The sequence below is a fragment of the Microplitis mediator genome, chromosome 5 (assembly GCF_029852145.1).
Source record: "Microplitis mediator isolate UGA2020A chromosome 5, iyMicMedi2.1, whole genome shotgun sequence".
In the NCBI taxonomy this organism is placed as follows: domain Eukaryota; kingdom Metazoa; phylum Arthropoda; class Insecta; order Hymenoptera; family Braconidae; genus Microplitis; species Microplitis mediator.
The window spans coordinates 17,449,686-17,736,443 of NC_079973.1; the positions used below are offsets into that span (position 1 = coordinate 17,449,686).

The window sequence follows — 286,758 nt, forward strand, 5'->3', positions numbered from 1 at the left end:
GCAATTTTGTAGAGAATCAAATGCACTACAAAATTACTATTTAACTTTTTTTTCTACAACCAACAGTTTAGTTTCCAGATGTAAAAATAACGAATTTTCGTGAAATTCGCATATTCTAACGTCATTAATAGACGAAATATTAAGTGCACAGATTTGATTCTTTGGACTTATTTGTAGACAATTTATTGCTTAAGAAGGTTCACTGATCAATAATGTCAAAAAAAAAAAATCTTCACAGTTTGCAGCCATAAATAATGTAAAAAAATAGTTTTCCCATGTTATTTAAATGGGAAAACTTTGAGATCGATGATGGACCTCTTAAAATTGAAATTAAGAACTGAAATTTTAACTGAATTTTTTTTTAGGGCTGACAAACAAATTTTTCGTGGGAGAGTGAAAAAAAAAAATGATCGATTTTTTTTTGGCACACCCTAATATACATGCATACATATATAAATTTTTCAACGAATGGTAGTTTCGAACTCTACTCAACTAATTATGATAGGTTGTGACAAAATTCCTTGAAAAATCGACCATGAGGACAAATACAATACCTAGATTTTTAAAAAAATCTACCTAATAATTAATAATTTATTAAAAATTATTACGAATTTTTTCAAAAAATTAGTATTTTTTAAATTTATTTTATTAAATATCTCGAAATAAAAAATTTGAGTATTGATAACACCGGCACACAAAAAAAAATTAAGTAGAATGTGCATTTGACCGGACTTACCTACGGGTACGTATTTTGGTCCGCTGAATCCGAATTTGAGGTCAGTTTGACCCCTACACCCTCGAAATTTCGAAAAAACTTCAAAAAACCGTAAAAATGATGAAAATTGGCAGTTTCAATGATAAAAAAATTTTTTTGAACTAAACTAAGCGTGATTTTTATGTGTTTCGATCCGCTGAATATGAATTGAAACTTTATTGAGACCACGAGCCATTTTTAATGTGAAAAAATCACACAAAACTCTCGAAAATTCCGAAAAAATATAGTTTTCATGATAAAAAAACTTCTTCTGGTCCAATAAAGATAAAATTTTATATCTTTTGATGTCATCAATTTGCATCTTAATTTTTTTAGTCTATTCACCCTCTAAAGCTGGAAAAATTCGAAAAAATTGCAAAAATTACCATTCATAACAGAAAAAAAATTGATTGAACATGATTTAATGCCTACAATAAATACTCTATAACGTAGATATATCAAATAACTTGAAATCTGTGAAAAACACAATACATAAAAAGATAGAAAGAAATGATTTTTACGAATCCTAAACTTTCCTTCGTTTGTATCGCACTCTTGTATCCTCAAATGATCTTCGTAGTGGATTCCTCGTATGTGGAACCCATGCTGAATCCAAATTAGTAATTTGGAGACCAATAGATGCTTCATAAATTTGTTTGATCTGATCAGATAACGATCTTCGATTCCTTTCCAAATTGAATTCTCCACAAATGTAACAAAATGAATCAGGACTTTTATTACACAGATGAGAATTACTTCTTGTAATAGTATACTCTCCAGTAGCCAAGTTTCCTACTTCTGAAGAGCTGCAGTTGCTTGATGACGACGCCTGCGAGCCTGCTTTCTCACCCTGACCAGACGCCGATACTGGGGCTCCGACTCCCTGCATAGTAAAGTGCTTATCACTTATACCTGCCATGACGGCACACACACCGTTAACCCAGGGACTCTGCCAGAGGGTTCTGTTGCCCACCGTCACCACGTGGAGGTGCCCTAGTTACAGGCACAAGCAATTAAGTCTTCAAAAGTCAAAAACATGAGTAAAAAAACCAAAAAAATTACTTTTTTCGGAATTTTGGAGGGTTGGTGTGATTTTTTTTACATTTAAAACGGCTCGTGGTCTCAATAAAGTTTCGATTCATATTCAGCGGATCGAAATACATGAAAATCACGCTTAGTTTAGTTTCAAACAATTTTTTTATCATTAAAACTGCCGATTTTCATCATTTTTACGGTTTTTTGAAGTTTTCTCGAAATTTCGAGGGTGTAGGGGTCAAGTTGACCTCGAGCAGTAATTAAGGCTAACAAGGCTACAGCAATCTCCGATAGCTTTTTCAATTTTAGTTCATCAAGGTCTTCAATTTTCTCTATGTAAGTTAATACATGTTCTGTGTTCCAGGTTTCCGAGTACCTCGGCTTAGCTGGTCTTTTTTTGAAGGTTCCCTTAACAAACCTTGATAACAACGCATCCTCCGACAAATTGCTTTTTGAGATCAAGGATATCGCTGCTCTTGATGAATTGATAGTTCCGTACTTTGCTCCTTCGTTAAACCTATTTGTCAGGAACTTAATAACGTCCGTATTTTGAGAATTAAAAACATCGATCTTCTCCTGGTCTGCAAATATCATCCATTTTTTCAGGCACCCCTCGTACTGTTTTACTGTTGACTCCGATATAGAGTCTAACATTATTTCAGCTGCTTCTACCGAGATTCCTCTATTGAGGTACGCTTGCCTGATAATCTTTTGACCACAAGAGAAAGTTTTTGAGCTAGTGAATGACTCTGCTGCCTGCAAGAAGATTGTAATAAGTTTATTTAAGGTTCAAGAATCAACGGTGGTTGACATACGAGAGAGGTAAACACCGGGTACCACGGTTGAGCCGACCAGAGAGGTACGACTAGTACACCTGTCGCTTTATCATTAATAATTTTTCTCAATATTGGTAAAATTAGTGCAAAAGGTGGGAATGCGAAAAAACTTTCATGCTTTCACGAAACCGTAAACGCATCTACAACTTTAGCCTCTGGATCCGGATAACGTGAGCAAAATCTTATACATTTTTTATTGATGCGCGAGGCAAAAAGGTCAATTGAAAAAACGCCATAAACTCTTTCAATTCTGTTAAATGCCTTTTGTGACAACTCCCATTCCGTGTCTAAGTTTACTTCTCTCGAAGCTCGATCTGCTTCCACATTTAGTTTTGATGGAATATAAGAAGCGACTACCCAAATATTTCTACTCTTACACCATTGCCATATATCCTTCGCGAGCTCACTTAGGCCTGGAAATCTAATGCCTCCAGCTTTATTAATATATGCTATCGCTGTTGTATTGTCGATTCTGAGTAATATTTCACTATTTTTTACTTCCGAAGCAAAACATTTCAATGCAAAGAAAGCTGCTAAGAGTTCTAGGTGGTTTATGTGAGATTTTTGATCCTTTAAGCTTCAAAACCCGTGCGTGACTTTTCCATCTGACTCAGCTCTCCAGCCCGTTCTCGAGGCGTCAGAACATAACTAATTTATACTTCTGTGACTTAATTCTGTAACTAGCTTCCAGTATATTCTTTCTCCACCAAAGAATATCCTCAAAAGTATGATTATTTAGTTTCATTTTTCCTTCAAAATCATTATCATTAACCAACAATGCTAGCCATTTTGCTCTCTCAAGTCTTTTACAAAAAACTTTACCGTACTCTACCCCTGGACAGCACGCAACTAAGGTCCCTATTACATGAGCAATATTGCTAATTTTATAATTCTTGTTAGGTTCTATGTTTTCTAAGAGTGCCATAACTTGAGATTTCTTTTTGTGTGTTGGCTCCACCAGGTATGCCTGTGAGTCGAGAATAAAACCAAGATACTTGCACCTCCTGCTGGGAATTATATGACTTATCGAATAATTTATTATAAAGCCCAAGGATTCAAGAATACTGATTGTATACTCTACATTAGCTTTACAAGCCTCAAAAAAATCACCTATACACAAAAAATCTTCCAGGTATACCACCGATAATAAGCCCCGCGATCTGAGCTTGTTAACGACAGGCTTTACAATTTTCGTAAAAATATATGGACTAATTGACAAACCGAAGGGTAAGCAGGTGAACTGGTACATCTGGCCCTTGAATCTAAACCTAAGGAACTTTCGACAAGTGTTTGCTACTGGTACTAACAGATAAGCGTCCTCAACGTCAATACTTGCCATAAAACCATCCCTATTAAGTAAGCTTTTTGCCGATTTCAGATCCTCCATTTTAAAATGTGAGGTTTGAATAAATTTATTAAGATTTTTAAGATTGATTATAAACCTATCTGATCCATCTGGCTTCGGAACTAAGAAATACAACGAGAGAAACTGATTGTAACATTCAGTGCAAGTTTCAATGGCTTGCTTTGAGATCAGCTTCTGTACTGCCACCTCTATTCGAATATATTCCTCAGGTGACCATACCGGCTCCGCAGGTTCGCACCTCTGAACTGGCGGCTCAACAAAGGAAATATTGCAGCCTTTTAGGCAGTATAAGATAAATTTATCTTCTGTTACCTCTTTCCAGTGATCGATAAAAAAACTGACTCTGCCTGCTATCTCTAGTACCTTCTGAGTTTCCTGACTGCATTCTGCCTCTACTTCCTTCTCGGAGCTTTTGACCTCTCGCTGCTCGTTCCTTGAGTGGTCATCGATGCTCTTAACGGGACTATGGGCCTGTAATTAACCCTTCGTTACCCACGTTCTTTTGCCAGCTGAATTTACCCACGTGGTTAGCGTCGCGCCGCCGTGTTAAATTGAACGCGCTGTTGCCAAACGTTCAACCACGACTATTATACAGTATTTAATAATTACCAAAGAAAAATTGTAATATAAATTCGCAGTTTTTTCATGGAACCAGATTATTTATTATCAAAAATCGAAAAATTAACATTTTCAATTATATTTATTATTTATATTTATATATATATATAATATATATATATATATATATATATATATATATATATATATATATATATATATATATATATATATATATATATATATATATATATATATATATATAAATATATATATAAATATTGTATTATTCTATGAATAATAATTTTTTCAGAACTTATTTGTACTAAAGTTTATATCATTATATTTCTATTTTATATAATAATATTTTCTTATTATTATTATCACACGTGAAATACGTTTTTAACATAAGAAACTAGTGTCAATCATAAATATAAAATTATTAATTAAATTAAATAACAATTAACTTAAATAACAATTAATTTGTAAGTAATATAATTAAAATAAAAACTAACCTGAAAAATCACTTCTCTTTACCAGTTGTGTTGAACGTGTGGTAAAACATTCTAAAATACTGGTGGCAAAGAAAGTTGGCAACATCGCAGTTTGAAAAAGATCGGGAGACTTACCCACGATGGGCGGCAGAGCGCCGTTTTCTCAAACTCGGTCTCGAATTTTAGGATGTAAAAATATTTTCCAAGGGTTTTTATGCATGTAAATAGCATTACAAATTTTTTAATAGATCAAAGAAAAAATTAAATTTTTTTCAAAAGTACGAATTTAAGTAGTTACGAGAAGAAAAATAAAATTTAAAAAAGGCGGCGCCACGCTCATAGCGTGGGTAAGGAAGAGTTAACATTCCTGACCCTTCTTGGTAAGTACGAGCCCCCCTGTCTGGGTCTCACAGGCAGGCTTTTCGCGTTACCCGACACAAAGCTTCTATTCGAGGGTTTTTTTGTGACAGGTTTGTCTGCTGTCTTCAGCGTAGCAGCGGCTTTAACTATGGCCTTTGCTTCTTTAACATGTCCTGATAATTTCTCGCCGTACAACCACTCATCGGATATACTAGCCTCTAGAGTTGTCTTAAGATCTTTATCCAGTGCTGGTGTTATGAATGATTTTCTTGCACTGGATTGCTGGTGAAATACATCTGTTAAGATCTTTCCCATATCCCAGAGGTATTTTAATAATAGAGTCTAGTCTACTGACTCTGATGACGGTTCTGTCAACAAGGAGATTGCTCCGCCAAGTGATGCAATAGCTGTTCCAACACATCTCTGCGTTTTTGTGAAATGTTTATACCGTTTTTTTGAAATTTCAGTAAAATGACGCTGCACTTCATTCCATTATTTTCAAATAAACCGTTTATTACCAATTCTTTCACCACGATATCCCGCGATCGAATTAACCGATTGAGACGATTGAGGTGGCAATCGAAAGCTTTTATTGAGTTCTAGAGCTGATATAATTTTGGGAATGATTGGTGTAGTCGTTTCGACGATATTTGCAAAAAACCGTTTTCTACTGTTTCTTTCGTCGACGATATCTTTTGAACGGATTATCTGATTAAGACGTTCTTGGTGGCAATCGAAACCTTTCATCAAGTTCTAGAGCTGATTAGATTTTGGAATTGATCGATCCAACAGTTTTCACAATATCCAAAAAAACAAAGCGAAAAAAAAAATTTTTTTTTTTTTCGTATTTCTTAAATATCTCCGAGTTTATTTGACTAAATGGTCTAAATTTTTTTTTGAAAATGTAAGTTCAGAAGATATCTTTCAAATGCCGCAACAACCATCTAAATCGGTTCATTCATCAAAAAGATATGAGAGGTTTACATCCACACACACACACACACACACACACACACACACACACACACACACACACACACACACAAACATACATGCATACAGACATCGCTCTGAAAATGTCAGAATAGCATCCTAGCACCTTCAAATGTCGACATATGATGAAAACCCGGTTTTTGAAAATCGAGGTGAAACCAATAACTTCCCAAATTTTTTTAAAATCGTCGATTTTCTCAGCGGGAAGTTAAAAATTGTTTATTTATTATCAGATATTAAAATACTTTCAAACTGACTTGCCTTTATTGATCCTTATCTAGAATATTATATTCTTTAACTAATCTGTAAAAAACGTAACGTTGTACAGTTAAGGAAAAATAAATATTAACTAATATTCTTGAACTATTATAACAATTATTTCTATTCATTTCGATAAGAAGGATGTCCCGCATGGAAAAGCTATATTTTGTGAAAAGTATATAACAAAATATATGGTGAATATGTGATAAATATATAGCGGCAAAAATATCTATATTGAAAAATATATGTTTTTTACATATATTGGATTATATATTGAGACAATGTGAATTGTCATCTTCGCCTTCAGCCTTGCGGTTCCCAATTTTCCCCGTCTCGTTGCCGTCTAAAACTACACAAGTTATAGTGACATGGTCACATGACTGATTGTCACGTCGACGCATGTCTGTAAGGGTGAAGTGGGGACGGTCCCGAGGCTAGCCCTACGCCCTAAATCATCGGTCAATCACTTCGATCCTGGACCAATTAGCAATAAGACGTATAATTTAGTTTTACTGTCATATACTAGCAATTTATTTGCGACTTTGTTAATACGGATAACTACTTTGTAAATTGGGAAATTAACTTGCGTTACAATTGTATTACTAGTAATTCTCTTGCGATATACTTTACTGTCCAAGTTTACTGATTATTATAAACGAAGTTAGTTCAATTAAATATTACTGCACGTTACCGGCGATATACTCGCAATATAAAATTATACTGTGCCACGCATCTGTACATTATATCCAGCGCTTGTATTTTCTTGTAAGTAATTTTGATTATTATAATTGGCAATAAACTTGCAAAGTATTCTGATTAATTTCTTTTATTCCATCTATCACTGTTCATCTTATTTATTTCCTATTTTACTGGTAAGATTATTGAATAGTCTGATAAAATAAATATTAATTAAGTTACAAATAGTAATTCGACTATTGATAAGAATAATCTATAAAATAATAAGCCGTGAGGTAAGTTGATAGGCTTTTTATACGTTGCCGAATTTGAATAAGTGCGGGTCTTTGCTTTGCAAGAACCCCAGCCCACTGCACTGTCCAGCATAAATAAAAGTTCGTAAAGGCCAGCCTAAGCTAGGGTTCAACCCGCGAATTCTGGTGGCTGCTGGTAAAAATCGCGAAGACGAAAAGCGATTTGTCTCAATATTTATTATAATATATTTACTTGTATATAATGTTTTGTATTTTTCTATATATATATTATCTCATATAATGCTCAATATATTCTCATCATATATGGATAGTATATATATAATTTATAAGTATAATATAATAAACTTGACATATTTATTCATATATTTTGACTCATATAATTAGTGGTATATGGTCTTAATATAATTGATTATATATGAAAGAATTTATATGATTAAATATATTGTTCGCGGTATATTGGAATTATATTTTTCCAGTATATCAAAACTTATATTTTTCGCAATATATTGAAAATTTTATTTTTTAATATACTTTTTCAATTTCTACACAATTCCACAAAAAAAATTCAAATTTATTATTTTTTCTCCTTTTTTTCATTGACCTTATATTTACTGGCAATAACCTAAGAAAAGTAAAAAAAGTGCCATATATTTTACAATATATTGGAAACCATATATAAAAAATATAAAAAATACTATATATTAATTAATATACTACTTTCAATATAATATATCAATATTAAAAAGATATATTAAAATATATATGCAAAACATACATAAAAAGTCATATATTGATAAATGTATTGATAATATATTCTAGCAATTATATTTATTTTCAATATATTATCATATATTAATACGGCAAAAATATAAATATTATTTTATATATTGTACAATATATCACATTATAATATTCATATATTCTATCATATATGTTTTCACATATAAAGTTTTTTCATGCGAGGTTATTTCATTGAGCAGTTGTGATTTTTTTTCGCATCTTAAGTTACCTCAAACAAATGTTTATTTTTCTTCTGATCATCAAATACTTCTATGGTAATTTGAAATCAAAAATTTTGGCTTGAAATCTTATATTCTCTATTTATTTCACAGAATAATTGCAAAGTATTTTGTGTACATATTAAACAGAATAGGAAATACCAACGCGATATGGAAATTTTTTTTTGTAATTAAAGAAGGAAATACTTAATTTCAAGTGGACGATTAATATTAGTATGTTATTAGAAGTAATAGTACGTGGAATAAACTTCTAATAATTTGAGAAAGGTTATTACTTTTTCAATGCAAAGAAATGTCTACTTTTTCAGGAAAACTTAATAGTTAGCCAAAAAAATCTTCTAATTTTTCTGAAAACTTAATAATTAGCCGAAAATAAATTCTAATTTTTTTAGAAAAAGTAGTAATTAGATGAAAATAAATTCTAGTTTTTTTAAAAGAATTAGTAATTAGATGAAAATAAATTCTAATTTTTTTAGAAAAATTAGTAATAAGATGAAAATAAATTCTAATTTTTTAAGAAAAATTAGTAATTAGCTGAAAATTTTTCTAACTAAAAAAAAAATTAATAATGCTTTGCATGTATTGTTAATTGTTTGGGTATTCAATAATTAGCCAGTACATTTTTCTAATTTTTGTTAGAAATTCAAAACTTTTTTTTTCTAATTTCTAAGCTTTGAATGAGTTTGTAGAATCATAATTTGAAAGATAGATTTTTTTTTGTAATTAGTTATCGATCTTCAATAAGTTATAAATTTTTTTTTCAAATAATAATATATCTATGCATAAATTCCAATTAACCCTTAACGGCCACACGGGGTGATTAGTAACCCCAGGCTTAAAAAAAGTGGGATTAGAGGTCTTAAACCTTTCAAATAAATACAATAAACGCCATCTGCCGGTAACAGACATGTGTGAGATGTGACTTCATTACATAGAAAGCCAAAGAAATGCACGGTGGCGTTGTGAGCGTTCGTTTTATCGGCCTGGGGTAACTAGTTACCCCAGTGTGGCCGTAACCGCAGTTCAGTCACAATATTTATTTTATTTCTATCAACTCATTTCAGAGTCAATCGATAAAATAAAGGTAAGTTGTTCATTTTTTGTGGACATCATTTAAATATAGTGGAAACCTAAACATGCAAACATGCAAATAACCTTTTCAATAAGACAATTTATAAATAAATTGAGAAAAATATAGATAGCCCGAACTGGGAATCGAACCCAGACCAATTCGGTATCGCGCCGAGTGCTCTACCAGTTGAGCTATCCGGCACTATACTATATTCCATTCAATTTGATCTATAACTTATTGAGCCTGTATTTTGCCTCCATAGTAATTTTGCAAAATAACTATACTTTTTGAAGAATTGGTGGATACTGTTATTTTTTTGTAGTAGTGGTATATATTGTGCAGACAACCCTAAAGTTCTAGTCGTTAATATTGCAAAATGGCGAAGTAGTGAATTTTTTTGCAAAAAAAGCCATTTTTTCAGAATTTTGACCTATATGACCAGTTTTTAGAACGCCATCTATAAATAAACCAAGTTCAACCATTAGAAATATTGAAGAACTCATCAACGAACATGACCCAATTAGTTAAAAGTCTCAAAAACATTTACACATCTTGTCTGGCCGGGTTTTTTAGCGTGGGGTAATGAGTTACCCCATGTGGCCGTTATGAGGCCTGAGGGAGGTGTGGCCGTTAAGGGTTAAATTCATTTATTTTTTTTGTGTGGAATTATTATCAATTTATTAAAAAATTAGTAATAATTATATAACTAATTATTAATTTTTTAAATTAAATAATTAATAATGAAATTTTTGTTTTTGCCGAACACTGCTGGTCTCAGCTACTATTCTTCCACTTATCGATTACTGTATTGTTGTACAAACTGATTCTACTGCTGAAAATAACTTGAAACTTCAGCGTCCTATGAATAATGCTATTAAATTCATTTTTACTTTAAAACGAGACCAGCACATAACTCCGTATCGGCGTACACTTGGATGGCTATCTGTTAATTCGAGAAGAGTTATGACTATATAACCTGTTGTTTCTTCAAACTGCTGGAAGTAGGAAAACCTCAATATCTGCGGGATCTGTTTGTCGAGGAGGTAGATGTCAGACGATCGGAGAGATTGGTAGTAAAAAATAATAATATATTGTTTAAAATTCCGAACTTTGCTGCAGTGTTTTACAAGCATTCATTTGTTGTCTCAATAATTCGTCTCTGGAAAAATCTGCCTCCTGAGATATTAAAATCGAATAGTCTTGAGGTTTTTAAAAATAAAATGGATGATTACCTATTAAGTTTAGACTTTAAGTGAAAGTAAACAACAATTCTTATAATATAGCAAATTAGAAATCAGCTTAGAAATTGTATTATACAGTAAGAGTTAAATCATCTATTAATATTCCTTCACAAATTGTAACTTTAAGTAATAATATTACTCTTGTAAAAAACTATATTAATGTGTAAAATTGTCATTTGGCCTGTGCCTTAGAATAAAGATTAATAAATAAATAAACCCACATCAAATTTAAGTCGTCAAAAAAACATTTGACCATTGATTAATTTCACGTGTTGTAACTAATGTTAATTAAAAGTTTCAAATTCGTAGATTTTTTGTATAAAAATCAAACAAAGTAAAATTTTTGACACCGTTACAAACCAATGTTAGAGTGTATCTCCTTAAAAAAAAAAAATTACGCTATTGATTGTTTCATATCGTAAACAATATTCATTTGGAATTTCAATTCTGTGGATCTCTTGGCTAAAGAACTTGAATATTTTCAGTTTTTACACCTCCGCAAACTCTATAAGAGTCGATTTCCTCAACAAAGCTAACGACTTTCATTTCCTCGTATTGTAAAGATAATATTCATTCATAATTTTCGGTCTGTAGGTCGTTTGGTTGGAAAATATAAAAATTTGCATTTATTAAGCTCTTGCAAATCCCCATAAGAGTCGATTTTCTTGTACTTTAAGTATTGTTCTTTTAAAATTTCAAGTCAGTAAGTCTCCTAGTTAAGAAGCGTAATAATTTTTATGCGGAAAGAAAAATATATGGAGTTGGGAGTGTAGCTGTCCTCGTTCGGGAAATGAACAAAGGGTCAGTGCAGAAAACACGGATCAGCCCGGAATAACGCGACAAGATTCGTTCCAGAATAAACCAGAGGGGTCAAGCCAGTCAATTCCATGGAGAAACAACAGTCCAAGTCAATCATTCCGCCAAAATCCGAATTATTGACAAACCCCACCACCCCAACAAACACCCCTATCAGACGAACAGACACGACAGACCCTGAGGTGGAATGCAACCCCATACACAAGCTTGAAACAGAACTAAAGCCATACGACTCACGTCTTTACATCGTGGTAAGCATTGGAAACAAGACAATATGGTGCCTGGCCGACGCAGGCACAACAACGTCCTTGATAAGTCAAAACTTGTGTAACTATGTCCGGTCCAAATAATTATACTCTAGTTATAAATCTCTTAATCAAGTAGCTAAGGTTACGGACGGTCGAGAAGTACGGTGTGTGGGAATCGCGCAAGTAAAACTTCGTATAAAAGAAACTAATCGGGAACTACCATTTCATATCATGCCCAGTTTTCATGGGGACATTTTACTCAGAATTGACTATTTGACAGCTATAGGCTTTAGTATTCTATTAAATATAAATTCTATTAAATATCGTTGATAACCGACCGTATCACGCGATAAACATGTTGTCCATCAGCAATCATTTAATCGAAGCGAAAAAAGAAATCAAGACTGGATTAGAATCAAACGCAAACGTTAGAGGACCGACCTCAGTTGGACAACACATAATAAAAGTAAAATCAGGGGTAGAACCTAAAAACTTTCGCTACACACCGCGAAATCCAGCCATGCAGCAAATAATTAATGAGGAAGTCGATAAAATGTTTGAGAAAGGCGTGATAGAACCCTCGAGTGGTCCGTGAAGCTCTCTGATCGTGTTAGTTAAAAAGAAAAATAAGAAATATCGTTTTTGCATAGACTTTCGCAAGGTAAACGACATATCTGAAAATGATGCGTACTCCCTCCCCCAGGTAAATGCAACTTTGGATAAATTACGTACCGCGAAATATGTATAAGCGATAGATTTGGAAAATAGCTACTGGCAGGTACCTCTCAGTGAAGACAGTAAGCCAGTTACGGCATTTACAGTCCCTGGTCGGGGTCTCTTTCAATTTAAAGTCATGTTGTTTGGCTTACATTCAGCATCAGCAACTTTACAGCAATTACTAAATAGTATCATCGGTCCAGATTTAGAACCGTACTTTTTTGTATATTTAGACGACATCATCGTGCTCGGACGTACCCTTGAAGAGCGTATGGAGATATGACGCGAGGTATTTAAACGTCTTCGGGACGCAAACTTAAAACTAAACTGCGAAAAAAGTAAATTCCTGGAAACTCAATTAATTTACCTGGGACACGTGATCGATGGCAAAGGTATACGCACGGACCCCAAAAGAGTCAAAACCATAGACTTAAAAAACCCAACAAATACCAAAGAAGTACGACAGTTTATAAGGTATCGTGGTATAGTAGGCTTATTCCTAACTGTCCAGAATTAACAAAAAATTTGACCTTATTACAGAAAAAGAAAAAATGGCGTTGGGGCAATAAAAAGCAATCAGCATTCGAGACGCTAAAAAAAGGAAATCAGGGTTGGAAGATCTAGTAGCGAAGCGCGAATATCATTTATCGTCCGTACTTGATAACATCGCGAGCAAATAAGCTAATAAATGTTCCGGTGGTTACACCATTACTAAGTTAATTCGTTTGAAAGACGTGGAAACCAGCTGAGGTGGGAAAATTCAGGTAGCTCACGTGAATGATCTAAAACCATACATTGATAGAGAGATACCAGAAATAGTTATTGACTCTTTCTTGTAAAATACAATTCAAAGGCATAGATACCTCTAATTTTTTTTTTTTTTTTTTTTTGAAAAATATATAATATTATTGTCTCTGTTGTTGTTGCGATCAGGTTTTTTTGTTTTCTTTATTTGATATTATTTAGAGTCGGAAAAATGGAGATAGGGGAGTCACTAGAAAGAGTGAGCCAGGAGTTGAAGGACGTTTTGGGAGAAGAAGAGCAGCAAATAGTGAAAGGTCATTTCGGTGTATTTGAGATACGGTTAGAGGTTGTGGACGACGAGCTACAGAAGATAAAAGCACAGAAAGTTGAGGGGACATATAAAAAGAAGGTGAAGAAGTCAACAGAGATCGGTGAATAAATAACATCCGATGAAACTGAATAAACATTCGATTCCGACAAGCAAAAAGTAGATAGTGAAACTAAGGAGACAAGCATCCTAACTGAAAAAAAAACCAAACAAAATGGTTATCGTCCCTACTGAGCCAATAGAGGGTGTTTTTGAAAAACCAGCCACTCCTCGTTTGCAGGATAAGGGTCGTGGGCATTGGACCAAGGAGGACGTCCCAGCTTAAAAACGTCCAGCCGTTTTAGCTCCTTTGGCTGCGGCAGCCTCCAGTCTCAAAGCAATAATGTTTAATGAACCAAAACAGGTTAACATGCGGTTAAAAAGGGTCCGATCTCAAGACCTGGCTAAACCTCAGGGAAAATAGGTTCCACCAGTAAAGAAGCCCTGCAAAATACCGAGCCAGCTCGCTAATAAAGAGACTTACGAAGAGGGGTCTTCAGGAACCAGGAAAGGACCACAGATTTCACCAACGTGCCAGCTTTCTTAACCCATACCACCTGTCCGCAAACTCGAAAGGGTCAGTCAGGCTCCAATAGTCGACGACGATATCTCGGCCACACTGGAGGAAATTCGTAAGGCGTACATGCCAGGCAGTATGTAGAGATCAGTGTACGCGCTCAGTTGCTCAAGCCAGTCAGTCGAACCATATGTCCCAACTTCGATAACTACCCTACAGAAACTAAAGAAGACAGCAGAACCGTTAATGACTTCCTCAACAGCATCCAGCAGTAACGAAACTAACCCGCTACCTCCCTCACTCTGTTTTCAAAAGATTAAACGTAAGCCTCACCGGGGCAAGCAACAAAAGTTCCTTCGGGTAAACGAAGATGAGATGTTGGTACAGTTGACCGTTGCCAACGGAAGGGTCACGGAGAAAATAAAAGGCAAGGACCTCAAGACGCAGCCACCGACGGAGTCACCGCTGTGATTAAACTCGTGATTTAAGTTTAAGTTTATTTTAGTATTTTCTTTTAGTATGATCTTATGTTCTTCTTATTATTTAGTTATTTATTCTTAATAATAATAATACGGTACGAGTCCGTGGACGTGCTCGTTCATCACACCCCGTACTCACATGCAATTACCGTATTGCATTTATATTTTCATTGCGGAATCGCGGATTTAGATGAGGTCTCGCGCAAATTAGCGGACGGGACGCTCACAGCGGGTAATTATACGCAGACACTAGGTTGGGTATCTCATGGAGATGAGTATTCGCGTCTCCGGATACCCAGGTGAGAAGTGAAGTGACATTCTATTTAAGCTCCCGCACTCCTCAGGGTTTTTCTCGCAGAGCCTCTCTCTGCGATAGATGGCATGGGCGCTAGTTCCGTTAAATTAAACCGTAAAATTTGTCAAGTATCGCGGCTCGTCAACCCGTATTGTATTACTTTTATGCTTCCATTTGTAAAAACGTATCTATGCCGAGAGAATCGTATCTCTAATTTGCTATAATAAATATTGTTTGAGTTTCCTTAATAATAAATTTGATTTACTTGAGTTACGCCAATCCTACCCCGAATCCTTGACACGGCGAGCTAAAAGAGCATTGGGGAAGCAAAACTGCTGAGTCTTTCAACCTTCCGTAACGTTACACCTTAAACTCAACGTTTTGATTAGTTCTTCCAATAATTGTACATCCTTTAAAGTTTGGACAGAATCAAGAAAATTACTAATTGTGGTTTTAATCCCGGGTAACTTATGCATTTCACATTATAATCTTATTCCATCAGTTTTATTTTTTAGTGAACAAAATAATCTTACAATTTCATATTATAAAAGTATATTTTTTATTACTTATTATGTTTCAAAAGTACTTGTATCTCATATGAATATAATCAGTCTTGTCATCACGATAACGCCTTCAATTCTTAACGAATTTTAATGAAGTTTTTCACACTCATTCTGTGGGTGCTTACTATCTTGAGCAATTCAGAAGATAAGCTAAATCTTTCGATCACTTTAGTAGTTATGTAGTAATTTTCTTTTTAAAAAAATATTTATTGTCTCCTCTTAAAGTTAATATACCTTCAAAAATATAACTGATGGATAATTTAACCACGTTTATTCAAAGCTAGTTTGTCAATCCGAGGTTTTATTAATACGTGATTGAATTTGTATTGCTCGTACATTTATATATGAATATATAAGTATATTAACAATATTTAAATCGTGGATTAAGAATCTCACATTTTAAAACTGACCTTCAAAAATTGGCTTCCACCCTAATAAAAACTAACAAGGCCTTGGTTTTAAACTGGGCGCGAGCTAGAGAAAAATCAGGGCAGTGCTGAAATTTTTCAAAAAATCTATCTTCCATTCTGACTGCCAGATGGCATTTTTTTTTTAAAGTTTCATGTAAGGGATTGACGAAATTATTTTTTTACTATGTTCTAACGATTTTATTTATTACATTTAAAAGTACACGTCAAACTAGAAGTAAAACGAGAGACATAGTTTTATTGAAAAAATTGGCTAGAATCTAGTTCAATTAGTGACAATAAATACATTCATATAACGCACGTATGTTGTAAGTTCAGATTTTATAGTTTACACAATTATGTATGTGTTGTGAGTTTGATACTGTTGGCTACAAATGAATGTTCTCTACTCGTTTGTCTAGCAGACGAGAAAAATAACTATTTGCTGTATGTTTCTATATTTATATTCTCCACGGATGTTCTAGTTTTTATATTTATTTTTTTATATTTTCTCTGTTCACTTGTCCGTTTGCCAGTGACGGATAGACAAATTTTTCTTAACACTAATTTAACTAGATTTTTTATCCTATTTTGTAAAACGCATATTGTGACGAGACGATTTGTCTTATGTCGTAAAATTGTAAATATAAACCGTAAAATGTCGGACCATCTATTCATTATTATAAGTTTCGATGTGTATTGAAAAATTTGATTGTGCATTTGAAAATAATTCTGGTTAAGAAATTCTATTATAATTTTTTCATGTTTGTTCTTTAATTTTTGATCGACTATCATATTTAAGCATTGATCCCATCCTAACGGATTTTTTTATACGATGGTAACGATACTTTCAATTTTTTTATCGGTACTTTTGCGTTAAAATACAAAACTTTCATTATTTGTTTGAAATCGAAATTTTTAATAAAAGAAATTAGAAGAAAGCCCAAATTTTCATTTCTGGAATTATTCTTTTTTTTTATCATAATTGCAGGAATTATTGAGAAATCATTCTGACATTGACATAGACAAGATTTTTTGGTTTACAGAATTCTTTTTTTTTTTTTTTTATCTTTAATTTTTTTTGTGTGAAAATTTTTTTTTGGGGGGGGGGAGATTCTGTTGTCTCAAAGATGTTTTTTAAAACAAAAAATAACCCGTTTGGCATTCATGTCAGTGTTCAATATATTTTTTTTTATTAATTTATTTTATTTCATAAATAAATTTACGAAACTCCTCTTTTACAAAAACACGCAAAAACGCAGCGTCAGTTCTACCATCACTTATGCGTATGAAAGTAGCGCGAAGATGTTTGCAGTAACCATGGACGAATAAATAAAAACTTGTCATTTTTCACCAATGACAATTCGACTACTCTCATCAAACATCAATCAAAGTTTTTAAATAGCCTGAGCGACATGGCTCAGGGCCTTGGTTGTTGATCAAATTTTCAGATCTCGAGTCCTGCGATCCATGTAAAACGGTGAAGTGGTTGTTGATCAGATCTTGAAATTTTGAGTCCTGCGGACCGTGTAAACGGCGTCAATAGCCCATAATCTTATTGCAAAAATCTGTCCTAGACAAAGCAATAAGTAACCGTCCTTAATAAAAGGTACTTGGCCGATATTTTCATATCGTCTAGCGGTATTATTTTGTTATTTACAATTCATCTGAAAATCATTCCGGCTTGATCGAATAGTGACACAAAAATCAAGTGAACTTATAGTCCGATCTCGGTTCGAGTCAATCTGTGCATAAAAGCCATAAGGTTACATACGGACGCATTTAAAAGTAATTAAAAATAATAATCATCAAATTAAATGGTTTTACATCTTTCATAAGTGCAATCCATTGTAACAATTATAGTGTATAAGAGCTGTAATTGAAAAGTTAAATAAAAAGACAAAAGATCATAATCTTAACTTAGTGAGTTCATTCGAAAATAGCATATAAGACTCTATCCTACTACCCCAGCAGTGCCCATTCAACCGAATCCATCAGGAAGAGGCCAGGTGAGCCACAAAGTTCTGGAGTGATAATGCCTGCTTTGCTAGAAGAACAGACTCATCTCAAGGTAAGTGAGAGACATTTCTAATATCTTTTCACCCTGTTTATCGATTAATAAATGCAACGTAACCAAGCTCAAAGGCGTTTGGGTTCACTCCTCGTATTCTTTACTGTTGTCCGCAACCTCCATTCGCTCAACAAAATTTTCTATCGCTACCCTAGGGAGAAATCCCGGATAATGAATTGAATTCTAAGCGGCGGAAATAACATCAGAAAGGCCAGATGAATGACATCTTTTTGACAACTTTTTACGGATATCGGTTTATCGAGATCTAAAAGATAACTTCTGTAGATGTCCTTATAAGGTCAATAAGATATCTTTTTTTTAACATTTGATCATAACTTAAATTTATCAGCTGATGTTTGGTATTCATATATTTTATTTAGTTTAGTCTAACCTACGAAATAGATATACATGCAAAAAGTGATTGATAAAAAATTTCCTTCAAAAAAACATGTAAAGAATTATCTACGAGCCAAAAAAAATGGACGTTTACGAAAGTTTTTAAATAATTCAATGAACAATTCTAATCTCTAGGAACCTCAGGTTATTAAGCCCCAATCATTACCCTGAATAAGAAAAGTGATTTAATCCATGCTAAGTGTACATCTATATATTAGTCGGATAAAATTGTATTAAATTATTTCAAACGGTTTTGAATCATTTCAAATGATTTTTCTTAATTAGGGTATCAAACTTTGAAGTTAATGGTGAATGTCAATTGGATTATACTGGTGACAAAAATGATCATGGTGATAAAGAAGTTGAAGTGAATTTGAAAATTATCATTATTATTTTTTTTTTAGTTAATTGCTCAGGGGGTTATCCCCAGTAGTCCGACTCTACCGAGGGCCTCACCTAAGCGCCAAATCGTTACTACTGCGATGCTTCATCAACAAGATGATCAGCATGCGCAGCAGGCCAAGTTTCGTTGCCTTAGGAGACGGAGGGACCCAGGAATAACAGCCTTTTGCATCCGCGATGCCAGAAACTCAACTTGCGCTGAACAAGTTGGTATTCTAGCCAGTGCAGACAAAAGTCTGCTTCATCCCTCCTAGGACGCCAACAATGAGTACGACATGTTTGAGACGGTAACCTGGGTGAAGATTGCCAATTTCAAACAGAAGATCCTGATATATCTCGTGTTTGAGCTCCTCTTTAACCGTGATGTTGTACTCAGCAGGTGCTGAGAACTCGATGACATAAATGTCACGAGTGGTTTAATCGAGGAGCACAATATCAGGTTTGTTGTGATCTATTTTTCGACGGTCATTCTCAACAACTTGCGGAATATCTCCTGGCAGATAAGGCAGCACTGGTGTTATATCGATACGTATGTCTTACATGGTAATAAAGTACTCGCAGAGCAGCATTATGACGCTGAATGTATGCTTTTCTTGCCAACACAGAACATGCGGACAAGAGACGCATTAGCGTCTCAGGATGTTGCTTACACACCCTACACAAAGTGTCGGGTAGCTGCAACTGGAGTACTTTCGCACGGTATTCAAGGGTGTTGATTACACTATCTAGGCAAGCAAAGATTTATCTTTCAGTCTCGGACATCAGGCCAGCTGACTTAAGGAAGGAAAACGTCAGCTGGGTGGACAAGCCATGATCACGCACGTGTTTAAAGAAAACGCTGTGCATGGACTTGTCCATGTGTGTACTGAGCAGTTTTTGCTGCTCAGCATTCCTGACGACACTCTTAAATTCCTCCTTAGGGAGTTCAATAAGAGGGTTTACTCTTCCGAGACCGAGGGATTTTGCCGCGTACTTTGCTGCCTTATATAAGAACGCTCCCTTCTGCAGATTCTCATGACTATGAACAATCTGCATAAGGAAGTCGTCCTCATCTGCAGTGAAATTGACAACTTCGTATGTGAAACCCAAAACCAAACGATCGTGTAGACACTCCAAGCTCTGTAGACCTCTCCCTCCGATGTGCCGGGAAAGGTATAATCTGGTGACTGAGGATTTAGGGTGCATGCTCCGATTGATATTCATGACTTTGCGTGTCTTGATATCGAGATCTCTAAGCTCTTTTCGGGTCCATTTAAGGACACCGAAAGAGTAGAGTAGTACTGGGACAGCAAGCATGTTAGTTGCAGAGACTTTGTTTTTCCCGGAAAGTTCTGATGACCAGATTTTCCGGAGTCTCCGCCCATACTCGCTGCAGAGAGTCGTTTTGATTTTCGAGACATCCTGCATAGGACTCCCGTCAATCCCTAGATATTTGTACGACTCTCCGGCGTCAAGATGGTCAATGACGCTCCCATCTACTAACTCGATATCTTCGCGCAAATCAAAGCACTTACCCTTCACCAGATTAACGACCGCGCACTTGTCCAACTCAAAAGCCATGCCGACATCCCGTGTATACTCCCCTACGATGTTTAAGGCTGTCTGAAGGTGTTCCTCATCAGGAGCATATACCTTCAGATCATCCATGTAGAGTAAGTGGGTGATCGAATATTTCCGATCAGTTGGTGGGCCCACTGAGTATCCACGGGTACGGCGTAGCGCAACAGATATCGGCAGCAGTGAGATGCAAAACAGCAGAGGGCTTAGGGAATCTCCCTGGAAGACACCTCGCTTGTACTGTACAACTTCGGTCACACGTTTGTCGATGCCACATGATATGTGGAACCGTGTTCGCCAAAGTTGCATCGTACGCTGTATGCATCCTACTGTATCACGATTGACCCCAAGGCATTTGAGCAAAAAAAGAATGAGCTCATGAGATGTTGAATCAAATACCTTACGGTAGTCAATCCAGGCCATTGACAGGTTGCGCTGATAGTAGACCGCGTCTTGAATGACGCAACGATCTACTAACAGATTCTCTTTACAACCTGACAGGCCTCTTTTACTGCCACGCTGTTCGTATATCTGCTGCCATACAGGATCTATCTCCTGTAAAATGCGATTGTTCAAGATTTTGGTGAAAATCTTATAAACCGCATTCAAACAGGTGATAGGCCTGTAGTTCTTTGGGTCGGACAAGTCAACCTTCTTAGGGATGAGCACGGTTCGCCCTTCTACAAGCCAGCACGGAATAGGTTCGTTGCCTCTGATAAACGCTGTAAATATCCGGGCCAGCTGGCTGTGGTTAGAAGTAAGTTTCTTCCACCAAAACAAGTTAATGCCATCCGGACCCGGAGCAGCCCAGTTCTTACCATTATTCAGAGCCAAACGAACTTCTTCTACGCTGACTTCAGGGCTCTCTTCATCAGCATTGTCGTTTCGGTGGCGGCGACAAAATGCCTCGAAGTCGTTGAGAGCTGGAGTGTCACGATTCACGTCTGGTTGATCACCATACAACTCGGACCAGAAAGCTTCTACTTGCTCGATAGATGGGGGATCGCCAGAAACAGATGTCTTAGGTGTCAGAAAGCGTGAAGGACTTAACCGAAACAAAGAGTTATCGGTAAGCCGCTTCAGCTTTTTCTCTAGTGACTTTTTAGCAGTCACCAGAGCCCGCAACCTGTTGAGAGAACCTTCTTTGATGTTAAGAAGATTCTCCTTATTCAGTGTGTGATGTTGATATCGTAGTCCAGCCGCAATACGGCGGACTTTAGGCGTAAACGCTTCACGAGCATTTACGTACTCAATAACACACTGAATGCGGGAGACATGTTTCCGGAGATCATCAATCTTCAGTGAAAGCTGCCCAATGCGACCTCTCATCTTAGCCTCCGGAGAAGAAGTATTATTTCTTGCCGGAGGTAAGAGTGAGGAAGCAGCATCATAGACAGCTTGATTGATGGTGAGTAGAGTAGAATCTTCCTGAATCCGAAGCGATAGCTCGTGGTTTACCGTGTCAAGTTGGTCTTTGGGGTAGTGTGTCTTTTTAGAGACACATACTTGTCGTCTTTCAAAATCATTGTCAGCGTCTTCGGAAGAACGGCGTCTCTCTTGATGTAGCTGTGCTGGAAAAGACAGACGGTGAGATAGCCGTCTGTTATTTAACAGTGATCTTCGTGTTCGCCGGAGATGAGAGGCATAATCACGCAGATGTTGTTGTGAAAAATGGCTATGATTAGGGTGCATATCGCTCCAAAGAGCATGCATCCTGGCCATATAGCCTCTCCGCTCCGGTTCACTGTTATTATAGCACATCAGGAGATCGGCTCGTAATTCCTCCGTCCACCTAAATGCGGTCCGTTGTTCGCCAAGGTCGTCATCGTTCGGAATCTCGGTGCTCCGCCCAGCTAGTGGGTAGCCCTCATCCGAGAAGGGCCGGTTGTGGGGAGCACTTCTGTGTTCAGGATTGTCTTGAACTCAGTTTACTTCACATTGGGGAGTTAACCCAATGCGAAGGTTGTTGTGCGCTTAGTAGGTCAGTAGATGGAGGGCTGACCTATCTAGCCCACGGTGCGCCACGGAGTAATCAAAATCTCCGCTGGCCGCACAACATGCACCGTGGGCATTATTATTATTATTATTATTATTATTATTATTATTATTATTATTATTATTATTATTATTATTATTATTATTATTATTATTATTATTATTATTATTATTATTATTATTATTATTATTATTATTATTATTATTATTATTATTATTATTATTATTATTATTATTATTATTATTATTATTATTATTATTATTATTATTATTATTATTATTATTATTATTATTATTATTATTATTATTATTATTATTATTATTATTATTATTATTATTATTATTATTATTATTATTATTATTATTATTATTATTATTATTATTATTATTATTATTTGCAAAAGCCAATAAAATGGTGGAGGTTGTTATGGCACACCTCCATCAGGCTTGCAAGGACGCAGTACCAAGGTTCTGCCAGCGTGGGCAATGACGCCCGGTGACTGGTGACTGGTGGACGGACGAAATCGCACTGATGAGACGAGAGTGTCTTCGGACTAGAAGACTCTCACAACGAGCTCGTCACCGCGATTCCGACGCAGCCCGGAGCACTGCTGAGTATAAAGCGGCAAGGAAAGTGCTTCGTCGGGCCATCCAACGAAGTAAGCACCGCTGCTGGAAGGAGCTTGGGGATGATCTCAACAACGATCCCTGGGGGCTAGGGTATAAGATAGTCCTTCGCAAATTGGGCGCATTCGGTAAGAATGCCCCAATGGCTGCAGGGACTATTGACAAGATTGTCGATACCCTTTTCCCCAGTCACCCCAAGCTGCCGCGCCGTCCTCGACCACCAGAGGACTTAGCGTTGCTCTCTTTGTTTACAAAAGGGGAGCTAGTACGCGCGGCGCGGTCCTTCAAGAACAAAAAGGCGCCAGGCCCTGACGGTCTGCCAGCAGAGGTGCTGAAAGCAGCAGTTGAAGGGCATCCAGACCTTTTCCTTGAGATGTACAACTCTTGCCTGCAGGCGGGGACCTTTCCTACCCGCTGGAAGCAGGCCAGGCTTGTACTTATCGACAAGGGAAAAGGGGGACCAGTAGACAGTCCATCATCATACAGACCCCTGTGTATGCTGGATACAGCTGGCAAACTTCTGGAGAAGCTTCTTCGGCCTCGCCTCCACGCAGCAATCCAAGCTGCTGGAGACCTTTCTGAAAGACAATATGGCTTTCGGAAAGGGAGGTCGACGATACACGCTATCCAGGAGGTAGTCGAGGCTGCCAGGGGCACGGAGTGTGGAAATCATTTTTCCCGCTCCGTCTGTCTACTGGTAACACTGGATGTGAAGAACGCCTTCAACTCGGTGCGGTGGTGTGACGCGATAATGGCGTTGGAGCGGGACTTTAACATTCCGGGATACCTCCTAAAGATCATGGAGGATTACCTGGATGCCCGCTTTTTGAATTACACCACCACGGATGGCCCGACCAGCCGTGATATAACGGCTGGGGCAGCCCAAGGCTGGGTCCTGACATTTGGAATATTTCCTATGACGGGATCCTCAGGATGGAAATGCCTGAGGGCACTTTCCCGGTCGGGTATGCGGATGACATCGCTGCCGTTATTATCGGCAGAAATGTCGAGGTGGCACAGATGCTACTCAACCAGGTAATGCGTCGGGTGCGCTCCTGGATGGATGGCCACGGCTTGGAGTTAGCGCTGGCTAAAACCGAGATCGTGCTTTTGACGAAGAAGCATATTCCGTTGATAACGGATATGCAGGTAGGACTGGCAACGGTCCAGACTAAGGCATCGGTGAAGTACCTAGGGGTGAGCCTAGACTCGAGGCTCACTTTCTGGGACGAGATTCGGTGTAGAGCAGACAAGGCAGCTGGCGTAGTGACATCGCTGAGCAGGGTAATGGCCAATGTTGGCGGTCCCCGACCCTCTAAGCGACGATTGTTGCTGCGCACTGCCGAGTCAATAATGCTCTACGGTGCCGAAGTCTGGGCTGATGCGCTGCGGTACGAAAAGTACCGAAAACGTATGGCCGCAGTGCAGCGAAGAGGGGCCCTTCGCATTGCCAACTCCTACCGCACGGTCTCGGAGCCAGCGGCTTTAGTAATAGCCGGGGTCATCCCAATTGACCTTTTAGCCCAGGAGCGCAAGTTCGTCCACCAAAGCCTGGAGGAGGACAAGGAGAAACGTCGAGAGCTTGCCAGGACTCGAAGTTTAGATTCCTGGCAAGACTCTTGGACGAGGGACCCGCGCGGAAGATGGACAGCCAGATTAATACCTCGGCTGGACATCTGGGTAAACCGTCAGCATGGAGAGGTAAACTATTATCTCACCCAACTGCTGACGGGGCACGGGTATTTCCGGGCTTACCTTTATAAAATGGGTAAAGCTTTAGACCCGTGCTGCCCATCCAGCGGGTCACAAAATGACAGTGCCCTCCACACCTTTTTCGAATGCGAAGTTTAGTCGAGGTGGAGGGCACCTATTGAAAGCCAGCTTGGAAGCATAACCCCGGAGACAATAATAGGAGTTATGCTTTCAAGCAGAGAGGCATGGGCGGAGATCGTCTCTTGCATAGAGACGGTTCTCCGCCGAAAAAAGGAGGCAATAGATGCCGTGGGGCCGTAAAGGCCCCTAAGTTAAAATAGGAGTCAACCGGGAGTAATGCGAAAAGCAGTTCCCGGTTGACTTCCTAGGAGGATGAGAGAGGGGTTTTAGTCGGTAGTCTCTGGGGAGAACTTGTCTCCCTAAGGGATAGCCCGACACACGGGGAGCCATTTTTTTCGGCTCCCTAAGTGCAAGAATGCATTTCCCCACTCTCTTAAAAAAAAAAAAAAAAAAAAAAGAAAATATTATTATTATTATTATTATTATCAAAACTAAATGATTATTATTAATTATATTTAGATTATTATATAATTTTGAATGAATTACTATCTTATAAATAATAAACAAAAAAAAACAAAAAATTTTGAAATTTTAATTATTATTAAGTAACCTCAAAATCATACCTAATTAAAATAACTTTATTATATCATCGATCCATTATCTTTTAGACATCAGAATAATGTTATCTTTCTGATATCTGTTCGAAGAGATCTAAAAAATGTCTGTAGGTAGCGCATTAGATATCTTTAAGATGTCTTAAGGAGGTTCGAGACCGATTTTCGATATAATACCAAAATTTTGAAATTTTTTTGACCGAAAGAGTTATGAAAAAAAAGATCACCGTTAAAATTTTAAATCGATTCACTACACCCTTTTCGAGTAATAAATTTTCAAAATTCGTCCTTACACTCGGGCGTAAATGGAAATAATTTTTTAAAGTGCTATAGTTTTTGCTACAACAATATTATCGCTATAAATTATTTAGTATCAAATAATTAAACATTTTTGAACACATTAATATTTTTTTTCAGTTTAATCATGGGTTTGTTATTAAGTTATTAATAAAATAAGAGGCGAATTTTAGTTAATGACGTCACATGTGTCGTGAACCTAAGAAACGACGGCAACAGCGTAAAATGACAACCGCGGGAAATTTGAATAACCAATAATCATTGGTGTCGGACCTGAGCACCAGCTAGTAATAAACCGTGTGACCAACAATAATACACAAAAAAATTACTAACAACTAGCGCGTTGTTGCCGTACTTCCGCGATTATTTTTTAATTACTTATTTTATTAAAAAAAAATTATTTAATGAAAAAAAAATTTTTTAATGATTTAATGCAATAATAATTTATTTATTTATTTACGCCAATCGTCAGTATATATAATATTATTTACATATTTTTAAATTTATTCGAAGAAAAACAACAGTAACTTGAATCGATTAACACTTCAAAAGGTACAAAGTTATTGTACTATATGCTAATCAGTCAGAACAGAATAATTTTTTTGTAATCGCTGAAAAAGATGATGGAGATACACTAAAGAAATCGAGGTTCGAAGAGTGCTGATTTACTAGCCTAGCAATTCTGTTCCTGGGTTCATTGTATACATAGTTTTTATTAGTTTTATTGACTGATAGGAGCCTTTTTGTTCTTAAATGTGCACTGGAGCAGACCAAATGGAAATCAACCAAAATTTCTGGTGAGTCTATCAAACCGTTAATGACCTTGAAAAAGAACGACAAGTCAGCAACTTGTCTGCGGCTGATTAGACTACTGATCTTGTATTGGTGATAGATATCGTTGACACTGAGCATTCCTATAGATCGCTTGAAATAGCATAGACATTTGCAGAATTTCCTTCGTACTTTTTCAATGCGACCAATCTGTTGTTCAGTGAATGGAGACCAAACAACAGACCCATACTCCAGTACAGGCTTAACGAACGCCGAAAACAGGTGTATCAGTGTTCGGGCATCCTTAGATTCCTTACTAGCTCTGCAAATAAAACTTAAGCTTCGAAAGGCACGAAGAGTTATGTAATCAATTTCTGCTGGAAAGTTCAATTTGTCGTCCACGATTACACCAAGATCTTTTATTGTCTTTACGGTTTGCACAACTTGACCATCAAGCAGATAGATAGCAGGCAGCTGGTAGTGAGATCACGAGAAGGAGATTACTGCACATTTTTTTATGTTCAGAAATAATTTATTGATCCTGCACCAGTTCACAAGCTCATAAATATCATCCTGGAGGATATAGGGGTCTTGTTCGTTGTTAATTACCCTGTAGACCTTCATGTCATCTGCGTAGAGTCGATACTCTGACCTTATGTTATCACTAATGTCGTTGATAAAAATACTACACAGAATCAGACCCAAATGTGAACCCTGTGGGACATCGGAGGTGACGCCACATTCATTTGATGGGTGAACATTAACTCGCACTCGTAACTTCCTGTTGAAAAGGTATGAGAATAGCCATTCCAGCGCTTCATATTTAACACCATAGGTGCTCAGTTTTTTTAGCAAAATTTGATGGTTGACCATATCAAACGCTTTACTGAAGTCTGTGTATTTCGCATGTACCTCTTTGCCTCTGCCCATTGAGTTTAGTATATAGTTGACATATCCATACAAGTTGGTAGTTGTGGATCTACCACCAAAGACTCCATGCTGCCGAGACACAATGATGTTTTTGAAAGCAAAGTTCAATTGTGGTAGGATTATTTTCTCCAGAAGTTTAGCAAGTGAAGACTGTATCATATTGGTCTATAATTGATCACGTCAGATTTTTCTCCAGATTTATGAATGGGACTGATGTAGGACACTTTCCAAGCTGTAGAAAAGCAGCCGGTCAAGCGATTTATCAAATATATGTACGATAGGCTCACAGAGACCTATAGCACATTTCCTTAGGAACAAATTAGGTAACCCGTCAGGTCCAGCATCTTTGTTAACATTCAGCAGGCATAGTTGACGATAAACATCATCGAAACGAACTTCAAATTCAGTGAGGTGTGCATCTGGAGCATCAGCACGTTCTCTGTCCTCTTCCGGATCAGCTGTTGGATCAGGAGATAGACCAGGCGGGGTTTTGTAGATACTCTTGAAGAATGACGCAAACAGATTGCTGACCTCATTTCCGTTACTTGAGCACACGTTATCCCAGGTCATGGTAGTTGGGATATCAACAACTTTTCGACGTTTATCTTTAATAAAACTCCAAAATTTATTTGCGTCACTTCTCAGATTACCTTCCACTTTATTTAGGTAGTTTTGATAGCATGACGTACTTAGTCTTTTGCATTTTAATCTCAGGCTGCTAGAAACTACATAATTACTTCTGGATTTCATTTTTTTATAGTTCATATGTGCTTTTTTCTTTTGCTTAATTAAATATCTTAATTCATTAGAGAACCAGCATGGATAATTTCGATTTTTCTTTAATTTAGTGGGACAAACTCGGCTATTCCTTTATTTACCGTGTCATAGAACCAGTTCACTTTTTCATCTGTATTGTCTATCGTGTATAGATGAATCCAGTTTACTCTTAGGAAATAGTTGTTCAACGCCGCATAGTCAGCACTCTTAAAGGCGTATGTCGGAGCATCTTGTCGTTTTAGGTTAGTACAGAATTTTAATCGAGCTAAGATTGCTGAGTGATATTTGTCCTCGTCGTCAACCACGATGTCAAGATCACTGAAGCATAAATCCAATATTCGGTCATTAACATTGCAGACATTATTATGTTGAGAACATCCAGCAAGTATGAATTTTTCATATAACTTAGATTCACACTCGAGCTTCGGCACACTACTGTAGATGTTGTAATCCCCTATGACCAAAAGTCTATTGTTAGGATATTTATTTTTGATATTAGTAATAGTAGCTAAATGACTAGACAAAACATCCACATGTGACTGCGGAGGTATATAAACACATCCTAAGATGATATCCTCTCCAAAACCCTTGATCTCAATGTAAACCTGCTCCAAGCCTGCATTAATGATAGCAATTGGTTCGGCAGTAATGTTATGCTTAACGGCAATGAACACACCACCACCTCGCACAAAGTTACTAGTATCGGAATCTCTGTACTTCCTAAAAATGCGATAGGTATTATCAACAATTTCACCGTCCGATATTGATGAGTGAAGCCACGATTCCATGATACAGAGCACGTCGTAGTGACAACACGCGGACGAAACTGGAAAATTTTTCAATCTAGTTCGGAGTCCCCTGGTGTTTTGGTAATACACCAGAAGATCCCGTTTGACCCTTGTGCGTTTCCTTGGGGGGACGAAATGCAGGAACTTTGACTGTCCTGGGAACGCCATCAATATATTTGATGGTATTAGTAATAACACCATTCTTATTTAACTCATCTAGTTCAGCTCAAAGACTTTTCAGGTGATTTTGTTGCGCCCGAGCTAAATCCGGTTTAAAAAGAATATTTCCAGTGTCTACTCTGACAGATTTGGCCTTGAGTAACTTTTTCGCAGCAGAGACTGGAGGTGTATCAATGAGCAATGGACGAATTTTATTATCTACTGCACAACCAAGTCTGCGCAGTTTCATGTTAGGGATATCATCAGCCGATTCTGGTGGCAGAATTTTTGCTATCTGTTCACGGTCGTCTTGGAAACGTTCAGCACCTACCTGCTTCTTTGACTCAGGAGCATTATAGACAATCATATTTTTTTCTCGTCTTTTCCTCTCATTAGTTTCAGCTATAACATCTTCAGCAGATGAACCAACGACACGGGAGAGCTTAAAAACTTGCCCTCTTAGATTCAACCAGACTGACTCTTTTGTCCAACTGAGCACAGCGCTTTGACATATTCACATTTTGCTGAGCAATTGTCGCCAATTCAGACTTGATTCCACTGAGACTTTTTTCCACGTTAGCTTTGAACGGGGTAAAATATTTATTGAAAATAAGTTCAATTTTTGTCACAGTTATATCATCATCACAGCTATCTCGTACATCATCTGAGACAATAACACTAACCTCACTTTTACATGAGTCACATGTCCACGTTGACTCGTTTTTCGGAATGTCAGCAGCCACTTTTTTGAACTCTTTACTATCTATTCCTGGGCATTTTAAATGAATCCAAAAATTGCACTCTGAGCACAATATACGACACATTCTCTTTTATTATTTTAGAGCAAACTCCACACGAGTGTTCAGTAGCCGCCATCTTATTATCTAGAATCATAGAAAATAATAAAAATATATTGTGTTAATTCTTAAAACTAAGTCAGTTTATAATATATGATATCAATGAAATTTTGGTGTGTAGGAGTAATCTTGCAAAAATACAATAGAAAATCTTTGAGATCCCCTATAAAAATAATCGATCTCGAACCTCCTTAAATTTATTGGATCCAAAAAATGTTATCTTCATGAGATCTTTATGATAACTTTCTGCCGACCGGGAAGGAGTGTATACTATTTTTCTCCTCGACGGAGGCGGAAAGCGGAAACTTCGTTTTGCACAGCCCGGGAAAAAAAGATTTTATATGATCATATATAAACATATATGTTCATATACAATTTATATATGATCATATAAGAAATATATAAAAATTATATATGATTACATAAAAGCTTATATGATCTTATAAAGTTCTTATAAAAATTAATATACTCTCGTGAGGACTTTATAAAAATTGATATAACTTTATATAAAGTTATGTATAACTTTATGAAAGTACTAGATAAAGTTTTATATGCTTATATATAATTATATATGATCATATAAAAGTTAACATGATCTTATAAAAATCTTACAAGAATTTATATATTTTTATAAGGATTTTATAACAATTGATGTGATTTTATATAAAGTTATATATAACTTTATAACGATACCAGGTAAAGTTTCATATGCTTATATATAGTTATATATGATGAACATATAAAAGCTCATACGATCTTATAAAATTCTTATAAGAATTTACATAATTTTATAAGGATTTTATAATAGTTGATATGATTTTTTATAAAGTTATATATAAGTTTATAACATAACCAGATAAAATAATATAAATTATATGCAGTCATGTATGATTATATAAAAACTCATATGATCTTATAAAATCCTCACAATAATTCGTATAATCTTATAAAATTTTTATAAAATTCGATGTAACTTCATATAAGATTATATATAACATTATGAAATTACAAGAGCACGTTTTATATGGTTATACATAATCATGTATGATCATATATGATCATATGAAATCTTATATCACCTTATAAAATTCTTCTAAGAATTCAGATAATTAATAAAAATTTATGTGATTTTATATAAAGTTATAAATAAATTTGTATGATTACAAAAGAGTTTAATATGGTTATATAAAATCATATATGAATATATACAAGTTTATATAGTTTCATGATTCTTTTATATAGAAAAACTTATAATTTTATACAAGAACACTAATGTGATAAAATTTGATCATATTTGGTGCATCATTGATGTAGGATGTATGAATTTGATCACTTCATTTGAGTAATGCTATCGATTCTTAAATACTTATAAGGATAAAGCAGACTAGAGAAGCAGACGGCAATCAAGCGATTATCAAAGTTGAGCGGCATTGAGGCAGAACATTAGTTGGATGGGTGACTCCTTGGCAAAATAGCAGTTAACCGATAGATATTTTTCTTTTTTTTTTGTTATATTCGCCCGGAGGCGAGAAAATGTAGTTACTTTCGATACTCGTGTGCAAAGGTAGGGATTCCGACAGGCTAGGAGTGATGTCACGAGTCTGATATTGTGGCGCATTTTCAACAGACCGAGGACGTTGTTATACAGGTGAGCGCAGCGAGACCGTAGACTACGCCCTCGGTCTGTTAAGAATGTATCACAATTTTAAACGAGTTAGGAGACTCCTAGTTTTTCGGAATTCCTACTTTTAATAATAACGTATCGAAAAATTTTCATTATTAAAAATTCAATTTAATAAAATAAGGTTCTGGGTGTTTATATGAATTAACTGCTAACATCTATCGGATTTTCATGCTACCTAGCGAGCGATTGTAAAAGTATAAAAAATTATTATGAACTGTAGCAATTGTACATGGACGTGTGAGAATTTAGAGTTACATAGAAAGAGAGAGAGAGAGAGAGAGAGAGAGTTTAGATTAGATAGTAAATTTATTGTTCAGGGTTGTTGAACAAAATACAAAATATATAAAGTAAATAATAATAATAAGCAGATAATTAACATATAAAAAAGTATAAAGAGATTTCCGTATATAGAAAAAAAAATTTTATAGCATTCATACATCATACAGGATTGTATGATGTGAGTGTGGTCACGTAACGAAGAATTTCATCGCCCATGACTCATCAGTTTTCAGCAGCCAGGAGCCCAGATCACGCTTGAACGTAGAAGCACTACGTACTGACCTCAGTTCATCAGGTAGGTCATTCCATAAGTATGGGGCAGCAACAGCAAATGAGTATTTGTAAGCCTGTGTGTGATGGTTGGGAATAACCAGTCTATTGGAACTGGTTTGATTCCTGAATAGCCTAGTGGCAGAATACACTGCCAGAAGTTCAGTTAGGTAAGATGGGGCACGTTCAATAAGAGCTTTGCGCACAATTATTAAAACTGCACGTGCTCTGGCCATGCTGACAGTAGGCCAACCCAAATTTATTCTGGCCTGAGTGATAGGAGAGTCCCAGGGCAGACCCAGTGTGTATCTAATGCCTTCGTTTACCAATCGCTGCAGCTTAAGATTAAGTCCAGAGCCAATACCAAGATATACAGCAGCACAATAATTAACATGTGGAAGCAGAAGAGCATTTACCAGAGTTTTCCTCATGTTTACGTTAGTGTAGCTGCGTAGACCATATAGTTGATAGAGAGTTCAGTTGACTTTGGCCAAAATATGCTTCACATTGTCTTCAAAAGTTAGCTTGGAGTCCATATAGACACCAAGATTTCTAACGGTACGTACAATGGGTATCATTACACCATTGCAGCCTAGTTTGATGATTGACTGGTCAATCATATTTACATGTGAAGCAGAGCCAAATATGATAGCCTTGGTCTTGCTTAAATTTAATTTCAGTCGATTTGCTGCAGCCCAAGCATAAATAGGCTCAATATCATCATTCACTTGTTGGATAGATTCGCCCAGCTGATGGGGTAAGCACGCCAGGTAGATTTGTAGGTCATCAGCGTAGAGAAGACGTCTACAGAACCGAATGCACATACCAATGTCGTTGATGAAGAGTGAGAACAAGAGTGGACCTAGTATTGATCCTTGGGGGACACCGGCATTAGTATGGATCCAGTCAGTGAGGTTCCCATCAGAGTCTTTAACTGCGATGGATCTGCCAGTCAGATAAGAAGCAATCCAACTAGATGCTGACTCAGAAAAGCCGATTATCACTAGCTTCCGAATTAGAAGGTCAGGATCAACCGTGTCAAAAGCCTTGGAGAAGTCAAAGAGTACCAGGAGAGTAACCATGTGTTTATCCATGTTGAATCGGATATCTTTGACTAGCCTAATGAGAGCCGTCTGCGTGCTATGCCCAGTTCTGAATCCACATTGTAGTGGATCAAGAAGATCATGTTCGGTTAGGTACCTCGTAATCTGGTCAAATACCAGTCTCTCCAAGACTTTGCTCAGGACAGGAAGCAGTGCAATAGGTCTGTAGTACTGTACGCCGCAAGGATTGGGCACCTTGTTGACAGGTATTATAACCGATCTCTTCCATGGCTCCGGGAAGATCGATTCACATAATGATCGATCGAAGATGTCAGTGATGTAGGTCAGAAGACTTGACAGGGTAAAATTAATCATCTTCCTGGAGATTCCATCAGCACCCACCGCATCAGATTGCATTGAAAGTAGGGCAAACCGTACAGTCTCGACAGAGACTTCACTGAGAGAAAATTCAGGATGATTACCCAATTTCTTGGGCTTATTAGCAGGAAGAATTCGATGTTGTTCAACAATCGACACCGCAGCAAACGAATTGCATAGCTCAGTGGCATTAACAGCAAGTCTTCTAATTTAAGTGGCCCGAAGAAGTCCAAGTTTGCGTAGTTCACGCCACATGGCACTACTCCCATACGAAAAAAATATATATCCGGATATATCCGGGCCAATCTGCATATATGAGACATACATTTTTATATATGTCGTTTATATGCAGATTGGCCGGGACGTACCCGGGATATATCCGGATATATATTTTTTTCGTATGGGCTGTTGAGGTTCACTAGCCGAGACCGATAATAAGCAGCCCTAGCTTCTCTCACAGCAGCTCGGTGTTGTTCTCTGGTCCTGCGATACTCAGTTAGCAGGGTTGGAGACCTGTTTCGACGAAAACGCTTATAAAGCGTGCGCAGACGATCCTCTGATTCTTTTAGACTGTGAGTCAGCCAGGGTGCATGCTGTAGTGAGTTGACAGTGACACTTCTTGGTGGAGCAATACTATTGACATGTGTTAGAAAGCCATCCGTGAAACACATAACGACACGGTTGATGTCCATTTCCGCAGAGACGATCGAGGAGCAGTCCAAGTTATCCAGTAGAGACAGTGAATTGGGATCGGCAAGTCTATCAAGCTTCCTGGTCTGAATAGTAGATGCAGAGGGAGCTACATAGTTGAGTTTAAAGGTGGTAAGTATCAGAAGATGTCCACCACCATAGGAAGATCATTTTTACCCCAGGAGCTAATGCAGTCCATAGTATCAACAATAATGAGATCCAGCCATGTTTTAGAGTGCCCAGTGATATGTGTTGCACCATGATTTACCAACTTGAGGGAGTTTGCAGCCATAAAAGACCTCATATAGTCAGCATCTGGTCCTGAACTGAGCTGATCAGCATTAAAGTCCCTAAGAATTATTTTCTGACTATACCCATCAAAAACAGTACCGAGAGTAGTGGCAAGGTCACCAAAAGGTGCATGCGGCGGCCGGTAAACAACATCAACAAAAATAGGTAACGCTCTCCCCGGGTAAAGGCCACAAGTTATATATTCAGCTGCACCAGGTTGACCAGTCCAGATGATCACAGGCTTGAGGATGACTTTTAAGTGTAAAGATTCGTGGTAGTAGAGAGCAATGCCACCCCCATGTACGTTGCGATCGTTCCTAATTAGATTGTAACCCGGTATACTGATGACGGAGTCAGAAATGTGATTTCCAAGCCAAGTTTCCGTGACTGCGATGATGTGGTAGAGACTGTTGGAAGCCAGGAAGAGCCGTAGTTCATCCAGATGCGCTCTAGAGAATTGGCATTTAGATGACAGACTCAAAATGATGCACTGATATCTATTGAATTTGAGCTGCTGATGACATTGGGTGATGGACGACAGATTAGTTTAAATTGATTTTAGAGTGATCTTCAAGTATTTTAGCTATATCCCCAGTAGAAGTAACAATCTGTATCAGTGAGTGTTCATCTTTCTTGACCAGCACCGAGTCATTTCTGGACCAGATGTATTTGAAGTCAGCTGATTTTAACGTTTTTTTTGTTTCACCAAGCAGTTTAAAAGTTCTGCTGGTAACAGCTCATTAATATATATGCTAAAGTTGATTGAAGGTATTGTGGCAAGAGAAGAGACGACATCAGGTTGTGTTTTTAAGATGTGCCAGTTGAGTACACCACGCTTCTTCTTAGCCGAGATGATCTTGAATACAGTGGCCTGCTTAGAGCATTTAACGGCAATAGAGGTACGGTTCATGTTGTCAGTCGCATAACTGCCAGAAACTCCAGAAGATGACTCGGCAGGAGTGTTGTGCTTGAACAAATATCTCACACTGACAATTTCATTGGGTTCCAATTGAACATTTAGCACAGAAAGTATAGAGTTAACAAGGCGTAATAACTGTGCTTGGTCATGACTAAGACAGCAGGCAGGAAAACCAGAAATCACAAATTCCAGACAGTTTAAGTTGGTGTGGAGAGCCTTTTGAAGGTTAACCGTGTTGCTGTTAGTGATAGTAGTGAGAGAGGTAAGTTCATTGTCGCGTTTGGCAGTCGAGGTACCTCCACTGCAGCTTGCTGCTTCCAATTTTTGTAGCCTACTCATGACATCGGCAACGGATTCTTTGATAGTGACGTTGTCAGTTTGGAGCTCTTCAGTAGTATATTTTAGGTCAGTGATGTCAGCTAAGAATTTTTTAAGATTGGCTTTTATGTCAGGTACATCTTTAAGCAGTGAGCCGTGCTCCTTGAGAGTAGAATTTATAGCATTTATGCCTGACATGACAGCAGCCAGTGTGATCTTACTAGCAGCAGGTTTTTTAGGTGGCGGATCCATGCTTTTTTCATCTATCGCTCGAGTTCTCTTGCGAGAATCAGTGGATCTGGATGACGAGTCAGAACCAGATGATGAAACAGGTGGTAAACTAGGATCCAATTCTTCAGTGTTATCCATGACACGTAGCGTGGTGTCACTAGCGTGCAATTCCGAGTCAGTGTAGGTAAGTACACAGATAGCAACGCTCAATCCCAAGCCAAACTAATAGGTACTCACAGCGCATGCGTCAAATGTCCGAGAGAGAAACGTCAGGTGAAAGTGAGAAAGCAAGTAACCTCAAATGATTCCTCAATAACTTAATTAATTGAATAATTTATTATCACAAGCCTTATCACTGAAACAAATTGCTTTATAATAAGGCCTGCAATGTTAGCTAGCAGTGATCTGCAAAATAAAAAACGCCCGAAGGCACACAACACAGTAAATAGTTCTTAAACACAGAGCAAAATTTACGTGACACTACAATACTCACAGAGGGAGAAAGAGAAAGGGAGAGAGAGAGAGAGAGAAGTTACTTATCCACACGTGTGCGAGGAATAGTGACTAAACTATAGTTCGTTGGAAATCACATACTTTACCCAGACAAAGAATAGCTTGAAAATCTAACTTTTGCGGTTGGTATTACAAAATACATATTTAAGCATAGGAATAAATGAAAAGAGAAAGGAAAAAAGAGGAAAAAAATACGCGAAAAAAAACGTAAAATTCGTGGAAGCGAAGTTCGGGGAAGGAGAGGATAATAAGAAGAGAGAGAAAATGTGTGCAAAAAAGCAGCAGTAGAACCAAGCACCGCCGCTAGGCGGGAAAAGGCGCTGATCGTTTTTTGCTTGACGACGGGTCACTCGAACGAGTTAACCCTGATCCAAATACAGGGGAAAGATAAGATCAGCTCAGACTACAAGAAAATATTTTGTAGGAGAGTAACAAGTACCTTCGGAGAAAAGTACTCGGGAACTGACTTTTGAAAGCATTGAAACTGGGAGAAATTCCAGTTCACAGCAGCAGTACACAGTATGCGGGGTATATTGGCAGTGATAGCATAGCAGAGCAGCAGCAGTACACGGTATATGTGGTATTGGCAGGGTGCGCGACGAAAACGTCATCTGTCGACCGCATTAAATCATCCTCAAAAAGCACAGAGAGAACACGGAAAGTTTTTATAAACAAATAATTAAAATTTTTAAAGATTGCGAAATATTTGTGTGATACCACATTTGAAAGATGGAGATATAGAAAGATATAGAATAGATTGTACTGAAAAAAATAAGTATAAAAAATTTTAATAAATACAAAATAAATATTATTTTGAACGACATAAGGTTAGCATGTAATAATAATAATCACAACAATAATAGTCATAATAACAAATGAGTTAAAATAATTATAATTATAATTTTTTCAAAGTTAAAATTATTAATTTGCATTAAGTAAAGAAATTAAAGTGATTTCAATTATTCGTAATTTTAAATTTTAAAACTCAATAATCAAAAATACTTTGTGTTAAAAATTTGTAATTTAAAAAATTCCCCGTAATAGTTTTTAGCCAAAGATGAACATCATGAATGGAAATGTATAAAACTTGCAATTACTATTTCTGTCAGTATTTTTGCAATTAACAACACAACAAATACTTGTTCTTATTTTTTAACACTGCTTTCATTGAACTATTCACAAGACAAGTTTAAGTTTAAATTTAAGTTTAAATTTAACGCGTATTTCGTCCACTGCAGGCGCTACAATCGATTCGATTGTCCCCACCCTATACTCCGCACCCTGCCAATACTGGCAGCAGATCAGGAAGCAGCAGAATACAGGCTACGGCAATGTACAGGGTATATTGGCCACAGCAGGAGTCGCAATATATTCACTACAGCAGGAACAAGAGTACATACGGAGGTCTATGCTGCAGTCAAGAAGCGAGTGCATACCAGATCCAGCAGTCCGGAGACAGTTCACTGTGGAGGTGAGTACTGGGTACAGTCAGCATCTGAGAAACCGAAGAGCGGTGGAGTAGTAGCGATCCTGCATACACATTATATTCCCGGAAATAGTCAGAAAATTATTTTACAGTGGAGGAAGCTGCGAAATACAGACGTATACCAACGGTCCTACGGAGGCAGCTGTGCAGCCGCTAGTACCACGCAACGCCGTACAACAACACTTTTACAGTGGAGGAGGCTACATTGTCCAGGTAGACAGTGGTATCTTCACAGCGCCGGGGACACAGGCGATCGTACACAGTATTACTCGGCAGCGACCAGGAGAAGGTATACTACAGAAACGAGTCAAACCACGGATTACAGCTCAGAGACTAGGAGTAAGGAGCATCGCGAGTCAACGCCAGATAAGCAGGAGAGACAGTACCCCGAGTGTTGAACCAGCAGAAAAGCGAGCAGATATGCAGTGGAAGCATACCTACGGTAAAGTTGTACTAAAGCATTTCCTTAGCGGCGGGGTATACCAGATCCAGCAGCAGCCAAGCACCAACCCTACACCAGTCTATTGTTGAGTAGCAGTCCGAAGATAAAGAGGAAGCAAGCCAGCCCAAAAACTACTCAATTATACATTGCATTCTTTTGTACATAGTTATTAAGTCATTCTCAATAAATATAAATATATACATAATTTAATGAGGTCTTCTGGTGAAGTTAATTAATAGAAATAGTAACGTACAAACCCTATCCTATGAATCCTGGTAGCTGGTGAGCCAATCAACAATAGGGTTAAAGTTTAAAAATTTAAGCATTTAGATTTAAGTAAGTAAGATAGTAGAAACATTACAGCCCCTATTTTTTTAAATCTTTTATTTTGTTTTACAAAATATTTTTTTGAAAATTGTGTTAAAATTTTTTTTTTTTTTAAGTCCGTAGGATTTTTTTTTCTCCTTTTTCTCGACGTTGAAAATTTTTTTTCGTCGTTTAAGTCTGTCCTGTATATTTTCGGTTATGCAAAAGTTACATTTAAGTGAAATGACAGTAATTGAGTTATAAAAGAATACAAAAACTAATTCAAAGTATTAGTTACATATTATCAGTTAATATTCAAAATTCTTGAGCGCCGTTCAAATATTTTAATTTTGGGCTGAAATTTTTAGCATAGTCATAATTTTACAGATATAAAATATTGCTGCCACGAGGAAGAAAAATTTCAAAAACAATAAATCCGAATTCCAATCATTTTTGATATAATCAGAATTCGTGCGCGACCTCTTGAAAATTTTTTATCAAGCTGATTTTTGAAGAGACTTCTTAAAACATCTTAAACTAACAAATTTTTATTAGAGACTCTTAACAAAAAAATAATCGGTTTTTTTGGGCCTCCCTAATAATTATATTAGGAGCGTTCTACGCTAGATCGACCACTTTGAAACCCGACTCCTTCAGATTTGAATGAAGATTTTTTCTCTTTTTTTACCCCATCAAAAACATTTCTCATAATTTTTTCAAATTTTTACACCCAATCAAGAAAAAGTTATGAATTTTTGAAAAAAAAGGCTTTTTTTAAAATAGTTATAACTTTTTCAAAACTCGACTGATTGGGACGTTTTTTCTTTCAAAATTTTGGTTTTTAAATGTGTTTTTCGAAAAAAATACAAGAAAATTATTGCAACCTATCTTCATTGTTTTTTTTCAATTTTTCGAAAAAAATCAAAAATTTTGCGATGTTTACGATTTTTGATTTTTTTTATTATATAAAACTGACATTTTCTGCAAATCCTCCATTTTTTTCTGAGTTATGTTTTTTCGATTTACATTTTTTTTCCAATTGAAAAAAATAATTTTTTTTAACTAGCCTTATTTCTCATAACATTATGCTAAAAATTTTTGAGTGCTCAGAGAACTTTTAAATTTAAAAAAAAAAAATAAAAACAAAAAATTTAAATGGTAATCATTGAAAAAGTTTGAATTTTTTCGACAAATCAAGTTAAAAAATCTGGGCGTCGGTTGGCCCTGCGGGCCAGCCCCAAAACTTCCCGCTGCTTTCGAGCTCAAGGAGCTTGGAAACATCACTGTGAATATATTTTCAAGCTCTCCGAGCTCGAAAACGCTATTACATGCAATGATTTTTTTATGAGCTTTCCAAGATCTAACAAGTAACGTTTCATGCTAGAGTTTAAAAGTTAAGAATCAAAAATCATTAATAAAGAAGCAGCTTTTAAATTTTTATTTTCGATTATGTTCTCTGAAGTACATGTATTGAGGCAGAAATCAATGTCAGTGATCAAAATCAAGATTTGAATGAGCTTTGACTTAGGTCAGAGCAATAATATATGGAATATCCGAGAAAAACATTAAAGACTGGGTTTTTTCAATTTTTTGCTGACAGTATGTTTAAAACTCAGGAACAAGTTACATGACATTATCTGATGATCGAAAGAGACTATATTGAGAAAGAGTTGGTATGACTTCAGACACATTTTAGCACATTATATTTTGATTTATCCGGAAAAAATAACATAAAATGTTTTTTTTTAACTTTTCAGCGCCGATATCTTTTGAATTAATCAACCGATTTTGACGTTTGAGGTAGCAATCGGCGCGTTTTATTGAGTTTTAGAGCTAATTAGATTTTGAAATTGATCGGATGAGTCACTTCAAAGATAATCGAAAAAAACCGTTTTTTATCATTTCTTTCGCCAACGATATCTCTCGAACAAATTAACCGATTGAGATGGTTGAGGTGGCATTCGACGCGGCTTATAAAGCTCTAGAGCCCAATCCATTTTGGAATCAATCCATCGAACACATTAAAAGTTATCCAAAAAAAACATTTTTGAAATAAGGTTATTTTTGGAATATTTCTGAACGAGCCCTACCGATTAAGCTCAATTTTCTTTCAGCTTCAAGATATTGACAAGCCGCGTCGAATGACACTTTAAAGTTAAAAATCGGTTTATCCGTTCGAAAGATACAGGTATTTACATACGTACGTACGTACGTACATACATACATACATACACTCGGACATCATCTTGAAATTAATCAGAATAGCTTCCTAGGACCTCAAAACGTCGACATCTGATGAAAACTCGATTTTCGTAAATCGGACCGAAACCAATAACTTCCCGAATTTTTTAAAAATTTACAATTTTCTTAGCGGGAAGTTAAAAATAGTCTTCTGATGGATTTTAAGAGCTTGACATTAACATAAAAATAACTAGAAAACAACGCGGAATTCGAAAAAACTTTATTTGAAATAACTTCTAGGGAATAAAAATGTCTACAAAGAAAGTCTAACAACATTTTGTAATAGGTCTGATAGTTTCGCCGGAAAAGTAAGAAAATCTCAAAATTTATTATGAATTCGACTTCAACCTCAAATAACTTTTGAACAAATAGATTCCTCAAAAAATGAAAAGAATCTTTTTTTGTAGAACATTCAATTTCCTACAAAAATATGCCTGCCAATTATTCTAATGACGCATCGTTATCTACTTATAAAAATCAGAAGACATAAAAAAAATTTTTTCCATGTTATTCTTATGGGAAATAGAAAAGTGCAATGCGGACAATGTTAATATAATTATTAAGAGCTCTAATTTTCACATGCGTCTTATTTTATCTAAACGAAACTTTTGAACCTGTTTGGAAAAAAAAAAAAATTTGTTTGTTTTTTGAACCACCCTAATAATCATATATGATTTTATATAACCGTATTAAACTTTTTTGTAATCTTACAAATTTATTCATAACTTTATATAAAATCACATAAATTTTTATTGATTATCTGAATTCTTAGAAGAATTTCATAAGGTCATAGAAGATTTCATATGATCATATATGATTGTGAGATCGAAAAAAAAATGTCTCTCAGAATTAGTTTCAGTGTGCAGTATTTTATTTTACTTTACTTTATTTTTAAGTGCCATAAATTCAAGGATTAGGATAAGGAATATTGTCAAAATGTGCCGGACAGATTGTCGCCAGATTCGAGCGACGTAGTCGTAGGTTGTAAAGTTATAGTTCACTGTAGTTACTTAGGATGAGAGGAAAAAACATTGTAAGTACGTACGAGCGGGGTAATAAACCCAGGTATGAGGCTTTTAGATGTAAGTTGTAAGAGCGTTTTAGTTAGTAGTCTTCGACGAGAGCTGACCGACGTTGGTAGTCTCTGGATTGTATTTTTACTTTGCTTTTCAATAAATGCAACACACATTATAATTTACTCCCTGTCCTGTGATACCTTTTACTAACCAGTATCTAATACTTATATCACCATCAATAATACGATACTACAATTGGGGGCTCGTCCGGGATCACAGCGATCAGGAACATTATTTGTGTGCGTGAAAGTTAGTCAGTGAAGTTTGTTTCGATTTAGTGGAGTGCATAAACTTAGTGACACAATGGAAGAAGTGATTGACCAGGTCGCAAGAGATGTAGGTGCGATACAGTTGGATGAGAATCAACTGGAGCGAATGACGGTCGTTCAGCTCAAAGAGGAGCTCAGGCGGCGGCGTCTCCGGACGACAGGTCGAAAGGCTGAATTGATAGCTAAGTTAAGAGCAGCGTTGCTGGTCGAAAGAGAGCAAATGGCTGACGACGCCGAAGAGGAAGAGGAAGCCGACGAAGAAGACGAAGGTCATGAAGAAGACGACGCTGAAGAGGCCAACGCTATTAGACGCATAGACGAGCATATAGGAGGCAGACACCACCGAAACCCTGCTGTTGGTGGCCGCAGAATTAATCACAACGTTGACGACGACGATGCTGATGATGAGCGCATTCGTAACGCGACACCTGTGATTCGTAGACGAGAAAATGTATCACAACGTGTGCTGTTAACTTTTAAAGACGTGGAGGGTTCGCTGAAAAAATTCAATGGAGATAAACAGGAAAACGTTCGACGATGGTTGGAAGACTTCGAGGAGATGGCTTCCTTGTGCCAATGGAACGAGATCCAAAAAATTGCATATGCCAAACGGCTATTGGGGGGCTCAGCTAGGTTGTTTGTAGAGTATGAGCGTTGTGCGAAGACCTGGACTAAGCTGAAGGAGGCATTGACGGACGAGTTCGAGAAAACGGTGGATACTCTAAAAGTCCACCGAGAACTAACTAGAAGAAAGAAAAAGCCCGACGAAACATATCAGGAATACGCCTATAAAATGATGCAGATAGCCGATCAAGCGAGTTTCGACGCGCGAACCACCATTCGGTATATTATAGAAGGTATTCCTGATGACGCATCGAACAAACAAATGTTGTACGGTGCGAAAAATATGCGGCAATTGAAAGAAAAGCTAGAGGAGCACGAGGAAATGAAGGATGCGATGCCGAAGTCGAAGATGCGTCCAATAGACAAGAGAGACGACAAATCAGCGCACGACAGGAAGAAGGTCGGAGGACCAGCGGCCAAAACTACAAAGCGTTGCTATAACTGCGGCGCTGAGGATCATGTGAGTGCGGTGTGTCCTGCTAAAGAAAAAGGCAAAAAGTGTTTTAAGTGCAGTGAGTTCGGGCACATTGCATCAGAGTGCCAGGCCAAACCTAAAGATGTATACACAGTGTCACGACCGAAGGAAGAAAAATATAAGAAACAGGTGGAGATTAAGGACCGTAAGATATTAGTTTTAGTTGACACTGGTAGCGATTTAACTTTAATGCGTGAGAGTGTGTATGAAAGTTTGGGAGCGCCTCGGTTGCAGAAAAAACAGGTATGTTTTGAGGGCCTTGGGTCCGAAATGAATGAAACAATAGGCGTGTTTACCGCTAATATGCGGGTAGAAAAGGATAGGTTTACCGTAGATTTTCATGTTGTACCTGATACCATACTTAAATACTCTGTCCTGCTCGGCACCGATTTTCTTGACGAAATTGAATTGCGTGTGCGACGAGGAGAGGTAACATTTGTTAAACTAGACGACAATGACGACACTAACGCTGACGGATCAAAGCGGCCCCACATTTTTAAGATTAATGTAATTAACGAGGGACCTGAAATTGACTTATCTCACATTGATAGCAAAGAATGCCAACTAGAAATTAATAAAATGGTCGAGACTTACAAACCGGTAGCAACTCGTGATGTTGGCATGCGAGCAAAAATTATTTCAAAGTCAGACCAAGTGGTAGCATCACGACCTCGTAGACTAGCTCCGTCAGAACGCAAAGAAGTGAGTGACTTGATGCAGGTATGGACGAACGAAGGTATTATCCGACCGTCAAACTCTGAATACGCGAGTCCTATCGTTCTAGTAAAGAAAAAAGACGGTACAATTCGAGTATGTGTCGATTATAGAAAATTAAACCAGCTGATTCTGAGACCTTTGTCTCCGTTGCCACTCATTGAAGACCAAATAGACGCGCTTGCCGAAGGCGTATACTTCACGGTACTAGATTTGAAAAACGGATTTTTTCATGTACCTGTCGAAGAGGAGAGTCGGAAGTATACGGCGTTCGTAACACCAGACGGTCAATACGAATTTTTGAAATTGCCGTTCGGGTTGTGTATTTCTCCTGCCATTTTTCAACAGTATGTGAACGCGGTCTTCAAAGAGTTGTTACGATCAGGAATTATGGTAATTTACATGGATGACATTATAATTATCGCAGCTACACCAAAAGAAGCCCTCGACAGGCTGAAGCGCGTGTTAGAAGTCGCGGCTCAGTATGGATTAATAATCAAGTGGGAAAAATGTCAGTTCTTAAAAACAACAGTAGAATATCTCGGGCATGTAATATCAAAGGGTACGGTGAAGCCATCGGAATATAAAACGTTGGCTGTAAGAAATTTTCCGCAGCCGAATACAATTAAGACAGTCCAGAGTTTTCTCGGCTTAACAGGGTACTTTCGGAAGTTCATACCTGGATACTCACTGATTGCTCGACCCTTGACTGACCTGCTTAAAAAGGACGTTAGATTCTACTTTGGAGAGAGAGAGACGAACGCATTTGAAACTTTAAAGGCTGCATTAACATGCGGGCCTGTTCTGAAGATATATCGGGTGGGAGCAGAGACAGAGCTGCATACGGATGCGTCATGTTTGGGATATGGCGCTATCCTGATGCAGAAGGACAATGAAGACGGTAAATTTCACCCAGTGTATTTTGCAAGTGGTAAGACCACTGAGGCCGAATCTAAATACTGCAGTTATGAGTTAGAGGTACTGGCAATCGTGAAAGCGTTGGAAAAATTCAGAGTGTATTTGTTAGGTATTAAATTTAAAATTGTAACCGATTGTCAGGCATTCGCAGCTACGATGCGAAAAGAAAAATTATGTTTGCGAGTAGCAAGATGGGTGTTGCTGTTGGAGGATTTCGATTATGAAGTAGTGCATAGACCGGGAAAAAATATGCCGCATGTAGACGCACTGAGTCGAAACCCTCTACCAGTAACACTATTCATTGGTGAGAATGATAACGGCTTGATTGCGCGGTTGAGAAGTGCCCAAGAAAAAGATGAAGATTTGAAACCAGTTATAGAGGCCGCAACGCGCAATGAAGCCGATGATTTTATGATAAAAAATAAATTATTATATAAGAGTGTCGGAGGAGATGTATTAGTTGTAGTACCTAAGAGTATGGAAGTGCAAATTATTCGCCGAGCCCACGACCGGGGACATTTCGGAATCAACAAGACCGATGCTATTGTCAAAAAGGATTTTTGGTTCAAAGGAATGCGGGGAAAAGTCGAGCAGGTAGTTTCGAGCTGTTTGGACTGTATCTTGGCAGAGCGGAAGCAAGGTAAACAAGAGGGACTGCTGCACTCCATAGACAAGGGTGATACTCCGCTCGATACCTACCATATTGACCACGTGGGTCCCATGGCTAATACAAAAAAAAGGTATAACCACATCTTCGTTGTTATCGATGCTTTCAGTAAGTTTGTGTGGTTGTATCCAACGAGGTCTACCGATGCTAGTGAAGTGATTGCTCGATTAAGTAGTCAAGCAAATATTTTTGGAAACCCAAGAAGGATCATCTCTGATCGTGGAGCAGCTTTTACATCTAATATGTTCCGGGAATACTGCGTGAGTCAAAATATAGAGCATGCACTAATTACCACCGGGCTCCCCCGAGGAAATGGCCAAGTGGAACGGGTTAATCGGACACTCATACCGTTGCTAACAAAGATGACGGCTCCTACACCTGAATACTGGTACAGGCATGTCGACGCGGTACAGAGATATTTGAACGCTACTCCAAATCGAAGCACCGGGAAAGCGCCGTATCAATTGTTGTTGGGCGTAGCAATGAGGCTGAAAGAGGATCTGGACTTGAAAGAGTTGCTGGAACGCGAGTGGACTGCACAGTTCGAGGAAGAACGCGAGGAGTTAAGGCGAGCAGCACGGGAACAAATCAAGAAGACACAAGAACAAAACCGTAAAGGGTACAATAAGAATCGCAAGCCAGCAAGTGACTATAAAGAAGGTGACTTAGTGGCTATCCAGCGTACCCAGTTTGGGCCTGGATTAAAATTAAAAGGGAAGTTCTTGGGTCCGTATCGCGTTTCTCCGGTGCTGCGTAATGATAGATACCTGGTCGAAAAGGTTGGAGAGCACGAGGGGCCAGCGCGGACATCTACATCAGCTGACCACATGAAAAGCTGGGGAATAGGTTCCCGAAACAGTGACAGTGAGGAATAGAACCCGTGCAACATTTGAGGACAAATGTATTGTTGGATGGCCGAGTGTGAGATCGAAAAAAAAATGTCTCTCAGAATTAGTTTCAGTGTGCAGTATTTTATTTTACTTTACTTTATTTTTAAGTGCCATAAATTCAAGGATTAGGATAAGGAATATTGTCAAAATGTGCCGGACAGATTGTCGCCAGATTCGAGCGACGTAGTCGTAGGTTGTAAAGTTATAGTTCACTGTAGTTACTTAGGATGAGAGGAAAAAACATTGTAAGTACGTACGAGCGGGGTAATAAACCCAGGTATGAGGCTTTTAGATGTAAGTTGTAAGAGCGTTTTAGTTAGTAGTCTTCGACGAGAGCTGACCGACGTTGGTAGTCTCTGGATTGTATTTTTACTTTGCTTTTCAATAAATGCAACACACATTATAATTTACTCCCTGTCCTGTGATACCTTTTACTAACCAGTATCTAATACTTATATCACCATCAATAATACGATACTACATGATCATACATGATTATGTATAACCATATGAAACGTGCTCTTATAATTTCAAAAATCCTTATAAAACTATATAAACTCTTATAAGATTTTTATCAGATCATATGAACTTTTTTATGATCATATATAATTATATATAAGCATGTTAAACTTTATCTAGTAATTTGACAAAGTTATATATAACTTTGGATAAAATCATATCAATTTTTATAAAGTCCTCACAAGAGTATATTAATTTTTATAAGACCTTTATAAAATCATTTAAGCTTTTATGTAATCATATATCATTTTTATATATTTCTTATTTGATCATATATAAATTGTATATGAACATATATGTTTATATATCATATAGAATCTTTTTTTCCCGGGTAATAATATGATTATATCATGAGCTAGAGATTCTTTCTTCTACTACAAAAAACGAACAAATGATATATTTTTTTTTTTCGCGACTCATGATGCGATACATCAGAGTATGCCTTACGATCGAAAAATTTTTTTCTATTTGATTGTTTATTTTGACGTCAACTCAAAGAATAAACTTAATTTTTCTTATTAGTTAGATATAAAGCGATAATATGAGCTGTAATTTCAATGCTAACGCGGGTAAAAATATAATTATCAAAAGAATGACATAAACGATTTGCATAAACATACATTGTTATGTTAGATGGCCCTGTGAATATATCTATCTATCTATATATATATATATACCCTGGTGGAAATTTTTCGGAATTTTCTCTGCAAAACTCAGTTCAAAAGTTCTAAAGACTTTCAAAGTTCTGAAGACTTTTTCAGAGTTTTTCAGAGAAAAGTCCGAAAAATTTCCACCAGTCTATATATATATAGACAATAAGTCATAATTACGAGAATGTAGTCGTCGCTATTTTGATCTCATCGACAATCCCTTCATCATGAATTATGTATTACCGGATATTAGCTGCATTATCAAAATGATTATATTACGGATTTCCGTCTGAGCCTAAAACTCATCAATGCATCTATATATATATATATATACCACACATCAATTAAATCACCTCATTTAAACTACCTCCATTAGAGATATAATCTTCAACCATACTTCGTTAAATTTACCTAACAAAACTTTTTACTGATTTATATATAACAAATTCGTCAAAGAATACATATATTTATAAAAATAATATATGTATATTATATATATTAGGGTGATTCAAAAAAAACGCAAAAATTTTTTTTTTTTCTTCTAAACTGGTTCAAAAGTTTCGTTTAGATAATAAAAGACGCATGTGAAAATGAGAGCTCTTAATATTAATATTAACATTGTCCGCATTGCACTTTTCTATTTCCCATAAGAATAACATGGAAAAATTTTTTTTACGTCTTCTGATTTTTATAAGTAGCCAACGATGCGTCATAGGAATAATTAGCAGGCACAGTTTGTAGGGAATTGAATGCTCTACAAATAAATATTCTTATCATTTTTTGAGGAATCTATTTGTTCAAAAGTTATTTGAGGTTGAAGTCGAATTCAGACTAAATTTTAAGATTTTCTTACTTTTCCGGCGAAACTATCAGACCTATTACAAAATATCGTTGGACCTTTTTTGTAGACAATTTCATTCCCTCGAAGTTTTTTGTATAAAGTTTTTTCGAATTCCGCATTCTTTTCTAGTTATTTTTGTTTTAATGTCAAGCTTATAAAAAAAATAGTCTTCTGATCGATTTTAAGAGCTCTTTAAGCAAGCCCTTAAAATCGATCAGAACACTATTTTTTTAGGAGCTTGGAATTAAAGTGGAAATAATTAGAAAACAATGCAGAATTTGAAAAAAATTTATCAATGATAATTAGTAGAAAATAAAATTGTCTACAAAAATGAATTAATGATATTTTATAATACGTATGATAATTTTGCCGGAAAAGTAAAAAGATCTCAAAATTTACTCTTACTTGACTTCGAGCTCCAATAACTTTTGAACAGATGGATTTGTCGAAAAATGATGAGACTTTCTTTGTAGAGCGTTAAATTCCCTACAAAAATATATGCTGGGCTTATTCGTACAATGAGCCATTGCTGAGGTGAAAAATTCCAAACTAGAAACGGTTTTTTTTCCATGTTATTTAAACGTAAAATAGAAATTTACGATGAGCGACCTTTCAAAATTGATATCAAGAGCTCCCGTTCCCACAGGCTTATTTTTTTATGACTAGGAAGATATTTCACTGCGGGTTTTGAAAAAAAAAAAAAATAGTCGATTTTATTGAACCGGTCTAATATATATACATATATATATATATATATATATATATATATATATATATATATATATATATACTAATGGAAAAAATTAAAGGATCAAAAAAGAAATTCCAAATTTTTGGGTGATTTTCAACAGGCCCTAACTTTGAGAGAAATGGTCGTACAAGAAATAAAAAAAAACAGAAATTGTAGCTTGAAGTGTCTACTTTTTGGATTAGAACTTCAAAATTTTTTAGCGTCAGCGGTTTTAGAGTAATCTTAGAAAAACCAGCGATAAAAAAATTTTCATTTTTTTAATTATTGTTTTTTGGTCTTCGGGCGTGGAAAAATTTTTTTTTGCTTAACCACTATGAGGATCGGATACCTCTATTATTCAGCTTTAATTTCTTTTTTTATGGACCTTGATACGTCCACTTCTCGCCGAGATATCAGTCTTCAAATGGAAAAAGATCCTTCTGTCTTTGATTATCGATATCTCAGAAGCCAATAATCGCACAGAAAGTTAATGGTGGGTTTTAAAAACTTGAATAAATTCCCTTCAACGATTAGCCATTGCTTTTTCGAAAAAAGAATTTTTTCCTATCGTCACATGAATTTAAAAATGCAACAAAAAAAGGGCTTTTTGTGGTTTTTTGGAAAATCAAGCGCTGAAACGAAAATACTGTGGAAATCGATAATGTTAACTGTGCATTTTACAGTTCAATATGTCCACAAAAAACCCTACAAAGAGCCAGATCAATCCAACCAGCCGTTTATTTGTTTCACTTGATCAAATTTTTGAAAAAATTAAAGGATCATGTTTTTTGCTCTGAAAAGCTCATAATCTTTAACAAGATGAACACAAACATTTTTTCTGAGCTTTGTCTGCAAGTTTATTGCAGACAGTGCTTAAATTTCCAAACAAGAAAAAAAATTTTTTTTGGAAACAAAAATTTCAAAAAAAAAAAATGTTTTTTGAATTTAATGATTGAAAGATCAGTAAAATCACGGAATGCAGCGACGTATACGTGTTAAAAATGATTGGGTATTGGTTTTGTAAATTTCCCAAAGTTATTCCAAAAAAAAGTTTTGTTTCAAAACAAAATTAAAAAAAAAAAAAATTTTTCAAAAAAATTTTTTTTTGGAATAACTTTAGGAAATTTACAAAACCAACACCCAATCATTTTTAACACGTTTACGTCGCTGCATTCCGTGATTTTACTGATCTCTCAATCATTAAATTCAAAAAAAATTTTTTTTTTTTTAAATTTTTGTTTCCAAAAAAAATTTTTTTTCTTGTTTGGAAATTTAAGCACTGTCTGCAATAAACTTGCAGACAAAGCTCAGAAAAAATGTTTGTGTTCATCTTGTTAAAGATTATGAGCTTTTCAGAGCAAATAACATGATCCTTTAATTTTTTCAAAAATTTGATCAAGTGAAACAAATAAACGGCTGGTTGGATTGATCTGGCTCTTTGTAGGGTTTTTTGTGGACATATTGAACTGTAAAATGCACAGTTAACATTATCGATTTCCACAGTATTTTCGTTTCAGCGCTTGATTTTCCAAAAAACCACAAAAAGCCCTTTTTTTGTTGCATTTTTAAATTCATGTGACGATAGGAAAAAATTTTTTTTTCGAAAAAGCAATGGCTAATCGTTGAAGGGAATTTATTCAAGTTTTTAAAACCCACCATTAACTTTCTGTGCGATTATTGGCTTCTGAGATATCGATAATCAAAGACAGAATGATCTTTTTCCATTTGAAGACTGATATCTCGGCGAGAAGTGGACGTATCAAGGTCCATAAAAAAAGAAATTAAAGCTGAATAATAGAGGTATCCGATCCTCATAGTGGTTAAGCAAAAAAAAATTTTTCCACGCCCGAAGACCAAAAAACAATAATTAAAAAAATGAAAATTTTTTTATCGCTGGTTTTTCTAAGATTACTCTAAAACCGCTGACGCTAAAAAATTTTGAAGTTCTAATCCAAAAAGTAGACACTTCAAGCTACAATTTCTGTTTTTTTTTATTTCTTGTACGACCATTTCTCTCAAAGTTAGGGCCTGTTGAAAATCACCCAAAAATTTGGAATTTCTTTTTTGATCCTTTAATTTTTTCCATTAGTGTATATTAAAAGAAAAAAATACAGCAGATTTCTCAAGATTTGATTTATTCAAGAAAATAATTCTACCTGTGCCACAAAATATATGTGTACATGTGTATACATGTAGCACCTCATCACTTATAATGGTACCTCATGTAACGGAAATAATTAACTTTTAATTAAATGCTAATTAAAATTAATTATATACTTATGTTCATAAATATCCTAATAAAAACCAAGATAATAAAATTTATTAAAAATACTGCCAGAGATAATTAAATACACATAAAATAACAGTTTTTGAAATAGTGGAAGTATTGTTTACAATACCCGGGTGAAAATATTTTAAACTGAGAAAAAAAGGAATTTTTTTTCTCGGCCGAAAATTGGCCGAAAAAAAGCCCAGGTAGTGAACACGAGGCCGAAACTCGCTAGGCCAAAAAAAAAGCCGGAATTCAATCGAAACTCGTAAGCCTAAAAAAGGCCGACAATGAAGCTTAAAAATGGCTGACGTCACACTTAAAATAATCCGGAGTGAATCCGGATTTAATTAAAATCTGCATTCACTCCGCCACTCGGAGTTCCGGAGTTTAAACAAAAAATCACTCATGCGGATAGCCCACAGAAAATAGTCAATTTTACAAAATCAAATAGAAACATCTTTGATTTAGCTCCAATCGTTTTTTTTTCGATACCTAATAGGATATTAAGAAATTCTAGAATGAATCAGAAGACGCTCGCCATTTGTTTATAATTAATAAGCATTTGAAAAAAATGTAAATTGAATAATTTTTTTCTCAGAACCTATTGGTTTTAGGTTTTTGAGGTCCACAGATAAATTGTTGAGCTTAAAAAAAAGAATACGTTACTTTTTTTTAAATCCCCGTCCGATCAGTAGCACCAAAGTTATAAATGATAGGAATTTCGGCTTATTTTTATAAACAAATGGTGTATCTTTTGAACAAATGATCAGATCGCTCTGAAATTTTAACCAATTAATTGTTACATTGAAATATACATTTTTTTAAGTTGGTCGGAATTTTAAAAAAAAAATTTGATTTTTTAGAGCCAAAAATGTACTTCAACTTCACGCGACAATATCTTTTGCTCTATTAACTTCCCGGACTTCGGATGAATTAGTAAAAATCAAGAATATTGTTGTTTATAAATTAGCTATTTTCAAAAAAATTATTTCTATAGTCACACCGAGTTATAGCGAGCTGAACGCAATTACAATTTTGGCCCGGCGCGCTCTCAGGAGTAGAGTAAGACTAGTAGTGGGGGTCACGGACAGTTGTGCTCAACTGAACTGTTCTCCGCGGGAGCTCAGTTGCTGTCTTTCTATCCGCTCTACTTGTTGAATTTTTTTTTTTTTTTTTTTTTATTACTTATAATTAAATTTTTCATGAATAAAAAAAATAAAAAAAAAATTTTATGTTTTGAAATTTTCAAATTAAAGCAATAATACATTTTTCATTTCATTGGTTATGAATTATTACTTTTAAATACTATAATGTAAAATATTTTTTATTTATAATTAATATAATTATTATTTAAGAAATGATAATTAAGGAGCTACAAAAATTTTTTTTTATTTTATGAATAAATCATTACCTCTCTGAAATTGAAATGTGACAATTGAAATTAATTATTATTTATAATTAACAACGTAATTTTTTAGATAAAATTTTAATAAATAACAAGCAAACTTTTGCTTCATTTAATTTTTTTTATTTAATTGGTCAAAACTGGTATTTATTTATATATTATTATTTATTGTCAATCAAAGTGTAGCAATTAAAATTACAATTCATTTAATGATTTTCTGAATAGTTGAAAACAATTTTTAATTTTAAATTCTGCGACATTTTTTTCTGTGTAAAACTAAATCCAGGAAAAATACTTAATAATTTAACAAAGATTATACTTTTTCGGTTTTTTTTTAATTAATAAGAAAGATGAGTTCAGTACATTTCTGTTGTAATCAAATATGCTTACATAAATAATCAAAGTATCAAAATATAAATATCAAAGTATTTATTCACATAAAGACCAAAATATATTGTGATGTATAAAAAAAGTTATAGTCTTAATTTTCGTCTTGGTCTTCATCACTCCACTCTTCTGTTTCTTCTGCTCTGTGCTGCTAGTAAAATATAATACTTATATTAAACAAATTCCTAAAATTATGCATGTATTTTAAGTTGCTAGTGCAGTGAATATTTATAGATTTTTGAAATTTCAAATGATGAATAAATTAATTTATATTTTAAATTTAGCAGTTAGATAAATTTTCAACAAAAATTTATTGATAAGAAGAAATTTTTGTAGCTATTTAATTATCATTTCTTAAATAATAATTACATTAATTATAAATAAAAAATATTTTACATTACAGTATTTAAAAGTAATAATTCATAACCAATGAAATGAAAAATGTATTATTGCTTTAATTTGAAAATTTCAAAACATAAAATTTTTTTTTTATTTTTTTTATTCATGAAAAATTTAATTATAAGTAATAAAAAAAAAAAAAAAAAAAATTCAACAAGTAGAGCGGATAGAAAGACAGCAACTGAGCTCCCGCGGAGAACAGTTCAGTTGAGCACAACTGTCCGTGACCCCCACTACTAGTCTTACTCTACTCCCGAGAGCGCGCCGGGCCAAAATTGTAATTGCGTTCAGCTCGCTATAACTCGGTGTGACTATAGAAATAATTTTTTTGAAAATAGCTAATTTATAAACAACAATATTCTTGATTTTTACTAATTCATCCGAAGTCCGGGAAGTTAATAGAGCAAAAGATATTGTCGCGTGAAGTTGAAGTACATTTTTGGCTTTAAAAAATCAAATTTTTTTTTTTAAATTCCGACCAACTTAAAAAAATGTATATTTCCATGTAACAATTAATTGGTTAAAATTTCAGAGCGATCTGATCATTTGTTCAAAAGATACACCGTTTATAAAAATAAGCCGAAATTTCAATTATTTATAACTTTGGTGCTACTGATCGGACGGGGATTTAAAAAAAAGTAACATATTCTTCTTTTTAAGCTCTACAATTTATCTGTGGACCTCAAAAACCTAAAACCAATAGGTTCTGAGAAAAAAATTATTCAATTTACATTTTTTTCAAATGCTTATTATTTATAAACAAATGGCGAGCGTCTTCTGATTCTTTCTAGAATTTCTTAATATCCTATTGGGTATCGAAAAAAAACGATTGGAGCAAAATCAAAGGTGTTTCTATTTGATTTTGTAAATCCATGTAAAACTGACTACTTTCTGTGGGCTAGGAGTGAATTGGGAGTTTGTTTTAGCGGAGTGATCTTGGAGTAACGCGGATTTTATTTCGCTTCCGATTCACTTCGGTCCGGAGTTTTTACATTTAAATTAATTTATATAAAACTGTTATACAGTGTGTGGGTGGGTGTGTGTGCGTGAGTGTGAGTCTATATGCGTGCGCGAGTACGCGTGCGAGTGTGTGTGTGTGTGTGAGAGCATGTTTGTGCAAATGTGTGCCTGTATATTTGTGTGTGTTTGCAAATGTGTGCGTGTGTGTGTTCATGTGTTCAGGTGTGTGCGTGTGTTCGAGTGTGCGGATGAGAGCGAATGTGTGCGTATGTGTGTACCGCCGTGTGCGTGTGTGTGCACGAGTATTCGAATATGTGCTTGTGTGTGTCCGAATATGTGTGTGCGTATCAGTTGATCAGTAATGTAATACGCGAGTTTTTACTTCGATTTCATTTAGTGGAGTTATTGTTTATTAATAATACACTTATCCCAAAAATTAAAGGGACAAGAGAATTTTATCAGTTTTTTAGTGATTTTTTGAAGGCTGTATTTTCGTGAAAAATGATCGTATCAAAAAAATAAAAAAAGCTTATTGAAGCTTGAAATCTCTAGCTTAAAAATCTTTCGGCGAAATAATTTGTTGAGCCACGGTTTTTGCGGAATCATAAGATAAAGGTCGAGACAAAATTTTGAGTTTTGTTTTTTAGGTCTACGGAGCCAGGAACATTTTTTACGAAAAAACCAATTCATGGATCGTTTAGGAAATTTAATCAGCTGCAATTTGCTTTTTTTAGTTTCTCTGTACGACAGTTGGCTGCTGAGATATCAGCCTTCAAATGAGAAAGGATCCTTTTGTCTTTGATTATCGATATCTCCGCAAATAATGATCACACAGTAATTTGAAGGACAGTTTGAAAAATTTGAATAAACCTCCTACAAGCTCCATTTTTAATTTAAAGAAAAAAAAATTTTTTCTATCGTTAACATCAATTTGAAAAGCCCACAAAAAATGGCCACTTTCTGGTTTTTTAGTCAACTCATCACTACTTTGCAAATATTGATGGAAAGGTCAATGTTGCCAGGTAATTTTGCAGCTTAATGCACTCCCAAAGATCCTGGAAATTTTCAGATTGATCCATTAAACCGTTTGTCGAGCCCGATTGCCGAAAGTTTTGCAGAACAATTAAAGGAACAAGTTTTGTTCCTTAAATTGTGTAATTGTTATCAAAATGAAAAATTTTTTTTCGGATTTTCTTTTATTTCTGCGTTAGTTATTCAATAAATATAAGGTAAGGAGAAAAAAAATGGTTTTTCCGAAAAAAATTTTCCCGGCCCCGTAAACCTAAAAAACAAAACTAAAAAATTTTGAAAAATTTTGTCTCGACCTTTTTCTTATGATTCCGCCAAAACCGTGGCTCAAAAAATTATTTCGCTGGAAGATCTTCAAACCAGAGACTTCAAGCTTCAATATGCTTTTTTTGTTTTTTCGACACGATCATTTTTTACGAAAATACAGCCTTCCAAAAATCACTAAAAAATTTATAAAATTTTCTTGTTCCTTTAATTTTTTGGATAAGCGTATTTTCAAAACACCTCTCCGGAGTGAATTCTACTTCGGAAGGATTAAATTAATGAAAAATTATATACTCCGCGAAAACTCCCCTAGGGAGTGAATTTCACTCCGAGAGGAGTGAATAATTAAAAATTCATTCACTCTGCATTCACTCCGGATTCAATCTGCATTCGATCCGAGAATTTTTCACAGTATATTATTATTATTATTATTCTATTTGATTGAATAGAATAGAAATAATTGTATTTATCAAATAGTTACTTAATTGTCCGGTAAAAGTGAATTATATACGGCCATATATTAAAATTTCCTATATATACTGTAACGGGTTTTTCACCACCGAGGATCTACTGGAGTGAAGTTCGAGTACACGTACAATTTCGCAACCTTGTTCGAAATTTCAAAATTGGGCGCCAGGTGATTCAATTATCACCAAATACAATTATTAAAAATCAGCTCAGGGTGGCGGATCGGGGAAAGGTCGGGCACTTAAGACAACGATAAATAATTTATCGGAACTAAACAAAAAAATCAGTCGGACATTGAACAAACAAAATAATTAATCGGTATCACAAATCAAATAATCGGTTTTCAAAACAAAATATAAATTGCCGTTGTCGGCTTGACTCGATATCAACAAAAAAAATTGCTCGTAGAAATCGTATTTGATCGAACACAAAGTCAGTTCATTGCTCGAAGAAAACAGTCAGAGTATTGTACACGGTGTAACGGGTTCACTTATTTTATCAGCTAAATGTGGTCGTAATAAAATAAGGGCCCACACATGTGTAAAACTTAAGGTGTTTCACGTACTTGTCCAGCTATGCTCAGTAATCTCAGGACGAGGATAACCCTGTACTGGACCACGCAGTATTAAAATTAGAGAGAGATCTTATACCTAACTTATCAGGAAGGTTGTTATTAATTAATTAACTGAACGTATTTAATTGTAATATAACATACTATGGCATTTATTTAAACGAAGTCGCTTTACAAATAATAATTAATAAAAGATGAACAATCACCAAATGACTGATAAAACTGACTCGACACATAAATTTATGACAAATGACTTGACTACTTTTATTGACAACGATTTTACTCTACTGACTTTAAATTAGTAAACGACTCCTTCAATCATAAAATATTATTTGACAAATAAAATAGTTAACCCGACAATAATCAAAAATGACTCGACTTACTCCAACAATCTCCAATCATAACCAGTCCTTCATTCCACCGATCCTTTTCCTCCAAGACCAAAACCATTATCCCGTTCCTTCCAAGTCCACCAATCCATTCCAAGCCTTTCCAAATCAACCAGGTTCATTCCACGAAGGCGGTTATTGTCGGTTAAAATTATTGTTCGCGAGTAATGGTTCATTGATCAAACTCGGATTGGTCGTACAAGTCGTAAATCGCGTCGGTAAAAACGGAATCGGAATCGTTCTTTCGGTCGGAGTCGAATTGTTCAAATACAAAAACGCGGCCGTTCAGTACGGAATCTATCCCGGATCTCTCGTTTCAATCCATGCGTTGGATCGATTGCTTGGCCGAAGTCGAAATTTTTTATTCTAGATGTCACTAGAATTTTCTCACTGGGTAACTATTTATTATTTCTAATAATTCAAAACCCGGGTCGATGTCGAATTTTTCCTCATGTTACAATACATAGCCATGTATAGAAATTTCAACTAAATTTAAAAAAAAAAGACTCACTCAGTTTCTGTAGTTCTCTTTTTTTTTCTTTTGTTCAATCATTTTGATGATGCGGGGATCAATCAGATTTGTGATCAATTTAGTTTCTGACCAAGTAGAAATTTTCAATTTAGGGAAAAACGCTAGAATTATCAACCGACCGCACACGATTTAGTGGGATTCGAACCCGGGACCTTACGAACGAAAAACTGACGCTTTAACGACTAGGCTACGCTACCGACAGTGACTACTAAATTTACTTGTGCTATACCCTTATAGGAAAAAACAATAGGCCCAAGCTCGGCCGAGACTTGACGCAAGGCTTATTAACTCTGGGGAAAGCTTGAAATCCAAGCTTGGCCCGAATTTGTCTAAGTATCGAAATGATAACACCGAGCCAAGCTTGAGTGACAGTGTTGTGCCAAGACTGCATCTAAGTATTAGCCCGATATCGAGAGCCAGTATTTTGCCAAGACTGTTGCTAAATAACTACCTATACTTATTAAAAATAAATTAAAAAAAAACTATTAGTAGACATGTACGTGATGGTAACATATGGAAATATATTTGTACACAGAGAAATCAGGTGGATCGATGAAACTAATTTTTTTTTGCATTCGCTGGATCTCGAACCTGGTCCTTCATGGCTGGTAGACAAGTTTCTTATCCACTAGGCTGTTATGCTATTAATAGAAGCCAGAGGTTTTTAGGTACCATTTGTTATTTAGACTGGCAAACCAAGGTTTGTCACTTGAGTATTGGCTAAATCTTAGCCCAAGTCTGGCAAACGAGGGCTTCTCCCTTCAGTATTGGCAGAACCTTGCCCCAAGACTGACAAACCAAGGCTTGTTATTGGAGTAGTGGCTGAATCTTGGCCCAAGACTGGCGAACCGAGGCTCGTCACTTGAACGTTGGTTGGATTTTCGACCAACCTTTGGAGGCCGAGCCTGAGTAGCCCAGTATTATGCCAAGACCAGCCTCGTTGTCAATATTTTTTTCCTACAAAGGTATAAAATTTAATGAGAGAGAATAAATCACTTTTAAAACAGCAAAATATGATTGAAAAACTATTATTAGTAATAACAAAAAAATTTCTTTTTTTTTCGTGCACTATAAAATTCTGTATGTAAGTAATTGTGATATGTGTAATTTTGGTTATATAGTTATGTATAAAATCGTTAAAAAAGTATTAAGGCTCTATATATGGCCATGTATGGTCATATGTAACTCGTTTTTCCTAAATGATTAATTACTATGCCTACATTGTAAAAAATTTGCGGAGTTAACGCGGAATGAATTCGGAGCGAACGTTGAGTGAATAATTTTCTATTTCTTTAATCCCCCCGGAGTGAATATCATTCACTCCGGGGGATTAAAAGTTTTAGAACATATTAATTTTAAAAAAAATTACTCATACATTACGAGATCCCTTTACAAATATTCATAAGAAATATTCGAAGTCAAAGAAATCGATTTTTCACTTTCGTTCATTAATATATTTTCATTCAGCCAGGAACTGTCATATAACTTACTTCAATTATACAACGAAAGAAAATTTTATATTGTAGCAAAATATACTTTATAAACATGAATTAGTGATTTTTCACTAATTCTGAGTGAATATTCACTAAATGTTCACTTTTTGTCTATGCTATAATCGTATTACGCAGAATTAGTGACTATTCACTAAATGAATATGTGAAAATTAAAATTCACTGATTTGATGTGAATATTTGAATTCACTGATTTGATCGGTGAATATCAAAATTTCCTGATTTTATAAGTGAATGTCAAGTCTCAAAGTAGAGAAATCAAACCACTAATTCAGTAAGTTAAATTCACTGAACATAAAGTATGACTATTGCACTGATTTAAGTAGTGTAAAGTACTATTTGGATTATTGAAACTTTAACTAATTGAATTAGTACAATAGCATAAAAATGTTAGTGAAAAAAAAATAATAAAAAAATTTGGAAAATCCAAAAGTGCACAACTCATAATGCTTATTTATTATGAAATATTAAATATTAATAAAAATGGCGAGAAGCACGAATAAATTTAAAATATATGGGGCATTTCATGCCAAATCGTCCTACCAAGGGATATTGCATCTTCGATTTCGTTGAAATTGGGGCACTTTTTTTTACCCCAAGAAAAAGGTTATTATGAATTTTTCAAATTTTTCCATCCAGGTAATCGGGAGATATGAGTTTTTGAAGATTTCGGGGAATTTTTTCTCTAAACAAACATAACTTAGTGGAAAATTGTCTGATTTGGGTCATTTTTTTTTAAATTCGTGTTTTTCGATGAATTTTCTAGAACATTGATACAAAGAATTATTTATTATGAATTTGATTGTTTTTTATTTATTTTAGACTTAAAACAGCGATTTTAACATTGTTTGTATACTTCGATTTTTAATAAAAAATTTTCACAAATATTACTCCCCAAAACACAAATTTTGAGCCTAGTCTCGTAATGGGATAATGATGGGTTATAATTTTTTTCAACTTCCCGCTAAGATAATTGCAAATTTTCAAAAATTCGGGAAGTTATTGGTTTCGGTCCGATTTTCGAAAACCGAATTTCTATCAGATCTTGACGTTTTGAGGTTCTAGAAAGCTATTCTGACTAATTTCACGATGATGTCCGAGTGTAGGTGTGTATTTACGTCCGTATGTAAATATCTGTAACTTTTGAACGGATGAACCGATTTTGATCGTTAAGGTGTCATTCGACGCGGCTTATAAAGTTTTAGAGCTGATTAGAATTTGGAATCAATCCATTGAGCAAATTAGAAGTTATCCAAAAAAAACATTTTTGAAAAAATTCTATTTTTGAGATATCTACGAATGCGAGAATAGGCAGTAGAGGGCATACCTGGGAGGATGAGGAAGGATTAAGAGAGGCAAGGAAGTCGACGGACAGAAAAATTAATAAAGAAGGAAGAAAAATGTTAGAGATGGTGGAAGAAAGAGGCTGGGTAGTGGTGAATGACACGGGATGAGAGGATGAAGAGGGTGAATGCATGTATATAGACGTGTGAGGTACGTCGGTAATAGATTACTCTATTACCAACGAGGAAGACTGGGAATTACTGGTAAACTTTAGGGTGGGGGAGAGAACGGAATCAGACCACCAACTGCTGGTGATCAGGATGAGAGGGAGAGTAGGAGTGAGGAAGCAGAAAGAAGGAGTAAAGAAAAGAGAGGTTGCAAATTGGTCTAAGAAAGGGGTAGAAAGATATCAGGAGAATGAAAAAGAGACGGTGATTGTAGGAGAGGAAATAGAAGAACTATGGGAGAGTATAAAGGAGGTGGTGAATAGAAGTGTAGAGATAAAGGTAATTGGAATAAAGGAAAAGAAACTAGGAAGGAGAGAATGGTGGGATAGAGAGTGCAGAAAAACCGGCAGGAGTGCATAGGAGAGAAAAGGAGAAAAGAAGGCGATGAAGAAGAGAAACTAAGTGAGAAGGAGATAGAGATACAAATAGAGAATATTAAAAGAGACAAGGCAGCAGGGGTAGACGGGATAAAGGGTGAGGCATGGAAGTACAGTCAGGGGGAGATTAGAAGGAAGTTGAAAGAGCTGGTGAAGAAGGTGCGGAATGGGGAAGGGTTTCCGGAGGAATGGAGAGATGGTATTATTGCACTAATCCTAAAGAAGGGACATGCAGGAGAGGTCGCTAATTATAGAGGGGTCACCCTTTTAAGCACAGCGTATAAGGTATATGCAGCAGTATTAGCGGAGAGGTTGAGGCGAAATGTCGAAGGGAAGGGAATTTTACCGGAATCGCAAGCAGGTTTCAGGACAGGAAGAGGAACAAGAGATAACGTGTACATACTTCAGCATGAAATTGAAAGAGTATTAAAAAAGGGAGGGAAAACACTGGGTTTTTTCATGGATTTCAAGGTGGCGTTCAATAGAGTGAATAGGAGGAAACTGTGGAAGGCAATGGAGAAGGGAGGAGTGAGGTCAAGACTGACAGAAAGGGTGACGGAGGTCTATGAAAGAACAAGGTGCGTGGTCTAGGTGAATGGGAGGAGATCGGAATGGTTCTGGACAAAGGTAGGGGTCAGGCAAGGATGTCCGATCAGCCCGATGCTTTTTGCGCTGCTGATAGCGGACATGGAGGAGAAGAAAAATGGTATGGTGGGAGGAATGAGAATAGGGAAGGAAAAGATATGGACGTTGGCGTACGTGGACGACATTGTGATGCTGGCAGAAAGTGGGGAAGCGATGAAGGGGATGCTGAAAAGGGCGAGAAGGTACGTGAAGGGGAAGAAACTGACGCTAAATGCAGAGAATTCAAAGATGATGACGTTTAAGAAGGGAAGAAGGGGAAAGGAAAAAAGAAGCTGGTACTGGGGTGAAGAAGGATAGAGAAGGTAGAAGAGTTTAAGTATTTAGGGTTTGTGGTGAAAACGAATGGAGGTTTAGAGGCGCATGTAAAGAAGGTATGTGGCAAAGCGAATAGGGTGATGAGGCAAGTGTGGAGAATAGAAGAGAGGAGATTCAGGGATGACTTTAGAAGGAGAATGATGCTTTTTGATCACTTGGTGAAAGGGGTAATGATGTATGGAGTAGAGATATGGGAAAGGAGAGAGTGGAAGGAAGTGAAGAGAGTACAGGTGAAGTACATCAAGTGGTCGTTGGGGCTGGATGTTTGTACGCCAGATTATACAGTGTATGAGGAAACGGAGAGGACGTGGATATAGATAGGGGTAGAAAAAAAAGTGGCAAGATTTGAAGATAAGATTAGGGAGAGAGACAAAAGGCTACTGGTAGCATGTTTAAAAGAGAAGGAAAGAGGAGGGTCAAGATTAGAGTGACGAGAGAGAGGACTTCTACAGGAGGAATGGGTACAGCGGGGAAGAGGTTAAACGAATAAGACGGGAAAACGGAAAAATTGAAACGCTAGCAGAGAAGGGGGAAGGAAAGACAAGGACAGTGGATGTACAATCGAATAATGGAGTCAAGGTATAACGAAAAGTATAAGGAGATCATGAAGAATGGTAGGCCAGAATACTTGAGGAGGAGGGGAAAAAAGGAAACCAGAAGTTGGTGGCAAGGCTGAGGTGTGGTAATATGGAGGAGAAAAACAGGTACTGGGAAACGGAGGAGAGAAGATGTCAGATTTGAGGAGGAGAAGGGAAAATAGAACACTTAATGAAACACGTAGGATGGGAGAGAGAAGGGGAAATATGGGAACTGTTGAATGAAGAAGGTCGGAAAGGGGTGGTAGAATAGGTAAATAGAGTGGAGGAGCTAAGAAAAGGAAAAAGCAGAATGAAGGAAGGGTAGAATAATATGGGGAAAAAGAGGTGGAGGGAAAGAGTGTGTGTGGGGAAATTAATTTAGTTGTAAGCACCAAGTCCACAAACTTGGCCACTAGGCCGTTGTGTATTATTAAATAAAATATTTCGAACAATAACAAAAAAAAATATATGTGAATAAAAAAAAAATAAAAAAAATTGAATTGAAAAAATTCAGGCTTACCAATTAGCAAAGAAAAACAGTTGTACTAGGACGGTAATGCGCAAACGCCCCTGGTGGCATAAATATACGTATAGTATATAGATATATCACCATCCATGTTAATTTTACATAGATATATATAGATATAGTTATACAATTTTTTTATTCTTTTATTAATTATAATCAAACGACACTGAGTTACCTAGCCATTTGCAATAGGAAACCTACAAATCGTTCAATGAATTTAAAAAAAAAAAATTTGATTTAATTACTTGATTTTTTCGCAAGCTATCGTGTATACGGGTTCCATACTTGACGGACAGAAAATTTTGTTAAACTATTTTGATGTATTTTCCGTTTTTATTGAACTAAATAAATTTTTGAAAAGTATGGCACTAATCTCTATTGAATTATCTTCAAAATAGTATGCAAAATATCTTAATTCCGTGAACTAACAAGGGTATAATAATTGAAATAGTTGCCAAAGTGAGGCGAAAAAAATTTTACGATCGTAAAGCACACTCTGATGCTTCGCATCATGAGTCGTGCAAAAAACCATATAATCCGAAAAACCAAATAGTATTGAATCTGACAAATAATAAATTACTATTTGTCATAAAGTAATATAGGATATACTATATTACTAACAAAAACGGCACTTATTACTCTGTCAAATGACAGAGAAGTACTTGTGTCTGAATTGCTTCCAATTTAAAATATAACAGTTCAAAAAAAAGTTTATTACCAGGGACACTACAAGTGGTAGGCACGATCTCGTGGCAAGCACCGAACTACTTCCGCTGCTGCTGCCTAGCACCGGTGACTTTCCTCTCCTCTATATGATTCTTTTCTCTCAGAAAGTTTTTCTTTTAGTTTAAGCAACTTTTTTTCTTAGTTTACACATACGAAATTTTATACTATTAACGCCCCCATGAAAAAAATTATGGTCCGATATATATGTTGTGATAGAGAAAATACATGAATATATATGGGGCATTCCATGCCAAATCACCGAGGTTTTGACCCAACCCCCTTCGATTTTGCTAAAACTTTTTTATCATTTTTCATTCTACCAAAGACATTTTTCTGAATTTTTTCAGATTTTTTTACCCAACCCAAAAAAAGTTACGGATTTTTGAAAAAAACCGCTCTTTTTTTGTTTAAAATTGCTATAACTTTCTCATAAATTAACCTTTCGGCACTTTTTTTTTTCAAAATTTGTGTTTTTCAATGTAGTTTTTAGAATAAATTACAAAAAACTTTTCGGAAGTCACGATATATGAAATATTTCAGTTTTTTCAAAAAAATCGTCATTTTTTCGAAGTCCGAAACCTTCGATTCTCAATTTTTTTGTCTCAAAAAAAACTTCAACTAAGACAGTATTTAATCCCGCTATTCCCATTTTGTGCCGACTTTCCTTTATATTTTTTTTTTTTTTCGATTGAAAATAAAAAAAATTCTAAATTTGGCTTATTTTTTATGACTTTGAGCTGAAGTTTTTTTGGATTGTTTTTAAAAGCTCAGAAGTTGAATAAAATTGTACAAAAACAACCGTAAAGTGTATTAGGGGCAAGGATGGATTTTTTCGGAAGAAAATTCCCAATTTTTGAATATAGTGAAACCTAAACTTACAATTAACCTTCTCAATAAGACAATTTATAGATAAACTGAGAAAAATGTCGATAGCCCGAACTAAGAATCGAACATAGACCATGTCGGTATCGCGCCGAGTGCTCTACCAGTTGAGATATCCGGTACTATACTATCTTCCGGTCAATTTGATCTGAAATTGTCTATAAGGCTATCTATATTTTTCTCAGTTTATCTATAAATTGTCTTATTAAGGAGGTTAATTGTAGATTTAGGTTTTACAATATTTAACAGGGGTTATCAGATATTTTCGGCTGAGTTTTTTTCGGAAACAAAATCTCTAATTACAAAATACAGACCGCACATTGATGCACTACTGTCTAATCTAGCGAAGTGCGCTTACATTATTTGAAAATATTCATTTGTTTAAGAGAAAAACTCGGCTAAAGTTTCCATTTACTGCACAAGTGCATCAAAGATAGTACCATTCGTGGACTTGAGTGTAATAGAAAGAGAAGTACGAACCCCTGTTAAAAATTGGGAATTTTCTTCCGAAAAAATCAATCCTTGCCCCTAATACACTTTACAGTTGTTTTTGTACAATTTTATTCAACTTCTGAGCTTTTAAAAACAATCCAAAAAAACTTCAGCTCAAAGTCATAAAAAATAAGCCAAATTTAGAATTTTTTTTATTTTCAATCGAAAAAAAAAAAAAATATAAAGGAAAGTCGGCACAAAATGGGAATAGCGGGATTAAATACTGTCTTAGTTGAAGTTTTTTTTGAGACAAAAAAATTGAGAATCGAAGGTTTCGGACTTCGAAAAAATGACGATTTTTTTGAAAAAACTGAAATATTTCATATATCGTGACTTCCGAAAAGTTTTTTGTAATTTATTCTAAAAACTACATTGAAAAACACAAATTTTGAAAAAAAAAAGTGCCGAAAGGTTAATTTATGAGAAAGTTATAGCAATTTCAAACAAAAAAAGAGCGGTTTTTTTCAAAAATCCGTAACTTTTTTTGGGTTGGGTAAAAAAATCTGAAAAAATTCAGAAAAATGTCTTTGGTAGGAAAAAAAATGATAACAAAGTTTCAGCGAAATCGAAGGGGGTTGGGTCAAAACCACGGTGATTTGGCATGGAATGCCCCATATACAATGTATATAAATTAGGGTGGTCGTTAAAAATTAAATTTTCTCTGGCGCCCCATAAAAAGCTCCTTTTTGGTAAAAAAATACGTGGGGAATTTGGTTTTTTCTTTTTAAGTAAAAATAACACGTGCCTTAGGACGATCAAAGTTCATTTTTCGATGCAATCGCGTTTTTTTTTAAATATCTTATGAAATATGCAGATTAGAGGAAAAAATCATAAGAACAATTTTGTAGGAAATTAAATTCTTGACAAAAAAGGTCATGTTCATTTTTTTTATAAAATGTGTATTTATGAAGATATTTTAAAAAAATTTTTTTAGATCTGATGAATTGAGCGTTTTAAGGATAACGAATATAAATATATCAATATTATTAATAGTTATACTTATGGCTAACTGTTCATAAATTTTCGTTTTTGACTTTAAACATTAATGAATTGAAATCTGTCGAATATTTTGATGGTAAATTCGGTACACAGTTTCTATGATTCTTCCTCTACGAAATAAAAGTTATTAGATGACCTGATCCTGTAAGCAGTTTTTATTTTAGAGCCATTTATTTCCGCGGTCGCATCGTGAAACGCATTTTTTTGTTAATAAAAAGTAGTCGCGTAGGGTTTTTTGTCTGGTAACAATTTTTTTTTCCCGTTGAATTTGTAGTTTCAAATGACCTCACAAAATTTCAGAACGTTTTTGACCTCATGAAAATAAAATGTTCGCACAGTAAAATTTTTTTCTTTATTAACAATAAATTAATAATTTTTAAAAAAATCATCACGACAACATTTTCAAAATGAAGTTTTTGTTTTTTTTTTTTTATTACGGTAAGTCAATAATAAAAAAAAAAATCGTCTTGACAAGTTATACATGAATCGAATGAAAATTCCGATTCATTTATACATTGTCGGGTCGATTTTTTTATAAAAGTTTTTTTTTTTATTGATAATAATATTAATAATAGAATAAGTAGTTTAATAAATGAATGATAGAAAAAAAAATTAATTTTAGTTGCATAATCGTTCTTGACACGATAAGTTATTTATCCACTTAACGAAATTCGCAACTTATTGATAAACACATTGTCGGATCGATTTCTTAAAAAATTTTTAAATTATTGCTCATACAAAAATAGAAAAAAAAATTTTGTGAATATGATGAGAATATGAGAAAGAAGTTGAAATTTATGATGACGACAAGTTTAGAGCTCTAGCATATGGCGTTTCACTATGGTAAAGCAGATACCTCTCTCCGTATAGAGAGCTTAGGAAAGAACAAAGGTGGGGGGAGTTTTTGGTCAAGCGTCTTGTACCGACTCGCTCCTCTCAGGAGTAACTTCATGAGTTCTTGCTCTCACCCGACTCGCGAGTCGAGTATTTCTAAGGAGTCGACGAAAAACTCCTGAGTGTAGCGAAATACCAAAAATGTCATTCGCTCTTACTTGGAGCTCAACTAGATGGAGAAGTAGTGGGGATCGCTCGCGAGTGAGTTTAGGCTATTCAGTCACAGGAGTACTCGCTAGAGGAGTTTTTTGTAAAAAGAGCAAAACTCCTACTCCCTATCCCTGATTTATATGATCTACTTATTAATCCATAGGTATAGCCAAATTTAGGTAATTCTACCTTGGCCCAAGTCTGGGTCGCCATTGGACGGCCAAGGCAGGGGAATCATTGTGACAGCCAAGGCTGGATTACCAAGACTTGGCCCAAGCCTGGGTAATCATTGTAGCGGCCAGGACTGAGTACCCAACCTTGAGCCAAGCATGGGCCAACATAAATGTGCCAAAGCTAGGTTCCCAAGTGCTGGGCCAAGTAGGGCCCTGTCGTTCAACTCTGGCGGCTCCTGCATGGGATATCTTAGATAATTTTTTTTTTGAACCGATTTGAATTGTTTCTTATAATCAGGGGTAACATGTGATGGTGGGATGGTGTGCAGCGAGCCGACTAGCATTGAGGGCACCTGTGATTTTTTTTTATATGTGATATATTGTGCTTATCCTAATTTTTTTTTATTACTATGACTACTTATATATTTTACTGTGTATTTTCTATATATTGTTACATGAGGAAAATTTGACATCGACCCGAGGTTTTAAATTATTTGAAGATAATAAATAATTACCCGGTGAGCAACGTTTGGTGACATCTATGATCACCATTCTGACTTCGACCGAGCAATGATCGAACGCATGGATTGAACCGAGAGATCCGGGATAGACGCCGAACGAAACGGCCAGGTTTTTTTTATTTGAACAATTCGACTCGGACCAATTTCGATCCCGACTATTGAACAACGCGATTTACGACTAAAACGGCCAATCTGCGTTCTGATCAACGACCCGTTAAATTAATCGATATCGAATAAATTCCGAGTGAACAATAAACCGCCTTTTGTGAACAAGCCGAAGTCTCGGCCCGAAAACTGAACGGAGTGTACAAGTGAATTTGTTAACAAACAAATGAGATGCGTTCACGTAACAATTATAAATTAATTACCTGGAAAGTGAGCGAATGCGTAAAGAGGATCTGGTTTAGGTGTGATAGAATTTTAACAATTAAAAATTGCACAGATTTTATCAGTAAATAATTTGGTTATTTATTAACACTTCATACAGTTAAATATGGTGAGAATTAACATTAGATAGCGAATGCGACACGATAGATAAGCGATAGCGAATGCGATAAGTAAAGCAGTTTTCAAAACGCGTGGTAGTTAGTAAGACTGCACGATGTAGATTGAAGTTGAGACGGCGTCTTTCTCCTTCGTTGCCGCTCGCTGGTGACGTGGCAGCATGGCTGCAGTAACAAATTTTCCCATTGGCTTAAAAGTGCGCCAACAGGAAATAGCCAGCCGCCAATTTTTCTGATTGGCCGGCTGGTAGCGGGTTCTCATGCCGTCTTGACACGGTCATGAGCAAGAAATTAAATGTGACATTCAAATCGGTAGTGAGTTCGGCTACTCCCGATCGTAGCGGAAATGCTTGAAGCTTTTCAAATTGCCTAAGCTCGTGACTGAACATTAATTATTTACGCATAATAATTATATGATCGTGTGATTTAACGCGTTACCGAAATAAAATATTATTTTATATTTTATTTCATTTCGTTCGAGCAATTCTGAGAATTACGAATTATCCGTGTCTCATTCGTAACAGCAGTCTTGTCGCCTCGCCCTGTAAGAATATTTTGACGTCACTCGTCGAGTATTTCGTTAATACTTACTGTACGCTGTATGTGTGTCTCTGGACAATAAAATTATTTTATTTTTATTTCGTCAACCGACTGTGTTTTCTTTGAGCAATGAACTAATTTTGTTTTTCAATCAAGTACAATTTCTACGAGCAATTTTCTTTGTTTATAATAAGTCACGCCGATACCGGCAAATTATATTTTGTTTTGTAACTGATAATTTTTATTTGTGATACCTATCAATTTATTATTCTGTGTTCAATATAGGACTAATTATTTTGTTTAGTTATGATCAATTATTTTATCGTAATCTTAACGGCCTGACCTTTCCCCGATCCGCCACCCTGAGTCGACATTTTCAAAAATTGTTTATTTGGTGATTATAAAATCACCTGGCGTCCAACTTAAAAAATTTTGAACAAGGTTGCCAACAATCGTAAGTGTATTCGGACTTGACTCCGGTAGATCCCCGATGGTGAAAAACCCGTTACAATATAATATATATATTAGGGTGCTTCGTTTGAGATGACTATTTTTTTTTTCCAAGTCCCATGTCAAAATATCACTGTACACATTGAAAAAAAAAATTCTCACCAAAGATGAGCTCTTAATTTTAATTTTAAATACTCGCTAAATGAATTTGGAATTTTCCCATTTGATTAACACGTAAATTTTAATTTTATTTATTCAATTATCTATAGCTTTGCGGCATTTCAAGATATTTGATAAACCATAGGTGAAAATCACAGAGGAATCGTTCCTCTTTGAAAGTGCTTGTAGCTAATTTATGTTTTGTAACCGAACTCACCGGTAAAAAATCTTAAAGTCAATTTTTTCTCAAATTTCATGGTTTCTTTTATTTTACTCACAAATCATCAACTTTACGACAAAATTGTACACGACTTTTTTTGTAGGGAATTTAATTTCCTTCAAAAAAAGTTATGTAAGTCATTACCGTAGAGCTAGTAGTTTTCGAGATAAATCCAATTAAACATCTCAAAATTTGAAAAATCGCTGTTTTATCCAAGATTTTAGTACTTTTTGGTAAAATCATTGCTGAAAACACAAATAATGTATGAAAACAAAATATAATAATACATATTACACATTCATATGTAAATATAACGAGTATGAAACAATTATCTTTGTACTGAGAGAGAAAGTAATTAAAAAAGTTTCCGATGGTCAAACAGAGGTGATTGGATTAAATGAAGAAAAGACGGAGGAAATGTAGTAGGAGACAGTTTTGTTTTACATGACATATTTTTGATGATATATTAACCATGATATGTCATATATTTCTTCGGCCACAATTTTATCAAACAGTACTAAAATCTTGGATAAAACAGCGATTTTTCAAATTTTAAGATGTTTAATTGGATTTATCTCGAAAACTACTAGCTCTACAGTAATGGCTTACATAACTTCTTTTGTAGAGAATCAAATTCCCTACAAAAGAAGTCATGTACAATTTTGTTGTGAAGCTTATGGTTTGTGAGTAAAATAAAAGAAACCATGAAATTTGAGAAAAAATTAGCTTTAAGATTTTTTACCGGCGAGTTCGGTTACAAAACATAAATTAGCTGCAAGCACTTTCAAAGAGGAACGATTCCTCTGTGATTTCCACCTATGGTCAATCAAATATCTTGAAATGCCGTAAAGCTATATATAATTGAATAAATAAAATTAAAATTTACGTGTTAATCAAATGGGAAAATTCCAAATTCATTTAGCGAGTACTTAAAATTAAAATTAAGAGCTCATCTTTGGTGAGAATTTTTTTTTCAATGTGTACAATGATATTTTGACATGGGACTTGGAAAAAAAAAATAGTCATCTCAAACGAAGCACCCTAATATATATATATATATATATATATATATATATATTTAGTGGTTGAGGTGATAATATAAATTATTAAAACCAACTAATTAATTTAAACAAATGTTTTATTTAAATAAACGAAAGTAACACAGTGATTGTAAGTACACAGTAAAAGAAAAATGCTTGGATGCGTATATGCAGTCCAGCGCTCTATTACTTATTGTCTCCCCGAATGTGGTAGAAATGTATAAATGAAAAGATCGATGTTCGACGGAAACTGTCGAATTTTATCGATCACGTCACTTAGTAGCAACGCTACATATATATTTTAGGGTGCTTCATTTCGGAGCCAGATTTTTTTTTTTCGTGCATGTGAAAAAAACCATAGTTCAACACAAAAACAAAATTTTCGCGCAAGAAAAAAAATTCTATGTCGATTACAGACCTAGCTCATTAAAAAATTCGATTTTCTCATTTAAATAACATGGGAAAATTTTTTTTTTTTAAGCTTTAAGTATTTTTAACCTGGTTAACAAATCAATAGATCGAATAGACTAATACACATTTTTGTAGGAAATTGAACGCTCTACAAAAAAGGTTTCGTATCATTTTTCGATTAATCCATCTATTCAAAAGTTATTAGAGCTCGAAGTAATGTTGGAGACCTTTTCACTTTTCCGGTGAAACTATCAGACTTATCACAAAATTTTATAAAGTTTTTTTTGTTGGCAATTTTATTCTCTACAAATTATTTTCAGTAAAGTTTTTTTAAATTCCGCATTGTTTTCTAGTTATTTTCATTTCAATGTCGAGCTCTGAAAATCGATCAGAACCACTTTTTTAAGAGCTTGAAGTTAAAATGAAAATAGTTATAAATAATGCGGAATTTGAAAAAACTTTACTGATGCTAATTTGTAGAGAATAAAATTCGCAACAAAAAAGATTTAATAAAATTTTGTGATAAGTCGGATAGTTTCACCGGAAAAGTAAAACGATCTTCAACTTTACTTCGAGCTCTAATAACTTTGAAACAGATGGATTTATCGAAAAATGATAAGAGACCTTCTTTGTAGAGCGTTCAATTTCCTACAAAAACATGTATCAGTCTTTTTGATCTATTGATTTATTAACGAGGTTAAAAATACTTAAAGCTAAAAAAAAAATTTTTCCCATGTTACTTAAATGGGAAAATCGAATTTTTCAATGAGCTAGGTCTGTAATCGACATAGAATTTTATTTCATGCGCGAAAATTTTTTTTTTGTGTTGAACTATGGTTTCTTCCACATGAAAAAAAAAAAATCTGGCTCCGAAACGAAGCATATATATATATATATAAACGAAGCATATATATATATATATATAAACAATGCAATTTTAACATTCAAGCGAGGTCACAGCTGCGATATAAATGAAACCTCACAAATAAAACTAACAAAAAAAGAGTAACATATTACCTACACAAATGTATACAAGTTAAGCAGATACAAATATAAATATGAATAAAAATAAACGTTTAAAATATAATTATAAACCAAGGTATATCATATAGATTTCTTTACGTCGTTTAAGTTCTCACCTTAGTAGAGATAATAGTAGAGGTCAACAGCTGGACGTCAGCTGGAACGCTGTAGAATCTTGGCTGTTGAGAAAAATCTATATTGTATATATTTACAATTCTCTTTAGTATATAAACGATCGAGTAAAAGGTATATTAAACGCACTCTTAAGAAGGGAACGAAACCCGAAACGTTTATGTATATTATACATATGTATAGCATTAAATAAATATTATGAATATATACAGTGTTGTATGTAGTGAATAAGAGTCACTAGTCACGTGCAATGCACCTTGCATCACCCACACCTTAAATCACCCAAGAGTCCACAGATTTTAGCAGTAATAGAATTTGATACTTGAGAATATTTAAAAATATAATTTGAGCTCGTCTTTTATAACTGGGATATGATTTCATTGAAGTGAAAAATAAAAAATAAAATCTGTCTATCGGTTGACCCTGCGGGCCAGCCCCAAAAATTTCCGTTGTTTTCGAGCGATTGTTGCGAGCTCGGAAATACTATTGTATCCCATTCTTTTCGAAAAAAACCGTTTTTAGTATTTCTTTCTCCCACGATATCTCACGAACGAATGGACCGATTTCGATGGTTGAGGCGGCAATCGACGTGTTTTATTGGGTTCTAGAGCTGATCAAATTTGGAAATTGTTTGGTTAAGTCGTTTCAAAGATATTCGCAAAAAACCGTTTTTCGGCATTTCTTTTGCCCACGATATCTTACGAACGAATGAACCGATTTTGATGGTTGAGGCGGCAATCGACGCGTTTCATTGAGTTCTAGAGCTGAATAGATTTTGAAGTCGATCGTTCAAGTCGTTTCTGAGAAATCAATAAAAAACTAAAAAAAAAAAAATTTTTTCCGTAATTCGCTAATATTTTCGAATCTACTTGATCAGATGATCTGAAATTTTCAGAAAAGTTGATGGCCAACAAGCTTTTTCGATTGCCGCCTTAACCATACAAATCGGTTTATTAGTTAAAAAGTTATAAGCCGGTCACACACATACATACACACACACACATACATACATACAGACACTCGGACATCATTCTAAAAATAGTCAGAATAGCTTCCTAGGACCTCAGAACGTCGACATCTGATGAAATTTTGATTTTCGCAAATCGGGGTAAAAACAATAACTTCCCAATTTTTCGAAAATCATCGATTTTCTTAGCGGGAAGTTAAAAAAAACGATATTTAGATATACACAGTGAGAAATTACAGCAACGGTTTCTAGTACGTTTATATATATATATATATTACTCATAGGAATAATTCCCGTAAGCAAATAGGAATAAAAGATATAAACACAATATAACGGTTCCTAACTGCATATGGAAATAAACCCTATTATGGTGATGATAAAGGCTGGCAATAGCCTATCGAACAAGGTACTTGCTTACCAAAGCGTTGGACTAGGTTCGATTCCGGCATGCAACAATGAATTTTATTTTCACAATACTATTTATGTATATTACATTGGCAGCTCCCTGGTGATGGAATACTGACAAGTTTTCGAGCGAATTGAAATGGCGCCGACTTAATTACAAAATGATAACGGAACACAACACTCGATCGAATCTGCAGGGCTCTGCTGCCTCTATGACTAGGCTAGCGGGTAGGGCTTTTTGTTAAAGAAGAACACCTGTATCGGCCGAGCATTGGTTTCGGCAGAGACCCATAAACATTCGCAGAACCTCTAGCTTTGGTGTAAGCCAACGTGTCAAAGCAATAATAGAGAAAGTCCTCCATTACCAACGTTGTTCTTGGATAACAGGCATCCTCCATTGTATACGTGCCTTATTTTTCACAGTGGGCTCTGTAGGATGGACCATAAAACACCCACATTAACTTCTTACACGGAAAATATATTGTAGTAGTGGCAACAACAACTGGAGTTCCATTTACCACAGGCTGTAGTATGACATGAGACAACTCCAAATTGTGATAAGATTTACTGCAATATTGTAGTTAAGCGTCAACTATCGAAAAAAGTAAGATATGCCACAGCATGCGGTATTTGTAATTCCAACTGTGGTGCAATTTACTCGATATGCGGTTACGTATAAATAAACGGTATTTAGCCTAAAATTTCTTTAAATTATTTTTTAAAATCACTTACTGAGTTATTTATATATACAAAACATGGTAATTATTTACAAGTGGGGTCCACCCATGCTGGGCCAAATTAAATTTTTTTTGATCAAATTAATCAATTTTTTTTTAATTGTTTTTTTTTAACTTCCCGACAAGAAAATTGTAAACTTTCAAAAATTCGGGAAGTTATTGTTTTCACCCGATTTTCGAAAATCGAGTTTTCATCAGATGTCGACGTTTTGAGGTCTTAGAAAGCTATTCTATTTTCAGAATGATGTCCGAGTGTATGTATGTGTGTGTGTGTGTGTGTGTGTGTGTGTGTGTGTGTGTGTGTGTGTGTGTGTGTGTGTGTGTGTGTGTGTGTGTGTGTGTGTGTAAACTCTTTGTAACTTTTTAACTAATGAACCGAACGTTTAAGGTGGCAATCGAGAACGCTTGTTGGCCGTCAACTTTCCTAAAAATTGCAGATCATTTGATTAAATATACTCGAAAATATTGTCGAATTAAGAAAAAAAAAAATTTTTTTTTAGTTTTTTATTGATTTCTCAGAAACGAGTTGAACGATCGACTTCAAAATCTACTCAGCTCAAGAACTTTATAAGCCGCGTCGAATGCGACCTCAACCATCTCAATCGGTTAATTTGTTCGAGAGATATCGTTAGAGAAAGAAATGGTAAAAAACGGTTTTTTTCGATTATCTTTGAAGTGACTCATCCGATCAATTTCAAAATTTAATCAGCTCTAGAACTTAATAAAACGCGTTGATTGCTACCTTAATCATTTCAATCGGTTACTGCGTTCGAGAGATATCGTTGGAGAAAGAAATGGTGAAAAACGGGTTTTTTAAAATATCTTCGAAACGGTTGAACCAATCGTTTTCAAATTTCAATCAGCTCTAGAATCCAAGATAACGCGCCGACTGCCACCTTAAACGTCAAAATCGGTTGATTAGTTCAAAAGATATCGGCGCTGTAAAGTTAAAAAATAACATTTAATGTTATTTTTTCCGGATAAATTAAAAAATAATGTGCTAAAATGTGTCTGAAATTATACCAACTCTTTCTCTTTACAGTCTCTTTCGATCATCAGATAGAGTCATATAACTTGTTCTTTAGTTTTAAACATATTGTCAGCAAAAAATTTAAAAAACCCAGTCTTTAATATTTTTCTCGGATATTCCATATATTATTGCTCTGACCTAAGTCAAAACTCATTTAAATCTTGATTTTGATAACTGACATTGATTTCTGCCTCAATACATTTATTTCAGAGAACATAATCGAGAATAAAAATTTAAAAGCCGCTTCTTCATGAATGATTTTCGATTCTTAACTTTTCAAACTCTAGCATAAAACGTAACTTGTTAGAGCTTAAAAAGCTCATAAAAAAACGATTGCATGTAATAGCTTGAAGAGCTTGAAAATATATTCACAGTGATGTTTTCAAGCTCCTTGAGCTCGGAAATAGCGGGAAGTTTTGGGGCTGGCCCGCAAGGCCAACCGACGCCCAGATTTTTTTATGTACTTTTCAAAAAAAACTATATATCAAAAACATCAAAAAATATAGAATAGAAATTTTATCCAAAAACATAAAAGCCAATTTTTGTTCCAACTTTTAATGGCAAAAAAGCTATCGAAATCTTTATTTTTTTTTCTCACGACATTTTTTATCATAAATGCGCCGTAAGAATAAGCAGAATATAAAAAAAATTAAAAACTGTTAATTTTTCACCAAGATATGGCCAAAAATAGGGTGGACCCCACTTGTAAATAATTACCCTAAATATATTGGGGTTTTAAAAAAGTATAAATTAGAAAAACAATGTCAATTATTTAATTTTCAATAAATTGTCAGATGATTATTTATAAAACGCTCTAATGAACGAGTATACACAACAGATTAACTCAAAAATGGCGAAATAGCGGGAACTGCTCTTTCTGTAGTACTCTCAACTCCCGCCTGGAGTATTTGTCACTGCAGTGTGCAGTAGAATTAACTACAAGATAGGAGTAAATTCATCTCATTAACTTAGCAAAATTTGACGCATATTTAGTAACTGTTATCAGTTATATGATATTTTTAACTACAAAAACATTTACTGCAATCTTGTAGTAAATGATATTACATATTATTTTCCGTGTAGTAGACATAATTTCGGGTGACAAGAACACGACGTAAGATGGCCACGGTAACTGAAGGCTAAGACTCATAGCGACGGGAGAACGACGGTGGGCTTAGCTAACGCTAGGTCCCGGTTATACCAGGGCTATGCTGTTACTCTGGTTATCCTTTATTAAGGGCGCCACTGGAAGTAATAACGGCTTCTCAGAGCCGGATCTTAGATCGTCAGGGTCGTTGTAAAAATTGATTTGTAAGAGAAAGAAGAGGAAGGATAATTCACAATTAATAAATTTATTTCACTTTTAACAATTTTAACCTTTATTTATTTAACCTTGACAATATTTAATTAAACTTAATAACCTTGTGACCTTTATTACCTTATTAAACCTTATAAACCTAACGTCAACTACTTTTGATGAATATATACAACTTAATATAAGCCAACTACCTTTGGCTTTTACACACACACACACTCACACTGAGTCCCCTGGACTATTATACACACACGACTTCTCTTAGCCTGAATTTCCACGCGGTCACCAAGACCCTCTACGTGGCTAAAACCTAAAACTATTTCACGCGGTCCCCTGGACCCTCTACTCGATTTTAACTCTACTAATTTACGAACTTTATTTACAACTTATTTAATTATCAACAATTTTCATAATTACGCTTTTCACTCACACACACTTTACAATATAAAATTTCATTATACCTATCTTCTGTATTAAAATAAATCCCGTTTAATTATCTACTACACTTTGAAATCACCAATCAATTTAACAAAACTAATTTCTTATAACGTTAACTTTCTTTCATCAACAATAAAACTAATTAATTAAAATTTCGTTTAAAGATATTTTTATTAGTTAATTAATTTTTAATTAACTGCCTCACTATTACTTTTATTAATTCTAATTTTAATAATTATCTGTAACAATAGAATTTACGTCAGTAAATTTCAATACCAAAACTGGCACCGTACTCAATTCTTCCAACGACGCGAAACTTAATTATCAATCTTCACGTTTTACTTCACGACACATTTAACGTTCATAATTATTAATTGATTTTATTTAGTTAATTAATTTTATTGACTTATAATGAATTTATCCTACCATTAATGACTAGATAATTATGACTAGATTGCAATTGTTTTTCCGGTGAATGCTTCACACAACCTGCCTGGAAATAACAAAGCTAATTATGTCAAGTCCGGTTTTTTGATTAATTATTTACACGTTAATAGACACGACAATACTTCGCGGACACGACGGTTAATTATGTGTTTTAATTAATAAATATTACGGCTTCCCTGTCTGGATTATTTTACAGAATACCTTATACGATTTACGTTGAATCCTTTTCCGTCGCTCGTCCTGTATTAGTTGCCCTGACCCGGTATTTGTCCTGGTCCGTGTAGTTGTCCTGGTCCGTGTCTCCCGGTTCTAACTCTGGGCGTCTAGGTGGTTGCCCGATCCTAATGTATACGGTTACCCAATTTACCACGTTAAACGGTTCTTCCTGAACTAGTGGGGACTGCTGACAGCGGCTGTGTCCCGCGACATGTTTCTTTGGACTCGGGGTAGGGAATCACCGAAATAAAAACTATGTCTCCTCAACCTATAAGCTCACAAACAATAGTATCTACAATAGTCAAATTATAAATAGTTGTCGAAAGGACAGTGGGCTTGCTAAGTTCGTTGTTAGGTGGACTGGCAAAAAATGCAAGGCCTAATAACAATGATCACCAAGACCGCGATCCTCTCCGATAACTACAAAATTGTCCTCAATGGGCCCGGGTACAATAGCTAACACAAGCTGAGTGCCCGGTTAAAGCCAACTAAAATTCAATTCAATTCAATGGTAATTATAACCATATATATATTATGAGCATAATTACCATATTGTTACAGGAACAACTACCATACTGACATACACGGAAAGAACATGGAGAAAAATATTGGCTCAAAACCTAACAATTTTTATTATGCTGTCGACCAAACTTGAAACAGGAAGAGAAGCATCCAAAAAAGTATTATGCTCTTATGACAAATTATTATGCCGCATCACAATTATTATAATGTATGGAAGTTATTGTTATTAAATCTTATCGATAAGTGTCTCGCGCGTAGTAAGTATTATGATACAGCATAATAATTTTTCATATACAAAAATATAAAAAAATTATTATCAAGCCCAAACAAATTTTTTTATTCATAATAAAATGTATTAGATACACTAAATATTTTAACTGACACGATAATAAATGTTAGTCTAATGCGTTTCACAATGAAAACTTAAAACCTTATAAAAGTAGATTTTTCCAATGTAATTTTATGTAAGTAGTGTACATTTTAGAATTTCGGTAAGACAAATTGCTACTCCGGGAGATAAAATTACTATTTGAGATTGTAATTTTTAGTTCAGGGTATATGATGCCATTGATGTTGTATCCTACCCATATACTAGCTATAAATTCAGAATTTCTAATCGTCATTGTGGCTGAGCTATCAACGTACTTGGTCAGGGTGTGAAGAAACAGTGAGGACCGGGTTCGATCCCAACGTCGGGCAAATAATTTTATTTTCAAGCTTTGATTATGAATTCTTCCACGTTTGTATACTATGTGTGTGTATCGTGTGCATGTGCGTCTCGTAAAAGTGATTCCCCATTCAACCTATGTATGTCTGTGTATGTATGTGTGTGTGTGTGTGTGTGTGTGTGTGTGTGTGTGTGTGTGTGTGTGTGTGTATGTGTGTGTGTGTGTGTGTGTGTGTGTGTGTGTGTGTGTGTGTGTGTGTGTGTGTGTGTGTGTGTGTGTGTGTGTGTGTGTGTAAGCCCTGTTCGTCAGAAGGTAGTAGTACCCGAATACGCATCTCCCGACGCGCATGATTATTACTTTCGGATTAGGGACGAAATTACTATCTGGATTGTAAAAATGACTATCTGGATTGTAAAATTACTCGCCAGAACACATCTTTCACAAAGCGTGTTAAATAATATTTACTAAGTACAATAGTAAAAATGATTGGTACATTATAGTTTTCATTTCGTCGTTAGTAAATTTTAATTTGAGTGCAGTAATTTTTATAATCAACAGATATTAATATTCTAAATAATATGTTGTAATTTTTACTTTGAGTTATGTAAAAGTTTTGATTTTTTTTAACATTTTGAAATTACTTTCTCAGATTGTAATTTTTTTTTTTTAACTTTAGTAAAAATTCTTTAATTTTTTTCTCCGTGTAGGAATTATTCTGATATCATATAGGAATTATATCTATAGGTATATATATTTATAGAAATGATTACCATAATATGTATGGGTGCTGTTCCTATAATCGACATATTAAAAACAAAGGTTACCATGCGTTACGGGATCCCTCGCGGTCTTGAAACCACAATAAATCCACCGTGGATCCGCCGTGGATCCACCGTGGTTTCACCGTGGATCCATCGTGGATCCACCGTGGTTTCGTGACATTTATCCACCGTGGTTCCACGGTGAAACCACAGTGGATCCACGGTGAAACCACGGTGGATCCACGGTGGTTTCACCGTGGATTCATAGTGGTTTTATGGTTTTTTTGTCGTGTTTGCAGTACGTTTTCAACGTACTTTTATGGTATAGTTATACCGTTTAATACATAAGCGCTAACTAAAAATAGATTTTACCAACTATCAAATAAAAAAAATGAAAAATTCGAGAGTGAAACTACAATTGAATTACGATATGAAGCTATAAGTCTTAAAAAATTAAATTTACTATAAACTAGATTCATCTTTGCTGGGTTGATAGTAAGTGACCGAAGACCGATTTTCACATGCCTTAGCGCGAAAGCGCGTATGTATATTTTGGTCTCACCTCAAAATTTATTTTTTGTACTTTGACAAAAATAGTTCAAGAAAACATTAATGTCATAGTGTAATACAAGATACCCCTGTATTACCATCAAAAATGGATTATTATCTCTCTGCTAACATTCAGCGAGTAACGCATTCCATGATTGCTTCAAGATCAGAACTTATAACTTCTGAAATAAGTATCTTACCAGGGACACTACAAAAGGTGGGCGCGATCTAGTGGTGAGCACTGAACTATTTCCGCTGCTGCTGCCTAGCATCATAACTTTTTAAATCAATAATCATTAGGATTAAATATATATTCATTAATCTCGAACAAATATATATATAGATATATATATATTTATTTATTCTAAATGGATATATTTTTTTGTGTCTAAGTAATATTTATTAGAGTTGATATAATAATATATTGCTTTAATATTTGGGGTTGTTGGCACTGCAAAATAATTTATTTGTCTATTAAATAAATATTTTCTTAACTTAACCAAATGATTTTATTATCTCAGAGAGAGAATTATTAATTCTTTAATTAATTATTTAGAATTATCGAGGTTTTATTGTTTACTTTCATTTTTACAAATTTTGTTAATTAACAAATACACAATTAAAAAGAAAATTGGGATAAAAATTTTTTGAATTTCGAAAGACTTTGTCCACAGAATTCTTTGAGCAAATCAGCTAATTATTACATGCTTTGCAACATTTGATATCGTGTTTGAATAAAATTACTAGTTAGTTTTCAGGAATTGATCAATAAAATTACGTAAAAGTTATCACTCCAAAACAATGTTATAGATAATTTTATTCGTGAAGTTGTTGAAAATCAACGAGGTAACGTTAATTATTATTTACAGAAAGTTGGACAAAAAAAAAGTCTTATGATTGCTGCATCATATTTTAGGTTAATTAAGTCGATAAAAAAATTATGTAAAGTATCACTATTATTTATACATACTAGAGTGGTCCAAAGAAAAAACTGCTTTTAGGCAAAAAAAAATTCCCTTCAAAGCACAGCTTTATATCTCAGTTCTTAATGAGATTCAATGAATTTCTATTTTTCCATTTGAATTACACGCGTACAAAAATTCATTTTACGTTTTCATCCGGTAAAACTACGGAAAAAATTTTTTTACTTGAGTTAGATTTTTAGAAACGTCTTCATTTATCATTATTTCAACTGAAAAATTCATGTCAAGATCTCGCGTCAAACCACGGTAAAACCACGGAAAAACCACTGTGGATCCACAATGGGTCTACTGTGGATCCATCGTGGATCCACCGTGGTTTTGTCGTGGATTCACCGTGGATCCACCGTGGTTTTGTCGTGGATTCACTGTGGATTCACCGTGGATACACTGTGGATCCACTGTGGATTAACTGTGGTGAAATGTCACGAAACCACGGTGGATCCACAGTGGTTCCACGGTGGGTCCACGATGTGGTGGTTTCATCGTGGATCCACGGTGGTTCCACGGTGGTTGCAGGAACGCGAGGGCGAACTATTCCCATAATAGATTTTGATTGTTATCATAAATTTCTCTCAGTGTAGGTTCAAAGTTGTTATGAATATTAGTCATTGAAAATTGATTTTAATAAACATGTAAAAATCTAAAAATAATATTCGATGAATTTAATCGATAAAACTTGAAGTTATTAATAAACGATTTGACAATATTGTCATCATTGTACAGTATATTAATAAACAATTTAAGCTGTGCATAATGCCAATTCAGTCTTTAATTTAAAGAAATATAAAACATTGATTGAGTTAAAAAACAAATATTATGCATGCGTATTGATAAATAATTTAATCAAAAATATAAAACGCTGTTTTATTTATCCGGTATAATTTACAACTTATAATAATAAATATAATGCCTTTTAATAATAAATAGTGTACAAAATATTGGCCAAACAAATGCAACGTAACGATGATCAAATAGAGGTGTTGGTAATATTTGTGTCCCAAAGGCGACAATTTAAATTAACGTCTTCGAAGTTGTTTATTATACTATATAGCTACTACGAGAATATTGTACAACCGTTGCTTTTCCGGATAACAGCGGTTTGGCACGAGTGGTCATCAAGAATCAACAAGTGTCTCATGATTCTGTCAGCGGAAACACAACGGTGGCCAGTGGGAACGCGGTCCACCGCTAAATGCTTCCAATCTCGTGGCTTTGTTGCTGTTCACGAAACGCGTTTTAATCGTCAATGCTATCAAACGACTCGTGAAATTCACTTTTCAAAATTTTCAATACGTATATACGATGTTCATTCAAATGTTTTGCGCTTATGTATATGTATATATTAGGGTGCTTCATTTCAGAGCCAGATTTTTTTTTTCAAGTGCATGTGGAAAAAACTATAGTTCAACACAAAAAAAAAGTTTTCGCGCATGAAAAAAAATTATATGTCGATTACAGACCTAGCTCATTGAAAAATTCGATTTTCCCATTTAAATAACATGGGAAATTTTTTTTTTTTAGCTTTAACTATTTTTAACTTCGTTAAAAAATCAATAAATCAAGTAGACTAATACATATTTCTGTAGGAAATTGAACGCTCTACAAAAAGGTCTCTTATCATTTTTCGATAAATCCATCTGTTTCAAAGTTATTAGAGCTCGAAGTAAAGTTGGAGATCGTTTTTCTTTTCCGTTGAAACTATCAGACTTATTACAAAATTTTATGAAGTATTTTTTGTTGACAATCTTATTCTCTTCAAATTATTATCAGTAAAGTTTTTTTAAATTCCGCATTGTATTCTAGTTCTTTTTATTTTAATTTCAAGCTCTGAAAATAGTGGTTCTGATCGATTTCAAGAGCTTGACATTGATATGAATATAACTAGAAAACAATGCGGAATTTGAAAAAACTTTACTGAAAATAATTTGTAGAGAATAAGATTGTCAACAAAAAATACCTCATTTTTTGGTTACATGTGCGATAGCAAACGACCAAAAAATATCGAAGTAACTTAACGAGCCATCTTGTGACAAAATTTATCATCATTTTAATTCGTCCACTTACCGACTTCTCTCTAATTTTCAACAAATACCCCTCGCGGATTCGGGGTTACTGTGAAATCACAGTGAAATCACAGTGAAATCACAGTGAAATCAATTTTACCGTAAGTTTACTGTGTATTGATGGTAATTTCATAGTGAATTCACAGTCGTTTTGTGCCATTTCGTCACTCTGGTTATATAGTAATTTTACAGTAATTTTATGGTAGTTCCATAGTGATTTCATTTGTGATTCTTTTGTAGGTTTAGAATAAAATTACCATACTTTCATGATAATTTTACTGTCGATCAGCTATCGATTTATGGTAACCCAACAATGGTAACACTGAGGCTTTATCATGGGTTCACAGTCAGTTTATCGTGATTTCACTACGAATTCACTGTGATTCCATAGTAATCTGATAGTGTTAACTCTGTGACTTTACAATAGTTTCACAGTCAGTTCATAGTAGTTTAACCATGAATTTACCGTGATCCCATGACAACCTAGTAGTATTAGCACTGTGACTCTATGATATTTTCACAGCAAATTATTCGCGTTTTCTCCATGATTTCACTCTACTTTGATAGTGATCTGATACGGTACATCTATCATTAATCCAATTTCAAAATCAAAATTTGAATTTTTAATGTCATTAATCGATAGAAATGGAATTGAAAAAAAAAATAATATCAATTATTTCATAAATGCTCCTATAATTGTTTGTAAGTTTAGCAAATATTTTGGCACATATGTATTTTATTTATTATAAATTTGGCTATTTTAGGAATTTCCGAGCGAAACTTTATCTGTAATTATCTAATTTAGTTAATTTTATAAAAGCTTAAGACGGTAAAATTCTTCAGAATTATAAAAAAAAATAAATAAATAAAAAAATTGAATAACTTTTTTTTTAAAACTGTATAAATTGAATTTAAACTACTGCAAAAAATAAAGAGAACATCATTTAGATTAATATTTCAATAGTAAATATTTATTATTTATCATAATTTAGAATAAAATATTCTTCAGTTCAGAAAACTTGATGATTTACAAATGAAGGCAAACATTTTTTTTTTTATGAATATCGTATTCTTTTAATTTTATAGTATTTAATAAAATAATTTTTCTTATAACTTAGTCTTGAGTATATATAGTATTGAATAGCATCAAGTAACAGATTAAATATTTAGTTCCGAATGCGTGTGGTGGCCGAGTGGGCTAAAGTACATGACTTAAGCTGCTCTTCAATCGAAGGGTCGGCAGTTCGAGTCCCATCGTACGTTAAAAAAAAATAAAATTCCTTCTTTACCGAGGGTAAAAAATAGCATTTAATTCTCCAGAGGAATTACATGAAGTCATACAAAGGGATAATAAATAATTTTTTTAAACAAGAAAAATTATTTATTGAAAAACCAAGATTAGGATTATTGTTGCTATTATACTATTATTATTAATTTTATTATTATTATCTTTGAATCAATAAATATAGGATCTCAATATTGCCCCTAAATCTCGATGAAAACTAAGCAGATCCAGGATTAAATGATTAAGAAATCACAGTAATATTACTGTCAATTCACAGCGATATTATTGTGATTTCACGAAGAATCTATAGTAAGACTGCTGTGAAATCACTGTATGATCACGGTATTATTACTGAGAAAGCATGACTGAAGCACTGCAGATCCAGCATAAACTGATAGTGAAATCACTGTAAATACACAGTGAGACTACTGTCAACTTACAGCTATACTACTGTAAATTGACTGTTATGCTATTGTGATTCTACTATGAATCGATGGTGAAATCATCATAAAATTACCATCGGATGATAATTATCACACAGTAAGCAAATGGCACAAAGTTACAGTGATTTCACTGTCATTTCACTATGGGTTCACTATCTTTCCACTATGATTTCACCGAAATTTCACCATGATTTCGGAGTAATCCCGAGTCCGCGAGGGACTTAAAACAATCTTACCAAATAAATAAACGCGGATTTATAACCTGCCATTTATAGGCACTAAATGTAGTAAATTTCAAATATCTGTCACAAAAACTAATGTATTTATCTAGTACAATCGAGTCTAAGACGCTCGCACTCGATAGATAAACTACTATTATAAAATTCTATAAAATTTTGCTGTGAAATCTCATGAAATCTTACAAAATTGTATAAAATTTTATAAAAACATTGTTTCCCGGGTATCTAATGAAAATAAATGTGAAACGATTGCGCAACAAGTGTTATGATTTCACGATGACCACAAAATTATTGAATATAGCGGAAGGTAGCGATAATATCCCGGGAAAAAATGATTTTGCCTAATTATATATAATTATATATAAGACCTTATATATAATTAGATCTAAAAATTGGCCAGGTCTAATTATATATAATTTATATATAATTATATATAGGTTATATATGATTATATATAATACGTTATATATAATTAGATCTGAAAATTGGCCAGGTCTAATTATATATAATCATATATAAGTTATATATACTCATATATAATTAGATATGATTATGTATAATACATATATATCATATTTTATATATAATTAGATCCGAAAATTAGGCGGGTTTCATCATATATATGATTATGTGTAATTTATATACAATTACGTATGTTCATGTACGATTAATATTGAAGTATTCAGAGGGAAGTTTTTTTTTTAATTATACGTTTAATTATACATAAGTTTATTACTTTTTTAACAGACTGAAAAATATAATGTAACGCTTCGTAAATATTTTAAAATTATAATTTATAGTAAAATTGTAATCATTATTTCTGTAAATATACACCTAAAACTATAATGCATTTAACGAGTACTGATTATGAAATATCAATAAAGACCATAGAGCATCTAATATATTAAATAAGAAAAACTAAATATTAAATATATTCTATAAATAAAATATTAACTTATATATATATATATATATATATATATATATATATATATATATATATATATATATAAATAATTAATTTATATTTGATTATATATAGATTTAAAGATCTAAAATATAATAAAAATTACTATATATGGGTCTATATAGGTCAGGTCTAATCAGATCTAATCATATATAGACCCATGTACAACTATATATGGGTATATACTATTATATATATTCCATATACAATCATATATAATTAGGCAAAATCATTTTGTCCCGGGATATAATTAGATCTAATTATATATAAGGCTATATATACTTATATATAGGTCTATATATAACCATATATATTCTATATATAATCATATATAATTAGGCAAAATCATTTTTTTCCCGGTATAATTAGGTCTAATTATATATAAGGCTATATATACTTATATATAGGTCTATATATAACCATATATATTCTATATATAATCATATATAATTAGGCAAAATCATTTTTTTCCCGGTATAATTAGGTCTAATTATATATAAGGCTATATATACTTATATATAGGTCTATATATAACCATATATATTCTATATATAATCATATATAATTAGGCAAAATCATTTTTTTCCCGGTATAATTAGGTCTAATTATATATAAGACTATATATACTTATATATAGGTCTATATATAACCATATATATTCTATATATAATCAGGCAAAATCATTTTTTTCCCGGTATAATTAGGTCTAATTATATATAAGGCTATATATACTTATATATAGGCCTATATATAACCATATATAAGTATATATAATACCATATATAATTATATATATTCCATATATAATCATATATAATTATATATAATTAGGCAAAATCATTTTTTCCCGGGATTAACAATTAAAAGTTTGGAGTAGAGAACAGGAGAAATATAATAGTCAATTCACAGATATATTGAATATATAGCTATATGGAAACCACAGTTCCCTCATGTACTATGAATATATATGTAGATTTATAGAGAAATATAATTGGTGTTTGGTGATGAATTAATAACTAGTTTGATATAGCCGAAACTCAGTTACAGTAACGTACAATCCGGTAATTGCAAACATAAATCACAAAGATCTCATGCAATTAATATATACAAACCGTCATTGATGATCTATGTTTGAATGATTTAGCAAGAACCTTTTTATTACAATAGTCTCCCATACATTAATATAATAATTTTCAATACATATTAAATTTACTTTTTTAATACAAATAAATTCCCACGCACATTAAAATTGATATAGTAATCTCATAAATAGTAAATGTCAATCGCAAATTCTTTATCGAACAAAATATATGCCAAAAAGGAAAAAAAATCCAAAAAAATTATATAATATTCTATAATCTATAAATAAACTACTGATTCAAATGGTCTTTGGTATTGACACATCCTAGCGCAATAAATAATACGAAAATAATGAACACAATATAAAATGCAACATAAAATCAATGAAGCGTACAGTTATACTGCAATTTACAGAACGCAAAACCAGTCTTACCATATAGTCTGAATGTCACTACGATAACTTAAACGAATCACGATCCATCTGGCTTTTCTTGCTAAGGTGTATTAAATCGACGAATCAGCGACCCGTATAATCAACATATAAATCATGATAAATCTGTCTTTTGCAATCGCAACATTTAAAATCTTTTCTTACTCGGCATTATGCTATGATCGAACCATTAGTATCATATAGAGTTGAATTAAGCATTCGTGAACTTGTTGAACCACTTGAAAAAAAATTCTTTCGTTTACAATATGTCATGTAAGAATGTAAATGAATGTAGAAAAAAAATTACGTAAATCGAACAAATTAACCGATTAAGATGGTTCAGGCGGCGATCGACGCGTTTTATAAAGTTCTAAAGCTGATTAGATTTTGAAGTCGATCGTTCAACTCGTTTCTAAGAAACCTATAAAAAACTAAAAAAAAAAAAAATTTTTTTTTCGTAATTCGCAAATATTTCCAAGTCTACTTGATCAAATGATCTAAAATTTTCAGGAAAGTTGACAGCTAACAAGCTCTTTCGATTGCTGCCTTAAACATGCAAATCGGTTCATTAGTTAAAAAGTTATAAAGAGTTTACACTCACACACATACATACATACACTCGGACATCATTCTGAAAATAGTCAGAATAGCTTCCTAGGACCTCAAAACGTCGATATCTGATGAAAACTCGATTTTCGAAAATTGGGGTGAAAACAATAACTTTCTAAATTTTAGAAAATTTACAATTTTCTTAGCGGGAAGTTAAAAAACTGACGAAATTCGATTATAATGGGAAATGCTCAAGTTATGTGGAATGAAAACCATACTTTCAACATTTTTTGATTCTATTAAAATTTTCAAGGCTATCAAATTATTGGAAGAAATGATCAAAACATAAAGTGTAAGATCATAAATTAAAGCTTATTAGACAAGCTTTCAGATACTTTTTACGAAAATTGTATATGAGTATTAGTTTTAAAATTATATGAACTTGAAAGTGGATAAAAACTGATTTTTTCGAAAAATCGTGGAAATTTCAAACAGCTATTACTCCTAAACTAATCGAACGATTTAGCCCATTGAACTTAACCGTGATAATCGCCCATAGAATAAGTGTGAGTAATTTCATTAGGATCCGATAAGAATTCTAGGCGCAATCGTGTCCTCAAAACTTGGTTCTATTACATATATATTAGAGTGTTTCAGAAAAAACAAATTTTTTTTTGGTATTCAAAAATTGAAAGTATACCTGAAAATAAAAATTTTTGTGCCAATCCGAGCTCTTGATAATAATATTAAGGTTTGCCTCAATCCATTTTTCTATTTTCCATTTGAATAACATAGGAAAAAATTTTTTTTTTTTAGAATTTTTTAGCTTACAGACCACTCAACGGATTTTTATGCGCAATAAAATTTAGTGTAGGAAATCGAACGCTCTACAAAAAAAGTCTCTTATCATTTTTTGATAAATCCCACTGTTCGAAAGTTATTCAAGTTTTAAGTCAAATTTATAGTAAATTTTAAGATCTTTTCACTTTTCCGGCGAAACTATCAGCCTTATTACAAAATGTTATAGAGAATTTTTTAGGTAATTTTATTCCTCACAAATTATTACGAATAAAATTTTTCGAAATTCCGGATTGTTTTCAATTTATTTTCATTTCAATGTCAAGCTCTTAAAATTAATCAGAAATCTATTTTTTTAAGAGCTTGACATTGAAATGGACATAACATGAAAACAACGCAGAATTTTGAAAAATTTGATTCATACAAATTTGTAAGGAATAAAATTATCTACAAAAAAGTTCCAATAATATTTTTTGATAAGACTGATAGTTCCGCCGGAAAAGTAAAAAAATCTCAAAATTTACTATAAATTTGACTTGAAGCTTAAATAACTTTTGAACAGTGGGATTATCAAAAAATGATAAGAGACTTTTTTTGTAGAACGTTCAATTTCCTACACAAAGTTTCATTGTGCATAAAAATTCGTTGAGTGGTCTGTAATCTAGAAAATTCTAAAAAAAACAAAAAAAATTTTCTCCTATGTTATTTAAATGGAAAATAGAAAAATGGATTGAGGCAAACCTTAATATTATTATTAAGAGCTCGGATTGGCACCAAAATTTTTATTTTCAGGTATACTTTCAATTTTTTAATACCACAAAAAATTGTTTTTTCTGAAACACCCTAATATATATATATTAGGGTGGTCCTTATTTTGGACTTTTTCGAATTTTTATGCTCCCAGAGGCTTATAAGGTTCGAAATAAATAAAAAAAAAATATCCTCAAAGTTTCAGGTCTCTATTTCAATTTAAATCCGTGCCGCACAGCGATGTAAGATTCCCATTTAAATAACACGGGGTTATTGGCATTGAACAATTAATTTTCTATTCTGGCTAAAGTAATTGTTCAAAAAATTTGAAACTCTGGAGACTTTATGCTTATATTAGCAGCTACTTCTCAGAAATTTTACAGATTTTCAGCTACTATAATTTTGGGGGTACAGCATGAGGAAAAAAAAGAAAAAAATTATTTTTATTTTTATCTAAAATTTTTTTCAAATTACATATCAAACCACTCTGCATCCTCATCAGGAGTTCTTACTTTTTTTCATTCTCGCATCCAAGTGGGTCAACGGCATATCTTTGTTGCACTAATATAGTAATCAGGAGCTTTGGACGAATTTTTTTTTTTTTGAACAAACGAATATTTTCAAAAAATCAAAGCGCAGTTCGCTAAATAAGACAATAGTGCGTTAATGTGCAGTAGAGTGAAAAAAAGTAAGAACTCCTGATGAGGATTCAGAGTGCTTTGATATGTAATTTGAAAAAAATTTTAGATAAAAATAAAAATAATCTTTTCTTTTTTTTCATCATACTGTACCCCCAAAATTATAGTAACTGAAAATCTGTAAAAATTTTGAAGATTAGCTGCTAATATAAGGATGAAGTCTACAGAGTTTCAAATTTTTCGAACAATCACTTTAGCCGGAATAAAAAATTAATTGTTCAATGCCGAAAACCCTGTGTTATTTAAATGGGAAACTTACATCACTGTGCGGCATGGGTTGAAATTGCGATAGAGACCTGAAACTTTGAGGATATTTTTTTTTATTTATTTCGAACTGCATAAGCCTCTGGGAGCATAGAAATTCGAAAATGTCCAAAATAAGGATCACCCTTATATATATATATATATATATATATATATATATATATATATATATGTATAAATTTTTTAACGAATGGTATTTTCGAACTCCACTCAACCAATTATGATAGGTTATGACAAAATTCCTTGAAAAATCGACCATAAGGACAAATATAATAGTTAGATTTTTAAAAAATCTACCTAATAACTGAAGTCAAATTCCCTAAAATTTTGACACATTTCCTCTTCAGTGAAGTCAACTATGTTTGAACCAACAAATAGTATATGACACACCTAGGACAGTAAAGTAAGAAATGTCTCAGATCACATGCAATTGCTGGCTGAGGCGAACATTTCTTACTTTATTGCCCTAGGTGTGTCATATACTATTAACGTGATTTGTTAAGTCAAAAAAGAAACAAGTATTACGCGATTTTCACTTACCTAGCAAGTCGAATGAAGTCAACTCGATGAGTTAAGAAGTGTAGCCAAAATCATGTTTAAGTAAGTTAATATAATACATGAATATCTTGTGATACATGTTAGTGTGTAGTCATGGTATAAAATTAGGCTCGTTTTCTAAGAGTGAGAGTAAAAAAGGACAACGACTTACTTTCTTGGAGAACTTCAGATAGTTAATTTGACAAAACATTGTACAGATAATATACCAGTCTAACCTTTACGCAAATACAGTACACGGAGAGAAAAATATCGCCAGAATGACTATCCAATGTATCCTCAAATGACGTATCGTCAGAATAACGAATCGTATACCTAACTTAGGAATACTCTCATATTAGTTTAATAATCTATAGTATCGTTAAAATAACGATACATATTTGGGTTAGGCTAAGTATTCGTTTGATCCGTATAGCTAAATTGCCTGTACGATCGATCGTTCTCGGTCGTCAAAATTACGGAGCTTGCGCAATCGCGCTGTTCATCGGATTATACCTTCAGTCAATCAATCGTCGTTCGATATAAATTATAACAAACGCGTTTGTTAAGTTTTTGTGAAAGTTGTTATAGAAAATTATTTGTTATGGATGAGTGGGTGAAAAATAAACTATCTGAGTGGAATTTAGAAAGACTCGAAGTCATTTTTGAAGGTAGGTATTTTTTTCGCCATATATCCAAACAACTGCATACACAGCTAACCTATAATGATGCTAATAATAACATGCTTGCGACAATTTCATACATTTTAAATTCATAAAACAACTAATTATGATAAAAAAAAATTTGTATCATTTATTTTACTTTTATAAATATTGAATCTATTTGATGTTTAAACAATAAAATCATTGTAAGCCTGCTTATTTTTTATGATCCTGAAGTTAGCCGAGGTCTAATAATTTTTTGATTTTTTTTTTAGACAGTAAATTATAAGAAAAAAATATTTTAAAAAATTGCGCCTATATTTTTTTGGATTTTCTATGTGTCCATATCTTTAGTTTTATTATTTCCTGTATTTGAATGGTTGAGAAAAAAATCCGGAAATTTTTAATTGCTAGTTAACTTCAGGATCATTATTTTTCACTATCATTGGTCACTAATTTATGACAGTCGAAATAAATAAAAATGTAAAATCTAATTAAAGAAAATCAAGTCGATGAGGAATCCTTTAAATGTTTAAATGAAGAAAATATAAAGCAAAAGATTCATAAACTTGGTCCACAGTCAAAATTTCTTAACAAATGGAAATTGGAGTTTGAAAATAAAACCGAAATCTTAGACATACAAGTAAATTTTGCAAATTTTTATAGATGGATAAATATTAACAAATCTTAAGTTCAATCAATTTAATATTTTTACGATTATTTTAAATTATTACTTTATTATTATAGAAAAAAGAGTCTTAGTTATTGAAAAGCCATTTCTATAACAACTAATTAAAATTGATGAATTCATTGAAAATATGAACTTTCAACATAATTTTGATTTTGGATATAATTAGACTGGGCGATTACAAAATAGATTGATAATAACATAATAAGATTGAATTATAATAAAGATTGTATTTAAGAAAAATATGAGATTGTGCAGATTAGAAATTGAAGTCTAGCTAATGATAATAATCATATATGATCATGCATAATTGTCTAGATATGACCAGATCCAAAAATTGGCCAGGTCTGATCATACATAACTTGATCTATTTATATATGAACAGATATGATTATATATAACCATGCATGAACGAATATAGCCATTTTTAGAATCTCATTTAGAATATCTGTAAATGATTAATTAACTAATTTCATTAGGATTTGTTGTCTTCATCAATATAAATGTCGGTTAAAATTAAATAATAAAAAAAAAAAATCATTATCTGTTGACTACTATTTTACTACGAGGTCACCCGTCCAATTAATGTCCCATGCCGATGCTGCTTAACTTTGGTTATCGATGAATTGTAGTCTGATCCTCTAGTCTGTTCTACACTTATAATTAAGAAAAATTTATGGCATTACTTAACTCAAATAATCAAATTGATACTTTATACTTTTAAATTGCTGCCGAAACCTTTGAACATTTTTTAAGTATTGGGGATTTAAGTTTGATTGATAGTTGACAGAATAAAAATTTAATAACTTTGATATTAAAAAAAAAATTGTCATATTATTTAATATATATATATATATTGGAACTATATACATAATTAAATATTTATAGGTTTCATATCAATGAAGTCTGATCGGATTTAATCATACATAGACATATATAACTACATAAAAGTTTATATCACCCGGGAAAAACGGATTAGATCTGACCAGATATAATTATATCCGGTCAGATCTGATTATATCTGATCAGATCTAAACAGATATAACTATATCTGGGTTGAAAAATTCATCAGACATGAACAGATCTAGTCATATCTGATCAGATCTAAACAGATATAACTATATCTGGATTGCAAAATACATTAGAATACATTGAATTAAATGATTTAAGTAAATTTAATAATAAAGTTATTTATTTTAGTTTAAAATATTTTGAGATTGAGCTATAACTCAAAGATCTCACATTGGTCAAATTTAATGACGTGTAATAGTAGTTTATCTATCGAGTGCGATCGTGTTTAAGACGCGAGTGTGAAGATTGGTGCCCGAACCGAAGGCGAGGGTACCAACAAACGAGCGTCTTAGACTCAATTGTACTAGATAAATACATTAGTTTTTGTGACAGATATTTGAAATTTACTACATTTAGTGCCTATAAATGGCAGGTTATAAATCCGCGTTTATTTATTTGGTAAGATTGTTTTGAGTATTTGTTGAAAATTAGAGAGAAGTCGGTAAGTGGACGTATTAAAATGATGATAAATTTTGTCACAAGATGGCTCGTTAAGTTACTTCGATATTTTTTGGTCGTTTGCTATCGCACATGTAACCGAAAAATATTTTTTGATCCGATGATGACGTCACTATTAGAACGATTAGGTATCTTTTTTACCAGCTGTATCTTATCTAATATTTTTAGCTGCCGGCTATAGGCACTAAATGTCGTAGATTTCAAGTGTCTGTCACAAAAACAAGTTTAGCTCGTATTACTTTCATTAATACAATTTAAGTTTAGGAATTCTTAATATAAGTGTATGTTTAAAAATGTTATCTCAAGCGTAGAATGAGAATAAAAGACATATCTAATTAACAATAATTATCTTTCCTATTCCATAATAGTATCTGGACTTTATACATAAACATTTAAAATTTATCTAGGATAATAATAAAAAAAATAGCAACTGAAAGATCTAGGTAAATATCTGTTTGAATACATCTGTTCAGATCTAGTTATATCTGGCCATGTCTTGCCAGATAGAAACACTTTAAAAATCTAACCAGATCTGGTCAGATCTAATAAGATTGTTTTTTAGTTATATCTGGTCAGGTCTGATTATATCTGGCCAGATCTCGTCAGATAGAGACAATTTAAAGATCTGACCAGATATGACCAGATCTAACAAGAGTAATTTTTCGTTGTATCTGGTCAGATCTGAAAAGATCTGAAAAGATTATTTTTTAGTTATATCTGGCCAGATCTGATTATATCTAGCCAGATCTCGTCAGATAGAGACAATTTAAAGATCTGGCCAGATCTAATCCGCTTTTCCCGGGCAGTCATGCCTGATCAGATCCAATCATATATAAACTTATGCACGACTATACATGAGTTTATATTAGCCATGTCTGATCAGATCTAATCATGTATAGACTTATATATGATTATATATGGGGTTATAACAGCTAGGTATGATTATATCTAATTATAGATAGACTCATTTATGATCAGATCTGATCATATATACTTATTTATGGTTATAAATGGAGTTATAACAGCCAAGTATGATCATATCTAATTATACATAGACTCATATATGATCAAACCTGATCATACATAGACTTATATATGATTATATATGGAGTTAAAACAGCCAGGTATGATCATATCTAATTATATATAGACTGATATATAATCAGATCTGATCATATATAGACTTATATATGGGCTTATAATAACCAGGTATGATCAGATCCAATTATGTATGGGGTCGTATATAATTATATATGACCCCATATATAATCATATATGATCATATATATGAACATATATAATCATATATGATTAGACAAAATCTTTTTTCATCGGGATAATCAAAGAAAGTTAACTAACTACTAATTTTAAACTTTCAAAAATCATGAAATATTCCTTTAACTTTTTCCTAATCGATAGGTTGTGGAAAATCTTACCTTTCCTCATCCTGATGACAGTTCCTTGAATAATATTCATGTTCTCGATACCGATCCAGGTAGATAAAAATCGACTGAGTTCGATCTATAAAATGTTTTTAGTACGAATTTAGTAGAAATTGATCTCCAAACAACCGAAAACGAAGCAAACATGGAATGTGATACGTTTCCTTACGATAGTGAAATTGTAATTCATACGTGTGATCCGGATTCTGATCTCCTGGAAACGTTGAAATCATCAATTCAAGGACTAGCAGTACTGGATTATTATAAGAATCATGGGACTTTCAACGACTTCTATAGAAATCTTTTCTCTGACATAGTTGTTTTGACTGAAATGCGCTCTAATCAAAATTTAATGTATTTTTTTATTTCTACTACTATTTTATTTTCAAGTTAAAAAATTTGTTTGTACGTTTAGCATAAATAAATCAACTTTTCAGGATAAGTCCAGAACGTTTATATGAATTGGCATTACTAGTACCTCAATTATTTGCATTGAAGGTGACAGCGACTTATTACTTTCCATATTGTCGAGAAGGCAAAAAAAAATTCGATTCCGCGGTAAATAGAGTGCCTCAATAATATAAAAAAAAAACGATTAGTTATTATCAACAATATTAAATATGTAGCAGAATCTACAGTCCAGTGCATTGACCTAACCTTTAAAAGTTTTTCCAGCTAACAGTTAGTGTTCAGTCGCGCATTTATAATTTTATATTTTTTAATTTATATATTTTTACTATATTTTAAAATAATTATTTTTGTCTAGACATACTCTTATAGTCATAAAGTGTACATTTAGACATATTTTTATTGTAATCTCTTAACAATATTCCGAGTTTTTTTGTAGTAGTCTGCATATTATTATAAAATTCAGTAGACGTACTAATATTTTTGGTAAACATTGCCATTAGGGTCCAACCATGCCGATACTTTAATTATCCTCAGGTATGTCGTTGGACCCAATGACGTCAAACTTTGCACCTGGCCTCTCTCGCCGCCTACACCTTTCCAAAAACTGTCCCTTGTTAATTACTCCTCCCTCTGGTTACCTGACCTACTTGCCATTCGTTAACAAATTTTCCTACTTCCTATTTCCCGATTCCCACTGCTAAATATTGTAATAACCCACGCTCTGGATCAAGTTATCTCAAAATATTGTAAACTATTGTAAGGGCAGTTACTTTGGAAATACCACAGCGCACAGTCGCATAACATAAATATACTAGATCACTTAAATCTTGAGTATATTTTTTGGTGCAAAACTTATTAGAAGTCTTGCACGTAACAACAATCACTTACGGTAAACCAACCGCGAGCTTAAACAGTTAGAATTTTCTCGTGAAGCGGCTTTCCCATGGTTATTTTTAAAAAACTATATTTATAAAATAGATTGCGATGGTGATTCAGTGATCCCCCGACTTTAAACATTAATTAATGATTTGCAACGTACAGAAATTTAATGATTTTTAAGTTTAACTACTTTAATTATAGTAATGTCTCAAAATAATAATTCCGGTATCCTAGGTGATTTTAATAATAAGTTGGTTAATGCTACGTTGAAACTCTATGGTTCATCTAACATTCTATTGAATCAAATTGATTATATATTTAAAATCATACGGGATCTTTTTAATGAAGAACATAACAATATTAAAAATAAATTACAATGTGATAAGAATAATGGATGTAGTGTAAAACTTACATCTGATGTCGTAAATATTTTAAATTTTACTGATAAAAACTTGAAGCAATTCAAGAGTGAGTATAATCGTGTCCAAATTTTGGAACAGAGTGGGTTCTATGTGCCACTAATTGAGTTTACGGTTGGTACAAGATGCGGGACTCTGAAGAGAGATTTTGAAGGTAATCCTAAATCTAAACCTAAAAACGCTACTGGCATTTTGTTTCCATTGAGCGCTATGTTTAAGAAAGTTTTTAAACTTCCAGGTTTATGTGACACAGTAAAATCATATAAACAACAACTAGAACAAAATAATAATATAATATCAAATTTTATTCAAAGTCCTCTTTGGAAAAAAACATTTAAAACCGTCCATTAAAAAATGATATGTTTCCACTGTTTTTATTTAGTGATGATTATGAAACAGGGAATTGTCTTGGAAGTCATGCTGGTTCCAATAAACTATGCGGTACATATGTCTCGATTCCTTGTTTCCCACCGTATCTACTATCCTTAAATTCAATATTTCAAGCACTTATTTACTATTTGAAAGATCGACAAGAATATGGTAAATTTGCTGTATTTAGAACATTGGTTCAAGAACTAGAAGCAGTAGAAAATACCGGCGTGGAAATTAATTTATCAGGTGGAGAAAAAAAGATACATTTTAAACTCGGCTTAATTTTAGGTGATAATCTTACTTTACATTCTATTCTTGGTCTTGTGGAAAATTTTAATTCATTTTACTCGTGCCGATTTTGTAAAATGGACGTTGTTCAACGTTCGCTGGCAACGTTAGAAGATAAAAAATTATTACGTGATAAAAATTCATATGAAACTGATGTACATTTAAAAGATCCAAGTTCGACAGGTATTAAGGAAAAATGTATTTTTGATGGTTGACCTGATTTTCATGTTCTAGATAATGTCGTAGTTGATATTATGCATGATTTTATTGAAGGTGTTATGCACCGAGATACGTTTAATATCTTAGATTACTACATTAACAAAGCGGAGCTCTTTTCTTTGATTGAATTGTCTACTCGGGTAAAGTTACACGATTTTGATGAATTTGATAATAGGAATAAGCCACCTAAAATCTTGCCCAATCATTTAAAAAATGGATCACTAAAAATGTCAGCTGGTGAAATGTTTACATTTGTTCGTCATTTTGGTATGATTATGGGAGATTTAATACCAAGTGATGATAATGTTTACAGAATTTATTTGAATCTACTACATATTCTTGATAAAATTTCAGCACGATCGGGGCTGTCTGAACCTGGAACCCGACTTTAACGTAATTGAACAGACTTTAGCCAATATTTACCTACAAACGGTAAAAATAATTGTAGTCGACTGTTTTTGTTTGTAGTAATAATTTTAACCCTAGAAAATAAAAGCACTACGAACAAAGTAATTAAATATTCATTCTATAACCATGAAACGAATATTAATCTTTCTAGAATCGTTGGTAGACTTTTGTAGTAGCATGCGATATTCACAAATTGGTATTAAACTTCGAATTTAACGGAAAAATCAGTCCAACATATTTTCTAAAAAAAAAAAATAATGGTTCCGAAACTACTAACGATGATAAGGATTGTAGCGTAATCAATGTGTTCATAACTTTGAAAGTTAAGATATCAAATTCAATTGTGAAAGGTACAACAAGAAATAACCTGACAATCAACATAAGATGTTGTGGAAATAACCAACATTTGTTTGTAGACTGTAGCAGCTAAAAATAAAATAAAAAGTAGTAATACTTGATGTCTCACAATGAAAGCTACATGATAAAGAAATCAGACAATCAGCTTAGAAAGAACTGCAAAGTGATAACTCTAATTATTGATTATGTAAAGTATTTGGTCCATAGTGTTTTTGAAAAACATCACTTGGTAGGATCAGAGTATTATATTTATTTTAATTATTAATAGAAAAAAAACAGCACGGAATAATTACGAATGTTGTGACATAAGCTAACGTCACTGCAAACAAATACGGTGGATGACTACTCTTATGGTCGTTTGTAGCTTTAAAATCAGCAGTATTTTCTAAGCAGAACTGGAAGATATGCTTAATTTAAAACAATTAGTAATAGATGATAGAAAGCGTTAATTTTTTTCTCCTACTACAATCAACTACAATTAATTTTAAATAGGTTACTTCTGTTTTTATAATAATGTTGCCACCTACTAGTATAAATTCTCGAAGCCCTAACATTATCACGGAAGCTAACGTCACTACAAACGAATACGGTGAATGACTACTCTTATGGTCGTTTGTAGCTTAAGTAGATAGGTCTTGACTTGAATTTATGCCTTTTCATAGTTTAAACTCTTTTTAATTGCTAAGTATTGAGATAAATCAATTTATCTATATCATTCGAATTACATTTAAATTACACGAGAAAAAAGACAACTGTATTTATTTTTTTGAAATAAATAAATTAATACTTTAATTATTCTGTCACTATATATGACTAAATGTCACCGAATAGCTAGATTATTGATGTCGCATTACTTATTCCAAAATGACAAATTTTGATACTTCCTTTTGGTTTTAGGAAGCTTCTCAGAGCCGAAAAAGTGTGCATAGAAAAAAAAAGGATTTATCGACACAGAAAATCTTTACTCGCCTAAAGAAAATTTTTACTTACCCGAAAAAATTGTTTACATTGTGAATTGGAAACAAAAATTTATTTAGAACTATAAAAAATTACTTGGTGCAAGGAATTAATTCTTGACTAAAAAAATCTTTTGTCGGTCCAAGTCAATTTTTATATTTAATTCGTAATTCATAAAATTACTTGGTGCAAATTAAAATTTTTTGCGGCAAGAAATCCTTTACCTCTGCGTATTTTATAAATTTAATAGTGATATTTGGACAGTCACGTAGTGACTGCAGGTTGCTCGTTATTATTATTTTTATTATGATTTCTTTTTTAGTTAAATGCTCAGGGGGTTATCCCCGGTAGTCCGACTCTGCCGAGGACCTCACCTGAGCGCCAAATCGTTACAGCTGCGATGGTCTATCAACAAGATAGTCAGCATGCGCAGCAGGCCAAGTTTCTTCGCCTTAGGAGACGGAGGGACCCAAGAATTACAGCCTTTTGCATCCGCAATGCCAGAAACTCAACTTGCGCTGAATAAGTTGGTATTCTAGCCAGTGCAGACAAAAGTCTGCTTCATCCCTCCTAGGACGCCAACAATGAGAACGACAAGCTTAACACGGTAGCCTGGGTACAGTTTGCCAATTTCAAACAGGAGATCCTGATATATCTGGTGTTTGTGCTCTTCTTTAACCGTGATGCTATACTTAGCGGGTGCTGAGAACTCAATGAAATGAATGTCGCGAGTGGTTTTATCGAAAAGCACAATATCAGGTTTATTATGGTCGATTGTCCGAGTTGTTGCGAATGGTACGTTCCAATAAATACGACAACGGTCATTCTCAACAACTCGCGAAATAACTCCTCGCAGGCAAGGCAGCACTGGTGTTTTATCGATACCGTGCGTGTGTCTAAGGTGGTAGTAGAGTACTCGCAGAGCAGCATTATGACGCTGGATGTATGCATTTCTTGCCAACACAGGACATGCTGACAAGAGATGCTTAAGCTTCTCTGGACGTTGCGTACACACCCTATACAAGGTGTCGGGCAGCTGCATCTGGAGCACTTTAGCACGGTATTCAAGGGTATTGATTACACCGTTTTGGCAGGCAAAAATATGTCCTTCGGTCTCGGACATCGGGCCAGCTGACTTAAGGAAGGAAAACGTCAGCTGGGTGGACAAGCCATGTTCACGCACGTGTTTGAAGAACACGCTGTGCATGGACTTGTCCATGTGCGTACTGAGCAGTTTTTGCTGCTCAGCATTCCTGACGACACTCTTAAATTCCTCCTTAGAGAGTTCAATAAGAGGGTTTACTCTTCCGAGACCGAGGGATTTTGTCGCGTACCTTGCTGCCTTATATAAGAACGCTCCCTTATGCCTATTCTCATGACTATGAACAATTTGCACAAGGAAGTCGTTCTCATCTGCTGTGAAATTGACAACTTCGTATGTTAGACCCAAAACCAAACGATCATGTAGACACTCCAAGCTCTGTAGACCTCTCCCTTCGATGTGCCAGGAAAGGTATAATCTGGTGACTGAGGATTTGGGGTGCATGCTCCGATTGATGTTCATGACTTTACGCGTCTTGATATCAAGATCTCTAAACTGTTTTCGGGTCCATTTCAAGACACCGAAAGAGTAGAGTAGTACTGGGACAGCAAGCATGTTTGTTGCAGAGACTTTGTTTTTTCCGGAAAGTTCTGATGACCAGATTTTCCGGAGTCTCCGCCCATACTCGCTGCAGAGAGTCGTTTTGATTTTCGAGACATCCTGCATAGGACTCCCGTCAATCCCTAGATATTTGTACGACTCTCCGGCGTCAAGATGGTCAATGACGCTCCCATCTACTAACTCAATATCTTCGCGCAAATCAGAGCACTTACTCTTCTCCAGATTAACGACCGCGCACTTGTCCAATCCAAAAGCCATGCCGACATCCCGTGTATACTCCCCTACGATGTTTAAGGCTGTCTAAAGGTGTTCCTCATCAGGAGCATATACCTTCAGATCATTCATGTAGAGTAAGTGGGTGATCAAATACTTTCGATCAGTTGGTGGGCCCACTGAGTATCTACGGGTTCGGCGTAGTGCAACAGATATCAGCAGCAGTGAGATGCAAAACAGCAGAGGGCTCAGGGAATCTCCTTGGAAGACACCTCGTTTGTACTGTACAAATTCGGTCACACGTTTGTCATTGCCACATGAAATGTGGAACCGTGTTTGCCAAAGTTGCATCGTACGCTGAATGCACCCCACTGTATCGCGATTGACCCCAAGGCATTTGAGCAAGAAGAAAATGAGCTCATGAGCTATTGAGTCAAATGCCTCGCGGTAGTCAATCCAGACCATTGACACGTTGCGCTGATAGTAGGTCACGTCTTGAATGACACAACGACCTACTAACAGATTCTCTTTGCAACCTGTCAGGCCTCTTTTACTGCCACGTTGTTCGTATATCTGCTGCCATACAGGATCTATCTCCTGCAGAATGCGATTGTTCAAGATTTTGGTGAAAATATTATAAACCGACTTCAAACAGGTGATAGGCCTGTAGTTCTTTGGGTCAGACAAGTCACCTTTCTCAGGGATGAGCACGGTTCGCCCTTCTATAAGCCAGCACGGAATAGGTTCGTTGCCTCTGATAAGCGCTGTAAGAATCCGGGCCAGATTGCTATGGGTAGAAGTTAGTTTCTTCCACCAAAATAAGTTAATGCCATCCGGACCCAGAGCAGCTCAGTTCTTACCATTATTCAGAGCTGAACGACCTTTTTCCACGCTGACTTCAGGGCTCTCTTCATCAGCATTGTCATTTCGATGGTGGCAACAAAATGCCTCGAAGTCGTTTTAGAGCTGGAGTGTCACGATTCACGTTCGATCGATCACCATACAATTCGGACCAGAAAGCTTCTACTCGCTCGATGGATGGGAGATCGCCAGAAACAGATGTCTTAGGTGTCAGAAAGCGTGGAGGACTTAACCGAATCAAAGAGTTATCGGTCAGCCGCTTCAGCTTTTTCTCTAGTGACTTTTTAGCAGTCATCAGAGCCTGCAACCTGTTAAGGAAACCTTCTTTGATATTAAGGAGATTCTCCTTATTCAGTGTGTGATGCTGGTATCGTAGTCCAGCCGCAATACGGCGGACTTTGGGCGTAAACGCTTTACGAGCATTTACGTACTCAATCACACACTGAATGCGGGAGACTTGTTTCCGGATATCATCAATCTTTAGTGAAAGCCCAATGTGACCTCTCATCTTTGCCTCAGGAGAAGAAGTATTATTTTTTGCCGGAGGTAAAAGTGAGGAAGCAGCATCATAGACAGCTTGATTGATGGTGAGTAGAGTAGAGTCTTCCTGAATCCGAGTAGATAGTTCATGGTTCTCCGTGTCAATTTGGTCTTTGGGGTAGTGTGTCTTACTAGAGACACATACTTGTCGTCTTTCAAAATCACCGTCAGCGTTTTCGGAAGAACGGCGTCTCTACTGATGAAGCTGTGCTGGAAATGACAGACGGTGAGATAGCCGTCTGTTAGTTAACAGTGATCTTCGTGTTCGCCGGAGATGAGAGGCATAATCCCGTAGATGTTGTTGTGAAAAATGGCTATGGTTAGGGTGCATATCGCTCCAAAGAACATGCATCCTAGCCATATAGCCTCTCCGCTTCGGTTCACTGTTATTATAGCACATCAGGAGATCGGCTCGTCATTCCTCCGCCCACGTAAATGTAGTCCGTTGTTCGCCAAGGTCGTCAATAATATATGGTCGAACATGAAAGTGAACATGAAAATTTTATACATCTCGAATTCTATATAAAACCATATGTAACTTTATTCAGACATATATAACAATACATGGGAGTATATAGTTTTCGATTGTTATTGAATATGAATATATATAACTATATATAGGTATATATTAGTTATTGGCGTAAATAGTAGGGTAAGTGATACATAATGTGTCAGTGCGATGCGATTAGCACGAGTCACAGGTGCGTAGGCACGAGCGAAGCGAGTGCATACTGAAATTCTATTTTTAATTAGTTCCACCATTTGAATATAGTGGAAACCTAAAAACATGCAAACCTTAATAAGACAATTTATAGATAAATTGAGAAAAATGTAGATAGCCCGAACTGGGAATCGAACCCAGACCAATTCGCTATCATGTCGATTGCTCTACCAGTCGAGCTATCCGGCACTATATTATATTCCGTTCAATTTGATCTATAACTTATTGAGCCACACCGTCCATCGTACGGTAATACACCATTTAACTATAGTGGAAACCTAAACTCATGCAAACCTTCTCAATAAGATAATTTATAGATAAATTGAGAAAAATATAGATAGCCCGAACTGGGAATTGAACCCAGACCAATTCGCTATCGCGCCGATTGCTCTACCAGTTGAGCTATCCGGCACTATATTATATTCCGTTCAATTTGATTTATCACTTATTGAGCTACACCATCAATCGTACGGTAATACGCAATCAAATTGATACATCCTTTATCAATAATGCACCAAATATGATCAAATTTGATCACATTAGTGTTTTATATAAAATTCTAAGTTTCTTTAAGATAATCTGCTCATAAGACCATAGAAATTTATATATAAGAATCATAAAACCATGTAAACTTTTATATAATCATATATGATTTTATATAACCATATTAAATTCTTTTGTAATCATACAAATTTATTTATCACTTCATATAAAATCACATAAATTTTTATAAATTATCTGAATTCTTAGAAGAATTTTGTAAGGTCATATAAGATTTCATATGATCATATATGATCATACACGATTATGTATAGCCATATAAAACGTGCTCTTGTAATTTCATAATGTTATATATAACTTTATATGAAGTTACATCGACTTTTATGAAATTTTTATAAGATTATACTAATTATTGTAAGAATTTTATAAGATCAGATGAGTTTTTATATAATTATTAGGGCCAGGAACTTGGTTTCGTTGAAAGACAGAGAAAAACGATGGGCGTAGCCAAGATTCTGATTGGCTATTATAAATTTGATATTTATTTGTTATTGCAATGAAGTGAAGAGAATAATAACATAATAAACAATTAAAAAAAAAAATGCGTAACCTATAGCAGGATGTAACAGGGAATTTTTTAATCAAATTAATTATTTTGTTTGAATTTTTATTCAACTGCGCTCTCGGCCCACGCATTACCATTGCCCTCACGCCGTCAAATAAATCAATACTGGGACTGTTATTGATTGGTTAAAATCTTTCGGCCGTGTGACAAACGGGTACCATGAGAGGCCCCGAGTCCCGCCTGTTATAGGTTGACAATAAATCTTATAAAGAAGTATACGGTACTAACATCGTCCGAGAATGGGGACTTCGCTGCTTCGAAGCTACTCAGAGTCGCAAGTTGTGACACTCACTGCCTGGTGCTGCTGGCGATCAGTCACCTTTAAGATCAGCCATACATTACACAAGTGTTTATAAGAGTGAGTCTTAAAACACGTTGCTGCTTGTGGTGAGTCGAAAGATGAATAAATCATCTTTAAAATATCGTCTTTGAAGCTGTGGCTGCAGTGGAAGCCAGTTTTTCAAATAATTAATACGCTGAGTCTAACAACCGCGTCTATGAATTCAACATTCTCCTGGTTGCTGAAATATCATTATATTCAGAAAAGCAAGATCTGCGTCACAAGCTAAGGAGTACGACGACGAGTCAAACACAACAGCAGAACGTTCAGTGGACATTTAATGGTGGAGGCGAGTCACCCACGTTTTAACAGGAAATTTTGGTAATACAAAACGGTTCAGTTTTATTGTTAAAAAGGAGAAATTTAAGTTTACAGTATAAATTTTATTAGAAAGTTTTGGTTATCGGAAAATTTGATAATTAAGTTATTCAGGGTAAAATATAAATGATAAAAGAAATAGTGAATTTTACGGCGAAGTTTCGAGAGCGTTCGGTCACCATTTTGTTTAAGTATCTGGGTTCGCCTTTGTTAGATAGCGTCGTATTTATTAATTAATCAGTTGAGTCTAACGACCACTGGTTAATTAATTAATAATTAATAATTTGGAATTTAGAAATATTTTGATTTAGCAGGTATCCTTTTAGAGATACTGAGTCCCACAGACCGTTCTCTAGAAGGTGCTGAAATTTAGTTGGTAGCGTCTTATTGAACATTGTGACCTTGGTGCTGAGTCTTACTGACCGCATCACTGGAAAGTTTATTTATATAAAATTTATTAGGTTAAATAATAATTAAAATAAAATTCAGGTTTGGAAAGTCAACCCAGAACTTTCGACATTGAAAAATTATAATTGCGGACAGAATGTGTGTGTGTGATTTAGAATAGATTTTACCTCGCCAGCAAATTATTTAGAATAAAGGAAGTGATAATTGTTATTATAATTTGAGAAATTTATATTAAACTGAAAACTAATTAAATTTTAAAACACGTTAACATTGTCGGGAAATTTAAAGATTTATTATTGTTAAAAATATTTAATATTAAATAAGAGAACATATTTGTTGACACATAAGTTTTATAAATAAATTTGGATACATTTTGCTAAATACTGTTTATTAAATTAATTAACTAAATCGACTAATGATGTTGAGTCTGACGACCACTCCTTAAGGGATTAAATTTATTTAATATTAGAACCTAACTCTGCAGCTGTGTGGTCCAGCCTCGATAAGGAGACTTCCGGACTCATCCTTGAGATTTCTTTTATTTTCTGCTCTGTTTGCTTTGCACACGATACTGAGAGATCGTGCAATTTTACTCTCAGTGGCGCATTAAGAAATTTTAAGTTCAAAAGGTGTCCAAATTGTGACCTCGTATGCCTCGTCGTCAAGACCACGGAAGTCGAGAGGTACCCGGTTATAAGGAAATTGATTTGACAAGAAAAATAATAATAATGCGTGCCGCAATTTCAGCTTGCCCATGAACATGTTTGGCCCGAAGCCAATTTTTTAAATATAGTGGAAGCTAAACTTACAATTAACTTTCTCAATGACCCAATTTATAGATAAATTGTGAAAAATATAGATAGCCCGAACTGGGAATCAAACCCAGTCATGTGTGGGATAATGTGTGGGTCACTGTGTAGGATAATATGTGGCTGAATGTGTGGCTGAGTGTGTGGGATAATGTGTTGCTGAATGTGTGGGATAATGTGTAGCTGAATCTGTGGGATAATGTGTAGGATAATGTGTGGGATAGTGTGTGGCTGAGTGTGTAGGATAATGTGTTGCTGAATGTGTGGGATAATGTGCGGCTGAATGTGTGAGATAGTGTGTGGCTGAATCTGTGGCTGAGTGTGTCGGATAATGTGTGGCCGAATGTGTGGCTGAATGTGTGGGTCAATTGTCTATCTGCTTAAATTATTATTTAATTGACAAATATTTTTGTTTCTCTAACGTCGAATAGTGAGTTACAAATAGTCAGTCAAAAATCTACACAGGCAAGTTCGAATTTCAATACGGACCGGAAAATCGTGACCCAGCCCGCAACTGGTCAAATATTTATACACGAGCATGGGAAAATCTACACGGCTAAGCTGGAATTCCAGCATAGGCCTTAACAAATATAACCGAGTACTCGATGGGCCGTCTACTGACATGTAGTCACCCAAACATGTACATGGGCAAGCTGAAATTGCGGCACGCATTATTATTTTTCTTGTCAAATCAATTTTCTACTACTTGGTTACGAATTTTTCTTTTTTAATTGTTTTGATGTTATTTCTCTCTTCACTTCATTGCAATAACAAAAAAAATATCAAATTTATAATAGTCAATCAGAAATATTGGCTACGCCTATCATTTTTCTCTGTCTTTTAACGAAATTAAATTCCTGGCCAATGATATATATATTGACATATAATCATTGATCATATATGACTATATATAAGTATACGAAACTTTACCTGGTATTGTTATAAAGTTATATATAACTTTATATAAAATCACATCAATTGTTGTCAAATTCTTATAAGATCATATGAATCCTTACAAGGATTTTATAAGATTATGTAAGCTTTCATATAATCACATATGTTTATATATGATTCTGTAAGAACTTTTTCTTGGGCTTATATAAAATCACATCAGTTTTTATAAAGTCCTCATAAGGGTATATTAATTCTTATAAGAACTTTACAAGATCATATAAGCTTTTATGTAATCGTATATAATTTCCATATATTTCTTACATGATCATATATAAATTGTACATGAACATATATGTTTATATATGATCATATAAAATCTTTCTTTCCCGGGCCTATTTACGATTTTACAGAAAAATTGATTGCGAAAAATATCTGGATTGAATGATTCATAATTTCAGTGAAATCAGAAGTTGTATAATCAATTTCGTATGTAAGAATACGTTTACTTGATTTCAAGTGTAGTTGCTTTAATTTTTTTCTATACTCTTCTAATATCATAAAAAGAAAAAGATTCAACGTATTTGAGTCCCTGAAAACTTAGTAACTCCTTAAGTACCCCGTTTTGCGCCCCAATATTTATACAAAGAGTACGTCGGTTATTGCATCACGGATTTTTTCTATCTTTATCAGTTATTTTTTGGTGTCATAATAAATATACTATTTACACCAACGCGATCACATACGTGGGACAGCGCAGTGGATAGCATCAAAGACTTTGAATCGGAAGGATGCAGGTTCGAGCCTAGCAGTCTCCGAGATTTTTCCATTAATTAAATCCATGTTAACTTCCTCTAAGTAATGTTCCTAATACATTAAAATCACATTTCGGCTCAAATTGAAATTTTCTTTCCCAATTTAATATTTTTTTAATAGGGATGCGCTAGTGGGATCTCTTGGAGATTTCTATATTGGGACATAGCTAGGACTGCCCAATAAGAACCCAATACACGGAGAGAAAAATATCGTCAGAATGACTATCCAATGTATCCTCAAATTACGTATCGTCAGAATAACGATTCGTATACCTAATTTAAGAATACTCACATGTTAATTTAACAATCTATAGTATCGTTAATTTAAAGATATGCATTTAGGTTAGGATGAGTATTCATTCATTTAATTTAAAAATACGACAAATAGCCTTTGTAACGATATGTAGTTTCGTTGATATAGGTATCTGTATCGCCAGCGTGAGAATCCGTATAGCTGAATTGGCTATACGTTTCATCGTTCTTGGTTGCTGGATGCCTAAATACAGAGTTTGCGCAATAGTCATGTGAGCGATTCATAAAATGCCTAAAATAAGGATACGGGTCGTCATTTTGACGATCCACTGTGAGGATACTCTGTATAGCTGAATTGGCTATACGGCGTATCGTTAAGTAAGTTGAGTATACAGCGAATGAACGGAAAAAAAATTTTTGTGACCACAAAAGATAACTTACGGTAAGAAAATTCTGCCTTAATATACGGATAACGAAGTATTCGTTGGGATTAAAATGTTTTTGTAATGCTAGCATCTTCTTCGCTGGGTCAAGCACTGGTTTGTAACTGTAACAAAACTGTTGTGTTTCAATAAAACAACTGATTTGTTGAAGTAACAGAATGAATTTGTAGCATTAACAAAAATTTTGTAATCATAAGCTAAGATTACTTACGGTAGCAAATGCCGGCTTTAAAATACGACGATGTTATTATAATAAACATCATGTGTTCTCATAACAAATCGACTTCTTAATTACGACACAAATTCATTTGATACTATAACAAATTCATTTGTTACTATAACAAATTCATTTGTTACCGTAAGCTAATCATGTTTGTCATTATAACAAAATCTTTCATAATCCCGTCTTTTGTCATCAGGACGAAATTTGTTTTTTCCGTGTAGCCAGAATGGCAATACGTATACTCACTCTGACGATATTTTTCTCTCCGTGTAGGTTTTTGCGTTACATCCCTATGTGCGGTCCCTATAGGGCAACCCCATAAGGACCCAATAGGTCTCACATAAAAATTTCTAGTCGGGATGAGCATTTGTTATTTCAATGTCAAATCTATTCATTAACTCAACAATATTTTGTGCTATTGCATCACGAAGATTGAATTAGTTATTAAACGTTGAAATTTCATCTCTCCATGAATTGTAAAGTTTTAAATTTAATTTGATTATGCATTATTTGTATTTTTATTATTAAAATATATATTCTATAATATGGCTACAAATAAAGTTTAAGAATAAAATCCAGTATACGTTAGAGCTTTATATCGTCACAGTGAATAAAATAAAATGAACAAAGTTATTGAAAAGACGAACTAGCAACAGTGAAACTCATTATTCAAAAAGTTAGCTTACAATTCATTCACGAATAACAAGATGGTTATGATTGACTCAATACAGTCGTATCTGGAAATGCAGTAAAAATCAAGTTTACGCCTCCTAAATCGAAAAGTTCGACTACTAAAATATCAAGAACTATCATATTTTACAATTATGCACAATGTGATCGTGCATATTTCAAAATTTGAAATACGCATCCCTAGCGGATCCGAATTACGGTAAATACAGTGATTTACCGTAATTTACCGTAATTTGCCGTAATTTACGGCATCTAGCAGAATTACCGTAAGTTACGGCAATTTACCGTAAATTACGGTAATCTACGGCAAATTACGGTAAATTGCCGTAATGTACGGCGAAATGCCGCAAATTTACAGCAAATTTGCGGTGAAGCTGCGGTAAATTTGCGGCAATGTTGCGGTGAAAGTACGGTAGTTTACGGTAAAAATGCCGCATTTTCGCCGTAAAGTTGTGGTAACAGTGCAGTACTTTACCGTAGAAGTTTTGTTAAATTGCGGTATTTCACCATATAATTGCGGTAAATTTGCTGTATTTTACTGTAATGTGAAGCTTTTCACTGGAATGTCTGTTGATAATCGGATATTTGACTGTAAACAACTGTCTTTACTTGACATTTCGGTACCGTGTCTTTAAGATTTGGTATTGTGTAGTGCTGGATATTATTCAAATCGTAAAGAAATCTGTTCTCATCAGTGTTGACCGAACTTCCAAATTGTAGATCTACATTGATATCATTACAAGTATTCAGATAACTTAGATTTTCTCACATTAAAGGTATAGATTAGAATCTACAATTTAATAATTTTTTTAATTTTTCGATCTACTTTGATTTTTTCTAATAAATGTAAAAAATTAATAATTTGATCTACATTCATCAATATAGAATGCCGTATTTTTATTCCAGTATATTTACGCTATTTTTCCCGTAGTATGATCTTATTTTGCGGTGTTAGTTAAAATACGAGAGTGGATTTCGAAGTGTCAGGACCCGTACTGGTTTGCCAGAAGTTTATTCGTTTTTTGCACGCCTCATATCACGAAGCGTTTGAGGTAGTGCTCTACTCTCAACACGTCAAGATCAAGCAATGTTTTAGATTTTATTTTCTTCGTTCAATTTATCAAAACCCTAGCAGATCCGAATTACGGTAAATTACAGCAATTTACCGTAAATTACCGCAACTTACCGTAATTTCGCCGAAAGTCTACGGTAATTTACCGTAAATGACCGTAAATTGCGGTAAATTACCGTAGATTTTCGGCGAAATTACGGTAAGTTGCGGTAATTTACGGTAAATTGCTGTAATTTACCGTAATTCGAATCTGCTAGGGATGTTATAGAGTTGTTTTTGGCGTCTGGAGTGAAAGCTGATGGATGGAAGTGTCATCAAATATATGACACAATGTTGTAATATTAACATTAACAAAAAAGATATTTTCGATAAATATAGTACATTTTTCATTTCGAGATAGCATTGTATATTAATTTTGTAACACCTGAACTATTATTTTTTTACAGTGTAGTAGAATTCACAAAAAATCTAATAAATTAATTTTTTTCTGTATTTTAATAGAAATTTTGAAAAACGTTGAAAACTTTTTTTTCAAATTCTAATTGATGGCTTTATTTCAAGATTGATTTTTTTTCAATTTGTTAAATGATTTTGAATTGCAAGTACGAAAAATGTTGTTACGAAATCATTTAACCGGAAATAAATTTTTAAAAAAGTTATTTTGAATCAAAATGGATGGAATTTTTTTCAACCGCGAAAAAAATTAATGATTTAATCATTATGTCGTCATCAATTTGAACATCAAAGATGTAATAATAAAAATTGGCCATGTAATGATGTCTTTTTATCGGTTCAACAATGTCACATACATGATGAAAAATGACAGTTACAAAGAGGACGAATGACATATACGAAACGTGTGTCTCATAAACCGCAAAAAGTATTGGGACTCTGGCTACACACAGCGAAATAATTGAGGTTCCATTAGGCAGTCATAAAACGAATGAAGAGGAAGATAAAAAAGCTGAAGAAAATAAAATAATAACAAAAGTGAGGTTTAAGAGAGGAAGGGAAAAAGCAAACACGAAATGAGGATAAAGAATTATCTTGGATGATTTGAAGGTTACAAAAATTGGCGGTACGTGTTTATCGATGGTATTAGTGTGGGTCAATACACTTCAAATGTTACAAGTCTTGAACATTAAGATATCATAGATGTCAGTTATAAATCAGTAAATGCAATAATCGGGAATAAAATGCAGACGAGTGTATTCCATATTGGGAGAAAGACTTGTAAATAAAACTTTGTATGTAACCACAAATAATGTGACATTTACTGTTATGGATTTTGCTGGACACTTTTGTTACCATTGACAATGAAGAAAAAATTAGATGTGATGAATATTTCTAGTAAATTATTTGGTAATAACTTACGTAGGAGACCTGAAAAAATATTGAACTGATCCTCCAAGATTGTAGAAAAATTGAATTTTTATAAGCATTTAATGAAAATAAAACAAAAAAATTAGTATAGTTCTCTTTTTTCTATACAATCTATGTTATTTAAATTTTATAATGAACAATATTTTTTCTCTTCGTTTAAAAATTGATGTATATATATCGCGTCACTAATTCCAAAAAGACTTACATTGTTATATACCTTTTTGGCTTGAGTCATTAAGTTTAAAGCCGAAAGGGCGTATAACTTTTTTTTTATTTTTAATCATATTGTAGACTTATTTTATAGTTAAAAATCGAAACAAAAATTCTGAAGACCAAACGGGCGTATACTATAAGCTATATATATTAGTAGTAAGCTATATATATATATAATGAAATCCCTATATCACGTGAACGAAGTACTTGAGCCACTTAAATAAGAAGACCCTTTTTTGTAGAGTATCAAATTTCTTATAAAATCGTTACACGGAAAGAAATCTTCTTTAAAAATTATCGTTAAATTTACTGTAATCGTGGAACATAATGTGACACTTATATTTATTACCATTTTTTAAATAAAAATTACGAAAAAATGTATTTATTTTGTGGTAGACTTCATAAAATTTACCGAAAACCGAATAAAATTTACAGTAGACTACGGTAAAATTTGTTGAAAAAAGTTAAAAATTATCTCACTTACCGACAAATGATTAGGTCATGCCAGTCGTCCAACGATTACAGTGAATTTAACGGTAATTTTTGAAGAAAATTTCTTTCCGTGTATCTGCATTTTTCCTTTAAATTTCGGTATTGAGTCAATATCAACTAAAAACCTAAATTATTATTTAAAAAATGATTTTCAGAACCAATACAGAAAAAACAATTAGAGTCTGAGTAAAATCATTAAGACGATTTTTGAAGAGAAATTAAATTACCTACAAAATGCCGCAAACAACCACCTGATGACTTAAAAAGCGGCTGAGCTATAGAAAATTGAAAAAAAAAACTTTCCTATGTATTCCTATAAGTAGGAAAACTTCAAAATAGAATGTAAAGTGTACTAAAAATTAAAATTAAAGGCTGAAACTTGACTGAATTTTTTTTTCAATGTCTATAACAATATTTTGAAGTGGGAGTGAAAAAAAATAGTCGTTCCAAATGGACTACCCTAATATTTATATGATAAATAAAAACTATTGCGTTATTTCACGTTAGCTCTAAAGCCATTAGTCATTATATGAATAAAAATAATATTTTATATATTTTAAACAATTTTTTTTCAACTAAATATTTATCTATGGAAATGAAAAAAAAAGCAAAAGTAATAGTGAAAAAATTGCATCATACCGTGAAGCTAGAAGAAAAAATATGAAAGTCAAATCTCAAATTAAATTTGATCGATATCTGATAAAATAAATAACGAAAGAAATAAGTTAAATAATAACAGTTGTTTATAAATCAACTATTGGAAAATATTAGGTAGTATAATAAACACATTTGCTTCCAGAAACATATTTATATTTCATACGTGATGATAACTTGCTCTGTCAAAGGTGAAAATTGCCTTTGAAGCTTCTCAATATTTTCAGGCACTCGATATCATATAATATATACAATAATAAATGCATACACGCCTTGAGATAAACAGGTAAATGTGTGTGAATATCTATATGTATGTATATATACTAAATCCAAATATATATTTCAAGTTAATAATAGTTACACACAAACTCTCTTTACATGATGAGTGGGTATGGGAAAATTATTATGGCCGTTGGGTATATTATACAGGGAAATCGTTACATTGAGTCTGCAAGGAGAAATCTCTTCTGGAAGTGTATATAAAATCTATGTCTACATATTAATGTAAACCATTATTCTAACTCAAACTATGTCCGTTTTACTTTGCATATTTCACATACTATAAAATCTATCATCACTAATATAGCTATGAATATAAATAAAATATATTTTTAAAAATAAATTCTACTGTATTCCCTCATAAACTTTTGAAATAAATTTAATAAGTAAAGAGATTAATAAATATCTATCAACGTGACATACTTTAATATAGGACGATCGATAGTAACTTGAAAAAACATACTTTTTTTTTAATATGAAAAATTCATACTTTGACATAAATAGAGAAAATTTAATTTATTTATTAAATTTTAATCTTTCGAAAAATTCTATCAGCTATCGAAAGCTCGATCCAATCTATTGAATTATTTTCTGCAACATAACAGTGACGTGTAAACATTTTATTCGGCAGTCTACTTGTGACGTTATGGAAGTTTTATAAAACTAAACTAACATTTAAAATAAGTCCCCTCATGTAGATTAGCTCGCCGGTTCCAGGGTTTAGGTGAGGGTCGCGTAACTCAGGCAATTTCCTATTTATTTCGACTTAAAATATAAGGTAATCGTGCGGACGAATCGACAGATAAATAACGAATATATTCGGATAAAGTATGATTTTTATTTATAATATTCGGTAAATAAACCATTTTCAATCTTTCTGTAATTTACAGTTAAACAGAAGCAAAACGTTGTTACCATCTCTTAAACTCGGTAACAATATAATAACTTGTCAAAAAAGCTGGGCATCGGTTGACCCTGTGGGCCAGCCCCAAAACTTCCCGCTGTTTTCGAGCTCAAGGAGCTTGAAAACATTACTGTGAATATATTTTCGAGCTTTTCGAGCTCAAAAATGCAATTACCTAGGATTATTTTTTATGAGCTTTTCAAGCTCTACCAAGTTCAGTATTTTGCTTAAGTTTTACAAGTTAAGAATCGAAAATTATTAATGAAAAAGCGGTTTTCAAATTTTTATTCTCGATTATGTTTAATGAAATAAATATATCGAGGCAGAAATCAATGTCAGTGATCGAAATCAAGATTTGAGTGAGTTTTGACTTAGGTCAGAGCAATAATATATGAAATATCCGAGAAACATATTAAAAACTAGGTTTTCTTAATTTTTTGCTGATAATATGATTTAAACTGAAAAACAAGTTAGATGACATTCTATGATGATCGAAAGAGACTATAAAGAGGAATAGTTGGTATGATTTCAGACACATTTAGTACATTATATTTTGATTTATCCGGAAAAAATCACGCTTTATGTTATTTTTTCAACTTTTCAGCGCCGACATCTTTTGAACTAATGAACCGATTTTAAAGTTTGAGGTAGCAATCGGCGCGTTTTCTCGAATTCTAGAGCTGATATAATTTTGGAATCGGTCCGTTTTGCCGTTTTGAAGATATTCGCAAAAACCCGTTTTTCAATATTTCTTTCTCCAACGATATCTCTTGAACAAATTAACCGATTGAGATGGTTAAGGCGGCGATCGATGCGTTTTATACAGTTCTAGAGCGGATAAGATTTTGGAATTGATCGTTTAACTCGTTTCTGAGAAATCAATAGAACACTAAAAAAAAAATTTATTTTTTTCGTAATTCGCCAATATTTTCGAGACTACATGATCAAATTTTCAGGAAAGTTGACGACCATCAAGCTCTTTCGATTGCCACCTTAACCATCTGAATCAGTTCATTAGTTAAAAAGTTACAAAGAGTTTACACACACACACACACACACACACACACACACACACACACACACACACACACACACACACACACACACACACACACACACACACACACACACACACACAAACACACACACACACACACACACACACACACACACACACACACAAATACACACACATACACTCGGACATCATTCTGATAATAGTCAGAATAGCTTCCTAGGACCTCAAAACGTCGACATCTGATGAAAACTCGATTTTCGAAAATCGGGGTGAAAACAATAACTTCCCGAATTTTTCGAAAATCATCGATTTTCTTAGCGGGAAGTTAATAAAAATACGTAAAATAATATTTAAAATAGTATATACGGTATGACGAGACGAGTTTTTAACTTTCCGCTGAGAAAATCGATGATTTTCACAAAATTCGGGAAGTTATTGGTTTCACCCCGATTTTCAAAAATCGGGTTTTCATCATGTGTCGATGTTTGAAGGTGCTAAGATGCTATTCTGAAATTTTTAGAGCGATGTCTGTATGTATGTATGTATGTGTGTGTGTGTGTGTGTGTGTGTGTGTGTGTGTGTGTGTGTGTGTGTGTGTGTGTGTGTGTGTGTGTGTGTGTGTGTGTGTGTGTGTGTGTGTGTGTGTGTGAGTGTGTGTCTCATATCTTTTTGATGAATGAACCGATTTAGATGGTTTTTGCGGCTTTCGACAGATAAATTCAGAACTTAGATTTTTAACAAAAGTTTAGACCATTTAGTCAAATAGACTCTGAGATATTTAAGAAATACGAAAAAAAAAAATTTTTTTTTTTTCGTTTTTTTGGATATTTTGAAAACTGTCGAATCGATCAATTCCAAAATCTAATCAGCCCTAGAACTCGATAAAAGCTTTTGATTGCGACCAAGAACGTCTCAATCAGATAATCCGTTCAAAAGATATCGTCGACGAAAGAAATAGTAGAAAACCGTTTGTTGCAAATATCGTCGAAACGACTAAACCAATCATTCACAAAATCTAATCAGCTCTAGAACTTGATAAAAGGCGTCGATTGCCGCCTCAACCATCAAAATCGGTTAATTCGTTCGCGAGATATCGTGGGAAAAAGAAATGCTAAAAAATGGTTTTTATAAAACAATGGCATACAAAAGTATTTTCAAGCTCGAAGAGCTCGAAAATGGATTTACAATAATACTAAAAATGTCCACAGGAATTCAGGACAAATAAAATTCAAACCATTATTTGATCTTTGTTGAACGTTTCGTCCTTTATTTGGACTTCATCAGCAACTAAATTTAAAACATAAATAATTATAACCTTTCTTTACAAAATAAAACACATAACAAATATAGCCATACCTTAATCCTTATGGTTTATAATCTATTATATGTTATTATATAAAACGTAAGAAGCATTGGTAAAATTGTTATAATGAATCTATTATCAATTAACATTCTTATTTTGAACATAAACAAACACGTTATTTAACAAATATTACTAAATGTATCAACATCTAATTTGCTGTAATACTGCTGTACTCTTAGATAGTGTATAATAACTAAGTTACAAACTAATACTACAGTGCCATCTATGGTCTTTATGTCAACTAAATTCTCGCAGAAACATTTAAAATATCATTATAAATACTGCTTAGATTATTTGTGTCTGTTCTTAGATTCACTGTATTATTTCTTTTAATATAAATCATTTCGCTAATATTTCTCTTGTACCAATTGTCTTCTATATCTAAAACCGTTGCCATGTCAAATTTAAAGTTATGCCCAGTCTCGAAATGATGATCAGCAAGTGCAGTGGAGTTTGTTTTGAGTATATTAATCGGCTTGCAATCATTCTTATGTTGATCCAGTCTTTTCTTGAGTTTTTGTTTAGTTTGTCCCACGTATGACTTGTTACATTCACATGGTATCTTATATATAATCTCGGACTGATCTCCTTTATCAACTTTATCTTTTAGTCTTGAGTAAATTGAATTAATTTTGACTAAGTTGTAAAACACCAGTTGGATGTTAGTCTTATCAAAACATTTGTTAATCTGGTTAGATATTGGGTTAATAAATGGGAATCTAATAAACTTTTTTACTTGTAATTTCTGATCCGGTATGTTTTTATCTTTATTGTAGTTATTGAAGATACTGTGAATTAGTCCTGACAGATAGTTATTTTTCTTTAACAAACTTTCAACTTTTAGTAAGTTATCTTTGTGAAATTGTTCACTGCTCAACTTTAATGATCTATATACAAAACCTTTAATTATACTAATCTTTTGACTCAGAGGGTAGTTAGAATAATAATTTAAGCATCTACCAGAGCTAGTTGGTTTAATGTACCAGTCAGTCAATAATGAACCATCATCTTTCCTTATTACCACCACATCCAAAAATGGTAACCTATTCTCTTTCTCAATTTCCATGGTAAACTGAATTTTTTTATTTACACTATTAAAGATGTCTAAAATTGAGTCCACTTTATCTTCTGGAATAGATAAGATAGTATCGTCGACATAAACCTTCAAAAAAGGGACTGGAAAAGGTAGAAGCTTCATTATCCTTTTAAGTATGTGATCCATTACTATGTTGGCTAATATTGGGCTAGCTGGGTTGCCCATGCTGGAACCGTCAAGCTGTTGGTAACAAGTTCCATTGAATTGTAGATAGCTCGAATCAAAACAAAATTGTATTACTTCCAACAACATGTCTTTTGGTATTTTTATTAATCCTGCTAGTTCGTGCCAGTCCTCATTTATTATGTCTTTCACAAGTTGTTTAGAGATGTTAGTGAAAAGCGCCACTACATCCAGTGACACTAAAACATAATCTTTTGGTAATTTAACCTCTTTTATAAACTTCACGAACTCAAAAGAATTTTTTATAGAGAATACAAATTTTGATGCTAAAGATGTTGATAATATTTGATGTAGAAATCTAGCTATTTTGTAACATGGAGATTTTATTGAGCTCACTACAGGTCTCATAACACACCCTGGTTTGTGAGTTTTTCTCAATCCATAAAGTTTCGGTGACACTGAATTGTAGCTTTTGAATTCTTTCTCAAGACCTTCTGAGATAATTAAATTTCTTTTTAATTTAGCCACTAAATCATTAGCCATTTTCTCATATTTACTAGTTGGATCCTTATTAAGATGTAAATATGTATCCTTGTCTTCTAATAATTTATACATTTCTTTTAGATACTCTTCCTCATACATAATTACAGTATTACCATCTTTATCCGATCTCGTTATAATTAAATCTGAGTGTTCTTTCAAGAAGTATTTCGTTGTCTTAAAATCTGTTGTAATTCTCGTACTCTGCTTCCTACGATTCCTCCTGTAATAGTTAGAAATCAAATACACTGCTTTAGATCTTATGTTATTTTGTTCTTCTTTCACTGTTTTTAAATCACTACCAGCTATATCTACAAATCTTAAACCATTTTCCAGATCTTTAATCAACACTCCTACTGGAACTTGTCTAGGGGTTAAAGGAATACCAAAACCTGGTTCTAAATTCAATATACTTTCCACTTCCTTCGGTAGTTGCACATCTGTGAAGTTTAAGACACATGTGTTCGACCTTCTTTCCTTACTACTCTGCTGAGACCCAACATTACATAACCTTTCAAATTTTTTAATATTACTATGTTTAATAATTTTAAATTTTGATACAAAATTTTTATTAAAATAAGTATTACACCTCTTAAAATCCACAACCGAGAGAACTTCTCTCAATGATTCTTTCGTTCGACTAATATTCGATTTTAATTTGTCAACTGACCAAGCTGTTATTTTGATCTCAACATTGAGAATTTTAGCCTTAAGAGATGTTATTATTTTCTCTGTTTCTTTCATATATGGATGATTCTCCGATTGTAGAGAGTACAGACATTTTAGATTGTTGATAATATGATCATTATAACAATTTTACCAATGCTTCTTACGTTTTATATAATAACATATAATAGATTATAAACCATAAGGATTAAGGTATGGCTATATTTGTTATGTGTTTTATTTTGTAAAGAAAGGTTATAATTATTTATGTTTTAAATTTAGTTGCTGATGAAGTCCAAATAAAGGACGAAACGTTCAACAAAGATCAAATAATGGTTTGAATTTTATTTGTCCTGAATTCCTGTGAACATTTTTAGTATTATATCATTTTACTGGACGTAATTAAATTACTTATATTTACAATAATGTTTTCGAGCTCAAGGAGCTCGAAAACAGCGGGAAGTTTTGAGGCTCGCCCGCAGGGTTAACCGATAGACCGATTTTTTTCCCATCTATACTCCCCTCGTAACAGATTTGCTCGCGGTACCGATTCTACGGATGCCACCGAATAACCTCCGCGCCACCCCAATTACCAACCGGGAGATGCCCGTGTTGTATAAAAGTCCGAGACTCGTCTTCTCTAAGAGTAATACCCCAAATTTCAGAGTCTCGCCCTAGATCGCACGGAGAAGGTAATACGCTTCTCCACGTGCAAATCAGCCTAAATTTGTGTCACTAAATCGCGATAGGGTCTCTACACCGACCTACAATCGTATTATAACGACGTGGTTCAAATATAAAAGAGCTAATACCTAGGCCTATGTGTTCTGCAGCTTGATCCGGAGATACTCAGACCGAGAGCTGGATTGGTTTAGCGGTGCTGAGTAATCGTTTATTAGCATTCTAGTACAACTAATCAACTCGGAGAAACTCAGACGTCGCGGCGCCGCCTGGCGGCGAACCTCGAACTGCTCACCCTTCTCTCATGCTTATCCCTACTCCTTGCATACTCTTTCTCTGTTACTCGGCCTACGCGCTCGTCACATTTATCGATTTTTTACGTGCTCGTCACATACTGTTCTTTATCTTTAGTTCTTGACATAACTCATACAGTATTGTACTTTATGCTGTTACTTTAAGTAAGATAACCAGTACAGGCAAGTAAAATAAAGTCAAGTATTGAACGAAAGATGAGTTTTCGTGAGACATTGTAACTTAGCTTGTATGACAACTGCACAACTGAAATTGAGTTATGACCTTCAATATTTTGACATATATATACATATATACCATTTCTTTTATACCAATAAGACAATATATTTTTTATTTAATATAAAATATGTACCTTGGCTACAAAGACCTTTTAATAATAAAAAAAAAAAATTGTAAAAAAAGTAAATTATGAAAAGAATAATATTTATATAAAACTTTTTTCATCTTGATATTTAATAAAGTAATAAAAATTTGATATTTATAAATTTTTTTTTATTACTACATTGAGATTTTAATTCCGTGACTTATAAGCAAAAAAGACAATATACATTTAGCAGTAAAATACGTTTATTACATGAAATAGTTGGGATGTTTTTTACGTTATGAAAGGCACGGATATTACATTTTATGGAAATGGAATGCTCCAAGGCACAAAAGAGAAAAAAAAGCTTTGAACAAAAGCAAATTAAATTTGTTCCCGGCTTTTGATTTTACGGGCGAGACAATTTAACTTTAAAACTCATCAATGTATGATTTAAAATTTATAAATAATTAAACAATGTGGAAAAAAAAAATGCACTTTATTACGTTAGTAAGCATTCTTAAAATGATTAATCATATCATAAATAATTAAATACTTAAATGCTGCCTTGAAAGATAGATAAATCATAAATTAATAGTTGCACTGAGTATATTAAATTTAAAATAAATAATTATTATGTAATTTTGGTTTGTAAGAGTTTCATTAAAAGTATCGATATTGGATTTTAATGGGCACTTAAAAGTACTACTCTAGTTGTTGCAAAGAGTCTTAGAAATTAACGGTTTACTCTTCATAGTCGTGCTTGGACAAGCACAGAGCTTGACTATCGATCTCTACCCATCTGTGTTTCTCTTTCAGTTGCTCCCAATTACTCATTATCGACAGTTAATTAACGTACACGGAAAGAAAAACATGAGAATTTTTCCAATTTTACTTAGGAGAAATTCCCTTGTTGACACGGCAAATTTTACTTTATCATCACGGGAAATTTTAGTATGGAATAATGAGAATATAACCATATTTTATATGAATTTTCCACATATATGATAGAAATATCTTCCATATTGCCATTGGAAAAATTCCTCTGTTAACATTGCTGAAATTCCTTTATTGACATGGGTACTTTTACTATGTTAGTATAGGAATTTTTCCCATGTTACCGAAGCAATTCCTTCTATATTGACATGGAAATTTTTCTGATGTTGACAAAGAAAAAATTCCTCTGTTAACATGGTAAATATTCCTATGTTGACATAGTAAAAATATTCATGTTGGCATGGGAAAAATTTCCATGTCATCATAGGAAAAATTGTTATGTTGCCTGGGAAAAGTCCACAAGAAGGTAAAACCACTAGAATATCAAATATTTTGGTTATTCTTATCATTTAGGCCTCAAAGCGATAAAATAGGGATGTGTGAAGGTTTCAAGATTTACGGAAATAGAATTTCAAAGTTCCCGAAAAAATTTTGTGTTATTTAATTAAAATTTTTTTGTAGCACTTACCAATGAACAAATGTTTTTATAAATTCGATCAATATAAACAAATACGTAAAAATCAATGACATGGTGTTTCCGACAGTAGGGGGTGGAGAGGGGGGGGCAAAATGGGCCCCCCAAATTTTTAACATGAAAAAAGATTGAGGCGTGGGGAGGGGCGAAATGGGACACTGAGGCAAAATGGTCCCTCAAAAATTTTTTACATGACAAGTGTTGGGGAGGGGGTAAAATGAGCTGCCTAGCCTTTAAGAACCTACGACTATCTTTAAGCCAAACGGGTTCCTAAAATTTTTTTAACAGAAATGATTAAAGAATTCTGATAAGGGGTTTGTTGAAGGGGGTTGTATTTAAAACATTATGTGTTTTTGCGCGAAAATTCAATTTTTTCGAATTAATCGAATAGTAATTCAACAGAAAACATTGAATTAAGTTATTTTAAGGTCCAAATATTCACTATCAACTCTTTTTTATACTAAATATATAGCAAAAAGTTTCAAAATATAACACGAGCGAGAAACATACATTGAGTTTTGTTGGGGGCCCGTTTTTCTCAAGTTTTCCGGATTTTTTAATTTTGATAGGCACAGCACATGAATACCAAGACTCAGCAGCAGAAAAAAAAGTGAATCAAGCTAAAAAACTCACATTATAAAATTTTTTTGAGGTGGGCCTATTTTGCCCCACATTTTTTTATTTTTTATTCTTGATGGTCAGAACAACTTAGCATCAAATACTTAGCAAGGGAGTAAAAAAAAGTAAACCAAGTAAAAAAATTGGTCTGTCAGTTGACCCCGCGGGCCAGCTCCAAAACTTCCCGCTGTTTTTGAGCTCAAAAACCTCGAAAACATTAGTGTGAATACATTTTCAAGCTCTTCGAGCTCGAAAATACGTTTGTATGCTGTTGTTTTCGAAAAGAAAAGTTTTTCACCATTTTTTCTCCAACGATATCTCTCAAACGAATAAACCGATTGAGACGGTTGAGGTGGCAATCGACGCGTTTTATCAAGTTCTAAAGCTGATCAAATTTTGAATTCGATTGATCGAGTCGTTTTTGAGATATTTCAGAAAAAATAAAAAAAAATTTTTTTTTTAATTCTTTCGACAACGGTTTCTCTTGAACGAATGAACCGATTTTGATGGTTGGGGTGGCATTCGACGCGGCTTATAAAGCTCTAGAGCCCAGTCCATTTTGGAATCCATCCATTGAGCCCATTAAAAGTTATCCAAAAAAAACACTTTTGAAAAAATTTTATTTTTGGAATATCTCTGAACGAGCCCTACCGATCAAGCTCAATTTTCTTACAGCTTCAAGATATTGACAAGCCGCGTCGAATGACACCTTAAAGTTCAAAATCGGTTCATCCGTTCAAAAAATACAGGTATTTACATACGTACGTACGTACGTACATGCATACATACATACACTCGGACATCATCGTGAAATTAGTCAGAATAGTTTCCTAGGACCTCAAAACGGCGACATCTGATGAAAATTCGATTTTCGAAAATCGGACCGAAACCAATAACTTCCCGAATTTTTGAAAATTTACAATTTTCTTAGCGGGAAGTTAAAAACTGAGGATTTGAAAATTTTTTTCTTAAAGGGCCCATTTTGCCCGCCCTTTTCATATATATAATCATCAATTCAACTAATTAATTTCGATTTACTGAATAAATTACGTAAAATACATCAGATTACAAATCTTCCATTTTTACATGCATGGGAATTTCTACTTTGTTCACATGGGAATAATTTCCATGTCAACATAGGAATTTTTCCCATGTTAACATAGGAATTTTTCCCATGTTAACATAGAAAAAATTCCCATGTTAACATTGGAATTGTTCCTATATTACATAGTTATATTTCCAATGTTGACATAGGAAAATTTACACTGTCAATATAGGAATAATACCTGTAACGAAGCAAAATTTACCATGTGACATAGTTACAATGCACATGTTGACATAGTAAAATTTACAATGCCAACAAAGGAATGTTCCCCAAGTAAAATTGGAAAAGTTCCCATTTTTTTCTCTTCGTGTATTCATTACCCCGTTTTTTTTAAAAATACTTGTTATACGAAAATAGTTTAGACTGAAAAAATAATCCATTTCTCATCTTATACTTTTAATACTTTTTCTTTATTTTCAACTATTATAAAAAATCGATCCTATTTCATTATAATTTTAATTACCCTTCCAAATAGCAAGACAAATTTTATTTACGATATCGAATTCTAATTAAAACATTATAAAAATACATATTTCTCCCTATGAGTATTTAATAAAGAAAAGAAAAAAAAATACTGATTATGCAATTTGTAAGCTCAATTATCTTTAATTAAAAAACTGTCAATTAAAAAATTGAATCAATCAGTACAACAATCTTCGCTATTATACTATGGAATTTATAATTATAGAAATGGTCCACGGAGATCGAATGGAATTTCTTCGTAATTCATAGATCCTGCTCAGGCCCGTTAATTGAAAATTCACTGTAGAATACAATTTCACTCGACCGGAAGGTCTATCTAGATATGTTAGGATTATCTTATAATATCTAATTTTTTTTATACTCATAAAAATTATAATTTAATTTAATAAAATGAAAGATTCATAACTTTGTAATAATATATTACAGAAAATTTTATTAACAAAAAATTTAACATCCATTTTACTAAATAAATGATAAATTGAAAGTGCATTTAATCATAAATGGCATAAGTAATTCCACGAAGGAATATCACAGTGACATATTAATTTCTGATGTTATAAGAGAGCCCAATAATTCCATTTTTTAATTAATGTAGAATCCAAAATTATTAATAATATTTTTTTTTTGAATTTAAGTTTTATTTTTAATCTTTATACCTCTACAGTATTATTTTTTTTTACTTCCTGCGAAGAAAATCGATGATTTTTAAAATTTCGGGAAGTTATTGTTTTCACCCGATTTGCGAAAATCGAGATTTCATCAGATGTCGACGTTTTAAGGTCCTAGGAAGCTATTCTATTTTCAGAATGATGTCCGAGTGTCTGTATGTGTGTATGTGTGTGTGTGTGTGTGTGTGTGTGTGTGTGTGTGTGTGTGTGTGTGTGTGTGTGTGTGTGTGTGTGTGTGTGTGTGTGTGTGTGTGTGTGTGTGTGTGTGTGTGTGTGTGTGTGTGTGTGTGTGTTTGTGTATGTGTATGACCGGTCTATAACTTTTTAACTAATAAACCGATTTAGATGGTTAAGGTGGCAATCGAGAGAGCTTGTTGGCCATCAACTTTCCTGAAAATTTCAGATCATTTGATCAAGCACACCCGAAAATATTTGCGAATTACAAAAAAAAAATTTTTTTTTTAGTTTTTTATTGATTTCTCAGAAACGAGTTAAACGATCGATTTCAAAATCTAAGAAACTCTAGAACTTTATAAGCCGCGTCGATTACTGCCTCAACCGTCTCAATCGGTCAATGCGCTCGAAAGATATCGCGGGGGAAAGAAATGGTGAAAAACGGTTTTTTCCAAATATTTTTAAAACGACTGACCCGATCAATTTCAAATTTTAATCAGCTCTAGAACCCAATAAAACGAGCCGATTGCCACCTCAAACGTCAAAATCGGTCAATAAGTTCGAATGCTATCGGCGTTGAAAAGTCAAAACAATAACATCTTTTTTTTTCCGGTTAAATCCTAATATAATGTACTAAAATGTGTCTAAAATCATACAAACCTTTCCTCTTTATGATCTTTTTTGATCATCATATAATTCCATCTGACTTGTACTTTAGTTTAAATCATATTATCAACAAAAAAGTTGAAAAAACACAGTTGTTAATATTTTTCTCGGATATTTTATATATTATTGCTCTGACATAATTAAAAATTTATTTAAACCTTGATTTTCATCACTGACAGTGAATTCTGCCTCAACATGTTCATTATATTGAAAATAATCGGGAATCGAAATTTAAAAACCGTTTCTTCATTATTGATTTTCGATTCTTAAATTTACAAACTTTAGCACATAACGTAACTTATTAGAGATTAAAAAGCTCATAAAAAAACAACTGCATGCAATAGGATTTTCAAGCTCCTTAAGCTCGAAAACAGCGGGAAGTATTGGGGCTGGCCCGCAGGGCCAACCGACGCCCAGTTTTTTTTTTTTAACGTCAGTTCTATTGATTAACAGGAAATTAAAAAATAAATCTATGTATATTTAACGACTAATTATTTTTTTACATCCTGTCACACTTGTATAAAGGCGTCTTTATACATATAAATGCATGGGTGCATAGTTAACGTTTTTAAGTCACGCAAAATTAAGTAGTCACGCGAGGCCAATTGTAAACATCGATTGGACTACTTATATGTGCGAAAGGGAAAAATTATTTCACTGTTATTAATTATATTCGACCTCTATATCTAACAATTTATTATGACAGAATTTACTATCATTGTACATATTCATGATGTATCAAAAATAATAATAATGATCCTTAAAAAAAAAACAAAATAAATTTAAGATCATAATACGTGAGTTAGTTTGATGATTATGCGTGAAATTGAAAATCGAATAGAAAAAAATTATAATTAATAATAAAAAATAACTAAATGAAGAAAATCAACATGGTGTTTGAAAAATTTAAATTATAGGTGGCAGCATTGCAATGCTTATGAGTGGCATACAGCCAATTGCTGGAAGCTTGGGATTACATTGCGATAAAAAAATCGACCATAGATATAATCGATTCTGAATCGCACAACCGTGTTATGAGTCGTCGAGTTTGGAAGTGCGTAATGTCTATAGAGTAGAGATGGGTGATGTTGAATAAAATAATCGATGTTTACATAATCGATTATCTGTAATCGATTATTAACGAAAACAATCGAAAAAAAATCATCACGTGATCAAAAAAGAACCGCTAAAATTTGATTCAAAACAGCCATAATTTTAAAACTATTCGAACGATTCAGCCCATCTCTGAACTTGATCAAGGTTATGTTTAGGTTTCCACTATATTTAAATGGTGTATTACCGTACGATGGACGGTGTGGCTCAATAAGTTATAGATCAAATTGAACGGAATATAGTATAAGGCCGGATAGCTCAACTGGAAGAGCACTCGGCGCGATACCGAATTGTCTGGGTTCGATTCCCAGTTCGGGCTATCTATATTTTTCTCAATTTATCTATAAATTGTCTTATTGAGAGGTTTGCATGTTTAGGTTTCCACTATATTTAAATGGTGTTTTTATATAGTGGAAACCTAAACATGCAAACATGCCAATAACCTTCTCAATAAGACAATTTATAGATAAATTGAGAAAAATATAGATAGCCCGAACTGGGAATCGAACCCAGACCAATTCGGTATCGCGCCGAGTGCTCTACCAGTTGAGCTATCCGGCACTATACTATATTCCGTTCAATTTGATCTATAACTTATTGAGCCTATAGAATAAGTGTGAAAAATTTTATTAAGATCCGATAAGAACGGTGGGCGCTATCGTAATGACAAGACCAGTGATCCTCATAGGGATTAGAGGTACATTTGATACATCATAAATACTAAAAGAAATACTTTTAAAATGTAAAATAGCAGTGAAATTTACAGGTTATTTTGTGCACAATAAAATACAATTGACAAAACTGGATTATAATGGGACAAGCATAAGTGATGTGGATTAAAAACCATAATTTCAACATTTTTTGATTCCATTAAAATTTTCAAGGCTATCAATAAATCGATGTTCGACGGAAACTGTCGAATTTTATTGATCGCGTCAACTAGTAGAAACGCTACAGAACTCCCTTTGTTTTTTTTTTTTTTTAAATTTGATACACGATAATTCAAGTAATGGAATATTTACAAATGATATGAATAAATAAATAACTAAATGGATGAATATTATAAAGTGGTGAATGATTACTTTGTAAAAAAAAACTTTTATGTAAAAACAAAAATTAAATCGCGTAATTTTTAAATGTTAAACCGGACTCGGCGTTTTTGGGTCTCGGTTGCTGTGTTATTCGGCTGGGAGTTTGTTATTATCATCGTCGTGTCGATTGGATTCGCCTCGTAAACCGGCTTCAATCTGTCTATTGAAATGGCGATTTGTCGTCCACGAAAATCGACGATGAAGTATTTATCGTGTCGGGTTATTACACGATATGGACCCTCGTACGGCGGCGAGAAAGATGGTCAAACCTGGTCATTCCGTACCAGTACGTGGCTGCGAGTACTAAGGTTCCTGGAACAGAAAACAGAATGCTTGCCGTGACGCGACATTTCGGCCGGTGCCAATGAATTAAAATGACGTTTTAATGTGTTAATGATATCGTGAGGTGTGGTTTTATTACTGGGAGTGAGTAACTCACCAGGTAAACGAATCGGTTCACCGTACACTGATTCAGCCGGGGTTGTCTGGAAGTCGTCTTTCCAAGCAGCGCGTAAACCGAGCAAAACGGCTGGTAATGCGTCATACCATGACTTGGTGACACAAAAGTGCTGATTTCAGCTGACGATGTAAACGTTCGACGAGACCGTTGGCTTGCGGGTGATACGGCGTGGTATGTAGGTGTTTTATTCCGTACATTTTCATCAACGATTGAAATAACGACGATTCGAATTGCGGACCTTGGTCCGAAGTAATGCGTTTCGGTACTCTGTGGCGTGAAATCCAGTGCAGCGATAGTGCATGTGCTATCGTTTCTGCGGTTCCATTGGATAACGGAACAGCCTCAGGAACCCTTGTGAATCGGTCGATAATCGTTAGACACTGGTTAAAGCCTCTTGATGTTTTTAAAGACACTAAGTCGATGTGTATGTGCTCGAATCGTTCAGTTGGAGGTTCAAAACTGGCGATCGGCGATGAAACGTGTCTCTGAATTTTATTCTTCTGACAGTGGATGCAAGATTTCGCCCATTCACGGCAATCTTTATTAATTGACGGCCAGACATAACGTTTGGAGACGATTTTTAATGATCCGTTGATTCCGGAATGAGCTAGTGAGTGCAGTGAATTAAACACCTTCTTTCTCAGCGGCTCTGGAACATATGGACGCACTGTACCTGACGCAGTGTCACAATACAGTGCAGGTTCGTTATCAAGTTGTATCGTCTTTGAATTTAAAGCAGTTGTTTGACGTAACAACTGCTGAAGTTCATTGTCGATTTGTTGAGCGTCGGCAAGCTCTTGCGACGTTATAGCAGTAGATACTGCTTCGACGCGTGACAATGTGTCAGCGACAATATTGTCGGTACCCGACACATGTCGAATATCGGTGGTAAATTGACCAATAAAATCGAGTCGACGAAATTGCCAAGGCAATGCTCTTTCGGTGCGCTGTTTGTAAGCGTGCTGAAGCGGCTTGTGATCGGTGTAGATTGTAACATGCCGGCCTTCGAAAATATGCCGAAAGTATTTTACAGCCTTGTAGATGGCGTTCAACTCGCGGTCGTATGTCGACAATTTTTGAATCGACGGGAACAATTTTCGACTGAAAAATGCCAGTGGTTGCCAGTTGTTATCCACTTTTTGTTGTAAAACGGCTCCAATACCGATTTCGGATGCGTCAGGGAAAATTGCCCAGTCAGCATCGATTTCAGGGTGTACCAACAACGTAGCATCTACGAGAGCTCGTTTAGCTGACTTGAAAGACTCTTGAAGTTCAGATGTCCAGTTGACTGGATGAGAGTATCAAGCAATGGAATCACCAGGTCAAATTTAGCGCGCTCTGCTGCTACCTGATGTGACGAAAACTGCGCCTCAACCTGCGCAAACCACAGTTTCGGATTCTTCGTGCTGAACTGGGGTGCTTTGATGTTCACGGCCATATTTAATTTAACTGACGTTAACGACGATGATCCCGATAAATTGGATTTAAATGTATCTTCGTCAGATGACTCGGATTTTATTTTCTCGTCGCCGTCGATTTTCGAGTCTGACATCACCTACTGAAAATGTCTTTAATTTGGTATTGTGCTACCGAAAGATTATCGATGACGCACGGCTCAGGAATGTGCAGCCGGAAAATCGGCTTAATCCTCGATGGTATTTCCGGCAACGGAAGGAAAATTATAAACGACACTGCACGAAAAGTTAATTAACGATTTTTTGAACAGCTCGCGAAACTTTTATCACAACTCGAATTGCACTAATGGTCCCTCAAATTAACACTGATGCGACATAACGTCCATAAGATGCCCAGCAATGCACCAGCGGTGATAATAGATGAAGAAACTGAACACTGACAAAACAAAAAAAATGTATCACTGCACTAATTAACTCAAAACAAATTCACACAAAAAATAACTGTGAACACAAAAATCACGATCTCGCCGATTAAACGGCAACGCGACACAAATATTCGCAGGAAAACAACACGAGAACTCGCGAAATTTTCGCACTGTGTAATTCACGTGTTCGACGCTTCCCTTAAAAAGAGATCACGTCGGGGTCACCAATTTAGTGGTTGGGGTAATAATATAAATTAATAAAACTAACTAATTAATTTAAACAACTGTTTTATTTAAATAAACGGAAGTAACACAGTGATTGTGAGTATACAGTAAAAATAAAGAAGCCTGGATGCGTGTATGCAATCCCACGGTCTATTGCTTATTGTCCCCACCAGTGTGGTAGAGATGGATAAATGAATAAATCGATGTTCGACGGGAACTGTCGAATTTTATCGATCGCGTCACCTAGTAGCAACGCTATATATATATATATATATATATATATATATATATATATATATATATATATATATATATATATATATATATATATATGTATAAATTTTTCAACGGATGGTATTTTCGAACCCTACTCAACTAATTATGATAGGTTGTGACAAAATTCCTTGAAAAATCGACCATGAGGACAAATACAATAGTTAGATTTTAGAAAAATCTACCCATAAATACTGTGAAACTTTGAGCTCTTAATATTAATATTAACCGCTGCCCCATCGCAATTGTCTATTCCCGTTTAAATAACATGGGAAAATTTGTTTTTTTAACTTTGGAATTTTGTAGCTCACGGTGGGACCAATATTTTCAAATGTTCAAGACATGTTCCTATTGGAAATTTGACGTTCTACAAAAAAAATCTCTTATAATTTTTCGATGTTTTTATTTCTTCAAAAGTTATTCGAAGTTAAAAAAGTTCTTATACGATCATATATAAATCATATAAAAGTGACTCATATAAAATCATATCAAGTTTTATAATGAAATAGGTCCTATAAAAACTTATATGACTTTATAAAATGTTATATAATCATATAAAGTTATATATACCCGGGAAAATGATTTTACCTAATCATATATATAATAACTTATATATGATTAGATCTTAAAATTGGCAGAATCTGATGATATATAATTATATATAATCATGCATGAATAAAAAAAAAGTCTATCGGTTAACTGCTATTTTGCCAAGGGGTCACCCATCCAACTAATGTCCTACCTCAATGCTGCTCAACTTTCGCTGAATGATCGCTTGATTGCCGTCTGCTTCTCTAGTCTGCTTTACCGTTATAAGTATTTAACAATCTATAGCATTACTTAAATAAAATGATCAAATTGATACATCCTACATAAATAATGCACCAAATATGATCAAATTTTATCACATTTGTGTATTATATAAAATTATAAGTTTTTTTAAGATAACCTGCTTATAAGACCATAGAAATTTATATATAATTATATGTGATTTTATGTAACCGTATTAAACTCTTTTGTAATCATACAAATTTATTTATAACTTTATATAAAATCACATAAACTTTTACTTATTATCTGAATTTTTAGAAGAATTTTATAAGGCCATATAAGATTTCATATGATCATATATGATTATGTATAACCGTATAAAACGTGCTCTTGTAATTTCATAATGTTATATATAACTTTATATGAAGTTACATCTTATTTTATGAAAATTTTATAAAACTACACGAATTATTATAAGAATTTTATAAGATCATATGAGTTTTTATATAATCATATGTGACTGCATATAATGTATAACATTTTGTCTGGTAATGTTATAAACTCATATATAACTTTATAAACAATCATATCAACTATTATAAGATCCTCATAAAATTATATAAAGGCCCTAGGGGTATAAGTATGGTGAATTGGCCCCGGAAAGATATTTGAATGATACTTAGAGGATATGTAGGTACTAATAAAATACTAAGATCCTGAAAGTTTCAGATGTCTAACTAAATCCGTTTCCAAGAAAATAAATATTATGTGAAAAATAGAAAAATTTTTTTTTCTCAGGATTAGCTTGACTGATTGGTCTAAAAATTTAGTGTGTTTTGAGAGCTCATAATAGCTTTCAAAAAAAATAATTAACAGTTTTATAGCTTCATAAGATCCTTGAAAAAAAAATTGTTTTTTTCTAAATTGTTTTTTCGAATTATGATACAATTTTGGAACAGTTATGAAACTATTTTTTTTCAAAGCCTTATGTACTCCCCTATAACACATGATGTTTTCAGATTTTTAAAAAAGGTACGCCATCGTTAAAAAAAAAAAAAACATTTTTCAGCTCAATTAATGCATCTATTCAAAAAGTTTAGGCTATACTTTTTTAATTTAATGCATATTCAGATAGTTTGTAGCTATCAGAAATAATATTTTGTATTTAAAACAATGACAAAAATTTTTTCATCAATGTTTAAAATTTAAATAGTTAAAAATAATTAATTATTCATTAATTTTAATAAACATTTTTAAAAACAACTTTTTGTTTCACAGCTTGATGATCAGAGCATTTTTTAATTATTTTTTCGTTGGCACTATGAATTTTTCCAAAAACGATTGAATTTTTTTGAAAAGATTCTCAAAATCGTCGCTAGGTGGCGTCTTGCAAAAAGACAAATGATAAACAATAGATAATTACCGAGTTTGCGGCTTTTTTTTATACATCTCCAATCGACATTTTCCACAGACACCGTCACCAATAAAAAAATCATAATCAAAAACAAACGAATATTCATCAATGTGTTTATTTGTACATAAACATTTATAGTACCAGGAACTTTTTTCAAGAACTTTGAGCAAATACAACATTTTTCATTGACTGTCTTAGAAGACATAATTTTATTTATCATTTAAATAATACTATTTATTAAATAAAATATTTTTTAAACTGTAGAAACCATAAACTTGGTAATTATCTATTGTTTACCATTTATCTTTTTGCAAGACACCACCTAGCGACGATTTTGAGAATCTTTTTAAAGAAATTGAATCGTTTTGGAAAAATTTATAGTGCCAACGAAAAAATAATTAAAAAATGATCTGATCATCAAGCTGTGAAACAAAAAGTTGTTTTTAACAATATTTATTAAAATTAGTAAATAATTAATCATTTTTAACTATTTAAATTTTTAACATTGATGAAAAAATTTTTGTCATTGTTTTAAATACGAAATATTATTTCTGATAGCTACAAACTATCTGAATATGCATGAAATTAAAAAAGTACAGCCTAAATTTTTTGAATAGATGCATTAATTGAGCTGAAAAATGGTTTTTATTTTTTTTAACGATGGCGTACCTTTTTTAAAAATCTGAAAACATTATGTGTTATAGGGGAGTACATAAGGCTTTGAAAAAAAATAGTTTCATAATTGTTCCAAAATTGTATCATAATTCGAAAAAACAATTTAGAAAAAAACAATTTTTTTTTCAAGGATCTTATGAAGCTATACAACTGTTAATTATTTTTTTTGAAAGCTATTATGAGCTCCCAAAACATACTAAATTTTTAGACCAATCGGTTAAGCCAATCCTGAGAAAAAAAAATTTTTCTATTTTGTACATGATATTTATTTTCTTAGATACGAATTTAGTTAAACATCTGAAACTTTCAGGATCTTAGTATTTTATGAGTACCGATATATCCTCTAAGTATCATTCAAATTTCTTTCCGGGCCCGATTCACCATACTTATACCCTAGGGCCTTTTTATAAGAATATTTGAAGATCGCATGAGCTTTTATATGATCATATATGATTATGAATAAGCACATGAAACTTCACCTGGTATTGTTATAAAGTTATATATAACTGTAAATAAAATCACATCAAATGTTATAAAATTCTTATAAGATATATAGAATCCTTATAAGAATTTTATAAGATTATGTAAGCTTTCATATAATCATATATAAACATAAACATATATGTTTATATATGATTCTATAAGAACTTTTTCGCGGGCTTATATAAAATCATTTCAATTTTTATGAAGTCCTTACAAAAGTATATTAATTCTTATAAGAACTTTCAATCAATAAAAAATCCCAAATTTTCGGGGGACTTTCAACAGGCCCTAATTTTGAGAGAAATGGTCGTACAAGAAATAAAAAAAAACAGAAATTGTAGCTTGAAGTGTCTACTTTTTGGATTAGAACTTCAAAATTTTTTAGCGTTAGCGGTTTTAGAGTAATCTTAGAAAAACCAGCGATAAAAAAATTTTCAAATTTTTTTAATTTTTTTTTTTTTGGTCTTCGGGCGTGGAAAAATTTTTTTTTGCTTAACCACTATGAGGATCGGATACCTTCATTATTCAGCTTTAATTTCTTGTTTTATGGACCTTGATACGTCCACTTCTCGCCGAGATATCAGTCTTCAAATGGAAAAGGATTCTTTTGTCTTTGATTATCGATATCTCAGAAGCCAATGATCGTACAGAAAGTTAATGGTGGGTTTTGAAAACTTGAATAAATTCCCTTCAACGATTACCCATCAATTTTTCGAAAAAAAAATTTTTCCTATCGTCACATGAATTTAAAAATGCCACAAAAAAAGGGCTTTTTGTGGTTTTTTGGAAAATTAAGCGCTGAAACGAAAATATTGTGGAAATCGATAATGTTAACTGTGCATTTTACAGTTTAATATGTCCACAAAAACTCTACGAAGAGCCAGATCAATCCAACTAGCCGTTTATTTGTTTCAATCGATCAAATTTTTGAAAAAATTAAAGGATCACGTTTTTTGCTCGGAAAAGCTCATAATCTTTAACAAGATGAAAACAAACATTTTTTCTAAGCTTTGTCCACAATTTTATTGCAGAAAGTGCTTAAATTTCCAAAAAAGAAAAAAGTTTTTTTTCGAAACAAAATTTTCAAAAAAAAAATTTTTCAAAAAAAATTTTTTTTGGAATAGCTTTAGGAAATTTACAAAACCAACACCCAATAATTTTTAACACGTTTACGTCGCTGCATTCCGTGATTTTACTGATCTCTTAGTCATTAAATTAAAAAAAAATTGTTTTTTTTGAAAATTCTGTTTCGGAAAAAAACTTTTTTCTTTTTTGGAAATTTAAGCACTGTCTGCAATAAAATTGTGAACAAAGCTTTGAAAAAAGGTTCGTTTTCATCTTGTTGAAGATTATGAGCTTTTCAGAGCAAAAAACGTGATCCTCTAATTCTTTCAAAAATTTGATCGAGTGAAACAAATAAACGGCTGGTTGGATTGATCTGGCTCTTTGTAGGGTTTTTGTGGACATATTGAACTGTCAAATGCACAGTTAACATTATCGATTTCCACAATGTTTTCGTTTCAGCGCTTGATTTTCCAAAAAACCACAAAAAGCCCGTTTTTTGTTGCATTTTTAAATTCATGTGACGATAGGAAAAAATTTTTTTTTCGAAAAATGATGGGTAATCGTTGAAGGGAATTTATTCGAGTTTTTAAAACCCACCATTAACTTTCTGTGCGATTATTGGCTTCTGAGATATCGATAATCAAAGACAGAAGGATCCTTTTCCATTTGAAGACTGATATCTCGGCGAGAAGTGGACGTATCAAGGTCCATAAAAAAAGAAATTAAAGCTGAATAATAGAGGTATCCGACCCTCATAGTGGTTAAGCAAAAAAAAATTTTTCCCCGCCCGAAGACCAAAAAACAAAAATTAAAAAAATGAAAATTTTTTTATCGCTGGTTTTTCTAAGATTACTCTAAAACCGCTAACGCTAAAAAATTTTGAAGTTCTAATCCAAAAAGTAGACACTTCAAGCTACAATTTCTGTTTCTTTTTTATTTCTTGTACGACCATTTCTCTCAAAGCTAGGGCCTGTTGAAAATCACCCAAAAAGTTGGAATTTTTTTTTGATCCTTTAATTTTTTCCATTAGTAAAGGAGTGATAGCATTTTTTTGTTCAGCGTGTAGAAGCAAATAATTCATAAGATCCAGAAATAATTTAAATATTATATTACTGTAATATTCAGAAACATTAATTTAATTAAATAGTACTATATATATATCTACATATATATATATATATATATTTTATAAAGTATTTGTTTAAAATGGTTTATTAAAATGTATACGAGAATTTCTTACTCAGCGAATACATTTGGATTGGCCGCTGGTGATTATTGAGATTGGATAATCATGCGATGTAAATCGAACGCACACGTCGGAAGTAAATTACGATAGTTGTCGTGCGTGTACGCTACATATGTTCTGGCATTATAACATAACACAGTACACTTGGGGTTTCGGTCTATACATATACACACATATATATATATAAATATATATGCACATCAAGTAACATTGTTACGGTGGGATATACCAGCTTGCACGCAATTCAAGGCTTTACTGCTATTGAATATATATATATTAGGGAGCTCCGTTTGAGACGAAAATTTTTTTTTTTCGTTCCTTATCCAAAATCTTGTTCTACATGTAAAAATAAAATTTCAGTAAAATTTTGAGCTCTTGATAACAATTTTAAGAACTGGAACAACGTCGTTCAAGTTTTCTCATGCTAAAAGCATGTAAATCTTGATTCTTTTCTTTTTAACGAATAAAACTCAGCCCCATATTCACGTATCTTATTGGTTCAAAGTTTTCTTGGAAGAGAATTGTATTCTCTTTGCAAAAGCCTGTATGTGCTTAGCAGTACCTTCAACTATAGCCTTCGTGAAAGTCTTGAAAGTCTAATTTCCTACGAAATTAGTGGTTTATTGTTGTTAATTTGTAAACAGTTGACTTTTAGGGAAAAAAGTGCATGACATTTTATATAGGAAATTTAGTTTTCTACAAAAAAATTCGAATAAGTCAAATCTCTAAAATCAGTATTTAAAAAGATATATGAACTTTAAGTAATTAAAATTCAACATTTCAGCTAAATTTCAATGTTCAACACTATAAAATATATTCAGTTATTAACTGATGGTAAGTATCAATAAATGTAAACTTTTATATAAAATATAAAATGCCCGTAATTATTTATTGAAATTGTTCTTAAGTACCAACCTCATTTGCAATTCTTTTCAAAAATTGAATGATTAAAACACAGGTTTGTAGAATCTCGTTCTAATTTTCAATTTCCTTGGTACCTAACAAATGGATTATGTTCGAAAAACCATGGTTTATGTAATGGTTTTTAATTATAAATCCGTTAATCTCGACATTTAGCTGAAATGTTGAATTTTAATGACTTAAAGTTCATATATCTTTTTAGATATTTATTTTAGAGATTTGACTTATGAAACTTTTTTTGTAGAAGACTAAATTTTCTACAAAAAATATTTTGTACTTTTTTCTAAAAGTCCACCGTTTACAAGTTAACAACAAAAAGCCACTAACTTCGTAGGAAATTAAACTATCAAGGCTTCCACGAGGGCTGTGGTTGAAGGTATTGTTAAGCACATACAGGTTTTTTCAAAGTGTATACAATTCTGTTCCAAAAAAACTTTGAACCAATAAGATACGTGAAATGGGGGCTGAGTTTCATTCGCTAAAAAGAAAAAAATCGAAATTTACATGCTTTTAGCATGAGAAAACTTCGACGACGTTGTTCCAGTTCTCAAAATTGTTATTAAGAGCTCGAAATTTTACTGAATTTTTATTTTTACATGTAGAACAAGATTTTTGATGGGAAACGAAAAAAAAAAAAATTTGGTTCAAACGGAGCACCCTAATATATATATATATATATATATATATATATATATATATATATATATATATATATATATATATATATATAAATATATACCATGATTACAGCTTCCAGGCACATCCCAACCTGAATAATCATTTTATCTACTTTGTAGTCATGTATGTCTAATTACATTACTAATAACGCGATTTACTTAAACATTGATTAACAGAGGATATTAAAAAAAAAGGAAATACCTTTATATTAATGTTTCAATTATTCGTCTGTACAAATACATTAGTTGACAAATAAAACTTTAAAGTACATTAAAATATTCAATAAACTTTATGGTAACAAGTATGTACAGCATGGTTATGTAAATAATTATTAATTTAAATGTACAAGAAAATATATAACACTGTTCAAATATTAACTTTATCATCATCAGTTAAAATTATAGCAAAACTTTTACCTCTGACGTTTTATAATTTATAATTACTTTTTATTTTTATTAATACCATAAATAACTTTATGATTTTAAGTGTATTCTTTGATAGTTATAAATTATAACCGGCTATTATTTTTAATTTTCAAAAATAAAATAGTTAAACCATGAAAAACAAAAGTTAAAAACTTTTTTTTTTTTTTTTTTTATTATATTTTGTTAAATTCAGTTCAGTAATAAAAAGGAGAAATTGTCGTTTGAAAGTTGAACAGTAAAGTTGAAATTAAAATTTAAAAAAGTTTTACTGCAGTAAATCAAGTTGATTTCTCTCGACAGCAGTTGTTGATATATCGCACAGTCTGTACCAAAACATATCAAATACATATTTGTTTATACGCATACAACAATATTCATTTTCAAAAAAAAAATAATTGAATAAATAAATGAATACATATTATGTTAAAAACAATCTTATATTGAAAATTTATCTAATATATATCTTGACAGTTAATTTTATTCGTGATAGCAGTTAACAAAGTTATTTATCTATAATCTGCGTATATATACACTAACACGAAAACTATTTACAACAATGATATGAATAAAATACGAAAAAATAATAACGATTTATGATTATTAATATTATTATTATTTCATTTAAGTTAAATGCTCAGGGGGTTAAACCCGGTAGTCCGACTCTACCGAGGGCCTCACCTAAGCGCCAAAGCATTACTGCTGTGATGCTTTATCAACAAGATGATCAGCATGCGCAGCAGGCCAAGTTTCATTGCCTTAGAAGACGGAGGGACCTAAGAATTACAGCCTTTTGCATCCGCGATGCCAGAAACTCAAATTGCGCTGAACAAGTTGGTATTCGAGCCAGTGCAGACAAAAGTCTGCTTCATCCCTCCTAGGACGCCAACAATGAGAACGACAAGCTTAACGCGGTAGCCTGGGTACAGTTTGCCAATTTCAAACAGGAGATCCTGATATATCTGGTGCTTGTGCTTTTCTTTAACGGTGATGTTATACTCAGCGGGTGCTGAGAACTCAATGACATGAATGTCGCGAGTGGTTTTATCGAAGAGCACAATATCAGATTTATTATGGTCGAATGTCCGAGTTGTTGCGAATGGTACGTTCCAATAAATACGATAACGGTCATTCTCAACAACTTGCGGAATATCTCCTCGCAGATAAGGCAGTACTGGTGTTTAATCGATACCGTGCGTGTGTCTAAGGTGGTAGTAGAGTACTCACAGAGCAGCATTATGATGCTGGATGTATGCATTTCTTGCCAACACAGGACATGCTGACAAGAGATGCATAAGCTTCTCTGGACGTTGCGTACCCACCCTCTACAAGGTGTCGGGCAGCTGCATCTGGAGCACTTTAGCACGGTATTCAAGGGTATTGATTACACCGTTTTGGCAGGCAAAAATATATCCTTCGGTCTTGGACATCAGGCCAGCTAACTTAAGGAACGTAAACGTCAGCTGGGTGGACAAGCCATGATCACGCACGTGTTTAAAGAACACACTGTGCATCGACTTGTCCATGTGTGCACTGAGCAGTATTTGCTGCTCAGCATTCCTGACGACCGTCTTAAATTCCTCCTTGGGGAGTTCAATAAGAGGGTTTACTCTTGCGAGACTGAGGGATTTTGCGGCGTACCTTGCTGCCTTATATAAGAACGCTCCCTTATGCCTATTCTCATGACTATGAACAATCTGCATAAGGAAGTCGTTCTCATCTGCTGTGAAGTTGACAACTTCGTATGTTAGACCCAAAACCAAACGATCGTGTAGACACTCCAAGCTCTGTAGACCTCTCCCTCCGATGTACCGGGAAAGGTATAATCTGGTGACTGAGGACTTAGGGTGCATGCTCCGATTGATATTCATGACTTTGTGTGTCTTGATATCGAGATCTCTAAGCTCTTTTCGGGTCCATTTAAGGACACCGAAAGAGTAGAGTAGTACTGGGACAGCAAGCATGTTAGTTGCAGAGACTTTGTTTTTCCCTGAAAGTTCTGATGACCAGATTTTCCGGAGTCTCCGCCCATACTCGCTGCAGAGAGTCGTTTTGATTTTCGAGACATCCTGCACAGGACTCCCGTCAATCCCTAGATATTTGTACGACTCTCTGGCGTCAAGATGGTCAATGACGCTCCCATCCACTAACTCGATATCTTCGCGCAAATCAGAGCATTTACCCCTCACCAGATTAACGACCGCGCATATGTCCAACCCAAAAGCCATGCCGACATCCCGTGTATACTCCCCTACGATGTTTAAGGCTGTCTGAAGGTGTTCCTCATCAGGAGCATATACCTTCAGATCATCCATGTAGAGTAAGTGGGTGATCGAATATTTCCGATCAGTTGGTGGGCCCACTGAGTATCCACGGGTACGGCGTAGCGCAACAGATATCGGCAGCAGTGAGATGCAAAACAGCAGCGGGCTCAGAAAATCTCCCTGGAAGACACCTCGCTTGTACTGTACAACTTCGGTCACACGTTTGTCGTTGCCACATGAAATGTGGAACCGTGTTCGCCAAAGTTGCATCGTACGCTGTATGCATCCCACAGTATCACGATTGACCCCAAGGCATTTGAGCAAAAAGAGAATGAGCTCATGAGATGTTGAGTCGAATGCCTTACGGTAGTCAATCCAGGCCATTGACAGGTTGCGCTGACAGTAGATCGCGTCTTGAATGACACAACGATCTACTAACAGATTCTCTTTGCAACCTGACAGGCCTCTTTTACTGCCACGTTGTTCGTATATCTGCTGCCATACAGGATCTATCTCCTGTAGAATGCGATTATTCAAGATTTTTGTGAAAATCTTATAAACTGCATTCAAACAGGTGATAGGCCTGTAGTTTTTCGGGTCGGACAAGTCACCTTTCTTAGGGATGAGCACGGTTCGCCCTTCTACAAGCCAGCACGGAATAGGTTCGTTGCCTCTGATAAACGCTGTAAAAATCCGGGCCAGATGATTATGGGTAGAAGTAAGTTTCTTCCACCAAAATAAGTTAATGCCATCTGGACCCGGAGCAGCCCAGTTCTTACCATTATTCAGAGCCAAACGAACCTCTTCCACGCTGACTTCAGGGCTCTCTTCACCAGCATTGTCGTTTTGATGGTGGCGACAAAATGCCTCGAAGTCGTTGAGAGCTGGAGTGTCACGATTCACGTTCGGTTGATCACCATACAACTCGGACCAGAAAGCTTCTACTCGCTCGATAGATGAGGGATCGCCAGAAACAGATGTCTTAGGTGTCAGAAAGCGTGAAGGACTTAACCGAAACAAAGAGTTATCGGTAAGCCGCTTCAGCTTTTTCTCTAGTGACTTTTTAGCAGTCACCAGAGCCCGCAACCTGTTAAGGGAACCTTCTTTGATGTTAAGAAGATTCTCCTTATTCAGTGTGTGATGTTGATATCGTAGTCCCGCCGCAATCCGGCGGACTTTAGGCGTAAACGCTTTACGAGCATTTACGTACTCAATCACACACTGAATGCGGGAGACATGTTTCCGGAGATCATCAATCTTCAGTGAAAGCTGCCCAATGCGACCTCTCATCTTAGCCTCAGGAGAAGAAGTATTATTTCTTGCCGGAGGTAAGAGTGAGGAAGCAGCATCATAGACAGCTTGATTGATGGTGAGTAGAGTAGAATCCTCCTGAATCCGAGTTGATAGCTCGTGGTTTTCCGTGTCAAGTAGATGTTTTGGGTAGTGTATCTTTTTAGAGATACATACTTGTCGTCTTTCAAAATCATTGTCGGCGTCTTCGGAAGAACGGCATCTCTCCTGATGTAGCTGTGCTGGAAAAGACAGACGGTGAGATACTCGTCTGTTAGATAACAGTGATCGTCGTGTTCGCCGGAGGTGAGAGGCATAATCACGCAGATGTTGTTGTGAAAAATGGCTATGGTTAGGGTGCATATCGCTCCAGAGAGCATGCATCCTAGCCATGTAACCTCTCCGCTCCGGTTCACTGTTATTATAGCACATCAGGAGATCGACTCGTAATTCCTCCGTCCACCTAAATGCAGTCCGTTGTTCGCCAGGGTCGTCATCATTCGGAATCTCGGTGCTCCGCCCAGCTAGTCGGTAGCCCTCATCCGAGAAGGGCCGGTTGTGGGGAGCACTTCTGTGTTCAGGATTATCTTGAACTCAGTTTACTTTACATTGGGGAGTTAACCCAATGCAAAGGTTGTTGTGCGCTTTGTAGGCCAGCAGATGGAAGGCCAGCCTACTTTGCCCACGATGCGCCACGGGGTGAATAGAACCCCCGCTGGCCGCACAACATGCACCGTGGGCATTATTATTATTATTATTATTATTATTATTATTATTATTATTATTATTATTATTATTATTATTATTATTATTATTATTATTATTATTATTATTATCATGTGCAGACGTGTTAATACATGCTCTGTTATTAATCAGTTATTTCTCAGGTTATAAGTTACCTATAATTAAAAATCTGTGTTTGGCATAATCGTTATGCATTATAGTTTTTTTTTTTATAAATTTTGAAGTTTTAACAAATAGCAATATTCAACAAATATTTAATTAAAATTTAAAGGTTAGAATCAGTGGATCTGTGTTGACATTATTCATATAGTGAGTTTCGGGTCTACGATTTATCTATTCAATGGCAAACACTAGTTTCTGTAATAAAGTGTACACCTGTTTCCGATGTAAGAAAACGATCAGCCGCATAGTAGAAACCTGTAATGTATGTCTCAAGGATTTTCACCCGAAGTGTGCAGACTTCAACTGTCATAAGATTTATAATTAAAAAAATCAATTAGTGAAATGTACTGGTCCGTATACAACATTGGAATTACAGTCCATCTCTATTAAAGTTTTGAATATTAACATGCAATCGAATAAAAATAATAATACGATTACAAGTGGTGTTTTCAAAGACCAAAATATAGATTCAATTTCCTCGGGCGACATAGTCGATCTTAATGATGGTTATGGCGATACACAGATAGAGTTTATTTTGGGTAAAGTAGACGAAATCACTGTTAGTAACATGAATAGTATGAAAGAATCTCTAAAAAAGTGTATTCAAGAACATGTTTTAGAAATTAAAAATTCTCTCAGTGAAGTTTTATATCATGAAATGTCGAAGTTTTCTAATGAATTAAGAAATGATTTTAATGCACTGAAAACAGCAGTCATGAATTGCCATATGCACGAGATGGATTCTGTCATAAATGATGACAATAATAATAATAGTGGTAATAACGGTACTGGTACGAGTGATGGGAGTAGGAAGAACGATGGTAGCAGTAATAACAACAAGAACGTAACCTATAATACAATTACCAAAAGAATATTAAAACCACAAGTAGAGCGAATTATAATTAAAGCTCAGAACGTATCACCAACAACTAATACATTAAATGTAATAAAAAGTAGTATTGACGTTATTGATCTTGGTATCAATATAAAAAAAGTATCCTCTGAATCGAATGGAAATGTTATTATTGACGTGGAAGAAAATTCCGATAAGGTTAAGTTGACTAATGCTATTCATAATAGACATGGTGATGCGTATAAAGTTAAAGAAATAAACCAACAATTTCCTAAAATTAAAATTGTTGGTTTTGAAGACAGTGTTGTACAAATAGATGAATAGAAATTAGTTGATGATTTAATTTTACAAAATAAATGGAGTCTTTTAGCTAACGATGTCAAGACAGGATGTCCAAAATGTTCAGTTAAACTTATTAAAAAATATAAAACTAAAAATTATACTAGTTCCATAATTATGACAGTGAGTCCAGTTATCCACAATTCAATAAAAATAAACGGAAAAGTCAGATACGGGTGGAATAACTATAGGGCCTATGATCATGTAAATATATTCAGATGCTTCAAGTGTTGGGGGTTTGACCACACTGCCAACAAATGTATCAAAGAAGAAATTTGCCGAATATGCGCAGACAAACATAATGAAAAAGTATGTAGCAAACAAATTAAAAAAAGTATAAATTGTGTGGAATTCGTGAACAAACAAAATTTGAAAAGTGATAATATTGATGTCAACCATGAAGCTACAGATAGGAATTGCAACTGTTTATTGAAGTATATGCAAGTGAAGCAATGTAATGTATTATATATTAATCAATAACAACTAGCTACTCATGAAGTAATAGTCCAAAAAAACCACGACTTATGTATTATATCAGTGAATGTCAGTGGCCTACTAAGACACAAAGACGATATTGATATTATGATCTGTAAATTTAAACCGGACATTTTATGTTTAAACGAGACACATTTCACAGAAGATGTGCTGGGTAATGAGATCGCTTTTATCAACTATAATATCGTTAGAACTGACTCCAACACTAATCGAACAGGTGGAACAATTACTTATATATTAAAAAATCACAAATATAATGTATAAATTAACACAGCCGAAGATATTGAAGGATCGTGGTTAAACTGTATTCAAGTAAAAACAATAAGTGGCAAAATTAACGTATGTAATATTTATAGGTCGCCAAGTAGTAATATTAGTCAATTTTCTAATAAAATAATTGAAGTAGCCGAGAAAAAAATTGAAAATGGTAAACTTATTATAATGGGTGATTTTAATATAGACTTAATATAAAATAATTCTTATGCAAAAAAGTTAGTGAACGAAATGAGGTATTTAGGCTTGGAACAAAAAATTATAACTCCCACGAAAACGACCTTCAACTCAGAAACAATTATCGATCTAGTGTTTACAAATTTTAATATTTTAAGTGAAGTTTATGACAAACCCAGAATTGCGGATCATAACATTTTATGTGTTAAATTGAAGAGCTTAATTAATAATAATAAGCAAGAGAATATATGGATCAGAGATTATAGAAAATTTAACGATAAATTGTTTCAAAACGAAGTGAAAAATAAATTTGATAGTTTTAATGTTGCAGAGTTAGCCAATAGTAATAACAAATCAGAGTATGATAGTTGCGTAAATAAATTCAATAGTAAGATGGTTAGTATGATTGATAGGTTGGCGCCGATGCATAATAAAACAATTAATTAATTAAAAACCTTAGACTGGATGTCAATCCGGCAAAGAATTGTATATAATACGCGTTTGTTTATACATAAAGTGAAAAATAAATTGTATCCAGCTTATTTATACGATGAATTTAATTACAACTGTGGTAACGTTTGTTATAAACTTAGAAATAATAGATCGGTTCGAATTATGCGTACTACAACAATAACGGCAGAAAAAACAATCACTTATAAAGGATTAAATTGGTATAATCAGCTACCGAACAATGTAAAAAATGAAGATCGAATTAAAATATTTAAAATTGAGCTGAAAAAATATATTAAACAAAATATTGGTTATCTGCAACAAATTTGATAAATTACGAATCTAAATAAATAAATGTAAATGATAACAAATTAAAATAATTGTAAACAAATTATATGAATAATGTAAATAGCAAAAGCTAAACAACAATAAATTATATATTATTATTATTATTATTATTATTATTATTATTATTATTATTATTATTAACGTGTTTTTACTGATAACATCAAGGAAGTACAAATCGATGCCTTTCTACAACCAGCAAATTCGTTTTAGGTCAGAAGGTAGTTCGAAACAATGGAAAGGGTGAATCTTAGGTTAATCTCGTAAAATAAGAATATTAAAAACGATAACTATAACAACAACAACAACAACAACAACAACAACAACAACAACAACAACAACAACAACAACAACAACAACAACAACAACAACAACAACAACAACAACAACAACAACAACAACAACAACAACAACAACAACAACAACAACAACAACAACAACAACAACAACAACAACAACAACAACAACAACAACAACAACAACAACAACAACAACAACAACAACAACAACAACAACAACAACAACAACAACAACAACAACAACAACAACAACAACAACAACAACAACAACAACAACAACAACAACAACAACAACAACAACAACAACAACAACAACAACAACAACAACAACAACAACAACAACAACAACAACAACAACAACAACAACAACAACAACAACAACAACAACAACAACAACAACAACAACAACAACAACAACAACAACAACAACAACAACAACAACAACAACAACAACAACAACAACAACAACAACAACAACAACAACAACAACAACAACAACAACAACAACAACAACAACAACAACAACAACAACAACAACAACAACAACAACAACAACAACAACAACAACAACAACAACAACAACAACAACAACAACAACAACAACAACAACAACAACAACAACAACAACAACAACAACAACAACAACAACAACAACAACAACAACAACAACAACAACAACAACAACAACAACAACAACAACAATAATAATAATAATAATAATAATAATAATAATAATAATAATAATAATAATAATAATAATAATAATAATAATAATAATAATAATAATAATAATAATAATAATAATAATAATAATAATAATAATAATAATAATAATAATAATAATAATAATAATAATAATAATAATAATAATAATAATAATAATAATAATAATAATAATAATAATAATAATAATAATAATAATAATAATAATAATAATAATAATAATAATAATAATAATAATAATAATAATAATAATAATAATAATAATAATAATAATAATAATAATAATAATAATAATAATAATAATAATAATAATAATAATAATAATAATAATAATAATAATAATAATAATAATAATAATAATAATAATAATAATAATAATAATAATAATAATAATAATAATAATAATAATAATAATAATAATAATAATAATAATAATAATAATAATAATAATAATAATAATAATAATAATAATAATAATAATAATAATAATAATAATAATAATAATAATAATAATAATTATTATTATTATTATTATTATTATTATTATTATTATTATTATTATTATTATTATTATTATTATTATTATTATTATTATTATTATTATTATTATTATTATTATTATTATATTATATTATTATAAATTATTATTATTTCTTTTCAAGTTAAATGCTCAGGGGGTTATCCCCGGTAGTCCGACTCTACCGAGGGCCTCACCTGAGCGCCAAATCGTTATTGCTGCGATGCTTCATCAACAAGATGATCAGCATGCGCAGCAGGCCAAGTTTCGTTGCCTTAGGAGACGGAGGGATCCAAGAATTACAGCCTTTTGCATCCTCGATGCCAGAAGCTCAACTTGCGCTGAACAAGTTGGTATTCTAGCCAATGCAGATACAAAAGACTGTTTCATCCCTCCAAGGACGCCAACAATGAGGACGACAAGTTTGACACGGTAGCCGGGGTAAAGTTTGCCAATTTCAAACAGGAGATCCTGATATATCTCGCGTTTGTGCTCTTCTTTAACCGTTATATTATACTCAGCAGGTGCTGAGAACTCGATGACATAAATGTCACGAGTGGTTTTATCGAAGAGCACAATATCAGGTTTGTTGTGATCTATTTTCCGAGTTGTTGCGAATGGCACGTTCCAATAAATGCGGCAACGGTCATTCTCAACAACTTGCGGAATATCTCCTGGCAAGTAAGGCAGCACTGGTGTTTTATCGATACCGTGCGTATGTCGAAGGTGGTAATAAAGTACTCGCAGAGCAGCATTATGACGCTGGATGTATGCACCTCTTGCCAGCACAGGACATGCTGACAAGAGATGCATAAGCGTCTCAGGATGTTGCTTACACACCCTACACGATGTGTCGGGTAGCTGCATCTGGAGTACTTTCGCACGGTATTCGAGGGTATTGATTACACCATCTTGGCAGGCAAAAATATATCCTTCGGTCTCGGACATCAGGCCAGCTGACTTAAGGAAGGAAAACGTCAGCTGGGTGGACAAGCCATGGTCACGCACGTGTTTGAAGAACACGCTGTGCATGGACTTGTCCATGTGTGTACTGAGCAGTTTTTGCTGCTCAGCATTCCTGACGACACTCTTAAATTCCTCCTTTGGGAGTTCAATAAGAGGGTTTACTCTTCCGAGACCGAGGGATTTTGCCGCGTACTTTGCTGCCTTATATAAGAACGCTCCCTTCTGCAGATTCTCATGACTATGAACAATCTGCATAAGGAAGTCGTCCTCATCTGCAGTGAAATTGACAACTTCGTATGTTAAACCCAAAACCAAACGATCGTGTAGACACTCCAAGCTCTGTAAACCTCTCCCTCCGATGTGCCGGGAAAGGTATAATCTGGTGACTGAGGATTTAGGGTGCATGCTCCGATTGATATTCATGACTTTGCGTGTCTTGATATCGAGATCTCTGAGCTCTTTTCGGGTCCATTTAAGGACACCGAAAGAGTAGAGTAGTACTGGAACAGAAAGCATGTTAGTTGCAGAGACTTTGTTTTTCCCGGAAAGTTCCGATGACCAGATTTTCCGGAGTCTCCGCCCATACTCGCTGCAGAGAGTCGTTTTGATTTTCGAGACATCCTGCATAGGACTCCCGTCAATCCCTAGATATTTGTACGACTCTCCGGCGTCAAGATGGTCAATGACGCTCCCATCTACTAACTCGATATCTTCGCGCAAATCAGAGCACTTACCCCTCACCAGATTAACGACCGCGCACTTGTCCAACCCAAAAGCCATGCCGACATCCCGTGTATACTCTCCTACGATGTTTAAGGCTGTCTGAAGGTGTTCCTCATCAGGAGCATATACCTTCAGATCATCCATGTAGAGTAAGTGGGTGATCGAATATTTCCGATCAGTTGGTGGGCCCACTGAGTATCCACGAGTACGGCGTAGCGCAACAGATATCGGCAGCAGTGAGATGCAAAACAGCAGCGGGCTCAGGGAATCTCCCTGGAAGACACCTCGCTTGTACTGTACAACTTCGGTCACACGTTTGTCGTTGCCACATGAAATGTGGAACCGTGTTCGCCAAAGTTGCATCGTACGCTGTATGCATCCCACTGTATCGCGATTGACCCCAAGGCATTTGAGCAAAAAGAGAATGAGCTCGTGAGATGTTGAGTCGAATGCCTTACGGTAGTCAATCCAGGCCATTGACAGGTTGCGCTGATAGTAGACTGCGTCTTGAATGACACAACGATCTACTAACAGATTCTCTTTGCAACCTGACAAGCCTCTTTTACTGCCACGTTGTTCGTATATCTGCTGCCATACAGGATCTATCTCCTGTAGAATGCGATTATTCAAGATTTTTGTGAAAATCTTATAAACTGCATTCAAACAGGTGATAGGCCTGTAGTTCTTTGGGTCAGACAAGTCACCTTTCTCAGGGATGAGCACGGTTTGCCCTTCTATAAGCCAGCACGGAATAGGTTCGTTGCCTCTGATAAACGCTGTAAATATCCGGGCCAGATGGCTGTGGGTAGAAGTAAGTTTCTTCCACCAAAACAAGTTAATGCCATCCGGACCCGGAGCAGCCCAGTTCTTACCATTATTCAGAGCCGAACGAACTTCTTCCACGCTGACTTCAGGGCTCTCTTCATCAGCATTGTCGTTTCGGTGGCGGCGACAAAATGCCTCGAAGTCGTTGAGAGCTGGAGTGTCACGATTCACGTCTGGTTGATCACCATACAACTCGGACCAGAAAGCTTCTACTCGCTCGATAGATGGGGGATCGCCAGAAACAGATGTCTTAGGTGTCAGAAAGCGTGAAGGACTTAACCGAAACAAAGAGTTATCGGTAAGCCGCTTCAGCTTTTTCTCTAGTGACTTTTTAGCAGTCACCAGAGCCCGCAACCTGTTGAGAGAACCTTCTTTGATGTTAAGAAGATTCTCCTTATTCAGTGTGTGATGTTGATATCGTAGTCCAGCCGCAATACGGCGGACTTTAGGCGTAAACGCTTTACGAGCATTTACGTACTCAATAACACACTGAATGCGGGAGACATGTTTCCGGAGATCATCAATCTTCAGTGAAAGCTGTCCAATGCGACCTTTCATCTTAGCCTCCGGAGAAGAAGTATTATTTCTTGCCGGAGGTAAGAGTGAGGAAGCAGCATCATAGACAGCTTGATTGATGGTGAGTAGAGTAGAATCTTCCTGAATCCGAAGCGATAGCTCGTGGTTTTCCGTGTCAAGTTGGTCTTTGGGGTAGTGTGTCTTTTTAGAGACACATACTTGTCGTCTTTCAAAATCATTGTTGGCGTCTTCGGAAGAACGGCGTCTCTCCTGATGTAGCTGTGCTGGAAAAGACAGACGGTGAGATAGCCGTCTGTTATTTAACAGTGATCTTCGTGTTCGCCGGAGATGAGAGGCATAATTACGCAGATGTTGTTGTGAAAAATGGCTATGATTAGGGTGCATATCGCTCCAGAGAGCATGCATCCTAGCCATATAGCCTCTCCGCTCCGGTTCACTGTTATTATAGCACATCAGGAGATCGGCTCGTAATTCCTCCGTCCACCTAAATGCGGTCCGTTGTTCGCCAAGGTCGTCATCGTTCGGAATCTCGGTGCTCCGCCCAGCTAGTGGGTAGCCCTCATCCGAGAAGGGCCGGTTGTGGGGAGCACTTCTGTGTTCAGGATTGTCTTGAACTCAGTTTACTTCACATTGGGGAGTTAACCCAATGCGAAGGTTGTTGTGCGCTTAGTAGGTCAGTAGATGGAGGGCTGACCTATCTAGCCCACGGTGCGCCACGGAGTAATCAAAATCTCCGCTGGCCGCACAACATGCACCGTGGGCATTTATAAATTATTATTATTATTATTATTATTATTATTATTATTATTATTATTATTATTATTATTATTATTATTATTATTATTATTTTTATTATTTTTATTACTATTATTATTATTATCATTATTATTATTATTATTATTATTATTATTATTATTATTATTATTATTATTATTATTATTATTATTATTGTTGTTGTTGTTGTTGTTATTGTTATTGTTATTGTTATAGTTATCGTTTTTTATATTCTTATTTTACGAGATTAACCTAAGATTCACCCTTTCCATTGTTTCGAACTACCTTCTGACCTAAAACGAATTTGCTGGTTGTAGAAAGGCATCGATTTGTACTTCCTTGATGTTATCAGTAAAAACACGTTAAACTTTATTTGTCGATTGAATGATAACCTACTCACAACACAGTTGTAATCTTTAAATCAAAATGAATGTTTAATTATGTCTATATAATATATATTATGAGAATAATTTAAATATCTTGATATTTAATGAACGCAATTTTACTTGAATTATTTTTTAAATTTAAATTGTTAAATGACACTTTCTATGGGGATTTATAATTTAACACACCTAGTATTATTATTAAAATTAATATAAAGCATATGTGATAATGGTATATATATAATGGTATATGTGTGTGTGTGTTTATGTGTGTGTATGTGTGTGTGTGTGTGTTTGTACATATGTATACATACAATAGTTTTCTGTAGAACATTTAATGTAATAAGAACAGAGTACAAAGTAGACTATGACTATTATCATCAAAGTTTTTGAAAGTTATTCGATTAAAATAATGAAAGTAAGTAGTCAATAAAACAAATAAAATCGCTGGTAATAAAACCGTTGTGAGTTAAGAAAAGTCATTACACACTTCCTTACATCTGACACATATTTTATACTTTTTATTTCTATAATTTACTTCAACATTCTTTCATCAAAATTTTATTACCTAATTTATCAGGAAATAAATTTACTTTATTTTAATTTTTAGTCAGGTGGTGGTTATTGATTTAAATGAGACTATATATTTATATACATTATACTGACAATGTAATGGTTTTATATTGACATATGTATAAATTATTTGTGTTATGGATTATTATTAGAAACAGCGGATAGGCAAAATAGGTTCCTTAATTTTTTTAACTATACACACAAGAGCAACATGGATATTCGGGGGTGATTTGGGACCTCTAAAATTTCTTGTAAGAAATTTTTAGCTGTTCAATCAACTTTAAATTCGCAATTAGAGTGAACTTACACAACTAAAATATTTAAATTTATTAAAGAAGCCATTTTGCCCTATTTTTATAATTTTTTTTACGATTCGTTAGAAATCCGTGTTTAGGGACCAAAAAACTTGAGGTGAAAAAAATTCACTACTTACATTTTTTTTTTGTAAGAAGTCCATTTTCCCCTAAGAGTATAAATTTATTTAAAAATCAAATCATTTCATGACATTGCATCACATATTTCTCACCGAAGTTAAAATTCAAAAGTTTTCCAAAGTTCATATAACAGAAATTAGTTTCTAAATCCTACTTTTAACTTATCTCGTTCTTACATAGTGAGATTGACGTTAAATATAACATGAAGACAAACTTGATAAATATAGTTGAGAGTAGATAAAAGCCAAATCAAATGTTTGAGAAGGATAGCCGCTTAAACAAGATACGATTCTCCCAAAATAATAAGTTAGAGGACAAAAACCGAAGGAATTTTTTGACCTCGGGTTTTGATTTTTTTTTTTTCGAGTCGTATTAAGTTAATATTCTAATTTTTGATCTCTTTATATTTTTAATGTAGACATAATGTCTTCTAAAAATATAACAATAAGTATTTTAAATTATGAATAACTTGTTTAATTTATATTGCACAACTCAATTGCGAAGCAATGAGATGTGTTCTGCTAACGCTTTCTCAGTCCCAGCTGATTCACTCACGTAAAAATCATATTTACACTTATTCAAACATACTTCCGACTAGAATTTTTCATAAGGACCTGACAAGGTTCTTACCAAGTTAACCTGATTTCACATAAGGTCCAGATCAGGATATCCTGACAAGGAACTGCTATGAATGTAACGCTTAAAACCCATGAGGTCCTTATCAGGATTACTTTTTCAGGTCCTTAGCAGGATATCCTCATCACATCCTTATCGGGGTTGCCTTATTAGTAATTATTTTTAAAAAAATATTAAATTGCGAAAAAAAAAATAAGAAAATTTTAATTCGATACGGAATGTGATATATGGTATTAAGAACATTACTTAGAGGATGTAAACATGTTTTTTACTGATGAAAAAATATCGATGACTGCTGGGCTCGAACCTGCATCCTTCCGATTCAAAGTCCTTGATACTATGTACTGCGCTGACACACATATAAGATCTTGTAAGTTTATATATTATATTCATTATGATGTCAAAGAATAACTGATGAAGAAATGAAAAATCCGTGCTGTAATGATTGACGTGATTTTCGTATAATATTGTTTCGTACTCTGTTTAATTTTTAGCATGTAAATAAAATATTTAAAGGGACTGGATAACTTTTTTATTAATAAGGATATCTAAATGTGGACCTGATAAGGAACTTGTCAGGTCGATCCAATGGCAACTAACTTTTTTTTTAATATGGATATCCTGATGAGGAACACGTCAGGTTTGCCCTGATAAGGCAAACCTTGTAGTAACCTGACAAGGTCCTTATGGTACTTCAGGCTAATAAGGAAAAAATTCTAGTCGGGCTCAACTAGAACAAAATTCGTACCAATTGAAAGATAATTTATTAATAAATAAAACGAACTCAATTTTAAGTCACTTTCTTATAAATAATGATTGAAAAAAATTAAAAATTTACAAAATAATTTGTCATGTCCATCAGTATGCAGGGATGTTGGTAAACACATAACTTCGACAATACATAACTGATTAATCTACTTTTTTTTTATTACACTTGAATTCTAAAATAAAAGAACCCTTTTGATAATCACTATCCAAATCCTTTTGGTTTAAATGTAACCAATAAAAACAAAATTGGCAATTACGAAAAAGTTTAGCTGCCATTTTTTCTTTCATCATTATTATTATTTTATTTTTAATACTTTTTTACAAATAGGAGCGTTATCTACTGATCACTTTTTGAGTGAGCAAGTGAGTTGTGCACGTTTGGACTTTCCAATTGTTTTTTATTGCTCTCAGTTACAGGTTTCATGGTTCAAGTAGTCTAAATTGAAACGTTTATTGAGGTATTAACTAATTGATATTTCAAGAAATTGTGACCTTGAAATGCTTGAATTATGATTCAATTAAAATATGATTGTTAAATTGATAATGAAGAAAAAATTTATTAAGAATTTGGTAGATGAATTCAGCAGTATTGGAATTACGCAAGTACTACAACGGTGAAAGTTTCTTAGATATGCACTGTATATATATATATATATATATATATATATATATATATATATACAGTGCATATATATATATACAGTGCATATATATATATATATATATATATATATATATATATATATATATATATATATATATATATGCACTGTATATATATATATATATATATATATATATATACAGTGCATATATATATATATATATATATATATATATACAGTATATATATATATATATTGTTAAACATGATTATTAATCGAGTCGTTCCACTTTCTAACTTGAACCAATATATTGCTTTTGATGATGTAAAGTAAGTTTAAGAAATAAGATAGAGTAAATAAAGAAAAAATTAAAAGAAAAATGAGAAATCGCGTGACTTAGAAGATTGTCACGACAGCTGACTCGCCGGAACTTTAAGCGGGAAAGAGAAATAGCACATTAGATATGCATGAACCCCTAGGATATTTGCATTAACAAACGAATGCATCGAGAAACAAATCAGAACTTTGAACTAATTTATTTTATCATTTTTTTTTTTATTTTTCTAAAAAAATAGAAATAAAATAAAAATTAAGAAAGTAGCATGACGTAATTTATAAGATGTTTTCTCACAATTTAATATAATTACGTAAGAATTTATATTGAAAATAATTTTATTGCCGGAGAATTTTATATCTCAGTATGTAAGCATGTAATTGAATGTAATTTTATATTATAAAATATATTTGTAGGCTGAAAAAATTATTACTTACATACAAGTATAATTAATTTTGATAACCATCAATGTTTATCAAGTAAAAGTAAATTATTTGTAAATAAAAAAAAAAAAAAATAGTTCTATAAGTTAAGCAGTATTTCGTTCATATTTATATTAACAAGTTTTGATATAAATTTATTTCGATATTCCAACGAAACATTTATGTTTCATCTTTATAATTAAAATATAATTTAATTTCAAGCGGCTGAGGCAGCCGTTCGGCACGCACGTTGCTCGGGTGATCACCAAAGTTAAGTAGCATCGAGCATGATTACTACGTGGTTGGATGACCGCTTAGCCACGCGTCGGGTTCGAACGAAGGTCTCTGATAGTTAAGCGCGGGATCAAGATCCAGTGATCGGTAAAATGGGAATTTTATCGACCACTGGAGCTTTACCTAAACTGAAACTGTACTGGCTAGGTTTTCTCTGTGGTTTTCCTACGCCACTGCACCTCCATTGCACAAAGGAGGTAGCAGGGCATCACCATAATGATGCAGTACAGTCATTAGCATAAGTCGGGCCACAGCCGCAAAAATTAAGTGGTGGAGTCAAAAAGTAGCAAGAAAGTCTGCGCGCCTACTTTCAGAAAAATTGAAAGTTTAAGTAAGGATCTATCAGTAACCCATACAAAGTCGCCGATGCGAAAAAAATCTACGATCGACCGAGGCTCGGCTACCAACGCACGGTCGAGCGTCGGTGCTCTATTATCAGCCTATGGCTGTGACACCATCGGTAACCGAACTATAGTAATAACAATGAAATCCGTCATCAGCCGATTCTCGATCGAGGATATGGAAAATTTTCTTTTGCGCATGCGCACTAAATATCACATCAGCTATTTTTAAGCATTATTTACCTGTATATACTTTTCATTAGACCAAAGCAATTCTTACTGAATATAACCGAAAATGAATTTATCGCTGTGATTAAAAAAAATTTTGTAATTCATAAAATCATATCTGACCGTGTAAGAAAATATCGGGCATTACAAAAATACATGGATAATAGATCTCAACCGCCTAATACACCCTCAGTGTTAATTGTTGATGATCATATTACAAATGATCGTGATCATGATAATTTACACAGTGAAACAATTGTAAATAATGTTGTAAGTAAAGAAATTAAATATAGTGTATTTACTAGTAATAATGAAAGTGATCAGAATAGTTTTAGTGATTGTGTAGATGATACACGAAGAGAAAAAAAAATTTTTTTCAAGTATTTTTTTTACTTATTTCTGTGAATACTTAGAATAAGAAATTTTTCCTAAATTGAAGTATAATATTTCTTATTTTTAGCAACTATTGCTTCGATCTAGTAATATATTACTAGATACATGAGTTACTTGTAACAAGCAATTATTTCTTGAATTAAGTTGACATATTTCTATATTCAAAAAAGCAGTTACGCAAACCAAGAAAAATCTTTCTTGGACCAAGCAATTTTTATCCAAGTTCGAGAATATTTTTTTCTCAAGTCAAGAAACTTTATTCTTGGCTAAATACATTTTTCGTATTGAGTCAAATAAAAAAATTCTTAAACTAAAATAAAAAAAATTTTTAACTAAGTAAAAAATTTCTCATCCCAAGTGATTTTTTTTTCAGTTTGAGAATATTTTTTTCTTAAGTCAAGAAACTTTATTCTTGGCTAAAGACATTTTTTGTATTAAGTCAAAAAAAAAGTTCTTGAACTACAACAAAAAAAAAATTTTAAACTAAGTAAAAAAATTTCTCAGCCCAAGTGATTTTTTTTTCAGTTCGAGAGTATTTTTTTCTCAACCAACGGAATTTTTTTTCATGGTGTGACGAGTCACAACATTTACATGTATAAAAAAAAATTATTAAAAGAGAAACAAATAAGCGCAAAAAAAAAATAATGTGTGTAAAAAAAAAAAAGAAATAAATAAAAATAAATAAATTTAAATGAATAAAGAGAGAGAGAAAAAATAAGGCGAGTGAAAATATCAAAGTGTGCAGACGCAGAGTGCAAAAGAAAAAATTAGTAAATATAAATTTTAATAACTGAACTTAAGTTGTTCAAATAATCAATGAAAATTTTTAATTTAGTAAAAATTTTTAATCTAGGCAGCTACAATAGGATAATTCTCGTATCCTATCCTCGGCCGATACTCGGTTACTATCCTCGGCCGATGCTCAATCGGCAGCCTCACGCTTATGTTAACATCCGATGCCCAGCGAGTCTTGCTCCTATACATATTCCGATCCTCAGCCGATGATCGAGGATCGAACGGCTATTATAGCCCGATGATCAACTGATCACCGTTCTTTGTATGGGAAGTGAAAGAGACTTAGTTTGTAAAATAGGCAAAAAAACAATAAGCGAGGCGAGAAAAAGTTTGTAACAAGGGAGAAATTGAATGTAGAGTCTTGTAAAACACGATGAGTGATACAATTAAAAATAAAATAAAATAAATACACAGAAAGAAAATTATGGGAAGTTTTGCTATGCATTATGGGAATGGTTCCCATAATGGTATGGGAATAGTACCTATACTACTATAGGGATGGTTCCCAAATATTATGGGAACCATCCCCATAATAGTATGAGAATAGTTCCCATACCATTATGGGAATGGTTCCCATAATGATATGGGAATCATTCCCATACCATTATGAGAATGGTTCCGATATTGGTATAGGAACTATTCCTATAATATTATGGGAACTATTCCCATAATGTTATGGGAACCATCCCTATAATATCATTAAATTTTTTTTTTGCACAATAGTGTAGAAATTTCCAAAAATTTGAATTTTCTTGAATTTTTTGTGCTGACAAAAAATTCTTGTTAAAAATTTTAATGTTTTTTTGCCAAATACGATTTTTTTTTTCAATGTTTGAATTTTTGTTTTTATGTTTAATAATATTTCTGTGTATTGTAGAAGTGATTACCACACTTCTTTAAATTAATTTTTTCATGATAATATGGGAACCATTCCCATAAATTATAGGAATGATTCCCATAATATTATAGAAAGTATTCCTATAAATTATAGAAACCATTCCTATAATTATAGGAACCATTCCTGTAGTGTTATGGGTATCATTCCCATAATTATAGGAACTATTCCTATAATTATGGGAAACATTCCTATAATTATAGGAACCGCTCCCATAATTTATGGTCGTAATTCCTATGATGGTATAGGAAAAAATTTCACAAAATTATGGGAACCGCTGCCATAATTTTCTTTCCGTGTATAATTTAATTTCAGTAACACACAAAATGTGGATCAATTGAATTTTTTTTTTAATTTAAGAAATTAATCGTAAATCAATCGATCAGAGTACTGTTGTAAAAAACAAAAAATTATTTAATTAAATATTTCAGACTTAAAAAAATATTTATTCTCCCGGGTCAAAAAAATTAACTTGATTTTGACTTATTGGACTTGCTTTTAATTTAATTAACTTGATTTTGACGGCTCTAATTTTTAACTTCCCGCTAAGAAAATAGAAAATTTTTAAAAATTCGGGAAGTTATTGGTTTCGATCAGATTTGCAAAAACCGAATACAAGAAATTTAATCGAAAAAGTCTATAAACGGCACCAGAAAAGCCTTGATTCCTTAACAAAAAATAAAAACACTGGTCATTTATTAAATTCACATTAAATAAAATAATATTAGGCTATAAATCATATAGAATTTTTCTAAAATATGATAGCAAAATTGGAATCTTTGCTCGAACATCATCATATGAAAAATTCGTCATAATTTTTTTTTCTCAATTCATTCCATTTTTTTCCAAATTTTTCTCTTTTTTTTAATTTCAATTTCAATTTTCAAATTTAACATCATTTATACGGTCTAAAGTAGAATATACTTGCATCAGCTTTACTGATGAGCCCAGCAAGTATATTCGGGGCGAAACCGTTTTAAAATATAGTAAATTCAAAGTTTGATTTTGTTCGATAATTGTATTTATTACAGTGCGTACTGACACAGGGGGGTTGGTCCACATGTATCCATTAGTACAATAAATTTAATCGGAAAAGTCTATAAACGGGACCAGAAAAGCCTTGATTCCTTAACAAAAAATTAAATTTTTCAATCAAATCTAAGTCCGAGTTGATTTGAATTTGACTTAGTTGACTTAAATGACTTAAATTTACGACACCGAAGTCAAATTCAAGACAACGTGACTTTAATTTGACTTGGTTGGCATAACCCGGTACTAAGTAAGACAACTGAGTCAAAAGCAAGTAAACCAAATGTGTTTTCATATCTTAAACCACGTTTTTCATTTATTAAAAAAAGAACTTAAACTTGACTTGCTTTTGTCTTGCTAGGCTTGCTTTATTTTCAATTTTCAAAATCATGCCAAATCAAGAATTTCTAAATTAAAATAATATTAATTTCAACTCAAGGCTTGGATCAAAAAGTCGATTCTATAAATTAAGAATACCCTCTTGAGTAAAATATGAAAATTTCTTGAAAAAAAAAACTTTCCTGAACCAAGAACATCAATTTCAAATGTGACATTTTTTTAAATTAAAAAAATTTCATCTTCATGATAATTTTAATGGGTTTTAATTCAAGTTAATTTTTCTGGGATCGTTAATTTTTTTCTATCTACAAAACAATATTTTTAAGAAGTTGTTAAAATAAATATAATTTACATTATTTACCAACTGAGCTCATCATAATCAGTGTCATTCTCATATTGTTATGAAACACAATATAATGAGAAAATCTGTAGCACCAGTAAAGTAAGGATTTCTCATTCGGCAGTAACATTGACGAATGCTCTCATAAATAACGGGAGCACAGAAACTAATTGGAGTTTCTTGTTAAAACAGTAACCGTGTAGGGGAGCGTGGGGTTGCCCCGGTCTCCTAAGAAATAAACCTTCAAAATTTTTCAAATTATCCTTATTAGATCATAAATTGGACGTTATCTTATTCTATGGACTATAGAGAACAAAAAATACATACTTAAAAATGAAAGTATAAAAGTAAATAGAAATATTTGATGAATTAAAAAAATTGTAATTTTGACCGGGGTGACCGGGGTGACGTGTCTGGTCGCCCGGTCATTTGGCGGGTCATCCCGGTCACTGTTAATTTCAAATCAAAAATTAAGAATCTAAAGTCGTATTGCTGAAATTTCATCAAATTAAAATTTTATTTGGTCAACTGAAACTTAAGAAGTAAAGAAAAAAATGTAAAATTAATAATTAACAGCATTTAAATTTTTTTCCGTTTTCCGTATGTTGAAAATTGATACATCAAAAAATTAATTAAAAATAATTGTTACAAGAAACTAACAACTGTGCATTTTAGAAATAAAATAAAACATTCAAAATTATAATTCTTTCTTTTTAAACTAAATATTTCAGCTCCGCGCTGCTCGCAACATCGCCCGTGTACCTACTTTTATGACCGTCCCGGGTTCGGGGCCATAAAAGTTGATCCTTTCCGTACACAGCGCGAGCCTTTCACCCGCATACGCAGCTCTTCTACGCGAACATTTGGTCGCCAGATTTCGTTCCCATTTTTTTATACATAACTTTTTACTATAAATAATTTTACAGAACTTTCTCACGCTCTTAGGAAAGTGGAAAACTCAAGAAACTTCCAAACCAGTTTCTTGAACCTTTTTTTTTAGCATACTGGCAGTCTGCACCAACTCATTGCCGTTGTTTCCAGTCAGTCATTCTCTGACCTCTCGTACCGAGCACATCGAGTACTTCCGAACTTATCAGTTTTCCTAACCAGTTTCGCAGCAGTTTGCAAATATCAGTTCAATCAATTCTTTTCCTGACACAGTGAAATTAATAACCGTTCAGTTATAATCATTCAGTTAATCCTAGTTTAGCGGGCAATTATCACCATCAAGAAACAAGTGCGCAGCATCCAGAGTACTCAGCAGCTCGTGGTCATCGTTCATCTGCATCAGCTCACCCCGCACTGGTGTGACCGCGATATCCAGCCGCAGACTACCAGCACTCCACCACCAAACTCAGGTCTAAGTAAATTACAACCTGGGTTACTTTCGGTATGTAAACAGATTCAATTGCTATTCTCTCTCGCATGTTGTCAATACTCTGACGCTCTAAGTGGGTCGCGCTATAATGACTGACCTTTTACCAGTTCGTCACAAGGTCTTCCTGAGTCTGGTCCCGGTTCACTTGCGACCGGGGCATCACCTTGTGACTCGTCAGTAGTTATAGCGGACCACATCTACTCTGGAGAATCCTTTCGGGTGTTCTCTCCTTACCGAGAGCACCATAATGGCTGACCTGCCCCCAGTCTTCGCCAAGGCCTTACCCAGAACGGTCCCTGGTTCTCTGCGACCGGGACACCGCCTTGGCGACCCGTCAGTCGTTGTGGTGGATCGGCTAGATGAGAGTTTCGAGAGGTACCTACTGGATTCTCACCTGACTAGTCCGCATCTGACCTCTCTCAGTACGTCATAAGCTCTTTCAGTGTCTGGTCCCGGCTCACCTGCGGCCGGGGCACCTCCTGGTGAACTGTCGGATGCTCTAGCAGGCAGCATCATCTTCCTGCTCTTACCGATTGCATCACAATGGCTGACCTGCCCCCAGTCTTCGCCAAGGCCTTACCCCAGACTGGTCCCTGGTTCTCCGCGACCGGGACACCGCCTTGGCGACCCGTCAGTCGTTGTGGTGGATCGGCTAGATGAGAAACGAAGCTCGAGATGTTCTTGTGACCGTGCACCTGTCTACTTAAGCTATAATTTAACTATGCTCTGTTCGAGTCTCCCGCAACGCCCATGCGTAGCGTGCGAGAACTTCAGTATTATCTTCTGACTCCTAAGCTGATCTGCAGCTATCTCTTTAATATCCGAGCAAGCCATTAACGACACATTATTCCCAACAGCTGCTGCTTAATCACTGCGAACGAGAAACTACGAACTGAACGAGCAAGGTACGAGTTTGAACGAGCGCTGTGAGTCTCCAGTCCAAGAACCAGAGTCCTGCACCATTTCTGAGACCACCAGATCACGTCAGCAGCAGCTTGACCCTGCCAAGCTAGACACAGCGAGATCGTCAGCCACGGGAGTGTTTCACCTATCCTGTTGAAACCATCACCAGTACCAGAGTCATCCAATACAGTCCACCACTCTAACATCCACTCTGAGTTTGCAACAGTCAAAAGACAATTTCTCGCCCAAACACCGTACTCGCTTACGAGGCATCTATTGGCAGGGAGCCTAGTATATGGTAGGGACAACTGAAACGATCGCAGCGCTCGCTGTGGATACAATTTCGTTAAATCATGCTCTCTTTGAATATAAACACGTGAAAATTAAGTTTAAAAATAGTTCATAATAGTTATTGTGTCGTTAATGTTTGCCTTTGCTCATCGTTTGAGTTTAAAACAATATTTTATAATTTATTGATTCAAATCCGGTTTGGATAATGATTTTTATCATTGCCTAAAAATTATTTTTTAACCCTTCGTTACTCGCGCTATACGGTGATTCCCTGTACAACATTACTTAAGCTAATAGAGTTGGCGTGAATATGAGTGAGACACTAGAGAAAGCGCGTGTAACGGAATGTTTAAAAAACATTATGTTTTTTTAGTTACGATTTACAAGCAAATTATCATGAATTAAAATAAAAGTATTTTCTTCAATTTTGTTAAAAAACTCAATTGACTATTCTACTATTTTTTAAACCATTATCATTGTAGTTGTCGATTTTTATTTGATTTGATTTTATCGGTTAATCTTATTCTATTCTAAAATAATAGTGTTTTTTATTTATTAAAATTTTTTATACTTAATTTTTTTATCAAAATATATTCAATTTAATTTTCTCTTTTAAAAATACAATTACACTTTTTTATTTATATCATTATAAATTTTTATATTTTGATTTTATAACGAATTTTTATTTTTTACACTGATTTTATATATCTTTTATAATTCTCGAGCATGATTTTTTGTAAGCATCAGATGTCGTTTTCGTCGCGCTCCCTGCCAATAATTTATTTATTTGTTCATTGATATTGTAACAAAAATGTTACGATGTTGTAGAAGAAAATGCCCCTGATGAACAAAAAAATTTTAAGCTTAAATTAAAAAAAAACTTACCTTAATTAATTAATTGCCTATTAAATATGATATTGGTTAATATTTTTATTAAACAAACACACAAATTGTCAGTCGAAAAAACAAGTGAATGAATTGACCGTTGTGACCCCATAACTTTGATCGGTACGACCCCAACTAATTTTTGAGAAAATAAACTGAATTTAAAAAAAAAGGATTGAAAATTATACTTTTATAAAAATTGAAATGGATTAAGAAATGTCTGTAGATTATATACATATCAATCATAAGCTCTTTTCTTCTTGTAAAATATATAAAAAACCTTATGATAATGTCCTTGATTTTTAGATCAAAAGTCGATCAATTTTTTATTTATTAATTATTATTAATAAGTAATTAATTTTTAACGTTAGGGCTCATTAATTACCTCTAATTCAATGAGAGTATGAAATAAAATTAAATTCAAAATCTATTATATGATAGAATTTTCAAAATTTGGGTGATCGGGGCGACCCGCTGACCGGGGCGACCCCGCGCTCCCCTACATGACTTTACCAGTCACAAATAATCTGGGTTACAATTTTTTTTTTATTATTACCATCATCATCATCATCATCATCATTTATTTAGTAACTTTGTTTTTCTTTTAAACAAGATTAACTAAATAAAATTAACGTCGCTATAATTATTCTCTATTAATTTATATTTAGAAATAATTCTTGTTAAAAATTAGCATACGAAAAATCTTGATTTAAATAAAAGTTTGTAACGTAGATAATTAAGGATTTATGCTTAAGGTCAAACAACATAGGTCAAAACTTAAATAATGTATTTTAGTTGGTGTTGTTGGTTAAAGTGTTAAATAGAACAAATAGGTCATAAGATAAATTTGTTGTAAAATCTTTATACAAAATGATTTGATAATAGTGAAAAGCATAAACTAAAACACCTTTTGAAATATAATCAATGGTGTAACATCTAAGACACTGAATAGCAGCAAGTCTTGCCGCTATCAGGCAAAAATTGATTGCTAGCGACTGTGAAGGATTGGACAGTTAGAGTAGATAGCTTTACTATATCGGATGTTTACCTAGCATATTATACACAATATATAATACTATATATAACATATAGAAACAAAAGTAAACTTGGACAGCTGTGAGATAACATTATTTATTGCCGCATCCGTTATCTTTACACAAACTTACTCCGACTTATCCATCAGTACTTTAATCCAATCGATTTCTTAACCACAATTCATTTCAGAATTGTTTTATAATAAATATAGTTAACTAAACCAATCTAATAATCTCTTAGTGCATGATATAAGTTATTGAATACTTTTAAAAAAGCTAAAATAAAAATAAATAGCGGATTAAATGATATAAAAATAAATTCTTCCAGCAATATAATTTTTGTAGGTGTATCTATTTGTATATTTATGATGATTATTAATTCATTTGAAATATATACATATATATATATATATATATATATATATATATATATATATATATATATATATATATATAAATATTTGTTTTTTGAATGAATGAATGAATGAATGAATGAATTTAAATTTATTTTTAAAAACAGAATTTATTTTTTATTTTTTATTTTAATGTATCCCCTTCATGGTCTTTGAATCTACGTTTATTCATTCTTTAATGACAGCAACTGTAGTCTAGCTCTTCCATTTTGTATTACCGAGAAAGAGGATAAAAAAGAAGCGAGCGAAGTGGAGAAAAGAAATAAAAATTATAAAAAAAAAAAAAAAACAAGAGAGAGAGAAAGAAGTAAAGTTAAAATAAATGTAAAGAGTGAAAAAGCCGTGGAATAATAAATAAAAATAATAATAATAATAAATAAATAAAAAAAGTAACGAAAAAGTATATGAAAAAACGGAAGTTCTGCAAAAAGTAATCATGATAAAGAAGAAAAATACATACATTTATATTTCTTTCACTCTGTGAATTGTATTTACAATTTTAAATTGCAAGAAAGAGTAAAAATAAGTTTAAAAAAACATAAGAAGGCTTTATTCATTCCATCTCATTTTTTTTTAATGATTTAATATAACCAGTTTAGATAAAATGAAGTTAAAAATACTTAAGAAAATAATAAAAAAGGTTTAATATATATAATAGAATATTAAATTCATTTAATTAAATTATATAGATGTAATATATATTATAGACTTTATTATTGAATTTATTGAAATGAATCAAAGCTTGTTCTATTGAGCTATTAATGGAGTTCAACGCCACTATCAATCATGAGTAACAACGGAGTTTTTGTACGCAGTCACACCGTTCATGACTCGTGATGTGTGATGGTGAAACGGTTTTCTCTTGAGTGATAAACGAGCTTCAATACCGGTCGCTATTGTGCTATTAGTTCTTCTCATAATTTGATATTTAACTTGACCCTACATACATAATTTACTTTTTTTTCTTTTATGTAATCGATTACAATCAATCTAATTACATATAATTTACTGAATTTACTTAAACGCAATTTAGAAATAAATATACATTAATTACCGGAATAATCAAAAATTCTTATCAAAGCCGAAAAATAAAAACAAAAAGTATATGACTTTTTTTTAATTTATGTTAATACACATGAAAAAAAAAAAAAAAATTTTAATTGATCACACGAATTAAATATTATTTACTGTACATAAAGTATAATAATTAAGTTACTAAATATAAATATATATATTATTATAATTATATAGTGGTAGTAAAGCTTGAAAGTGAAATGCAATCAGGCACACATAATTTTTTGAGAGTAATGAATTATAACTGCATGTACTAATTTAGAAAAAATTTTTTTTTCGTATTGTGAATATTTTTATTACAATATTATATGAAATTTATTATATATCTGCGATATCAAATAACACTTTTTCAAAGTTATTTTTTACTTCATTTTTATTCCTTTTATGCAAACTTTATATTAACATACAGAAGTGAATAATTTGAATGAAGATGAAAATTTTTAATGCACTATATTCATAGGAATAGAGTAAAAAACTTTACAATAAAGAATATGGTTATAAAAGAAATTGTAAATATTTTCTTATGCATTCATACTTTCTTTCTTAACATTATATGAGGATTTCGCAATTCGGTGACATAATTTATTTTATAAAGTATATCGATATTAATATATAAATAAATATAGTTTGTTATTAATTAAATTATATATTTATGAATAAATGAAAAAAAATTTGAATTTCATTTAAATGTTAATTTAAAATTTTTCTTATGTAATGTATTCATTTATACTGAACAATTATTTAAATTAGAAAGTTCATACTTTTTTTTTGTCATTATATTTACTTAGATTAATAAATGAAAATAATAATAATAAATAAAATGCATTCAAAAAATTATGTTTTATGTTGTTTTTATATTTTTCAATTTGCAGCTTAGATTAAAAACAAATTTTGATTACATTCGAGAGGATTTAAATTTTCTACATAAAACTCAATACAAAAAAAAAAAGTAAAAAAAATTGATAAAAAATAATATAAAATTGATAACAAGTATTAATAAATTCACGTATGGGAAATGAAAAAAAAATAACAAAATTGAAAATAAAAACAAATTTACATTTTGACCTCTCACACAATTTTCTACAGTGTGTAAGCTTGCATGTTTCCCACAATCCTCTGCACCCACTTTATTTCATTAACCAGCATGTAAAATCGCTCGTATTTTATTGTTTTAGTCAACGTGCGTTGATTGAATACGTTTCGTACACTCTAAAACCAAGTGTGTATAGTCAAAATTAACACACTTCCCAAATATCATTGAAACACCATAAGCAATCTATAGATATATAATACACCGTGAAACGTGTTTTAAATGACAACAAAAAACTATAGTTTCGCTTATGGCCTTAATCATACACAGAAAAAAAGGAAATCTTGAAACAAGAAATAAAATGTCTTCGAAATTTTTTTCTTGAACCAAGCGAAATTTCTTACTTTATTGAAGTAAAAAATTATTTGGATCAAGAAATTATTTCCTTCGCGGAAGACATAATTTTCTTAGTCTCAAATATAAATTCTTTAAACCAAGAAAAAACTTTCTTGGTCCAAAAATTTTTTTTTTTTGGTTCGAGAAGATTTTTTTTTCAATTCAACAAATTTTTTTTTTGGCTGTGAATTGTTACGTTTTTAAGTCAAGTGTTACGTTCTGGCTTTAATTAAATTTAAATATAAATTTTTAGAAATTTTTCTTTTTAAGTCTCGAATTATTTATTCGCCGCGGTGGGCGAATAAACGGTTCGACACTTCTTAGAATCGCCGTGGCTCGCGGATAGTCTAAACAGATGACGATGCATGAGACCCGGGCCCCGACGATTCTCTCATAGGAAACCTGAGATGAAACGTTAACATTTTTGAAAATGTATAATACCAAGGAGCGACAGAATCAAGTCAGTCGTTTACAAGTGAGTCGATCACAAGATCTGGTAGAGCCAAGATCTCTACACAAACCTGCTGGCTTGATCCTGTCACTCGGACTTGAAGAAAAATATATATCCGTATTTTATTTAAATACGCACTCCTTATTTAAACTTTGGGCTACGCTACGGGCAGCCCAAAAATCACATACCTCGTATTGGGCGCCGCTACCGGCAGCCCAATACTCTCACCTGTTCCGGGCGCCGATACCGGCAGCCTAAACGCTTCCTTTCCGAATCCGAAATTCATGCTTCGAGGCTGATGACGCAGGAGGTCAGGATGTGCGGTACAGCTCGGTCGCGAGATTCGAGGTGTCATCGCGGACCTCATCGAAGGTCGTCCGAAAATTAAGTCGGTGGAAGTTCTTGTTGAGCTTTCCAGCTCTTGTGTTGTTGAGCTTTCAAGCTCTTGTGTTGTTGAGCCTTCGAGCTCTGGTGGTTTGATCGACGAATTAAAATTGCTTTCCTCTACAAAGGAACCGAGTCTTCGGGGCTCGTCTTGTTTGCGTTCAAAGGAGGCATCAAAGGAATTACTTGGGGCGAGCTATAGGGCCCACAATCGTCACCATGGTAAGTCAATAAACTTTTTTGCATAAAATAAAAGAAGGTCAACAGCTGACGCACCTGAGGTCTATTGACACCCTAACGACGTCAACCTGGTAAATTTAAAAATATTCTGTCTCATATGTTGAGAAGCCAGAATGTAACACAAGAAAAAATATCTTGAGCTGAAACGAAAAAGTTTTTGAACCATGAAAAATAATGTTTTAAACCAAGAACAAAATTTCTTGGCCCAAGAAAGTTTGATCTTGGTTTAAAGCATTATTTTTCTCGGGCCAAAAAAGTTTGTTCTTAACTCGAGAAATTTGTTTCTTGTCTGAAGACTGTTACCTTATCGAGTCAAGAAACAATGTCTTGAGCTAAAAAAAAAAGTTTTTGTACTAAGAAAAAAAATTTTTTAAACCAAGAAGAAACTTTCTTGAGCCAAGAATTTTTTTATTTGTCGCAAACAAAAAAAAAATTTCAGCCAAGAAATTAATTTCTTTAATTAAGCAATTAAATCTATCGAGCTAAAAAATTTTATTTTTTTTGTTTCATTTTTTTAATGAACAATTTTTTTTTTTATTTAAATATTACAAGCAATGCTGTGAAGCAAATAAATACTGTATCAGAAGCATTTATAAGGGATGGGCAAGTTTCGCAATAAGTTAAATATTTAAACAAATTGAGAAGAAACAATTATCGCTGAACAAAGGAATCGAACCCAGATCGATTCGGCGTCACGCGAGAGCTTTACCAACTGAGCCATCCCAGCCTTTGCTAGGCTACGTTTACTTTGCCCAGATATACTGAGCCACACTGGCTTATGGTCAGTCACATTTTTTAATCCTAAATACAGAATTAATATTACAAATGTTATCGCCAATAATTTAGAAAAAAGATAGTGCTGACATTTTACCAAAATACTGAACGGATCGTATGAATCCTTCATGAATGAATTTTGACATACAAATAAAAAAGTTTAAAAAAAAAAACAAATTTAATTACAAAAAAAAATTGAGAAATTATTCAATATTATTTAATTACATTAATTAATTAATTTATTATAATAATATAGTTTGGTTCTTTAATTTTTAATTTATTTAAAATAAAAAGGTGGACTCAAAATCCGTTTGCTGCGCTAGTGTGAGAAAGAGAGAGGGTGGGAAGTATTCATTCCTTAGGGTGCGAATGAGGGAGCACCTATGAGTGAGAATCCAAGAGAAAACTTTCTTGGCTTGAGACTCTAGTAATCTTGGTTTGAGATTTTTCGTGTGATTGGTCTGAGAAAGTACACTATACTGAAACCAAGAGTTTAAATTTCTTAATTCAACTCCCTTTATTTTTAGTTCGAGTTCATACCGTTTATTGTTTCAAAACATCATGGTTCTTTAATTAGTAAGTAACATACTCAGGTTAAGAAAAATTATTATTAAACTAAAAACTGCAAGTTTTTAAAACAAGTAATTCTATTATTGGACCAAGTATGAAATATGTATTGCCTTAAGAATTTTTTTTTCTTAATTGAAGATTTAAAATTCAAGAAATTATTTCACTTCGTTCAAGAAATTTCCGGTTTTCATTCCACTCGCTGAAAAATTTCTTGGTTGAAGAAAAATTTTCTTGAGTCAAGATTTTTTTTTTTTCTGTGTAGAATACAATTAATATGTTTTAAAATAATACACTTGTAACACACTTGGTTTTAGAGTGTATATATTAGGGTGGCGCAAAAAAACCGACTATTTTTTTAACTTCCCGCTAAGAAAATTGAAAATTTTCAAAAATTCGGGAAGTTATTGGTTTCGGTCCGATTTGCAAAAACCGAATTTCTATCAGATTTTGACGTTTCAAGGTTCTAGGAAGCTATCCTGACTAATTTCACGATAATGTCTGAGTGTACGTATGTATGTATGTAAATATTAATAACTCTTAAACGGATGAACTGATTTTGATCTTTGAGGTGTCATTCGACGCGGCTTGTTAATATCTTGAAGCTGTAAAAATTTGAGCTTAATCGGTAGAGTGCGTTTGGAGATATTTCAAAAATGTTTTATTTGGATAACTTTTATTTTGCTCGATGGATTGATTCCAAAATCTAATCAGCTCTAAAACTTTATAAGCCGCGTCGGAGGCCACCTCAACCATCAAAATCGGTTCATTCGTTCAAGAGAAACCGTTGACGAAAGAATTCAAAAAAAATTTTTTTTTTGGTTTTTTTGAAATTTCCCAAAAACGACTGGATAAATCAATGACAAAATTTTATCAGCTTTAGAACTTGATAAAACACGTCGATTGCCGCCTCAACCATCGAAATCGGTTCATTCGTTCGCGAGATATCGTCCCGAAGATGTATTTGCAATAATGTTTTAAAGCTTAACGAGGTCGAAAACAGCGGGAAGTTTTGGGGCTGGCCCGCGGGGTTAACCGATAGACCGATTTTTTTTTCGATCTCGCACGAAAATTTGTTGGTTTACGATGTTTTAAAAAACCTTTCCAAAAATTAACTTGATAAAAAATTTCCAAGAGGTCGCTCACGAATTTTGAAAATATCGAAAAATGATCGAAATTCGGATTTTTATTTCTGAATTTTTTCTTTCTCGTGGCAGCAATAGTTTATATTTGTAAAATCATGACTTCCCGATGAAAAAAGATTCTGTCTAATCATATATGATCATGCATAATTGTCTATATATGATCAGATCCGAAAATTGGCCAGGTCTGATCATACATAATTTGATTTGTTTATATATGAAAAGATATGATTATATATAACCATGCATGAACGAATATAGTCATTTTTAGAATCTCATTTAGAATATCTGTAAATTATTAATTAAGTAATTTAATTAGGATTTATTGGCTTTATCAATATAAATGTTGGTTACAATTAAATAATAAAAAAAAATTATTATCCGTTTACTACTATTATATTACATGTCTCGTTCTCGATGATAATTATGTAGTCATGCTTGTCATGCTTAAATCCACAACGTTTAAAGTTTTAAATTTCAAATATTCTGGCGCCTTACCGCCATCTTACCTAGCTTTACGCCCTCTATATCCCATATTGTTTCGTTGTGCTTACAATCAACACGTTTATTGTTAATTTGATTACAAATAATTATTTAATTTCGACAAAAATAAATTTAATTTTTTACCACAATGGGTAAAAAACATTCAAGATCACGATCAAGATCTCGATCACGAGACAGAAAACGCAGAAAGGACGAAAAATTTGAGAAGTTATAGGCACAAATGGATAACCTCACTACAACCGTAAACACATTGGCCCAAAGCATAATATCTTTAAAAACGAATGCTGTAACTGTTGAAAATACAGTCACAAATAAGCCAGGTAAAAATAAAAATTAAGTAAATTTTATTAATACTTTCGGTATCAAATACTCTTCTTTCCATACGAAAGTGAGGGGTAATACTCATACGGTATTACCAGGTCCACACGACCATAAAGGAATTAATTGTGATTGAGTTCAACAAGAATATAAAAATCACAAAAATGCACAATGAGAGCTTTTGTTAATTCCTGTATTTATTATCTGTTATAGAAGCTGTCTTAAGTATTGATACTGAGAAAAGCACAGATGCTGTGGGGGAAATAATAACATCCCCACAGGTAACTGAGACGACTCCAGAGAGTCAAGCTGAGCAAGTATCAGCCAAAGACTGTGCTAGCAAGATTCTCGGAATGGATCAAACTTGTACTTACAAAGAAGCTAAGTACATGTCAGAATTAAACAACACGTGGTCCAAATGGATGATTGAAGGTCTTCCCGAGAAAAATAAAAAAGACATACTGGAGGCTTATAATAGAAAAGGAGAATTCTATACAGAAGCCCCTAAACTAAATCTAGAGTTAGGGCCCTTATTAACTGACATCGCCAAGAAAAGAGACCAGCATTTCGCGGATACGCAAAGCTGTGTCGGTACGGCGTTATCTGCCTTGGGTGCGGCTGTCTCATTACTGCTAGAGCCACCAGAGGAAGGCTTAGACGAAGATCTATTTACAGATTACATAAGCCATGCAGGCCAAATTCTGTCAGATGTTTACTACCAACAATCGGTGGCAAGAAAATCTTACATTACACCGCAACTTAATAAAAATATTAAACCGCTGGTAGAAACTATGATATCGAAGGAATGGCTGTATGGGGATAATTTTAAAGATAAAGTTAAGGACATGAAAGAAATTGAAAAAGCATGTGCCGACATTAAAGATAAACCTGCAAAAGTGACAACAAAGACCCGCGACCAGGGAAACGAGAAATACCCACCGGCGAGCAATCGTCAGGTGGGTTATTAACCGAAACGTCGAGTGATAAAATTCAGGCCAAAATCATACACGTCGACGCAACGTCCATCGAAACCAGTTTCTCGGACGACGAGCCAGTCATCATCCAGGAAATAAAGGTAAAAACGATTGCAGGTCGTCTGTGTCATTTTCTGAAAAGGTGGAATGAAATTACTTCAGACAGATGCGTCTTAGAGTATGTAAATGGATACAAAATTCCGTTTACAGAAACACCTTTTCAGTCAGTTTCACCAGAAGAAAAAATATTTTCTTCTGAGGAAAAGGAAAAAATTCAAATAGAAGTGCATGAGCTTCTATTAAAAGGTGCAATTGAGGAATGTGAAGAGATTGAGGGACAATTTATTTCTCCCTTTTTTCTGGTACCAAAGCCTGACGGTTCAAACCGTTTTATCTTTCATCTTAAAAATCTAAATAAATTTATTGATCCTCCCCACTTTAAGTTAGAGGACATTAGATCAGCCTTAGGATTGGTATCTCCAGGAGATTTCTTAGGTTCTATAGATTTAAAGGACGCATATCTGTTAGTCCCTATTTATATTGGACATAGAAAATTTTTAAAATTCAGGTTTGAAGGGAAACTGTACCAGTTTCTAGTTCTACCATTTGGTCTCTGTACGAGTCCATACATATTCACCAAAATAATGAAGCCAGTAGTCTACAGACTAAGACTTCAGGGGATGTTGTTGTCTCTATACTTGGATGATTTTTTATTCGTGGGTAAATCCAAGAATCAGTGTGAAAGAAACATGAAGGAGGCAGTCGGGTTTCTAGAACACTTAGGCTTTATAATAAATTATAAAAAGAGCTCTTTGGTAGCAAGTCAGACTTGTAAATACTTGGGGTTCAATATTGATATATTAAACTTTTCTTTAAATCTTACGGATAAGAAAAAAGATCAGATCTCTAGTCTAATAGATAAATTTAAGATAGGAAAGTCGTATAAGATTAGAGAATTTGCCGAGTTTCTAGGCGTTTTAACATCAGCTTGTCCAGCAGTTGCCTATGGGTTTATACACTGTAAACAGTTAGAACGACAAAAATTTTTGTCATTAAAATTTAATGGAGGAGATTACGAAGGAAAAATACGGATTAATGAGTCAATGAAAAAAGATTTAGAATGGTGGAAGCTGAACGCGATTATCGGATCTCACCCAATAAGAACATATCAATTTGCAATAGAGATTTTTATGACGCCTCTCTTACAGGTTGGGGTTGTTTTTGTAAAGGAAAAAAGGCGCATGGGTTCTGGGACAAAGAGGAAAAGAAGAACCACATTAATTATTTGGAGTTATTAGCTTCATATTTTGCAATTAAATGTTTTGCGTCAGAACTATCTCATTGTGAAGTTCTCCTTAGATTAGATAATACAACAGCTATTTCATATGTGAATAGAGCAGGAGGAGTACAGTTTCCACACTTGAGCGAACTATCCAGGAAAATCTGGGAGTGGTGTGAATCAAGACATATATGGTTGAAGGCATCTTACATTCCATCAACGAAAAATGTAGAAGCCGACAAGGCATCTCGTAATGTGAACGACGATACAGAGTGGGAGTTATCGTCAATAGCATTTGACAAAATTAAACAACATTTTGGTTCGTTTTTAGTTGATTTATTCGCGTCTCGGGTAAATAAAAAATGTAAAAAATTCTACTCCAGATTCCCGGATCCGGAAGCAACCTCGATTGACGCCTTTACTGTGTCATGGAGTGAAGAAAATTTTTACGCGTTCCCCCCGTTTGCTCTTGTAATGCGGGTATTAAGAAAAATTATTAATGATAGAGCTACTGGAGTTATAGTTGTACCACGATGGCCCACACAGCCCTGGTACCCACTCTTCACATCCCTCCTAATTGAGCCTAGTATAACTCTTGAACCTAACTATAACTTATTAATATCTCCTTACAGATACAAGAGTCACCCACTATCAGCCCAGCTTTCATTGGTGGTAGGCAGATTGTCCGGTCTGCGTACTTGAAAAAAGGAGTGTCGGAACAGACTGCAGATGTCATGGTGAAGTCAATTGCTCCATCAACACTAAAACAGTACGAATGCAGTTTGAAACGTTGGTGGGAATTCGCTCATCGCAATAAGATCGACGTTTTCAATGCCACGACTTCAGACATTTTAAGATTTTTAACTGATTGGTTTGATAAAGGTGCGAATTACAGTTCTCTTAACACAACTCGATCAGCGATTTCCTTAATTTCAATATATGATATTAACGAAGATGGACTGATATCTCGGTTTTTAAAAGGTGCTTTCAAAGAAAGACCGACTAAGCCAAAATATGCTTCCACATGGGACATTAACCCAGTGTTAAACTACTTGGAGAAGCTCGGTCCAATTAAAAAACTAAAAATGAAGGAAGCTGCTGAAAAAGTGGTAACTATACTAGCACTAGCGACGGCTCAGAGTTTACAATCTCTATCGTTGATTAATATTGACAACATAGAAAAATCAGAACATGAAGTTCGCATAAAAATAACTGAACAAATTAAAACTTCAAAGCCTGGATCCTTTCAGCCAGAAATGATCTTACCTTTTTTCAAGAGCAGACCAGACTTATGTGCAGCTAAAGCAGTCCTTGATTATTTGGAATTTACCAAGAGATATAGAAGTAATAAAACCAAAAATTTATTTATTGCTACCGTGAAACCGTATGGACCAGTGACGTCGCAAACCATTGGCCATTGGATTAAGAATTTATTAGACAAAGCGGGTATCAACACTGAGCAATTCACAGCCTATAGTACCCGACATGCAGCGGTATCGACAGCGTATCAACGAGGAGTTGATATTGGAGTCATTAGACGCAGTGCCGGATGGTCACCGAACTCTAATACATTTTTTAGTTTCTACAACAGGCCTATTCAGGCCCCAGATGGCCAATTCACGCGAGCAATTTTACAGTAACTTTAAAGATTACTGTATTCTAATATTAAAAAATTAAGTGTGTAAGACAATAAATGATTTCCTTGTGAAAGAGATAAGTAAAAAAAGGCCTTCTTAGTAAATAAACGTTATCGAATTATCACGATTACTCTAAAGAACTACATAATTATCATCGAGAACGAGACATGTAATATAATTGACCGATCAAACGAGCCCGCCTTCGGCGGGCTCGTTTGATCGGGATTATATGAAATGTCTCGTTCGAAGATGATAATTCCCCTCCCAAAATATTTAAGCCCAAAAAAAAAAAAAAAAAAAAAAAAAAAATAGTAAAGGGTAAGTAAACAATTATAGAACAATTAAAAAAAAAAAAAAAAAAAAAAATTTCAGTTAATAAATATAAAAGTGTAAAGAAGAACTGAACCCAGTATCATCTTCGAAACGAAAAAGTGATAATTCGAGTGCTCACAAAACAATATGAGATATAGAGGGCGTAAAGCTAGGTAAGATGGCGGTAAGGCGCCAGAATATTTGAAATTTAAAACTTTAAACGTTGTGGATTTAAGCATGACAAGCATGACTACATAATTATCATCTTCGAACGAGACATTTCATATAATCTCGATCAAACTTCGCCCGCCTTCGGCGGGCTCGTTTGATCGGTCAATTTTACTACGAGGTCACCCGTACAATTAATGTCCCATGCCGATGCTGCTTAACTTTGGTTATCGATGGATTGTAGTCTGATCCTCTAGTCCGCTCTACACTTATAATTAAGAAAAGTTTATGGCATCACTTAACTCAAATAATAAAATTGATACTTTACACTTTTAAATTGCTGCCGAAACCTTAGAACATTTTTTAAGTATTAGGGATTTAAGTTTGATTGATAGTAGACAGAATAAAAATTTAATAACTTTGATATTAAAAAATTGTCATATTATTATATATATATATATATATATATATATATATATATATATATATATATATATATATATATATATATATATATATATATATATATATAATAGACTGTGTCAAAATAAGTTTTCATTTTTTTTTTTTTCGATTAAACGTATCTTAAAAGTTTCTTCAATATAAAAAGAAAATTCTCCCAAGGTTTGAGCTCAATATCTCAAAAATTGAGCTGGCGCAAAGGGTGGTCTCCTTTCCCATTTAAATAACATTGTAAAAAATTTTTTTTTTTAATTTTTAAAATAACTACACAAAGAAAATTTTTTTTTCAATTTTGCTTTCGACTATCTGATAGAAAATGGAATTCTCTACAAAATTGTCTATGTTCATTTTTTCCTAAACTCAACGGAAATGGAGTTACAGAGGGCCGAATAGGAGGAAAAAAATAATTAATGAATTAATAGCAGAAAAAATATTATTAGTTCAACTTATCAATTAATTAACTCAATATACTTCATTATTCATCAAAAATTTTTGAATTCAACATTATTTCGAATTAATAAAAAAACAAAATTTACAATTAAACAAAAATTAATTATAATTATAATTAATTTCTGTTTTATTTATAATTAATTTCTGCTTTATTGTAAATTTTGTTTTGTTATTAATTCGAAATAATGTTGAATTCAAAAATTTTTGATGAATAATATTTATATTGAGTTGATTAATTGATAAGTTGAACTAATAATTTTTTTCTGTTATTAATTCATTAATTATTTTTTTCCTCCTATTCGGCCCTCTATAACTCCGTTTCTGTTGAGTTTAAAAGAAAAATGGACATAGACAATTTTGTAGAGAATTAAATTCCCTATAAGATAGTCGGAAGCAAAATTGAAAAAAAAAATTTTTCTTTGTGTAGTTATTTTAAAAATTAAAAAAAAAAAATTTTTACAATGTTATTTAAATGGGAAAGGAGACCCCCCTTTGCGCCAGCTCAATTTTTGAGATATTGAGCTCAAACTTTGAGAGAATTTTTTTTTTAAATTGAAGCAACTTTTAAGATACGTTTAATCGAAAAAAAAAATAAAAACTTTTTTTGATACAGTCTAATATATATATTAGGGTGGCTCATTTGAAACGACTATTTTTTTGTTTTGGTCCATTGACGGAATATTGTTCTAGACATAAAAAAAAAAATTTCCACAAAATTTGAGCCCTTAATTTTAATTTTAAGAACTCGCTAATTGAATTTGAAATTTTCCCATTCATTTAGCATGTAAAGTGGAGGTTTTTTTTTTTAATTATCTATAGCTCTGCTGCATTTCACGTTTTTTTACTGTCCATAGGCAGAAGTTGTAGGCAAACCTTTATACTTCAAAAGTTCCTACAGTAAAATTTATGTGACAGGAACGGGGTCAGAGTTAAAAAATGTAAAAGTCGATTTTTATCGATTTTTGCGTATTTTTTGAGTTTTTCGTAGAAAATATTGTAGTTACCGAAAAAAGGTAGATGACAAAATTGTAGGAAATCAAATTTGCTACAAAAAAGGTCCTGTAAGCCAAGGCTGTAAAATCTGTTGTTTCTGAAATAAATTGAATTATACATATGAAAATTCAAGATATCTTTGCAGTATATGGTTTGTTAAATTGATAATTTAATTTTCATTTATTAAATGTTTTTTTTGAACATCATATTACTTTTTCATGAAAATATAACTTTAAAAAAATTTATCTATATGGGGCATTCCACGCCAAATCGGACGGTTTCAAAAATTGATTTTTCCGATTTTCTTCGATTTTTTGGTATTTTTTAGTACCCCTCAAAAGAGGCTTCCCGGTAAATTTTGAGATCTTTTTGATTAATGGTTCAAAAAATATAGAATTTTAAAAAAAAACCGCTCTTTTTATGGTTTTTTGATCATAACTTTCGTAATAATGGTCGAAATTCAATGTTTTTTTATTCAAAATTTTTGTTTTGAGTTGGCCTTTTCAGACAAAAATGCATAACAAATATACAAAATGTTTTTGATCGAGATTTTTGAATTTTAAGTTTTCAACCGTGTTCCAAAATTTTATATAATTATTCGAAAAAGCGACGAAGCAATATTCACTAAGGAGTCCTCTAGTTCATAAAACAATCGTTAATGTAAAATTTTCGAAAGAACACGGAAATAATTAAAAACGTTTGTGATACAGTTTTGTCGCTTTTCCGAATAATTATATGAAATTTTGGAGCTCCTGTAATGATCTTAGCTGTATTGTATAGCAAATCTAATGTTTCTTTTGCTTCGAAATAGTTGCTTTTTAAAAAATAAAAGTATTTATTATAACAGCTTATAAATAGCATTAACTTTTACTTACTGCTTTTAAATCCCTACTCAGAACGAAAAAATATCGGAATCAATTTATAATATTCAAGAAAAACAAGTGTACAATGTCAAAAATCGGTACTGATAATAATTTATAGCAAAAAAAAAATTTGTTTTAATTTCGAAAAATCGAAAAAAAATAGTAATTATGGAAGGCCCACTACTGGACCGGGCTTAAAAGTTGCAGAATGGATAGAAGTTTAAGATAGGAAATTTTCAAGAAAATCGAAGGATACACCCTTTTTTAAAAACACGGTTGAAAACTTAAAATTCAAAAATCTCGATCAAAAACATTTTGTATATTTGTTATGCATTTTTGTCTGAAAAGGCCAACTCAAAACAAAAATTTTGAATAAAAAAACATTGAATTTCGACCATTATTACGAAAGTTATGATCAAAAAACCATAAAAAGAGCGGTTTTTTTTTAAAATTCTATATTTTTTGAACCATTAATCAAAAAGATCTCAAAATTTACCGGGAAGCCTCTTTTGAGGGGTACTAAAAAATACCAAAAAATCGAAGAAAATCGGAAAAATCAATTTTTGAAACCGTCCGATTTGGCGTGGAATGCCCCATATAGATAAATTTTTTTAAAGTTATATTTTCATGAAAAAGTAATATGATGTTCAAAAAAAACATTTAATAAATGAAAATTAAATTATTAATTTAACAAACCATATACTGCAAAGATATCTTGAATTTTCATATGTATAATTCAATTTATTTCAGAAACAACAGATTTTACAGCCTTGGCTTACAGGACCTTTTTTGTAGCAAATTTGATTTCCTACAATTTTGTCATTTACCTTTTTTCGGTAACTACAATATTTTCTACGAAAAACTCAAAAAATACGCAAAAATCGATAAAAATTGACTTTTACATTTTTTAACTCTGACCCCGTTCCTGTCACATAAATTTTACTGTAGGAACTTTTGAAGTATAAAGGTTTGCCTACAACTTCTGCCTATGGACAGTAAAAAAACGTGAAATGCAGCAGAGCTATAGATAATTAAAAAAAAAAACCTCCACTTTACATGCTAAATGAATGGGAAAATTTCAAATTCAATTAGCGAGTTCTTAAAATTAAAATTAAGGGCTCAAATTTTGTGGAAATTTTTTTTTTTATGTCTAGAACAATATTCCGTCAATGGACCAAAAAAAAAAAAAATAGTCGTTTCAAATGAGCCACCCTAATATATATATATATAATTAAATATTTATAGGTTTCATATCAATAGTCTGATAAGATTTAATCATACATGGACATATATAACTACATATAAGTTTATATCAGTCATGTCTGATCTGATCCAATCATATATAAACTTATGCACGACTATACATGAATTTATATTAGCCATGTCTGATCAGATCTAATCATGTATAGACTTATATATGATTATATATGGGGTTATAACAGCAAGGTATGATTATCTCTAATTATATATAGACTCATATATGATCAGATCTGATCATATATAGACTTATATATGGTTATAAATGGAGTTATAACAGCCAAGTATGATCATATCTAATTAGATATAGACTCATATATGATCAGACCTGATCATACATAGACTTATATATGATTATATATGGAGTTAAAACAGCCAGGTATGATCATATCTAATTATGTATAGACTTATATATAATCAAATCTGATCACATATAGACTTATGTATGATTATATATGGGGTTATAACAGCCAGGTATGATCATATCTAATTATACATAGACTCATATATATATAGACTTATATATAATCAGATCTGATCATATATAGACTTATATATGGGCTTATAACAGCCAGGTATGATCAGATCTAATTATGTATGGGGTCATATATAATTATATATAACTTCATATATGATTATATATAATCATATATGAACATATATAATCATATATGAACATATATAATCATATATGATTACACAAAATTTTTTTTCATCGGGTGTGCTGAAAATTTCAGCCCAAAATTTAAATATTTAAACGGCGCTCAAGAATTTTGAATATTAACTGATAATATATAACTAATATTTTGAATTGGTTTTTGCATTTTTTTATAACTCAATTATTGCCATTTCTGTAGAATATAACTTTTGCATAACCAAAACTATACAGGACAGTCTTAAACAATAAAATTCGGTAAGTTTTGAATAAGCGAAAAAACCTACAAATCGAATTAAAAAATAAAAAAGTATGTAAATGACTGTAGTAGTCTATTTCTTTGGTTCAGTGATTTATTTACGTTTATAGCTACACTCTTTACAATATTCGAATGATGTTAAATGATTTCCACAATAATTAATTAAACCCGTAGAGTATTAGTTATCAATAAGGTGATACAATCTATTGAATTTGTATATAAGTATAAAGGTCAAAACAGTACTCCGCGATTACAATAATACGATATACAAAAGAGAAAACGGGACCAGTGTCCCAAGCTGGTGGTGTGTGTCTCTCGAAGGCTGAGGAAAATCTGCCTTATGCCCTTTGACTCTCGAGGGTGTTAGCCTTTGCTAACACTTAGAGTTGTTCTTAGGATCCCGTGACATCATGATCCCCTTGGAAGCCGGGGAAGGGATTTTTCGACCTGAAGAGTATGGTGGTTGACGAAATTTTTTTGAGAGTGGAAAAGTACTCCCACAATCGGCCTTTCCTGACCACCCAAACCGTCCTCGACTTTGACTACCTGGATCTGAAAAATTCATACAAGCAAATTCTCATTAATGACCCGATCAGGGTAATAAAACTACAAGAAGGTGACTATCGCCGCTCAATCCACACTCCTCTAGTTAGAGTGATCAGTTCTTCCCAAGAGTATGAATCGACCCGCTATAATGACCGGGTGGCGCCTGGGGACAGGGCTAAATAGGATTCTCAACCATTCCAGGGCCTTACCCCGTGAAACCATCCGTGTTTACCAAACGGTCCGGTTCACGGATGCCTGTTCAGGGCGAGACCTCAGTTAGGTATACACATACTGAGTTGTCTGGGCCTTGCGCCAGAGTGTCCGTCCCTGAAAGCTATTGACTGAAGCCCAGCATGGCATTCCCTAACTAACGGCCAACTGGTCCAACCAAGGCCAGCGTCCGCCGAACTTGCCGTGACCAGTGGCCAGGAACCAAGAGGACAACCGACTCGGTAAAACAGTCCACGCCTGACTGGCCTGGAACCTCCATAGTCTCTCTCGTCAGTGACAAGCTGACGGGCTCTCAAAAGTTCCAAACTTGGCGAAATTAGTCGTGCCTGACTGGCCGAGAACTTCCATGGTTCCTCCCATCAGTGACAAGCTGATGGGCTCTAGAAGTTCCTGGCTTGGCAGTAGGTGAGATCGAGCATCCACTGCCTTGTACAATTGACCCAGTGGCTCAGAGTTCTCAGAAAGACCAGCACGGTGACTGAACCCGGACGACGCAACTCGTTGCTTGTCCCTGGGGGTCAGCTCACCGTCGAGCATCCTGGAGACCCGTCATGGATCCTCAACCCTAGAGTACTCGCTGTTGTTCCGGTCACCCTTCTTGGCCCATTATATGACCCAAAGGCACGTTTCTGAGATCTGCAAACTACAAACATTGATTAAAATCATAATTTCACCTTAATTTTATTCCAGGGTGTTGAAGGATATTCATCTTTTCATCCTGTCAACCGCTATGACAGTCTTTTATCCCCTGAATTTTTGCAGCTCCCGCAAGTCTTGGACCTCATACCGGTCATTGGGCAGCACTGCAGTAACCTTGAATGGACCCTTAGACTTGGCGACTAATTTATTGCTCTGTCCAGTCGCGACTGGATTGGTAGCAACCACAACGATGTCACCGACAGTATACTGTGGTGGTTTGGACCGCTTGGCGTCAAACATGGCCTTCTGCTTCTCTTGTTCAACTCCCGTAGCTGCTTTCGCCTGTTCCCGCATCTCTCTGATATCCAAGGCGTTCAGCGAGCTTTGGATCGAACCTAATAGAATGGAATCTGCCATGCTGCGGGGCCTGTAACCAAGTAGAATTTGAGCTGGGGTTTTTTGTGTAGTCCGATTAGTGGCATTGTTAATACCACTTTGGAATATCTTTACAAATTTATCCCATTGGTCTTCGTCTGCTCCTGCACTGGATGTTGTTAATGAATTTAGCAGCGTGCGATTCATACGCTTGCACTGTCCGTTTGCCCTTGGTGTTGCAACTGCATTGAGAACATGTTTGATGCTATATTCTTTACAGAAAGCAGCAAACAGTCGTGACGGAAAACTCGTGCCCCTGTCACTGATAATCCTAGTAGGAACCCCAAAAAGTGCAAACAGTTGGGTCAGTGCTCGAATGACCTGGCTTTAACATCTTTCACTGGCTCAAGAATACAAAATTTAGTAAGCCCATCAACTATAGTTAGTGTCTGGGTGTTGCCTCGTTTACTTTTAACGAACGGGCAACCTTCTCTATAGGGTGCAACATGCGAGGCTTGCGGCCGGAGGTAGACTTATAATACAGACATTGTAAGCATGCAGTAACGTATTTTGAAACAAATCTCTTCATACCTTTAAACCAATAATGTTCGCGCAGATTCTCAAGAGTCTTATCAATTCTGAGGTGACCCTGGTCGTCATGGCAGACTTTCATAACGTGGAAACGAGAAGCTCGTGGCACTAACCGTTTATTACCATTCTCAGTTCTTCGGAAAACTACTCCATTCCTAAGGTCATAAATTTCAAAATAATGTTTCGTACTTGCTTGATTATCTCCCGACTCCAGGATCTTCTTGATTGTCTCAATGTCGGGGTCTTGCATTTGAGCAACTTTGATCCACTCGCTGGGAGTGACGTCAATAGCTAAACATTCGATAGGGTACCGACTTAAGTTATCAACATGCGCTCCTTGAGCGCCGGTTCGATACACAATGTCAAAATTGTAGTCTTGTAAATATACCCACGATCTGGCAACACGTGGTTGTATATCCTTTTTCACAGCGGTGGCCCGCACGGCACTGCAGTCAGTAATAGTACAGTGAAGTTTATCCCCATCAGGTATACTCGAAAGGTTTTAAGGGCTGCAACGACCGCAAGAGTTTCCAAGTCGTATGAATGATATTTTTGTTCTATTGGTGTTGTTTTACGACTATAGTAGGCGACAACTTTTTTTTCGTTCCCATGCTTTTGCATGAGCATAGCACCAAGACCTAATGAACTAGCGTCTGTATGGACCTCAGTTTCGAGGGTCGGGTCATAAATAGCAAGAACTGGTCTTGTCGTTAATATTTCTTTTACTTCGTTTATTACTCTAGTATGTTTTTCAGTCCAAACCCAAGGACTGTTTTTCTTCAACAATTTGTTAGTGGCGAGACTTTTTCAGCGAAGTGTTTGATGAATTTCCGGAAGCATCCCGCAAGGCCAAAGAATGAACGCACTCCTTTTACGTCTTTGGGGACATCTGCGGTTTTAACGGCTTCGATTTTATGAGCGCCTGGGCGAACTCCATCCCTGGATACTTTTCGGCCTAAATAGTCGATCTTTGTTTGGAAGAACTTACATTTATCCAAATTAAGCGTGAAGTTATAATTTCTAAGTGCTTTCAAAACAAGTCTTAGGTTTCCAAAAGCCTCTTCTATGCTAGAGCCTATAACCAGAATGTCGTCGACATACATAAGAGCTATTGTAAATCTAAATTCTCCAAGAGCAGTGTTTATGGCTCTTTGGAAAACAGCGGGTGCATTCTTTAAGCCAAACGGCATACGTAGAAATTCATAATGACCATCTGGAGTTACAAATGCCGTCACTTCAATAGAGTCTCTGTCCATAGGAATTTGTTAAAATCCAGATTTTAAATCAAGTGTTATATAATATGAAACTCCGCTTAATCGATCGATCTGGTCGTCTATATGAGGCATAGGATGAGGATCGACAACGGTGACCGTGTTTACTCCTCGAAAATCGATACACATGCGAATATCTCCTCCGGACTTGTGCCGAACTACTATCGGACTTGCATAAGGCGAATGGCTTTCCCAAATAATTTCACCGTCCAATAGTTCCTTAACTAAGTCTTTGACTTTATTGCGTTCGTCGTAAGATAACCGTCGTGGTGCCGAATGAACAGGTGCGTCGGTTGTCAGTCAGATCTTCATGGTTGTCCCGCTGGCTTTGCCGATTTCTCTCATGTTGAGCGATGCAGTCCTGGAATTCGTTCAGGAGATCTACGAGTTTATTCCGAGTGTCTTCATCCACTCCCGGGCAGCAAACATCAGCTACTTCTATCTTTCGCTTACCGGACTCAACCATATGTACCTCAACGGTGTCTCTGATGATCTGTATACCGGCGGCATCTACGATAGCTTTGACCCGGGGTTTCCTGAGAATGTCACGGCCAATAAGAATGTCTCTTGATAGCTGATCGTTTGGGACCACGGGTTACCTGCGTTAATATCCCCGGACAAAATATCCCCGACAAAATATCCACGACAAAATATCCCCCGACATAATATCCACGAGACAAAATATCCCCGCGACAAAATATCTCCAGTCAAAATATCTCAGGATAAAATATCTTCATGACAAATTATATGTAGACAAAATATCCACGAATATTTACGTTGACCAAAATTTTTAATAAAAGCAATTTAAAATAATAAGAAAGAAATAAGTATAAAACGTTAAAGATTATATTGAACTTCTTTACTAACATTAATAAAAATAATTGAATTGGAATACAAAAAAACCTAAACTTATTGATTAATTTAATTACTGTAAGTAATATAATCTATTATCAACTATTAGTAATTACCAACTATTTAAGGTCACTTTTCATCAATAGTTTTAGTCAAATTTAATATTAATCATAAATATCTGAATGCATCCGTTTGCATTAAAATTGTGCTCTTTTTTCAGAGGTTTTGGGTAAGTGTAATTACAAAAATATATTAACACACATACATGCAATAGTACGTGTTCTTTTTTTCAAGCATTTTGTGTGTGTGTAAATACATAAATATCTGAATGCATCCGTTTGCAATAAAATTGTGCCCTTTTTTCAGAGGTTTTGGGTGTGTGTAATCACAAAAATATATTAACATACATACATGCAATAGTACGTGTCCTTTTTTTCAAGCATTTTGTGTGTGTGTAAATACATAAATATCTGAATGCATCCGTTTGCAATAAAATTGTGCCCTTTTTTCAGAGGTTTTGGGTGTGTGTAATCACAACAATATATGAACACACATACGTGCAATAGGACGTGTCTTTTTTTCAGGTATTTTGTGTGTGTGTAAATACAAAAATATCTAAACGCATCCACTTGTAATAAAATTATGCCCTTTTTTTCACAAATTTCTTCATCGATTATTCAACGATAGGGATATTTTGTCAACATATATTTTGTCATGAAGATATTTTATCCTGAGATATTTTGTCTGGAGATATTTTGTCGCGGGGATATTTTGTCGCGTGGATATTATGTCGGGGGATATTTTGTCGTGGATATTTTGTCGGGGATATTTTGTCCGGAGATATTAACGCGTGTCACCGGGACCACGTACGCTTTTAATCTAAAAGTAATGTTGTTGATCTTGAGCTTCAATTTTGCTCTCGCGACAGTGTTTCTTGGGTTGGTCTTAGTTATAGTCCCAAAGAGCGAGCTTCGTGATCTCGTATGACTGAACAATCGCTGCCCAAATCAACCATACACTCTTTTCCTTGTACACTCACGACGCATGTTATTAACGGTTTATTAACTTCGACTGAGCATACATCTAGTCATGCAGACTTCTTCTTCTTTCTGGCTTCGTCCCGTCGCTTACTGAAGCAATCTTTCTCCGAATGGTTCGGTTTTTTGCAATAACCGCACGAGTCATCATCCGATGTTTGATTGGTGGATTTTAAACTACTTGACTTAGTAGTATTATCTACTTCTGGACAGTTGTGACGTTGGTGGCCAGGTTTACCACAACCGTAACAAACATTCCTCGATTTTTCTTCCCGGGTTTTGATTTTACTGGGATCTCGCGCGTGTGACTTTTTCGCGTCTTTGCTCTTATCTTTTATTTTGTGAGTGGTTTCATAATTCGCGAGACGCTCATTCAACTCCGCAATAGTTTGGAATTTATGAGTCATTAAAGTAGTGCGGATCGCCTCGTCTTGAATCCCCCCACCTACACACGAGACTAATTTGTTCTCCGGTATTTCGAGTTTTAATTTCTTTAATTTCCCTATTTGAAGGAAAGAGTACGAAACAAGATCATGACCAGCGGTGCATTCGAAGTTCGCGGCTTTTTTAAATAATTTACTGTGATTCGACTCACCCGGAAACTGCTCGGCAATTAATGAAGAGAATGCCCCCCACGTTAACTGCGAATCATGCAATTCTGTATACCAAAGTTTTACATTACCTTTAAGCTTGCATGACCTTGGCAATCCACTCGACAGCAGATAGGTTGGTTTCCCTGGGGTCGAACTCTGGAATCGCCTTCTCGTTGGTGAAACAGCCACCGCTAGGTCTTGGTGTCCGTGCTGTTTGGGCAAAACCTGAGAGAACCACAGTGAGTTTCTCAATCATCAGGAACTCGCTACTTCTGCTACTGCTGGCCTCGCTGTCAGTTTGTCGACTGTTTAGTACAAGTGGATTCAATCGAGTCTTGGAAGCACGTCTCTCCCGAGATATTGAATTACGGTGGCGATGCGGTCAACGAGATCTATGACGATCTTTCCGGTGACGATCACTCTCATGATCACGGTCCCGCCTTGATCTTCGGTCACGACTCATAATTATAAATTTATTAAAAATCACTCTTCACCGCACTACTCACTGCACTATTCACTATGAGAGCACGATAGTGTATCCCATTTCTGACTCTGTAGTAATCTAATTCTTTAGTTTAGTGATTTATTTAAGTTTATAACTACACTCTTCTTAATATTCGAATAATAGTTATTAATTTTCACAATAATTAATAATGCCCGTAGAGTATTAGTTATCAATAAGGTGATACAATCTATTACATTGGTATATAAGTATAAAGGTCAAAACAGTACTCCGCGATTACAATAATACGATAGACAAAAGAGAAAACGGGACTAGTGTCCCAAGCTGGTGGTGCGTGTCTCTCGAAGGCTGAGGAAAATCTGCCTCATGCCCTTTGACTCTCGAGGGTGTTAGCTTTTGCTAATACTTAGAGTTGTGCTTAGGATCCCGTGACGTCATGAGCCCCTTGGAAGCCGGGGAAGGAATTTTTCGACCTGAAGAGTACGGTGGTTGACGGAATTTTTTTGAGAGTGGAAAAGTACTCCCACAATTTCGCTTCAGGAACTGATTATGTTATTTGTAATATCGATCAATTTGTTTTTTTTTTTTTGTGTTGAATATACGATAGTTTATTTTTTTTTAAATCTGAACAATTATTTAATCGTACTCGTAAGTGCCTGACCTTTCCCCGATCCGCCACCCTGAGCCGATTTTTGATAATTGTTATTGGTGATTAAAAGAATCACCTGGCGCCCAACTTTCAATAATTTGAACAAGGTTGCCAACTGGTAAGTGTATTCGGACCTCACTCCGGTAGATCCCCGGTAGTGAAAATCCCGTTACAATATATACGTAGATGTACTTTGTCAAATAACTGAATGAAAATTTTAAAACAATTATTCATATTACTAATTTGAATATTCTCGGAAAATTCAAATTACTTTTTATAATAATATTTCAAGAAGAAAAATTGTCTGATGAAAATAATGATAAAACAAAAAAATTTATAACATAAAAAAGATTTTAATTTACTTTTTAGTGATAAATAGTCTACAGTGTATTTTAATTAGAACTGACTCTCATATATTATAAATGAAATAATAATAATGAAAAGTATAATGGAAAATGAAATGAACGAAAAATCGTTTAGACAGTTTGCAATTAATTATATCTAGATATTAAATGACTGTCATTCGAATGAAACAAATTTAGTTTCCCTATCTCCCTCTCTCCCTCCCTCGCTTTCTCTCTATCTTTCTTTTTTTCTTTCTCTTTTTATGAACTTTACCAATACATGTTGTTTTATATCTGATTTAATAAAAATGTCAAATTAATTTCGCATGAATGCATACGTCATAAAGTTATCAGGAAACAAATTAGTATTAAAAAAAAATTTATGTAGTTAAAAACGTCAATTTATTTTCAATAAATATGCATATTCATCAATTGTGAATTATAAAATGTATTGTGGAAATTTTAATTAATCATATACACTCGAACAATAAACTATAAAATTAATTATAAATTATGTCAAGTATTTTTTACTCTCGTATAAATACTTAACATAAAAAAATGCTAGCGCGAAAAATAAAAGCTGAAAAACGATTGACCCTGGGGGCCAGCTCCGAAACTTCCTGCTATTTCCGAGCTCAAGGAGCTCAAGGAGCATAATGAACAAAATAACCTGTAAATTTCACGGCTATTTTATATTTTTAGAGTATTTTGCTTATGACTTTTGATGTTTCAAACGTACCTGTAGGCCTTATAATTATAACTGTCTTGTCATCGTGATAGCCGTTAGAAATCTTATTAGATCCCAATGAAATTTTCTACACATATTCGATGGGTAATTTTTTTAATTAAGTTCGAAGATGAGCTAAATCGGTCAATTAGTTCAAAAGTTTTAGCTGTTTTAAATTTTAACGATTTTTCGGAAAAATCAGTTTTTTTTCACTGTTAAAGTTGAATAACTTCGAATTCAAAACTCTTAGACGATTTCTGTAGAAAGTATCTCAAGGTTTGTTTAATAAGTTCAAATTTTTAACCTTAAACGTTATGTTCTGACTCCTTCTTCCAATAATTGTATAACCCTGAATGTTTGGACAGAATCAAGAAAATTTAAAATTATGGTTTTTATTCCTGATAAATTCTGCATTTCTCCGTATAATCCAATTCTATCAGTTATATTTTATAGAGATCTTTTAATTATTAAGGTTCGTATAACTCTGAAACTAAATATTTTAGATGATTTGTACCTAATGTATTTTAAGGATGACTTGATAGGCTTCAACTTTGTACCTTAAACTTGACATTATTACAGTTTTGTGATACTTTTAAAGCATTGAAATGTTTCTTTACTATAGAATCGCGCATCTTTCATGGTTTTAAGTCTTAATAATTTATGCATTACACATTAAAATCTATTTCCGTTAAATTTTTGTTGTCGATAGTAAAATAATCTTTTAATTCGTTTGCACTGAAAGATAATATTTTGTTAATAGTAATACTGTTAAGTTATAGGCATCATCAAAATATTAAACAAACAGTGTAGGCTATGAATATAGCAATACTTTATTTGCATAAAGGTTATACTGGTATATTATCTATCCAATAATTTGTCAAATCAACTATCTGAAGTTCTCCGAGAAAGTAAGCCGTTGTGCTTTTTTACCCTCACCCTTAGAAAACGAGCCTAATTTCATACCATGACTACACACTAACATATATCACAAGATATTCATGTATGAAATTAACTTATTTGATCGATAGGCCAAATGGCCTTTTTTTATCAAATATATTTTTATTCACTGACCATATACTTGATTCAAGTTATAATATGATTATAAAATTTTCTTAAAATTAAGAAATAACAGTAAATTTTTATTAATTATGTATTAGGGTGATTCATTTCCGCAAAAGTTTTTCTTTTTTAAGTGCTCAAGCAAAATCTCAATCTACATCGAAAAAAAAAAATTCTCACCAAATATGAGCTCTTTATTCCAATGCTCAGTACTTGCCATTTGATTTTAAAGATTTCCCATTTAAAATACTCGTAAATTAAATTACTTTTTTTTTAACTTTCTAATACTCAGCTGCGTTTCATGATATCAAGGCAGTTTTGGTCACAAACTGTAGGGCATTTGGTGTTCTTCAAAAGTGCCCATAGTTACTCAGCTGTAATTCCAGCTGTTACACTTGTGTCTGTTGCGGAACTCATTTTTCCTATGAAATTGAGGTTTATTGGCTTGCAGAACGTAAACCAATGAGAGTACACTAAAAATATTAATAGAAATTTAATAAGAAATTTTTTTCCCTTCAAAAAAAGTCCTATGAGTCAAGTCGCCAAAGTCCATAGTTTCCGAATTATAATCATTTTAATAATTTGAAAAATAAAATATCAATTATGATTTTTTTTTTTTATTATTTTTTTTTGAAATTTCTTAAAAACGACCAGCTTAATCAATTCAAAAATGTAATCAGCTCTAGAACTCAATTAAACACGATGATTGCTTTCCTAACCATCTCAACCGCATAATTCGTTCGAGAACTAGCATCGGAGAAAAAAATAGGAAAAAAGCTAGAAGTGCTCGAAAATGTATTTATACTAATGTTTTCGAACTCAAAGAGCTCCCCGTACAAAGTTGCCGTTAATGGAAAAAATACCGTAGGTTGGCCGATGTCTGACTGTCGTCGCTTGGCCAATCATTGACAATTAGTAATGGCCCAAACCTGGTTAATTACCAGCAGTCGTTTAATTTTTCATCAAGATAGCGTAATCAAATCGAAATGAATTTTTATTAAAATTTTTGAATGCATATGTGATGGCATTACTGGTTTCTTATCAGAATATGACTTCCCGTAAAGGAAACGCCAGACATACGACGCTGCCGATGGCTGGCCAATGAATGGCTACTTATGACTGGCCGATTGTCGGTTCGCAACGTTAGGCCACTCTTGATGAATCAATAGTCCGTTATTGATTCTTGTTGAATAGAAAAATCTACTCATCAATTACTAATTATTCAATATAACTTATTATTATAGTTTTCTTTAATTAATAATTATTGATTTTTGAATTATACTATAAGTTTTTAATAATAAATATTTTAATTTTCCGATTGTAGTTATTTACAAGCCTTGGTCAAGACTTGGCTGAACCATTGGGTGAGCATTGGCCCAAGCCTTGGATGATGTCCAGGTTCCAAGCCTTGGGAAACAAAATATCAAGCCTCGGCCGAGTCTTGGGAAACGAAAAATTGAGCCTTGGCCAAGGTTTGGGAAACAAAAAATTAAGCCTCGGCCAAACCTCGGGGAACCAACAATCTAAGGATCACCCAATGCTCGATCTAAAATATTATCATTCAAATTAATAAATATAATTTAAAAAATCTGTCTATCGGTTGACCCTGCGGGCCAGCCCCAAAACTTCCCGATGTTTTCGAGCTCGAGGAGCTCGAAAACATTGTTGTGGATACATTTTCGAGCTCTTCGAGCTCGAAAATACTTTTGTATCCCATTGTTTTCGAAAAAAATCGTTTTTAGCATTTTTTTCTCCCACAATATCTCACGAACGGATTGACCGATTTTAGTGGTTGAGGCGGCAATCGACGTGTTTTATTGAGTTCTAGAGCTGATTAGATTTTGAAGTCGATCGTTCAAGTCGTATCAGAGAAATCAATGAAAAACTAAAAAAAAAAAATTTTTTTTTCCGTAATTCGCCAATATTTTCGAGTCTACTTGATCAAATGATCTGAAATTTTCAGAAAAGTTGATGGCCAACAAGCTCTTTTGATTGCCGCCTTAACATCCAAATCGGTTCATTAGTTAAAAAGTTATAGACCGGTCACACACATACACACACACACACACACACACACACACACACACACACACACACACACACACACACACACACACACACACACACACACACACACACACACACACACACATACATACAGACACTCAGACATCATTCTGAAAATAGTCAGAATAGCTTCCCAGGATCTCAAAACGTCGACATCTGATGAAACTTCGATTTTCGTAAATCGGGGTGAAAACAATAACTTCCCAATTTTTCGAAAATCGTCGATTTTCTTAGCGGGAAGTTGAAAAAGTTTGATCACACTTTTATCAACATTACGTTGGAGTGTAATTAACTAATTACTGAATTAATGGGAAATAACGAATAAAATTATTTCGGGGCTACCGGGGTGCGAACTGAAATCCTTCTGATTACTAGGCCAGAACGCTATCCACTGTGCTAAATTTGATGTTCAGATAATCATGATTTTTTCGCTTGTTAATCATTTAAATACAATTTAATTCAGAAATATTAGATCGTAAAGATGAGGTGAAATGTAGATTTATTTCATGAACTTAAAAATGTCTGATGAGTAATGACATATATTTATTAATTAATAATTTTATGATTTGATATAAATAAATAAATTAAGAGTAAGATCAAGTAGCACTACTATATTGTTTATTGAACTTTAACATTTATATTAACTAAAGTTTTGTACATAGCAATAACTACCCGATGAAAAAAGATTTTAAACAATTATATAAAATTATATATAAATTGGATAGAAAAAAATGGCCCAATCCAATTGTATACTATCTGTATTGGCTGGGTGCGCGACGAAAACGACATCTGTCGACCGCATTAAATCATCCTCAAAAAGCACAGAGAGAATACGGAAAGTTTTTATAAACAAATAATTAAAATTTTTAAAGATTGCGAATATATGTGTGATACCACATTTGAAAGGTGGAAAAATATAGAGTAGATTGTATTAAAATAAGTATAAAAAATTTTAATAAATACAAAATAAATATTATTTTGAACGACATAAGGTTAGCTTGTAATAATAATAATAATAAGAACAATAACAGTCATAATAACAAATGAGTTAAAATAATTATAATTTTAATTTAATGAGTTAAAGTAATTATAATTATAATTTTTTCAAAGTTAAAATGATTAATTTGCATTAAGTAAAGAAATTAGAGTGATTTCAATTATTCGTACTTTCAAATTTTAAAACTCAATAATTAAAAATACTTTGTGTTAAAAATTTGTAATTTAAAAAATTCCCCGTAATAATTTTTAGCCAAAGATGAATATCATGGATGGAAATGTATAAAACTTGCAATTACTACCCGGGAAAAAAAGATTTTATATGATCATATATAAACATATATGTTCATATACAATTTATATATGATCATATAAGAAATATATAAAAATTATATACGATTACATAAAAGCTTATATGATCTTATAAAGTTCATATAAGAATTAATATACTCTCGTGAGGACTTTATAAAAATTGATATGACTTTATATAAAGTTATATATAACTTTATAAAAGTACTAGATAAAGTTTTATATGCTTATATATAATTATATATTATCATATAAAAGTTCATATGATCTTATGAAAATCATATAAGAATTCATATAGTTTTATAAGGATTTTATAAAAATTGATGTGATTTTATATAAACCCGAGAAAAAGTTCTTATAGAATCATATATAAACATATGTGTTTATATATGATTATGTGAAAGCTTACATAATCTTACAAAATTCTTATGAGGATTCATATGATCTTATAAGAATTTCATAACAATTGATGTGATTTTATATGAAGTTACATATAACTTTATAACAATACCAGGTAAAGTTTCATATGCTTAATTTTATAAGGATTTTATAATAGTTGATATGATTTTTTATAAAGTTATATATAAGTTTATAACATTACCAGATAAAATTTTATACATTATATGCAGTCATATATGATTATACAAGAACTCATATGATCTTATAATAATTCGTGTAATCTTATAAAATTGTTATAAAATTCGATGTAACTTCATATAAAGTTATATATAACATCGTGAAATTACAAGAGCACGTTTTATATGATTATACAAAATCATGTATGATCATATGAAATCTTATATGACCTTATAAAATTCTTCTACGAATTCAGATAATTAATGAAAATTGATGTGATTTTATATGAATTTATAAATAAATTTGTATAAGTGCAAAAGAGTTTAATACGGTTATATAAAATCATACATGATTATATAAAAGTTTATATAGTTTTATGATTCTTATATATAAATTTCTATGGTCTTATAAGCAGGTTATTTTAAAGAAATTTATAATTTTATATAAAACACTAATGTGGTAAAATTTGATCATATTTGGTGCATTATTGATATAGGATGTATCAATTTGATCATTTGATTTGAGTAATGCTATAGATTGTCACATACTTATAAGGGTAAAGCAGACCAGAGAACCAGACGGCAATCAAGAGATCATCAAAGTTGAGCAGCATTGAGGCAGAACATTTATTGGATGGGAGACCCCTTGGCAAAATAGCAGTTAACCGATAGATGTATTTTTTTTTTTTTTTTTTTTTGTTCATGCATGATTATATATAATTATATATCATCAAATCCTGCCAATTTTGAGATCTAATCATATAAAATTTATTGTATATATGATTAGGTAAAATCATTTTTTACCGGGTATATCCAACTTTATATGATTATATAAGATTTTATGAAGTCATATAAGTTTTTATAGGACCAATTTCATTATAAAACTTTCTATGATTTTATATGAGTCACTTTTATATGATTTATATATGATCATATAAGAACTTTTTTTCCCGGGTATTTCTGTCAGTATGTTTGCAATTAACAACACAACAACTACTTGTTTTTATTTTTTAACACTGCTTTCATTTAACTATTCACAAGACAAGTGTGATTTAACGCGTATTTCGTCCACTGCAGGCGCTACAATTGATTCGATTGTCCCCACCCTATACTCCACACCCTGCCAATAGAAATCGTATACAATTCTATATAATCATATACAATTCTATACAAATTCTATATAATTATATACAATTCTATATAATTGTAATTATATAGAATTGTATACAATTTGTATAGAATTGTATACGATTTCTATACAGATTGTATACAATTGGATCGGGCCATTTTTTCTATCCAATTTACATATAATTCATATATAATTTTATACAATTGTATTAAATCTTTTTTCATCGGGTAATTAAATAAAAATTATTGTATATTAAATAATTTTACTTTTTAGAAAATTTCAACTCTTGATATTAATCGTATACTCGGTGGACCGTCATGCCCTGGTCTTCTCTATATACATACATATAGATACATGTAAAGTTGCTAATTTTAATATTAAATTAAAATTGAACCCAGGCTGAGGCGTTGGTCAATAATCAGTTGCCAAGGCTCGGCTTGACAAAAATTAAATTATGGGGCCCAGCCTCGGCCGATCCTTGAGCCAATGGTCAGCGGCCAAGGCTCGATTTAATAAAAATCAAAACATAGGGCCTGGTCCTGGCTGACACTCGGGCCAATGGTCAGCTGCCGAAGCTTGGCAAGTAACAACAGGGCCAAGGCTCGGCCTATAGTCAGCCTTGGCAATTCCTACCTGGAAACTAACAATTAAAACATCTTTCAGTTCGTTATTATTTGGCAATGGTGCCACGACTATTAAACCGAAGACAGTTCAACCGCGACAGTTCAACCGGCGACACTTCAACCGATCGACAGTTCAACCTAGCGACATTTAAACCGACGAAAAATCCCTGATCAGAGGGCACCTAAATAAGGGGGTCCAGGTTATTATCAGTTGAAATGTCGCTAGGTTGAACTGTCGTTCGGTTGAAGTGTTCTCGGTTGAACTGTCTTCGGTTTAATTGTTACACGGAGAAAAAAATCTGATAATATTCGTTATTTTTCAAATAAAAATTACTATTTCGCCGAGGCAAACTTGAAACGGTCCAATAATATAGAAATTTTCCCTTTAGATAAGTAAAAATTATAATCGCTTAATCCTATGAATTACTAAATTCTAAGTAAAATTACTTTCAGTTTTAGAGTACAGAACAAAAGCATTAAATAATATTTACTATTCGATTTAGTAAAAAATCTATTTTAGAGTAAAACTTTCACTGAGACTGCTATTGAATTTTTACGAATCCAAATTGTAAAAATTGTCTTCTTTGTGTGTAATAATAAATTTTTTTTCCAATACACTCATGTATATATATATATATATATATATATATATATATATATATATATACATATATATATATATATATACATATATATATATATATATACCCATGTAGGAAAAACATTATTTACAACGGGGCCAATCTTGGCACAATATTGGGCTGCCCAGTCTCGTCTTATCAACTTTGGCCTAAGATCTAGCCAATACTCAACTACCGAGTCTTGGTTTGTGAGCCTTGGCCCAAGGTCTAGCCAATATTCAACTACCGAGTCCTGGTTTGTAAGCCTTAGCCCAACATTACGGCGGGAAGACGCTATGGTGATCGTGCGCATAACCGTGATTTAACCTACACATGTGAGATTGTACGTAAAGTAATTCACATACAAAAGACGCTGACTATTTAGTTTTGCTGAATAATTAGAATAAAAATCAGTTTAATAAATAAATAAAAATAAATAAAATAAAAGTTATAAAATATAATCCCAAAATTTTTAAGTTCTGTATATATAATTAAGTGTAAGTGTTTAAAGTCTGTGAAATTATTTACATATATGTAGACATAAACACATATATCATACTAAGATAGCTCGGGTAAATACATATATACATTACAGTCGGAAGACGCCATTTTGATCGTCCGCAGAACCGCGATTTAACCTACACGTGTGAGCTTGTATGTAGAGTGATCCACACACAAAAGACGCTGACTAGTTTTGCTAAATAATTGAAATAAAAATGAGTGTTATAAATAAATTTGAAAAAAATTAAAATACAACTTATAAAATATAACCGCACAATTTTTAAGTTCTGTATATATAATTAAGTGTAAGTGTTTAAAGTCTGTGAAATTGTTTACATATATATATCATACTAGGATAGCTTGGGTACACATATATTACGGCGGGAAAAAATGTCGTCTTCATCATCATCACCCGATGAAGGAAACCAATATTTAATTGTCGAATTTTTGGGATCGACGGCGGATTTGAAATCTGTTGATCTTGTCCGACAATCGTGGACGTTTAATAAAGATCGCCAATTAATGTGTCGATATCCACCTCAAAAGGATAAACACAAAGTAAGAAATTGGATATCAAAAGGGAAGAATCCTCAAGAAAATTGGCCAGCTTATCCAATAAAAATAATTAGCACTGCTGGTAATATATTTTGTTTTGAATTAATACTAAATTAATTCAAAACAGAATATACTAATATTACTATAACGATTTTTTTTTCTAATTAACTAAATTAAAATTAATTTTTTTTTTTTATTTAAATTAAATTATGTAAATAATTTAATTAAAATTTATTATTTTTTTTTCTAAATTAATTAAATACTTTTATTGTATTTTTAGACAAATTTTGAACAAGGAGAAAGAAGATTACAAAGATCATATACAACCACGAATGTCAACAGCTCTGAACCTGAAAAAACTAAACAAAGGGCTTCAAATCCATTGAATAACGTTAATATAAGACAAACTCTGTCCCAAGTGCACCCTTTAACGACTACCCTCTCATGTAATAATAAAAAGTCTTCGCATTCTCAAAGATTAAATAAAAATTCTACCATGACTGATGAAAGTGATGATGATGGTGGTGATTAGACTGAAGACTTTAACAATAATGAAAACAATCTTCAATTAGACGATTTCCAAATCCAAAATCAAGATACTAACTCTAACTTGCAGATGACAGAACTGAAAAAATTCATGACTTCAGAACTTGAAAGAATAAAGAGAAGCATTCAATATGATTTAAAAAATCGAATTGATAACTTACTAAGTATCATACACGCAGAAAGCGCTAAGCGCTCAAATGCAGAAAGCCCATGGAAAATATTGGGAACAAAATTACCGAATGAAACTTTAGAAGACTTCATTCTATTTGAAGAAAGTTTAATCGATATTTCTAAACAGGACGCATTGGTATGATTTTTAATTTTCTAATTTTTTACTTTTATTATTATTCTTTTTTTTTAATTTTATAACATCCATATTAGGGAAATAAAGAACATTATTGTTAAACGAGTTAAGTATTTAAATTAGATTTTTGTAGATATATAAAAATCTAATTAAAATAATTTACCAGCTTAACAAAAAATTTTGTATTTCCCGCAGGATTCGTATCAAGATCTTAGATTTCTGGTTATTTTACTTACGGAACATTTATAAATATGATAAAAAATAAATTTTTAAATTCTTTATTGAAAAAAATTTATTTAAACTAAAAAAAAATGAAAATAAAATTGCTGCGTCTTAAAATAATAATAATAAATAAATAATGGTCTAAATATCGATCCAATTTTTAATTGAGTCTTATTTCTAACATTGATTTGGCTAAAAAGAATCATTGGATTTATTTTTCAAACATTCGGGATAATTTTTTTTTTATTCATAATTAAATAAATGTTCATTCATTTTATACGTTATTGCAATAATCGTCTTAGTTATAAATAATTATTATTATTTTATTTATTATATAATTACGTGATCGAGCGAGCTCGCCGAAGGCGAGCGAAACTCGATCATAATTATGTCGATTAATTTTGTTCGAAAAGATCATACTATGTAGTACCGTTTATGTACGCCAACTTTATCACCAACTTCAGATTATATATAATAAAAAATGAACTCACCACCGTTGCTACGATACATATTTATTCATTGAGTTCAGCGTCACCGATTATTTGAAGAGATCACGGGTGGGTCTATTGCCACAAATTAATTTATTTAATTATTTTTATCAAAGGGCTGGGAAGTGATCTTTTCGAACAAAATTAATCGACATAATTATGATCGAGCTTCGCTCGCCTTCGGCGAGCTCGCTCGGTCACGTAATTATATCTCATATTTTGTTCGAAAAGATCATACTATGTAGGATGTTTAGAGTGAAGTACTAAACAATTACTGAAATCGAAATTTCATTGTTAGAATAAAGAACAAAACATTTTTATTAATTAATATTGTAATAAATTTTAAACAAACAATCTTTTGCATTATTTAAATTATTTTAAACTTAAGATAAAACTGCTTTCGCAAAATCATTATTATTTTTAATAATAGGTCTGTTATAGAAAGTATTGAAAACATTAGATTTCTTAGACCAACCAGCTAAATTTTTAATTACTTCTATATCTACACCCTTAGCCTTTGCTGATGAAGTAGACGCATGTCTAAGACTATGAGGTGTAAATCTAGAACTAATGCCACACTCAACTAAGAAGGCTCTAATCCAGCGACTTATAGTGTCCCTAGAAGCAACTTTGTGAGGTTTTTTGATGGTAACAAAAAGAGAATCGGTTGTCATTAATGTTTCTGTTACTCTCATATATTCTTCTAACACAGAAACAACACATAATTTAGGATTTTCATTAAATTTATATAGAATTAACAGGGGTTGAGACACTCCAGGCCTAGATGTTTTGATAGAGTCCGAAATTTCTATTTCAAAACCATTATTTGTTCTTTTAATATTACTTCTTTTAATTACACTCAGGGTTTGCTTTCGTTGAGCGGTAATTAAAGATAAAATAATAACTAATTTAGTACTTAATTGTTGTAAATTCAGACTACTCAAGGGATACATTTCCTCTAATTTATCCAAAACTGAATCTAAACTATAAATGCGGTCATACCAAGGCTTGGAAGGTCTCAACTTACGAATCCCCCTAAGCAAACGACAAATCATCGGACTTTTACCGATATATTCCCCACATAAAAAAGACACAGCTGATCGACAAGTATTTAATGAGCTATACGAAGCACCCTGCTCAAATTTTACTGCTAACCACTCCATTACCCATAATTCATTTGGTTTGAAAACATCATAATTATTTTTGTAACAAAATTTTGTCCACTCTAAAATAGGCTTCTCATATTGTTTCTGAGTAGAAAGAGTGATTGAGTTCATTAATAAATTAATAATGTCTTTTTTTATCCCACGTTTTTCGAAAGCTTGCCTGATAATCTCCCTGCCATTAGGGTCAGCTTGCCGGCTAGTGGATGCTGTAGCCTCCTACAGGGATCAAGTAGTAAATTATCAGATGGTTTAAAAATAATGGGGGGTTGTATCAATAAAGACAACCAAAGAGGGTACCAGGGTTGAGTAAACCATTCTGGTACCACTACAATACCGCAAGCTTGGTCTACTTGAATTTTTCTAAGAGTCTTTAAAATCAAGGAAAAAGGTGGGAACGCATAAAAATAAAAAGTGTCCCACTTAATAGTAAAAGCATCTATACAAAAAGCTTCGGGATCCCTGTGCCAGGAACAATAATCGACACATTTCTTATTATTTATAGATGCAAATAAATCTATTTGCGGCTGACCAAATATATTATAAATTTGTCTAAAAGCCCAAAGAGCCAATTCCCACTCCGTATCAATATTATTAATTCTAGATGCTGAATCAGCTATTACATTTTCTATTGATGGAATATATGTCGCAAATAACCAAAGGTTTCGTTGCTCACACCAGGACCATATATCGTGAGTAACATTATTCAAATTTTGATATTTAATTCCACCCATTCTATTAATGTACGCGATAGCTGTTGAGTTGTCAATTTTTAATAGAATCTCGCAATTTGATAAATGAGAAGCAAAAGCTTTTAAAACATTAAATGCTGCAATTAACTCCAAACAATTAATATGAAAGGAACTTTCCCTCGAATCCCATTGACCAAAAACGACTTTATCATTACACGAAGCTCCCCAGCCCGTTAATGAAGCATCAGAAAAAATTGTTATCTTATATTCATATTGACGAATTGGATTTTTAGCAGTTAAAATATTCTCTTCCCACCATTCAAACTCTGTCCTCAAGGATTGATCTAGTCGCATATTTGAGTCATAATTGTCGTGAGAATAAAGTAACGCTAAGTACCTCTGACGTTCAAATAACTTGGAATGAAACCAGCCATAATTAACAGCTGGGCAAGCTGCTATAATATTACCTACAAAACAGGCGAAATCTCTAATTACACAGGTATCAATCGTTTTGAATTTCTTAACTAATTCTAAAATATGTTCTCTCTTTTTTTGAGTTAATTCTAAAGTCATTGCACTAGAATCTAAAACAAATCCTAGGAATTGACAAGTAGTTGATGGACATAGATCGCTTTTGTCAACATTGATAACAAATCCTAACGATTCTAACAATTTTCTAGTGACAGAAACATTTTCTTTACAATCTTCCATTGTCTTAGCAGTTAACCACCAATCGTCTAGATATACAACTGATACCCATCCCAACTTTCTCAAATAATTGATAATGGGTTTTGTAATCTTAGTAAATAACCAAGGCCCTGTGCACAAACCGAAAGGTAAACACACATACTCATACAATTGCCCTTTCCACCGAAATCGTAAAAATTTACAATAATTTTTATGAATTGGAATAGTTAAATACGCGTCTTGCTGATTAATACTGGCCATGAAGTGTTTTTTCATCATCAGCTTCAAAACTGTTCGAATATCTTCCAACTTAAAATGTTTTGGATCAATAAAAGTATTAAGCGTTTTAAGATTTAATATTAAGCGCATTTTCCCATTACTCTTAGGCACCAGAAAGATACTCGAGACAAACTGTCCGTTACAATATTTACATTTTCGAACTGCTCCTATATTTAACAAATGATTGATTGCTTCAGACATTGCCCCATCTTCTGCAGCAGAATTTGAAAATTCCGGTGGTTCGAAGGATTGAGCCGGAATAGATACAAAAGGAATTTTATAGCCAGAAATAGTCGATAATATAAAATTATCCGAAGTAATTGAAGACCAAGCTTGGGCAAAAAATTTTAATCGACCAGCAATTCTCACCTCTACTTGGTTGGTGGATTGTTGAATTGATTCAGACGGCTCTGAGATCTCGTCGATGAACGAGTTGGACCCTGCTGAACTGGAACACGGTTGGAACGAGGGAATTTGTTCGGGACCTTTTGGTTGAAGCTCGACTGTTGACGTCCGCTCTGAGCTACAGTCGAGCTCTTCCAGTTTAAAAAATTACGAGATTTCGATGTATCAGCCTTGTCAGGTATTGTTTTTAAAGACAATCCTACTTTTTCCACCATTGTAGCTGATTTGATCCTCTTTCCAAGGTCTTCACCAAAGAGATACTTATCAGTCTTTGAGTCCACAAGTACAGTCTTCCTTTTATCATCAACATAGGAATAGACTTGGTGCTTACGAGTTTTGGAAAGCTGGTGCATAAGCTCACAAAACATCTGACTGGAGTCACACAACCACTCCAACAGAACGTCCTTCTCGATGGGTTCCTTCTCATCGTTAAAAATTGCACAAATAGATTTTCCGAGTGCTACTAGACCGCGAACACAAAGATCCTGACTTGAAACCAGGTGTTTGTCCCGACTCTTAGCAGTCTTGTGAAGAAGAGGAAGTAACTCCGGATTTAATTCCGGGGCAATCAAAGAACAATTACCTTTATTCGGGTAAGTTTCCTCAAAAGATTTTTGGACCTTCGCATCTAAACCAGAGTCCAGAATCTCATTCCAGCAGGCTGCTAATTCCGGATGAAAATTAAAGGACTGATCCTTTAATTGACGCTTGGCAACACCAAGTAACAAAGAAGCCTTTTCACTGAGTTGTGTAGGTGGTTGCTCTCCGTCAACCTTCGTCTCTTGTAGCTCGTGAGATGTCGATTGTGAATTTACTTCACCATCGGAGCTCACAGTCTCCAGATCATCATTTTCTGAGCCTACAGAGCAAAAGATCTAGGTTATAAACAACTATTAGAATAAATATCCTAATAGATTACTATATAACCCAGTCATTTGGTACAATAATGATAAAAAATCACATTGACCATGAAAAATAAATTTAAATGACTCTAGTCAAACGACTGAGACAGATGGCGCAATTTAAATAAATTGCCCGGTATTTATTTATTTGAAAACTTATTTAATTATTAATTTTTTTTTTTTTTAAAAAAAACCTTTTTCAACGTGTGATTCAACATCAGAATCATTTTCATCCGAAAAGTCATTGACCTCCTCCATTAACTTTTGATATTTCTTCAACTTCTCTGCATAAAACTGCATTTTCTCAGCAGATTCATCATAACGACGTTTACTCATGTTTAATTATTATAATTCATCGACAGAAATAAAATAAAAATATTTAAAAAACAAAATTTATTTATATGATACGTGTAGTTTCTAGGCGCACCAAAAACGTAATGAATAAATATGTATCGTAGCAACGGTGGTGAGTTCATTTTTTATGATATATAATCTGAAGTTGGTGATAAAGTTGGCGTACATAAACGGTACTACATAGTATGATCTTTTCGAACAAAATATGAGATATAATTGTATACACAATAGTTTATTTTCTTTAATAAATTTTCATTTATTTAAAAAATATATATATATATATCTTGTATTATTTATGTTATTATTATTTTTTAATTATTTTATAACATTCATTAAATTGTGAAATAAATTAACTCTCCACAGAAAGAAATTTTTCATCTTGTAACTGTCGGCTCTACTAATTAGGAACGTGATGTACACACGATTATAAGTAAAATAATAAACAAATCTGTACAGATGTTGTATAGTGGAGCAGGACGGAAATCGAAGAGTCAAGCAAAAAAAAGTTTCCAGGAAACTCAAACTTATAAATCTATGGATGGTAGGTATCTTTTAATTTCAATATAAATATAAAGGAGGGAAGGGGAGGGCGCAAAGTAGGATTGATTAAGGTAGTTGTTTCGCGATCTATAGTGTGTGCTATTGCCTACTCTTTTAATTACCATTGCTTCCTCTTTGAATCCATATTGTTTACTGGCTTTTGCTTGTTTGAAATTGTGAGAGAGAAATTTTTAACTTTTTTACTAAATGATTGCAAAATATTTTTTTTTAATTTATGATTATTTTCCCTTTAATCTATTATTTTTTGAGATGACTCCGTCATTAGCTATTTGATATATATGCGAGACTACAACTTTTTTAAATTAGTCAGATCTACGATATCTTAATTATGCGCACTCTGATTGTCGATCTATCACTTCACAAATGATCAAAACTTCTGTTTTTTTTTAATTATGTTCGGGAAAATAACCTTAATATTATAATTTCATCCCATCAAATTCTATCAAATTACCTTAATTAAAAATAGAGAGTTCTAGTACAAAATAAAAGAAAAATTAGAAATTTTTTAAGTTATGACATTCGCCCCCCCCCCTCTTCCAGTTTTCTATTTGTTTTCTTTTGGCCAACACCCAGTAATGATGAATTTGTTTTTGCTTCCTTTTTCAGAATTCTTGAAAAAAAAATATGAAAACAGTTCGACACAAATAAAGGTTTTGACAGTAACCAGCCATTATTTGTCGGGTGCGCCTGATCGCGAGGGCGGAAGAAAATCCTGAATTCAAAAAAATAATTAGAAAACCTGCAATATCGATGTCTCTGTTTTGGAAATAATGTTTATTTTTTTTTATTTTATGCGTAGTAATTATAATTTGAAATATACATATAAGAACTTTACTATTTATTTAATAATAAGTTATCTTGATTAATAACACGATGTTAAATTCGAAAAATATTACACATAAGTATAAGAAAAAAAAACCCTTTTAATATTATTATCAAAATATAAATATCAATGATCCTCTGCAGTTTACTTGTTACTATTTCTCTGATTCAATGTTGAGTTTTTAATAAACATAACATAACATTAAATAATTTTTACAGGAACATTGATATCTCTATTATGATTATAATATTAAGCTTCTTTCTTTTATTCGCACTCACATGCAATACTTTTCTTATTATAATTAGAAAAATATTACATACAAACACTTATAAAATAATAACACTAAAGATACTAATTAGATTAAGCTTATTTTTTTGTTTATTGTTAATCTAAATTTGTGCACAATTAATAATAAATAAAATTTATATTGGCCCACATATGAATTTGTTAAACAGTTTATCTTTTAGCGATAGTAGTATTCTGTATTGTTAATCTAACTATTCAAAAAGGTTTAAGGTTCCGTACTTTATGTTCCTTTTTATTTCATCTTTTAGTACTGAGGCCTTTGAATTTTGTACTTAATCAAATATGAACTTTCAAGATTTTTGAGTTTCAAAATGTGAATTTAAAAATAATTGAACTCAATAATTTAAATTCCGATACATTTGATTAAAGTTCTATTTTCATGAATCCTATAGTATAATATATAAATTTAGAAATATCTCAATTTCGATTTGTGTTAATATTTCAAAACTATTTTTTTTTTTACTATAATAATCGTTTGGGAACTTAAATTTCTAGTTCTAATTTCCAGCGTTCAAATTTTGGAAGCTCAGGTTATCTAAAACTGTGGGCTCACTATTAATTTACATCTTGACACAATACTAGTTCTTGATATTGGACCGATGTTAAATTACGGGCTTGGCACAATATTGGCGCTTGATATTGGGCCAATGCTAAGTTACAGACTTGGCCAAATACTGACTTTTGGTATCGGGCCAATGTTAAATTACGCGCTTGGCACAATACTGGCTCTTGATATTGGGCCAATGCTAAGTTACAGGCTTGGCCGAATACTGACTTTTGGTATCGGGCCAATGTTAAATTACAAGCTTGGTACAATTATGGCTCTTAATATTGGACCAAGACTTGATGCCAGGCCTGGCATCAAGTTATCATCCCGTACATAAACAAGCTTGGGCCAAGCCTCGATTTCTATCTTGGCCCAGAGTTATTCAATGTTGGACCAAGCCTCCGCCAGGATTGAGCCCGTCGTCATTTCCTACATGGGTATATTGTTGGAATTTATCTGGATATATATTTATGTATATATCTCAACTACCAACTTAAAATCCACCATCTTTTTTTTTACCACTGTGGGATTTGAACCTACGCCTTGCGAATATTCCAGTTCGAGTACAAACATGATAACCACTCGACTACGGGTACCCTTCCAATATCTCGAAGTACATGCCAAATATAAATAAAATACAATGCACTCGATGTTATATCTCACGTATTAAAAGTTACAATGTCAAATAGTAATTTTTACCCGCTAAGTAGCAATTCACATTATCGATGTTTTAAAAACTGCAATACCTCAACAAAATTTATTTGATATTATAATTGTTATTTGCTTGCTATTGACTGGCCGTTAATCATCATACTTCGCCCAGCGATGGGCCATCCAAGGGCCGGTTTTCGGACTTTGTATGGGTCGAAAACAGTGGGAAGTTGTGGGGCTGGCCCGAGGGCAAACCGATGCCCAGAGTTCTTTTTTTTTTAATTTTCAATTTTCGTAGCGAGAATTTAAAAAAGTAAGTTAATTATTATTTATGCTGTTTTTAAAGTTATTCATTTTCAATTGTTTTTTCAAAAGTTATTCAAGACCAAAGTTAAATTCATGACAAATTCTAGTTATAACAAGGTTATTGCTGTTACTCTGGTCGTCCTTTATCAAGGACGCCACTGGAAGTGATAACGGCCTCCCAGAGCCGGATCTTAGATCATCATGGTCGGTGTAATTTTGTTTAATTGTAAGAGAAGGATGAGGAAGGAAAATTTATAAATAAATTAATATGAGTTAAATTTAACACTTAAACCTTTTTATTAAATTTGAACCTTTTCTTTTAATCCTTAAAAACCTTATATCACTTAAAAACCTTTTGCTTATAGACCTTATATACCTAGTAACCTTATAAGTGACTTATAACGGTTATAACTTTATATAAACCTTATAACTTTTTATATACATTAACCTTATTGACCTTTTAATTTATAAACCTTTTGAACCTTATTTTATTATAACCCGCATTATTTTAATTAAACCTTTTATTATTTTATAACCCGCATTATTTTACCTAAAACTACAGTCGAAGCTCCCTAAAGTTTCTCTCTTCGTACAGGACCATTCTCTAAAGTTGCTTTCCCCTTCTCCCACTCTGCATTCTCGCTAGGATAATTGATTCTCCTATGCGCGTTTCGATGCGTCACAAAATCGAAACAAACCGTGTGATACACATGCGTTAAGGCTAACCTCAAATCGTGATTTTTAAATTATTTTTAATATTTTAATATTAATAAATAAATAAAATAGAAAATACTTAGAGATTATAAAATAATCACTAATTTGAAACATTGACTGAACTATTATTTGCAATGACGAAAAATAAACTAATAAAATTTATTACATCTCGAAAATACTTTTGTTCATTAATTATAAGTTGCTCGGATAGTTTTATTTATGATAAAAAAAATTTATTTCTAGGTTAACTATCTCGCATAACAGCCCGGGAAAAAAAGATTTTATATGATCATATAGAAACATATATGTTCATATACAATTTATATATGATCATATAAGAAATATATAAAAATTACATATGATTACATAAAAGCTTATATGATCTTATAAAGTTCTTATAAGAATTAATATACTCTCGTGAGGACTTTATAAAAGTTGATATGACTTTATATAAAGTTATATATATTTTTATAAAAGTACCAGATAAAGTTTTATATGCTTATATATAATTATATATGGTCACATAAAAGTTCATATGATCTTATGAAAATCTTATAAGAATTTATATAGTTTTATAAGGATTTTATAAAAATTGATGTGATTTTATATAAACCCGAGAAAAAGTTCTTATAGAATCATATATAAACATATATGTTTATATATGATTATGTGAGAGCTTACATAATCTTATAAAATTCTTATAAAGATTCATATGATCTTATAAGAATTTTATAACAATTGATGTGATTTTATATAAAGTTATATATAACTTTATAACAATACCAGGTAAAGTTTCATATGCTTATATATAATCATATATGATCATATAAAAGCTCATAACGATCTTATAAAATTCTTATAAGAATTTATATAATTTTATAAGGATTTTATAATAGTTGATATGATTTTTTGTAAAGTTATATATGAGTTTATAACATTACCAGATAAAATGTTATACATTATATGCAGTCATATATGATTATATAAGAACTCATATGATTTTATAAAATTCTTATAATAATTCGTATAATCTTATAAAATTTTTATAAAATTCGATGTAACTTCATATAAAGTTATATATAACATCGTGAAATTACAAGAGCACGTTTTATATGATTATACAAAATCATGTATGATCATATGAAATCTTATATGACCTTATAAAATTCTTCTACGAATTCAGATAATTAATGAAAATTGATGTGATTTTATATGAATTTATAAATAAATTTGTATAAGTACAAAAGAGTTTATTACGGTTATATAAAATCATATATGATTATATAAAAGTTTATATAGTTTTATGATTCTTTTATATAAATTTCTATGGTCTTATAAACAGGTTATTTTAAAGAAATTTATAATTTTATATAAAACACTAATGTGATAAAATTTGATCATATTTGGTGCATTATTGATGTAGGATGTATCAATTTGATCATTCGATTTAAGTAATGCTATAGATTGTCAAATTCTTATAAGGGTAAAGCAGACTATAGAACCAGACGGCAATCGAGAGATCATCAAAGTTGAGCAGCATTGAGGCAGAACATTAATTGGATGGGTGACCCCTTGGCAAAATAGCAGTTAACCGATAGATGTTTTTTTTTTTTTTTTTGTTCATGCATGATTATATATCATCAAATCCTGCCAATTTTGAGATCTAATCATATAAAATTTATTGTATATATGATTAGGTAAAATAATTTTTTACCGGGTATATCTAACTTTATATGATTATATAAGATTTTATATGATTATATAAGATTTTATAAAGTCATATAAGTTTTTATAGGACCAATTTCATTATAAAACTTTATATGATTTTATATGAGTCACTTTTATATGATTTATATGTGATCATATAAGAACTTTTTTTCCCGGGAGAATATGTATTCAATCAATTATAGAAGTTTAAATCGCGCGCCAGAATCTTGAACTCTGATTCGTTTAGTAAAAAAAAGAGTGGGAGAAAATTCGAGCAACTTTAGAGAGCATATCCTGTCAACTTTAGGGAGGGGAACTTTAGAGAGCTTCAACTGTAGTTTATTTAAAAATTTGAACCAATTACCTTTAGTATCTTCACACACACACACACTCCTTAATTTGGCCAATTATCTTTGGCATTTTCCTTAACTAAATTAAAATCGCTTTACCTTCGCAAACCTTAATTTACTAATTTTAAAACCATGATCATCTTGAACTATTTTACACACACACACACTCACTCAGCCCCCTGGACTTATTTTACACACGAACTAAATTTACAATAAAGTGGCGTCTTGCCCGCTATTAATTTCCCGCCATAATTTTTATTAATAAATAATTTAATTAATTAACTATTTTATGTAAAAGAGACCATTCAATTAATTAATTATTTATTTTTAATCAATCCTTAATTCCTTTTACGTTCTTTATTTTTCACTCTGTTTCAATAATAACTTCAGCGACTCCGTCACCTTTTCCCAAATCTAATTTTTCTACATAAAACTTTCTTTTAATTTACTCAATCACTTTATCACAATAATCAAATTTTATTTTAATATTTTGATTTTGATTATCTTAATTAATTATTAATTAGTTTTATTTTAATTAATTATCCTTAATTTATTTTTAATTAATTAACTACCGGTGACCTTGACCGTGGAACTTTTATCAATTCTTAACAAGACAATTTATTATTTTATTTTGAATTATTTATTTAATTAATTGATTTTATGACTAGATTCGATAATTTCCGGTATATATAATTTTGGTCCAGCTTTGGAAAAAGTCTGGGATGATAACAGGGTGCCAGGCTTGGTTGTTACCATTGGCCCAGGCATCATTGCCAAGGCTGGCCCATGCGTGGTGGCCAGATCTAAGCCATGCTTGTTTGCCAGACCTGGCCCATGCTTGCTTGCCAGACTTGGCCCATGCATCGACAAAACAAAAAAATTTAATTTAAAGAAAATTTTATCATTATTATCCTAATAGAGTTTGTGTGATCATTAACGTTTAAACTATTTAAGAGAGGCAAATAACGTAAAAAAACTCGGAGAAAATTCTGCTGGGCTCTGGGCGCGAACTGCCGTCCTTCTGATCGCTAGGTTTGAACGGTAGCTACTGGACGAACCTACTAATGTTGAACTGAAACTTTTATATGTTGTACTTATTCATTTTACTATAACCACTTGGTTTTATGAAATATAAAGAGCAATTAAATAAATATTTTCGATTAAGAAAAAAAATAATAATGTCGTATTATTTTTATTATAATTTCATAATTTTTAAAAATAAAATTTATTAAATTTTATTGATTATTTATCAAGAACCCAGCCGAATTGTCTTGCTCTACCACCAATATTAAAAATAACATTTATTATAAAAATTAATGAGTTATTTCTTACTTAAATTAATTTTGATAACTAAAATTATAAAATTACGGTTGTTGATTGCAAATAACAACGAACTAAAAAATATTTCAATTATTAGTTGTAAATAATTTTAATCGCAATATTATAATATTTATCAATTAAAACTTATGTTAATTCAAAAATAAATAATTATTAATTTAAAAAACCATAATAATGAGTTAATTGAATAATTAATAAAGAAACGTGGGTTAACCAATTCTGGCCCAACGATGGGGAACTATAGGTGTAGCCGAACTTGGACAATCCTATTTTGGCCCAAATCTGGCTTGCCATTGAATGATCAAGGCAGGGGAACCTAGTCTTGACCCAGGCTCGGGAAATGATTGGAATGGCCGTGATTGAGTAACCATTCTTGACCCAAGAATGGATTAATATAGACGTGCCAAAGCTAGGTTCCACAGCGCTGAGCCAAGGAGGGCCCCTTCGTTCAACTCTGGCAGCTCCTGCATGGGCCGGCAACCTGCCTGGAGTTAATCAATTAATTAATTTTATTTAATTTAATCTCAGTCAAATTTTATTTAGTTATAAATTACGAATTTATTTATTTCGGACAATAATTTGATACTAGACGTACAACTACGTACTTAACTAATTCCTCCGGCTTCCTGCCTGGAATGAATTAAAATAAATACCTTTACAATAAAAATTCTCCAATTCCTTTCCTGTAGTTTGCCCTGGTCTCGTTCTGTAGTTTTTGTCACGTTTGGTAGGTCGTCTTTTCCGGTTGTTTTGTCTCGTCCCGTTCCAACTCCTGCTTTCTCACTCTTCCTCTAGCCCTTTCCGACTTCCGTACTCTCCTTCAACCTGCTATTCAGACGCAATCAGTATTGTTACCAGAAGGTACCGGCTACCTGTCTGGTATCTTGTACAATTTTGGATTTTCTTTATCGCTTGGTTCCACAATAGAAAAACCAAGTCGCAATTAAATAATTACCTGATAATATTTTTGCGGCGTCTGAGTGTTGGCGTCTACTCGATGTTAGCTCTGGCTCTGCTCCATCTTAGACAACGTCTATCCAGTCCAGTCGTTCCGGTAACAAGTGTCGTTTTTCGTTCCGTCTTCCGATTTTAATTATTCACTCCCGCTCAAGCTCGGACATCTTCAGACTTCGGCCACTCCTACTTAATTCTATATCTAATTGGCACTGACGAACGAGCCTCCAATTTTCACTCCCCGGTCGACTAGTCGCATTCTACCCCGGATAACCCTGGGTAGTTTTGCAAAATTGTCGGCAGTGTGCATAATAGATTTTATTTTAATTTAAATTGAAAGCGGTAAATCAAATTTACCCCGTTACATAGTATTATTAAACTTTTCCGGCGAAGCTATCAGACATCTTAAAAAGTCATAGGACTTATTTTGTACATCATTTTAATTTACACAAACTATCTTTTATACCAAGTTCTAGAAATTCTTGAAAGCTCTTTAGTTATTTGCATTTGAATACCATTTTTTTCCAAGAAATCGTATTCTGGCCGATTTTAATTAATTACTTTTAAATCCAAATAAGTAAAGAACTTTCGGAAATTTCGGCAATATTCTAATAGATAATTTGTGGTAAATAAAATGATCTACAAAGCAGATCCTTATTAAAGATAAGTCTGATAGTTTAGTCGAACAAGTCAAATAATACTAAAATTTACTATGAATTCAACCGTGACCTTGAAAAACTTTTGAATAAATAAGTTTACCGAAAAATAATAGGAGACTTTTCGTAGAGAGTTTAATTTCCAATTGAAACATTTGTTGATTTTTCCGTTACACTGATTCGCTAAATGAGTGATAAAATTCCAAAAAATTTTACCAATATTATTTAAAAGGAAAATTGAAAATTGTGATGAGTTGGTTGTTAATATTAATATTCAGAGCTCAAGCTATCAGTATTTTTTGTTTCGTCAGGTCGAACAGCATTTTTCGTATAATTTTTGAAAAAAAAAAAAATAGTCGATTTTTTTCACACAATCTAATGTCATATGTATTCAAAAAAAATTATACCTTCATATAATGAACGAAGGCGATAAATCGTTAACTACCGATAAATTACTTTAAAACTTATATTCGGCCTTGTTAAAATAGTTGATTCATTTAGTATTTAGTTTGTAGCGAATATTCAGTTAAATTCCATTCGCGATGAGAATTTATTTGATAAGGAATTTTGATATGAATAGCGATCTATATCACGATTGTTGAGGATATTAAACTTTAAATTAAATTTTGAAATCAAATTTCATTTTGCATCGTATACTCAAATTATACATCTAATCAAATTTAATATATTTTTAATCAAACATATATGAATTCAAATTAGAAAATAGAAATAGAGCACTACCTCTCCGAGGTGTGCAATAAATTAACCGTCAATTCCATCGAAAAATATGACTAAAAAAAATATGACAAATATATTATTCCTAATTCTTATGTCAATAAATTATTCAACTGTCATTTGTCTGTTATTAAATCGGTTAGGATAAATAATATGTGATATGAAATCAATTTTTTTTTTTTTAACTGGAAACTTGTAAAAATATATACTTAAAAAATTAATCTCAGTATAGTATTTGTTTAATTTGAACGATACGTAAATTGATCAATGATCTGAATCGACAATGTGAGAGACAATAAAACTGGTTATAAAATAACATATCGATATTGATGTATAATATATTCAAGCTTTAAAATTTAAAACGTCAGTCGTATCGAACAATTACATCAATTTCCACACTACACCTACAATACAAGTTTCAATTAATAAAATATAAACATATTACAGACATGGTTATACACACATTGAAAACACTTTTACCCTTTCTCTTGATAACTAATATATGTATACAGCGATGTAAGGCAAAAAATATAACAAGAAAAGTTATACTGAGCATAACTGGATTAATTCAATAAATCAAATTGCTTTTTTAAATTCGCACTGCGTATTTAATAAAAAATAAAAACGAAAAATGTTGGAAAATCCAAAAGTGCACACCTCAATCACTCATTTTATTTATAATCATTACTTTTATTATATAAAATAAATGTATTCTTTTTTTATTATGAACTTTTATTCAAGTAACAAATTATCAATTTGATTTTTTATTTCTTATTTTCAGTTTAATATTTTTTTAATAACATTGTTTTTAAATATTCCGCCTTTTGTCTTAGATGTCACTTTTTTTTCAAACATATTAATACGCTAGTGCTGCCACCAGTAGTTGATAGAGAGAAACAATGAAAAAAATAATAACAACAGTAAAAAAAATCTGTCTATCGGTTGACCCTGCGGACCAGCCCCGAAACTTCCCGCTGTTTTCGAGCTCCTTGAGCTCGAAAACATTGTTGTGAATACATTTTCGAGCTCTTCGAGGTCGAAAATACTTTTGTGTGCCATTGTTTTCGAAAAAAACCGATTTTAGCATTTCTTTCTCCCTCGAAATCTCAAGAACGAATCGACCGATTTTGATGTTTGAGGTGGCAATCGGCATATTTTATTGAGTTCTAGAGCTGATTAGATTTTTAAGTCGATCGTTCAAGTCGTATCTGAGAAATCAATGAAAAAAAAAAAAAAAAAATTTTTTTTCGTAATTCGCCAATATTTTCGACTCTACTTGATCAAATGATCTGAAATTTTCAGAAAAGTTGATGGCCAACAAGCTCTTTCGATTGCCGCCTTAACCATCCAAATCGGTTCATTAGTTAAAAAGTTATAGACCGGTCACACACACACACACACACATACAGACACTCAGACATCATTCTAAAAATAGTCAGAATAGCTTCCCAGGACCTCGGAACGTCGACATCTGATGAAATTTCGATTTTCGAAAATCGAGGTGAAAACAATAACTTCCCAATTTTTTGAAAATCGTCGATTTTCTTAGCGGGAAGTTAAAAAAATAGCAGCTAAATTTTTCACGAATAATCACTTTTACGTCGTTAATTAATTACAATTAAACTAAAAGGATTCATATAGTAATTTTCATAAGGGTTCTTGTAATAAAAAATACAAAGACAATAAAAAAAAAGCTAGGCCGATTAATGGTGTCTATCCACAGTGATCGTGCTTACAAAGATTCATACGGAACAATTGACAGCACTAGTTTCTTGGATTAAAATAATTAATTTAAAATCAATGAATTAACAAATCGACTCAACGTTGGGTTTAAATTATTCCTTAATAAATTATCTGCATGCAAGTACACAATTTAATAATTTTTTATGCTATGAAAAGGGTGTAGAAATGTTTTTGTATAAGAAAAATTGTCAACGAGGAAGAACCGTCAGTAAAGCACCCCTAGCGCTTTCGCGCTTGAGGTGTGCAAAAACAAAATATACATAATCATATATATTTTTATAGTTTATGCTATCAAAGTAGAACTATCAAAATTATTTTTATAAACTACTTGTTAATTAGCGCTATAAAAATTAATATATAACTTTTTAAAATTAGTAATCGTATGGATTAAAAAAATTGAATAAATAATTAAATTAATTTATATTAATAATAAATTTTTTAGCAAGATAAAAAGTATCGGAAAGTATGTAGGGTCAGAAAAAAAAATATATATAATCAAGTATAGTTGGGTCTGAAAGACTTAATTGACTAAATAAAACCGGTTATGGATATCTTATAGTACCGGTTATAGATATCAAATTTGTTAAAAAATTAACTTTTATAATAATAAAATTAAATTTAAAAATAAAATACCTTTGTAAAGCAGCTTGAGAGCATTTTGAATATTCGATGAATAAATTTCTATATATTTATCATTTATTTGATAAATTAGTAACATAATCTTAGATGTTATTATTAAATAAATCTTAATAATTAAGATTATTAATCATGAAATTATACCCTTACGCATCAAGTCTTTTGATCATGATAATTCACCTTTTTAATTCATAGACAAAAATATTTTAAATATATAATTAAAGTGAATATCCCAGTGATTAAATTTATGCTAATACTTTATCGATGTAAACAAATATTTTAAATGATAGAAAATTTTAAACAGTTTATATTTGTTTCAATTTCTCATTTACATTTTCTATAATAGTTTTAGAAATGATACTTATTTTTTAAGCATTTATACGATCAATAGATTAGATGTTAATGTCGAATTTTGAGTTAAAATAATATTAAATCAACTAATTATACAATTACTTTTATTTGCATATGACAAATTTTATAATTAATAAATAAATTAAATTAAAAGTAAATGGAAAAAATTTTATAACCCTTTTGTTTCCTCATAAATTAATGAAAATCAATAAGTTATATACAAATTAAAAAATATACTATGGAGCGAGTAGTATATATGTTTACATTTTTCGTCAATTTTATCAGAAACTATGACAAATTAGCGAACATCAATAATTTCTTATATATTTTCTAACTGCTAGTCTTTTTATTTTAATAGAAAAATTAAAAATATAAAAATGTTGAAGGAAGTGCATGGAGCCTTCCCATGCAGGAGCTGCCAGAGTTGAACGAAGGGGCCCTCCTTGGCTCAGCACTAGGGAACCTAGCTTTGGCACGTCTATATTGACCCATGCATGGGTCAAGAATGGTTACTCAATCATTGCCATTTCGATCATTACCCGAGCCTGGACCAAGACTAAGTTTCCCTACCTTGATCATTCAATGGCAACCCTGATTTGGGCCAAGGTAGGATTATCCAAGTTCGGCTTTACCTATAGTTACCCATCCTTGGGCCAGAATTGGCTAACCCAGGTTTTTTATTAATTAATCAATTAACTTATTATTATGGTTTTTAAAATTAATACACTGTAAAAATTCCGGAGTGAATCCGGATTGAAATTAAATCCGAATTCACTCCGGAAGCACTCCGCCACTCGGAGTTCCGGAGTTTTAAGAAAAATCACTCCGCATGCGGAGTGAATTGGGAGATTTTTTTTAGCGGAGTGATCTTGGAGTGATGCGGATTTTATTTCACTCCGAATTCACTCCGGTCCGGAGTTTTAACATTTAAATTAATTTATATTAAATTGTTAAACAGCGTGAGTGTGCGAGTGCGAGTGTCTAAGTGTGCGCGTGTCTGTGGATGTGTGTGCGTGCGTGAGTGCGCGTGCGAGTGTGCAAATGTGTTCGTGTGTGTGTTCGGGTGTGTGCGTTTATGCGAATGTGTTCGTGTGTGTTTTCGGGTGTGTGCGTGTGCGTGTGCGCGTGTCTGATCGGGTGTGTGCGTGTGTGTGTGCGCGTGTCTGATCGGGTGTGTGCGTGTGTGTGTGCGCGTGTCTGATCGGGTGTGTGCGTGTGTGTGTGCGCGTGTCTGATCGGGTGTGTGCGTGTGTGTGTGCGCGTGTCTGATCGGATGTGTGCGCGTGTCTGATCGGGTGTGTGCGCGTGTCTGATCGGGTGTGTGCGTTTGTGCGAATGTGTTCGGGTGTGTGCGAATATGTGCGTGTGTGTGTGCGTATGTGTGCGAATATGTGCGTGTGTGTGTTCGGGTGTGTGCAAATGTGCGCGTGTGTGGGCGTATCGGTTGATCAGTACTGTTATACGCGAATTTTTACTGTGGTTTTACATAGTGGAGTTATATTTTATTAATAATATTTTTAAAACTCCCCTCCGGAGTGAATTTCACTCCGCAGCGAGTGAATAATTAAAAATTCATTCACTCCGCGAAATTTTTACAGTGTAATTATTTATTTTTTAATTAATAAATATTATAATATTGCGATTGAAATTATTTACAACTAATAATTGAAATAATTTTTAGTTCGTTATTATTTGCAATCAACAACCGTAATTTTATAATTTTACTTATCAAAATTAATTTAAGTAAGAAATAACTCATGAATTTTTATAATAAATGTTATTTTTAATAATGGTGGTAGAGCAAGATAATTCAACTAGGTTCTTGATAAATAATCAATTAAATTTAATAAGTTTTATTTTTAAAAATTATATAATTATCATAAAAATAGACCAAGGTAGGATTACCCAAGTTTAGCTATACCTACACAGAAAAAACAGTTAACTTGGTTCAAGAAAAATATTGTCTTCCGAATTTTCTTTCTTGATTCAATAAAAGTAAAACACTTGATTCAAAAACTTTTTTTTGGTTCAAGACAGTAATTTCTCTTGCTCCAAAAAAATTCATTTTTGAAGCGAAATTGAAAATTTCTTGGTTTAAGAAAAAAAATTCTTGGCTAAAGAAAATAAGTCATCTCTTGCCAAAAAATCAACGTTTTGAACGAAAAAAAGTTTAACTTCGGCCAAAAAACTTTTTCTTGCCCCAAGAAAAAAAATTTCTTCCCATGCAGGAGCCGCCAGAGTTGAACGACAGGGCCCTACTTGGCCCAGAACTGGGGAACCTAGCTTTGACACATCTATATTGGCCCATGCTTGGCTCAAGATTGGGTACTCTGTCCTGGCCGTCACAATGATTACCCGGGCTTGGGCCAAGACTGGGTAACTTAGCCTTGGCCATCTAATGGCAAGCCAGACTTGGGCCAAGACTGGGTAACCTAGCCTTGGCAATTCGATGGTAACCCAGGCTTGGGCCAAGGTAGAATTACCGAAGTTTGGCTATACCTATGGTTTAATAAGTCGATCATATAAATGTATCAGTTCAACGTTAGTAGGTTCGTCCAGTAGCTACCGTTCGGACCCAGCAATCAGAAGGACGGCAGTTCGCGCCCGGAGCCAAGCACAATTTTCACCGAGTTTTTTTCACATCATTTACCTCCTTTAGATAGTTTAAACGTTAATGATCATAAATTCTACGAAGTTAATAATAACAAATTCTTTTTTTAATGAATTTATTTGTTTCCTCGAGGCATGGACAAGGTCTGGCAAAAAAGTCAGGGCCAGGACTGGCAACCAAGCATGGGCAAGGACTGGCAACCAAGCATGGGCCAGGTCTAGCAACCAGGTCTGGCCCAATGTTATCATTCCAGAGTCCTACCAAGGCTGGGCCAAGGCTGGCTTACAAGCTTGGGCCAAGGTTTTACATACTTGGGCCAAACCTGCGCCAAGCCTAGGCCCGTCGTACTTTCCTCTCTGGGTTACTCCAAAAAATCAAAGTTTTGAACGAAAAAAAGTTAACTTGGGCTAAGAAAAAATTTCTTGGCCCAAGGAAAAAATTTTCTTGCTCCAAAAAATAAACGTCTTGATTGAAAAAAAAAAAAAAACCCTTGGGCCAAGAAAAAATCTCTTGGCCCAAGAAAAAAATTCTCTTGCTCCGAAAAATAAATTGCTTAAGTGAAAATAAAAGTTGCTTGGGCCAAGAAAAAAAATTTCTTGCTCTAAATGTTTGCTTCTTCAATAAAGACTCAAATTTTTCTTAGTCAAAAATGTATTCTCTCTCCGACGGGTTGACGTATTAATTCTTTTTTTTTTTTTTTTTTTCAATCTGAAACGTAATTTTTTGTTTTTTTTTTTTCCAAGCAATTATTCAAGACTTGAATTTCAAGTAAACTTTAATATTAAATATTAAAGTCATGATATATTATAGGATATACTATAGTACAATTCAAAAGGGTACTTGTAGTTCTGTCAAATGACAGAAGAATAATCGAACATAATCATGATGAAATTTGGAATATAACACTTCTGAAATAAATGTCTTACCAGGGACACTACATATCGTAGGCGCGATCTCGTGGCGAGCACCAAACTACTCCCGCTGCTGCTGTCTAGCACCGGTAACTTTCCCCTTCTCCATATCAATCTTTTCTCCCAAGAAATTTTTTCTCTTGGCTTAAGCAACTTTTGTTTTTTTGGTCGGAGAATACAAAAATACTTGCGTAAAAAGAATAGTACTTGTTCCGAGAAATTTTATTTTCTTTAATCAAAAAAATGCAATATTGCTACAAAAAAATAATGTCTCTTGCTCCAAAAAAAATATCTCTTACTTGAAGAAATATAAACTCTTAAAACAAGTGAAAATTTTTTGATTTAAGCGAAAAATATGTTCACGTGAGATAAAAAATTTTGATTCAAGATAAAAATTTGAAGATAATTGTTTACTTGGGGCAAGTAAATTTTTATTTTTCGAATCGATCAAAAAAAATTTCTTGAATCAAGAATATTTTCCTTGATTCAAGTTAACTGTTTTTTCTGTGTATGGTTTATAAAAGTAGATCATATAAATATATCAATTCAACATTGGTAGGTTCGTCCAGTAGCTATCGTTCGGGCCTAGCAATCAGAAGGACGGCAGTTCGCGCCCAGAGCCCAGCAGAATTTTCACCGAGTTTTTTTCACATCGTTTACCTCCCTTTGATAATTTAAACGTTAATGATCATGAACTCTGCGAGGTTAATAATAATAAAATTTTTTTAAATTAAATTTATTCGTTTCCTCGAAGCCTGGGCCAAGTCTGGCAACGAAGCCTGGGCCAGGACTGGCAACCAAGCATGGGCCAGGTCTGGCAACCAGACATGGCCCGAGATTATCATCCCAGACTTTTACCAAAACTGGGCCAAGACTGGGCCAAGCCTGGACCCGTGGTACTTTTCTCTCTGGGTCTACATAGTTGAACCAAGCCCGGATCAAGCCTGGGCCGATTGTACTTTCTTGTCTGGGTTGGTACGCATTTGGTGATGAAAGCTTTTATTCGGGGGAAAAACGAACAAAATTATCAGCAGTATCTGGCTGCAATATAAGCGCTGTTCTCCCATCACACTACTGATTTGGTACATCTTAAAAATTTTTTCCAAATTTCAAGCTTTGATAAATTATATTTAAAAAACAGCGTGGTCAATAATTTCCAATTTTTTTGTATGTGATTTGTAATTTCATTTCTGATAACATATAAAATTTTTAGAAAGTTTTTTTCACTGTGTTTCGATTTAAGTCTGAAAAAACCGCCCGAAAATCTATTTTTTCCATAAGAGACTGTATTAAAGTTTCAATATCTCAAAATTGTTTTTCATGAAATTGGGGTAATAATTATTTCATTAAAAATTTATTTGGAAACAGTAATTAACCAGTTTTATTTTCATAAACACCGAAATTTAATGTTAACCATAAAAAATTTCATACAAGTATGTAGAGTGGTATCATTAATTGATTTCAGAAGGTACTAAGACAAGTATTAAAAAAAACTTTAACACAGTAATTTTAACTAAAACATCTAAATCGAGAATGTCTGATATTCAGTCTAGATTAGCATTGAACGGTCAAAAATTTTTAAATAATTACTGAGACATTTACTTTAAGTTGATTATAAAAAATAAACAAATATCTATTGTACCTTGTATTGATACTGATCAAACATCCTACATACATCGAGGTCACCACCTAGCATTGAATATTCCGAATCCATGTTGACGTCCTGTCCTCGCTTCTTCTTCTCACCGCCTAGAATTTAGTCCTCGTCAATAAAGAAACTTTGACTTCCTTTTTATATATTTATTTTTTTATAATAATTTAAATATTTTGTTGTTTTCTACCACGCACCAACACTTAAAGATCGTGAACTCGTACCGAACAAACTTATTGCAATAGCACCAACAATTCCGTCGCTCATTGTACACCTCCACCAATTGTTATTGTCATCAAACCGTTTATTTTATTGTTTTTTATTTTAATAATCATTAACCTTTCCTGATCTCAATTAAAATCTTTTTTATTCACTATAAAAACTTTTTTTTTAAATTTTGTACAGAATCAAAATAACAGATTAAAATCCCACTTTGGTTTATCAAGTTATATAAAAGAGTCCCGTTTTATTAATTTAAATTCAGTTATTAATACTGATATAAATCTATATTGATTGATAAAGCAGTTGATAACACTTGACACTCGATTGACTATAAAATCAATTTATTTTTTTAATTTGACTTTTTCATTTTTCCCGCTAATTAACTTTTTATTTTACTTCAAATTATTTGCAACACTCACTGTCAATTTAAAAAAAAAACTATATAAAATTGAAAAAATTCTTTAAATTTTTAATAAATCGTTTGAATTTTTTATAGCCGCGTAAACGTGATTCGCGAGATCCGATTGCAGATAAAAATAAAAATAACGTAAAAATGGCACACATTAAAAAAACAAAAAAAAATATTGCGTCTCTTCGATTTTAAACGAATAGATCCGATTATTCCCGATTCCAAGTTGTCTCTCTTTATACATTTATTATTCAACTTTACGTAATCGTTTGTTACCGGAAATGAATATTAAAAAATAGATAAAAATTCCATTTAAAAAATATTAACGTCGATAAATTATATTTTAATACAACGAAAAAACATTTTTACGAAATTATGTTAAAAACGATAAATAATTTACCATAACAAAATAATAAAGAAGTTATTAAATTATAATCATTTTTAATCGCAACTGTCAGCCACTTTTTCTAAGAATCCAGATAAAATATTTTAAATATTAAATCCACAGATCAACACTGTTTTTTAATATTTAATCCTTTAGTCACTTGAAAAAATATTACGTTACCCAGTAAAGTTTTTAAAAATATTTTTTTCTAAATTTAAAAATTAACTTTTATAAACCTCTGAAAAATCATTTGGTCTAAATACAACACTTTTTAAATCCACTTGATTTTTTTTTTTATTTTAATTAACTTTCCAAGTGTTAAATAAACAGTACAAGATGTAAAAATAATAACTACAGTAAAAAGAAGTTTAAATTATACACGTGGATTCACTGATAGACAATGACACTTTTGGTTACCCAGGAAGATTACAGGTGCAGTCAAGTGTCAAGTGACGAACACATACACATACATATACTTATACACATACAACACCGTGTGTGACATCAGTGACGTACAACACGCCGGAGAAATGGTATGGTAAGTCACTAACCAAGTGAGTAAGTGAATAAAAGAGTGAGTGAGTCAGCCAGTAAAAGGACTAATCAGTAAAAGCGTGGGAGAAAGTAAGCTTTTAATTTTTTTTTAATTTTTATATATATTATCCTATGATGATATTATATTATGTTTGTAGATATATAATAAATATATATAAGTAAATAAGTAAGTGAGTAAGTGAGAGTGAGTCCGAGAATAAAAAACGAGCGTAAGAGAGATGGATGTTAATAGATATATAAAGAGTGGGAGAGGGTCCAGTAGTTGTATTTCAACACAGTTGGCGTCTCGGATCAGGCTAGGTAACAATGTAGATAGGTTAGTTCAATGTGTATTTAGTTAGCCGTCCTGCGCGCGGTGTAGTGCGTGTTGCTTCGATAGTTGCCGTAGGTGCAGTGCGCGAAACACTTTACCCCACTCTTACCCACCACTACCACCGACTCAAATCCACCACTACGATCGTCTCCACCACCACTTACATCTCTAGTGATGCTGAGGCTGACTTTTCCGCGCTCCTCTCCTATCATCCGCGAGCAAACCTCTACTCGCGAAACGCCACTCAACAGACCAGAGGATTCAATGACTTTTTCATGCGCAGTAACACTAACAAGTTAGGATATCCCGCGTCGAAGTCATTTTATTATTTTTACATTTGGTTTTTTTGTTTTTTTTTCGATATTAAATTAGTTTTTCAAAAATCAATTCAAGTTTATTTAAATTTTTGTATGACATTGTAAAATCATTGTCAATGTCAATTATTTATTTTAGAGGGTTTAAAATCAAAATAATTTATCAACTATGTCAATTTTTATTAATCTCAAAAACCAGTTTATCCCATGGAGAATTCGTTGTGTAGCGTAACTATTTGCATTCTTAAGATAGTTGTGAAAATGCATTAAAATTATATATATATATATATATATATATATATATATATATATATATATATATATATATATATATATATATATATATATATATATATATATGTTTATGTTTATGCTTTAAAACGATTAACAAGAGTTATTTTCTACCGAGTTGTTTCAAAATTAATTTCGATAAAAAAAAAAAAAACGTACAATATTAAACATTAAAAAATTAAATAATATTTTATGATTCATTATTCTGAATTAATAACTTTTTAGTATATTACTTTCAGCTAATAAATTTTTATTGCTTAAAACTTTTAATTGCTCTTTAATTAAATCCTTGAAAATAGTCATCATGTTCATTTAGAGATTATATAGCTATATATAAATTATTACCATTTCCATAATTTTCTTTCCGTGTACCAAGTAATTTAATTTTTAAATTAATATTGATAACTGCTCTCATAAGTTATAATTCTGATAATAAATGATGTTTGTAATAGAATTTTATGATATACATTATATTGTATTGTCAATCACATCTATAATTTTTATATATATATATTTTTTTATCTGTATATAGATTAATTTATTTCTTTACGGCAAGACAATAAATTTCTCAATATAACATTAACTTTTACGCCATCGTTAATTTTACCCACGAGTATATACTCATAAACGTCAGACTTGGGAGCTCTACGGAACGACCAAGCGTTTCTCCTCGGTCAATGCAATTACAGCCGCCGCTTCTCTCCCACATCGCCTTTGATCGATAATTCATTACTGCCCTGATTCTGAAAGCCCTTAATGTGAACAACGTCAAGTTTAATTATAAACTTTGTTTTCGTTACGTATACGGATATTAAATTCTATCCTCAACAAAAACTAATTTCATTTGGAAATTAAAAGATAGAATAAATAACAATATGTATAGAAACAAAAAATAATAACATATTACTCTCAAACAACAAGTAACAATATAATCCCATTTATATTTATCTTTCTTCACCATGTATCAATAAAAAATTTTTAAAGCTAATATAAATTTTTTTTTCTGTTTAAGTAACATTAATAAGTTTTCTACAAGGTCATCTTCATGAAATAACGCTATAAATTTAATTTACAATGCTATTCAATGAAATTTATAATGAATACCGACAGTAAACAGTAAATTTTTTTTTTTTTATTTAAATTAGTTAAAAATTATATAATTGTTTTATTTTTTAATAGACGATAAGTATTAAGAAACCAGAAATATAAGGATCGTTATCATGTTACTTATTTTGCATCGACAATAATTATTATTTGTAATTATGTCGTTAATTTTTTTTTATCATGAAAGTAATTATCGTCGAAAAAATAATCATTATAATTATAATTATATGAATGAGACCTATATTAAAAAAAAGGCTCGTCATTAATAACTTTGAATTTCTACCAATTCTCAATTTAAAACTTTCTATCCCATTTTTTTTAAGTTTCTTATAAAAAGAAATTAATGTTGTACACGGAAAGAAAATTATGGGAAGTTTTCCTATGCATTATGGGAATAGTTCCCATAATGGTATGGGAACAGTACCTTACTACTATAGGGATGGTTCCCATATATTATGGGAACCATTCCCATAATAGTATGGGAATGATTCCCATACCATTATGGGAACCATTCCCATAATGGTATGGGAATCATTCCCATACTATTATGGGAATGGTTCCCATATTGGTATAGGAACTATTCCTATAATATTATGGGAACTATTCCCATAATGTTATGGGAACCATCCCTATAATATCATAAAATTTTTTTTTTGCACAATAGTGTAGAAATTTCCCAAAATTTGAATTTTCTTGAATGTTTTGTGCTGACAAAAAATTCTTGTTAAAAATTTTAATGTTCTTTGCCAAATACGATTTTTTTTTCAATGTTTGAATTTTTGTTTTTATGTTTAATAATATTTCTGTGTATTGTAGAAGTGATTACCACACTTTTCTTTAAATTAATTTTTTCATGATAATATGGGAACCATTCCCATAATATTATAGGAATGGTTCCCATAATGATATGGGAATGGTTCCCATAATATTATGGGTACCGTTCCCATAATGGTATGGGAACCACTCCAATTGCATTATGGGAATCATTCCCATAATATTATGGGAATAGTTCCCATACTATTATAGGAACCATTCCCATAATATTATGGGAATGGTTCCTATAATTTATGGGAATAGTTCCTATAAATTATAGGAACCATTCCCATTAATTATAGGAATGATTCCCATAATATTATAGAAAGTATTCCTATAAATTATAGGAACCATTCCTATAATTATAGGAACCATTCCTATAGTGTTATGGGTATCATTCCCATAATTATAGGAACTATTCCTATAATTATGGGAAATGTTCCTATAATTATAGGAACCACTCCCATAATTTATGGTCGTAATTCCTATGATGGTATAGGAAAAAATTTCACAAAATTATGGGAACCACTGCTATAATTTTCTTTCCGTGCATAATTACTACACTGTAAAAAATTTGCGGAGTGAACGCGGATTAAATCCGGAATGAATTCGGAGTGAATGCGGAGCGGATGACTGTCTATTTATTTAATCCCCTCCGAGTGAGATTTCCTCCAAAGGGAAGTTTATTTTACTATTAAAACTCCGAATCGGAGTAAATGCGGATTTAAATAAAATCCAAAATCACTCCGAATTCACTCCCGATTTTTGACAGTGTATTTACCACTGTTATAAATTTGCGAAACAAACGTGGATCAAATTCGGAGTGAATGCAGTTTGAATGATTTTTCATTTATTTAATTCCCTCGGAGTGAAATTCACTCCAAAGAGAAGTTTACTTAAATCTTAGAACTCTGGATCGAAGTGAATCTCGAATGAAATGAAATTTATAATCACTTCAAATTCACTTCCGATTTATTGCATTGTAAACAATTTTTTTAAATTGAAAATGAAAAAAAAGTGGTTGATTCAATTAAAAAAAAAAAATATCTTATCCATTTATATAGTGATATATATCCAGAGTTCGCTGACACAGAAAAGTAGTACAAAAGGGCATGGCAATACTGTCATGACGACTGGACTAGTATGAAGCCATCAGTAGAATAAATAAACGACAGCGACAGTACAGTAGAGTATAATAGGACAGCGTAGAGTACAGTGCAATGCAATGCAATGCAGTAGTAAAGTAAATGAGTAAACTAACATACACGGGTGAGAGAGAGTGAAAAAACGAACACACATATTCTGGTATTCGCTTTATACACTTGCTGGTACACACAAGTGCCCGAGGGAGGTTATAACTGGCGCGATAATCAGGCTTTACTTGTACGAGCGTATAGTAATAGACATGAGTCGGCAGTAGTCAGTTGGCACGTGCTACTCGGAAACACGTGGGCTTCATTCATGAAGTCCATATATACTATATCGGTATAGCTATGCATATATATATATATATACATTTAGCATCAATAGTAGCAGCACCAAGAAGCGCCGGTATCACCAAAGGTTGTTTAATACACCGTACAAACGACGGTGGCGGTTGACGAAGCATCGCAAGTGTGTTGGAGAAAGACAAAAAATAAAGTTTTAGTGAATGAAAAAGAAAGAGGTAAATTCTGAGTTGCAGCACCCGACAGTAAACGAGAGAGACCAACGAGTCGATGGCGGTTAGGTTGCACTTTGTATCGGTACTAACAGTAGTTGTAGAATGTGCTTGTAGTAAATGTGGTCGTGAAGGTAGACATTGCAGACAGGAAGTAAAGCCAACTCGTACTACTCAGAGCTACTGCTTGCTCTACTCGCTTCAGTGAAGCTCTTTCTGTATAGATATATCTATATAAAGTAACCAGTGGGTTTATGCGGTGGGCTGTAGCTTCATACCACTCAGTAGTACAGTAGAACATCGCTGACGACAAGTAGTGAAGTAAAGAGAGCCAGAAAGTGAGTAGTAAAGTGAGCGTATATAACTGAAAAGAAGAAAGTTGTATATGTATACATAGAGATTAGAGTGAGATAGAATAAAGGCGAACGGGTGGGTCAGGCGTGATATATCTGAATTCCCTCTCGCTTTTATATATGTGTCTCTCACTTTATACTACAGTTCCATTGCCAGCTGTAGAACTGTTGAGTTTACTATGGATAGGATAGGAATGCTTTTCTCGTTCTATATCTATCTCTTTTTCTCAGTCGCTCTTATGTACACGACCTATACCACCCATCAGTAGTGTAGGCTTTGAGGCTCGTGCTTGAGTGCTCCATTCACTCTCACTTTCCGTTCCTGGATTCACGACCCCTTTAACGTCGATAGCTCCTCTGCTTCTGGCACAGCTACTGCATGCCACTGCTACTGACACTGCTCCGACAATTCAGTCTTCCTCAGTCACCAGGACAGGATCTTTGCCCTTTAATTCCGTACTTTGACCTACACTGCCGCTTGACAGCAAGAAGTCACATGATATAATACATATATATCCAGACCACTCGCTTAACCATCATCGATCCATTCAATGTCTTGGAGGAGAATTTTTTTACTTGCAGCCATATCCTGACCTAGACCACTGATTATATACTTAACACTTGTCAATGTTATAATCTTATTTTCATAATCTTGGTTGTCTGTCAACGATAGTTTTAATTCAATCAACTATCTAATCTATTTTTTATCAGACTTTAATTTATTTTTAAAATAATATATTATACTTTTTTTTTTTTTTTAATATATACGTCTTAATTAACAATTCGTTCTATAGAATGCGACAGGAAAAATGCTTTATGTCAATTAACGTCATACAAGTGTCAAATTAATTTGTAAATTAAATTTCAAATAATAAATTTTCCATTAAAACTCATAACAATTTAAATATTATTTAATATATTATATTTTGACACGTGAATATCTATTTTTGCTTTAACAAATAAATAATTTAAAATTTATAAATATTGATTTCATAAAAACATAAATATTTAGCAAGGTAAGAACTTATACATCAACAAAATAAAAGAAATAAAAAAAAAGTACAAAACGCTAATATGATTATCGTAAGCGTTTAATAATGTAGCGTCGTTCTACCCTCTTTACTTTATTATAAAAAAAAAAAATAAAAAAATATAAAATAAAATAAAGTAATAAAAATGAAAGTCCAAGTCGTTAATGGATTTATTTTAAACCTCTCAAACATAAGAGAAGTAGAAAAAGGGATTTATTATCCCTCCTACTAATATAGCGCTTAAATCTTTTATTGAATTTATTTCTTGTCTCACAATACCGTTATATATATTTATCTCTTTTTATCTATCTTTCTTTTTCTCTCTTCCTTCAAAACTCCGATTAATGAAACATAATGTTATTATGTCTAGTTACGTTGAACTTTACTTAATAACTTTAATGTTTGATCTTATAAACTTTATAGATCCCTCCTGTGAAACTAGATTTTTATATTTAGTCATGTCTTTGATTTTTAATTTCATCATTTTATGAGTTAAATATCTATATTATGTGCTTGTACACAGATAAAAAAATGCAACGTCTGCGTATTAAAATAAAATTTTTAATAATAATAATAACAATGAAATTAAATAGTAAAATAAAATATCGAAAATTGACATTGGCATGTTTACAAAGCATCCAAATGTGTCGTTGTGTGTTGCCAACGATCTATATGCTATGTGTAAATACATATTATTGGTACGAGAACCACATTCGCACATAGTATAGGAGCATATAAATGTACCAAGTTCTGATGACTACGACGACGACAAGTACGACGAGTCTCGTCGCGCGCATCCCCACGGGAATCAATATCGCGAGTTTTCCCCCTATCTCCGTTGCTCTACTACCAACTGTTTCATTCTCTACTGTGGGTTACAAGAGAAATAGAGAGAGAGAGAGAGAGAACAGGAACGGGACGTTGGGAGAAAAGGGTGTGAGTACACTACTCTCCCCCACTCGGTCTCACTCTGACGGCTGATAAACGTGATTTAGAGGTAGAGTAGAGAGAAATTCAACCCTCAGACTCTTTTTCTCCTTCTCTGTTTACACCCCTCTTTTCTCTATACTACATCACATCTACTTCCACTTCTTCTCTCATATATTCCCTCTTACTCCCCTCACGCCTACGTCCCTCGTCGACGTACTCTTCTATACAACTACAAAACATTCAATTTCAACGTCAAGTTAAAATGAAATGGATTTTACAGCCGAAGTACAGTCACCACAACAGCCTTGTTTCTACATAATATATGTTATTATAATATGCATAAATTATTATAATTATTAATATTAATTTTTTTTTCTTTGATTGCAGTACACTGTTATTTTTTTTATCATGCAAATGTTTTTTTTTTTATTTAAAATTATTTCAGTGTAATTATTTTTTTAATATTTCTCTTTTGTTAAAATTTAAATTTGGAAGTCATACATTTTATTTCTACTTTTATTCGAATAAAAACATAATTTAAATTACTGGATTTAAAAAAATATAAACAATTATTCAAAACGTTTTTCACAATTACGATTGCAATATTCAGATTAATTAATTAGAGCTTGCAGTAAAAATATTTTTTTTATTCATTATTATTTTATAAAATATTGTAAAAACTTTCGACAACAATATAAATAAATTCATACAAAAATAGATATATAATAAAAAATATTGATGAAAATGTAAAAGTACAATAGTATAAAAATACTACAAAGTATAAAAAAAAGCCGGTTATTCATCATAAATAAAATAGCGAAATAATAATAAAAAAAATATTGAAAGATATAAAAAATAAATGAAAGGGAAAAAATAATAATAATAATAAAAATAGATAAATAAATAAAGTAATAAACAAAATAAAAAGTATGAGAAGACGCTGAAAAAAAATTACAAACCATTTCAATCGCGTTTTCAATTTCATTTTACCCTCAACACAATTTCTTCTTTTTTTCGTCTCTTTATTTGTGTGCTTTGATCCTCAAAATGCATCTGAGTAGGAAGATGCCCTACGAAGGGACGCAAAGGTTCGGGGGTGAAAAGCATCAAGACATTCTCAATGAGATTTGTATCTGAATATGCGTTTTCTTTCTTATCTCTATATACAATTCTAAATTTTTTTCTTTTTATCTTTTAAGTTCCTCTGGGAAAAGCTTATTTGCTTTCTCTTTTTCTTTTACTTCTTCTTCTTTTTCTTTTTGTAAGATAAAAAGTAACTATTTCTTCTCTAGTAATTCTTTTCAACTCATTTATTCAAGATAACTAGAAACTTCTTTCAATTTCTTATTGTATCCAATCTCTCAGAAATCTTACATTTTTTTTTATTATTATTTTTAACCATATTATAAAAACTTTTTAAATTAAATTCAAGTATAATATTATTATATATGTAATAAAAAATTTTACGTCTATAATTTTTTAATAAAATTACCATATAAATAACGTTGTTTTGCATATTGTAATTGATTGATTGAGTTTGAGATAATTTTTTTTTTACTCTTTCTATATACAAATTTATTTTTAATACACATTTAATTATTTTTCCATTATTATTAACAAGTTATTTAAAATTCCTTTTAAATATAAATAAATGACTATGTAGACAAGAAAAATTAAAATAAACAGAAAAGAAATTTTTAATAATTTAAAAATGCTTCAATGAATATTTCAAAAGTTTCAGAATAAATATGAATGTATTAAAAGTACATAACATGTGATAAATAATAGAGAAGTGTAAAGATAATACGTGAGTATGTCCCATTCGGTTGATCAATCGCTTGGAAATTTAAAAATAAAAAAGTAACGCTTTTGAAAGTGCGGATCGAAGAGAAAATAGTACAGAAAGGTATAAGACAGGTTGTTTTACAATTAATTTTCGTAAATGTGTATTACGGTGGTTGGTTCTTTAAATTTAAAGCTACACTCTCTCCCTTCCAATAGTCATAGTACACACTCTTGTTACAATTATTCGTATCCACTCTAATATACATACATACCACATTCATATCTACAACTTCTTCAATAGTAACACTAGCTTCCATTAACAAGTGCTTTGATCTTGAGTAAAAGGCTTATATCAACTAACTTTCGGTAGTGTACGAATTTTATGAACAGCAACCCACTAGAGGGGAAATAAGAAAGAGGAATCTATATTATATACAGAATATATATACATATATACTAGGGTGATTCGTTTTGAACGACTATTTTTTTTTTTTCACTCCCATTTGAAAATATTATTATAGACATGGAAAAAAAAATCCCTGCAAGTTTCAGCTCTTAATTTTAATTTTAAGTACTTTATATTTGATTTTGAAGTTTTCCCATTTAAAATACATGGGAAAGTTGGGATTTTTTTTTTAATTATCTACAACTCAGCCGCATTTTAAATTATCGGGTCGCCGTTTGCGGCATTTTGTAGGCAATTTGATACTCTTTAAAAGTCTCCATAATAGTTTTACTCGGATTCTAATTGTTTTTTCTGTATTAGTTCTGAAAACAATTTTTTTAATAATAATTTGGGTTTTTAGTTGATATTAACTAAACAACGAAATTTACAGAAAAAGTGCGGATTACGATTTTTTAGGAAATTTTATTCGCTACAAAAAATATCCTCTTAGTTAAGTGGCTCAAGTTCTTCGTTCACGTGATATAGGGATTTTAGTAATTTTGTAAATAAAATATTTGTCAAAAAATTCCCCAAAATGCTATTTCATTTCAATTACAAATCAGTAAATAATTTTCCTTTCATTAATTTAATCCAGTCATTAAAATCAGAAGGGGTCAAATTGATGAACTTCGGAAAAATTTTTGACAAATGTTTTATTTACAAAAATTACTGAAATCCCTATATCACGTGAACGGAGAACATAAGCCACTTAACTAAGAGGACCTTTATTGTAGCGAATAGAATTTCCTAAAAAATCGTCACTTGCACTTTTTCTGTAAATTTCGTTATTTAGTTAATATCAACTAAAAACCCAAATTATTATTAAAAAAATTATTTTCAGAACCAATGCAGAAAAAACAATTAGAGTCCGAGTAAAACTATTAAGGAGACTTTTGAAGAGTATCAAATTGCCTACAAAACACCGCAAACGGCGACCCGATAACTTAAAATGTGGCTGAGTTATAGAGAATTAACAAAAAATCCCAACTTTCCTATGTATTTTAAATGGGAAAACTTCAAAATCAAATATAAAGTACTTAAAATTAAGGGCTGAAACTTGCAGGGAATTTTTTTTTCCATGTCTATAACAATATTTTCAAGTGGGAGTGAAAAAAAAAAAGTAGTCGTTCAAAACGAATCACCCTAATATATACTCTTGTAGGTAAACAAATATTGACAAAGGGGCCGGTCTTGGCACAATACTGGGCTAACGAGGCTCGGCCTCCCAAGGTTGGTCCGAGATCCAACCAACGTTCAAGTGACGATCCTCGGTTCGCCAGTTTTGGGCCAAGATTCAGCCAATACTCAAGTGACAAGCCTTGGCTTACCAGTCTAAATAACGAATGGTACCTAAAAACCTCTGGCTTCTGTGAATAGCGTAACAGCCTAGTGGATAAGACGCTTGCCTAGTAGCTATGAAAGACTAGGTTCGAGACCCAGCAAATGCAAAAAAAAAATTAGTTTCATCGATCCACCTGATTTCTCTGTATACAAATTTATTTCCATATGTTACCATCGCGCACATGTTTACTAATATTTTTTATTTTTTAATTTATTTTTAATAAGCATAGGTGCTTATTTAGCAAGTCTTGGCACAATACTGGCACTGGTTATTGGGCCAATACTAAGATGCAGTCTTGGCACAACATTGTCACTCAAGCTTGGCTCGGTGTTATCATTTCGATACTTAGACAGACTTGGGCCAAGCTTGAATTTTAAGCTTTCTCCAGAGTTCATAAGTCTGGCGCCAAGCCTCGTCCAAGCTTGGGCCTATTGTTTCTTCTTATAAGGGTATATATATATTAGGGTGTCCCAAAAAAAAAAAAATCTGTCTATCGGTTGACCCTGCGGGCCAGCCCCAAAACTTCCCGCAGTTTTCGAGCTCTTCGAGCTCGAAAACATTGTTGTGAGTACATTTTCGAGCTCTCCGAGCTCGAAAATACTATTGTATCCCATTCTTTTCGAAAAAAACCGTTTTTAGCATTTCTATCTCCCACGATATCTCACGAACGAATCAACCGATTTCAATGGTTGAGGCGGGAATCGACGTGTTTTATTGAGTTCTAGAGCTGATCAAATTTTGAAATTGTTTAGTTTAGTTGTTTCAAAGATATTCGCAAAAAACCGTTCTTTGGCATTTCTTTTGCCCACGGTATCTCACGAACGAATGAACCGATTTTGATGGTTGAGGCGGCAATCGACGCGTTTTAGTGAGTTCTAGAGCTGATTAGATTTTGAAGTCGATCGTTCGAGTCGCTTCTGAGAAATCAATAAAAAACTAAAAAAAAAAAAATTTTTTTTCCGTAATTCGCCAATATTTTCGAATCTACTTGATCAAATGATCTGAAATTTTCAGAAAAGTTGATGGCCAACAAGCTCTTTCGATTTCCACCTCAACCATCCAAATCGGTTCATTAGTTAAAAAGTTATAAGCCGGTCACACACATACATACACACACACACACACACACACACACACACACACACACACACACACACACACACACACACACACACATACATACAGACACTCGGACATCATTCTAAAAATAGTCAGAATAGCTTCATAGGACCTCAGAACGTCGAGATCTGATGAAATTTCGATTTTCGCAAATCGGGGTGAAAACAATAACTTCCCAATTTTTCGAAAATCGTCGATTTTCTTAGCGGGAAGTTAAAAATCGGTCTATCGGTTAACCCTGCGGGCCAGCCCCAAAACTTCCCGCTGTTTTCGAGCTCGTTGAGCTCGAAAACATTATTGTGAATACATTTTCGAGCTCGAGGAGCTCGAAAATAGTTTGGTATGCCATTGTTTTCTAAAAAAACATTTTTTACCATTTCTTTCTCCCACGATATCTCGCGAACGAATTAACCGATTTTGATGGTAGAGGCGGCAATCGACGCGTTCTATTAAGTTCTAGGGCTGATTAGATTTTCAAATTGATTTATTCAGCCGTTTTTTAGCAATTTCGAAAAAACTAAAAAAACATTTTTTTTTCTATTCTTTCGTGAACGGTTTCTCTCGAACGAATGAACCGATTTTGATGGTTGAGGTGGCATTCGACGCGGCTTATAAAGTTTTAGAGCTGATTAGATTTTGGAATCAATCCATCGAGCAAATTAAAAGTTATCCAAATAAAACATTTTTGAAAAAATTTTATTTTTGAAATATCTCTGAACGCACCCTACCGACTAAGTTCAAATTTTTACGACTTCAAGATATTAACAAGCCGCGTCGAATGACACCTCAAAGATCAAAATCGGTTCATCCGTTCAAGAGTTATGAATATTTACATACATACGTACGTACACACATACATACACTCGGACATCATCGTGAAATTAGTCAGAATAGCTTCCTAGGACCTCAATACGTTGACATCTGATGGAAATTCGATTTTCGTAAATCGGACCGAAACCAATAACTTCCCGAATTTTTGAAAATTTTCAATTTTCTTAGCGGGAAGTTAAAAAAATATTTTTTTTTTTAACGTCTTATGAACTCAAAAGTTACTTCATATCATAAAAAGAGTCCTCACAAAATTTCAGCCAGATATCTTTAAAATTAAGCTATCTCGAAGGGGGGTCCCCTTTTCCATTTAAAACACACGCGAAAATTTTTTATTCAAGTTTTTCGCTATTCAGACTATGAAATAAATTTTTTTTTTAATTTCACCGAGTATGATTTTGTAGGAAATTAAATTTTCAGAATAAAACAGTACTAATGCATTATGTACGTCAAACGAACTGGGAAAAAGTTACGGGGCTTCAAAAATCAACAAAAATTTAGTTTACTCAGAGTTAAATTTTTTTTTTTCATTTTTCATTTTTATTGCATCAAAAAACTTTTTTTCAAATTTTAACGAGCACGCTCTTGTAGGAAATTTAATTTCCTACAAAAAGTATCTGATATCATATATATTTCAAATGAATGAAAAAAAAGTTACAGGGCTTTAAATGTTACCGAAAAGTGAAGATTAAAAAATATTAATTTTTTGAACTAAAATGTGAACGAAAAGTGAACTTCATTTTTCGTTGACATTCAAAGCCCTGTAACTTTTTTCTCATTCATTTGACGTATATATGATATTAGATATTTTTTGTAGGAAATTAAATTTCTTACAAGAATATGGTCGTCAAAATTTGAAAAAAAATTTTTTGATGCAATTAAAATGAAAAATAATAAAAAAAAATTTGACACTGAGTCAATTAAATTATTGTTGATTTTTGAAGCCCCGTAACTTTTTCCCAGTTCGTTTGACGTACATAATGCATCAGCACTTTTTTGTAGAGAATTTGATTTCCTTCAAAATTTTTGAAAAACTAGACTGAAAAGTTTTCGCGTGTTTTAAATGGGAAAGGGGACCCCCCTTCGTGATAGCTCAATTTTAAAGATATCTGGCTGAAATTTTGTGAGGATTCTTGTTATACTATGAAGTAACTTTTGAGCCCATAAGATGTCAACAAAAAATATTTTTTTTTTTTTGGGACACCCCAATATATATACATATATATATTGGGGTGGCCCAAAAAAACCGACTATTTTTTTTTTCGAGTCTCTAATGAAAATTTGTTAGTTTAAGATATTTTAAGACGCCTCTCCAAAAATCAGCTCGATAAAAAATTTTCAACAGGTCGCTCACGAATTTTGAAAATATCAAAAATGGTGATGACTTAGGCAGTGATTATTGCAATCCAATCCTAAAGTATCGTCGCCAAATATATATATATTAGGGTGATTCAAAAAACAAACAAATTTTTTTTTTCTTCCAATCAGGTTCAAAAGTTTCGTTTAGATAAAAAAAGACGCCTGTGAAAATTAGAGCTCTTAATATTAATATTAACATTGTCCGCATTGCATTTTTTTATTTCCCATAAGAATAACATGGGAAAAATTTTTTTTATGTCTTCTGATTTTTATAAGTAGCTAACGATGCGTCATAGGAATAATTAGCAGGCATATTTTTATAGGGAATTGAATGCTCTACAAAAAAAGATTCTTATCATTTTTTGCGGAATCTATTTGTTCAAAAGTTATTTGAGGTTGAAGTCGAATTCATATTAAATTTTGAGTTTTTCTTACTTTTCCGGCGAAACTATCAGACCTATTACAAAATATTATGGGACCTTTTTTGTAGACAATTTTATTCCCTAGAAGTTATACCGAATAAAGTTTTTTCGAATTCCGCATTGTTTTCTAGTTATTTTCATTTTAATGTCAAGCTCTCAAAATCGATCAGAAGACTATTTTTTTTATGAGCATGACATTAAAATGAAAATAACTAGAAAACAATGCGGAATTCGAAAAAACTTTATTCAGTATAACTTCTAGGGAATAAAATTGTCTACAAAGAAGGTCCCATAATATATTGTAATAGGTCTGATAGTTTCGCCGGAAAAGTAAGAAAAACTCAAAATTTAATATGAATTCGACTTCAACCTCAAATAACTTTTGAACAAATAGATTCCGCAAAAAATGATAAGAATCTTTTTTTGTAGAGCATTCAATTTCCTATAAAAATATGCCTGCCAATTATTCCTATGACGCATCGTTAGCTACTTATAAAAATCAGAAGACATAAAAAAAATTTTTCCCATGTTATTCTTATGGAAAATAAAAAAATGCAATGCGGACAATGTTAATATTAATATTAAGAGCTCTAATCTTCACAGGCGTCTTTTTTTATTTATACGAAACTTTTGAACCTGTTTGGAAGAAAAAAAAAATTTGTTTGTTTTTTGAATCACCCTAATATATATGTATATATATATATATATATATATATATATATATATATATATATATATATATATATATATATATATATATATATATTGAGACAAATCGCCGTTTTGCTTGGCGATTCTAACCAGCAGCCACCAGGATTCGCGGGTTGAACCCTGGCTTAGGCTGGCCTCTACGAAATTTTTAGTTATAAGACAGAGCAATGGGCTTGGGTCCTTGCAAAGTAAGAACCCGCACTTGTCCAAACTCGGCTACGTACAAAAAAGCTTATCAACTTACCTCACGGCTTATTATAAAATTATAAATTGAACTTATCAATGGTCGAGTTACTACTTATAACTCAATTTGTAATTATTATATCAAACAATTCGGTAGTCTTACCAGTATTTTAGGATAAGGGTAGAACGAAGGCAATGTATAATGTAAAGGATTAATTTTATAGAAGTACGCAAGTTTATTGCCAATCGTAACAAAAATTCATTTACTTACAGTAATTTCCGCAAGGTACAATAAACGCAGTCCTGGTTGGAACGCCGGATATGCAATCCGTAACCACGTGGAATAACGCCTTGTAATAGACTGATTTTATTATTTAAATTTAATGTTATTTAATATACGAGTGGATCGCCGGTAAGATACAATAAACTTAAGAAATCTAACTTGATTTATAATAATTAATTAATAGGCAATAAAATAAGAGAATATATGACAATTTTATAGAAATAGTACAAGTAAGATTGTCTGATATTTGATACTGAATACAATTAGAAAAACGTCTAAGCGCTAGTTGATCCAGGATCGAAGTGATTGCCAATAATTTTGGGCGTAGTACCAGCCTCGGGACTGTCCTCACTTTCACCTGACGCACATGCGTCGACGTGACAATTTGTCATGTGACCACGGCACTATGACTTATATCGTTTCAGGCGGCAACGGGACGGGTAAAAAACGGGAACTGCACGGCTGAGGATGATGATGACATTGATTCACATTGTCTCAATCCCCCCCACCAAGCCAAGGTTACCCTTTTGGATTTCCGTCTGGGTTGTCCGACTGTAATAACGATACCAAATAATAAAAAAAAAAAATATTTACATCAAATTATTTACAACGGTGCGAATAAATCGCCCGAGGATTGCAAGTGACTTGCCAGCATTTAAAACGAATTTTCAGTTGCAAGAATATTGCCAGATAAAAAGAAAGTCCTTTCTTTGTTGGGACGTCACCCAATATTTCCTTGACAGCTAATGGGCGATGGAAATACAATTTATCATTCTCGTATTTCCACTCGCGATAATTATCCGGGTATTTTTGAACGACGCGGACGTTTTCATCATACCAAGCAGAATTTTGTGCAATTACACAAAGCAATGAAGGATTGGAATCTGAAACAAGTGATTCGGCGGTCTCTGGTTCTTCATATCGACGTGAGAGTGCATCTGGAGCTTTATTTTGTGTACCCCGATAGTGGACAATTTCAATATCGTAAGCAGAAATATCAATAGCCCATCTGGCTGATCTACCTGCCCGATCTTTTAGCGAGTGAAGCCATTTCAATGCGGAATGATCAGTATAAACCGTGACTGGTAAACCCTCGATGTAACCGCGTAATTTCCGTAAGGACCACACGACAGCAAGACATTCTTTCTCTGTTGTCGTGTAATACATTTCTGCTTTTTTCAACGGTTGACATAAACAGATAATCAAATTTTCCCGATCGAGCACTGGATCGTACTGAGTTAAAACAGATCCTAACCCGGTGTTGCTGGCATCAGTATATAAACGATAAGACAAGTCTGGATGTGGTAGTGAAAGTGTTGCAGCTTTTAACAGAGCTTCTTTCGTTTCCACAAAAGCTTTCTCTTCGACATCTGTCCATGCCCACGGAACTCGAGTACTTGTTAACTTGTTCAGAGGACCTTGAACTTGTGCAACATTTTTAAGATGTTTATGGTACCAGTTAACTAATTCATTAAATCTTCGCAGTTCCTTACGCTTGGTAGGTCGTTTATAGTCTGCAATCGGTTCCAATCGAGCTGGATCGGGTGTCAAACCCTTTTCATTAATAATGAAGCCCAGAAAATGAACTTCAGAGCATCCTAAATGACTTTTTTCTTCATTCATCTTGATTCCAGCCTTGCGGAAGCTTTCAAAAACAGCTTGAAGAAGAATTTTGTGTTCTTTTAAGTCATCACTGATAATTATCCAGTCGTCGAGATAAACAAAAATTTTATTTTCAGCTTCAATGTGGGAAAATTGTGTTTTTAACGACTCAATAATTTTTCGTCGTACCGTATCCGAGACTTCTTGATAAGTGCTGGGGGCATTTGTAAGACCAAATGGCATCCGGATCCATTCAAATAAACCTCGTCCATCTACGCAAAATGATGTATATTCACGGCTACTTGGCTCTACCAAGACATGATGGAAAGTGTCACTGACGTCAAGTACCGAAAATACTTTAGCACCCTGAAGACTTGACAAGATGCGGTGCATAATCGGTAACGGATAAGCGGATTTTTTCGTTAATTTGTTAAGTGGCCGGTAATCGATGCACATGCGCCAAGTATTGTTCTTCTTTGGTACCATTACTGGTGAACTTGCCCAAGCACTATTCGAAGGCTGAATGTAACCCTTCGCGAGTAGCTCGTCTACTCTGTCATGCATCGCTTTCATTACTGGAGGACTTCTGCGATAAGGTTTGGTACGCACTGGCGTGTCATCTATTAGTTCAATACGATGTTGAACCACGTGTGTTAGACCCAACTGGACTTGTTTGTTTTTCCCAAATTCAGTTGTTAAAAATTTTTCAAGGTCATCACGTTCAGCTGAAGATAATACATTCAATACTGCGAGATTAGTAAATCCAGACCGAGAGAAAAATGAATGAAAAACATTACTGGTATTTAGTTTCCAAGTATTCTCCTTGGAATTTACTTGAATATCTGATAGCTGCCAGAAATCAAGACCAAGAATTATTGGAGTAAATAATTCAGATAAGACACTCAACCAAGTAATGATATCGTTTTATTTTAAATGGCGCTCCACCACGTGTTTGCGTGGACTTGGAATGAGCCATCGTTACTCCATGAGTGCTATTGGGGTCAGGCGTGAGATCTAGCAGCTGATTTTCTTCGATTTGTTCATAAGCAATCTCAGAAATATAGCTGCGCTCACTCCCACTATCCAGCAATGCTTCCAGTTCATATTTGCCAATGGAAATTTTAGCGATCATGCGGCTGACTGTTGACGGTGCTTTGAGGCTTGCTGAAGACGTCATATAGCCGGCTTTATTATCATTACTGAGCATCGGTAGTAATGTACTTTGGGTATTGTCTGCATCCATTTGTATCGTAAATTTTGGGGCGTGGGCAATTTCGTCACTTGAATCAGAGCGATACTCATCGATCTCTGAGTCATATAAAGGACCAATATCCTCCCTTAGATCACAGAGAGGGGTATCGTCTGTCTCTGGGTCAGTCTCAAACTTTGTAACAGTTTGTCGTTGCCGTTGGTCGATTTCACAGTCTAGTGATGAATTTTGGAGTGGAGATGTTAGTTGATTTTTATTGATTTTATTTTTGAAATGGCGCGACGGATTTATGGATTTTTCAATTTTAGATTTTAAAGTTTTTATCGGATGTTTAATTTTTGGATTTTTGACATTTCGAATTTGCTGTGATGCTTCAGAACTCGTCTCCCAATTGGACTCTGCATCTGCGGCTTGTCAGTAATTTGGTCGAGAGGTGTTGTGAAATCAATTAAATCAACGTTGGGATTTTCCGAAACGTTACCGACCAATTATGGAGCATCCGCAGCAATAGGATAATATAAAAAGAATTTTTCGTTACTGATCATAAATTCAGGTGCATCAGGATTTAATTTAGACGGTTCAGGTGCGTCGTTATTAATTTCAGTTGGCTTATCCAGTTTATCTGTTGACTCAGAAGCCCTGGCAACGTGATTAATGTCTACCAGGGCGCTTACGCGTTTTTTGGAGTCGAAGGACGAGAACGGAGAGGCAATCCCGCTTTAATACGCAACTCGTTGGTTACGGGCCCACAATAAATTTCAGCAACATGACCAATTCTCCCATAACGACCGCAGACAGGAGCTTTTGGTGTAATATTTGGTGATACTGGGGGTGGACTGACTTTTCCCGGTGACGTATTGACAGCAGTGCGATCTAATTTTTCTAGGATGGTTTTCATCATAGACTCAAAGTTACTTAGTAGAGTAGAAGAATCAGAATTTGAATTTTAAAAATGTGAATCAGATTGTACCGGGTTTTGCATGTTTTTAAAATTATTGAAAATTCTATTTTTATTAAAATTATTATTTCTATTCAAATTATTGTTTCTATTAAAATTATTTTTATTAGAATCATTATTCGCAAAATTATTATTACCGGGGGGGGGGGGGGGGGTGAAATAGATGACTGTACAGTTTCCATACTGTTTAGTTGATCTACTTCTGAATCTTCGATAGAATTTACTTGAGTACGCGTTTTGATTCTACTGTTATTTTCTTTAGAGATTTTAAAGTGGGGATTCAGTGCATCAGCCGTTGGCTGCCAAGCGCTGACCCGTGTGTACAATTCCGCCGACGTCGTTATGGTCGTATCCGAAAATTTTTGTAAGAAATGCGGATTGAATCGCGAAGTTATGATTCGAATTTGCTTTGTCTGCGGTAACGGGTCTTCTAATTTTCCAAATTCACTTTGCATACGGTTAATAAATGCAACTCCTGTCTCGTCGTTGCTTTGTTTGGCCGAGTAAATCCATTGCAGCACCGATTTATCTGTCTGTTGAACTTGCCAAATTTCGAAATATTCTTTGAACGCCGCCCAGGTGTGAAATAACCGCTCGTTGAGATAATACCATTCCAGGACGTCGCCGTTGAGAGTGTTGGTTACGACTGCGTGAAAGTTTTCGAACGAAATTTCATTACTGACCATCCGCTGCTCGACTAATTTTAAATATTTCCTTGCATCGATAAGGGATGATCGATCACGAGAAGGAAACGAGACACCCCAAGATTTGACAAGACGACTGAGATCATATAGCCGCATGGAATTTGAACCGCTCGTGTTTGAATTTCCCGCTGGAATTGTGTACGTGTTATACCATGCTGATGGCTGTGCTTGTGGGTATGTGGACGGCAATGAGGCTTGTGCGTTGATATTCGCATATGCTGGTGCATTATTACTACTGTGTGCTTGTGTGTGTGTGTATGGGAGCGAAGACTGAAAATTCATATGTGGCGGTAACATATGAATTGGTGGTGGGACCATCGAGTGCACGTACGGTTCACGCGCAGGTAAGCTAGGCATGGCGGGTTGCTGCCCGCTCGCTTGCGTTGCCGGGATAAATGCATGTGGGTATGAATTGACGTAGCTGGTGGGGAGAGGGTTTGCTGCTTGTGACGTCACAGTGGCAGCAGGAAATAAATCTCTCGGCGTCCACATACTTGATACATTTGGCCGAATATTTGAGGGTGGTAATTGTGTACCTGAGGGTCACAAGACCGTACTCGAAATCCGAAGCAAATGTTGACGGTCGGCTTGCAGAGCTTCAATTTCTGTCCGTAGTCCCGAAACTACGTTTTGCGATACGGCAACGGAAGTCGTATTTTGGGATACCAAGATGGGTACAACCCCACTAACGTTGTGAGGGTTAACATTAACATTACCGCCCGCGCTAGTGGTAGTGACATTATTATGGTTATTTACAGCTTGATTTTGAGTAAATGTAGTGCTTTTATGCACGTCGTCTTCCTGCATAAGCCCAACGAGAACGTCTATTGCGCTCGTACTTGCGATTGCCGTGCCCGATGTAGTGGGGAAGTGTCAGAGATCGGTGGGGTTGTTAGCTGAACTGACCGAGGGGAGTGGTTGTGAAGTCGGCGTCCTCGGTAACGGCATAATTGAACCAAAAATTTTTCTTTATTAGTCAAAAATAAACTCTTTGCAGAAATAATTTATCAAGATTGTATGATTGATGCTTTTATTTAATCCGACTAATTAAAAGTTTTATCGGATTATAAGTAAATTTGTTTTGTCAAATTGAAATTTTATTCAAAGCTGTAAAGATTATTTATTTATTGGATAGAGTAGTTACTGATGTATTTTTGTTCGGAAGTAAGTCATCAACTTTACGCGGACCATGGAGAAGCATCCTACCACATTAACTTCGCGCGGACCTCAGATCCGAGTCTTGCTCCCACCTCACAATCTGACGTCTCATTGGCCAGCTCTTAAGTTTTCCCTTTCTCCTCGACTTCGAGACTTCTCATTGGAACGCAGATACCGCCTCCTACTCCGCGGAGAACTTTCTCGAACCCGGCTCTCGGGTATAAAAGAAGGGACGCTCAGAGCAGCAGCGCATTGGAGTCTCGATTGAGCTGTCAAGCGATAAACAGCTACCTGTGCTATCAATATTTGAGTGTGTTTCAGTAAATTTCTAGTAGTCAAGCTAGAAATGAGTGGTAGTGACCCTAATAGGGATCTAGACCCAGACGGGTTTACTATGTATTCAAAAAGGAAAAGAAATATAAACGATTCTCTAACGGATCCAAAGAAAAAAAGAAATTTAAAAACCAATAGTGACACTGAAAATAGTGATATGGAAGAAGATTGTGAAACAATTAATTCAAGACGCAAATCAGCACCAATAGTCATCAAAGCAAGTGAACTAGATCACAACAATATGATAAAACTAACACAAGAAATAAGAAAAATTTTGCCAAACACGATGATTAAGCACTCAAGAGCTACGTTTACAATCTATCCATACACTACTATTGACCACAAAAACATATAAGCGCACCCGCAGAAAGAAGATATTCCTTACCACACATATACTCAGCCAGAAATCAAAGAAAAGAAATTCGTAATGAAAGGACTGCCTAGGATAACAGTTGAACACATCATAGCGAAATTGAAACTACAAGGAGTAGAACCAATAAAAATATTCGAAATGAAGACAAAAAAAGGTATCCAAACCATGTACCCGTTCTATTATCTATCAGTTGCTGCTAATACTGATGTAAACGCAGTCTATAAAATCAGACACATTGACGCCTATATCGTCAGAATAGAGCGTTTCGTCAATACAAGATAAGGCACACAGTGTTACAACTGTCAAGAATTTGGGCATGGCTCATTGTTGCGTAAATTTCAAATGTTCGCGCCAGAACACTTGACAACTCTACGCTCTACTATACCAGAGGTGCTGCTATCGACGCGCCCTCTGATACTCGGAATTTCAACTCGATAGCCAGCTACGCGGCAACTGGCATTATTCTACAACACATGGCATAGAACACCACGTGCTGTCAGTATTATTATTCTAATTACATCGTGTTAATTATCGTGCTTCGTTAATTAATCTAATTTGACTACCACTCGCAAACTCATCAGGTATTATTATTCATCTATATTTCTTACTTACATTCTCAGTTTAATTAATAAAATCTGTGATCATTTTTGTGTTGACCACGTGTCAAATTAACATGTCGGTTATATATATTAGACTGGGCCAAAAAAATTGACTATTTTTTTTTTTCATAGCTATATCGAAAATATTATTCAGGATGACAAAAAAAAAATTTCATGAAAGTTTGAGTCCTTAATATTAATTTTAAGAGGTCTATCATCGCAATTTTTAATTTTAATTCATAATTTGATGTTTTACGTCAGAACTGCTAAAACATTGGAGTAAAAAAAATTCATTTCCACTTTTTCTTATGTAAAATTGAATTCCCTACAAAAAAGGTCTGATTGAAAATTTTCGTCAGACAAGCCGTTTCCGATTAATTGAGCTTAATAAATTGATATATTTTTTCGATTTAACATTTTTACTTTTGAATTTTGTAACTGACAAATCAAGAAATATCTAAAAAAGATCATGACAGATTCTTAAAGGAAATTTAATGCTCTACAAAAAAGGCCTCTTAACATTTTTTGCTAAATTCACTCCTTCGAAAGTTATTCAAGGTTGAATTTGAGTCAAAACGATTTCAATAACGTAAATAACTTTCGAAGGAGTGAATTTAGCAAAATATGTTAAGAGGCCTTTTTTGTAGAGCCTTAAATTTCTTTCGAAAATCTGTCATGGTCTTTATTAGATATTTATTGATTTGTTAGTTACAAAATTCAAAAGTAAAAATGTTAAATCGAAAAAATATATCAATTTGTTAAGCTTAATTAATCGGAAACGGCTTGTCTGACGAAAATTTTTAATCAGACCTTTTTTGTAGGGAATTTAATTTTACATAAGAATAATTGGAAATGAATTTTTTTTACTCGAATGTTTTAGCAGTTCTGACGTAAAACATCAAATTATGAATTAAAATTAAAAATTGCGATGATAGACCTCTTAAAATTAATTTTAAGGGCTCAAACTTTCATGAAATTTTTTTTTTGTCATTCTGAATAATATTTTCGATATAGCTATGAAAAAAAAAAATAATCAATTTTTTTGGCCCAGTCTAATATATATATATATACATATGCTCGCAATCACGTGACTTTGCAGCCACAAATAATTATTCTTAATTATATTTACTTTCATTACTCATCGATTAATTATTTACTTGGACATGATGTCAACTGGTGTGACTGATGTCATCATTCAGTCATCCAGTAATCTTAATCCCAAAAAATCAATATCAAATTTTATTTGTGACTGCAAAGTAATTATTATACGTTCAGACTCGGCTCGCTAAGCATCTATTAAGTTCATACTCGGCTCTTACTCGTTCTCAATGTCGCGTATCAAAATTAATTGTGACGAAAACTTATACTCGAAATATTTGCGATTGTTGTGAATTATTAATTGTTTATAATTTATTCATTACTGCGCTCTATACTATAAATTAATTCACGTGTATGGTGCCGTGTAAATTATAGAAAACTCATAATCTATTAAACTCAAAAACTCAATCTTTAATTCAACTGCGCTCTATGTATATAATTATAATATTTCATGTGTACGGTGCCATGCAATTTATATAAAACTCAATTAAACTCAAATGCAATCGAATAATGTTCAATAAGTGCTCTAATATAAACTCGTGATCGACTCTTGTACTCTACGCTATTATCTGTGATTTATTTTTATTAAATATGGACAATACACCAAATCAGTGACTTCTTATTTCTTTCACCATCCCGATCCAGCAAAATAAATATTTAATGTAGTTTTTAAGTTAATATTTTACACTCATCTAACTGCCATAGAAAATCAAGATGTGTTAAATGTACCGGTGACCACCCAACCAAAGACTACAACAAGGAACAAGACGCCCCACCGCAGTGTGTAAATTGCAAAAAAACTGCATCCTGCCAACTTTAGAGGCTGCGAAACCTACGTGAATTATCTTGATAAGCTCTTAAGGCGAAGAGGCTCAACAACAACTAAACAACAATATCAGGCTCCTCCAGCACGGACTTCTGACCAATATCCAGATCTGCCATCGACAAACCGAGGAATTCTTACGGCTACACCACCTTCATCCAACTACAGTAATGCAGCTCAACAAAACCAAACAAATAATAAGTATAGAACCCATAGAATTGATAATAATAATAACAATAATACTAGTAGTCAAAAGTTAAATCATATTAGTAGTAATAATAATGAAATTAACCTTATAACATCATTAGTAACAGAAATCAAATGAATTAATGAAATATGTAATTTTAATAATTTATTAAACCAAATTAAATATTAAATGCTAACTTGCGGAAACACATAAATGACAAAAAAGCTTAATTAGATGCAGTAATAGATTTTGCAACTCAAATTGGTTTCGGTCAAAATGGCGAATAATAATAACAATAATCTTAAGTTAGGACACTGGAACGCGAATGGGCTTTTTAAAAAATGGTCAGAATTAAAAAATTTTATTACCAAACACAATGTGGATCTTATGCTGGTTAATGAAACAAAATTATCAAAAAACAAACTGAGCGCTATCCCGGGGTACATAATTATAAGATAGGACAGACCGGGCACAACAGTAGGAGGTGGCTTGTTAATAATTGTCAAAAATACAATAAATTACCAAGAAACCAATAAAGTAAAACTCAATTCCATAGAAGCACTAGGCGTAAAAATAAATAATATAAACATATATACTGTATACATCAGACCAACAATTAGCAATAAATTAAATAAAATTGACAAACTAGAATTAGCGCAGTTAATAAATAATAACCGATCAGTTATACTCGTCGGAGATTTTAATGCTAAACACACCACATGGAACTGCAAAAGCAATAATTTTAATGGAAAAGTAATATATGAATTTGCAAATCAAAATAACCTATCCATACTAGCACCTGACAACTTTACCCTCTACCCAACAAATGGAGGCTTACCAAGCACAGTTGACTTTGCTGTTCTCAAAAATATACAGTACAATAACACAGTAGATGCACTTAACGAACTTGACTCTGATTACCTACCGATTATAATAGAATTTGAAATAAGGCAAAAAATTACAAATGACAGGATACCGAGACTAGATTACAAAAAAGCCGACTGGACTTAATACAGACAGTTAATAAATTCAGAACTAATGATAAATTCAGAATTAAAAACTACAGATGACATTGACCGCGCAGCCTCCAATATCACAAACATTATCAAAAAAGCAATAAACTATGCTATACCAACAATACAAACAGACACTAATTACAAACCACTTCCTGATGACACACTAAGATTAATTAAACAAAGAAATAATCTCCGACGAGCATACCAAAGAACAGGCCGTGCATCCTTTAAAACGCTTATGATTAACTACTCCAGAGACATCAAAAAAGCAATTAAAGAACATAATACTAAAACGTGGGACAAGAAGTTAGAAAAATTAACGGTTAAAAATAACACTCTATGGCAAACAGCAAAATCCTTTACTAAAAAATCGAATACCAGTATACCCACATTACATAGTAAACAAGGACTAGTATTTTCTAATATCGAGAAAGCAAACACGCTTGCTGACCATTTCGAAACAGTCCATCACATTACAGAGGACTGGGCGACGAAGAGACCGAAGAAAAAGCATTTAACGCTTACGAAATATTATTTCAAACCCCAACAGATACAAACGAAATAACACTAACATCCCCACGTGAAATTGCAAAAGCCATCCAAAAACAAAACCCAGAAAGGCTCCAGGATTAGACGGCATACAAAACATAGCCCTTAAAAATCTACCTAAAAAAGCAATAGTACAACTAACTTATATTTACAATAGCTGTCTCACAAAATCTTACTTTCCTGCTTCTTGGAAGACAGTTCACGTACTGGCTTTCCAGAAACCAGGTAAGGATAATCTTTTCCCTCAAAATTATCGTCCGATAAGTTTACTTCCTACCCTAAGTAAAATCGTTGAAATTATGATTTTAAATAGAATTAATACTTTTAAAAAGCAAAAAATTTACTGATTGATGAACAATTTGGCTTTAAAGAAAAAAGGAGCACAGTACATCAACTAGTTAGAATCACAGCATATATCACAAACAACTTCAATATCAATAAATCAACTGCAATGACACTTCTGGACATTGAAAAAGCTTTTGATACCGTCCGGCACCTGGGCTTAATCTCGGTTATGAAAGAATTAGATTTCCCCCGATACATTATAAAACTTTTAAACAACTACCCAACAAACAGATATTTTAAAGTGGTAATAAATGGTATAGCTTCAAAAAAACATCTTATCGTTGCTGGAGTTCCACAAGGATCCATACTTGGACCAACACTATTTTTATATTATATCAACAATATTTCTAAAGATCTAAGAGTACAATTGGGGTTATTTGCTTATGATACGGCTCTCTTTGTTGCCTCATGAAGCAAAAGACTTGCGACTGATATAGTACAAAAACAACTAGATAGAATAGTTGAATATTTCAATAAGTGGAAAATAAAAATAAATGCTAGCAAAACAGAACTGATTATTTTTAGTATGAAAGCGGATAATCTTAAAAGAAAAAATATAAAGATGTAAACTTAAATATTAAGATAAACAATGAAACGATTAAGCCAAAAAATTCTGTGAAGTACTTGGGTGCTATGTTAGACAAAAAACTATCATTTACACAGCATATTAAATATGCATGTGAAAATGCTGATAAAATAAAAGGTATCCTTCTCCCTGTCCTATGTCGAAATAGTAAACTTAGTGTAAAAAACAAATTAATTCTATATAAAAGCATGATAAAACCGATTCTTTTATACGCTGCGCCCGTCTGGAGCAGTACATGTCAAGCAAACATAAACAAAATCAGAACTATAGAAAACAAAACGCTCAGAATGATAAGCAATGCTGCACCACGAACTTCTAACGTAAACTTACATACACAACTTCAAATTGAAGATATTTATAACGATATTTATAACCAAATAAAATTGTTCTATGATCAGCGAACAAATCAACTTAGCTTATTAAAAGATTTATTATATAATAAAATAACTGATGTACCTTTTACAATTAACCATAAATTACCAAACAGTGCACTTTTAAAGGACAATTAGCATAAGCGTACAAAACATGTAAATATTGTATATTTTGTAAATATTATCCAAATTAGTTTTAGTTTAAGTTAGTTTGTAAGTTAGGCTTAAGTCTCAAAATGATCTAGTGGTTTTTTTTTTCAAATTATTACCACGAACACACTACATATCTAAAATAACTATAATAGAAAAATATATAGTGAGTACAAAAACAATTGGTAGAGTTCCACAGGAACAGGAACAATTTATATAAAGTTACAAATTATAAAACATATGTAAACCATTTGTATGGATTTATTAATAAAGATATTTTAAAACTGAACTGCGGCAGCGCATTAATTCTTGATCAGTCTGACTGGCAAGAATACTACAACTGATAGCATGCAAGACTATTGTATAACAAATACTAGTTTAGATTTTGCGACGGAGACGCAAATTATTCCAGTACTGTATGCGGTCACCCACGTGTAAATCAAAAAAAAAGAAATTAAATTAAATTTAATAAACTCAAAGTCCGAAAAATATCAAGCGTTGATAGATATTGTTTCAATTAATTTTTAAATTAATTAATGAATAATACCGTTATTAAATTGTAAAATAATAAATAAAATAATAAGGCGTGCCTGGACCAGCCCCTCAGGCTGGGTTAGTGCACGTAGGCGCCAGACCGTTTCTCCAAAAACGGACAAAATTTTTATCAGGGGGAAATTTGCGAGGATAAGTCCGAGCGAGTACAGCCAGTAACAAGGCGGATTAATCGAATGAAATAAATAAAAGAAATAATCAAGAAAAGAAAATAATATGCACAGTTGAAAATAAATAGATAATAAATTAAATTAAATATAGCAGGAAGAGACCCAGGAAAATAAATATAAAGTATTTCCCCGAGAATTGTTGGATACGATTGTTTATATATATATAAATTATTAAGAAATTTAAATACAATATTTCACTCATAACATAAATTTTAATCTTTAATAAACCCCTGGGGGCAGAATCTATATAATCCAAAGAATTTCGAATTTAAATCCAATAATAATACAACGATATAATAATAATAATTCCCTTAAACAAATTAGACAAAACGTCAATACAATATTTATCACCACCTTGGGTTACCCCTTTACACTTTATAGGGGGAGAAAGATACGGTGCACTCTCACTCTCATTCACCGAATTTCCAAAAAAAGAAAATAAGCTAATTTAAATAAATAATTATTCTTCTTTCAACAATTATAAATAATCAAAAATATAATATAAATTGCTTAACCACTGGGGTACACAAACAAGAAAAATATAAATAATAATTTGGGGTTAATTAATTAAATAATAATAATAATAAATTATAATATAAATCATAAATTAATAATAATAATAATAATTCCCCTTTAATAATTATTATTATTTACCCAGGAATTTTTCCTGCGAACTATTACGTCGCCGGCTTAGGAATTTATTTTCGTAGCCGGTGTATAGCTATAGCTATAGGTGTATAGATATAGGTAGCTATCGATATACGCGACTATCGATACATCCATACAGCGAACTACCACAGCCGCGCAATTTCCAATATTAAATCATAAATTACACAAATTAAATGAAATATAATTATTTTATCACCCTTAATTCTTTCATAAATTCAAATGTATATAAAAATGTACCATTCAGGGGGTGGTAAGATATAAATCCATCAAATTATTAGACTCGCGAATTCCAACAATCCCCGGGGAGGTTACAGGTAACGATGCATTGAGAGAAATCAAAGTACTTACTATTTACTGCTTTATTTCCAAATAAAAAGGCCTCGTAAACGCTCACACGGTGAACAAGACGACTTTACAATCTTTTCCAGATTAATCACAAGCGATTTTAAACAAAACTTAATTGCGTTTTATTCCAAAACGTATTAACAACGTATTCGCGATACAGCGTCTGCTCCGTTAGATTTTCCGTACCTTTCTGCGTACTTTATGGGCCCGCCACTTGTTGGCCACCCACGTGGCGCAACAATCGCCCTTAATTATAATTATCATTGTTACTTAGCCCCGGGCCTTTAAACTAATTAAATAAATTATAAAGACACTTTTTCCCCACCTGAATGATACATAATAAATTGAATATATATATATGGTATTTATTTTTACCAAAATAATAATCGTAAAACATATATATAATTAAATAATAATTATTTAACACCGCATGTTATCCGTCGATATTGCAGGGGAAAATATTGATTTTTCCCCTCCTCTGTGGTGACTGTTTTCATTTCCACAATACCCGGATATCCAATTAATTCGAAATAAAATAAAAATAATAATTGGGGCATAATGTGACCACACATTATGTCCCCTGAATAACGCAAAATAATAAATATTCCCTTATAAATAATAAATGATAAGTGTAATTATTTTTAAATTAAAAATTAAAATTTTCGCACACACGTGCTCTCAGTCACACCGCGCGCATGCGCGAGCAAACGCTGTCTCACCGGCGTGGCAACGAAATGCCCGCGTAACCATTCAAATTTAAACTTAATCACTATTACTTATTACTAATTAATTTGAATGGTTACGTGACAATTGCGATCCAGCTCACCATAAACTACTCAAGTGCGCAAGCTTGACTAGGCTCCAGATACTTCTCAACACAAACTCGTTCTTTTAAGAACTCTCCAGCAAGTTGACTAACACTTCTCAGCGCTAGCCAACCAGACCTCCGGGTCTAGTAAGAAACTTCTCGTTTAAGAATTCTCCGGCAAGTTGACTAGCACTTCTCAGCGCTAGCCAACTAGACCTCTGGGTCCTGTAAAAAAGCTCCTCATCCATTACTAGCTCTTTTCAGGGCTTGTATAAAATCAAACAACAGGTTCTTCTCAGGACTTCTCAATTGCAAACAATGTAACCAACACCAACGGTCTTTCTCAAGACCAAATCGGCCTTTCTCAAGGCCACCACATTATTTTTACGTACGAATTCGCTTCAATACAAAGCAATCTACCGGCAGACTACTCTTCTAAACATTTTTTGATGTTACAATTTTTGATGACTAATAAATTGATTACTGCAAAGATTTTATTTGTTGTTTGTTTAAGTATGTATTTTATTTTGTCGAGCAAAAGATATTTTATTTTAAACCGAATACGAATAAAATCTTTTGTGTCACAAAAAAAAAGTTATTTACTGTACTTTAGAAAATATACGAACGAAAATTTTAAGTATTTATTTTTAATATTTACTTTAGGTTGTTTTGTGCGTAGCACAAGATCGTAGCTGGAAAAAAAAAAATAAACTCTAGTGTCTTGGATTACGACGCGTATAGCTAGTATACGCCCAAGGTCAAAATGCACGAAATGTTTATGGGAACGAACCGGCACACAATATTACAATGACAAATTTCATTTTATATTATTTTATATAATTAATAATAAGTAAAAGAAATTTGGAGATTAATTATATGGTGAAATTAGATGATGATTATGACATGTTATGATATGATAATGTAGAGGAATGAGAATTTTTTTTTTTTTGATACTGGTAAGAATTTTATGAAATTTATTACTAAAAATTTTATGAAATTTTACTGTAAAGCCGTGATAAAAATTAATAAAGATTTTTCGTTGCCCGTTTGAACTACTGCAAAGTCCCTGTTCGAGCGCCAGTTGAGACAAATCACCTTTTTGCTTGGCGATTCTAACCAGCAGCCTCCAGGATTCGCGGGTTGAACCCTGGCTTAGGCTGGCCTCTACAAAATTTTTAGTTATAAGACAGAGCAATGGGCTTGGGTCCTTGCAAAGTAAGAACCCACACTTGTCCAAACTCGGCTACGTATAAAAAAGCTTATCAACTTACTTCACGGCTTATTATAAAATTATAAATTAAACTTATCAATGGTCGAGTTACTACTTATAACTCATTTGTAATTATTAAATCAAACTATTCGGTAGTCTTACCAGTATTTTAGGATAAGGATAGAACGAAGGCAATGTATAATGTAAAGGATTGATTTTATAGAAGTACGCAAGTTTATTGCCAATCGTAACAAAAATTTATTTACTTACAGTAATTTCCGCAAGGTACAATTAATTAATGTAACGGGACCTAAGTCCACCTCCGCCGACCGAAAGCCGATTCCTCGCCCTTTTGGGCATACTCGCGTTGCGTGTGGTCCCTATTTTTATAATCAACTCCACCATATATTATAAAAGCGAAATATGAGCATAAGCTCACATTAACTTACCCATTAGGCATGCATTGCATGTAAGTGTCTCACCAACAGCCACCACGAGTCCTACCTCACTCGGCCCCCCATTCCTGCCATCCCAGGAAATAAAGAGACTCTGACCGAAATGGGGCTTGGAAATGGGGCCCCCATGGTACCAGACTTCAGCTCTGGTGAACCGCTTGCATAGATTAGTGGTGGGACGCAAGTTCTCCCCATACCCTATGTAAAGGGCCACTCCACTTGTTTCTTTCGGGTTCCCACAAGCAATTATCCGCTTGTTTCGAAACGTCCCCTCTAAGATTTTCTACTTTCCCCAAGCTAGATAGCACACTAATTATTCAAGCCAAATTAAAGTTGGGCAGCTTGGGGGATTCCGCAAGGTACAATTAATTAATGTAACGGGACCTAAGTCCGCCTCCGCCGACCGGAAGCCGATACCTCACCCTTTTGGGCATACTCGCGTTGCGTGTGGTCCCTATCTTTAGCACTACCATATATTATAAAAGCGAAATGTGAGCATAAGCTCACATTAACTTACCCATTAGGCATGCATTGCATGTGGGTGTCTCACCAACAACCACCACGAGTCCGACCTCATTTGGACCCATACACTCCTCCCATCTCTGGTCGAAGTGGGGCTTGGAATGGATCCCCCATGGTACCAGACTTCAGCTCTGGTGAACTGCTTGCTTAGGTTTAGTGGTGGGGTGCGCAAGTTCTTCCCCAACCCATAAGGGCTACCTCCACTTAGGAATATAATCACTAAGATCCCAGAACTCGCCATTATAAGCACTTGCCCTCATTCATCACTTAGTGATCTCTAATCTGCGAGCTTTTTGTGGTCGCCATGATGTTTTAAGGCACAAAATGGCGGGGGATCCCACTCGCCAATTCCGCAAGGTACAATTAATTAATGTAACGGGACCTAAGTCCACCTCCGCCGACCGGAAGCCGATACCTCACCCTTTTGGGCATACTCGCGCTGCGTAATCCCTATTGTATATACTGAATCCACCATATATTATAATAGCGAAATATGAGCATAAGCTCATATTAACTTACCCATTAGGCATGCATTGCATGTGGGTGTCTCACTAACAGCCACCACGAGTCCTACCTCACTCGGCCCCCCACTCCTGCCATCCCAGGAAATAAAGAGACTCTGACCGAAATGGGGCTTGGAAATGGGGCCCCCATGGTACCAGACTTCAGCTCTGGTGAACCGCTTGCATAGGTTTAGTGGTGGGGCGCGCAAGTTCTTCCCCAACCCATAAGGGCTACCTCCACTAGGAATATATTCACCAAGATTTCAGATAAGCCATTATAAACACATACCCTCATCCATCACTCAGTGAACTCTAATCTACGAGTTTTTTGTGGACGCCATGATGTTTTGAGGCACAAAATGGCGGCGGTTGGTCCACTCGTGATTCCGCAAGGTACAGTAAACGCAGTCCTGGTTGGAACGCCGGATATGCAATCCGTAACCACGTTTTTTAATTTAATGTTATTTAATATACGAGTGGATCGCCGGTAACATACAATAAACTTGATCAATCTAACTTGATTTATAATAATTAATTAATACGCAATAAAGTAAGGGAACATATGACAAAATTATAGAAATAGTACTAGTAAGATTGTCTGATATTTGATATTGAATACAATTAGAAAAACGTCTAAGCGCTAGTTAATCCAGGATCGAAGTGATTGCCAATAATTTTGGGCGTAGGACCAGCTTCGGGACTGTCCCCACTTTTACCTGACGAACATGCGTCGACGTGACAATTCGTCATGTGACCACGGCACTATGACTTACATCGTTTCAGGCGGCAACGAGACGGGTAAAAAACGGGAACCGCAAGGCTGAGGATGATGATGACAATTCACATTGTCTCAATATATACATTATATACAACATAAATATATTCTTAAAATTATTCCAAGCGCATTTGTATTCTGAACTCCACAAATTTTGGTCCAGCCAAAGACTTAATCAGTGCATCAGCAATCTGTTGATCTGTAGACATATAAATTAGTTTTATTAAACCTTGCTCTACTTTGTCACGAGAGAAATGATATTTCATATCGATATTTTTCGATCTTTTATGGCTTGATGGATTGTTCGCGATACTAATACAACCATTGTTATCTTCATAAATTACCACTGGCCCTAATATAACTATCTTTATACTTTCCGCTAAAGATCGCAACCACGGAGCCTTTCGTGCAGCTTCATACAGAGCCATATTGGCAGGGAGTCTAGTATATGGTGGGGACAACTGAATCGATCGCAGCGCTCGCTGTGGCAACAATTTCGTTGAATCATGCTCTCATTGACAATAAACACGGGAAAATTAAGTTTAAAAATAGTTCGGAATAGTTATTGTGTCGTTAATGTTTGCCTTTGCTCATTGTTTGAGGTTAAAACAATATTTTAAAATTTGTTGATTCAAATTTGGTTTGGATAATGATTTTTATCATTGCCTAAAAATTATTTTTCAACCCTTCGTTACTCGCGCCATACGGTGATTAATTAGGTTCCTGAAACAGAAAACAGAATGCTTGCCGTGACGCGACATTTCGGCCGGTGCCAATGAATTTAAATGACGTTTTAATGTGTTAATGAGATTGTGAGGTGTAGTTTTGTGACTGGGAGTGAATAACTCACCAGACAAACGAATTGGCTCACCGTACACTAGTTCAGCCGGGGTCGTCTGGATGTCGTCTTTCCAAGCAGCGCGTAAGCCGAGCAAAACGGCTGGTAATGCGTCATACCATGACTCTTGGTGACACAAAAGTGCTGATTTCAGCTGACTCTGTAAACGTTCGACGAGACCGTTGGCTTTCGGATGATACGGTATAGTATGTAAGTGCTTTATTCCGTACATTTTTAATAACGACTGGAATAATGACGATTCGAATTGCGGACCTTGGTCCGAAGTTATGCGTTTCGGTACTCCGTGGCGTGAAATCCAGTGCAGCGATAGCGCATGTGCTATTGTCTCTGCAGTTCAATTGGATAACGGTACAGCTTCAGGAAACCTCGTGAATCGGTCGATGATCGTTAAACACTGGTTAAAGCCTCTTGATGTTTTGAAAGACACTAGGTCGATATGAATGTGCTCGAATCGCTCAGTTGGAGGTTCAAAACTGGCGATCGGCGATGACACGTGTCTCTGAATTTTATTCTTCTGGCAATCGATGCAAGATTTCGCCCATTCTCGGCAATCTTTATTAATCTTCGGCCAGACGTATCGTTCAGAGATCATTTTCAATGATCCTTTGATTCCAGGGTGAGCGAGCGTGTGTAGTGAATCGAATACTTTCTTTCTCAGCGGTCCTGGAACGTATGGTCGCACCGTACCTGACGCAATGTCACAGTACAATGCTAAACCGTTGTCGAAATTGATTCGTTGAAGCTGCAACGCGGTTGTCTGTTGTAGCAGTTGTTGAAGCTCGAGATCTTGCTTCTGTGCATCGGCAAGTTGTTCCGATGTGATAGCAGTAGGCACTGCTTCGACTCGTGACAATGTGTCAGCGACAATATTGTCGTTGCCCGACACATGTCTAATGTCAGTCGTAAATTGACCGATGAAATCCAAACGGCGAAATTGCCATGGTGAAGCTCTCTCCGTCCACCGTTGAAATGCGTGTTGAAGCGGTTTGTGTTCTGTGTAGATCGTTACGTGTCGGCCTTCGAAAATATTCCGGAAATGTCTCACGGCTTCATAAATCGCGTGTAGTTCTCGATCATAAGTTGACAATTTTTGGATCGACGGCTGTAATTTCCGGCTAAAGAAAGCCAGCAGCTGCCAGTCGTTATTGACGCGTTGCTGGAGGACGGCACCGATCCCGATTTCTGATGCATCGGTAAAAACTGCCCCACCCACGTCGGTTCTTGGATGCACGAGAAGTGTTGCATCAGCGAGAGATCGTTTAGCGGCATCAAAGGCGTTTTGCAAATCAGCTGTCCAGTTGACAGGATGCGATCCTTTGATTTTCGGTCCTTCCAGTACTTAATTTAACGGTGCTAAAATTTCTAAAGCGTTTTTAATTAACTTTCTGTAGGAATTAATTGTGCCAAGGAATCCACGAAGTGCTTTAACGGTTTTTGGAAGCTGGAGATTAACGATAGCCTCAACTTTTTCCGGCAATGGTTTAATGCCGTGTTCGTTGATTAAATAACCGAGGAATTTCACTTTGGTTTTGCCTAGCTGGCACTTCGGAACGTTTATTACTAGTCCGTCATAACGAAGACGTTGAAATAATATCTTGAGGTGTTTTAAATGCTCCTCTTCGTCTATGGATGCGACTAGTATATCGTCGATATAAAGGTAAGTACGAAATCCAGATTACGGGTGATTTCGTCGATGAATCTCTAGAACGTCTGGGCTGCATTTTTGAATCCAAAAGTCATGTATAAAAACTCAAATGAGCCAAACGGAGTGATAATAGCTGTTTTCTCGACATCTTCTGGAGCTACTCGAAGTTGGAGGAAAGCTTTGGTAAAATCGGCAACAGAGAAGATTCGTTTCCCATGTAAATACGCGGCAAAATCATCCATATATCGAAGCGCATATTTATCGATAAGAGTACGGTCGTTTAATGGGCGATAATCGCCACATGGTCTCCATCCACCGTCTTTTTTCTGGAACATGTGTAATGGCGAAGTTCAAGCACTTTGCGATTACCGACAAATGCCTTGCTCAATCATTTTACGCAACTCCTCTTGAGCAATTTTTAATTTGTCAGGCGATAAGCGACGAGCTTTGCTAGAAACAGATGGACCAGGTGTTGTACGAATATGATGCACCGTTGAATATTTGCTTTTCTTATTATCGGACGGATCAGGTCGTGTAATATCGGCAAACTCACGTAGCAGTTTCATATAAACGGAATCACTATCCACAGCCTTGATTTTGTCCAATGGTGTTGTTGCGTGGAAATGACCGGATGATGTCAAACCTGTAATGCCGTCGCGTAAGCATTTGCGTTTGAGGTCGACTAGCAAGTCATAATGACTTAAAAAATCAGCCCCAAGTATGGGTTTGGTGACATCGGCAACAATAAAATTCCACGTAAAATCTCGACGCAGTCCGAGATTCAGCGTTTGTGATGATAAACTATAGGTTTCGATAATCGTGCCGTTTGTGGCATAAAGCTGATAACCTATGGGAGTTGTTTGCGATTTCATCGAGCCACGAGGAAAAACTGATAAATCAGAGCCAGTGTCCACGAGAAACTCGGTCCCAGTGACTCGATCTTTAATAAATAATCGGCGTGAAATCGATTGAGAATCACTCTCCGTCGCTAGTGATTCTCGTTGGCATTTCCCTGCCATTTACAGCCAGGTGCGCATGCGCGCGCATTTTCGCCAAATTTGAAATGATACCAGCAATAGTCGAATTTTTTAACTTTCCGAGGACGATGGTGTCGGTATGCTCTGGATCGTGTAATTGGAAGTTGCTCCTGAGCAAGCATTTCGCTATACTTGGCAGTCAACAGTGCAAGTTGCTTACGCAAAGCAGCGAGTTCCTCTGCGGCGAATGCGTACATTTTAAAATATAAAATATAAAAATAATATTTCAAATAATAATATCACCTGCACTTAAAATTATTTTATTTTAATTTTATCATGTATCCAGCGATGACTCGTCACTCAGGAATTTTCAGCTGACTCTCTGCCTTAATCCTCAAATCTATTTCCGATGACGTAGTTACCGGAAAATTGAACGCGACACTGTACGAAATAGACAATCTTATCTACAGCGCGCAAAAACTTTTATCACAACTCGATTCGCACTAAAGGTCCCTCGAATTAACACTGATGCGGCATAACGACCATAAGATACCCAGCAATGCACCAGCGGTGATAAAAGATAAAAAACCGCACAATGATAAAAAAATTCACTGCACTAATTAACTTAAAATAAATTCACACAACAATAACTGTGAATAAAAATCACGGTCTCGCCGATTAATCGGCAACGCGACAAAATATTCGCGGCAAAAATTATGCGAGAACTCACGAAATTTTATTAACTGTGTAATACTCGTGTTCGACGGTACTCTACAAAAGAGATCACGCCAGGGTCACCAATTTAGTGGTTGAGGTAATAATATAAATTATTAAAGCCCGCTAATATATTAAACAAATATTTCATTTGAATAACGAAAGTAACACAGTAATTGTAAGTATACAGTACGTGAAAAATGCTTGGATGCGTGTATGCAGTCCAGCGCTCTATTACTTATTGTCTCTACGAATGAGGTAGAGCGAATAAATGAAAAATCGATGTTCGACGTAAACTGCCAAATATCATCGATCGCTTCAGCTAGTAGCAACGCTACATACATATGGGGCATTCCACGCCAAACCGATCACTTTTGAACCTGACCCCTTTAGATTTGGCTGAAAATTTTTTCTCTTTTTCTACCCCACCAAAAACGTTTCTCATAATTTTTTCATTTTTTTTCACCCAACCAAAAAAGTTATAAATTTTTGAAAAAATGGCTTTTTTTATTCTAAATATCTATAACTTTTTCAAAATTCGACTGATTGGGACGTTTTTTTTTTCAAATTTTTATTTTTAAATGTACTTTTTGAAAATAAATACAAAAATATTAGTGCCACCTATCTTCATTGTTTTTTTTGTAGATTATGAGAAAAAATCAAAAATTTTTCGATGTTTACCATTTTTTATTTTTTATTTTTTTTTTTCGATATAAAACTTTGACATTTTCTGCAAATCCTCAAACTTTTTCAGAGTGATGTTTTTTCGATTTCTATTTTTTTTTTCCAAATTTTAAAGTTTTTCGAGCACTCTCAAAAATGTAAAGCATGGTGTTATGAGAAATAAGGCTAGTTGTAAACAATTTTTTTTTTCAATTGGAAAAAAAATATAAATCGAAAAAACATCACTCTGAAAAATTACACAAAACTTGTTCCTTCAATTGTTTTGTAAAACTTTAAGTAGTCTAGTCGACAAGTTGAAAATGGTCCAAAATAGAGATACTGCTCTTAAAATTAGGTGCGATAGCTCATTGGATCCGGAATGACGCCTAGAAAAATGTCCTAAAAGTGTGTATTAGCACGTAAAAAATTGCCAAAGTTATAAACAATTAAAGACGAAAAAAAGAAGGCATTTCGTTTTTTGCCAATATTTCATAGACTATTAATATTTAAGAATTCTTACAAAAAGATTCTTAAAGAGGAGGAAATTTCCAATAAAAAACTCCGACTCCCCGGATTTCTATCTCCATTATTTATAATTTTAATTTAACGCTGAAAATGGGTCTCCGCGCGACATTTTTAGGTTGCGCGCGCGGCGTCAAAAGCGAGTAGGACACATTAATTTATTTGAGTTATTAAATATTTTTTTTTAAATTTGAAAAAATTATGGTGTATTCTGAACGCTTTAAATAATTTATTCCCGTTGGAAATTTGACTTAAAGTTAATTTTTCAACAAGTTGAACGATTGTAAACTCACGAAATTTTCTCGAACTTACGTCTTCATTATAAATGAAAAAAAATGTTTAAATAATTGTCGTATAAATTTTTCGCTTCATGGAGCCTTTCTTACATACATATTCAACAAGATCACGCCATAAAAGTTTAAAAAATATTCATACTTTGTTTATAATAATTTTTCTACTTAAACAAAAACTAAAAAATCCAAGTAATGATGTTAAAAAAATTTTTCTTTTTCTTAATCATCATATTATCGTTTTTTTATTGATACAAGATATTAATTGCATTGCAAAAAAAATTTTTTCCACTATTTGTTGATAAATTTTTTATAAACAAATTGATTAATTCAATATTTTTTCAAAATTTGTTTTCACTAATTTATTACACAGCAAATATAATGATTTTTAAAAAAAAATTTTTCCTTAATAACAATTTTTATTTGTTCATAATCGTTTTTTTCATATTTCTATTATTTAAATAATTAGTTAAGTAATTATTTTGTATCTAAAAATCATAATTGACAGTCCTCTATAAAGTAATAAAAAAAAATTTTTTTTTTATCAACAATTCCATTGTTTATTGACTTACCAATTTGTTATAAACAAATTTTTAACTTTGTTATATTTTTTTTCTGAAACTTCTAATAATTACAAAAACAACCACATATAACAAAGTATAGAAAAAAAATTTTTTCAATTTTTTATTGTACTTTTAAAAAACACGTGCTACAAAAGTTGCAGCGGCTGCTTCATTTATCTACTAAAAAACTAATATAACGTTTAAACTATTAGAGATACAAAAATAAACATTCTGGACAATTTTATAAAGGATTGAACGATCTTTCAAATAAGCTATTAAAAAATTTTTTAGTCATTGCCAATCTATTATTATGCATTTTTTAAAAAGTTAAATGCCGTTTTTTCTGTTTTACGGTTCTCTTACTAGTTAGAAACCACGAGACTTCAACAAACATCGAAAAAAATATTTGTTTTTATAAACAAATGCGCATAAAAAATTTTTTAATAGCTCATTTGAAAGATCGTTTAATCCTTTATAAAATTGTCCTGAATGTTTATTTTTGTATCCCTAATAGTTTAAACGTTATATTAGTTTTTTAGTAGATAAATGAAGCAGCCGCTGCAACTTTTGTAGCACGTGTTTTTTAAAAGTACAATAAAAAATTGAAAAAATTTTTTTTCTATACTTTGTTATATGTGGTTGTTTTTGATATTTTTAGAAGTTTCAGAAAAAAAATATAACAAAGTTAAAAATTTGTTTATAACAAATTGGTAAGTCAATAAACAATGGAATAGTTGATAAAAAAAAAATTTTTTTTTGTTACTTTATAGAGGACTGTCAATTATGATTTTTAGATACAAAATAATTACTTAACTAATTATTTAAATAATAGAAATATGAAAAAAACGATTATAAACAAATAAAAATTGTTATTAAGGAAAAATTTTTTTTTTAAAAATCATTATATTTGCTGTGTAATAAATTAGTGAAAACAAATTTTGAACAAATATTGAATTAATCAATTTGTTTATAAAAAATTTATCAACAAATAGTGAAAAAATTTTTTTTTGCAATGCAATTAATATCTTGTATCAATAAAAAAACGATAATATGATGATTAAGAAAAAGAAAAATTTTTTTAACATCATTACTTGGATTTTTTAGTTTTTGTTTAAGTAGAAAAATTATTATAAACAAAGTATGAATATTTTTTAAACTTTTATGGCGTGATCTTGTTGAATATGTATGTAAGAAAGGCTCCATGAAGCGAAAAATTTATACGACAATTATTTAAACATTTTTTTTCATTTATAATGAAGACGTAAGTTCGAGAAAATTTCGTTAGTTAACAATCGTTCAACTTGTTGAAAAATTAACTTTAAGTCAAATTTCCAACGGGAATAAATTATTTAAAGCGTTCAGAATACACCATAATTTTTTCAAATTTAAAAAAAAATATTTAATAACTCAAATAAATAAATTAATGTGTCCTACTCGCTTTTGACGCCGCGCGCGCAACCTAAAAATGTCGCGCGGAGACCCATTTTCAGCGTTAAATTAAAATTATAAATAATGGAGATAGAAATCCGGGGAGTCGGAGTTTTTTATTGGAAATTTCCTCCTCTTTAAGAATCTTTTTGTAAGAATTCTTAAATATTAATAGTCTATGAAATATTGGCAAAAAACGAAATGCCTTCTTTTTTTCGTCTTTAATTGTTTATAACTTTGGCAATTTTTTACGTGCTAATACACACTTTTAGGACATTTTTCTAGGCGTCATTCCGGATCCAATGAGCTATCGCACCTAATTTTAAGAGCAGTATCTCTATTTTGGACCATTTTCAACTTGTCGACTAGACTAGCAATCGGCCCGGACAAACGGTTCAATGGATCAATCTGAAAATTTTCAGGGTTTTTGAGAATACATTGAGCTGTAAAATTACCTGGCAACATTTTTTTTTATCAATATTTGCAGAGTAGCGATGAGTCGACTAACAAAACAGAAAATGGCCATTTTTTAAAAGTTTTTCAAATGGATATCTAGGATGAAAAAAAAATTTTTTTTTTTAAATCGAAAATGGAGCTTGTAGGAAATTTATTCAAGTTTCTTAAACTGTCCTTCAAATTACTGTGTGGCCATTACTTGCTGAGATATCAATAATCAAAGACAAAAGGATCCTTTTTCATTTGAAGGCTGATATCTCAGCAGCAAATTGTCGTACAGAGAAACAAAAAAAGCATATTGTAGCTGAATAAATTTCCTATACGATCCATGAATTCGTTTTTTTAAAAAAATTTTTCCCGGCCCCGTAGACCTTAAAAACAAAACCACAAAATTTAGATAAATTTTGTCTCGACCTTTTTCTTATGATTCCGCAAAAACCGTGGCTTGAAAAAATATTTTGCTGGAAGATCTTTAAACTAGAGATTTCAAGCTTCAATTTGCTTTTCTTGTTTTTTCGATACGATCATTTTTCACGAAAATACAGTCTTCCAAAAATCACTAAAAAAATTATAAAATTTTTTTCTTCCTTTAATTTTTTGGATGAGTGTATAGTTTCATTAATCTTAATCACGTATTATTTAGAAATTTTAAAGAATATCAGAAACAATTTTCAACGAAAAATATTAATTAATAAGCCGGTGACGTTGAATCTCCGGAGGCGCCTCGAAAAAAAGTCGTTTTGCGGTGAACATCATAACTCGTTACCGGATCATCGGAAAAAAAAAATTGATATGCATTTTAAAGTTGATGTATTTCTCGAGGTAACCACAATGAGTTTTTTTTTTTTTTTTCGATTTTTTGCAGCACTTGGAAGTGAAAAACGCGATTTTAGCTCAATAAATCGCGGTTAATTTGTTATTAAAAAATAGAAAAAAATGAAAAACAAAAAAAAAACTCTTCGTGGTTACCTGTTGATTTGTGTGAAGAAGTAATGTTCAAATTTTCAAAAGGATCGGTTCAGTACATTTTGAGTTATGATGTTCACGGACTTTACAAATAACGTTTTCGGGAAAATCCATTTAAAGCTTTTTATTCGTGAAAATTTGAAATAAACTATCAATAAAAGAAAATGAATTTTTATACTTATATTGAGTCATCAGTTTACATCCTTTGAAAGACACACAGCCAGAGAAAGGGATTCGGAAGAACTAAGAAAATTGCAGCTGATTTCAACTAGGGGTATGAAGGGGCAGGTTGGGCAGGTATAAAAACCAGGTATAACGGCCGGTCATTTGAAACGCTGTAACTCTGTTAGTTTTACTCGGATTGATTTAAAATTTGTACACAATATTCTCGACATATTGTGCATCCAGAAAAAAATGTAAAAAAAAATAATTTAAAAACCCTACCCCCCTCCCCTCAATGTTAATATTAAGAGCTCTAATTATTTACAGGCGTCTTTTTTTATCTGAATGGAACTTTTGAACCTGTTTCTGAGAAAAAAAAGAAAAATCGTTATTTTTTGGATCACCCTAATATATATATATGTATATATATATTAGGGTGATTCATTTCCGCAAAAGTTTTTTTTTTTAAGTACTCAAGCAAAATCTCAATCTACATCGAAAAAAAAAAATTCTTACCAAATATGAGCTCTTAATCCTAATGCTAAGTACTTGCCATTTGATTTCAACGATTTCCCATTAAAAATACACGTAAATTAAATTACTTTTTTTTTATCTTTCTAATACTCAGCTGCATTTCATGATATCAAGGCGGTTTTGGTCGCAACTTGTAGGGCGTTTGGTGTTCTTTAAAAGTGCCCATTGTTACTTAGCTGTAATTCCAGCTGTTTCACTTGTGTCCGTTGCGGAACTCATTTTTCCTATGAAATAGACCTTTATTAGCTTGCAGAACGTAAACCAATGAAAGTACACTAAAAATGTCAACAGAAATTTCATATGAAATTTTATCCTCTTCAAAAAAGTTTTTATCCCCTGACAAAATATCCCCGACGAAATTTCCTACGGACAAAATATCCCCCCATAAAATATCTTCGGTCGCTTTTGAGATATTTCAAAGAAAATAAATTTTTTTTTTTTTTAATTCTTTCGACAACGAATTCGTTTCTCTTGAACGAATGAACTAATTTTGATGGTTGGGGTGGCATTCGACGCAGCTTATAAAGCTTTAGAGCCCAGTCGATTTTGGAATCAATCCATCTAGCATATTAAAAGTTATCCAAATAAAACATTTTTGAAAAAATTTTATTTTTTGAATATCTCCGAACGAGCCGTACCGATCAAGTTCAATTTCTTACAGCTTCAAGATATTGACAAGCCGCGTCGAATGACACCTTAAAGTTCAAAATTGGTTCATCCGTTCAAAAGATACAGGTATTTGCATACGTACGTACATACATACATACATACACTCGGACATCATCTTGAAATTAGTCAGAATAGCTTTCTAGGACCTCAAAACGTCGACATCTGATGAAAAATCAATTTTCGTGAATCGGACCGAAACCAATGACTTCCCGAATTTTTGAAAATTTACAATTTTCTTAGCGAGAAGTTAAAATTTTTTTTTTTGTAATTCGACAATATTTTTGAGTCGACTTGATAAAATGAAATTTTTAGAAAAGTTGATGGCCAACAAGCTCTTTCGATTGCCGCCTTAACTAATTAAATCGGTTCGTTAGTTACAAGGTTATAAAGAGTTTCCATTCATACACACCCACACACACACACGCACACATACAGACACTCGGACATTATTCTGAAAATAGTTAGAATAGCTTCCTAGGACTTTAAAACGTCGACATCTGATGAAAACTCGATCTTCGAAAATCGGGGTGAAAACAATAACTTCCCGAATTTTTTGAAAATCATCGATTTTCTTAGCAGGAAGTTAAAAAAAAGTTTTAAGAATGAATACATGGATTTTTTAAACATTGAACATTAAAAACATCACATTATGACAACATCATCATCATTGTTTACCTATTACTTAAAATTGTATGTCGTATTTTCTTTTTTTTTTTTTTTTTTAATTAATAATCTACAAATATATAACAATGCCTGTAGTGACAGTGAATAATAAATAATTGATTTTATTTCTGTTATCATCATCATTATTAATTATAATAATAAGATGTCAGAATAATTTTAAAAGTGACAATCAATTAAACTAAAATAAGAAAAAAAATGTACAGTTGACATATTATTTTTTACTCGACACTTTCACAATGAATTTTAAAATATGACTTGTGACGAATTGCACTCTGATTTTCAACATATTTATATTTGGTATTGTATTGTATGTTAAAGTCACGAAAGAAGTCTATCAACTATACGCCAACAGGTTCTATATATTCTTTAGTACATTAGTGTCCTAAAACGATTGTAAACTTTTATATTTTTTAACAAAAGAATGATAAAAAATAAAAAAAATAAATAAATATGTGATAGAAGAATGTGAAACAAAAATATGAGAGAAAAAGTTATAAAAATAAATTTGAAAACTACATTTTAAAAGAATGAGTCCTGTCCAATTCTACACGTTTCATAGACCAAAGTTATGAGAAAAGAGTTTTTTCCACTACATACATTAAAAAAGTTGAATATTAAATCGAAGCTGTGACAGTTATATCCCCAACCGACAAATACAATTGGATAATATTCATTCCTACGATAAACTTATGCCTCCTCAATTTTAAGCATTACAAATAAATCAATTACCCTCAAATAAGTTATTGGATTTATATGCAATTACTATAATTTGTAAACTGATAAATTTTACTTTATATTTATCTCACAAATATTTTTAAAAAATAACTTATTGATAACTAAACGAAAAGGTAAATTGATAAACCAAATATTTTCATTACTTTACAAACTAAAATATACTAAATTTTTTTTATTAAAAAAAAAATAATTGAAAATCCATTCCCTAGTAGTTTATTTATTTATTGTTTTTTTTTTTCGTTCAATCTTTTATTTGTTTCATTCTTTATTATAAATATTGTGTTAGTTTTTATTTTATCACGCACATTGCACTTATATTTGCTCCTATACTATTTACGATTACGAGACAGAAGCGATGAAAAATCAATTTATTTCCAAGCTCGTTTCAGCTGGATTACTTCCACCATTGAATATTCTAGGCATCAGTGGCATTACAAATAAAGTTCTTTTTCTCCTCATTTTGTTTTTTTTATAAAATTTTATACAACAAATAAAAATAGTTATTCTCATCTAAAATTGACTATCAAAACTCTTATCGTACATCTATATTTTATTTACGACAGAATGTAAATTATTTTCTCTGTATATCAGTTTATATATTACATTCTAACACATTTTATACACTAGTCTAGTACAAAATGTCCGTCATAGATTAATTTTCGGTAACAGCTACCGATTATTACGGTAGCTATTACCGATTTTTTTGGTATTAGTGCCGAACACACACTCACTCACACATACACGCACACGCACTCGCGGACACATACTAGCATACATGCACTGTCACATACGCGCACACTTGCATACATCCTCAGAAAATTTTTTTTCGTCCACTGAAATTCATTAGTAGAACCGAAATAATCAGTAGCTGTTACCGATTATTTCGGTAACAAATACCGATTATTTGGGTAGCCGTTACCGATTGAAATCGGTTCCAGCTACCGAGTATTTCGGTAACAGTCACCGATTGAAATGGGTACCAGCTACCGATTATTTCGGTAACTGTTACGGAAATCGTAACGGGGTAAAATTCATTTATCATCAGGGAAAATCGTGATTTTCTGCGGCTGGTCAGTTACCCGAGCTGTAACCCCTAATGAGTACCCGATTTGAGTTTTTCGACTTGTCGCCGGGTGCGCTAATTGAAGATGCTCGGACTTCTGTCTCAAAATTAATTAAGTGGGAAGGCCATTTTCCGGAATTTGCCGCAATTGGGGCCCATTTGGGGCTGCCCAATAGGGACCCAATAGGCCTTTGCGTGACATCCCTATGTGGGGTCTCTATAGGGCATCCCAATAAGGGCACAATGGGTCTCACCTAAAAATTTCTAGTCAGGGTGTTTGGAATCATGTATGGAAAAATCTAGTGAACTCGCTTAAATGAAATAACGTGTGTGTGTGTGTGTGTGTGTGTGTATGTGTGTGAGAGAAAGGAAATTTCTGGTGGAAATATTTTAAATATAAAAGTCCAGGGGACATTAGGGATTAAGTTTAAAATAAAGATTCTGGGGATCTGGCAAGTTGCCATGTTAATTTTAATAATGATTAATGATTCAGGCGGTCAGGCCAGTGGCCATTTTGTAAAAGTCCAGAGAACTCAATTTTAAATAAGTCCAGGGGACAAATAATTATATAACGATCCAGGGAATCAGGCCGGTGGCCGACTTTTAAATAAGTCCAGGGGACAAATAAATATATAAAGATCCAAGGGATATGGCCGGTGGCCCTAGTTATAAGAATAAAAGTCCAGGGGACTAATTAGTTTTAAGGAATAAAAGTCCGGTAGACAACTTTATTTTAAATTAATTATAAATAAAATAAAAACCCGGTGGGAATAATTGGTAATTAATAAATTAAAGTTAGTAATTATATTGATTAAAAGTTTGTGTTCAATAAATTTAATTCCTTATCCTTCCTCACTCTTACGAAATTCAACGACTCGGATTTTCAAAATAACGTGTCTGGTTCTGGATGGCCGAGTATTATCTTCGTGGCGTCCTTATTAAGACCAATTAATAAAGGGACCAAACTTGGTAAAGTTGAGATATACAGGGTGGCCACGAACCGGGGAAACCGGAAATATCGGGAATTATCAGGGAATTTAATGCAACCGGGAAATATCATGGAATTGTCAGGGAATTTCGAAAAGTATCCGGGAATCAAATTGTAACACCCATACAAAAAATGAGGATCGGCCCTTTAATGGGCCAAGCCAGGCAGCCGATTTAAAAGTGTCGGCCAAGTATCCGAATATGTCGTCGGCCCAAGACTGGGCGGGTATTGGATTGTAACGCCATCCCGATATCGGATCCTGTGATCGACCGAGCATAGGCTCCAAGCAGTGGCCGAGCATAGGATCCAAGCATCGACCGAGCGTAATATTTAAATGTCGGCCAAACATTGCATACAAACGTCTGCCGAACGTATTATTATTATTATTAATTATTTTTAATTTAGTAATAAAAAAAATTTTTATTTAGAAACATTTATATTCATTTGATGAATACTATTCAGACGAGTTGTCTGCCGGTAGATTGCTTTGTATTGAAGCGAATTCTTACGTAAAAATTATGTGGTGGCCTTAAGAAAGGCCGATTTGGTCTTGAGAAAGACCGTTTGTGTTGGTTACGTTGTTTGCAATTGAGAGGTCCTGAGAAAAACCGGTTGTTTGATTTTGTACTAGCCCTGAAAAGAGCTAGTAATGGATGAGAAGCTTTCTTACAGGACCCGGAGGTCTAGTTGGCTAGCGCTGATAAGTGCTAGTCAACTTACCGGAGAGTTCTTAATAGAACTAGTTTGTGTTGAGGAGTATCTGGAGCCTAGTCAAGCTTGCGCACTTGAGTAGTTTATGGTAAGCTGGATCGCAATAGCCTTGCACGCTATCAGTTGTAGTATTCTTGCCAGTCAGACTGATCAAGAATTAATGCGCTACCGTTCTGAGCGTCCCTTCTTTTATACCCGAGAGCCGGGTTCGAGAAAGTTCTCCGCGGAGTAGGAGGCGTCGGTATCTGCGCTCCAATGAGAAGTCTCGAAGTCGAGGAGAAAGGGAAAACTTAAGAGCTGGCCAATGAGACGTCAGGTTGTGAGGTGGGAGCAAGACTCGGATCTGAGGTCCGCGCGAAGTTAATGTGGTAGGATGCTTCTCCATGGTCCGCGTAAAGTTGATGACATACTTCCGAACAAATACATTAATTTATAATATTAAATTATTTTTATTTTAAGTATTTTAAAAGAATATTGCACCGCAATAATAAGTATAAATAATGTAAAAGTAATTAAGTTTTAAAAAAAGAAAATAAGTTATTTTAATATAATAATTAATTATTGGTTGTTATTGTTGTCCATGTTATTATTATTATTATTATTATTATTATAATTATAATTATTATTATTATTATTATTATTATTATTATTATTATTATTATTATTATTATTATTATTATTATTATTATTATTATTATTATTATTATTATTATTATTATTATTATTATTATTATTATTATTATTATTATTATTATTGAGTAAACATGTGTCATTTTGTGCTGCCGGAAAATGGTGGAATAAAACTAGCTAGACATTATTAATAATTAATTAGAGTGTGTTACTTGAAGGAGTAAAGTGAGACAGTGATTTGTATATAAAAATTTCGATATTTTATGAAAAGGCATATGGTTTAATTCAGTGAAAAGTATTTGTTTGGTTTGTTGTCAAAGTGGTTGGAGTCCTTCCATATTGGATTTCGCCAGGGCCGTAGGTATAGGATATTGGGGCCCTTATGAACAAGAGTACGGCACTGAGATAGAACTTTGTTGGTAAATCAGTGCATAATTGTGAGATAGCTAAATAACAACTAATAGTAGGATGATGGAAGCGGGAATAAGTTATTCATGCTTTAGATGTAAACAAACGAGACTGAAAAATCCTATAAAGTGTGCAAACTGTGAAAATCTATTCCACAAGTCTTGCCTAGAAGGTAACAAAACCCACAAAGTAGTTAGAGATGGAGTAGAATTAACTTGCAGTGCCAAATCTGAAGACTTATTGATGGAGGTTAACGATACCGACAGTATTAGTTCTGGAAGCAGTAGTTGTAATAATAGAGGTAAAAGAAAACGTGGAGATCATCTAGATGACTATAATGAGGATATATTACCACATGCAGACTCGATTATAAAGCTTTTAGAAGAAATCAAAGGAGATAATGCGAAGTTAAGAAAACATATTGTCACTGAGTTTTCTACATTTAAAAAAGAAATTTTAAGTGATGTTCAAGAGCAGCTGAAAGCGCTACGAGCGGAGATTTTTGGAACTAAAGTAAATAAAGAAAAAGTGGGTAATAGTAATGTATCATATGCTGATAAAGCAAAAAAATTTCAATTTGAAAATATAATAATAGAACCAAAAAAACCGACTCATAGTGATGAAACATGGAAACAAGTCAAAAGTAAAGTAAATATCGGCAAGCTGGGACTCGGAGTGGACAGAATTAATAAAACTCAAAGTGGAAAAGTGGTACTTGGATGTGAAAAAATACAATCTACAGCAGTGCTTGCAAAAGAGATAGAAAACCAAATTGGAGATGATTTTCATGTGAAAGTAACTAAAAAGAAACTTCCAAAGGTTAAAATAACTGATGTGGCTCAGGAAACACTGGATGAGGAAAGTAATGCAGATATTATCAATATGATGGTCAGGCAAAATGAGATTAATGTTGATAATGATACTAAAATTGAAATTAAGAGAAAAATATTAAAGACAAAGCAAGACGGTACCCTCATTATTGAAGTTGATCCAAAACTACACAGAGAACTATTAAATAAGCAGAGAATTAAACTGGGATGGAATAAGTGTCGTGTATATGACTGTGTGAGTATATTAAGGTGTTACAAGTGCTGTGGGTATCATCATTTTGCGAAAGACTGTGAAAATGAAACTGTTTGTAGAAAGTGTGCAGGGAAACATAAAGAAGAAGAATGTAAAAGTGATTTTAAAAAATGTGTTAACTGTACAAAAATGGTAGAAGAATTCAAAATAAAGAACATAAAAACAGATCACACAGCAACTGATCCAGCTTGCGAATATTATGTGAGAACAATTGAAAGAGCACAGAGAAATATCCAGTACTTCACAAATTAGCAATTAAACGGTATAGATAGAACAATCAGTGAGCCAAACATTTTGTTACTGAACATACAGGGTCTGCTCTGGCATAAGGATGAATTAGACAATCTTATAGTTGAATCTAAACCTGATATAGTGTGTCTGACAGAGACACACTTAACTGATGATATTGAAGAACATGAAATTTATATTAGCAATTATAAAATTGTAAAAGTATGTACAGAGAACAAGAGAACAGGTGGAGTACTGATTTATGTTAGAAATGATGTAAAGTATGAAGTGATGAAAAATTTAAAAAATATCAGTAAAAATGAGAGCAATATGTGGATGTGCAGTATAAAACTTAAAGGTAAATTTAATGAGATAATCATCAGTTGTGTGTATCACTCACCAAATTCTAGTCATGGTGATTTTATAGAAAGACTAAATGAAGAAATGGAAAATCTAGTTGATAAGGGTTTGGTAATTGTGGTAGGAGACTTTAACATAAACATAAAGTCAGAAACTCAGTACTCTAAAAAGTTGATAAAGATGATGATGAGTGTCGGCCTAAAGCAGTGGGTGAAAGAATATACACGAGTAACTAAAAACACAAAAACTATTATAGATTTAATTTTTTCAAATATAAGTATTAAAACACAAGCGTTAGAGAGCCCTAGGATAACCGACCATTTTATTGTAAAAGCATTTCTCCCGGTAATAGACAAGAATGAACGAGTTTTTAATGATAGTAATAATTATAATAAGATAACAAGAGACCTGAATAGTGTCAATGCTAACCTGTTATCACGATATCTGAAGGACGAGTATACTAAATTGTATGTACAGTTAAGTGGAACGAATGAGTCAAACATAGACAATCGCATTGATAGATTAAACGAAGTAATACTTAAAAGCTTAAATAAATGTGTAGTAGAAAAAAGGAAAGCTATACCTAAGAAGTGGCTAAATAAGCAATGGTTTAATCGGGAGATAAAAATACTCATTAAGCAAAGAGATACTGCCTATCAAGAAGCAAAGGGAAAGAATAATGACATGTTATGGGATAGATACAAGATTTTAAGAAACCAAGTAGTCAGCGAAATCAGAAAAGCAAAGAAAATTTACTATGAAAATTTAATAGATGGACAGAGAAATGATTATAAAAGAATGTGGGCAAATCTGAAAATGATTCTTGGTAATAAGAGTAAACAAAATAAGTCAAGTGAAATAGAATTTAACGGTTTTTGCTATAGTGATGACAGCAGTATATCAGAAAAGTTTAATGAGTATTTTATATCAAGTATTGAAGATATTGTGAAGGAAATTGATGATATAGCAGATGAGAATGATAAAGTAACGAATTTAAATATTAAAAGTATTTTGACTGACTTTGAAATTGTAAGTGAAGATGAACTGGATAAGGCTATTAAACAATTAGATGTGAATAAAGGAAAAAATGATACGATGTCACCAGAAATACTCATTAAAATCTGGGAGGTCGATAAAGTTGTCATTAGTGAAATGATAAATTGCAGTATTAGATTATCAAAAGTACCAGAGAGTTGGAAGAATGCTGTAATTCATCCGATTCCAAAAGTTCAAGGAACCATTAAAGCGGAAGAGTTTCGGCCAGTGAATACGTTATTATCCATAGAAAAGCTATTAGAATCAGTAATAAAAAATAGACTGGATGAGCATTTAAGACTAAATAGTATACTTCGGGGTGAGCAATCGGGTTTTCGACAAAAACATTCGTGCGAGACGGCACTACAGAAAACTATGTGTGAATGGAGGGAAAATTTAGATAATGGAGAAGTGATTGGTGTAGTTTTTATTGACTTCAAACGTGCTTTTGAGACTATTAGCAGACAGAGACTGGTTAAAAAGCTTGAAATGTATGGAATAAAAGGTTATGCACTTAAATGGTTCAAATCATATCTTGAGAACAGAACGCAACAGGTGAAATATGGTGAGAAATTGTCTGGCAAAAAGAAAGTTGAACATGGGGTGCCACAAGGATCCATTTTGGGTCCGTTATTATTCATAGTGTATATTAATGACATTATCGAAGTTGCAAATCAGTTTGGTTGTAAGGCTAAACTATTTGCAGATGATAAAATTCTATATATTAGCGGCAAGGATGAAAAAACTATTGAAAATATGATAAACAAAACGCTTGATGGGTTAGAGAAATGGCTAAATGTAAATAAACTGAAAGCTAACTGTAAAAAAACTGTATTCATGCTTATACATGATCAAAGAAAGAAAGTTTACCATGATTTTAATATTAAATTGGCTGGTGAAAAAATTAAGCAAGTGAATGAGGTAAAATATTTAGGGATAATTCTGGATCAACATCTAACATTTGTTAGTCATGCATACTATATTGCTAGAAAAGTTAGTAAAAAGATAAGTTTTTTGTACAGAATTGGTAACTATATTGGTGATTATACGAAGGTATTAATTTATAAGACTATAATAGCGCCGCAATATGAGTATTGTTCATCTTTATTAATAAATCTGAATTCACAGTGCATCAACATGTTACAAAAGACTCAGAACAGGGCCATGCGCGTAATTTTAAAAGTTGGTAGACTTACACCCATCAAAGAAATGCTGAAAACGCTATGTTTTATGTCAATAGAACAGCGCATTAAATATAACGTGTGTATCTTAATATACAAGATTGTAAATAACCTAACGCCTGACTACCTTACGACGGTGGTCAGAAGAGTGCAACATCGATATGAGACTAGATCGAGTAATAAGTTATTATCTAAACGTAAAAGAACAAGGACAGCAGAGAAAACCGTTGATACCAGAGGATTTGAACTATTTAATAAGCTTAGTAATGAAACAAGAAATGCAAATACAATTAAGATTTTTAAAAGACTGTTAAAAAATGAAATAAAAGAAAAGTTATTGTAAATAATATTTTATACTAGTCGATGAAATGTGAATTTTATATATTTGTAGCTGAAAGCTAAATAAATTACATTATTATTATTATTATTATTATAATTATAATTATAATTATTATTATTATTATTATTATTATTATTATAATTATAATTATAATTATTATTATTATTATTATTATTATTATTATTATTATTATTATTATTATTATTATTATTATTATTATAATTATAATAATTATTATTATTATTATTATTATTATTATTATTATTATTATTATTATTATTATTATTATTATTATTATTATTATTATTATTATTATTATTATTATTATTATTATTATTATTATTATTATTATAATTATAATTATAATTATTATTATTATTATTATTATTATTATTATTATTATTATTATTATAATTATAATTATTATTATTATTATTATTATTATTATTATAATTATAATTATTATTATTATTATTATTATTATTATTATTATTATTATAATAATTATAATTATAATTATTATTATTATTATTATTATTATTATTATTATTATTATTATTATTATTATTATTATTATTATTATTATTATTATTATTATTATTATTATTATTATTATTATTATTATTATTATTATTATTATTATTATTATTATTATTATTATTATTATTATTATTATTATTATTATTATTATTATTATTATTATTATTATTATTATTATTATTATTATTATTATTATTATTATTATTATTATTATTATTATTATTATTATTATTATTATTATTATTATTATTATTATTATTATTATTATTATTATTATTATTATTATTATTATTATTATTATTATTATTATTATTATTATTCCCGTGTGGGGTTGTCCGACCCCCATCGGGCGCGTCCCCAGGTGGCGGATAGGGGAGAGCTCGGCAGACTTGTCGGGTAGGTGGGAAATAAAATACCACCCGCGGACCAAAACGGAAATATACGCAGAACATTTACTGCAACTGATCGTTACTCATTGCAGCACACTGGGAGTGCCTGGAACTTGCGTCGTTTTTCCGCGGCGTAAGGAAAGGGTTGATGTGAGCTTAGCTCTGCCGAGGTGGCCACTGCAGTGAGTATCAGGAGCCAGCCCCTTCGGGCCCTGATCAGGAAGTGTGCAGTGAGTGCAGCGGTCGGTAGCTGCACCGCTCCGGGCGAGTGCCAGTCCGTCCGGGTTTTCCGGGACTGGTTAAGCGTTGCGGTCAGGCCTCAGGGAACTGGGGTAGGAGACCCGGGTAGGAGACCCGGTAGTCTCCGAGGGTACACCCGTTCCTGACTAGACGGCCCGCCCCTCTGCACACGATGCGCTGGTTTATATCAAAACATGGCTATTTCTATTGGAAAATCTTGGACGTTGTCGGTCGATCCTTCATCCCTGGTGAAGAGTATCGACACTTGTAAGGAGGAATTCGGTGGCAGACTCGCAGAAATGCGTAGTTTGTTTAAATCGATGACAGAGGCTCTGAAGAAGCAGCCCAATGTCAGTAAGACTATCAAGGATGGTCTTCCGAAATTGGGCGAGCTTCTAGAGCTCTTGGAGGAATCGAGCCGACCGATGAAGGAGGTTGGTGATGTTCTTCGGAAATCAACGATCGCTAAACGTCGGGTTAGTTCGTTGCCCGACGTTTCGAATGTGGCTGCCGTGGAAGCTTCTAGCACACCTGCTCCTGGTGGACAGAAGCGACCCGCGTCGAGTCCACCAGCTCCCAGCTACAATGAAGTTTTGAAGAAGAAGAAAGACGATCCATCTACTTCCACACAGTGGGAGGTGGTGGAATCGAAGAAGAAGAAGACAAAAAAAAAAAAGAAGAAGAAAACTCTCGAAGAGAAGGCAGCACTGCTAACGAAAGACAGTGAGCCGAAGCAGAATGCACGAGGAGCATCAAAAGAGACTCTCCAGCCTGCTAAATCTCTGGGAAAGGCCCCTCCGAAGTCTAGAACCAGAGGTAAGGGGAAGAGTGCCTCAAAAAAATTAGAGGCTATTGTGGTCAAGCCTGCCAAGGGCAAGACCTATGCTGAGACCTTGCAGACTGTCCGCAAAGAAGTCAATCCTGAAGCCCTTGGCGTAGAGGTAAAAAACGTCCGGTGCTCGAAGGCAGGAGATCTCTTGCTGGAGCTTCGGAAGACGTCAGCTGGTTCACGAGCTGCGTTTTCCGAAGCTTTGGCAAAGGCCGCCGGAGATGGTAGCAGCGTCCGTGAGCTGATCCCCAAAGTTTCTTTGGAGATCCATCTGGACAGCTGCTCCACAAAGGATGAGGTGGTGGTGGCTCTTCGAGCTGTCCTTAAAAAGGACAGTTTTGAGGTACGGCTGACCCGCCCAAACACTCGACAGCAGAAGTCTGCAGTGGTTATTGTCGCAGAATCCGACGCCAAACAACTGCTGCAGACCAGCCGTATTAAAGTTGGGTGGGTTAATTGCCGAGTAAGGCGGCGGGCCGAAGTGGTGCGGTGTTTCAGATGCCTGGCATTTGGACACAAATCAACGTCCTGTCCTGGACCTGACCGGAGTAAAGCTTGCTACCAGTGCGGTTCAGTGGAGCACAAGGCGACGGCTTGCACTGCGCAGCCTAAGTGCTTCCTCTGTGCCACGGCCCAGGACAATCCCGAGGCCTGCCAGCACAAAGCGGGATCTGGTTTGTGCGGAGCATTCCGCAAGGCGCTCGCACAAGCTAAAAAATAATGGCGGTTGTACTCCAGGGCAACATGAACCGGAGTCGAGTTGCCCACGACCTCCTGGCGCAGATCTCGCTCGAGAAAGCCGCTGATATAGTCCTTATCAGTGAGCAATATCGTGCGAGAGATGGTCCAGGATGGTACGAGGACACTCTTGGTACGGCGGCAATATGGGTCCCAAATCAGCAACGATTTTATGTTGCTGACCATGGATCGGGCAGCGGGTTCGTTTGGGTGAAGAGCAGCGACGTGACTTATGTCAGTTGTTACTTCACACCAAACGAACGTATTGCGGATTTCCAGGCTAAACTTGATGGCCTGGAGGACGCTGTCCGTGAGATGGAGGGCGAACTGGTAGTGGCCGGAGATTTTAACGCTAAAGCGTTAGAATGGGGGGAGCCTTGGCCGGATTCTCGGGGTGGGCGGCTCTTGGACATGGTGTCAAGAGTAGGGCTGGTGGTGTTAAACACCGGCTCGTCGACCACTTTCCGGAGGCCAGGCTACAGAGAGACAATTATAGATGTCTCTCTGTCCACGGAACGCTTGGCATCGCGTGTCGAGGACTGGATGGTGATCGAAGACTATACAGCCAGCGATCACCAATACATTACGTTTCGAGTACGTGATGTAATTCCAGTCCGGAGCAAAACACCAAAAGCTCCTGCCAAGTGGAACGTCAACAAGATGGACCCCCAAAAGCTATCTCCGGCCTTAATACGCGGCCAGTTAGCCCTAGAAGGGATACCCGAAGATTTGCCGGTCCTTGCAAAAGCCGAGAAAATGGTGGAGGTTGTTATGTCACACCTCCATCAGGCTTGCAAGGACGCAGTACCAAGGGTTTGCCAGCGTGGGCAACGACGCCCGGTGTACTGGTGGACGGACGAAATCGCGCTGATGAGACGAGAGTGTCTTCGGACCAGAAGACTCTCACAACGAGCTCGTCACCGCGATTCCGACGCAGCCCGGAGCACTGCCGAGTATAAAGCGGCAAGGAAAGTGCTTCGTCGGGCCATCCAACGAAGTAAGCACCGCTGCTGGAAGGAGCTTGGGGAGGATCTTAACAACGATCCCTGGGGGCTAGGGTATAAGATAGTCCTTCGCAAATTGGGCGCATTCGGTAAGAATGCCCCAATGGCTGCGGGGACAATTGGCAGGATTGCCGATACCCTTTTCCCCAGTCACCCTAAGCTGCCGCGCCGTTCTCGACTACCAGAGGACTTAGCGTTGCTCCCTTTGTTTACAAAAGGGGAGTTAGTACGCGTACGCGCGGCGCGGTCCTTCAAAAACAAAAAGGCACCAGGCCCTGACGGTCTGCCAGCAGAGGTGCTGAAAGCAGCAGTTGAAGGGCATCCAGACCTTTTCCTTGAGATGTACAACGCTTGCCTGCAGGCGGGGATCTTTCCTACCCGCTGGAAGCAGGCCAGACTTGTACTTATCGACAAGGGAAAAGGGGGACCAGTAGACAGTCCATCATCATACAGACCCCTGTGTATGCTGGATACAGCTGGCAAACTTCTGGAGAAGCTTCTTCGGCCTCGCCTCCACGCAGCAATCCAAGCTGCTGGAGACCTTTCTGAGAGACAGTATGGCTTTCGGAAAGGGAGGTCGACGATACACGCTATCCAGGAGGTAGTCGAGGCTGCCAGGGGCACGGAGCGCGGAAATCATTTTTCCCGCTCCGTCTGTCTACTGGTAACACTGGATGTGAAGAACGCCTTCAACTCGGTGCGGTGGTGTGACGCGATAATGGCGTTGGAGCGGGACTTTAACATCCCGGGATACCTCCTAAAGATCATGGAGGATTACCTGGATGCCCGCTCCTTGAATTACACCACCACGGATGGCCCGACCAGCCGTGATATAACGGCTGGGGCAGCCCAAGGCTCCATCCTGGGTCCTGACATTTGGAATATTTCCTATGACGGGATCCTCAGGATGGAAATGCCTGAGGGCACCTTCCTGGTTGGGTATGCGGATGACATCGCTGCCGTTATTATCGGCAGAAATGTCGAGGTGGCACAGATGCTACTCAACCAGGTAATGCGTCGGGTGCGCTCCTGGATGGATGGCCACGGCTTGGAGTTAGCGCTGGCTAAAACCGAGATCGTGCTTTTGACGAAGAAGCATATCCCGTTGATAACGGATATGCAGGTAGGACTGGCAACGGTCCAGACTAAGGCATCGGTGAAGTACCTGGGGGTGAGCCTAGACTCGAGGCTCACTTTCTGGGACGAGATCCGGTGTAGAGCAGACAAGGCAGCTGGCGTAGTGACATCGCTGAGCAGGGTAATGGCCAATGTTGGCGGCCCCCAACCCTCTAAGCGACGATTGTTGCTGCGCACTGCCGAGTCAATAATGCTCTACGGTGCCGAAGTCTGGGCTGATGCGCTGCGGTACGAAAAGTACCGAAAACGTATGGCCGCAGTGCAGCGAAGAGGGGCCCTTCGCATTGCCAGCTCCTACCGCACGGTCTCGGAGCCAGCGGCTTTAGTAATAGCCGGGGTCATCCCAATTGACCTTTTAGCCCAGGAGCGCAAGTTCGTCTACCAAAGCCTGGAGGAGGACAAGGAGAAACGCCGAGAGCTTGCCAGGACTCGAAGTTTAGATTCCTGGCAAGACTCTTGGACGAGGGACCCGCGGGGAAGATGGACAGCCAGATTAATACCTCGGCTGGACATCTGGGTAAACCGTCAGCATGGAGAGGTAAACTATTATCTCACCCAACTGCTGACGGGGCACGGGTATTTCCGGGCTTACCTTTATAAAATGGGTAAAGCTTTGAACCCGTGCTGCCCATCCTGTGGGTCACAAAATGACAGTGCCCTCCACACCTTCTTCGAATGCGAAGTTTGGTCGAGGTGGAGGGCACCAATTGAAAGCCAGCTTGGAAGCATAACTCCGGAGACAATAATACAAGTTATGCTTTCAAGCAGAGAGGCATGGGCGGAGATCGTCTCCTGTATAGAGACGGTTCTCCGCCGAAAAAAGGAGGCAATAGATGCCGTGGGGCCGTAAAGGCCCCTAAGTTAAAATAGGAGTCAACCGGAAGTAATGCGAAAAGCAGTCCCCGGTTGACATCCTAGGAGGATGAGAGAGGGGTTTTAGTCGGTAGTCTCTAGGGAGAATTTGTCTCCCTAAGGGATAGCCCGACACACAGGGAGCAATTTGTTCGGCTCCCTAAGTGCAACAATGCATTTCCCCTCTCTCTTAAAAAAAAAAAAAAAAAAAAAAATTATTATTATTATTATTATTATCTTGAGTGGTTGTATCATTGTTGTGGTCCTCAATGTTTTCAAGATTAAGTTGATTTAATGTACAGTGTTATATAAAAAAGTGATGTAATGATAGAGTTAATTTCGCTTGAGGTTCTGAAATAATAAATTCCGCTTTTCTTCATCAAATCGTGGAAACATTGAAGTTTTTCGTATCCTTGAATTTTTGAGGTTGGAAATCCGAATTATTATCACAGTTTTCAAGTTCCATATTGTTAAGTACGTGTCTTGTCTTATAATTCAGTTATCTATGACTGTGAAATCAATATGACCAATATAACGGATAAAAGTCACAGTTGTTCACGCTGCAAGAAAATTATCGGCCGCGTTGTTATGAATTGTAAAATATGTCTTAAGGATTTTCATCCAGGTTGTGCCGACTCCAACTGTCACAAAATTCACGATATAAATAATCAGTTAGTGAGATGTAATGGGCCTTATACCACTTATGAGGTTCAATTAAATGAAGATAAAGAAAGTAGGGATATAAATAATAGTAATACTGATCAAGTGGAAAAAACCAGTGTTAATAACTCTGTAATTGCTGATATTCATAATGACAATAATACCACTGACATTTTAATGTCAAAAGTGGATTCTATATTCAATAAAATTGATATTATTCATGCCAATAATATAAGTTGCTTAAAAGAGATAATAAAAAATGAAATAAAAGATCACGTAAAACACCTTACTATTTCTCTTCAACAGACTGTGCAGCAAGAAATAAAAAAATTATCAATAGAATTAAAAAATGAGTTAAATAAAAACAGTAAAAATTTGTATGCGATGAACAGTAAAAACAGTTATAGTGAAATTACTCAAAAAAATCCTGTTGTGTCTAATGTTGATCGTCTAGTTGTCAAACCAAATAAAATTCAAGATACGGAGGTCACAGTTAAGGATTTAAAAAATAATATCGACATTGTAAAATTAGGAGTTGACGTAAAAAAAGTAACCAATCAATCTAATGGTAAAGTTATAATTGACACAGCAAAAGAAGCTGATAAAATAAAGCTTATGAATGAAATTCAAAATAAAATTGGTAGTGATTACGTGGTGAAAAATATAAATAAAAAACTGCCAAAAATAAAAATAGTTAAATTAGAAAATAGCATACTAGGTTTGAGTGAAGAAAAAATTATACGTGAATTGTCAACACAAAATAAATGGATAAATTCAAATGGCAATAATCCGGTTAAAGTTATTAAAAAATATGAAACTGCGAATGGTTATGGATCAATTATTATTGAGGTTAGTACGAGCATTCATCAAGCAATAATGAATAGTGGTAAAGTCAAATTCGGCTGGAATTTGTATAACGCATACAATCATATTAATATTTTAAGATGCTTTAGATGCTGGGGGTTTGGGCATCTTGCAAATAATTGTAAAAAAGAAGAAATATGCAGGTTGTGTTCAACTAATCATCATGAAACTGAGTGTCAGAGTGAATCTAATAAGTGCATTAACTGTGTTGAATTGGTCAACAAATATAAACTAACAGATATTGACATAAATCATTGTGCTACTGATAGAAATTGTATCTCATACATTAAACTGTTAAAAAACGGCAAGAAAATATTCTATTGTCAGAAAAATAGCCATCAAAAGTGAATATTAATAATCTATCAAGTAAATCTAACTTAAAAATCATAGCAGTCAATATTTGTGGCCTGGTTAATAGAAAAGATGAGATTGATATAGTAATAAATGAAATAAAACCTGACATTATATGTCTATGTGAAACCCATACAACTGATGATGTTTCGGATTATGAGATTGAATTTAAAAATTACAATATGATACGAACGAACACGAATAACAGAAGAACTGGTGGAACTATAACATATGTAATTAAAAATATCAAGTACAAAGTGATATTAAATAGTAATGACATTATTGACGGATCTTGGATAAATTGTATTCAGTTTTGTAATGGCAATGAAAAATTAGTACTATGTAATTTATATAGGTCACCTAGTAGTAGTATAAATATTTTTTGTGATAAAATTTTGGAAATAGCAGAACAAATTATGGATACTGGAAAATTAATAATGTTAGGTGATTTTAATATTGATATTCGAAGAAACGATTTTTATGCTAGAAAATTAACTGACGAAATGTCTTATTTAGGCTTGAAACAAAATATTGAGACTCCCACGAGACTGACGTTTGATTCACAAACAATTATAGATTTAGTTTTTACAAATTTCAAAATTAAATCTGTGGTAATGACAACACCCAAAGTATCTGATCATAATATCATTTATATTCAGATAGATGGGATGAATGACGTTGACAGTAATACTATTGTTTACTCTAGAGATTTTAAGCATTTTAATGATGAAGTTTTTCAAACAGAAGTTTTAAATAAATTCGATAATTGGCAAACGGAACTATGTGTTAATAATAATAATAATGATTGTATAAATTTTAATTTAACTGTAGAAAGAATTAGTAGTAGTGTATTAGATGTACTTGACAAAATGGCACCATTTAAAGAAAAGATCATAAATTATAAATGGATTAATAAACCATGGATTGACAACAAAGCTATTGAAATGATCAAAAATAAAGATGAGTCTTATAGAGTAGCTATGAAGTCGAAAGATATAGCGGCAATTAATAATTATAAACTATTGCGTAATAAAGTAGTTAACGAACTGCGAACGAAAAAAAAACAGTATTATGAAAACAACATCAGTATTAATAAAAACAATCCACATCGTATGTGGAAAACATTAAAAGAATTAATAGGTGACAAAAAAAATAAAACCGCTAATCTGTGTGAGTTTAAAATTGATAATATTATTGTATCTGACAAGAAAATTATCACAAATAAGCTAAATGATTATTTTATTACTAGTATTGAAAATATTG

The 286,758-nt window shown here is 33.5% G+C and overlaps 6 protein-coding genes and 1 long non-coding RNA gene across 9 annotated transcripts; 3 read left to right on the forward strand and 4 right to left on the reverse strand.

Annotated features, from left to right (window-relative positions):
* Positions 1-25,530: 25,530 nt before the first annotated feature.
* LOC130667334 (uncharacterized) lies at positions 25,531-28,095 on the reverse strand. Its single transcript, XM_057468847.1, has 3 exons — positions 27,802-28,095; positions 27,205-27,690; positions 25,531-25,536 (listed from the first exon to the last, which is right to left on the reverse strand). Exons 1-3 carry the CDS (start codon positions 28,093-28,095, stop codon positions 25,531-25,533), a joined length of 786 nt encoding a protein of 261 aa, XP_057324830.1.
* On the reverse strand, positions 26,258-225,158 carry LOC130669047 (uncharacterized). Of its 3 annotated transcripts, none has more exons than XM_057471712.1 (3): positions 223,294-225,158; positions 223,061-223,167; positions 26,258-30,133 (listed from the first exon to the last, which is right to left on the reverse strand). In XM_057471712.1, the coding sequence occupies exon 3, from the start codon at positions 29,289-29,291 to the stop codon at positions 28,365-28,367; it is 927 nt and encodes a 308-aa protein (XP_057327695.1). In that variant the 5' UTR covers positions 29,292-30,133; positions 223,061-223,167; positions 223,294-225,158; the 3' UTR covers positions 26,258-28,364. The 3 variants fall into 3 exon arrangements, 2 of the variants coding, with proteins under 2 accessions (XP_057327695.1, XP_057327694.1); XM_057471711.1 differs by having other exon boundaries at positions 223,267-225,158; XR_008990111.1 differs by lacking the exon at positions 26,258-30,133 and adding an exon at positions 197,408-197,817 and having other exon boundaries at positions 223,267-225,158.
* Positions 32,258-32,770, reverse strand: LOC130667336 (uncharacterized). The gene has a single exon (XM_057468848.1). It carries the CDS (start codon positions 32,768-32,770, stop codon positions 32,258-32,260), a length of 513 nt encoding a protein of 170 aa, XP_057324831.1.
* Positions 118,351-120,988, reverse strand: LOC130667337 (uncharacterized). Its single transcript, XM_057468849.1, has 3 exons — positions 120,915-120,988; positions 119,446-120,755; positions 118,351-118,409 (listed from the first exon to the last, which is right to left on the reverse strand). The coding sequence occupies exons 1-3, from the start codon at positions 120,986-120,988 to the stop codon at positions 118,351-118,353; spliced, it is 1,443 nt and encodes a 480-aa protein (XP_057324832.1).
* On the forward strand, positions 144,933-145,703 carry LOC130667338 (putative uncharacterized protein DDB_G0287457). The gene has a single exon (XM_057468851.1). It carries the CDS (start codon positions 144,933-144,935, stop codon positions 145,701-145,703), a length of 771 nt encoding a protein of 256 aa, XP_057324834.1.
* Positions 199,767-206,992, forward strand: LOC130669049 (uncharacterized). Its single transcript, XR_008990112.1, has 3 exons — positions 199,767-200,329; positions 205,882-206,059; positions 206,686-206,992. It is a non-coding gene; the product is annotated as an uncharacterized LOC130669049 (long non-coding RNA).
* A 58,984-nt stretch (positions 225,159-284,142) lies between the features above and the next one.
* On the forward strand, positions 284,143-285,917 carry LOC130667339 (uncharacterized). The gene has a single exon (XM_057468852.1). The coding sequence runs from the start codon at positions 284,143-284,145 to the stop codon at positions 285,490-285,492; it is 1,350 nt and encodes a 449-aa protein (XP_057324835.1). The 3' UTR covers positions 285,493-285,917.
* Positions 285,918-286,758: the final 841 nt, after the last annotated feature.

Bases quoted from the DNA above. Each gene is read 5' to 3' on its own strand.
- LOC130667338 (XM_057468851.1), top strand. From the start codon at position 144,933: ATGCAATCGAATAAAAATAATAATACGATTACAAGTGGTGTTTTCAAA.
- LOC130667334 (XM_057468847.1), bottom strand. From the start codon at position 28,095: ATGACCTGGGATAACGTGTGCTCAAGTAACGGAAATGAGGTCAGCAAT. The intron at 27,691-27,801 runs GTACATATATTT...GATCAATTATAG, and splicing joins TAGGTCTCTGTGAGCCTATC to ACCAATATGATACAGTCTTC.
- LOC130669047 (XM_057471712.1), bottom strand. From the start codon at position 29,291: ATGGTGTTATTACTAATACCATCAAATATATTGATGGCGTTCCCAGGA.
- LOC130667339 (XM_057468852.1), top strand. From the start codon at position 284,143: ATGACCAATATAACGGATAAAAGTCACAGTTGTTCACGCTGCAAGAAA.
- LOC130667337 (XM_057468849.1), bottom strand. From the start codon at position 120,988: ATGAAAGAAACAGAGAAAATAATAACATCTCTTAAGGCTAAAATTCTC. The intron at 120,756-120,914 runs GTCAGTTGACAA...AAAATTTGAAAG, and splicing joins GAGATCAAAATAACAGCTTG to GTTATGTAATGTTGGGTCTC. The intron at 118,410-119,445 runs GTAGATGCTTAA...TTTTAAATTTAG, and splicing joins CATTAAACCAACTAGCTCTG to TTGCTGATGAAGTCCAAATA.
- LOC130667336 (XM_057468848.1), bottom strand. From the start codon at position 32,770: ATGAGGAAAACTCTGGTAAATGCTCTTCTGCTTCCACATGTTAATTAT.